Source organism: Nuphar pumila, chromosome 2, assembly GCF_984573655.1.
Source record: "Nuphar pumila chromosome 2, dmNupPumi1.hap1.1, whole genome shotgun sequence".
Lineage (NCBI taxonomy): Eukaryota > Viridiplantae > Streptophyta > Magnoliopsida > Nymphaeales > Nymphaeaceae > Nuphar > Nuphar pumila.
Genome location: NC_143250.1, coordinates 70408706 through 70661137, shown reverse-complemented (window position 1 = coordinate 70661137; position 252432 = coordinate 70408706). Strand labels below are relative to the sequence as shown.

General features: G+C 39.3%; 3 protein-coding genes across 7 annotated transcripts; 1 reads left to right on the top strand and 2 right to left on the bottom strand.

Moving 5' to 3' along the window:
* Positions 1-3275: 3275 nt before the first annotated feature.
* LOC149845726 (shaggy-related protein kinase alpha) lies at positions 3276-18907 on the bottom strand. 2 transcript variants are annotated; one of them, XM_089995947.1, is made up of 13 exons: positions 18696-18907; positions 16391-16584; positions 16194-16286; positions 15977-16036; positions 15567-15839; positions 5420-5494; positions 4817-4873; positions 4586-4726; positions 4411-4461; positions 4171-4266; positions 4006-4089; positions 3815-3917; positions 3276-3717 (listed from the first exon to the last, which is right to left on the bottom strand). In XM_089995947.1, the coding sequence occupies exons 2-13, from the start codon at positions 16502-16504 to the stop codon at positions 3635-3637; spliced, it is 1230 nt and encodes a 409-aa protein (XP_089852073.1). In that variant the 5' UTR covers positions 16505-16584; positions 18696-18907; the 3' UTR covers positions 3276-3634. The 2 variants fall into 2 exon arrangements, with proteins under 2 accessions (XP_089852073.1, XP_089852074.1); XM_089995948.1 differs by having other exon boundaries at positions 18647-18696.
* An 80710-nt stretch (positions 18908-99617) lies between these two features.
* On the bottom strand, positions 99618-110171 carry LOC149845725 (phosphatidylinositol N-acetylglucosaminyltransferase subunit C-like). Its single transcript, XM_089995945.1, has 2 exons — positions 110086-110171; positions 99618-100664 (listed from the first exon to the last, which is right to left on the bottom strand). Exon 2 carries the CDS (start codon positions 100582-100584, stop codon positions 99679-99681), a length of 906 nt encoding a protein of 301 aa, XP_089852071.1. The 5' UTR covers positions 100585-100664; positions 110086-110171; the 3' UTR covers positions 99618-99678.
* Positions 110172-110315: 144 nt separating this feature from the next.
* On the top strand, positions 110316-244848 carry LOC149845724 (methyltransferase). 4 transcript variants are annotated; one of them, XR_016430216.1, is made up of 9 exons: positions 110316-110478; positions 110562-110627; positions 153701-154108; positions 155312-155567; positions 157020-157077; positions 192813-192899; positions 193042-193176; positions 244019-244244; positions 244341-244458. XR_016430216.1 is itself a non-coding variant. In XM_089995942.1 (9 exons), exons 1-9 carry the CDS (start codon positions 110399-110401, stop codon positions 244555-244557), a joined length of 1446 nt encoding a protein of 481 aa, XP_089852068.1. In that variant the 5' UTR covers positions 110370-110398; the 3' UTR covers positions 244558-244848. The 4 variants fall into 4 exon arrangements, 3 of the variants coding, with proteins under 3 accessions (XP_089852068.1, XP_089852070.1, XP_089852069.1); XM_089995942.1 differs by having other exon boundaries at positions 110370-110478; positions 244019-244157; positions 244341-244848; XM_089995943.1 differs by lacking the exons at positions 110316-110478; positions 110562-110627 and adding an exon at positions 153370-153488 and having other exon boundaries at positions 244019-244157; positions 244341-244848.
* The last annotated feature ends 7584 nt before the right edge of the window (positions 244849-252432 follow it).

The window sequence follows — 252432 nt, the reverse complement described above, 5'->3', positions numbered from 1 at the left end:
ATCCACTGGCTGGGTCCATTTGGCTCCAATGTGGGCCCAAACCCAATTTACCCAAAACTTTTATTGTATATCCTTTTGGATCTGGGTAACGGATCCTGAACCCAAAACCTTAAAATTCATAGATATTACATTCAATCATGCTCATATGTGTTCTAAGGCCGTCAAAAAACTTTATATGTGATTCAATCATGCATATCATGTTCTAAGGCAATCAAAAAAAATTATAGTGATTCAATCATGCATATATGTGTTATAAGGCATTAAAAAACTTTCATATACGCTAATATCAGGTTCATATGTGTTCTAAGGTTGTCATAGTGATGAAAGCATGCTTGTATGTGTTCTAAGGTTGTCAAAAAACTTTCATAGTGATTCAATCATGCGTATATGTGTTATAAGGCACTAAGAAAATTTTATAGTGTAAAAAAACTTTCATAGTGATTCAATCATGTGTATATGTATTATAAGGGTGTCATAAAAATTTTATAGTGAATCAATCATGCATATATGTGTTCTAAAGGATTCATAGTGAGGCAATCATGCATATATGTATTCAATCATGCATATATTAACTTGAAATCTAACGACATGAAACAAATGACATGAATCTTTAAACCTGACGGGCACCGGTATGCAGACAAAGTTTTTCTATCCCGAAAAAAGTTGCACAACTTGTTATGAACAATGTTGGGAATGACTTCATTTAAAAAGTACTGCATTTTGTCCTCAAGACGCTGACAGACACCATAGTAGTTCAAATTAGGTTTACTTCAAGCATGAAGTGGGTCAGTCGCCAATTAGATCAGACTCAAAGTAGACTTAAGAGGGTTAAACTTGACTCGAAAACTTCACAAACCTAGGAAGGTTTTTGATCAGGTAAATTCCTAGAAGTTATCATTATGTGTCAAGCCAGGTTCAAATTGATTTGAGTACAAAAGTTATTCCCTTTTTTGTCTGATCAGATAACAATTACTTCAGGTCTTTTTCAATTGGGTGCAAATTGAAGCTGTACCAAAAAGGTGCCAAATACAGGCCAACTAAGTGATATGTGGTCATGTTGATACGGGTATAGGAGAGGCCATATGAGCCCAAGTCATGCATGTTTTTCAGTTGGCAGTTTCAGCAAAAGAAACATACATAAAAATTGGGGTAGGGTCAGTACCATAAATCACGTAGCACCCAGTAAGTTGACCAAAATCCAACCCAATATTGGATGGTAATATTAGATACCACACTTAGGCAATTGCATTAGGGTTTGTCAGGCACCCAACCACATCTTTGGCCCATGACCACACCCTGCTAAACAATCAACCGACCCCTAACATCTCTCTCTCTCTCTCTCTCTCTCTCTCTCTCTGCGAACCCTGGGTGTTCTGGCCATAGAATGACTGGGAAGCAGAAGAGGTTGGTTGCTTGCTGCCAACATTTGGGGTTGTGCAATGAGATGAGTTACCTGGGCTTAGTCGTAAGCTCGAGCTCAAACATAGGTCTGCGCTTGTTAAAGCTGTGTGTGTGTGTGTGTGTGAGAGAGAGAGAGAGATTATTTTGAAACACATCTTTAACGCTCTCTACATGGTTTAGTCTTTTTGTGAAACAAAAAGGTTCAACCCCCAATCCTTCAATTGTTTTGCACTGGACACAAAATTCTTTTAAATGTAGGATTTGGGATCCGACCCTTGATCCACCAGGATGGGCTGTGACCACCATCAATTGTGATTTTCAATATCACCTGATCCCATCTCACCCACCCCTCATCTTTCTTTATTTTGAGAATTAGAATTTATATATATATTAAATTAACTGGAAATTGAATCTAGGCAAGTGCCAAACTGAGAGCCCAGACTGGCTCGGCTCGTCCGACTCGGTTAGGCTATCTTGCATCCCTACGGATGAAGGAAACAGACCGGTTGATCTGGCGACTACCTTACCATTACTCTTATCTTCAAAGGGGCCTCCTTTAATAAGTGTTTCAGAAAGCCATGATAAGCATGAACATCTCTTGCTTTCAATAATGCCCTTTTGGACCACAAATGTTTATGTGGTAGAGGAATCATACGGGCCTAGAGGTCTGGCATACAAGCACCCCAAGCAACAATAATTGATCAAGCATAAAGTAATTAGTCTCGTGGAATGAATGAGCAAACCATTAAAGGTTGGATAATATCTAATTTCCAATCCAAAATGTTCGAGTTAATTCAAGAATTGCATGGCATCAAATTGAAGCTTGCATTTTACTTATGCAAATAAGTCTCCGGGTGTTCGACATTCTACATTAGAACATTAAGAAGTACAGGAGATGGTTTTCACAACAGGCGGACGTAGAGAGATCTGAATAAGATTATGAGTTATTCATCTGCAAAAGGGATACCCAGAACGACCGATGATGTAGAGCCATAGTTAGCAATAAAACAGCAAAAATGGTTAAATACCGAATTCGTTATTTGAAAGGTCTCACATTCAAAAGGATGGCAGAGGAGAACGGCATAAAAGAACGAGTCGCAAAAAAATGGAAAAACAATACGGATGGGTTTAATTCTGTTTTAATTTTACAAAACAGGGTCAAAAAACAGACATGAGATTTTTCTCAGAGAAACAAGTTAGGATACAGGAACTATGAGATTGAGATTGAATCATTATGATCCGAACCCAAGATCCAAACAATTGGATCCGTAATTGAGTTTTTTTGAAAAGTATTTTTAAGCTAGAACTCATTATGGTTTCAACTCCAAAGCTCCTCAACGAAGTTAACATATTCCAATTATAAAGAGCTACCCGATTACAAAATTTGACAGGAATGCCTTGCAAGATGTGAATAAGATTCAGCTTCAGTAGTACCACAGACAAATTAGACGTCTAATCCATGTGTAATCTACCAAAGTAATCAACATGTATGATTTCCAATGCAGTTGTAGGGGCTGGCCATCACAAGGCAATGTACAGACAACCAACAAAACATAAGGGACCATAAAGTTAGAGCACCACTAAACCAACGCACTAAATCACTTCATTATCTCAAAAGCAAAAAGACCGGACTTGTGGCTTGTTGAGTTATGTAAACGGTGCAACTTAAATGCATAGTAATGTTCATAAAAGTGACTCCCACCATTTCCAAATCAGAGATCAACTTTATCAACCCCAATCATGAAATCCAATTGAATTATTTTCAATCTTACTACCATTGAGTATTTTCGATTATAGATACCTGGTCATAATTTAGAGCCGTTCAATTAATCAGAACTCTCTCTCTCTCTCTCTCTGCAAACACAGGAAAAAGATTAGTACTCAGGAAAAAGAAGGTAATCACATTACCTTACAGCTTAACCTCTACAAGATGAAAGCCGTTTCCATAAAATAAATTACCTAGAAGGCCAATTTCGTGTTTCATGTACTGTTACAGGCTGTTGTCTGTTAAACAAGGGTGAAAAGACCCACATTCTACTTTCCTTAACAAGGGTTAGCCGGCCAATTTCGCTCAGCCTTGACAAGAAAGCAACAAGAAAGAGAAAACCAAGAGAAAGGTGTTAACATATAATGGCAGTTCACTGGCTGGCCACCACATCCTGCACAAAGACTGCCCGAGCATCTCACTAGCTGACTTCCTTGGAGCATCCACCAGTAGTCACACAACCCAAAATCACAATCCAAGGAATAGGCACTGCTTTCTAGCATGTTCAGGGATCAGCTTTACTAACATCTCCAATGTCACCCCTTTCAGTTCTGCCACATCATCACATCATCATCAGAGTAATTAACACGTCAAATAAGAACAGAAACAATATCATGAACATCATTATCATGTCCACGACAAGAATACCTTGAGGCTTGAAGTTGAAAAGTGGAGGCAGTGGTCGCCCATTTGGAAGACGAGTATTTGGATCCCGTAGATCATCGAAAAATGGATGAATAAGTGCCTCCAACTGCATTTAGTCATAAATCAGCTTGAAAATACTAACTCTAAAAGAAATGATAAAAGTAGTTCTCAGATTGGTGCTATAAATAACTTACAGCAGTGCAACGAAGATTCGGAGAGTACTGAAGGAGTCTGGAGACAAGATCCACAGCCTCAGGTGGCATGCGCTTGTAGAATATCTAACAATAGAAAATGCAAGCACTCAAATGACTGAACAAGGACATTAGAATGAATAGAAATATTAAGTAGCAGCATACTACCTTATGCCACGGATGGGCCTTAATTTGTGGGAATTTGAATTCTGTATAGTTGGGATTCATGCATTTAATCTCCTCCCTAGTAGGTGTACCTAGTACCTGCACGTCATGACTAGCCATGTAAGATACTCTAAAAAGAATATATAGGAGAAAATTTAACACCTAGACAGGTTATTTTTAAAATTGCATCCTTTGAAAACTTTCATGGAATGCCTTAAATACTAGAGCAGACAAGTTAATCACCTTAATTATTTCCACAAGCTGATCGACTGCACTCTCACCCGGAAAGAGAGGCTGAAGTAAAAGCAAACCAGTTCAACAATCAGTTAATGACAAGTTTTGTAAAACGCAATAACAGGTATTCTTCACAAGTGAATTTCAAAAATTCAATTCTTCTAGCTTGGCAAAACATAGTTACCTGCCCAAGAAGCAGTTCAGCAAGCACACAGCCAGTGGACCAAATGTCAATAGCTGTAGTATACTCGGTTGCTCCAAATATGAGTTCAGGAGCCCGGTAATATCTAGAACAGATGTATGATATATTTGGCTCACCTTTCACCTGTAGATAGCATAAACAAAGAAAATTATCAATCAACATTTCCAAGATCCACTATTGCAGGAAACCTGAGCCAAAAAGTAAATGACTCACCAATACTTTTGCACTTCCAAAATCACATAATTTAAGTTGGTGAGTGTGCGGATTTACCTGTTAAATGACACCATAAGGAAAAGATTAGTATCTGGAAGAGTGGAACAACTTGAGATTGAAAGTATGAACATTTTAAAGGCAAAATGTCCCAAGAATAAAAAATAAATAAATTAACTGTAATCATAAAACTTTTGAATGAAAATCATTCTTCAAACTGCAGACTTCTATCCCTGGCTATATCAGAGACCAATGAAGAGTCCAAATTTCAAAGAGTGCAAAAATCTTGGATGATAACATAAATCTTATTCTTCAAGAATATAAATTACAAGTGAGATGATCTGATCCTTCTTGAGTGTTGATTTTTCATGTAACTCAAGTCGGAATACTTTTCATATTTTTATGTCAAGCTAGCAAAGCAGTGAGGTCAAACCATAGACCCCAGGGCTAATATACAGCATCTTTTTTTAGCTAATCCAACCATCGCACTTAACCACTCATCCCTTCATTTTGAACAAATAAAGAGGAGACAAAAAACACGGAGGTGCTTAAATCATCAAGAGTAAGTCTCAGCACTCAGCTAACTACAGTTGCAGAAACACGTACCAAAAGATTTTGTGGCTTAATGTCTCTATGGCACACTCCAAGGCTGCCATGAATATAGGCCAGTGCCCGACAGATCTGCTCCATGATCAACACAAAACCATCATCAGTTTCATATTTAGCTTCTCTGCTAAAAATTAAAAAAACTGAAAAGAATGCCTGAATAAGTTGCAATCCAAGTGTTTGTCTCGGTAAGTTTTTTGCTTGTCACATATCATATAAGAAGCACAAAATATTGTGTATATTCAACAGCTTTTCAAGGTGTCATATCATTAAAAATAAGAAAACAAGAAAGTCACGAAAGATATACATATTTTTGCTATCTTACCAGAATATCATATAACATTTTTAAGAAAAAGTCATCCTTTACTTTTCCAATTTGTTCTTATTTATAATGTGTTCAGAACTTGAGATTTTAATCGTAATCAAGTATAATCAAATGAGAAACACAATGGAGAAAGAGGATATAAAAAGAGGAAAAGAAAAAGAGAATTATATTCATTTTGCATTACAGTTACCTACTCTTTATTTCACAAAGATTTTATCTTTTAGGAAGAGCAAGAGAGAGAGAGAGAGAGCATAACATTGACCACCAAGCATGAAATACCTCGCAAACCAAAAGTGATGCAGAGAGAGAGCAAACATAACATTGACCACCAAACATGAAAAGGCATCCGTCCCACAACTGAGCGACCAATACGGGGGGTCAAGGAAGTGTCCCCCATCCAGGGGTGAAGGTGGGTAGGCTAACTCATAAACCAAAACCCATCCAGAAAATTCACATATCCAACAAGCGTTAGAAAGTGGAAACAGCTAATATAAGATGAGAAATAGGAAAACTAATGAGGTGGGAAAAAATTAAGGGTAATGACAAACACGATAAACATAAGAAATAACACTGAACAACAACTACGCCTTCATACAACAACAAACAACAACAACAACTACGCCTTCATCCCAAAACAATTGGGGTCGGCGATATGAACCAACAAAGAAAATCATTCTGGGTCTTCCACATGAATCCTTCTCCTCCATTCATTTCTATCCAATGCCATGTCCTCGGTGAGGTTCAAAGCATTCATATCCTTTCCTATCACCTCCATCCATGTCTTCCTAGGCCTACCCCGACCTCTTTTAACTAATATATTTTCCCATTTCTCCATTCTTCTAACTGGAGCATCATTAGGCCTTCGTCGAATATGTCCAAACCACCGTAAACGATTCTCTCTCATCTTATTTTCAATGGGTGCAACGCCTACCTTCTTACGTATCTCTTCGTTCTGAATCTTATCTTTTATTGTATTTCCACACATCCATCTCAGCATACGCATCTCAGCTACACTCATTTTTTGAATATGATGTCTCTTGGCAGCCCAACATTCCGTACCATATAGTAAAGTGGGCCTAATAGTCGTCCTATAAAACATTCCCTTCAACCGCAATGGCATTCTACGATCGCACAACACTCCAGTTGCACTCTTCCATTTCATCCACCCAAACTTTATCCTATGATTTACATCTCCATCAATTTCTCCATACTTTTGAATGATAGATCCCAAATATTTGAAAGAATCATCCACCGGTATTTCTTGCTCACCAAGCTTCACTACACTCTCATCTCTATTTTGTTGCTTACTAAATCAACATTCCATGTATTCTGTCTTACTCTTACTCAACTTAAAACCTCTTGCTTCCAATGTCTGTCTCCATAATTCTAACTTAGCATTAACCCCAGCTCTAGACTCATCAATCAAAACAATATCATCAGCAAACAACATACACCACAGCACATTTTCATGAATTGATCTCGTAAGCTCATCCATCACTATAGCAAATAGGAAAGGGCTTAAAGCAGATCCTTGATGTAACCCGACCGTTATAGGAAAATTGGTTGTCACCCCTCCACAAGTGCGGACATTGGTTACTACTCCTTCATACATATCTTTAATTATACTAATGTACTTGAGAGAAACACTTTTCTTCATCATTGTCCACCAGAGAACGTCCCTAGGTACTCTATCGTAAGCCTTCTCCAAATCAATAAAAACCATATGCAAATCTTTGTTCCTCTCTCTATTTCTCTCAATAAGTTGTCTAAGAAGATGTATAGCTTCCATAGTAGATCTTCCAGGCATAAAACCAAATTGATTCTCCGATATCATGACAATCTTCCTCAACCTAGACTCAATCACCATCTCCCAAAGTTTCATAGTATGACTCATGAGTTTTATACCACGATAGTTTGTGCAATCTTGTATATCACCCTTATTCTTATATAGAGGCACCAAAGTACTCCTCCTCCACTCATTAGTCATCTTATTTGTCCGCCAAATCTTGTTAAAAAGATTTGGTAATCATTCTAAACCTTTCTCTCCCAAGCATTTACAAGCCTCGATAGGTATACCATCTGGGCCAACTGCCCTTCTTGATTTCATTTTCTTCAAAGCCTCTACAATTTCTTTCTTTTGAATCTTGTGCATGAAGTCACGATTCATCTCATGAAAAGGAATGAAAAAGTCTCCAAGATCCTGAACATGACTTTCATTAAATAGCTTATCAAAATAATCTTTCTATCTCTCCTTAATCTCCTCATCTTTGACTAAAACCCTTTGCGTTTCATCTTTGATACATCTAACCATACCCAGATCCCTCGATTTCCTATCTCTCATTTTTGCAATCCTATAAATATTCTTCTCACCCTCTTTGGTATCCAACTTGTCATAAACCTCCTTATATACCTTATCCCTCGCGTTCCGAACTACTTTTTTAGCTTCCTTCTTTGCTATCATATACTTCTCCAAATTCTCATTATCACGACTTTTACTTAGATTTCTATAACACTCTCTTTTAACCTTAATAGCTAATTTGACATCCTTGTTCCACCACGATGTATCCTTACCTAGCGGTGCACCGCCTTTAGACTCACCCAATACCTCCTTAGCCACCTTTCTCATGCCACCCGCTATCTTATTCCACATAGATTCTGAATCCTCCTCGAGACACCAATCAACTTCCTTAACTACCCGCTCTACAAACATTCCTTGTTTAGCTCCTTTCAGTGCCCACCACTTAATTCTAGGATCTATCCTATGTCTATCCCTTTTGCGGCATTGTCTAATTCTAAGATCTAAAATTAAGACTCTATGTTGTGTAACTACACTTTCTCCCGGTATAACCTTACAATCGATGCAACAACCCCTATCTCTCTTTCTAAGTAGGAAAAAATCTATCTGACTCGTATTAACCCCACTTTTAAATGTTACTAGGTGAGACTCCCTCTTCCTAAACCAAGTGTTTGCTAAGATCATATCATAGGACAAACCAAAATCTAAAATCCTTTCTCCACTATGTTAATATATATATATATATATATATACTTATATATATATACATCCGTATATATATATAAGTATATGTATATACATATATGTATATATATATTATTTCTCATTTAGATAAATACCCGATAGGGGTATTCTTGTAAAACCACTTATGTATTTTTCTCTTTTTTATTTTTTCTCTTTTTCCCTTTTTCCTTTTCTTTTTTCCTTTATTTTTCCTTTTTTGAAATGACCACAAGGGGGCCCCACACTTGTAGTCGTTGGGGCCCCAACGGTCAGATTTCTGACCGTTGGGGCTCCCAACGACTACAAGGGAGCCCCCCCCCTTGTGGTTCCTTTAGTGCTTCCCTCCTCTATAAATAGAGGAGGTCTTCCCCTCTTAAATGTATGGGTTTATACCCCTCTCTCTTCTCTTCTTCAATAATATCCAACTTATGACTTTAAGTCATTTCCATATTTGAGAGTTTTTGTGTGTGCACATTTGGTGTTTGTGTTCTTGGCTTTAGTGGTCACTCTTTAAGAGTGACATTTGCTCTATTGGTGCTTCCGCCTCTTTTCATTACATGGTATCAGAGCTCGGTTGGTGATTGGGCTTCTCTTTTATCATCTTGGAACGCGTGCCTCTCAAAGTTTTTTGAAGAAGAGAAGAATAGTTGGTGCCGATGGAACGTGACTCTAAAGTGGAGCTTTCTTTTAAGCTAAATGGGTCCAACTACCTCATGTGGGCCTCCGCGATGGAAAATCACCTAAGAGGTAAGAAACTTTGGGGTTTTGTTATGGGAACTACTCCCGAACCCTCTCTTGTTCTCACCAAAATGGAAAACGAGATTGAGAAGGCTTTAGATGGCGATGAGCGCATCAAAGCCATTAATGAACATCAATCCAAAATTGAGGATTGGGAAAGTAACCATGCCAAAATTTTGGCATGGTTCATGAACAATGTAGATCTTAAAAATTGTGCTAATATTGCCAAATTTAGAAGGGCCAATGAGGCTTGGTTTTTCCTTAAGGGTATGTATACCCAAAAGGATCTTGCTCGGCAATTTTTTTGTCAAGAGAAAATCCGTTCTACCAAACAAATGGACATGAGTGTCCGGGATTATTTTAGCTCTCTAACCCCCCTTTGGGATGAGCTTGCTCTTCTTGAGCCTAAGTGGGTTGCTCCTCAAGATATTGAGCTAAGAAGGGAACAAATTGAAAAGGAGCACTTTTTTCAATTCCTTCATGGTCTTCGCCCGGAATTTGAACAAGGGCATCTCTTCTCCATAGAAGCAAAGCCCTACCTATTGAAGACGCCCTTGCCGAGATATGTCAAGAAGAAACTCGGCTTGGTTTGAGCATTAAGAGTGATGATGTTTTGGTCGTTACTAGGCCCGGATCTAATGTTAAAGCATATAGACCTCCCCACTTTAGCAAAAATAACTATGGACCTAGAAAGGGGATTATATGCCATTATTGTAATGAACCGGGGCACATAAGACCGGTTTGCCCAAAGCTTAAAGGAAAAGTTGCTGCCGTTGGAGAAGATTCTCCAAAGAAGGAAGATTGCACAAAAGAAGGAGATATCAAAGAAACTCTAAATCACATCTCCGAAGCTCTCCAACATCTACTCAAGGCTTCTCCTTCAACATCCGGGGCCGCCATTGCCTACTCTTCATCTCCTCCAGGTATGTGGATTCTAGATTCCGGTGCTTCTTTTCATATGACATCTCATAAAAATTTTCTTTCAAACGTTTTTTCTGAACCTATATCTTCTTGTGTTTCAACCGCCGATGGTACATCATTAAAAATTGAAAGTATTGGATCTCTTAATTTTAAAAACTTTTTTGTTCCTAAAGTAAGAATCGTTCCTAAAATAAATTTAAACCTTTTTTCCGTATCTCAAATTACCAATCATGGATGCCAAGTCTCTTTCTCACCCAAGGATTGCACCATGCAGGATCTCCAGTCAGGGAAGCTGATTGGGCAAGGCCATAGAAGGGGTGACCTCTATTTTATGGATTTTTTGACTCTTCCATCTAAGCCATCATGTAATCTTGTCAAGGACAAAAGTATTGGAATATGGCATGAGAGACTTGGCCATCCAAATTTTGTAAAAATGTCTCTTTTTCCGTTTTTGAACAATACTTGTAAAGGCAATCACATGACTTGTAAAGATTGCATTTTTGGGAAATCTAAAGCTATTCCATTTCCTCAAAGAAGTTACTTTACCACTCGGCCATTTGAACTTATTCATTCCGATGTGTGGGGACCTTCCCCTATTTTGTCTAAAGGTGGTTTTTCGTATTACGTGATATTTATTGATGATTTTACTCGATTCACATGGATTTACTTCCTAAGTCGTAAATCCGAAGTTTTTTCCTTCTTTAAAGAATTTCATGCAATGGTCAAAAACCAATTTTTGGGAAATCTATCTATTCTTAGATCCGATTCGGGAGGCGAATATATGTCCAATGATTTTCAAACCTATTTGAAAGAAAATGGAATTCTTCACCAACGTTCTTGCCCCAACACTCCACAACAAAATGGCCTTGCGGAAAGAAAGCATAGGCACATAATAGAGACTACAAGAACGTTATTGATCTCAAGAAACATTCCAAAATCTTTCTGGGCCGAGGCGGTTCTAACCTCTGCGTATCTTATCAATAGAACTCCTTCGTCCTCCTTGAAAAATCTTTCTCCTTTTGAAAAACTTTACAACATGTCTCCCGATTATAAAAGACTAAGAATTTTTGGATGCAAATGCTTTGTTTTAACCCACAAGAATGATAAACTCTCCCCTAGGGCTATTGAATGCATTTTTTTGGGATATGGCGAAAAACAAAAAGGATATCGATGTTTTGACATACTTAAAAACAAGCTTTATATTTCTAAAGATGTCACATTCCTTGAAGAGGAAAGTGGTTTTTCGCCCCAACCAAATGAAAATATCGATTATTCATTCTTATTTGACTTATTGCCTAAAGATGATCATATTGATCCTAATGAATTCCTTGGTGAAGATCTTGTTGAACATCCAAGCGATGATCAAAACTTAGAAGAAAATGGTTCAAGACAAATACAAGTCTACTCTAGAAGGAATGAAAGGAATCCTCCTTGTGCCCTTGAAAGATTTTCCCAAAATGAGTCCATCGAAGAGACTTCTCAAAGAAGGTCAAATCGAATTTCTAAAATACCAAATAGGTTTGTTTCTTATGATTCTTTTTCGCCTAATTTTCGAGCATGTCTTCTTGCTCTTCACTCTTTTCATGAACCATCTCATTACAATGATGCTAAGCAATATGCTCATTGGAATGATGCTATGCAACTTGAACTTAATGCCCTCAAAAAGGCACAAACTTGGGAAATCATTGATCCTCCCAATGGCAAGAAACCCATTGGATGTAGATGGGTTTTTAAAGTGAAAACTAAGAGTGATGGTTCATTGTAAAGATATAAGGCTAGGTTGGTAGCCAAAGGATATGCCCAAGAGTATGGGGTAGATTATGATGAAACCTTTGCCCCCGTTGCTCGAATGACTAGTGTTCGAGCTCTTATTGCTATAGCCGCAGTTAAAAAATAGCCAATTTTTCAACTTGATGTTAAAAATGCCTTTTTGAATGGTAATTTAAATGAAGAAGTGTATATGGAACCACCTCCAGGTATGGATTTAAATGGAAAAATTTTGAAATTAAAAAAGGCTTTATATGGTCTTAAGCAAGCACCTAAAGCTTGGTATGATAGGTTTAGTAACGTATTAATAAATTTAGGTGTTTCTTCTTGTTATACTGACACTGCTCTTTTTGTGAAGATAACAGGTGACTCCATTATTATGCTTCTGTTGTATGTTGATGATATGATCATCACTGGGAATGACAAAAAGGGAGTAAATGATGTTAAGTCTATGCTAAAAGATACCTTTGATATGTCTGACCTTGGTTATTTACGATATTTCTTAGGTATTGAAGTGGCTTATTCCGAACGTGGATACATCTTATCTCAGATGAAGTTAGCTGCTGAAATTTATACCAAATCAGGAATATCTGACGAAAAGAAAGTTGAGACTCCAGAAGTTATCAATGCAAAACTTAGACTTGAAGATGGTGTTCTTCTTGAAGATCCAACTCCCTACCGTCAATTAATTGGATCCCTCACTTATCTATCCATCACCCGTCCTGACATAGCTCATGCGGTTCATGCAGCAAGCCAGTTTAAGCACGCACCTACCACAGTTCATATGGCGGCCGTAATGAGAATTGTGCGATATATAAAAAATACCATCTCAAAGGGACTCTTCTTATCCTCTTCTTCATCTCTTGAATTGACTGCTTTTACTGATGCTGACTGGGGAGGCAATCCTAATGATCGTATCTCAATTACGGGTCTTTGTATTTTTTTAGGAGAATCTCTCATCTCGTAGAGATGTAAGAAGCAGCAGAAAGTCTCCTTATCATCTACTGAAGCTGAGTATCGGGCTATGGCGATGACAACTATGGAAATCGTATGGCTCAGAAGTCTCCTTGCCGACATGGGCGTTCTCATTTCCACTCCTACCAAGCTCTGCTGTGACAACAAAAGTGCGATATACATTGCCAGCAATCACACCTTTCATGAACGGACAAAGCATATCGAGATGGATTGCCATTATGTTCGAGACGAATATCTCAGAGGGACTATTTCGTTACCATATGTTACTTCAGAATATCAGCTGGCTGACTTCTTCACCAAAGCGCTTCCAACTCCACGATTTATGTTCCTCCTTAGCAAACTTTCGGTCTTCTCCCCGTAAAGTTTGAGGGGGCGTGTTAAAATATATATATATATATATATATATATATATATATATATATATATATATATATACTTGTATATATATATATATACATCCGTATATATATAAGTATATGTATATACATATATGTATATATATATTATTTCTCATTTAGATAAATACCCGATAGGGGTATTCTTGTAAAACCACTTATGTATTTTTCTCTTTTTTATTTTTTCTCTTTTTCCCTTTTTCCTTTTCTTTTTTCCTTTCTTTTTCCTTTTTTGAAATGACCACAAGGGGGCCCCACACTTGTAGTCGTTGGGGCCCCAACGGTCAGATTTCTGACCGTTGGGGCTCCCAACGACTACAAGGGAGCCCCCCCCTTGTGGTTCCTTTAGTGCTTCCCTCCTCTATAAATAGAGGAGGTCTTCCCCTCTTAAATGTATGGGTTTATATCCCTCTCTCTTCTCTTCTTCAATAATATCCAACTTATGACTTTAAGTCATTTCCATATTTGAGAGTTTTTGTGTGTGCACATTTGGTGTTTGTGTTCTTGGCTTTAGTGGTCACTCTTTAAGAGTGACATTTGCTCTATTGGTGCTTCCGCCTCTTTTCATTACACACTATCGTTTCTTTCTCCTATACCATAGCCACCATGGATACTCTCAAATCCATCCCTACTAATGCCTACATGCCCATTAAGGTCACCGTCGATGAAAAGCCTTTCTTCATAAGATATCCCTTGTACCACTCCATCTAAATCTTCCCAAAATTGACGCTTAGTGGAATCATCTAAACCTACTTGAGGTGCATAAACACTAATAATATTAATAATATTCGTACCTAATACTAATTTAATAAGTAAAATCATATCACCCTTCCTACGGACATCAACTACATTATCTATAAACTCCCGACTCATAACAATCCCTACTCCATTCCTATTCTTATTTATTCCTGTATACCAAATCTTATATCCCCAAGGTTCTATCACTTTTGCTTTCTCACCTACCCATTTGGTCTCTTGTAGACATAAAATATCAATCTTTCTCCTACACATAACATCTACTAACTCTACCAACTTACCAGTTAAAGACCCTATGTTCCAAGTGGCTAACCTAATTTTATGGTCTTGGACTAACTTCTTTACCCCCACCCGTCCAACAAAGTGAGGGAACCATTGCCTATTTGACACCACACCCGGGCGCCGGTGTGACGCGTCGCTTCCGGGAGACGACCTAGCAACCCTTGCCCATTTATTACTGCCTCCGAGCCTATAGAGTACAGCGCGTCGCTCAGTAGGGAACGCCCCAACGAAATTCTCATATTGGTTCATATTCATAGGGTATGACAAAGTTTTTATGCTAGCTGTCACAGACCTACCGCAACCCTCCTCCTTTATCCAGGCTTGGGACCGGCAGTGTATAACTAAACAACTACGCCTTTATCCCAAAAAAAAATGGGCTCGGCGATATGAACCAAAAAAGAAAATCATTTCGGGTCTTCCACATGAATCCTTCTCCTCCAATCATTTCTATCCAATGCCATGTCCTCGGTGAGGTTCAAAGCATTCATATCCTTTCTTATCATCTTCATCCAAGTCTTCTTAGGCCTACCCCGACCTCTTTTAATTAATATATTATCACATTTCTCCATCCTTCTAACTGGAGCATCATTAGGCCTTCGCCGAATATGTCCAAACCACCGTAAACGATTCTCTCTCATCTTATTTTCAATGGATGCAACGCCTACCTTCTTACGTATCTCCCCGTTTCGAATCTTATCTTTTATTGTATTTCCACACATCCATCTAAGCATATGCATCTCAGCTATACAAGAAATAACACTGAAGATGTTTCTAAATGCATTTATAACATATTTATAAGGAATTGATTCTATTTTGCTATTAGAGATACAAGACAAAAACTTTCATCCTATCCACCATTAAAGATGAAAGTGAAACAACTGTTGCATAGGTTAGGTGGAGTGTAGAGATTATGGAATCATTCAGGTATGTTCACTTTAAAACAAAATATATAGATGAATTAACTTATACCTGGTATGTGTAAAGTTTCACATATATCAGAGGCATTCGTTGGTTCATCCTGTTGTAATGTTTCACTACTCGATGAACAGTCTCAGGTACATATTCAAGAACCAAGTTTAGGTAAAGTTCATCCTTCTCCGTTGTTGACAAGAAACAATGCTTCAGGGAAACGACATTTGGATGATCCAATAGGCGCATGGTCTGTAGCTCACGATTCTTGTACCTCTTGTCCTGAAGAACTTTTTTTATTGCTACAGTTTCACCTGTCTCTAGGCACTTAGCCTGTAACATAACAAAAAATAATAGCTTCAGAACATTATCCTTGCCCCGCTTTCTTAATGGATACCAAACAGCCCAAATAAATTACATTCTGCAAAGTAAAATAAAGATAAAAATGATAAATATGGCCTTTAACTTACTTGGAATACAATTCCAAATGATCCATTTCCTACAACACGCTCAGCCATATAGCTTATTGTCTGTAAGAAGAAAACACAGGATAAGCCATGAAATTACTTATAAAGCGCACAAATAAAATGTTAAAACACTTAGTACTCTTTCCTGTAGAACAGTGAATAACTAACTCAACCAACAGACAGCTGGTGCTTCAATTACATTAAATATTCACCCAATTACCTGCTTTGGCTGGCCATTTCTACCACCAATGGTGGTAACGATTATATGACCTGTCTCAGTGCCATTACCATCCACCATAGTTGCTTCCATTTCCTAAAAGATGAAACCAATGATCAAAAAATCAGAAGCTAAGACACTAATGCAAGAAACAGCATCAGCACACGCAATCTTAAATTCTCAGGAAAAACATCACCTACCTTGTCATCCCTTATCTTCATATCATTCATTTCCTCTGGCAATTTATCAACACCAATTGCATTGCCATTGGAATCTCTCAATCCTGAGGTAGGAACCACACCAACTGAAGCCATATGCAGCAAACTGAGCCTCGTGCAAGTCAAGCTCCCAAATTTTTTGGTGTCCTTTCAACTCAGCAACATCCAGCCTTTACCTGAGAAAAAACAAAAAGGGAACACATCAACACAAACTTCATGGTGCAAAAGAAATTTACTTGATGATGAACAAATTCAAGCAATCTCCATGCACTGAAAAAGTTGTCCACAAAAATAAATCAAATCCAATGTCTTCAATAAAAAAAATTAAAAACTGTCTTCAAAAGAAATCCCCCATACTGCGTTCTAGTCCCTAATGGCTAACAAGATCTAAATTTGGAAGTGAGAACAACCTGCTAAGACAATAGCAAGGGAGACTAAAGAACTAAATGGAACAGAATCAAATAGAGATTATATGATATATGATACAAGCATAGGCACAAATCCAAATTACCAAAGTGCTCCTATGCAAATTGATATCATGTCACTCTCTAACAGATGCTTATTAATTTCCATGTATAAATTTAGCATTAGTTTATGATGGCAATGGATTGCAAAAATATATTAGCGTGGTAGAAGGCTTGAAAATAAATTAATGATGGAAGTTCCAAACTGACACGGGAAAGGGTTCAAAAGCATTTGAGAAAGACAATTTAGAATAAGAAAAGATCATTGTTAGAGAGCGTAATTACAAAAAAAAAGTTTTCTTTTTCTTTCATTCCAAAACTTTCAAGGGGGAAATCCTAACTAAAATTAATGACAAGGAGATGAAGAGTATTAATGGAAGGATGTGAAAGTTTTACCTATCTCCACCACTAGATGGGAAATTTTTCTAAAGATGGGGAAATTCGTACCAAGGGCATGTTTGCAAACCTAGAAAACATCACTCATATCATGGATCAGAGCTACATGACAGAATTTGCAGAAAAATAAAACGCGCATAGAATTGTAAAATTCAACCTAACTTCCCAAATAAATAAACACAACACATCCCACGATGACGATTAAATTGCAGAAATACACAACAGATATAGCATGGTATACTCAACCCCAATTCACAAATTCATAAGAGGAGCACATCCCTAGCTGATGGTTCTCGAAGATTCCCCATCTACACCCATAGGAAAATTGCAATCGAAAAAGAGAAGACGAGAACCCCGAAATGAGAAAAAGCAAATGTCAGATACTAAACGTTTATGCACAGAACAATAGCCACTACTAGATCCTTGTAAAAGGAACCTTCAGAGCCTTCATGACCATATTTCAACAGAACCTTAAGGAAGAAAATGGAAAGAACAGGAACGGTGTTGAGCTTGAAGGGTATTTTGACATAGTTTAATCGATCGTTTCTTCTCCCTTCCTCCTTTCCTGCTTTTCTTCTTTCTCAATCACTTATATACAGAAGATTAAAACAACCGGCAAATATAATGAAAGCCAGAAAAAAAATCAGTATTTGCTACGCTAGTTTTAGTCGTTAAAACTGTACACCCACATCCAAATCGCACGACCAAAGATGAGAGAGAACAACCAACAAGAAGAACAAACAATACCAAAAATGACCATCATATCCCTCACAATCTTAACACTGAAATATCATGATTCATACGCCTAATCAGGTACCAACCAACCCTAAACGACCGCTCCTTCCTACTCTCTTTTGTTTTTCTTCCAACCAAAAATACAACATTAAGGCCAAAAAAAATCTCAAGATTTACGCAATAAATAGAAAAATGCAGAATCCCACAAACACCAGCGACCCAAAACTTCCCAAAAATAGGGTTTTAGGAACATACAATACACCCAACCAAGATTTTATCAAGAAAAAAAAACAATTTATACTAATAAAGGGAACGGAAACAATTGCAGATTTCATTATGAAAGAAAAAAAAAAAGAAAAAAAAAAGAACTCCCAAATGTCTTACATAGATAAAAATCGCACTAATAACTAACAAATCAACATAAGAAATAGTAATCTCAAGACAACAACATAACAGCACTAATCACACAAACAAAGAACAAACCGAAAATCTTTCTTTGCCAAAGCAGAAGAAGGGATAGATTGAACTCATAGGTTCACATAAAAAAAAACACTCAAAAAGAAACATAATGGAGAAAGAGATTCAAAACCAGAAATCTCTTATGCAAAAAAAACAGTAACTAATATCCAGAAAATGAGAATACCCCCTTCGAAAACAAATCCCGGACACCAGAAAAGGAGAGGAATTCTCACCATGGAAGAACAGACCCCGTATTAAGAGGATTCAGTGAAACGGGGAAAATCGAAGAAACCAAACGCTTCAGTCTTCGTCTCCTCTTTGTCTCCTTTCAGAGAGAGAGAGAGAGAGAGAGAGAGTGATGATGATGATGACGGTCGTTGGGGTTTCGGGTTGACAGTCAAATACCCAAATTAGCCCTCATCAGCACTGTTCAGTGTGTTCACCCCTTATTCTCTCTCACTCCCTCTTCTTTTTTTGACCGTTCAGCCACTCTCTTTTTTTCTCCTTTTTATTTTTTGCATTTTTTGTTTTTAAATTGACAGATTTTTTTATGGATTTAAAGTAAAAAAAAAGAGGAATTGTTACGTGGCAAGCGAATATTCGCTGCCTCTCTTTTAGAGCGGCTTTTCCGGACCTCAAAGCCGCTATTCTTCCCGGTTTAATTCGCCCGGCAGAGTCCGGTGGAGAACATCACGATAAACCTTTGCCCTATTTTTTCCGATTTATTTTTCTTTGACCAGTCAACGGATCGGAAATCCGAGACGATACGGATGATTGTCATCTGCTCTACATGGGAGGGAGAGTTCGAATCCCACTGTCACTGGATACATGAGGCTGAGGAGATCCATGGACACGTGTCGATGCTTTTAGTGATTCCCTCTCTATTTAAACAGTTTGGATTTGGGTCGGATGTAACCAACACTAAATCCGTTCCTTGGGATATTGGTTGCTTGGTCTCCGATTTGGACTAGGATTCAGATGGAGAAATGCTAATACCGAATTATAAGAAATACATATGACCGGATTCAGATATCTATCTCAATTGGATATTTATAGGATTCTGTCCTGAAATTCTAAACCTAATCTGAATCCAATTACTAATTAGATTCAGTTTTCTTAACCAAATCCGACTAAACGGATTCAGAATCGGGTCAATCATTAGATATATCCGATCCATTGACATCCCTAACAAGGATCTCTGACTTGAGAATATGAAATCCCCATTTACAACTAAACCCTTTCCTTAAATCGAGGATCTCAGGTTGAGATCCCTTGGATCTTAGATCCGAGTCTTAATAACATCCCTTCGAGCCTTGACTAAGTTAGTCAAAGGCTCAAAGCCCACAATGGCTCGTAGGATCTTGGGGCCCCGACGATGTTGTCAGTATTGGTTATCGGCCCTGAATCGTTGGGCCACCGAATCAGCTGTATCGGTCGGCATACCGATACTCAAGTGAATTGTTCTGTATCGGCCAGAAAAAAATATTATGTGTCAATCATAACGTGGCACGTGTTAAACCCATTAAAATAATTTTAAAATAATAATTTACTTTTTAGTATTTTTTGCATTTATTTAAAAATAGCCGATTCAGGGGTGAAGCGTATCGATAGTCTTCCGATACGATTCGTATCGTCCGATACTGATAACATTGCCTGAGCCCGACTCCAGGTCCAACCCGAGGACCGAGACCTAAAGAAAGTCGTAACGTGAAAGCAAGTTTGATGGTACTTTCGTCATTTCACAAAAGAATCAAACAATATTAAAAACAGAAGAAAATCGACAACAGTAAATTTTCCTTGGACCTTTTTGCAAATGACGAAACTGCCACATCAGTTAAATTCGTCGCAACTATACAGTTTGGGGCTTCGGTGTCATTTCTGGCAAAGGAATTCTCCTTTTGAGACCTGTCGCTTTTGCTCTTGAAGTTCTTGAAAATCACGTCAAAGTGCACGTTACGATGCGTACAAGTCAATGGACAAACATCTCACGGTAGCCGTGCATCTGAAAGATCAACGACTAAGAGTCTCTCTCTAGAAAGTATAGCGCGGTTCAAGAGTTGCGTCGTCACCGGATTTGTAAATGCCGGGATTTCGTGTGGAAAAAAAAATGAGAAATGTAACTCCTGGAATTTGTCTCAAACGCCATCCTTGGTGATTTTAGGCTTTTGAAAATTGAAATATCCCCCTTCTGGAAATTCCTAAAAGTTCCAGGCTGTGTTTGCAATTGAGGTCTCTGTGACAAATATCGTGAGATTTATAAAAATCCGGCGATAATATCAAAAGGCAAATTTTTGTGAGATTTTCAAATCGTGACAAATATTGCGATATTTACATTTTTAGCAGATATTTATCATGAAAATCCTCAAGATTTTTTTTTTCAAGTGTGTTTTATTTATATTTTCTTATAAAAAATATTTTTTTATATTTTTTAATTTATTTTTTACTGCCGAAATTTTGCCAAAAATGCAAGAATTATGAAAAAATTCAAAAAATGTCCCGAGTTTTTTACTGTCGTGACTGCTGATATTTCGCCGTTTTTAACTTTTGTCAATATGATTGAGGTAATTGAATTCTCTCGTATAGGCTAATGCTGTTTGGTGGAGTGCTTTTATTTTATATACAATTATACTTTTAATTCTCAAGGTTATGGTGATTTTGGATAATAGCAAAATTGAATGATAAAAAAATCTCATCTATTGATCATAAAGATCTAGATAGTTACATCCATTGGTGCGTTCTGGACAATGCCGCTCAGCTTGTCTAGTCCATCTCTGTTCAGCCAATCAAACACACCCTTAGAAAGTCAAAATCTGTCAACCGGCATTCCACAAAGACACGTGAACACAAGGACTCGTTAAGCAAATTCTTTGCTCTAGTTCAAGCTAACCATAACGAGGAATCTAACAGGTGGGGGGTTTAATGGCCGAGAGTTTTTTATTGAAATAATACTTAAAATCATTAAAAATAAAAATATTGGCTATACGTGTCAGTGCCCATGTCCACGTGTCCGATCGTGTCATTGGAGATGCCACCAAAATGGCGTGCCTTTGTGGCATAGATCTCTTTGACATAAATCTCAACTACATTAACCAAACGCAATCTAAGTCGAGTTTCAAAAGGAATTGTTTTGTTTGTTTTAGGTTTGAGTTATTCAGCACGCTAAAGATCATGTGGTGTTGGAGGAGATCTAGGGAAGGACCACTTGTATTATCATGGTGGTGCTGGTCTCACCCTTATTTTATGGTTGGCCCATGTTGTTCTCATGTGAGGTGTGATGTGAGTTGTCCACAAGCAAGATTTAAATATTTTAGTGGCAGGCATTAGTCAGAAATATTAATACCATCAGTGTTTCTTTCCTTCATAAAGACTAAAATATTTATCCCCTCTCTCTGATTTTGGTATCACGTTTTTTTTTAGTATAATATCAGCCTTTCAATATGTCATGAAAACAATCAAGATATTTTCAAAATATCAGCGATATTTATGACTATGATCCTATCATGTCCAACAAAGAAATCTGCGTGGCTGGTAAGAGCTGTCAGTGCACGTCTTGTCTTCTTGTGGTAGGACGTTGCAGGTTCAAACCCCAATGGTACGCTGAATAATAACTAGTGTGGGTCTGCCTAACCCCAGCTTGCCTTTTAAAAAAGCCAATGTCTCATGCTTAGGGGTGGCAATCGGGTTGGGTTGGCGGGTCAACCGGGCGGGTTGGTGGGTCAGCATACCTCAACTCGAATTCGACCCGTTTAATAAACGGGTCGGTTGTGGCAAACACGAACCCGACCCATTTATTAAACGGGTAACCCGACATGAACCGCCAACCCGTAAACGGGTTGGGTCGGGTAAACAGGTTGGCAGGTTAGCGGGCGGGTCGGGGTCAGGTAAACGGGTTGACGGGTGGCGGGTTGGTGGGTCGGGTTTGGGTAAACGGGTTGACCCGTCCGCCTAACCTGTTTATTAAACGCGTCAGCCGGGTTGGTGGGTTGTTATACCCCTAACACAAACCCGACCCATTTAATAAACGGGTTAGACGGGTCAACCCGTTTATTAAACGGGTTAGTTTAAGCCAAACTCAAACCCGCCTAAGAGGCGGGTTGGCGGGTCCGGTTGGCAGGTCGTGTCAGATTTTTCCATCCCTACCCATACTAGACAATTTGCTCTCCTGAAAAAAAAATCAGAACTCTACTTAACCAAAACATGCCCACCAGATCTCCGCCTACCTAGCTATGTGGATCGACTTAAAGTCTTTAAAGTTGAAAGAAGGGAAGGCGAGAGTTCGATAGCCGGGGGTATGAGTCCTTTGCCGCAAGGCAAAAGCCAATAGAAAACTATCTCTGGTTGGCAAGGAAGGAGTGCTGGTGAAGTTTTACATTGTAGACAATCACTTAACTCTACGGTTAATTGGATACATTTCTGCTCATAACAGGACATCCAAACAATAGCAGTGGTTTCTTCACGTAAAATTAAAATAAAAAATGTGGAATGCTGAAAATTTTGAAAAAACAATACATGATTAAAAGGTTTTCGCATTTAAAAATGCCAAAAAAAAATTAAAACAAAAAAGAACATAATATGAATGACAATATATATGAGTTTTTTACTTGAAAATTAAGTTAGGGTATGAAAAAACTATGAACCAAACTTGAGATCCGATAAAACTAAAGTTAGCCTCACTTGTTTTTTATTCTTCAAAGTTCAATTAAAAAAGATGTTTTTCAAAGAAAGTTTCTCTGACCGTGCTAAAAAGGATAAGTGGCTTGTTTCATATTTAAATGGTCATTGCTGCATTTCTTTTTACGGGTCTCTAAAGTTAACGTATGACCTACTAACGTGGAGCAAATCAGTATATATTTCACATCATGGGCTGCTTACATCATGTGGAGATGGCCCCACAAAGAAGGAACTGTATTGATTGTGTATGCACAAAACAGTTCTACCACGTTTGCCATATTGACTTTGCCTTGCAGTTGGTTTGAAATGCAGAAAAGAGCTGTCAATGGATCGGGTTATCAACCAGACCCAGATCTGGCTCTACTATGGATGGACTTGGCTTTGAAATGTGGATTGAGAGGTTCTGAGGCGGCCCGGCCCACCAGAGTGCCTGCTTCATTGGCCTTGTAGCCAGAGGTGTCAATGGGATGGGTTTGGTTAAGACCAATATGGAATCAGACCCAGACCTGAGTTGAGATATTGGTAATGGATGCGGATATGAGTCCAATTGGACCTACCATAAGAGAAACCATGCCGGAATCCTATACCTATAAAGATTAGGTGAACTAGACCTGGACCATACCCAGTAAAATATTATTTTTTTATCATTTTTACATTGAAAAGTTGCAGATCATAGTCGGAACTCAGGTCGGCCCAGTTCTGGTATGAAATTTCACAAACCATACCTGAATCCTATAAAGATTACATGAACTAGATCTGGACCATACCCAATAAAATAATATTTTTTTATTTTTTTTATATTAAAAAATTGCCAATCTTGGTCAGAACTCAGGTCGGGCCCAGGTCTGGTATGAAATTTCACAAACCATACCTGGCACCATGTATTAATCGCACCCTTAGGGTCCGACCCAGATTGTAATCCAACCTTCTTATTTATCACCAAACCCTAAACCCTGACCCTATAGGGTATGGTACGGGTCAGGTCAACTCTGGGTCAAACCCGACCCAGTGATACCCCTACTTTTAGCAAGGGACACACTCAAAAAATCGAACTTTCAACTTGAACGACTTAAACTCGCCCACCTAGCCAGGTGTGCAGAGCCCTTGTGAGCATTTTTCTTTTGGTAATTAAAATCGTTGTATTCAAGCTAATGTATTTAACTAAGCATTTCAATAAGATCAAAGTTTGGTATATCTCAATCAAGAAGAGCCATATCATATTTGACCCAGCCAGGTCGGGACCTAGGCCAAAGTACATGGAAAGGAGGCCAAATTCTGGTTTAGTCCCATGGTTCGCTTCATTTAGACCCTCCATTACATTCTTTGTTTACCAAAAACGGATCTAATCCAGATTAGATCCATATTAGGATCCGCTTCTCATAAGACCAAATGTTAGACTAAGCAGTTGGCCCACGGAAATGCAATTAGATAGTTGGTGATGTGCAAAAGACCAACTTCAAGTCTAACAATGACTTGTCTTCACATATGCATATTTTAATACGGTTTGAAATTAAGTTATCTAAAGTTTAATGCGTACACTATGAGATAAAATGAAAGCTAGTAAAATGTGCTTATTAGAAAATTATCACAGGATTCCCTTCCTTAAGGGCACGTTTAGAAGAAAGAAAAACTCTCATAAAAAAAGAAAGTTTTGCTTATGCAAGTTTTTTATATGAGAAGTTTGACAAAAGAAAGTTTTTTGCTTGTTTGTGTCGCATGAAAAAAAAACATAGTGAAAAAATGAGAGAGATAAGGAGGAGGGTGGTGGTGATTGTGGTGGGGGGCGGTGATGGTGAGATGTGGTAAGATGAGCGGTGGAGAGTGTAAAAATAATTTTTCTCTTAGCAGGAAACATTCCTCCACCACACCCTGTGGAGGAATATTTCTTATCCAAAAGTATACTTTTAGAAAAACTCTCGACAAAAAAGTCACTCTCATTTGGAAAGGTAAAAAAAATCGTACAGATTTTCTATTTTGTATTACTTTTCCTACATCTTTCTAGGTTCCAAATGTACCCTAATCAACAGTGGGCCATCCTTGTCTCTTCTAAATCTCAGCTACAGTGCTCATGGTTGAAAATCAAGGGTTAACATGCTCAAAGTCCAAAATTTTCAAAAACTTTGACTTTCTATTAAAAAGCTTTTATTCAAGATTTTTTTTTCAATTATGAGGAAACTGTTGGCGAGAGAAGCATGCATACACATAATATTATGAAAGAATAAGAAAGTAATCAAGCATACAAGTCATTAAATTTATGTAGTTTTGTAAAATGGCCTACATCCATAGGGAGACTAGAGAAATTTTATTATGCTGAAAAATATAAGACACTACATGGCTTTTGAGAACAAAAAGAAATACACTAGTATATTGTCAATACCATTTACTTTCATCTCAACCTAGAAAAATGAAACCCTTCATATGATACATGTGACTGCACCTCCTTTCTTCTCTCTTTTTGTAAACCCCAACACTATTTTTTTTTCACACAAGAACCCCAAAGCTTCTCTCTTTCTCTTTCTCTTTCTCTTTCTCTTTCTCTTCGTTATTTCATTTTTCGTTTGGTTTTCTTCTCATAGAAGATCTCACGTTAGAATCACCCTCTCATATGGGTTTTTTATTAGCACTACTTTTTTAGGTTCCCAATACATCCATGTATGAGTAGTTTCCAAAACAAAGAGGGAAACCCCCAAATACGTTGGGGTTTTCTTAGAGCCATAGGAAAGAAACTCCAAGTGGGTCTCATGTCCAATGTGGTAAGTCAAAACCACATAACCCAACATTATCCACCTTGGGTTTGGCTTGCCATCACCCGTGTCAAAAATTATTTCTCTCACCTATAAGCTGTTTAGTCATCATATCAGTTGTATTATCCTCGTGTGAACATTTACCAAGTCTAACTCTCTATCTTTTATTATATTTTGAATCTTAGAATGTGGCACATCAATATGTTTTAACTTGGGGCGGCATACCAGATTCTCTGCTAAGTGAATTGCACTCTAACTATTACAATATAATTGCACCTTTATTTGCTTAATGCCAAGATCATTAACATGACCCTTAAGTCATATGCCTTCTTTTGCTGCTTTTGAAACTGCCACATATTTTGCCTCAGTCATAAATATAGCAATCACTAATTGAAGTATAAACTTCCAACTCACTAGCAAACCTGCTAGAGTAAATATATAACCATCAATGAATCTTCTTTTATCTAAGTTATTTGTAAAGTCAACATCAATATAACCCATAACATTACATAAAGGCTTACATGTATGCAAACTTGATACCAACATCCGTAGTGCCCCATAAATATCAAAAATTTGTTTAACTACACTCTAATGTTCTTTTCTTAGATTTCTTATATACATACTAACTACACCCATCATATGCACAATATTAAGCTTACTACATACCATGGCATACATAAGACAACCCACTGCATTCATATATAGCACCTTATACATGTATGCTTCTTCTTTCTTTGTGCTAGGATACAAGTGCTTAGATAACTTGAAATATATAGCAAAAATACTTATAAGTTTTATTTTTTCTATGTTGAATTTTTCAAGTACCTTTTCAACAAACTTTTTTTATAAAACCCATAACTTGCCGACCTTTCTGTCTTTATGAATCTCCTTGCTAAGAATCTTTTTCGCAATACAAAGATCCTTCATATCAAACTCACTTATGATGGACTTTAACTTGTTAACTTCAATCATGTTTTTGGCAGAAATTAGCATGACATCCACATATAACATTCGAATAATATATAAATCATTATCAAGAACTAAAAAAAAAAACACAACTATCATGTTCACTTCGGATATACCCAACCTTAATCATATAAAACTCAAAACACTTATACCACTATCAAGGATATTGCTTCAACCCATAAAGTGACTTCTTTAACTTGTAAACAAGATTCTCCTTGCCTACTTTCTTGAAACCCTCAAGTTATTGCATGTAGATTGCCTCTTCTAAGCCAACATGAAGGAATGTGGTCTTCACATCAAGTTTCTCTAACTCAAGATCATGCAAGGCAACCATTGCCAACAACACTTGCATCTACATGTATTTCAAAACCAATGATAAGACTTCACTATAAGCAATTTGTTCTTTATGTGAGAATTCTTTCGCCACCAATCGAGCCTTGAATATTTCACTATATTTTTCTAATGTAGCCTTTTTCTTGTTGAACACCCACTTGCACCCTATAGCTTTCTTGCCCTTGGGTAAGTCCACCAAGTCCCAAGTTTTTATTCTTATTAAGTGACTATATCTTTTTTTTTCATGGCTAACATCAACTTATTGCTATCATTTGAGTTGATAGTACTTTTATAATATGATAAATTACCAACACGAATAGTTAGAGCAAAAGAAATTATATTTTTAAAACCATACCTTATCGGATCTTTATGGGTCTTTCTTTCTACATCTTTTGCCAAGATATAGGATTGTTTTTACTCTTGAACCATGTTAAGAACTTCTTGAGAACAAATCATGCCTTCTCTTGTTAGTGGATCAATCCCAACAAATTCTACCTCAATGACTAGTTTATTCTCACCATCTTTTTGTTACATGTTATCATTTTTATTTACTTTCATCATAATCCTCATCAAACACAAGGTCCCTACTTATAATGACCTTTGAGAATTAAGATCTCATTACTTGTATTCCTTCACTCCCTTCTCATATTCGAGAAATATGCATAGTTTAAACTTAACATCTAACTTGGAATATTGTCTACTATGCACATGAATTTATTAAGCAAGACATCCAAAGACTTTCAAAATAGAATAATCAGTTGGCTTACCTAGCAATATCTCCTCTAGAGTCTTGCAATCAATTTTTTTAGATAGTGACTTGTTGACAATAAAGCAAGTCATGTTGAGTGCATATGCCTAAAAGCTATTCTCTAATCATGCATTCAATCTCATACTGTGAGTCATTTTCATAATAATCTTGTTCATCCTCTGCCAAACCATTCTGTTGAGGATGAGGGTCAATAGTGGTGACTTTTTTCCTTTTTGGACTGGCACTACAAGGATGAGGGTCAATAGTGGCGACTTTTCTCACCGTTATCGCCCTATTTATTACCATTATAGGTCTATAACAATGACAAAAAATGTTCGCTAATTTTTTGCTATAGTTGAGTAATAATGACAACATTTATAGGTTGTTATTAATATGTGACCCAACACCGGTGAAGATTCTCATCGAAACTGGGAATACCAATAGCGAAAATCCACCCTATAACAATAACATTTATATGTCTTTGTTACAGCCTGTAACAGAGAGAATTAAATCACCATTATAGTCGATAATGATGAGAAGTAAGTCATTGTTATAGATTATGACAACGATAATTAAGTTACTGTTATAGGTTATAACGATGACATAGGGTTAAGGTCAATAACAACAACACATGAATGTCACTATTATAGGCCTTAAACCTGCAAAAATAATAAAAAAAATTACATTACATTAAACAAAATGACAAATATATTTCAAATATATACTTCAAATATTCTCAAACATGCATTTATTCGAATATAAACATACACTAGCATTTATACATCCCGAAACATAATATAAACATACACTTCTCCAACCTCCTCAAACATTCAACCTCCTTAAACATTCAACTTCAAACATACATTTAAATATAAACATACACTTCAAAAAACCAATAAACTTCAAAAAACAAACATACATCTTCTCCAACTCCTTCCCTTACATCCTCTCTAAACATGCAACAAACACACTTCAAGAATGAGTACAATTTGATAATTCAAAAAAAAAAATTATAAAAAAATTTAACTATGCCAATGTTAATGATGATAATAGCAGTATGAGATTTCAGTTTAATAGCTTATAAATATTTTAATCACATTACGATTGAAGACTCGATAATGCTTTTGTCTTTTCTTGCACTTTTATGTGAATCTGAAAAAGCATAAAGATAACATTAACAAAACATATTTTTACATTGCAGAATCAACCTCAATTCAATATATATATATATATATATATATATATATATATATATATATATATATATATCAGTTTTACACTAACTATATCTCATTATAATGCAGAAATGGAAGATAGGGCAATAACACATGCACTTACAATACACTTATAAATTGTTTATATTAGTTTAAAAAAAATGTGTTTACATTATGTTCAACAAAAAAAAAATATAATTCAAATACACATTTCAAACATCCTCAAACATACACTTCAAATATAAACTTCAAACATACATGATCAAATATGCATTCAAATATAAATATACACTTCAAACATTCTCGAATATCCATTCAAATATATATAAACATATACTTCAAACATTCAACTTCAAACCTACATTCAAATAAAAATATACTCTTCAAACATCTATTCAAATATAAACATACACTTCAAACATACATCTTGAAACATACATTCAAATATACACAGACACTTCAAAAATCAAACACACTTCAAAAAACAAACATACATCCTTTCCAAACCCAACAAACATATTGCAAGTACAAACTCCCTACATCCTCTCCAAGCCTGCAACAAATACACTTCAAATATGAACCCCTTACACCCCCTCATACATGTCTTCCAAATGGGTCATATGCCGTTGATTTTGCCAAATCATATCATGAACGAAATCATGGACCCGATTCAAGATAGCAGTATGAGAATTCAAGAGGATATCAACTTCAAGCACACGTAAATTTGCCAAATCATAATGGGGCAAATGAAAATTTTGACGAATCACAAGGAGAAAGAAATTGTACCATGTATAAGATGATACTCTTGTTTGCTCAAAAGAACTATGTGTTCCTGGCTAGGGGCAATTGCAGTTTGTCATATGACATGGGACAACCACAATTCAAAATCCACCCAAAGTATCCCTTACAGTAAAGTTGAAGCTGAGTGCACTCTCCCGTGGATGGCAGAGAAGCTCAAGGGTGGTGGCAGAGAAGCTCAAGGGTGGAAGCTTGCCAATATGTGGTCAGTAATGATGGCTTGGAATAGACACACACACACAAAAAGAAAAAGAAGCAGCAGCAGGCTATGCTGAACTCATCTGGAAGAAGTTAATGTAGGCCTGCTGACTGGGTTGGGCTCTGCTCCAGCATCCAAATCTGTATTCTGAAGCTTCATGTAGGCCTTTTGTGAATGGGTTGCATGGTAAACCTCACCTGCTCACCGCATCAAATGGTAGGTGTGGGTCCAGATGTAACAAGCACCCAACTGAACATGCAAAAAAAAAAGAGCTAACTTGCCTTAATCTGAAGGGATAAACTGCAGAAATACCAAGAACTATAAGACAGTTTTTGGTTGACCTTATGTTTAGCTCTTTAAGCTGATTCTAAGGCATTAATGAACATCTTACCAGTCATTAAAATTCATTTTGTTATTGCTATTGGCCATGTTTTACTTACCTAAAGAAGCCATTAAGGACACATGGGGCTTTCTATATGACTATAAAATGACAATCAAATGCTTTTCATAATTGATACTACAATCTATAGTGTGAATCTAAAGCTTTTGATGAATTAACTAATATAAAGTTGATAAGAAACCTTAATAGTAAAGCAAAAACACTAAAGATTCATTTTAAATAAAAACTAGTTTCATAATTGCTATTGGCCTTAGATACTAGCTTCTCGGCAACCACTTCTTACTGTGGTAGTTATAGTCTCAGACTCTCAATATTCTTATCTTTTTTTTTAATTGTCCTTCCAGAGCTGAAAGCTACTATCATAATTTCTTAAAGCACCTAAGCATGGTGTACTTTAGTCGTCATCAAGATGCCCAATGGCTTAGGACTAACTGTGTTCACTGCACTTAAGAACACAGTGACCCGACCACCCCATAAAGTGAGAAACGGAATCGATAATCTGTGGAGAAACATGCTCTTGCAGTAACAAAAATTAAAATACACGACAAAGGTAAAGATATCTTCCAGAAGTTGTACCAAATGTAACATACCGCCATGGAAAAAGATGAATAAGAGTGTCCAACAGTAGTGCAGAGCCCAACCCAGCCGGCAGGGGGCTGAGTTCAACGGCAACGAGGGGAGGAGGAGGAAGAAGGAGAAGAAGAAAGAAAAAAAAAATAAAGAGAAAAGGAGGAAGAGAGAGAGAGAGGTTCCTTGCAGGGAGGAAGGAGCAAGTACTCTGGCGGCGGTCCTGCGAGAGTGCAGAGAGATAGAGAAGAAGAAAAAAGAAAAAGGGTTCGTCTGGCTCTTTTAAAATACTAGGCTATAACGGCCATAGAAATGTCGCCGTTACATAGAATGGCTATAACAGCGATCGAAATGTCACCGTTAAAGAGAATGGCTATAACGGCAACATCATATGGCAGTTAAGCAATATTTAATGAGCATATAATATCATCATTATAGAGAAAGGCTATAACCACGAGATTTATATCTAGAGGTAATATCAATAGTGGCGATATTATATGTCCATTAAATATTTAAGGCAATAATTAATGGCCATATAATGTCACTGTTCTAAACATACCTATAACGGCAATAATTAATGGCCATATAATGTGTCATTTTTTTAATTTTCAGTCTTAAAAATGGTTTTATTAAAATATTAATTACAATTTAATAAAAAAATCATTAAAAACGATAAAAGATCCATACAATTTCATGTTTTAATCAGCACCCTCTCACCCGGGACACAGGGCCAAAATGGCGTGCCTGTGTGACATTTTTGTCACTTAAGGTGTGCCTGCACATGACGAGACGTTTTTCCTTATATAACGATAATTCTGAGAGAGGAAGTGAGACTGTCTCCCCCTTCATATTTGCACATGGAACAACCATGTCAGAGTACAATGATAGATAAATATGGTTATGTTTGAAAACCATTGCCGGAGTGCAAAATCTGAGGGGTTCCTCCTTAAAGCCACATTCCAAATGGCTGAGTTAGGGGAGCCAAGGTCCATAACTTTGCTATACTAGACTTGACCATCATGGTATAGCTCAGGGAAAACATCACGAATCGATCTGTCAGCCCAGCACTTGTCTTGCCAAAATAAGGTACTAGAGTCATCACCAACCCGGATCTTGATCGTCATCCACTCCTTCCAAATACTCGAACCACCCTGCCATTTGTAATCTTAGGACCAATCCCAATGTCATTTCACCAAGTCATATTTTTCCAAGAAGACAATGGAAAGAGTACCCTCTCTTTTGCAAATCAGCCACACCCATTTGAAAAGCAAGGCAAAATTAAATAAATGAATGCCCAACCCACAGAACTCCAATGACTTAGATATATCCTTTCAACCCACCAATGCTCTCGAGTTACTTTTCAGCTTCCCTTTCTAAACGAAAATTTGAAAGATCTTAATCAATCTTTTTCAACCATCTTGGGCATTTTAAAAATTTGAATAAAATGAAGAACAAATTTTAAGTGTTAACTAGAGTTAGGTGGATATATAAACGGATAAAGACATAGATGTGATAAGGATGAAACCCATTAAAAATGGACCCAGGTCGGGTCTGGACCTGACCCGGATCCAGACCCGGGTCCCAGCCCATTGGCGGGGGCTTACGGGGGGTTTCAAGGAGCGACACACAGGAGGCACTCGTCCCCTGTGTTTCCTTTATAAAGGGCAAAGGGGGGGAAAGGGAGAGGCGTTCAAAACCCCTCCCCCCGACTCCCGCTTTCTCCCCTCTTGCTCGACTCCCACCTCCCCGATGCCTCCCTCCTCTCCGGCGAGCTCCCCTTTCCGGCAACTCTCACCCATCGGCTCTCTCTCTCCCCCTCTGCCATCTCTCATCTCCCCTCTCCCTCTGTGTTTCTCGCTTAGCTCCCCCTCTGCGGCAAGCTTCCATCTTGGCAACCACTGCCCGGCGACCTCCCTTCTGTCTGACAGCCTCAGGTGAGTTCCCTCCCTCTCGCTGCCTCCTTTCCCGTCAGCTGCAGGCGGGGGCTAAAGGGCCCCTGCTTGTTTTTCCAAAGCATCAACAAGGGGCCACTAGCCCCTGCCCCGATAATTGTCAAGGTCGACTAGGGCCATTGGCCCGTGCCCCCTCCTCTTTTAAGTCTAGCAGGGGCTGATGGCCCCTGCCCTTTTTCTCAATGACCGACAGGGGCCATTGACCTCTGTCTCCTCTCTTGAAAGTTGCAGGGGGGCTCCTCTCTTGAAAGTCGCAAGGGGCCCCTACCTTCACACAGTCGATGGAACTTGGCACCCTGTACAGGCTCGACCTGTAACAGTCAGGGTCGGTCCAGGCTTCCACTTATTCGAGCACTCGGGATGATTCAACCATTAGGTTGAGGACCGAGTCAGACTGGGACAAGCTGGTTAGATTATCCGTCTCAGGCTGGTTTGGCCATTAGGTGAGGGACGACTCAGCACATCTTCAAAAAACTCCATAAGGCAAACTATTTCGACTGACCATCTCAAACAGAATCAGCCATATGGTATGGGATGGTTTGACTTATCTAACTTGGAAAGTTGCATGAGTTGGTTCTGTTACCATCATAGGGTCAGTTTATTTTGGATTGACTGGTTCAGTCTTTAGCCAACCAACTCAGATCCAGTTCGACTTTTAGTCGATCGGTTCAGGGTTGCCTCGACATTAAGCCGAGTTCGGACCAGCTATTTATGTTTGGATCAGAGCATAACTGACCCGGTTCGGTCCCCATTTGGGTGGGGGACTGAACTGAGTCGTATACAAGTCATGCTTATTCGGACCTGACCTTGTGACTTTCACCCATATACAATGGGTTAGATCTGACCCGATTCAGGTCAAATCAACCTCCGAACCCATGCACTATGCCTTATAAAAAAATTGAGGATTTTATAGTGCTATTTGGCATGCATTATGAGTCACTTTGATGGGTTGATATTCGGTCATTTTTTTGCCCCATGTATGTTATTATGCTTTCCTTATTGTTCATGTGCATCTACTGACATATTTGAACATTGGTATTATTTTTTATTCTGGGTCAAATACTTTAAATTGAATCAATATGTTGCTGAAGTAGTCTCTATTGTGTAGGTTAGTTCATTTTGAAATATTATGATGTTTATATGTTTGCGGTCCATGTGAATAATGATCGACCCAAAAAAAGATTAATATTTGGCTGAGCCCAAATGTATACTTTCAGTAATAAATATGTGACAATCATTCATTTTTTCATGTGAATAATGAGTCAGTCCAAAGAAAGGCTCGTTATTTGACAGGACTGATTGTCCATATTTTGATTACTGTATTGAGAGTACCACTTACAAGTTGACACTTCTGTTCAAAGACTAAGTGTCAATGTTGTGATGGGTATCTTGTAATAGGATTCACCATTGTTTAAATATGTTATTTCATGTTGTTGCATGTGAATATGAATGTTAATTATGAGTTTATTTGTTCTTTATTCAATTAATACCTCTGCTTCTATGATATATGTCAACATTAATTCCATTCATATTTTAAGCAATTTTAATTTTAAGAACTAAAAAGAAAATAATATGATTGTGCTTGGTTGTATGGATCTGGATCTCACACTATGAAAATATAACCACCTGCTCTTATGGATAGAAGTTCTATTGAGGATAAAAAGGACTCTGAGCGGTGAGATCGATCTAATCGCATGAGTCTCATGATCATGAAATATGCAATTCCTGAATCCTTCAAGCGCACCATGTCCGAAGAGGCAAATGCCAAATGTTTCCTTGAAGAAATTGAAAAATATTTCACGAAAAATGAAAAGGATGAGATAAGTACTTTGTTTTTTAGTCTTGTCTCAATGAGGTATAAGGGCAAAGGAAACATTCCGGAGTACATCATGAAGATGTCTCATCTTGCTTCAAAACTCAAGGCACTAAGGTTTGAGTTGTCTGAGAACTTACTCATGCACTTGATTTTGATATCCCTTCTTGCACAGTACAATCAGTTTAAGGTCAGTTATAACTGCCAGAAGGAAAAATGGACTCTCAATAAACTCATTTCACACTGTGTGCAAGAAGATGATAGGATGAAGCAAAAGAAGACTGAGAGTGCTCATTTGGCAGTAATCTCTAAGGACATATTTAAGAAAAAGAAAAGGACTAAAAAAGCTGCAGTTGACCTAAAATCGCAGAAGAAACAAAAAAGACATCAAGACCCAAAGTCTAGTTGTTTCTTTTGCAAAGGGGAGGGTCACATGAAGAAGAAATGTACCAAGTATCATGTCTGATGTGAGAAGAAGTATGCTCCTTACTTTGGTTTGTTCTGAAGTTAATCTGACTTCTGTTCCCCAATACACTTGGTGGCTGGATTACGGTGCTACCACTCATATAAGTGTGTCTATACTGGGTTGCTTAAGTTGTCGACTGTCAATTGATGCTAAAAGATTCATCTATGTGGGCGATGGAAAAATAATTGAAGTTGAGGCAATAAGGACATTTAGGTTATTATTAAAAACCGAAAATTATTTAAATTTGAAAGAAATATTTATTGTGCCATCTTTTAGGTAGAATTTGGTTTCTATTTCTATTTTGCACAAATATGGTTATTCTTGTTTATTTAGAAATAATGACTTTAAATTGTTTTTTAATTCAAATCTTATTGGGATTGATTCTTTATCTATGGTTTATAACCTTTATTTACTTGATATTATTGCTTCATTTAATGAAATCTTGCAATCAAATTCTCATGGTACAAAACAAAAATTAACAAATGAGAATTCTATTTTATTATAGGATAAGCGTTTAGGTCATATTTCTAAATAAAGAATTAAAAGGCTTGTGTCAAATGAGATTCTTGATTCTCTTGATTTCACTAACTTTCAGGTTTATGTTGAGTGTATAAAAGAGACACGAACAAACATAAGGAATTTAGGTGCCAAAAGGAGAATACACGTCTTAGAATTAATCCACACTGATATTTGTGGACCCTTTCCTATGGCTTCTTAAAATAGTCAATAATATTTTATTATGTTCATAGATGACTATTCTCTTTATGGGTACCTATATTTAATTCATGAAAAGTCTCAGTCCCTGGATATGTTCAAATCGTATAAGGCCGAAGTTGAAAACCAACTTGACAAAAGGATTAAGGCCGTCAGATCTGACCATGGTGGTGAGTACTATAACATATATGATGGATCAGGTGAACAACGTCCAGGGCATTTTGCTAAATTTCTAGAGAAATGTAGGATCGGCCCTCAGTATACTATGTCAGGCACCCCTAGCATGAATGGTGTTGCTAAAATATGAAACAAGACATTTAAGAATATGGTAAGGAGTATGATTTCTCATTCTACCTTACGAGAGTCTCTGTGGGGAGAAGCATTAAAGACTGCAACTTATGTTTTGAACATGGTACCCTCTAAAGCAGTAACCAAGACCCCATATAAATTGTGGAGAGACTGAAAGCCTAATATGAAATATTTTCATATTTGGAGATGTCTAGTTGAGGCTAGGCCCTATAGACCATATGAAAAGAAACTTAATTCCAGAACGGTTAACTGCTATTTTGTTGAGTATTTTGAAAGGTCCAGGAGCTATAAGTTTTATAACCCTGTGAATAAGTCCCTTTTCGAAATGAAAAATACTTGTTTCTTTGAGGGTGCTAAGTTTGGGGAGAGTGATAAAATAAAAGACATTACTTTTGAAGAAGAGTCTCTTTTTCTTCCTACAGTTGTAGATGACAATGATTAGATTTTCATTCCTAACATTGTTCTCACAAATTTGGATCAAGGTAATGCTTTAGATCTCCCTATCTAAAATTAAGCTTTTACTCTTGGAGTTCAAACTCAACAACCTCAAGAACCAGTGTCACTAAGGAAATCCACTAGAGAGAGAGAAGTAGGGCAATTTCATATGTTTATATTGTCTTTCTACAAGAATATGAGGGTGACACTAGCCTAATGAAAGATGATTCAATCAACCTCCATCAAGCCACATAAAGTTCTAGCTCTCAAAAGTAGATTAAAGTAATGCATGAGGAGATTAAATCCATGAGAGACAATGACGTGTGAAATCTTATCCTATTACCTAAAGGTGTAAAACCCATTAATTACAAATGAATATTTAAAACCAAAAGAGATTCAAAGGGTATTGTTGAAAGATATAAGGCTCGTCGTGTTGCAAAAGGGTTTACTTAAATGGAAGACATTAACTACACATAGACTTTATCTTCGATTTCTACGAAAGACTCTTTTAGGATTATAATGGCACTTAAGGCTCATTATGACTTAAAGCTATATTAGATGGATGTTAATACTGCATTCCTTAATGAAGACATCGATGAGACAATATAAATGATTTAATTAAAATATTTTGTCTCAGGTGATGCCAAGAAAATAGTTTGCAAATTAAAGAAATCCATCTATATATGAAATTAAGGCTATGGAACAGATTCTTTATGTGTCTGTTGTGGAGAGTCTTATGTATGCTCAAGTATGTACTCATCCGAATTTAGCATACATTGTTGGGATGTTAGGTAGATATCTCAATAACCCAAGTATGGATCATTGGGTATTTTGATTTTGACTTTACGGGATGCCAAGACAGTCGTACATCCACGTCAGGTTATGTTTTTATGTTGGTCAGGGGAGCTATTTCTTGATGGAGTGTCAAGCAGATACTCATTACTTCTTCCACCATGGCAGCAGAATTCGTGACTTGTTATGAGGCATCCAACCATATGATATAACTACGTAATTTTGTCACAGGGCTGCAAATTTTGGATAATGTTGAAAGACCGCTAAAGTTATGTTGTGACAATAATTCAACAGTGCTATATTCCAATAACAATAGTAGTTCTTTGAAGTCAAAGCATATTGACATTAAGTTCCTTGTTGTTAAAGAAAAAGTGCAAAATGGTTAGATATCGATAAAACATATTAGCACAAACTTCATGTTTGCGGATCTGCTTACTAAAGGTTTTCCACCCAAGGTCTTTCACGAGCAGACTGCTCGCATGGGTGTTTTATCATTTTATGATATGTTGGTTTAGTAGGAGTTTGTATTTGGACGTTCTATGATATAATAAAGTTCTCTTTTGCCACTTTGGTATAAAGTTAAAGTTTCAGTTTCATTATGTAATCATTATGTTATGATCTCATTAAAGTTTTCAGGAAGGACCAGTTGGAAATATGCATATTTGATCACATTTCATGTAATTTCTATGCTTCACATCCATACTTGATCTACGTCATTTGGTTGTGTTGATATATGTGATCATTGATGGGTCCAATTACATTATTTGTAATAAAGACCGCTTTGGTTCTGCGTTGACATGATCAATAGATCAAATTGGTAGAGATATCAATTGATAAGACAGTATTTTTGAGCTCATAAGGTTATAATGTGTGATTATAAGGTTACGTATGTGGCCCAAGTGAGAGATTGTTAGAAAATCGTATGGGCCTACATACGTTGAACCACACGTTGTAAGATTGTCCTAAGTCCAGGCCCGATTCATGTGGTCTAATCCAGATGGGCTATGTGGTATCTCATATGGTATGATATACTATGTGGAGCGACTTGCCTTATCTATAATTCTATAATGGGCTGAATTGGAGATAGACTCTTAAACAATTAGGTTATGGTCCCCAAACCTTATATAAAGGCCCTCTCTACAGGCTCCCCATGAGTCAGAAAGAGATTCAGTCTCTCTCATTAGGTTTAGAGAAAGAAAACAAGTTAGATATACAGGTTTTGGAAGATCATACCCGTCAACGATCAACCAGAGCGCTAATGGATTCAGGTATGCTTCCGCTTCAAGTTTACTTTTCATTTTGTTTCAATGATTTAGCAAGAACATGTATTCGACCTTGCTTTCGTTTCAATGGATTAATAAATCCAACATTTTTAACGTGTGTTGTGTGCATCAATGGGTGTGTGCTCTGAGTATTTATGATGGATATCGTGCAACTGACAGCCTGACTCATTGACTGTGAAAGCTACAAGAGATGACGAAGGGTGTTGTTCATTTTCTAGACGTCCTATATGAGGAAGAAGTCATGTGTCAGACTGGTGTAGGTGTGATTGGTGTTATTTTATCACATAAAATATGCATTCTTTCTTCTTATGTGCTTAAGTTTTGTTTTTTTAGAGGAAAAATAAAACAAAATTTGGCATATAAGAAGAACAAACGTTAATTAGCGAAGAATATTTGTGATAGAAATAATCCATCGTAAATTTGTGATGGATTAGCTAGAGAAAACTGGTCGTCCCTAAAATTAGAATTAGTTGCGGAATTAGCGACATAAAAAATCTGTCTAAAAAATTGTCGCTAATTAGCGGCAAAAATATTCCATCTCAAACTCCGTCGCAACTTTGCAACGGATGCACGACATAAATTTTTTGTCTCTACCCCGCCACTAATTTGTGACGACGTTTAAGACAAAATGTTTCCATCGTTAATCTGTCACTACTTTTCGATAAACCCCTGTAATACCCTAATGCGAGCCCCTTTCTGTTTCATCCCTCGCCCGCAGCCGCCGCCCGAGTTCTCTCCTTCACCTCCTCCTTCTTCCCTCACTCCATCTCTCGCCGCTGAGAGCCCTGTCTGCGGCGCCACCTTGTGAACACCCCAATTTTTTCAAAATTTTTATAAATATTCTCTTTTTTGCCACTGGCTTCCATTTTCTGAGTAAATTGAGTCATTTTCAATCTAAATTTCAGTTTATTCCTCGAATTTTACTAGAATCAAATCCATTTTATATATCTGACTTGATTTTTTATCCAGATCTAATGTCAAAACCTGAATCTGAGCCTCGTTGTCCAATTTTTAAATTAAAATTATGAAAATTCTAAAAATAATTTCTAAAAGGCTCAGACAGTCCATTCGATGTCTATTTGGATTTGATGCCTTGTATTTCTCAATTCGAGGTTTAAAAGTCAAATATTTCCTCAAAGCTTGGACCCAAAAACCTATTTTCTGGAGAACATTCCAAATGATAAACCTGAATTCTCAGAAAAACACTTCTTTTATAAATATTTTTAAATTTTTACAAAAATAGTTTAGCAATCCTACAGTTTTAGAATTTTATTTCAAAAAATACAAAAAAATGTAAAAAATGCCAAGAAAAGAACAAAAAATCAAAACGAAAAAAGAAAAATACAAAAAATAATGGCCTTTTGAAAGCCCCTTTTGAAAAATGTTTTATGAAAAACCACTTTTTAGAAAACTCTTGAAAGGAGCCTCTTTTCAAAAAAAATTCAAAACATTTTAAACCCAACGCAAAATTTTTCTAACGGCCTTCCCCTTGTAGAGGAGAGACCGCAGAGGATGCTTCATCCGCCATCTTACCCATTCTCTTCTTGATCCTTCCCGAAAGGCTCTACCCTTCGATTAGTGCCCCCCTTCTCTCATCCGTCGATCTCCAACCGTCGCCCCTTCTAGATCCTTCCTCTTCTCGATCCCTCTGCCTCTCCTTATATAATCAAGATATCAAGAAGCAGAGGATCATCCATTAAGCATCAATTACATCCATTGTTCTGGGGATCCTTCTTCCATCAGCTCTCACCCTCACACCCGCCATCGCATCACACTCTTCTTCTTCCTTTCTCTCTGATCCATCTCTTTCTCTCTCTCTTTGGTCCTCCTCTCCACCTATTGAAGGAAGCTGATCGACTACCCCTGCAATTACAGGGTAATGGTAACATCTACCCTATGACAGGAAGTTCTACACGTTTGAGGCATGGTATGAATCGGATGGTGCAGATCCTATGTGACAATATAAACAGTTGATTGTCTCACAGTATGAACCGAGGGAATTGGTTGAATTCGATTAGATGGCAAGTAGAAAACCTCCACTATGGACAATCCACTCGTGTGACTTGGGTATTGCCCATGAGCCATTCGCTGGTGTAAAATCATCTGAAACTAAAAGATCTGTGTAAAAATTTCTTCATCGGACAAACTATTTCTTTCCAGGTTATCAGAGATTTTGGACCTCACGCTAGCATCATTTGTAGGCCTAAATGAAACAAAGTGTTTATGTGAACAGTGATTACCTCAGCAGATAACTCCTAGTCAGATTCTCCAGACTGCCAAGGCTTGCACATATGTTATTAGGCAAATGCTAAACCTGTCTTAAAGTTTTTTTTCTTTTCTGAACTTTAGTTGTTGACAGATTTATTGTTTCTTTAGATAGACAACAACCAGTTCACTGGGGAATGATGTTGGCTTCTTATGATAATATGTTGAAATTGCTAAAATTGAGCCCCAGGAATGATCTTTTGGAGGGACCTGTGCCGGATCTGAGCACCATACCAGACCTTGCTCATTTAAATCTCATTTTGAATCTTAAAAAAAAATGAGGTCATCTCACATGATTTTGCAAATCATGAAATGTTATTTCCGCTAAAATTATCTTTATTAATCTGTTACGTTTTCTTTGTCGGTATATGGATCTAGATATGCATTCACATATTGCAAATACATATGTAGATATTCGCATGTTTTACAGTTTTATCATGTATATATACCTTTACATTTTGTAAATATACATGCTTTTATTGTTTTATCAGATAGGAGATTAAAGAAGAACATTTCCGAGCACTTATGCATCACTCACGGTACAAACATATGTTATTGTATATTTTCCCTTTGCAACATTATACATCCTCTGACAACACCTCACGCACATCACCACAACACTCTCACTGCAGCACATCTGCAACTGTGCTTACAGCTAATTACCTCCACCAAACACTTCCCATCAATCACTTACTACACGTGTTATCCATCTATCATTGTCGACATCTTCATTTTGCTGAATTCCCACCTTTTTACAACAACACCACATCATCATTTGCTGTAATTTACACATCATCATCCTCTTAGTCTCATTATTCCCTACAAATACCATTATCTTTTGGTGTAAGTTATATCTTTACTATCCATCTTCAACACCTTCAGCATACACTACCCCACCTGATGTATCCTACTGTAGCACCATTTCCACAACATTCTCTCTAACACTCCAGCATGCATTTTACTCTCCTTGGCATTTAGTCTCCACTTCACAACCACAACCAGCCTTTACCTCACCAGTCTGCACACTTAACACACCTGCAAAATGCATCCCTCTTCACAACCCCTCTTACTATCATAACACCTGCTAATTGCTATCTATCACATCTTCACTATCCATTTCATTCAACCACTTGCACCCTGTTACACCCATCTCGCTGCCTTATTCGTATCTATTCAGTACCTTCACCATGCACCACTTCTTGCAAAGTGCCTTCAACACAACCCCCTGTATGCTGCCTTGCATATGCACTCCCATCTCATTTGCATTACGCCTTCTTCAAATGCACATACCACATCATTTTTTGCTTTCATAGCTCCCTCACCACACTCATTTCCTGCACCTTTCTAGCACCCACTATACACACTATACTGCATTCGTTACTTCACTCACGCATTCGTTATATGCCTTTCCCTGTATGCTTCATCATGTTCATAAGCATCCCTTCATTCTCACGTATATTTAGCCATTCATATTCTCATATGCATAAACCATTTAGCTACGTGCATCTCATAGGCATCTTAAAATTCCATTTCACCATTTGCCTTCCTGATCTCATGAGATATTGTCATCTTTTTTTTCGTATTAATCCACTTGGTTTTGCAGGAAATGTATGAAAAATGTTATTTCTTGGTTTAGAAATTGTAATATCAATTCAATTCAATGATGTAATAGTTAGATTATAATGAGAATTTACATTTCAAGCACTAGATTAGAATGTATGAGCATACATATCTTCTAGAATTGCTTGTTTCATATCATTTTTATCTCTTGTTTCAAAAATTCATGAATGGGAACATGAATGGCACATGCACCATTCTAATAAAAGGTGATTAAATCCTAAGTTGGCGATTTGCATCAATGACCATAGTTAAAGTGTGAACAAAACTCAGGATTTTTATCTTTTATGGAATAACATTGGATCCACACTGGATCTTTTTAAAAAAATCATCATATTTTTCTAAATATTTTTCCTTTATCAGAGTTTAACTTAAAATTAACTCAAAATATATATCAATGGCCATAATCAGGATATATTGAGAGTTAATTTCATTTTAAACTCTATAAAGGCACCAAAATGTGTTTCATTCTTCACTTGAATTTAAATATTATTATTATATAATACATTTTATGACCATTGTCAAAGATGTATTATATCTTCAATCTTATTTCAATTCATTTAAAGAATGAAATATGTTTTTCAAAATCCAATTTCAAATTCTTTTAAAATTCATTCATCATTTAGGATAAAATTACATCATGTTTTAAAAAAAATTATTTCAAAATCCAAGTGATTTTGAGATATGTTTTTCAAATATCCTCTTCACTTCTCAAATAAATCTTCAATTCTTATAAATTCAAATTCTTCTTTCTATTCTCAAATTCTATCTTATTTCAAAATTTTAAAGTTCAATTTCAAAGTTCAATTTTACTTTGAAATTTCAAATTCATTTGTATATTCAAAATTCAATTTCCAATACAAATCAAATTTCAAAGTTCAATTCAACTTTGAAATTCCAAATTCATTTTTAGGATTCAATTTCAAATTCAATCTAACATTTCAGATCAAAATTTCAAAATTCAATTTAACTTTGAAATTCCCAGATTCATCATCTGAATTCAAAAATTCCAATTTTAAAATCAAGTTTTATTCTTTATTCTTTACTTCAGATCATCTTCTAAATTCAGAATTCAAGTCTGAATTCAAGATTAATTCTTTATTTCTCAAAATTCCAAAATTCTAAGTCTTAAATCAGACTTTAAAAGATCAAAGCTTGGCATTCATTTTGAAAATCGATTTGTTTTCTAAATTCCATCTCCCTTTCAAAATCAATTTAGGATTTCTCTGATCTAATTCCATATTGGATTTCGGATTTCAAATCCCATTCCATCTTGGATTTCAGACTTCGGATCCAATTCCATTTAGGATTCCAGATTTTGGATTCAATTCCATCTTGGATTCCAGACTTCGGATACAGTTTCATTTAGGATTCCAGAGTTCAGATTCAATTCCGTCTTAGATTCCAGACTTTGGATCCAATTCCATTTAAGATTCCAGATTTTGGATCCAATTCCATCTAGGATTTCATATTTCAAATCCAGTTCCATTTCCAATTCCTATTTCTAAAACTATTTTCAAATCTATTTCTTAAATCCAAATTCAATTCCTCTTTCAGGTTCTGAAATTAAGAATTTCTTTTCAAGATTGATCCATTCAAAGTTCATTTTGACTTTGAAACTCTATTTTTTTCAAGATTCTATCTCAAGTTCCAAAATCTCATTTTCTTCTTATTTCTTCAAATCAAAATCCATTTTTTTAGACTCTGATTATTCCAAGGCTTAGAATTTCAAGTCTCTTTTTCTAGATTTATTTCAAGTTCTAAGTTAGATTCAAAATCTAACTTTTTCAAATCAATTTCAACTCTTTGAATCATTTCTTTGCTACATTATCAAATTTATTTCATAATCACTTGGAAAATGCCAAAATTTCTAAATTATTTTCTCAAAAGACATACATCCTTGCACTCATACAAGCATGATTCTTTGTGCATTTTAGTCTTAGAATAAATTCTTAGGTAATATTTAAGCAAAACAAAAGGCATAAGTTTGATCCTTGGTTCGATTACCCTTGGTAAAGGCGCCAGGAATGGTCAAACCTCGTACCGACGAGCGAATCCCATCTCTCTATTTTCTCGCAAATTTTCAAAATGGAGGCGAGTAATTTTTAAATATTTTTAAAATTTAGGTCAAGTGAGACCTTTGCAAGAGAGTTCCTCTCTCTTCTTTTTTTTCTTCTCTCTCTTCTTTTCTATCTTTTATTCCCTCTTCAAAAAGGGAAATAGAGGCTAGAAAAGGCAAAGAGAAGGAAAAGAGAGAAACAAAAGGGAAAATTTTGCAATGATCACATAATTTGGCAACTGTGATGGGACCCGTCTCCGTCCAATCGAATCTGTGCCTTTTGCTTTACTTTGATATTATCTAAGTCGTTATTCTACAAATGTCAGCTTCATTTCCATGCAAACCTTAGAAGCCTAGACTCTATCCTAGCTGACATAATGCATATAGGATTTAAGTATGTTTTGGTAGGACCATATTGAGGAGAATTTCTTCATGCTCACTTAGATTTAGCTTTGAAATATAACTCTTCTCAATTCTAGGGATTGAATGCAAACAATATATGCAAGTGTATGCTTCTCTTCATTTAAATTCTATCTTTTTAAGACTTGCATTAGAAACATTTGGTTTTATTGCATGTTGAACATATTTTCAAAAGCATCCCCACCTATATTGTCCTGGTCTTCACGTTGCTGGACTGTCTCACTGAACCATAGTTTGGGAGAGAGCCTCACAACTGGGCCACTTATTTGGGTTAACACCCCCTACCACGTACTTAAGGGCCATAGTCTGAAGTATATTGGTAGGTGATCAAGGATATTGGGAAGCCATTACCTTAGAACCGGAGAAATATTTTCTATGCCACGTACTTCGAGCTTCGACTTGGGTATATTGACGTATTTTGATTGAAATCAAGTGATCTAAATCTTAGAGTTAGGATTACGGTCCTACCAGTCATTTCAAATATTGCATTTAGAGTCAGCTTTAGGAAGTGTTGTTTGTGCATCCTTGTTTGTACAGTTGTGATTGTGTGATATTTTATATTTTCTTATATTTTTCAAAGACCCTGGGTATATTATTCAAAATTTTCTCTTTGTTTTCAAAACTCAGGTGTATTTTTCTTTTCTCCTTCTGATTTCTTCAAATCTTTTGATCCTGCCTGCAATCCTTCAAATTTTAAATCTTTGTCATCTATTTTTAAACTCTTCTTTCTTCATATCTTCCAGTGTATCCTCTGATTATATTTTAAAAATCCTTGTTTACCTTTTCATAAATAAAATCTCTTTTCGTCAAGAGATATCCTTTTCAAAATAGCATTTCCCTTCATATTCTAATTGTTTATTCCCTCTCACGGAAAAACAAGGCAATTGTCACAATTTCTGTAACGATTCAATCCCTAGTAATGGGATATCATTTTCAAAACTATCAACCTGATTCCTTCTCTTGTCAAAAATTTCTCCCAAATTTTTTTCAGTCTAAACCCTCCATTTTTTATGCAGAAAACATTGGTATTCAATATGGTTCAGACGAGGACAGGAAAAGAAACATTTCAGCAGTACAGTGACAACGAAATAGAAGGAATGAACTCTCCTAGGTCATCCAGAGGACAAAGCCAGGACAAAGGAGATGATGTTGATCCAGTTATCTACGGTTTGTTCCAAAAGATGATGGCCAAGATGGTGTCAGAGCAAGTCGAGGCCAGTCTGAAGAAAACAACTCCTAAGAACAAGCTGAGGAAGAAGCCTGGGAGAAAGATCAGGATCATTAGAAAGAAGGTTCAACCAAACAATACTTCTGAGGGCACTAAGTCAATAGAGGAAGAAGAATCAGATGAAGAATAGTTTATGTTCAGTTAGAATCCTCCACGGCAGTTCGTGAAGTTGGATGAAGAGCTCAAATCAGTAAATAGGCCCAAGTATGGGATTCCAGTAGAGGATTCGATGCACGAGCAATTGAGAAAAGTAATCCGCGCAGTCAAAGACATACAAGCCAAGAGTAAGGGCAAGCAAACCTATACTGGTGAAGATTTCTACGATGGCCTAGATGGAGATGATAATCTCAAGAACCTTCCCCATAAATTCCTCAAGTTTGACGGAACCGGTAATCCAAAGGCTCATCTAGCCACATTTTATGCAGAGTGCAGCCGTTTCAGGAAAGATAACAGGGCCTTGTTCATCTGCTTTCCTCGCAGCTTAGAAGGTACAATGGCCAGGTGGTATGCGGATCACGTCAATTCTATCAAACTACGAGAGTTTGATAAAGTGGTAAATCTATTAATTGAGCGCTTCTTATTCAACACTGAGGTTTCGCCTACGCTCAATCACCTTTACAACCTGAAGTAGAATGAAAATGAAAAAGCTGGAGAATTCATTCACAGGTGGAGAAGCACCTGTAATAAAATGAAAAACCCCATTCGAGAGGAACACGTGTTGCAGATGATCCTCAATAACTTTTCCCAACCTCTGAGGAGTCTCATCATCACATCTCCGGCGAAATCCTTCATCAAATTGATTGAGCGAGCCGAATGACTCGAGACAGGAATGGAGAATGGCCTTTACGAGGGCATTACTTTGGTTAAAGATATCCAAGATCAGAAGAAGAAGCCACAGTTCACTCACTCAGTTGATTCCTTAGGCAATAATCATAGCAGCAGCAGCAGAGGGAACAAAAATAACAGTGGCAGTGGCCCAAAAATAGATCAGAACAAAGGGTAGAAGGAAAAGTTCTTCAAGAACAATGACAAGCCACTTTTGACTGGCCTCCGGCGAAAAGGGGATCTTCAAGGGAAACCCAAGTACATCAAGTGGGAGAAAGATCGAATCTTCACTTCTTTAGATCAACCTTTGGAAACAGTTCTGGAATACATGTTGACCCAATGAATCATCAAACTCCCTAAAGTTGCGGATCCTCCTGTAATCTTGGAAAAATTTAAAGACCAATTCTGCAAGTTTCATAGGACAACGGGGCACGATACAGAGCACTGCTTCATTCTCAAGTATATGATACAAGACTGCATTGATAGAAATCTTCTGGTGGAAGATGAGGAAGAAGAGCAGCCCACTGTCCTAACCGAGCCGTTTCCCGACCACTCAAAGAATTGATGATACCAAAGTTTTTTGCTTTCATCTCTTTTTGTCGATCACCTTGTAGGGGCAAGTCAGCCCAATCTTTTGTGACCTTTTGGTTAAAGTACTTATAAATATTCAGTTTTGCTATTAGCTTTGCTTATCAATGAAATGTCAATTTTCTTCATATCTTTGATGTTCAATACTTCTCTCTTTTGCCATACTGGGGCATTTATTTTTGAAAATTATATTTTCGTTTCAAAAATATTCTTTGCCATCGATCTCCATTAGACCACATTAAATTCCTATTCTTTTCAAAGATGAGAGGCAATCCCAATATCATTCATAAGAGAAATGAAATTACCTATGAGGGTTTTTCAAAATCATGAAATTTTGAAAATTTCTGCAAAAATCTTTGTTATGATCACCAAGAGTTCAATATTTTGGTCCAATCTTTTTCAAAAACCAACCATCACGGTGATCTTCTTCCCCTAAATTGGTTTTGAACCATTGACTTAAAAAATCAACCTTTGTGTTGATCTTATTTTTCAAAAAATTGGTTTCGAACCATTATCTTCAAAATCAAACCTTGTGTTGATCTTCTTTTCCAAAATTGGTTTCAAACCATTCGCCTTCAAAAGCAACTCACATGTTGATCTCTCTTCAAAATCAACCCTCGTGTTGATTCTTCTTCAAAAGATCAATTCTCGTGTTGATCATTCTTCAAAATCAATCTCGCGGTTGATCCTCTTCCCAAAAATGATTTTTCACTTGTCTCTCAAATGAACCTTATCCTCTCACTTTAAAGATCCCATGTGCAGACAAGATCAAATAAACTCTTTCTTTTCTCAATTTTTTTTATCAATTTTCATTTATCTTTTGTCGATCTTTATCAATTTTACCAATTTTTATTCTTTATTAAATTTTATCAATTTTTCATCAATTCTCTCAAATTTTGGTCAAAATCTATTCTTTTACCCTTTCAGGTTAAGTGATAAACCTGATGTTTCTTTCCAATGAGGTATTCCTTTCCAATTCTTTTCCCATTCAGGATAAGGGATAATCCTGAGACCCCTCGTAGGAGCAATAATGCTACCTATGAGAATTCTTTTTCAAGACAAATTTTCATCAATTTTCTCAATTTTTCTTCATTTTTATCAATCTTCCTTCAAATTCTCTCTTTCTATCTTCTCAATATTTATTCTATTCCCCGTTCAGAATAAGGGGTTAATCCTGAAAAATTGAACCGCATACTGCTAACTATGTTGGTCCATCTAAATCATAAATCATAAATCTTTCATTTCCCTTCTAAATTCAAGTCCTATGTTATCTCTTCACAAATTCCTCCATTCCCCCTTCAGGTTAAGGGTTAAACCTAAACCTCGTCCTTCGAGGTATTCTTTTACCCTTTCAGGTTAAGGGATAAACCTGATGCCTCTTTCTCATGAGGTATTTCTTTTCTCTTTTTTCCTTTCAGGTTAAGAGATAAACCTGAACCTCAGCCTTCGAGGTATTCTTTTTTTCTCTCAGGTTAAGGGATAAACCTGAACCTCGTTCGTCGAGGTATTTCTTTTCCCTTTCAGGTTAAGAGATAAAACCTGAACCTCGGCCTTCGAGGTATCTCATTCTTCCCTCTCAGGTTAAGGGATAAACCTGAACCTCGTTCGTCGAGGTATTTCTTTCCCCCTTCAGGTTAAGAGATAAATCTGAACCTCGCTCTCTGAATTATTGCCCTTTCAGGTCAAGGGATAAAACCTGAATCATTTTCCATAATTCTCATCAATTTTTATTTCTTTCCCCTTCAGGATAAAGGATAATACTGAAACCCTGACAATCATTCATGCTTCAATCTCTAAATATCTTAAGAATGCCAGTCTCCTTCCCAACTCTCAGTTGGAAAATTAAGTGCTTGTACTAGTACATTTTCAAAAATCCAATGCTCGTGCTGGTGCATTTACAAAACCCAGTACTCGAACTAGTCATTTTCAAAATTTTCCATCTTAGATCGAACCATTTTCATAACCCAGTCCTCGAACTGGTCATTTTCAAAAATTTTGATCTTAGATCAAACCATTTTTAGAACCCAGTCCTTGAACTAGTCATTTTTTAAAATTCTAAAAAAAAGACCAAGTCCATTTGAGGAACCCAATCCTCGTGCTGGTTATCTCTCAAAATTTTCAATTAAAGACCAAGTCCATTTGAGGAACCCAGTCCTCGCACTGGTTATCTCTCAAAATTTTCAACTAAAGACCAAGTTCATTTGGAAAACCCAATGCTCACACTGGTTATTTTTCAAAATTTTCAAATTAAAGACCAAGTTCATTTGGAAAACCCAATGCTCGAAATGGTCATTTTTAAAAATTTTAAAATCTAAAGACCAAGTTCATTTGAAAAACCCAGTCCTTGCATGGGTTTTCTCTCAAAATCTTCAATCTAAAGATCAAGTTCATTCGCAAAACTCAATCCTCATACTGGTTGTTTCTCAGAAAGTCTGAATCTTAGATCAAATTGTTAAATCAAAGGTCCCAGCTCTCTCGCTGGTGTGATCATCGCAAAAATTTTTCTCTTGTGTTTCCTTCTCTTCCTTTCTCTTTTTCCTTTCTAGCCTCTATTTTCCCTTTTTGAAGGGGAAAATAAAAGACAGAAATAAAGAGAGTAGAGAAAAGAAAGGAAAGAAGAGATGAACTCTTTTGCGAAGGTCTCACTTGACCTTAATTTTGAAAAGATTTAAAAGATTACTCGCCTCCATTTTGAAATATTTGCGGGAAAAAGGGAGACAAGGCTCGCTCGTCGGTACGAGGATTGATCGTTCCTGGCGCCTTTACCAGGGGTAATCGAACCAAGGATCGAATTTATGCCATTTTGTTTTGCCTTAATATTGTCTAAGAATTTATTCTAAGTCTAGAAAATGCACAAAGAATCATGTTTGTGCGATGCAAATGCAAGGATGTATGCTTTTGAGAAAATAATTCAGAAATTTTGGAGATGTTCCAAGTGGTTTTTGAAAATGAATTTGAGAATATTTGTGAGGAAATGGTTTTTGAAGGTTGAAGATGGACTTGGAGAAGTTAGATTTTTCTAACTTAAGATTTAGAATAGATCTTGAGTTTTGAAATAATTCGAGATGAACCTGAATTTGAAAAAGGGAGATTTGAAAAATGAGTATAGAGTTCGAAAAATGGATCGAAAGTCAAGATGGAATTTTGAGAAATGGAGTGGAATTCTAGAATTGAAGTTTGAAAATTAGAATGGATATTGGGTCTAGGTGGAATTTGAAAACAGGATTGGATTTTTAGATCTGGATTTCAAGATGGTTTTGAATCCGAAATCTGAAATCCTAAATGGTATTGGATCAGAAGTCTGGAATCCAAGATGAGATTGGATTTGAAACTAGAATCCTAAATGAAATTGGATTCGAAGTCTGAAATCCAAGATGGAGTTGAATCCGAAATCTAGAATCCTAAATGAAGTTGGATCTGGAGTCTGGATTTTGAATATGTGTTTGGGTTTTCAGATTTAAATTGAGTTTGAATTTGGATATTTAAAATATCCAAGTTGAATTTAAAAGTGGAAAATCAGATTTTGAGAAATCCGTAATTGAATTTGAGAATCCATATTGAATCTGAAGTGGATTTGAGAAATCCCCATGGAATTTGAAGACAGAATTGGATTTCAGAAATCCAGATGAAACATGGAATTGGATCCTCGATCAATTTTTGGAAATTGGAAAGAAGGATAAAGAATGAAACTTGATTTTCAAACTTGAATTTTGAAATAAGGAGATGAATCTGGGAATTTCAAAGTTAAATCGAATTTTGATCTGAAATGTTAGATTGATTTTAAAATTGAATTCTAAAGATGAATTTGGAATTTCAAAGTTGAATTGAACTTTGAAATTCGATTTGAATCAGAAATTGAATTTTTGAATGTAAAAATGAATTCTGAAATTTCAAAGTCAAATTGGATTTTGAAATTGAAATTTGAATTTTAAAATGAGATAGAATTGAGAAAAAAATGAATTTAAAATAAGAATTGAAGGTTTGATTTAAGAACTAAAGAAAATACTTGGAAAATATATCTTAAAATCACTTGGATTTTGAAAAAGAATGTTTGAAAATATGATGTAGTTCTATCCTAAATGATGAAATGAATTAAATAATTTTTTAAAATTGGATTTTGAAAAGCATATTTCGTTCTTTAAATGAATTGAAATAAGATTGAGGATACAATACATTCCTGACTATGGTCATTGAATGTATTATATAATAATTTGTATTTAAATTCACATGAAAAATAAAATATATTATGGTGCCTTTATCAAGTTTAAAGTGAAATTAACTCTCCATATATCCTGACTATGGCCATTGATATATATTTTGAGTTAATTTCAAGTTAAACTCTGATAAAGGAAGAAAATATTTAAAAATATGATGATTTTTTAAAAGAGATCCAGTGTGGATCTATTGTTATTCCATAAAAGATAAAAATCTTAAGCATTGTCTACATTTTGACTATGGCCATCAATGTGGGTCATTTGCTTAGGATTAATTACCTCTTATTAGAATGGTGCACGTGCCATTCGTATTTCACCATAGTGGATTTTGAAATAAAAGAGGGAAAATGAGATGAAACACATGATTTTGAGATCTATATGCTCATACATTCTAATCTAGAACTGGAAATGTGAAGTTCTCATTAATGTCTAGCTATTACAGTTACTAAACTGAAATTGAAATGATAAGATCCTAATCTAAGAGAGAAAATCGACATTTTACGCATCCCTGCAAAATAAGGTTATTATATGGCAAAACATCAAGTATGAAGAGAAATTCAGAGACTATAATAAAACTAGAATGTACCTGATGATATCTGAGTGTCAATGAGAAAACATCAAAAGAAATGTAGATACAATGCATTATGATGATGAGAAAATACATATATATACATATATACATTGGAGCACATGTGTAATGTACCAGACTACTAAGAAAATGGCTGCTATCATGTGTACATAATATCCTAAACTAATAATGAGATGGGACATCAAAATGTATGGATGACATGAGGGTATATTGTATCTTGTAGGTAGATAAAGGTGGAGGTTGCAGTGAATGGTGTAAGCAATGATAAAGCAAGTGTAACAGTGAAAATTGCAGTAAGTGATGGTTTAAGATACTGTATAACACTCAATGACAGATGTGAAGGTGATGACTTACCGCTACAGGTGTTGTAGAGGGGGTGGATGCTTGTGGTAGATAGTGAAGTTTAGTGATAACAGGGTGATAAGGAACAACTGTGAGGAAGGATATGCTGCAGGTGTTTGTTGTAGATGTTGTACATGGTGTGCGGATGGTGAGTGGTACAGGGGTATGCTGGACAACATGTGGAGTAAAATCTATGGTTGTAACAGGGTAGGTGTTTGAAGAGTTGGAAGTTGAGGACAATATAGGTTGTGTGAAGATGATGTGAGCAAGGGGAAAGGAGGTGTGTGACAGCTGATTATGAAATGAAGGTGACAGTGCTGTGAAGGTCATAGCAGCTGGAGGTGGATTAGGTAGCTATGATGTGAGGCTGTGACAGTGTACAGGTGAGTATGGCTGTTGTGATGCTGTTAAAAATAAACAGGGAATGGAATATGATGGAAAAGGATGCAAGGGATGTAGCAGTAATGAATGTGATGCAGTGGGTGATGGTGAATAGAGCACTTTGCAGGGAACATGAGTTTGTAAAGATAGTGAGTGATGAGATGAAAATTGCAGGTAAGTGGAGATGTTGTGCAAGCAATGAGAAATGAAGGGGATGATGGGCAGGTTGCGGTGCTGGTGCTCGTGGTGACAGTGTAATATATACAGGTGTTGTGATGGTGGCATAGTGCTGGAGTGGATGTACAAATGACTCAAATGATAAGGAGGAGGGTCATATTATGAAATGTTAAATAGAAATGGAGAAGGAAAATAGTGTTGCTGGTAAGCTGGAAGTAGGGCTTGGAAGGTATTCAGCATATGGGACAGAATGAGGTGGATGTTGTGAGGTGATGATAGGTGAGTGACAGCAGGGTGATCCGTTGTGGGCAATGTTGTCAATGGTAGCAAGTGTGTGAAGTATAGGTGATGTGCAGATGGAGGCAGCAGGTAAAATTGAGGTGTGTTTATGAAGCTGAAGATGTGGCAGTGCATAAGCCATGCACGTGATTGGTGCTGTAGCAGGGGAGCTACGTGATGGATCAATACATTAACTCAGTGTTATCATCGCAAAATTTTTACTTTTGCGAATCAAACTGACCTTTGAAAAAGATTTTTGAAAATAACTTGCCTCCGTTTTAAAATGCGAGAAAATTCCGTAGAATGGGACTCGCCTGTCGGTACGAGGTTCAACCGTTCCTGCCACCTTTAACAGGGGTAATTGAACCAAGGATCAATCTTATGCTCTACTCTATTCAACTTGTCTAAATCATATTCTAATTTCTAAATGCACATAGAATCAGGCATGTGCTATGAATTTTCAGAAAAATGCACATTTGAAAACATGATGTTTGCTTTGAATGATTGAAATATAAAATCTAAATCTTGGAAAATCGTGAATTGGGATTTCAAATATACTTCTGAGAGAAATAAAAATCGATTTTGAGGAATCCTTGACATTTGGTGAAAATCGATTCTGAGAGACTTGGTTTCTCTTAATTCAAACTTGGAAATTGAAATTCTAACTTAGAAAATTTGAATTTGGAACTTGGGAAATATTTGAAATATTCTTTGAAATTCAATGTCTTTGGGAAAATCGATTTTGCTATAAGACTTAGGAGATTTTTAGAAAATGAACTTCTTTGAATTGAAATTTGAATTGGAATTGGCAAATGCATGAAATGAATGAATATGGATTTGAGGAATTGAGAAATACTTTTTGTATTTTTGAAAAATGCAGTGCATTTTTGAAGTTAGCCTAAGAGTGTAGGCTGAATGTGGCTAATGTGAAGATCACAAATCTAGATATCCTTCATATTCTGACTATGGCCATAAATATGAATTCCACCAAGTTTATAAACTTCATAAAAGCTAGTGCATGTGCTATTCGTGTAGACCATGGTGAATTTGTAAAAATATGCATGAATCATCATCCATCACACATTAAAATTATAAAAATAAACTATATGCAATGCAACCTAAGCTAAGCAGGAAATGTAAATTCTTATTCCAAAGTTTAATTACAAATTACATCACTATTGAAATTTAAATACATGAAAAATAAAGTCTTCAATGTACCTGCAAAACTAGAAAACTTGGTTAATGAATATATGTTGGCTTTTCTAGATTTATCCAACAATATCAGGAAATTGTTGGATTTTACTAGATATAAGCCTCTTCCTTGATTCCCTTAAATAAAAATGATAAAGTATGAAATAAAATGGAATAAATATGAAAGAGAAGATATGGAATTTCGAAATTAGGGTCAAAATGACCAAAATACCCCTAATAACAAGACTATGGCCTTGAAATTAGGGTTTTTAGAAAGATATTTTGATAAAATGCAAATTTTGAAATTTGAATGGAATAAACTCAAACCAAATATGGTATGACATGATTAAAAATAGGAAATTAGGGTTAGGAATTTCGAAATTTAGGTCAAATGACCAAATTGCCCCCGATAGCAAGACTATGGCCTTGAAATCAAGGTCTTTAGAAATAGATTTTTGGCAAAAACTTAGGTTTTATGCACTAAATGAAATCAAATGAGCACAAAATTAAACCTGAAGCATCCTAATATAATTATGAACATGATTAAACCCTAAAAATATATGCCTATGCACGAAAATCCAACAATATCACAAAAACTGTGATTTTAGCAGTGTTTTTGGATCTTTCAGGAACCCGGTTTTGCAATTTGCTTAATTCAGCCATCAAATGGATTCCAAAATCCATAAAATTGGTACCTGCACTTGTTATAACCCTAATGTCGAATTGGAATTATAAAAATAATTTTTTGACATTAAATTAATCCGAAAATTGCATTAAACCCTAAAAATATGCTATTTTTGACCTAATTCACCAACCAGTTTCAGTCCAAGACCTGAACCAGGGGTCAAATCTCCATGGAAATTTATGAAATTTTACAGAGACTAACTAGAAATAAAAACAGAGATTTCTCAATTTACAGATCGGAAAAATCATCTCCGGTTAGGGAGAAACCCTTCCGGCAATCTGCGCTAAAATATATCACTCTTAACAGGGATTAAAACAGATATTCTAGATTGAAAATACAGGAATAAATAGCAATCTTAAACAAAAATTTTTGAAATTTTAGTGGTGAACAATAGACAGCAAAATAACAATACTCATATTTTACAGATCTAAATCGGATCTGTGGTTTGGGATTTATGACTAACACAAGTCTGATTAGGGTTTTGGTAAACCCTAACGAGCTTTAAATTTAAAAACAGATTCTCTAAAAGGGGAAAAATACTAAACAGTGATCAAAACATCCGAAAATTTCATAGAAGACAGATCTACTCAATGTGAATCCATAGCACTTTACAGATCTAAAATCGGATATAAGATGAGAGAAATATCATAACAGCAAGTTACCTTCTTGATTTTAACCACGATTTTAAAGCTTTAAAAACCCGATTTGATGTCTGATTTTTTGACAGGGTTCCCGAGATCCAAAACCTCTGATTTTTTTTACAGTAACTCAATAACTCATGCATGCACCATATATAAAAAAATCAGAAATAAACAATGAGTGCTTCTATCCGAAATAACATTATCTTTACTGTTCTAAACCTAGAACACACAGAAATTTAAGAAACTTGAAAAACCATGCATTAACTAATGTAAATAAATAAAATAAACCATAAAACAATAAATAAAACTTATTTCTATGCTATAGAACGTAAAACAAACATGAATAAACCAAGAAAATAAAATAAAAACAGGGAATCAATGGCTGGAATTTGATATCACCTTTAAAACATAGATTTAAGCCATTAAAAAGGGCAAATCATATATTTTATTGGTTATTAATGCAAAGAATCATATTAAAATCAATTCTAATGGATTAAAATCTCTGTAAATCACCCAAAACAGGGTTGGATCACCTTCTTGGATTGTTATTGCTGATTCTTGATGGTTCTTGAGGTTGAATCCATGGTTTAATCCATGAAGATGATGGTACCAATGGCTAAATCATGTTTAAAACAATGGAAAACATTAAATAAAAACTAAAAATTAGAGAAAATAGTTACCTTGAGGTTGCTGCAATGGAGGAAGGCCTGGAGAGGAGAGAGAAGCTCCAAGAATCCAAAGGAAAGCCAATTGGAAAAATCGACCCCCTATGGCCTCTATTTATAGAAAATTTTTTAGGTTTAAAAAATTGACAATTTTGAAAATTTTGGACTCTAAAGGGGGGGGGGCGATTTTGGGGTGGAGTTACCTAACTACCCCTAGTCTAAATTATCCTAAATAATGCCTAATTAACCCCTAGCTAATCCTAAAAATCCCCCAAATGTGGTGCCACTTGGCATTTTCTCACATTGGGTTTTTAAAACACCTTTAAAAACCTTTAAAAATACTAGTTTTAAAAACTAACTTTCAAAATGAGTTTTTTTCAAAATGGTTTTGACTCTTCTAAACCTCTAACACTAACCAAGACATCCACTAACCCTAGTCTAGCCCTGACTGACTCGAATATGGCACCACCCCGAGTGGGCCCTACTTGAGTTTTTCAAAAAAAACAAACGATTTTAAAACTTGAAATTGAAGGAGTTTTCAAAAGCTTTTCAAAAGCAAACTTTGAAATTGAAATTTTTGAAATGATATAGGATCCTAACTGAATTAGAATTCCTTTGGATATGGTGCCAACTGAGTGGGCCCACATCGAGTTTTAGAAATTTTGAAATAAACACTGAAAATGGCTTTGAAAAAGGGTTAAAATTGACATTTGAAATTCAAGATTTTTGAAAATAGGGTCTCATGCGAACTGGAACTCCGGGTTAGAGTCCAGAAGTCTTAGGACTCTGAAATTTTAAATTTTAACAGCCAAATGAAAGAATTTTCAAAAGATTTTATCAAAAAATGATGAAATAAGTCAGAAAACACAGTCAGGGTTAGATTCCTAACTAGACCGAACTCTAAAATAGAATCCTGAACTAACTGGACTCTGTAAAATGACCTAAATTTCGAAAACAAACGAAAAAGATTAAAAATAGAAGTAAAACAGACTCCTGACCGGATCCGGTCTCTGAGACAGAGTCCTGATCGGACTGAAACTTTCAAAATTTTGAGAAATTTGATGAATAGAGGAATTCAGAAGCGACACCACCTTAATGGGTCTCATCTGTGAATTGAAATCGATTAAAATTTGAATTTGAAATGAATCTAGATTGTTTCCTTGAGAAAATATTTCGAAATATAAAGTCCTGGGGTTGGAAAATGACAGAGTATTGAATAAAGACCCAGGTTTTGAAATTGATTTTGAAATAAAAGCTTTAAAATTCAAATCTGGATTGAATGTTTTGAAATAGGAGTGCTGGATCTCGAAAATGAGATGCAATGACCTGCAATGCTATGCAATGACATGCAATGCTATGCAGAATACATGCAATGACATGCAATGATCTGTAATGACTTATGAAATGGACAAACACTGAATGAGGTGAAAATTTGGGGTGTTTACAGATGCCCCTCTTTGCTGCTAAGCCGGTTGAAAGCCGAGCTTAGTGGCAAAGAAAACACACCAAATTTGGATCATAAAAATGCCCCAGTTAGATGAATCTGACTGGGTATGAAAGAATTAGTTCAAGTGATGATGATAGATATGAAATGGGGAATAAGGAGAAAATTTTATTTCAAAAAGAAGTGAGATTCAGGTTTTGCCCTTAACTTGGATGGGACGGGAAATACCTCGTATGGAACGAAGCTCAGGTTTGACCCTTAACCTGACCGGGAAATGAAAATGGAATTCCTCATCAAAGGAGGCTCAGGTTTGTACCCTTAACCTGATTGGGTTGAAAATGAAAAGACCTCATCAAAGGAGGCTCAGGTTTATACCCTTAACCTGATTGGGTTGAAAATGAAATACCTCATCAAAGGAGGCTCAGGTTTGTACCCTTAACCTGATCGGGTTGAAAATAAAATACCTCATCAAATGAGGCTCAGGTTTATACCCTTAACCTGATCGGGTTGAAAATGAAATACCTCATCAAATGAGGCTCAGGTTTATACCCTTAACCTGATTGGGTGGAAAATGAACGGAATCCTCGAAAGAAGAGACTGTGATGGAACCTTCGGATTTCCGCACAATGAATCCGATAGGGGTTTTGCAAAAGGAAGGAAATTGGGGTCCCTAAAGTTTGAAAAGGGATTGATTTTGGGTGCCTCATTGCTTAGACTAATTAACTTTTGAAATTGCCTTTTGCTGGAATTGGTGGCTTAACCTCAAGCCGAAATTGGACTGTCTATGGTGGGATAGTGGGGACACAGGGAAGTGTGCGAATATGAGAGCCCGTGCGCTCAGATTATACCAAAGAAGGGAAGGAATCTTGAAAACTCCCGTTATCAAGTCCTAAAAGGGATAACAACTGATGTCAGGATGCGCCAAAGATGAACCTCAAGCTCTCGCTTCACGCCAGGATAGCTAGAAAATATTGTCAAAATGTTGAAAATTATTGTTGATTCAAAATAATTGAAAGTGATGCGCATTGTTTTGAAAGTATTCCCTCTTTTCTACCTGAAGTATTACCTCCGACTGGGCTTAACTCCGTAGAATCAAGATTCAAATTCAAATTGCTTGCGATTGACTTTCTTTCAAGGAAGCTATCAATTTCCTTGATATGGACGGGAAAGAAAGCATTCTTGATATTGTGAGAGCTATTGGTGAAAGAATATTGATACAAGAATTTCACAAAATTAAAGAAGATTCTTGATAGATTTGGCAGTCTGATATCCTGGGATTCTTTTCTCATGATGATCTTTCTGCACTCTTTTTTTTTTTAGCAGATTGGAGCTCTCTTGAATTTTTCGGGAATTACATCATCCTTCATTTTGGAGATGTCCTGACTTGTCTCTCTCTTTTTTTTTGGGAAGGGTACGTCACAAACTCCTTCATCTCAGAGATGTTCCGATCCTTCTTTTCTCTCAGGGATTATCTTGATAGTTATTGGCTCTTTGGTAGGAAATCTCTTAATGATAGCAGAAATTAAATATCTTTTAGGGTTTGTCGGTAGGCTCATCACACTCGCCTTCATCTCGACGGTGATCTGAACTTTCCCTGGAAGGATCCGTCACAAACTCCGTCATCTTGGAGATGATCCAAATCTTCTTTGGCCCCGGGGGTCGACTCGCTTAATTCGCCTTCATCTTGACGACAATTGAGAGATCCCTTTTGCAGATACTTAATTGCAGCTTAGGTGATTGAGGAGATATGAAAATTGAGTGGATTTCTCTGTATCACCCAGGATATTTCGACTACTTTATTTTTCAAGAATGGTCTTTAAAAATGTGCCATTGACTGCGATCAATATCAATCACTCATGGCTTTGCAACAACATTGAATTCTCTTTGCTGGCCATATCGAGGATTTATTCTTCATCCTTTTGGTTGGCCAATAGAAAGATTTTGAACTTTGAATTCTTTTTCACGAAAGCATTACCCTTTCGGAAGTAATAATGAAGGTATTCTGAAGTAATAATTTTGTGCAATAAAGATTTTTGAAATCAACAAATATTTAAGGACAAATTGGCAAAACTTTCTTGAAATCCTTTTGTGAAATCGAGCATTTGAAGCACAACGCAACACATTTCTGACAAAAATTCTCTTCTCCTTTCCCCAAAGGAGAAGATTCAGAAATTGGAATTGGGAATTACTCCTCTCTTCCCTGAAGAGGAGGTGTTTGCAAAATGAACTTTCGAAGAGAAATTAAGCTTTCGTCAAAACTTCCTAACATTAGGCTTCTCTTATGGAAAGGGGGCCGGAATTGGTGAGGTTGGTAAATTGGTCATGAAGGAACGAGTTCATCACACTCTCCCTGAAAAGAGGGTCCTTCATGATGAAATGGCCTAGTCTGAAATTATGGGGCCACAAGGAAAGCAAGTCTCCGTCGAGTCTCTCCCTATAAAAAGGGTTCCTTGTGTGAAATTTGGAATTTTGTTTTGCAAACGGTTCACAAAGACACGAGTCCCTTCAAACTCTCCCTGAAAAGGGGCTAAGTGAACGAATTGGATAGCATGCGAAAAGAGAGAGCTCCCTCGAACTCTCCCTATACAAAGGGTCTCTCGCAAGAGAAAATGATTGAAATTGGTATTGGGTGACTCAAAAGGGTCAAATTTTGGAAATTGGAATTTTGAAATTTGATATTTGAAATTGGAAAATTGAAAATTGGAAATTAGAAATTTGGAAATTTGGAAATTGATAATTGGAAATTGGAATTTGGAAATTGGAAATTTGGAAATTGGGAATTTGATGAGTGATCAGCACGAGGACTGAACTCAAGAGGTCGACTGACATGACACGAGTGCTCGATTTTGAAAAGATACCTGTATGCATACTGGTTTAAAAATGTACCAGTTTGGATACTGGATTTTGGAAGATTACCAGTACGAGCGCTGGATTTTGAAAGATTTCCAGTACGAGCGCTAGATTTTAAAAGGTTACCAGTACGAGCGCTGGATTTTAAATGGTTACCAGTACGAGCGCTGGGTTTTGGAAATTTACCAACACGAACACTGGATTTTGAAAGTTTACCAGCACGAACACTGGATTTTTGAAAGTTTACCAGCACGAACACTGGATTTTGAAAGTTTACCAGCACGAACACTGAATTTTTGAAAGTTTACCAGCCCGAACACTGGATTTTTGAAAAATTACCAGCACGAACACTGGATCCTGAAGAATTACTAATTGATTTTGATGGAAAATTTTCAGTCTTCACCCTCACGACGACTCGGACAACTGTCGGGGTCTCAGGATTTATCGCTTATCCTGAATGGGTAATCGATGCTAATGCAAATTGATGCAGACGAATGCGAATGAATGCATGCAAATGCAAATGAATGTAAATGGGTGCACAGGCGTGCACAAGTGCGTGAAATGAGAGATTTGTTTATCCTGCCTGCATACGGAATATTTGTAGATAAAAACAAATTTTTAAAATGCCCCAGTGTAACTAGGAAAAGAATTTTGATCATTATTGAAGAAAATTTGGAAGGATTACAAAGAATAGAGAATTGTTCAAGTATAGAATTTTTTCAAATGTCGAGCATTGATGGGATCTGGTAATTCTATTCCATCAGCATTGATGAGTCGATATGAATTGCGAGGTAGTGCCTCTTTGACAACATAAGGACCTTCCCAATTTGGCGACCATTTGCCACCCGGGCGATGCCTGAGATAAGTTGTTGATCTGAGCACTAGATCATTGACCCGAAATTTTCTCTCAATGACAGATTTTGTATATTGTCGGGCTATCCTCTGGCGATAAGATTGAGCATGCTCTGCTGTGCTATCGACTAGGAGATCAATGTTTGGGAGCGGGTAGTCATCCTTCGGAGTGGCTTTATTGAGATCACGGAAGTCGATACAGATTCGCACTTTCCCATTCTTCTTAGGAACTGCTACGATATTCGCCAACCAATCCGGATAATCAATTGCTCGAATGAATCCTGCTTTAAGCAGATCCTCAAGTCCTTCCTTGACCTGTTGCTCGATTCTAGGATCCATTTTTCTCAACTTTTGCTTGACTGGTTTCGCCTCAGGCTTCAAAACGAGGCGATGTTCCACCAATTTCGGATCTAAACCTGGCATATCCTCATAAGTCCATGCGAATACTTCTTCATGCTGCTTGAGGAAATTAGTGAGCCTTTCTTTCTCTCCTGGGCTCAAACCACTGCCAATTTTGAGAATTCTAGGATCGTCTTCTGATCCGATATTGATATCCTCAATCGGATCTTGAACCAAGGATGATGGCTCATCTTGCCTCTGAATCGATGCAAATTCTGGCAGTTCCTAAAGAGCTGAATCGAACTCTGCGGGTTCTTCTGACTGCTTTGCAGTTTGACTACATTCTGCTCTTATTCTGACCTGATGAATTACTGCTGATTTCAAACAAGCTTTTGGATTAAAGACGAGCTTCTTGATAGATCGGGAAGACATTCTGAAAATTGGAGGATAAATTGATTCAGAGAAATTGCTCATCATGAAATAAATTGCTTTTATTGAAAATAATTGGAAAGATAAAAGAGCAAAATGATTTCAATTTTGTGAAGATTTAATACTGAGGAATAAAGAGACAAATGGCACCAAGGTAGACAAAGGAAACTGGCAACTTTATTGAAAGATAGAATTAATCAAAATGACAATGATGAAAATGAAATGGGATATCATCCCGATAACAGAATAGAAAAAGAAAGACAAAGGAATTCTTCTAATGTGCTCCCTTAATGAAAACAGTCCCTTTCTGAGACCTTCGACCATTAAAGCCCAATCCGGCTCTTTTAGGGCAGTGCTGAGGAATCACTGGTTCAAGACGACCATCTTCATTTTTGCCTAGGCCTCGAAAATGCTGGTAGCCATGCTTTACTAGTAAATCAAATCCTTTTTTAGCCTTCATAAATTGGGAGAATAGGGGATGACCCTTAAGAGTGCTGTAATCAATTCGTCCTCCAATCTTGAAGAACTGTGGACCTCCCCATCGGGTCGCAGCCACTGTATGCTCGGGCTGCTCTGCCGTCTGCATTATTCCTGAATCCTCTTCGAAGCTGACCTCTTCAATACCCCTAATGCTAGGGATATCAGTAGTGAAAGAGGGCCTGGGAACCATGGGCTGTGCTAGCCTCTGCTCCGGATCTTCGCCTAAGACTGTCGTGATCATACCACCTTTTGACCACTTGATGCATTGATGCAGAGTAGACGGTACTGCGTTTGTGTTGTGGATCCATGGTCTCCCGAGAAGTAGATTATAAGTGGGCGGCACATTGACCACGTGAAAGAGAATTGAATGGACCGAGTAGTCAATGAAGATCTCTAGGAATATTTTTCCTTTCGCTGTTTGGCCATGATTGTCAAACCCATAAATGGTGATTGGATTTGGAATGTATTCTTCTTCTTTTATGCCCAAAGCTTTGGCGGTCATTTTCGGACATATATTGAGGCTGCTGCCTCCATCGATCAGCACATGAGGAACTGTCATTCCTCTGGTTCGAACCACAACATACAAGGCATTGTTGTGAAATACATGAGGTTTAGGGAGATCCTCATCAGAGAAAGTAACTGGAGCATTAGTCATGGCCTGATTGACTATATGGGCCATGTCTTCACGAGTTGTGCTTGGTTTCACCTTGATTTTTTGTAGCAGATCATTCAACACCTGCTGATGCTTGGCGGAGGCTTGAGTTAAGTCCAAAATTGAGACATTTGATAATGCTGTAATAGGCTTTAGAGTTGATGTCTCGCTTTTCTTTGTGGTGGACTTAATGAGATGCTTAGGGAGCCATGGCATACTTTTGGCTACCTCGGGAGATATCCCAGCGGACTTGTCAGACACTTTCAATTTGCCGAAAGCTGAAATAAGGTCCATCTTCTGGGCCTTGGACCGAGCCTGCTGCAATACCAGGACTTGATGCTGAGCTTGCATGTCATTTTCAGAGCATGGCCTGATATGCTCCTGTGGTTGAAACGACTGTTCGGTGATGACTACTGTAGAATGACGAGGAAATGGCTCTTTTAGAATATCTATATTTTCATCTTCCGCGCCTTCTACCAGAAGATTTTTATCAATAAGGTCCTGAATAATATTCTTCAGAACAAAGCAGTTCTCAGTATTGTGCCCCACTGTTCTGTGGAACTTGCAGAATTGGTCTTTGAATTTTCCCATAGGAACGGGAGGATCGGCCAGCCTTGGCAACTTGACCATCTCCTTGGTCAACATGTACTCGAGCACAGTCTCGAGTGATTGATCTAATGGAGTGAATTTCCTGTCATAGCTCCATCCTTCATGCTTCACTTTTTCTCGGGGTTTTGGTCCCTGCTCCAGCTGAAGCGGCTTATTGAATTGCGGGATCGACTTCCCTTTCTGATCATTCCTGTTTGAACCTCCTGCCCCATAACAGAAGTCTCTGTTCTGCCCCTTGCGATGATTCCATTTATTATTATTGACAGAATTAGTAAAGTGAGTCTTCTTCTTTGACTCGTTCTAGCCGCTGTTCTTGGTGAAAGTGAAACCTTCATAGAAGCCATTCTCCAAACTTAATTCGAGCCATTCGGCTCGCTCTGTTAATTCAATAAAGGTTCTGGATGGTGCGGTGGAGATGAGGCCTTTCAAAGGCTGCGAGAAATTGCTTAGAATTAAGGATAAAGCATGCCCCTCTGATATGGGATCTCTCATTTTATTACAAGCTGACCTCCAGCGGTGGATAAAATCTCGGGCCTTTTCATTTTCTCTCTGTTTCAGACAACAGAGGTGGCTGAGGGTCGGGAGTGCCTCAGCGTTGAATAAAAAGCGCTCAATAAACAAATTGACCACTTTATCAAACTCTTTCAGCTCTATGGGATTAATATGCTCTGAATACCATTTTGCTGCAATACCCTCCAAACTGCAAGGGAAACAAAGAAATAAGGCCCTGTTATTCCTCCTGAACTTGGAACACTCTGCGAAGAAAAGGGTGAGGTGCGCCTTTGGATCACCCGAACCATCAAACTTAATGAATTTCTTGGGGAGGTTATCGAGATCATCATCCCCATCCAATCCATCATAGAAGTCTTCGCTGGTGAAGATTTTCTTGCCCTTGTCGCGGGCCTGCAGATCCTTAACCATTTTCATCACATCTTTCAGTTGTGACTCCGTAGGGTCGTCAACAGACTGATTCTTGGATTTGTAAGCTGACCCCTGACCCTGAGTCGACCTTCTGAATTCATATTTATTTTCACATTCCTTGTCAGCATCGTCAGCTGATTCTGACTCATCAGATATTTCCTCGTGACGACTCTGCTTTTTGCTGATCTTCACATTCTTGACGGCCTGACCCTTATCTTTCTGTTTAGTTTGAATTTGCTCAGTACTGGCCTCAGCTTGCTCTGCCAGCATCTTGGTCATCATCTTTTTGAACATGATATACATTTGGGGATCGATGCCATCATCCGCCTGCTGACCCTGACTCTGGATTGATCGAGGTGAGTCCATCTCTTCTTCTGAAGCTACTGAATATGCGACACCTTCAACTGATGTGGTTTTCTTTCTGGATCTTGTATTGACCATCGGGTATTGCAAATGTTCTCTTGGATGTTGTTGATGCTCTCTTAAGGTGTCCTAGACAACGAACTGACTTCCACAAATGTCCCATGCTGTCTGTAGATTTCGAGCAGATCCACATATTCATTTCCATCTTCTTCAATCAATGGCCAAGACTTGCGTCCTGTCATGCGAGCTAATGCATCCTTAGGGTCCAGACCCTTAACATTAATCAGAAACTGCTTCTCCAATGGATCTCCAGGCTGACCGGCTGGCTCGGGCGATCCCATAATCTCTGAAAATTCATCCATCAGTACTGTCATCTCGCCCCACGGGAACCAGAAGGTAGAAGTGCTCGGATTCCACCGCTCTGCTAGTGCATGAATCAAGTTGCCGTTGACTGTTTGCTTTCCCACTACGGACGCCAGTTCCAATCCACACTCGTCCAGATGGGCCAGAAACATACGAGAGAAGTTCTTGAACCATGAATAATACCACCGGGGAAAGAAGAATCCGGTGCTGAGGACTCGATGTTCGGGAAGACTTTGTCGCACCTCGTAGGAGATGTGACCCTCAGAGAAGACTGAATCAAGCTGACTGGATGCCATCGGACTGGAAGACATGGAAATTGGAATAAGATTTGAGAAAAATACAGGAATTTTGAAAGAGAATTGCAGGCAGGATAAAAGTAGGAAATTGGAGATCCAGAAGACAGGAAAGATGGGAAATCACCTGGAGTTTTGAAGGAAATTAAGGGAAATTTGAAAAATCGTCCAGGGTTTGATGAAATATGAAGAAATAAATGAAAAATGAAGTATTTGGAAAATCATTCAAGGTTTAAAACATGGACAGTACATGGACATAGATTGAGGAATTTTGAGAAAATCGTCCAGTATTTTAGAAAATTGGGGAAAATATGGAAAATAAAAAGGAAATAACACATTCAATCAAATTCTGCATAAACAAGTATGCACAAACATCATTCCCTAAAAGCTGACTCTAGATGCACAAATTTTGAAATGGCTGTGGGATCTTAATCCTAACTCTAAGGCTCAGATCATCTGTATCCAATCCAGTTATGCCTATATACTCAAGCCAAGGCTCAATGTACGTGGCATAAAATCAATTTCTCCGGTTCTAGGTTCAAGTTTTCCAACATCCTTGAGCATCTACCGATATACGTTGGACTATAGCCCTTGGTACGTGGCAGGGGGGGTTTCACCCAAATAGGTGGCCCAGTTGTGAGGCTCTGTCCCGAACTATGGTTCTGGAAGAGAGGCCAGCAACGTGAAGACCGGGACAATATAGGTGGGGTGGTTTTTGAAAACATGAGCACATGCAATCAAATCAGAAGGCTCTAAAACCTAAAGAGATAGAGATTTTGAAAATTTTAAAGGAGCAAACATTGTTTTCAATCAAGCCTAGATTGAGGAGGGTTGTATTAGACCTAAGTCTATGTGAGCATGAAAATTTCCTCCTCAATATGGTCCTACCAAACCATACCTAGTCTATATGCATTCCATGTCAGCTGGGTTCAAGTCTAGGCTCCTAGGTTCACATGATATCATAAAGGAAAGCTGACATTCCATGGAAATCGATTTTGACAATTTGAACTAAGTAGAGCATTAGATTGATCAGGCGAAGACAGGTCCCATCTCGGTCGCCAAACCTGTTATCATCGCAAAATTTTTACTTTTGCAAATCAAACTGACCATTGAAAAAGATTTTTGAAAATAACTCGCCTCCGTTTTAAAATGCGGGAAAATTCCGTAGAATGGGACTCGCCTGTCGGTATGTGTTTGGGTTTTCAGATTTAAATTGAGTTTGAATTTGGATATTTAAAATATCCAAGTTGAATTTAAAAGTGGAAAATCAGATTTTGAGAAATCCGTAATTGAATTTGAGAATCCATATTGAATCTGAAGTGGATTTGAGAAATCCCCATGGAATTTGAAGACAGAATTGGATTTCAGAAATCCAGATGAAACATGGAATTGGATCCTCGATCAATTTTTGGAAATTGGAAAGAAGGATAAAGAATGAAACTTGATTTTCAAACTTGAATTTTGAAATAAGGAGATGAATCTGGGAATTTCAAAGTTAAATCGAATTTTGATCTGAAATGTTAGATTGATTTTAAAATTGAATTCTAAAGATGAATTTGGAATTTCAAAGTTGAATTGAACTTTGAAATTCGATTTGAATCAGAAATTGAATTTTTGAATGTAAAAATGAATTCTGAAATTTCAAAGTCAAATTGGATTTTGAAATTGAAATTTGAATTTTAAAATGAGATAGAATTGAGAAAAAAATGAATTTAAAATAAGAATTGAAGGTTTGATTTAAGAACTAAAGAAAATACTTGGAAAATATATCTTAAAATCACTTGGATTTTGAAAAAGAATGTTTGAAAATATGATGTAGTTCTATCCTAAATGATGAAATGAATTAAATAATTTTTTAAAATTGGATTTTGAAAAGCATATTTCGTTCTTTAAATGAATTGAAATAAGATTGAGGATATAATACATTCCTGACTATGGTCATTGAATGTATTATATAATAATCTGTATTTAAATTCACATGAAAAATAAAATATATTATGGTGCCTTTATCAAGTTTAAAGTGAAATTAACTCTCCATATATCCTGACTATGGCCATTGATATATATTTTGAGTTAATTTCAAGTTAAACTCTGATAAAGGAAGAAAATATTTAAAAATATGATGATTTTTTAAAAGAGATCCAGTGTGGATCTATTGTTATTCCATAAAAGATAAAAATCTTAAGCATTGTCTACATTTTGACTATGGCCATCAATGTGGGTCATTTGCTTAGGATTAATTACCTCTTATTAGAATGGTGCACGTGCCATTCGTATTTCACCATAGTGGATTTTGAAATAAAAGAGGGAAAATGAGATGAAACACATGATTTTGAGATCTATATGCTCATACATTCTAATCTAGAACTGGAAATGTGAAGTTCTCATTAATGTCTAGCTATTACAGTTACTAAACTGAAATTGAAATGATAAGATCCTAATCTAAGAGAGAAAATCGACATTTTACGCATCCCTGCAAAATAAGGTTATTATATGGCAAAACATCAAGTATGAAGAGAAATTCAGAGACTATAATAAAACTAGAATGTACCTGATGATATCTGAGTGTCAATGAGAAAACATCAAAAGAAATGTAGATACAATGCATTATGATGATGAGAAAATACATATATATACATATATACATTGGAGCACATGTGTAATGTACCAGACTACTAAGAAAATGGCTGCTATCATGTGTACATAATATCCTAAACTAATAATGAGATGGGACATCAAAATGTATGGATGACATGAGGGTATATTGTATCTTGTAGGTAGATAAAGGTGGAGGTTGCAGTGAATGGTGTAAGCAATGATAAAGCAAGTGTAACAGTGAAAATTGCAGTAAGTGATGGTTTAAGATACTGTATAACACTCAATGACAGATGTGAAGGTGATGACTTACCGCTACAGGTGTTGTAGAGGGGGTGGATGCTTGTGGTAGATAGTGAAGTTTAGTGATAACAGGGTGATAAGGAACAACTGTGAGGAAGGATATGCTGCAGGTGTTTGTTGTAGATGTTGTACATGGTGTGCGGATGGTGAGTGGTACAGGGGTATGCTGGACAACATGTGGAGTAAAATCTATGGTTGTAACAGGGTAGGTGTTTGAAGAGTTGGAAGTTGAGGACAATATAGGTTGTGTGAAGATGATGTGAGCAAGGGGAAAGGAGGTGTGTGACAGCTGATTATGAAATGAAGGTGACAGTGCTGTGAAGGTCATAGCAGCTGGAGGTGGATTAGGTAGCTATGATGTGAGGCTGTGACAGTGTACAGGTGAGTATGGCTGTTGTGATGCTGTTAAAAATAAACAGGGAATGGAATATGATGGAAAAGGATGCAAGGGATGTAGCAGTAATGAATGTGATGCAGTGGGTGATGGTGAATAGAGCACTTTGCAGGGAACATGAGTTTGTAAAGATAGTGAGTGATGAGATGAAAATTGCAGGTAAGTGGAGATGTTGTGCAAGCAATGAGAAATGAAGGGGATGATGGGCAGGTTGCGGTGCTGGTGCTCGTGGTGACAGTGTAATATATACAGGTGTTGTGATGGTGGCATAGTGCTGGAGTGGATGTACAAATGACTCAAATGATAAGGAGGAGGGTCATATTATGAAATGTTAAATAGAAATGGAGAAGGAAAATAGTGTTGCTGGTAAGCTGGAAGTAGGGCTTGGAAGGTATTCAGCATATGGGACAGAATGAGGTGGATGTTGTGAGGTGATGATAGGTGAGTGACAGCAGGGTGATCCGTTGTGGGCAATGTTGTCAATGGTAGCAAGTGTGTGAAGTATAGGTGATGTGCAGATGGAGGCAGCAGGTAAAATTGAGGTGTGTTTATGAAGCTGAAGATGTGGCAGTGCATAAGCCATGCACGTGATTGGTGCTGTAGCAGGGGAGCTACGTGATGGATCAATACATTAACTCAGTGTTATCATCGCAAAATTTTTACTTTTGCGAATCAAACTGACCTTTGAAAAAGATTTTTGAAAATAACTTGCCTCCGTTTTAAAATGCGAGAAAATTCCGTAGAATGGGACTCGCCTGTCGGTACGAGGTTCAACCGTTCCTGCCACCTTTAACAGGGGTAATTGAACCAAGGATCAATCTTATGCTCTACTCTATTCAACTTGTCTAAATCATATTCTAATTTCTAAATGCACATAGAATCAGGCATGTGCTATGAATTTTCAGAAAAATGCACATTTGAAAACATGATGTTTGCTTTGAATGATTGAAATATAAAATCTAAATCTTGGAAAATCGTGAATTGGGATTTCAAATATACTTCTGAGAGAAATAAAAATCGATTTTGAGGAATCCTTGACATTTGGTGAAAATCGATTCTGAGAGACTTGGTTTCTCTTAATTCAAACTTGGAAATTGAAATTCTAACTTAGAAAATTTGAATTTGGAACTTGGGAAATATTTGAAATATTCTTTGAAATTCAATGTCTTTGGGAAAATCGATTTTGCTATAAGACTTAGGAGATTTTGAGAAAATGAACTTCTTTGAATTGAAATTTGAATTGGAATTGGCAAATGCATGAAATGAATGAATATGGATTTGAGGAATTGAGAAATACTTTTTGTATTTTTGAAAAATGCAGTGCATTTTTGAAGTTAGCCTAAGAGTGTAGGCTGAATGTGGCTAATGTGAAGATCACAAATCTAGATATCCTTCATATTCTGACTATGGCCATAAATATGAATTCCACCAAGTTTATAAACTTCATAAAAGCTAGTGCATGTGCTATTCGTGTAGACCATGGTGAATTTGTAAAAATATGCATGAATCATCATCCATCACACATTAAAATTATAAAAATAAACTATATGCAATGCAACCTAAGCTAAGCAGGAAATGTAAATTCTTATTCCAAAGTTTAATTACAAATTACATCACTATTGAAATTTAAATACATGAAAAATAAAGTCTTCAATGTACCTGCAAAACTAGAAAACTTGGTTAATGAATATATGTTGGCTTTTCTAGATTTATCCAACAATATCAGGAAATTGTTGGATTTTACTAGATATAAGCCTCTTCCTTGATTCCCTTAAATAAAAATGATAAAGTATGAAATAAAATGGAATAAATATGAAAGAGAAGATATGGAATTTCGAAATTGGGGTCAAAATGACCAAAATACCCCTAATAACAAGACTATGGCCTTGAAATTAGGGTTTTTAGAAAGATATTTTGATAAAATGCAAATTTTGAAATTTGAATGGAATAAACTCAAACCAAATATGGTATGACATGATTAAAAATAGGAAATTAGGGTTAGGAATTTCGAAATTTAGGTCAAATGACCAAATTGCCCCCGATAGCAAGACTATGGCCTTGAAATCAAGGTCTTTAGAAATAGATTTTTGGCAAAAACTTAGGTTTTATGCACTAAATGAAATCAAATGAGCACAAAATTAAACCTGAAGCATCCTAATATAATTATGAACATGATTAAACCCTAAAAATATATGCCTATGCACGAAAATCCAACAATATCACAAAAACTGTGATTTTAGCAGTGTTTTTGGATCTTTCAGGAACCCGGTTTTGCAATTTGCTTAATTCAGCCATCAAATGGATTCCAAAATCCATAAAATTGGTACCTGCACTTGTTATAACCCTAATGTCGAATTGGAATTATAAAAATAATTTTTTGACATTAAATTAATCCGAAAATTGCATTAAACCCTAAAAATATGCTATTTTTGACCTAATTCACCAACCAGTTTCAGTCCAAGACCTGAACCAGGGGTCAAATCTCCATGGAAATTTATGAAATTTTACAGAGACTAACTAGAAATAAAAACAGAGATTTCTCAATTTACAGATCGGAAAAATCATCTCCGGTTAGGGAGAAACCCTTCCGGCAATCTGAGCTAAAATATATCACTCTTAACAGGGATTAAAACATATATTCTAGATTGAAAATACAGGAATAAATAGCAATCTTAAACAAAAATTTTTGAAATTTTAGTGGTGAACAATAGACAGCAAAATAACAATACTCATATTTTACAGATCTAAATCGGATCTGTGGTTTGGGATTTATGACTAACACAAGTCTGATTAGGGTTTTGGTAAACCCTAACGAGCTTTAAATTTAAAAACAGATTCTCTAAAAGGGGAAAAATACTAAACAGTGATCAAAACATCCGAAAATTTCATAGAAGACAGATCTACTCAATGTGAATCCATAGCACTTTACAGATCTAAAATCGGATATAAGATGAGAGAAATATCATAACAGCAAGTTACCTTCTTGATTTTAACCACGATTTTAAAGCTTTAAAAACCCGATTTGATGTCTGATTTTTTGACAGTGTTCCCGAGATCCAAAACCTCTGATTTTTTTTACAGTAACTCAATAACTCATGCATGCACCATATATAAAAAAATCAGAAATAAACAATGAGTGCTTCTATCCGAAATAACATTATCTTTACTGTTCTAAACCTAGAACACACAGAAATTTAAGAAACTTGAAAAACCATGCATTAACTAATGTAAATAAATAAAATAAACCATAAAACAATAAATAAAACTTATTTCTATGCTATAGAACGTAAAACAAACATGAATAAACCATGAAAATAAAATAAAAATGGGGAATCAATGGCTGGAATTTGATATCATCTTTAAAACATAGATTTAACCCATTAAAACGGGCAAATCATATATTTTATTGGTTATTAATGCAAAGAATCATATTAAAATCAATTCTAATGGATTAAAATCTCTGTAAATCACCCAAAACAGGGTTGGATCACCTTCTTGGATTGTTCTTGCTGATTCTTGATGGTTCTTGAGGTTGAATCCATGGTTTAATCCATGAAGATGATGGTACCAATGGCTAAATCATGTTTAAAACAATGGAAAACATTAAATAAAAACTAAAAATTAGAGAAAATAGTTACCTTGAAGTTGCTGCAATGGAGGAAGGGCTGGAGAGGAGAGAGAAGCTCCAAGAATCCAAAGGAAAGCCAATTGGAAAAATCGACCCCCTATGGCCTCTATTTATAGAAAATTTTTTAGGTTTAAAAAATTGACAATTTAGAAAATTTTGGACTCTAAAGGGGGGGGGGGGGGCGATTTTGGGGTGGAGTTACCTAACTACCCCTAGTCTAAATTATCCTAAATAATGCCTAATTAACCTCTAGCTAATCCTAAAAATCCCCCAAATGTGGTGCCACTTGGCATTTTCTCACATTGGGTTTTTAAAACACCTTTAAAAACCTTTAAAAATACTAGTTTTAAAAACTAACTTTCAAAATGAGTTTTTTTCAAAATGGTTTTGACTCTTCTAAACCTCTAACACTAACCAAGACATCCACTAACCCTAGTCTAGCCCTGACTGACTGGAATATGGCACCACCCCGAGTGGGCCCTACTTGAGTTTTTCAAAAAAAAAAAAACGATTTTAAAACTTGAAATTGAAGGAGTTTTCAAAAGCAAACTTTGAAATTGAAATTTTTGAAATGATATAGGATCCTAACTGAATTAGAATTCCTCTGGATATGGTGCCAACTGAGTGGGCCCACATCGAGTTTTAGAAATTTTGAAATAAACACTGAAAATGGCTTTGAAAAAGGGTTAAAATTGACATTTGAAATTCAAGATTTTTAAAAATAGGGTCTCATGCGAACTGGAACTCCGGGTTAGAGTCCTGAACTCTTAGGACTCTGAAATTTTAAATTTTAACAGCCAAATGAAAGAATTTTCAAAAGATTTTATCAAAAAATGATGAAATAAGTCAGAAAACACAGTCAGGGTTAGATTCCTAACTAGACCGAACTCTAAAATAGAATCTTGAACTAACTGGACTCTGTAAAATGACCTAAATTTCGAAAACAAACGAAAAAGATTTAAAATGAAAGTAAAACAGACTCCTGACCGGATCAGGTCTCTGAGACAGAGTCCTGATCGGACTGAAACTTTCAAATTTTTGAGAAATTTGATGAATAGAGGAATTCAGAAGCGACACCACCTCAATGGGTCTCATTTGTGAATTGAAATCGATTAAAATTTGAATTTGAAATGAATCCAGATTGTTTCCTTGAGAAAATATTTCGAAATATAAAGTCCTGGGGTTGGAAAATGACAGAGTATTGAATAAAGACCCAGGTTTTGAAATTGATTTTGAAATAAAAGCTTTAAAATTCAAATCTGGATTGAATGTTTTGAAATAGGAGTGCTGGATCTCGAAAATGAGATGTAATGACCTGCAATGCTATGCAATGACATGCAATGCTATGCAGAATACATGCAATGACATGCAATGATCTGTAATGACTTATGAAATGGACAAACACTGAATGAGGTGAAAATTTGGGGTGTTTACACTCAGTTAATAGAGAAAAAAAATGCTTAAGCAACATGGTGTAAGGAATGATGTGAAGGCAAGATGGAAATGCTACGAGAATATGCTGAGTGTTTTCCTTGTATATTTTTAGTGTCCACTGCTAAGGCATTGATGCAAGTTTCATCCCTGAATTTTGGAACTTAGGTCGGATCAGTGAGCTTAGGCTCATAATCTTCAATTGTCGTGCCATCCTCGGTTCTTGACAGGTGACCCAACCCAGCTTCAACCAATATGTATTTTGAATGTGCCAAGGATGATATGCACTTGGTAATGCTAGCTTTAAAAGGGAAAATGAGAATCATTAACCATAACTGAGTTGAACTTCAACTCCAGAGCTCCTGGTAATTCTTTCTTATGACCTCCATGGTCAAAGGGTGTTATGATAGGAACATGCACTTGTTTTTGCAGCACACATACATCACATGACCAATAACAGACCTTCCTGCTGCAGGGTGCTTGGATGATTTCCACCAAAGAAAATAAAATGGCAATGGAATGATATGCACATATATGATGAGCATGCTGGTAAGTTATGTACATACATATAAAGAAATTGCATGCATGACAATACCTTTCACCGTAGTGGCATCAAAAGAAGGTAGATATATATTCCTTGCTTAACTACAAACTGTGTACATTCTGACTGCTATTATGTTATAAATACACCCACTTTGATAACTCAAAGAAAGAAGTGTGCAAGACAACATTTGAAATATGAATACACTCTAACCCGTGTACTGATCATCTTATGGCAAGACCCAGAACTCCTTTGACATACCCCAGTTCACTCTCTTTCTCATTATAAATTGTAATTAACTCAACAACCATCCAATGATGCTGCAAGAGAAGTTACCTCAGCTCTTCTATTTCTCGTGGTTCTGGACACTTCCCATAAATCGAATCAACTGTCAGACACCCACGGGGATGATGGCGAAACAATCCTTGGCTGCCCATTTCACAAGGCCACACTCATTTATGGTATTTCCATTGTGTGATTTTAACAATGGATTAATCCTCTCCAGGACCATGAGGTTATACCAGAAAGGGCATTTGAGTTTTGGAGAACTGATCATCATTGAGGTCCGAGGCCTTTAATTTCCCACCATAATGTTAACTTGCCATGGCTCACATAGTGGGCCGGACTGCCTCAAGATGCAGAACTAACATGATACAACGTCCTGTGGCTTACGAAGGTAAAAAAGACCCCCACCCTTTCCCAAAACAAAATGGGAAGACCAACAACTTTAAAAATTGTAAATGGGCCAAGCTTGATACAGGGAAACAAATAAAACAAAAGAATAGTGGCAAATCGAGATGCAGAGCTACCAAAATAGACAAGGTTGCATAAATATGAGAGATCTGATACACATAAGTTACAGGGGAAATGAGCAGGGAGTGTGATGGACAAAGATGCTAATGCTGGATACGAAACTACCGTAGCATGCAGGAAAATATACAAATGAACATGGTAAAGGAGATGAATGCGATGAATTTGGAAGAAATTGAAGGCAAAAGTAAAATGGAGAGCTATATGAATCGTGAATATGAAGATATATACACTATGATCCTAGCTACAGACACGTGCATAAGCACGAACTGATGCATGTAAGCAACATAAACTCCAAATAAAATGAAAACAGTAAGCCACAAAATGTATTTAGAAGGACATTGAAGGCAAGCTCGAGCAGGAATTCAAGTATAAATTAGAGAGAAAATAAAAAAAATAAAAAAATGAATATCTATAAACCACGATCATTCAATACGCTGAAATAGAGATATAACTTAAAGAGAGTAAAGAGACTAAATCAATGCGAATGATATAATGCATGGACAATACAGACATAGACTATGAACAATCGTAGAATTATGATGCAACGCTGGAATATCGAAGGTTGAATCATGTGGATACATGGTTGTAACTGAAGGCACCCAGGTGGAAATAACATGGTGTATAATACTGAACCAATACCAGCCAAACGGAGATGAACATCACATAGCGGCAAATGAAAACTTCACGAAATAATAAAAAGGAAAAATGAGATATCGCATTTGATTTCTCATTGCAGAGAAACACAGGAAATGGTAATGCTAGGAATGAAGTATAAACAAAACCAATAAAAGAAAAAAAATGCGTTACAAAGGGAAATAAATATAACTAGGAATGAAAGGGAAAATGGTAAACGAAGATACATTTGAACGATATGCTGGAATTCAAATGGAAAATCAATCAGAAAATAACAAAAATGTATGACAGTGAAATCAAATATACCCACTATTGTAGCCTCAAAATGCAGCAAGCACTTAAATGAAGGCGACATTGCTATTGCAATATGCATCATCGAGGCTGCAATAAGCAAATCGACGATGCAAAGTTGCTCTTAGTAAACGATATAAAGAAGAAAGGGGAGAAATGGCGGAAATACAGTAAAGATAAAAGAAGGAAAGGTCAAAGAACAAAGGGGATCTTACCGTGATTCGGTGGAGAATCAGGTGTTGTAGAGATTCTTCAGCTGATGCCCATGAGAACCAGAGAAAGAGAGGGATGAAGAAGAGATCGGGAAGAAGAGGAAGAAGAAGCGCAAATGGAGGGGCAGAAGACAAATGATGTAAAGAGCAGAGGGGTGCGGGGGTGAAGAGGTGATGAGGAGAAGTTGAGCCCTCCAGTTGTTTAAATAAGGGGGAGAAAAGGATCGAGAGAGTGGTGTTTGTTGGAGATGAACGGGAGAGAGAGAGAGAGAATGATCGAGAGCTCCCGGGAGAGAGAGCTCGTGATCGGGAGAGAACGCAACGGAAAGCCGTTGCAGGATTTTCAATTTTTTCAAAAACAGGGCTCTCTTCAAAAAAATTCTCAAAAAGGGTTTTTTAAAGCCATTTTTTGTATTTTTCTTTTCTTTTACTTTGTACTTTCTATTTTTTGGTGTTTTTGAAATAAAAGCTTTAAAAACTAGAGATTTTTAAACTAATTGTGTGAAACATTTACAAAGGCAGTGTCTCCTAAGGATTCATGCTTTTATTTTTGGAACTTTTCTCAGAAAATGGGTTTGGATCCTATTCGGATAAAAAACTAGGTCAGAGATAAAACTTTGAGCCCGGATTCTAGTGAATCCAAGGAATGAATGAAATTTTGGTTAAAATTTGACCCGATTACTCAGAAGACGGAAGTCAGGGGCAAAAAGGGAATTTTTGGATTTTTTAGAAAATTTGGGGTGTTCACAGATGTCCCTCTTTGCTGCTAAGCCGGTTGTAAGCCGAGCTTAGCAGCAAAGAAGACACGCCAAATTTTATTAAAAATGCCCCAGTCAGAAGGTCTGAACTGGGTGTGGAAGAATTTGTTTTGCAAAGCTTTATTTTTCAGGTTTTGTACCTTATCCTGAAAGGTTTTTAGAAGAGAATGAAATCCTCGTGAAGAAAATAATTTGGACAGAAGAAAATGAGGAAATCGTGATGGGATTTTGGGATGAGGATCCCAACATGGTGAAAAAGAAAGGTTTTAAAGAAATTTATGGTTGAGACAAAGTAAGCTTTATTTGAAAAAGACTCAGGTTTAGCCCTTAACCTGGATGGGGCATTTTTGAAAAAAATACCTCGTGAGACGAGGTTCAAGCATAACCTTTATTTGAATGGATATACAAAGCATGAATTCCTTGATGGAGAAAACAATGATGGGACTGAGAGAAATACTTCATCAGAATGAGGCAACTCTCTTTAAAAAATATAAACAACACTAGGTTGCATCAAAATAGACATTGAGCATTTATTTCATTTTTGGATAACCAGAAAATTTTGCCAATAAGCTGAAACTGTAATTGATTCAAATGCTTGAAAGTGTGCACGTATATGCGAAAGATATTCCCTCTTTTACCTAGAGTATTTCCTCCAACGAAGTTAACTCCCTGGATTCCAGAGTCAGATTCAAATTTTAAAGTTGTTGAGTTTCTTCAAGGAAGCTATCCATTTTCTTGATATGAACAGAGAAGAAATACTCTTAATTTCATAAAAGTAAGTAGTGAAAAGACATTGATGAAAGGATTTCACATAAGAAAAGATGATTTCTGGCAATTTGATATCCTGAGACTTTTTCCATAATGATCTTTTTGGCACTCTTTTTGAGACATTGATCTTTCTTAGGTTTCGGGTAGAAGTTTATTACATCATCCTTCATTTTGGAGATGTCCTGGATTTTCTTTTTTTCTTCGAGGAAGGGTACGTCACAAGCTTCTTCATCTTGGAGATGCTCCGATCCTTCTTTTTCTCAGGAATTATACTGGTGATATTGTCTCATTGGTCAAAAGTTTTTTGATGATAGCAGCAATCAAATATCTTTTAGAGTTTGTCGGGAGGCTCAACGCAGTCGTCTTCATCTTGGCGGTGATCTAAACGTTCCCTGGAAGGATCCATCACAAACTCCTTCATTTCGGAGATGATCTAAATCTTCTTTGGCCCCGTGGGTCTAGCTCGCATACACGCCTTCAACTTGACGACAATTGAGATATCTCCTTTGCGGATATTTGATTGTAGCTTAAATGAATAAGGAGATATGGATTGAGTGGATTCTTTTTATCGCTCAGGATATTTCCACTGCCTGATTGCCAGAAAGCCGTCTTTAAACATGCGTCGTAGCTATGATCAATATCGATTCGCTTCCGACTTTTCAACATCATTAAATATTTCTTTCGCTAATCATACCAAGGATATTTCTTACATCCTCTTGGTTGATCAACAGAGAGAAGATTTGAATTTTACTCTTTTCGCAAAAAGCTTCACCCTTTTGAAAATAATACTAGAGTTAATCTGAGGTGATTCTTTTATGTAATAAAATATTAGAATCAACACATATTTTAACACATTTGGCAAAGTTTTTGAGAATCTTTTGTGAAATAATCACTCAATATAGATTTTGATAGGACCTTTAGCTGGATTTTGGAAGAAATAACATGAAAACATTGGTTTTATCAGACAATATTGGCTCAATAAGGACTCGACCTAAGAGCCGCAAAAAATACTGGATCCATAGGGATTCATCCTACACACTGAATTTTTGAAAAATGAAGTTAATTTAATAGGAATTCAACCTAAGAATTGCAAAAGAATTTTTGACGGGTAAGAATTTATCCTACAAACTGAATTTTTGAAAAATGAATTTGGTTCAATAGGAATTCAACCTATGAACCATGAAAAATATAGATCAGTAGGAATTCAACCTACAGTTTGATTTTTTGAAGAATGAATTTGGTTCAATAGGAATTCAACTTGAGAACCGCAAAAGAATATGGATCAGTAGGAATTCAACCTACAAATTGATTTTTTGAAGAATGAATTTAGTTCAATAGGAATTCAACCTGAGAACCTCAAAAGAATATAGATCAGTAAGAACTCAACCCTACGAATTGGATTTTTGAAGAATGAATTTGGTTCAATAGGAATTCAACCTGAGAACTGCAAAAGAATATGGATCAGTACGAATTCAACCTACGGATTGGAAATGAATTTGGTTCAATCTAAGAACCTCAAAAAGAATATAGATTAGTAGGAATTCAACCTACGGATTGGATTTTTGAAAAAATGAATTTGGTTCAATAGGAATTCAACCTAAGAACCTCAAAAGAATATGGATCAGTAGGAATTCAACCTACAAATAGATTTTTGAAAATGAGATGGGTTCAGAAGGAGTTCATCCTAAGGGTCAGAGACCAGTGGGACTTCAACTTGAAGATCGATTTTTGAAGAACATGGGTTCAAGAGGAGTTCAACATAAGGGTCTTGATCAGTAGGAATTCAACCTAAAGGTCTACTTTTGAAGAACATAGGTCCAAGAAGAATTCAACCTAAAGGCCGTGATCAGTAGGAATTCAACCTAAAGATTGATTTTTTGTGGAACATAGGTCTAAGAGGAGTTCAACATAAGGGCCTTGATCAGTAGGAATTCAACCTAAAGATCAGTTTTATTGAAGGAAAATTGGTCTGAAGGAGTTTAACCTAAGGGCTTTGATCAGTAGGAATTCAACCCAAAGACCGACTTGGGATGGTCCTAAAAGGGTTAAAAATGAGTATTGCGAATTAATAGGAGTTCAACCTAAAGATCGATGATCAGTGAGTTCAACCTAAAGATCGACTGAAGGAATGGTCCTAAAGGGGTTCAACCTAAGGATTGTGGATCAGTAGGTGTTCAACCTAAAGATCGCGGATCAGTAGGGGTTCAACCTAAAGATCAACTGAAGGAATGCTCCTAAAGGGGTTCAACCTAAGAATTATGGATCAATAGAAGTTCAACCTAAAGATTGCGGATCAGTAGGGGTTCAACCTAAAGATCGACAGAAGGGATGGTCTTAAAGGGGTTCAACCTAAGGACTGCGAATCCGTAGGAGTTCAACCTAACGATCACGGATCAATAGGAGTTCAACCTAAAGATCGATTGAAGAAATGGTCCTAAAGGGGTTCAACCTAAAGACTGCGGATCTGTAGGAGTTCAACCTAAAGATCGCGGATCAGTAGGGGTTTAACCTAAAGATCGATGGAAGGAAAGTGTCCTAAAGGGGTTTAACCTAAGGACTGTGGATCCGTAGGAGTTCAACCTAAAGATCGCGGATCAGTATGGGTTCAACCTAAAGATCGACTGAAGGAAAGGGTCCTAAGGGGGTTCAACCTAAGGACTGCGGATCCGTAGGAGTTCAACCTAAAGATCGCGGATCAGTAGGAGTTCAACCTAAATATCGATTGAAGGAATGGTCCAAAAGGGGTTCAACCTAAAGACTGCGGATCAGTAGGAGTTCAACCTAAAGATCGCGGATCAGTAGGGGTTCAATAAAAAAGAGTTGATTTCATTTCAGAAACAAATATAGTGGGAATTTGAGGCAGTGAAGACTAGAGAACCGATGTGGCCACCTCCTCAGCAACAACTCAAAATTCTTGCTTGACATATTCATCTACAGAGGCATCTTTAGGGTCTGAAAAGTGTTCTTAGCACAAATCATTGTTTGCCCTTGCCTATATTTAATGGTTGACTCAAACTTAATTTTTAGCTCCCAACGTTGTGCTTAAACTGTCACCTATCTCTAAAAAAATACTGTATTTATATGCATCTGTTGGAGGGGCAACTTTGAAGCTGCAGGGTCTCGTAGATTGACAAGGAAAGGTAGGTGCTGGAGTGTTTGGGTGCACAGGTGGTTGAATGTGAGGGTGAATAGTGTATTTCACAGGAAACTTGCACAGTGTAAGGTGGAATAAGTGTTAATGAAAATGGTAATATGAGTGCAGATGAATGACAGTATATGCAGCAAGGTGCATATGTAATGGGTGGAATGATCAGAATATACGCAAGGTACAGGAAAATCTATAGAGGAAATATAACTGTTGAGTTATGAATGATGCTAACGTGTGCTACAGCAGGGGTGCAAGTGGGTGCCAAGTGTGTTGCACCTGTAGCAGTAGTGACCAGGGGAAGAAAATGATGTGTATGGGGTATGCAAGGTGGTATTGTAAGTGGCTGGAAATGCAATGGAATAAGGTGGAGCTGAAGATTCTACCGGTTGTACATTAGTGGGGGAAACACGCTATAGATATGGAGTGGTGACTACGAAGAATGTTGTACAAATGATGGGTTTGAAAGATCAATTTTTGACAAGCCTAGTACTTTAATAAATTGCTCTGCTTCTTTGATATCTCCCTTTCTTCTACTATGATGAAGAGAGACCACAACAGAAGGATCTTCAAAAGATCTGGCTCCTGAAGAGCATAGGGCTGGAACGCAGTTACGAGAAAAGGGGCAGGGTCAATTTCATCTAAAGTGTTCTGTAATTGATTTTTCAAATGTCTAGTATCTTGGTTCTCTACATTGCTGTTGGCATCCATCAACTACTTTCCAATAAGATGAAACAAACTTTGCTATGAAGTTTCAGATGCATCCAAGTCAAGATTCACCCTCTCTCACAGTAAAAGATCATTATAAGTAACAAGTTGGGGTGTAGCAACACTCGTAGGTTCTAAGAAATCCGTGAATACTTGTACAAACAGACCCTATTCGAGAGGTGTTTGAGGGAGAACATGTTGAACCAAGTATGCAAAATGCACAATGCTTCTGTAACAGAAAAATGCAAAATGCTTGAGATGATGCAAAACACACAAGGAGATACATACTCGTTTTGCATTATCTTCAACCAATGCTCCAAGGAATCACAAGGAAAAAGAAGATCTATACAAATATGGGAATCTCAAGTAATCCTGTGGTAATGCAGAAAATTCGTATGCTAATGAAGCAATAACACAACAATTCCAGAGATGTTAATAGTACAAAATATCCAGAAGAATATAATGAATCTGAAGATACAAAATAGAGAAGACGAAATTCAAAACATAAAAAAGAAAGAAAGAAAGAAAGCAACAATTATATACAGAATGGACTTGATGCATGAGGCCTGGATTACTGAAAACACATGATGAACTCAATCTAGATTTAATATGTAGGTGAAACTAGTCTCATCCAGCTCTTGACAGAGCTGAACAACTGAAATTGACTAGCTTATGCAAAAATGTGCTCATCGACTCAAGGACTTTGATATCTTATGAGATTCTTCTCGGGGCGATCTGCTTGTGATATACAGGAGTAGAAGAGTAGATGCCAACCGAATGAACCAAAAGGGATGGAAAGCTAAAACAGAAAATGAACATGTTGCAGAGAAAAAGAAAGTACAAAAGCAATGCTGCATCCAAAGTGCATAAATTGTAAATAGCAATTATGATCATCTAAAATGGCATTTTAAATGGACTAAAGCCTAAGATTACGGATTAGATGTATGTAATGCAGAAAATATTAATCAGAAAATGTACAAACGATTCAAAACAATGTGAGATGCAGGTGATATCCATGGGGATTTACCGATTCAGGTAATTGTTGATGGTGAGTAAAAGGAATTTTCCACTGGTTAACACGCTTATTCAAATGAAAGATCAAGTATGATGATGTTAAAAGCTAGGGAACTCTAGAACAAATAATAAGTAGAGAAATTAGCATAATTTGAGCAGCACATGGAGCTTTGCATTGCCGATCCAATTCCTAAATTATATTGATAAAACAATAATTACTAATAGTGAAACCAATAATTCCTAAATGGTATTGACAAAATGAGAGGCTAATCACGTGTACGCTATTGAAAATATGCTAATCGTGAAACAAACTTCAGAAACAACAGTATGAGATGCTAAAGATAAAGTGACTCCCAAGAAGATACAGAAAATGTGAATGGCGATAGGGAAATGATAATGAAAGCACAGAGTGTGTTTTTGCATTGAAAGGACTCAAATCATAAAATAAGCCAGCAAGGTGATCATAATCTCAGGAAAGAAAGAAAATCAACATGATCGATTGAAGACCTCTGCAAAATGAATCTGATCTGATACTGGATCAGATCGGATGTCATTGTGGGAGTCGTTCCAAATGTAAAAATGCAGATGGATTTCTCAATAAATTAGGCACAAATGAAAACCAAGGTTATACTGATGGCTAAGGGAGGCCGATCATATCGGTAAAAACAAAATCAAAATGCAATCAGTAAAAGGGATATAGAAAGAAAGAACGAAAAGGAAAACAAGATTGAGATGATGACGTGCAATGGAAATAAGAAATCAAAAGTTAAAGAAAAAATTATAACCAAGGAACGAAAGCGTTGGAATCTGAGGATTCCTATCGATGTTGCACAGGGATGGGTTGAGATTGCTATAGGCAATCCAACGTCATCAATGGTGCGTTAGTGGGGTCCCAACGAAAAGAAAAGGAAAGAAATTACAAGAAAATTCAGAGAAAATAAAAGAGGGAGAGGGGTAACTACTCACATGTGGCTGCAAGGGGGGGGGGGGGGGGGGGCGAGATCGACCTCCTTCTGATCGCTTTGCAGGGTCAGAAAGGAGCTTCCCTTCTGTCTTCCTCTTACACTCTTCGTCCGATGGAGAAGACGAGGAGAAGAGACTTGATCGAGAGAGGGAGAGGGAGAGGGAGAGGGAGAGCGAGGTTAGATACTTGTAGTATGTAATTGAAACCTGTGCGTGAGGAATAACAATTGTAGGGACATGAGGTGGCCATTTGCATGTTCAAATCGTTGCTCCTTTAGAGATTTCTATGGAAATCACTTTAAAGCGTCGTACCTATAATTAAATAGTTGTCACGTGAATCGCTATAATCAACAATTATAAATCGCTATTGCATCAAACATATAATTTGTTTCTAATTTAAACGTACAAATCACTGCTTCAAACTTACAAATCGATGTATAAATCGCACCCTCCATAAGTACATATCGTTGTAACGTTTGGGCTTCAACAGTAAACCTCATTGTACAATTTAGCAAACTTGAGTACAAATCTTGGTAACTTTATATATCATAAATCACTACTGCGTTAAATGTATAAATCGTTGCTGCTTTAAACGTATAAATCATAACTCATAAATCATAAATCATAAATCATAAATCATAAATCATAAATCATAAATCATGTCGATTTGGCTTTGTTACCAAAATATGTGTCATTCAATATCTGATGGATCAGGCTTCACGATTTGTATTTATGATTTATGAAGTTACCATGATTGCTTTTGTCTAGGGTTTGTGAGGCATAACAGTACTTTCGTTTATCGTATCGATTTGTAATATGAATAAGCAATTATGCTGAATTGTCATATCGATTTGTAGTATATTATGCGATATGTACATCGATTGTGTGTTCAAATCGTTGCTCAGTTAGCGATTTCTATTAAACTTGTTGCATATTATTTGAAGTGTGAATCGTTATATATATATTATGTGTTTGCTAGTGTCAATTATTACGATATTTGTCGTATTAATCGCGTCAAAACATGTTAATACTATAAATCGTTACTTTTATTGGCATGGTAAATAATAACTCAAAGGTCATTATAAATAACTAAATTACCTTTCCTTTGGTAAGGTCAACCCATTCTTTGTAAAGATCTTCAATTATTTCTCTTTGATGAGTATATACAACCACCAATTGAAACAATATTGAATATAACAAACATCTGAGAAACTGTATCGATTTGAATGACGCAATTGGCTGCCATTACGAATTAGCTCGTTTGCTTGCAAAGGATATATGGGATCTGACCCCTGATACAGAGTTGTTGTCAGAACTTCTACAGAAGAACATGGAGCTACCAGCTGCAGAGTATACTTTTGAATCTGCTCTTGTTGCTTTAATATCTGATAGATCCTCAGTTGCACGACAAAAGGTGGTTTGGCAACAGACGAGGGTAAAAGGTGCCCCAGCAACAGACGACGACAAAGGGTGCTCCTCCAGAGGTGTAAGGGTGATCTGAAACGGAGAGGGCAACATATTTCAAGGTTGAGACTCTTCAAGCAGAGGTGTTAGGGCGAAAACAAAAGGTTATCCTCCATTTTCTGGCTGGAGGAGATTTTGGTACATTACTCGAAACGTTGTTTCATGACGCTAATGGCGGGAAAGGATACTTTAGTCTTTGCAAAAGCACTGAACTTCGATGCTAAGTGATGCAGACACACACGGGGAAACGAGCCCCACGTGCTTACATACGTGGCGCTCATTGTAAACACATGCATAACACACACAAATACTCAGAAGTGCACATAAAGGTGTTTTTCATGCCTGAAACTTCTCATGGATAATAACAAATTCACCACAGCCTTTTGTTCTTAGGAAAATTAAGTTCCATATTGATTGTTGCCATAAGAGCAAATTAATGATTTTACAAAGATCACACATTGGGTGTTGTTAATGTCTGGCAGCTTCATGTGAACATTAACAAGTTCACTGCAATTTTATGCCCCTAGCGAATTTAAAATTCCATGTTGGATTCATGTGTTATTATTTCCACCAAGGGCATATTAGTAATTTTACAAGAGAACAAGTAGTTAAATACACTTGATGATGGTCAATAGTGAAGCATAGCCACATTTTTTCTTTTTGGGAATAAATTTTTTTAAGCAAAAGAGTGATGAGAAGTTACAATATAAGGAAACATTGATGAAGTAAACACTTTAGATACATGAGATCTACGAAAACCAATCCATGATAAGTTTTTTCTTGGCCATTTTCCATTGGCACACATACAAATGTCTTGTTGTAACTTAAGATGTATTAATTCTGCTCTACTCCGTTTATCTCCAAAGGTTCTTGAGTTCCTTTCGAGCCATACGAACTGCCGTGCATGGAATGACCAACAACACCATACCCCATACCACTTCTTTTCCCCTTTAAAATGGGAAGCCCTATCTGAGTTAGTGAGGCATATTACTTGAAGATTGCAACTTCAAAATGGGTAGTTAAGATTTTCCTTGGCATGACCACACAGAACTAAAAGTGCTAGCGAGCGAGATTCCCTTGTGTTTCAGATTTGAATGGGTAAAATTTTTGTCTAAAGGTACTAGATTGCTTTGGAAAGGGGGTGTTACCTGGCAATAATAATGCTTTATAGCAAGGTATGTGCAATTCTAGACCAAGGAGCCTTTTGAATAACTGGGAACCTAGTTTCTATATGATCCACCAGCTCCAGCCATTCCTTAAGCTCATTTTCTCTGGGCTTCCTGCAAAGGGCTGCAAACCATTATCATTTCCAGTATTCGAACTATACGTGTTTCTGTACCTCACAGTTCAATACAGACTGAGAAAGACCGACCTCAAAGGTGAGTGTCATTCCAAAAGGATATGAACTCATCATCAAACTTTTAAATGTTGGGCAAAATAATGTGGTGAACATGTTTTAATAACTTATCCATGCAAGCTTATTCCCTGAAAACCTTATGACATTGAACACATGCATTTCTCAATTATAACTTATAAGCTATCCTAAAAAGGCCTTTGTTTTTTGGGAAAGCTTGTCTATGAAAATGACATATTCCTTTTTGGTGCCTTTTCCTGTTGTTGATCAGCTACTATATTATATGTATCACCTTCTAGTTGTTTATTAATGAGATAATCGGTTTTCACATTAAAAAGATCAGCATTAAAATTTTAAAATTTTGAATCACCATGAAAATTTTAAATTTCTGAAAGGGAAAAAGGAAGTGGAAAACTTGACAGACACATACATGCATACACATAGGATTTTGCATAAAACTTAGGAAAGAAAAAAAATGTATGTAGTTTTTTCATTTATCTTAGCTTTTGTATAATTTAAGTATCCTTTTTTATTATTCCTATATTTTCGTGTTTCAAACAAATTTTCTACACTTTTGCAGCAAAGTATATTATGAATATCTTTTCTATGTTTTCGTCTATGTCACGTAGGTGCGGGTGCATATGCGGCACTTTAAAAAAACTTGGGTGCGGGGGTATATATATATATATATATATATATATATATATATATATATATATATATATATATATATATATATATATATATATATATATATATATATATATATATATATATAATTTTTAACAGTTTTAAGTTAACACCAGAGTTACCGGAAGTGCCTAGGCAAAAGGGGAAGCGCGCTTCCGAAACGTGAGGGGGAAGCGTCCCACTTTTTTGGGAAGCACGCTTCTCTTTTATGGGAAGCGCGCTTCCCCCACGTTTCCCCCATGCTTCCCCCACACTTCCCCCTCGCTTCCCCCTCGCTTCCCCATTTTTTCATTTTTCCCGCTTCCCCCTCGCTTCCGGTTCGCTTCCTAGGTCGCTTCCGAGACAGTTCAGAATTTTCTTCTAAGTGGTCCCACGCTTCCCCGCTTCTTAAAATTTTGAAAGTGCCTCGCTTCCCGCTCCCGCTTCCTGTATCGCTTCCCGCTCCCGCTTCCTCGACTGGTAACTCTGGCTCATTCAGACCCGAGAACACGCACCTTCGTATAAAGATGGGTAGTTAATTGCCAATTTTCATGCACTTGTTGTAGTACTTGTTTGATGCTTCTTTGGTGCTTGAACATGTGCCGTAGTTCCGTTTAATGGAGCTTGATACTGTTTTGTGATGTACGGAGGTGATTAATGGCATTGTTTTGAATGGAAAAACCAATCTTGTTTAGTCAGACAGGCTTGTGTTAAGTATTAGACAGAGAGCAGGAATGTGTTTTCAACAAACTTGAATTCAATAAGATATATTTTGGTTCATCTGTTTGACACAGTGTCAACCTTTGTATTCATCACTTTGACTGCGTTTCATCTGCGACCTTTGTCTTAGGACCACTTATTGGGTTCCATGTTCTGTGGTTTTCCTCTGTTTTATCCAGCCATTTTTCTCTCCCTTTGCATCAGCTTGGATCCCTGGATTCAGAGAATTACAGTGCCACAAGCCTGACCACGATGCCAGGGGATGTGTTTGGCTCCTTGTCTTGATTGTCTTTGTTATGATCCATGATCATGCTTAAAAGTATTAGTTTCATAGAATAGTGAAGAATCTATGCTTTTGCCCTCTCTTGTCTACTACATCATCACATGCTAAAATTATGGCCTTATTTAGGGCTTATAGTCCACTTGACTTGTACAAGTATCGAAGATCATTAATGAGCCTCTGTTGGTCATGGGATACTTGTTATTCTTATTTGCCTTTTTAGCATAATCAAGGCCATTGTTCTCAAAATTGTTTTTTTATTTGAATATATGTTTTTCTAACAATGAGTCATGCTCAACAGATCTCTGTTTCTTTCTTATTATTATTGGTTATAGTTTTTTGTGGGAGATCACCCATTGATGTCATTGTCCGAGCCTGATATCTCTTTACTCCACTTCTGATATTATTTGCATGGTGGCTAGACTCCTTGACGAAAGTGCGAAGTGACTAGTGTTTTTTTAACAATTCTCAGGGACCCAAAATATATTGTTCTTATATGTTGATGGAAGAGATTCAACATGCATTGTCTATAACAAGCCCAAACACTTTTACCTATCATCTATAGAGAAGCATTAGCTTGAACAGTGACGCTATATGGTGGTATCTTTTTGCATATATGCATGTGAGTGATTCAACATGCATCATCTATAGGCAAGGCATGCCGTTGCATAGTAAAGACTTATTACCCTAGAATCAGCGATACTTTCTTATGATTATAGCAGGTGCTCAACTTAGTGGGCAGGATTTGAATTTTTTTGAAGAAACTGACATTTGTGTCTTATTTTAAAGTACGAGTTTCCCTTTGTCGCTTCTGCTGCTTTTGATTAAAAAAAGTGAAACATTTTTAGGACATGATCTGTACAATAGGTATGAAACTGCTGTTTAAGGCGACATGCATTTTGAAGTCCATAGTTCACTTAGTATCATGCTTGTTTTCCAGTTAACACACACACACACACACACTTTCGTACACAGACTACGTATGCACGTTATGTTCTTGCATTATAGGTGTATGTCTGAAGGGGTTCAAGTCATTTGTGTCTCAATTTTCTGCCGATACGATACGTATCAGGTGGTTCAGGTCAATACTGACAATATTGGTTCCGTCTATTGGCTTCAAATGCATGTCAGAGATAGTTTGATTGACTTAACTGCTAGGTCTTGGCTCTGAATCCCATTGAGATCCATCATCCAGCTGTCTATCAGGAAAAAAAAGTCTCCTATAGTTTGTGAGAACTTATCTTTCTTCCATTTATGATTTCTGTCTATCAGGAAAAAAAAGTCTCCTATAGTTTGTGAGAACTTATCTTTCTTCCATTTATGATTTCTGCAAGCTTTAAATCATCTTTGAGTATCTTGATACTATGCTTTACTTGTATAATATTGTGCTAATATTTTAATGTGAAAACAATTCCCTATATCACCTTAATAGGGAAAAATAAAATTTCAAGTTCATGGTCCATATTAATAAAATTGGCCAACTTAAGCTAATGATGATGAATGTTTGTAAGTGACAGTTATTTATCTCCTCTTCTTTGAGTTTCTATCTAACTGAATGGTCATGTTCTGCTAGTTTGTCTCTCTTACAATGTTGAGAATGTAGACTCTGTAGCAAAGGACTCAATTTTACATAATTGCTACTGCATATTTTACTGATGTTATGTAACTTTTTCACAGACAGCACATGTTGCAGCACAGTATGGACAGACAGCTTTCCTATATCATATTGTTACCAAGTGGAATGCTGATAGTGATACCCCTGATAAAGATGGAAGGAGTCCACTACATTGGTACTGTTGGCTTTTTTGGTGGATTTTCTTTAGGCGTTCACCTGTATTGATAAATTGACCAAAAGCATTTTGTATATGTTGTTCTATTGTGTCTGTATATAGTGTATTTATAGATTGTATTTGTTGTCATTTTCATGCTTGCCAATAAGCAATTCCATCTTTTGATTGCATCTAAATTTAATTATAACCAAGATTGGTGTGCTTTCTGCACTCACAAAAGTACTACTCAGGAATAATATGCAGCGTCATGGTTGCCTGAAGTTGAGGCTAAATACATGTATCTTCCATAAGAATCGACTTGCCGAAACAGCCTTTGTAGAAGTAAATGTGACAGCTATGCATTTAACTTTAAGGAAAAAGGAGAGAAACATTTATATTTCTCATAGTACTTTAAAGTTTGTGCTAAACAGTAAAATAGCATTGACTGAATGATTGAGTAATGTCTATAATATTTCATTATGATTATATTAGTTGAATTTGACTATTTTTTAGCATGTGAATTTTACTATACTTTAATATAGTAACTGTGCACAACTATCAACTCAAAACCTCAACTAATATTTTTAGGGACTCTACATGTATTGTTTGTTGGCCTCTGAATTTTGTTAATGTCCTTCACTTTATTGCTAGTCTATGTGTCATTCAGCCATGTTACTTTGATTGTCTTAGATTAGGTGTATTGCATATAATTTATTTCATTATATTTTGTTTATCAATACTAACATTTCGGTTCTCTTGTAGGATGCTGATGATGATTAGCGTAAAGAAGCTGATGGAGGCATGGATGGAGGGGCAAATCAAGATAATGAAGAGGATGATGCTTCGAATCTTGGCGAGGAGTAGCTTCATATGTTGAATTTGTTTCATGTACTTGTTGTTTCAAACGAAACTCTTTATATATGTTCACTTATAACTAATTAAAACTTGACGAGGATTATACTGAGTTGTTAAATTGGTTTCACTTATAACTTGTGTTAAATTTGTTTCACCTACTTTGTATATGTATTTTGTATGTGTACTTTGTCTTTTATACACAACTTATAACAAGAAAATTTTCGCGATATTTATATTTCAAACAAAATTATTTTATTTATTTTTATTTTACGACGAATTAGGGACAAATATTTATCTATCTCAAAAACTGAATCAGTTGATGTTTTGCGATAGAATGTAATCCATCATTAATACGTCGCTAAATTGGCGATGAAATTTAGAGACGAATTAGTGACAGATATGTATCTGTCACAAAACCTATTTATTACATATATATAAATATGTATATATATATATACATATATTTGTATGATTTATTTATGTATGTAGTTTTGTGTGCACTAGCTTTATTTAAATTATGTGCTAATTTATTTATGATGGTATTTATGTGCACGTTATTTTATTTACATTACGTATGCATCTATTTACTTATGCAGTTTTATATAAGCTTGCTTTATTTAGATTACACATGCAAACATTTATGCAGACATTGTTTTATTAAAATTATGCATGCATCTACTTACATATGCAGTTTTGTATATGCTAGCTTTATTAAATTATGCAAGATTTACTTATATATGCATACTTTAATCTATGAACACGTGCTTTAATTCACTTTTCAAAAATCACATGTGCGAGAATTTACGTTCGCATGCATCGAACATTTTCAAATGTCTGACTTTACGAAACATTAACCCTATGTAGTTCAAACTTTAAAAGTTGTTCAAAAAGAATAAGTTTGATATGTTTCAAAAATACACAACTGAATCTATTTTTGAATGGGCAAATGCAGTACTTTGATTACGTAGACTTCGGTCGCATGTATATCAACTTTTTCGATATGCATTTGGAAACGACCTGGATTGACCTCGACTTAAGGTTTGAAAAATCATTTTTGACAACAATAATTTTCTAGAATACCCATGTTGGTTTATGGCAACAAGGTGCAACATTGCATCGTACAATAGGAAAATCACATGCACGTCAAAATCTGGGATGACAACAAGATGCTTGAACATTTTCAAATATCAGGGCATAGTGAATGAGTTACGATAGTAACAAACATGAGAATCTACGTAAAACGGGTAGATGATGTCTATCTGTGTGAGGCATATAAAAATATGATAAATCTCTTTAATAATAGAAGACTCAATAACCCATTCACACATAATGTTTATCCAGAGAGAATAGGAGGTACAAACTTTGATAGACAAGTTGTTAACAACTATGCTCTATGAGTAGCAATGATTCAGAATCCTCAATCATCAGAGTTATCGCAAAACCAAATCGGTGCTTATTTAGCGACGGGCTTGCGATGGATCATGGCATTCACTAATTCGTCGTAAATTAGCGATGAAAGTAGCAACAACTCAGTTTTGTCGCTAGTTAGCGACCAAAGAATTACGACGAACGCTATCCATCACTAATCCGTCGCCAAACAATTCAGCGACGGATTAGCGTCGGATAGCATCCGTTGCTAATCCGCAGAATTCTTGTAGTGGAAAGAATGCATATTTTACTCTTATGTGCTAAGTTTTGACCAAAGAGAGAACACTCTTTTCCCTCCCAAGATTACTAAATTGGTACTGGCTGAAATATCTTTTAGCTGGTTTGGTGGTTGTGTTTGGAAGAGTATAAAATATGTGTGTTTGGAATCATATGAAATATGATCGCTTTCTTCTTATGTGCTTAAGTTTTGGTTTTTTAGAGGAAAAACAAAACTTGGGACATAAGAAGAAAGAATGCATATTTTACTCTTATGTGCTAAGTTTTGACCAAAGAGAGAACACTCTCTTCCCTCCCAAGATTACTAAATTGGTACTGGCTGGAATATCTTTTAGCTGGTTTGGTGGTTGTGTATGGAATAGTATAAAATGTGTTTGGAATCATATGAAATATGATCAAGTTCATGAATTCTAAGTTGACCAGCAGTTGTGATCGAGTTCATGGACTCCAATGCATGTGTTTCTTTTCCTTTTGGTTTGTACACCTTAAAGAAATGAGCTGCATGATATACATTTGTGCGACATGATCTCCCTTGATCTTGCATGTATGTCCATAGCCACGACATTTTTGTTGGCATTGGCACTTAGGCTCTGTTTGGGAGCTGTGAGTTGGAGGGAGTTTATGCATTTGAAAAAGGTACTAGAATCTATGAATTCTTGAAATTGACAACTACCACCTCGGTAGCTTGCTGATCTGGTTTTAGACTCTTATAACATAAAAGTGAGAGCGCCTTTATAAGAAGGTGTTGGCTCATGATGGCTTGGAGAAAAACATGGTTGGAGAGGAACAAACCTCTGAGGATCGGCACACACAGAGTGCTACTCTTCTGGTTATGATTCAATGGAAACTTCGCCAAAGATGTAAGCTAAAATGGCCTGGGGCTGATCTCAATTGGATCAGTTCCCCGCGGTTTGGATGAAGCACCAATTGTAGCCAGTGCGTTCTACTTGCTTTCTTTATATTGGCTTTACGGATACGTCTACTCCCCTATTTGAAACTGTAAGGTCAAGTCTTTTGCCAATTCAATGAAATGTGTTCTTTTAAAAAAAAATTGAGAGTGCCTCACCTCTTTCCTCATTTTCATAAAGTACTTTCTCAATGTCATTTTCCCAAACAATCACCATTGTTAGTATTTGACCGAATATAAATCAAATCCTCACCAGCTCATAAACCGACTTTTTTTATGACAAGGAACCCTTGCCAATAAGTGGGTCACCAACACCAAAGTCCCTACATAGCCCACCAATTAAAGGCAGCTGCACATCTTGTGGGAGTTGAACCTGGGATAAAGAGGCAAACTTACATCTTCTTACAATGCTCAAGTAGGGGTGGCAAATTCTGACACGACCCGCCAACCCGCCTCTTAGGCGGGTTCGGGTTGGGCTTAAGCCAACCCGTTTAATAAACGGGTCGACCCGCGTAACCCGTTTATTAAACAGGTCGGGTTCGGGTTGGGGGTATGCCAACCCGGCTGACCCGTTTAATAAACAGGTTAGGCGGGTGGGTCAACCCGCCAACCGGACCCGCCAACCCGTCTGCCAACCCGCCAACCCGACTCGCCAACCCGACCCATCCACCCGACCCGCCAACCTGACCCGCGAACCTGAAAACCCGTTTACCCGACCCAACCCATTTATTAAATGGGTTGGCGGGTCGTGCCGGGTTACCCGTTTATTAAACGGGTCGGGTTCGTGTTTGCCACAGCCGACCCGTTTAATAAACGGGTCGGGTTCGGGTTGAGGTATGCTGACCCGCCAACCCGCCAACCCGCCAACCGACCCGATTGCCACCCCTATGCTCAAGTGCCTGGGGCTGGGAGGGGCATGAGAAACATGGCCAAGTGCAGTAACTTCAAAGTTTTTAAACTGCTTAGATTTCCATGAACTTAACCGTGCCTATGTGCCACCAAACATGTGATTGTCAAAAGTAGGGGCTCTTTGAAGTTTCTAGTAAAAGCAAGGGCATATTATTGTTGCTTGAAGCAAACCAACCTGGTAGAGAAGAATTGCACAAGTGCCCACTTTTAAGACCCACAAAATTTCAGAAATTTTAAAAAGAAATTTTGTGTTCAATGCAAAATTTTTTATTTTCCTTGTTTAATTGAACTTTGTGAATGATTTATGTTAAATTCTTAACTTAGGTACAGTTGGCAATTAATGGTTAATTGATAATTAAATTAAGAAATTTAATTAATTAGCAATTTAGTATAATTTATTGGTTGAATAAATTAAGTTGGTAGCTAATTATCCTGTTAAATTATAATTAACTATGCAAGTTAATTAAACTATGGTTAATAAGAAATTAATACTAAGTACTAAATAAATAAAGTTAATTTGACTTATTGGGTTTGGATTAGACCCAATTGGGTTTGGATCAGACCCAATTGGATTTGGATCCAATTGAGGGTCCAATGGAAAGTTGTATGGGAGTTTCAAAAATGATAATAATACATAAAAACATGAATAAAGATTCAATAAATAAATAAAAGAAATAAAATATTAAATTATTTAGTTAGCTTTTAGTTGGGATTGGACCAACTAACTCACAAGGGGTTGGGGCGATTTTTCATGAGGATGTCATTTGGGAAACATATGAGAGGGGTGGAACCCAAGGGTCCTTCTCTCATTAGGATCCCAAGATAGTTCTAAAAGGACCTTTCTCTCCTTCTCCAAGGCTAAACACAAAATGAAATTCATTTTCTAAGGCTTTTTTCAATGTTTTTATTTTGATGAAAATTGAAAAGTGATTTTTAGTTTTTGAGAAAGGACATCATTGAAAAAAAACAAATTTTGAGAGGAGGGCTTGACTTTATCTCAGGTCATCATCTCCCTCAATCTCTCAACCACTCATCTCACCCAAGCCCTAACTTACTCTATAAAGAGTCTCCAAAAAGTTGAAGGAGCTCATAATTCCCTCAAGAATTTTCGAAAATCCCTCTTCTCTCTCTTTTCTCGACCTTCATTGGTGTATGATTGGGTACAGATTGGGACTTAAGTAATTTAATCCCTTGTTTCCCCCCAATGTATAATTATCAGATTATGATAAACCGGTAAAATTAGCTTACTTTGCCCCCTTATAATGCAATACAACTCCCTCTTCTTGGTGCCCTTTCTCTTCCCTCTTCACTGTTCTTAATCAACTTCTACACTGCACAAGAGGATAAACTGACATCTAATTAGAGCTCTTCAACGTGTAAAACTTATCAAAACTTTGCTCTATGATATCTGATCACTCCATTTTCCCCTCCGTACCCTTGTTGACATGTGTATCCCCGTGTCGACACACGTAGACAGTTTACCCTGAAATGCCATTTTACCCTCAGTACAAAGAAGTTTGTATTTAATTTATAATTTATAATTATATTTTTAGTTTATAACTTTATATTTTCAGTATATAATATATACTTTAGATATAACATATATACTTAGATTATATTCAGTTTATTTTGGATTTATTTTGTATTTGTGTGATATATATATATATATATATATATATATATATATATATATATATATATATATATATATATATATATATATATATATAGCCGTGTCCCTGTACCCATAATTTTTGAAATTACTGTGCCGTACCCGTACCCAGGTGACATAGGTTCTGTTTGTAGGAGCTGCAGGTTCCACCTGACTTTATCTGGTGATAAATTTGCTTACTCTCCTCACTAGTTGGGTCAAGTAAATGTTTTAACTAAAGATTTAATGAAAACCTCCTGGGCCCTTTTGCTTACTTCTCTAAGAAGCTATGCATTTATGTATCCTAATTCTACAATGGCCCTTGTTTTAGGGAAACAAGGATTAAGTGGATGGCATGTTCTCTTGGACCCCTAACAATAACATCTCACAATAGATATTTAAAAAAAAGATAGAATGTTGGTTCTAGACCTCTAAATGGGGAGAAAAGAATTTGGACAAGGAGTAAGCCCAGCTGAACTGGTTTTCAATTTTTTTTATGAAAACACAGTGTAACAGAAGCCTAGACTAAAAGGAAGAATTTACCTGCAAAGAATTCAGTGTAGCCAACGAGGTAGACCACCGAGTAACTATCCTGCTGAGTGGTGTCAGTTATAGGACGAATTGATACATCAGACTGTGAGAATAAGTTCAAGTAAAAGAATAAGGTAATAACTCCTCTGCAAAATAGATTCAAACATTAAGATATTTAAGTATATGCCTAATGGGCCTCATTTAATGGAGGACATAAAGCTACTTTTAGTACATAAAGCTTCATGCTCAGAGAGGTTGGCACCTGCTAAACAATCCAAATTTTGCAGTCTACCATTCAGGAAGATGGTGAGAGGCATACCCCCCCCCCCCCCCCCCCCCACACACACACACCACCACCATTTTTTTTTGTGGGGGCGGGGAACAGGAGGCAGACTTTATTGTTAAATCGATAAAAGAGATTTTCTGTGATGACATTTTTAACACATACATTGTGGGCTGACACACAAAGGCGTTTTAAGTTGAGATGCAGCTGAATCTTTCATTGAAAAAGCATTGCAACACCACGAAGCAACATCTTCATTGACCTCACTCTTTTCAGTATCAATGTTCTCAAGTTCATCTCACCTAGCCTCTCTCATGCTGGCGTCCTTGATTTTGGAGGCAAAAATGATATGGTCATCATGAACGATGTTTTATCCAATTATAATCCCTTCTCTCATCCGGCCACTACGTGGATGATATCCACGTTACCGCGACACAGCACTTAGGCTGCCGTACCGTGTCAACACGTGTTGACATGGGTACTGGTACTTGGACACGGCATTTGCCATGTCCTATATTATATTATATATTTTTTATATATAATATATATTTTAGATATATAATATATATTTAACCGTATCCCATACCCACATTTTTTGGAATTACAGTGTCATACCCTCCGTACCTGTACCCAAGTAACAGGTCCACAGGTAAAGGGACATGATATACACCATTTTTGTGCAAATTTCTAATAAAAATAGTATACAAAGAGACACGACACAAGGGCAAGTTGAAGAATCCCTGTGACATATCACCTCAACAACTTCTCTATATGTTTGGAAAATATGCTCCTAAATTGCTTGCTGTCAGCTGCAAATTTACAAAAGCTTCTCTTTTTTTTCCAAGATTTTCCTTCATCTTCTCGTTAGGTCCAAGAATGCTCCTGATTTGATACAAGCAGAATGACATCATGAAACTTGACCTTTTTCTAATCTATCTTGGTATCCTGGGTCAACACATTCTACTCTTTCAGTTAAATTCTTATCGCAAATTTCAGCTCAATGCCCTAGGCAACCAAATCCAGAAAATAGCAAAGATGGACGACAAGATCAGAAAAAGATTAGTAGTAACACACAGCAGATGCAAAACTAGATAACGCATTAGGAATAAAAGGGAACGCTTAAACTCGAGAAGTACAAAAGAACTATTCAATAGATTACTTAGCTAACAAACAATAGTAAGATGAAGTTGACGGATATATCAGGTATGTTGATAACTCGTGCATGTCAACGCTAGGTTTCTTTGACCTATGATCTCTTCAACTCATCCAACCTCTATTAGAAATTTAGCAGTTGATTTTGCATCTCATGCAAACCATACGCTTGCTCACCTTTGGTATCTACTTTCGAGAAAAGCTCAACTTTGGAGAAATAAAAATTCAATTACTACTGTCTTTTTTCATTTTGCATGTCATTTATACTTTGCATCTCATGCAAACCATACGCTTGCTCACCTTTGGTATCTACTTTCGAGAAAAGCTCAACTTTGGAGAAATAAAAATTCAATTACTACTGTCTTTTTTCATTTTGCATGTCATTTATACTAGCCGCTAGTATAATATGAGGCAGTTGTAGGGGAGATAAGAACTGCTCCTTGTAGGAGCACATCGCCTCTTTGACAAAAACTTCAGTGGAAAATGAAGAATCATATACAAAAACACGGTCTTGCACAAATATGGTGTTCAAATAAGCTCATAAGTTTTCTAGTGAGACAAGAAGAAAATGAATAAAAGGGACATTAGCGGGCAAACAATTAGATTTCATTGATTGACATATAAGAAAAAATTACATGATAGAGCTTATTCAGTTATATCAAAACAAAGCTTGGCCTCATCCCAAGGGCCATTTATTTCAAATTTGTACTCCTGTATCCTAATAAGCCAAAAAGGACATACAACTGTAATGAACAACAATAAACCCAGAAACAGAGCAAACAGGGAATGGTGCAAGGGAAAAAGAATACCCAGTGTTACACAAGTCAAGATGAAAGAAAAACATAAGTGAACTTTGATAGAGTACTTCTTAATGCAATACATGACCAGTGGGGCAAAAAGAAAAATTTGTAAAGAGAAGAGCATTATGGAAAATACATGATGTCTTGAAGGAAGGCGAGAAGCAATAAGAACAGATGCAACTATAGATGCATTTAGGGAGATATTGCTGGTTAATGTTGGATTTTTCAAAGCCCCAGGTGGTCTAATTGTCGAGCCGGAGTAATCATGCAAAAAGAGATGAATAACAAGCAGGAAAACAGTAAGTGCCCAGATGGAGTCTGAACTGATGGATCTCGTAAGTGTGCAATAAAGAGGGGCTAACACATACAAACCACTGATGAAGTAAGTAATGTTCAGGAGGTAATGGAGAAGAAGACTAATAGAAAGTTTGGTTTCCGTTAAAACAAGAACCAGGAAGCCCATTCCAAGAAGAATGGCATTCAGCAGGTGGAGTGTCCTTCCATCTATTCTGGCTGCTAATGTATATGTCCAGACACAGACCACAAGAACTACAATGCAGAGATACTGAGAGATGGAAATTGAGTCCAGCATCACTTTCACCATATCTCTCTTTACAACATTGGCATTCATGACCATATCTTCAAGGAAAGACTCATCTGTGTAATTGTCATCATACCCAGCTTGCATGCCTCCATAAGCCGCTTTTTTCCATCTGGGTCGAGATGGTGTGTCTAACGTTTTGCTCTGCATAAGTTACACAACCCAGGAAAAACTTACTTTCTGATGAATACACTCCTCCCAAGTCACTAGCTAGAAGTTGCCCCTAAAGCCTGCCATTATTAATGTCATTGAAGGTCAAATTTTAAGAAAAAGAATCATAATACAAAATATAAATAAATGAGACGAAGATCATGAAAGCAAACCAACCTATGCCACATGGTTTCCAGTGCAGGTGGCGATGGATTTGGCATGGCAATTTCAAAAAGCATGGGTGTAGGGATGCGGCTAAATATACATAGATGACATAATGAAATAAAAGCTATATATATATATATATATATATATATATATATATATATATATATATATATATATATATATATATATATATATATATACAAACTGAAGTATATGCCTTGATGTGCCACTTATGGGCAAGAGAACATTTAGAGGATATGACCTCTTATGGGTCAATACACGAAAACACGAGAAAGAGCCACTAAGGGCTGAGAACACTCATAAAAATAATGGATATTATTGGCGAATAATCCCTTAGAGAATGCTTACAAGAGAGATGGGTCTCACCCCTTTATATATAAGAAGAGAGGCTCTACGGAGCCGTTGGGACCTACCCAACGGATAAAATTCTAGCCGTTGTGTAGGGTCCAACGACTCTCTACCCATTTCTCAAAAAGCCCCTCAAGGCTAGGAAGAAATACAAAAAATTAAATAATAAAAATAAAAAGAATAAAAATGAAAATACAATTATTTTGAATATACATGTGAAAAGACTAAAATGTCCTTGAACAATATCTAACTCTATCCAACAGTCAAACAAAGCAACGGAATAAGACAAGCATAGATAACAATGCTCGTAATACATATAGATATCATTAAATGGTTTAGTCCATCGGCAAGTAACTACATTAATCGTAAGGTGCAAGTCATTGCATCACAAGCAATTTATAAGCTACACATGATAAACAATCATACGACAACAGTTATAACACAATATGTAAGCAACTTATAAGACAAGCGGCTACATCAGTCCTAGTTGCAACCAGTTCGTAGATTACGAGTTGTATACAATCACATCAATCATAAGAGACGCAAACCAACAAGTGCTACATTATAATAAACACCAAGCAGTTCGACCAAGGGGTAAAGCAAGTCTAATGCTAATATGTAGCAACTAGCATAATGCTATTATTATAAGCATTTAACTAGTATGAGAAGGTAGTTATTACTTAGCAAAGAACTGCGTAAGCAGTTTAACCAATTAGAGTAATGCATCGACAAACGTGCATAGCTCAACGAGTAGCATACTGAACTACCGAGCCAGCAAGCAATCAATTCACGTCACAACACGCATATCTCATAATCATATGCGTAGGTTACATTTTGTTCTCATTATTAGCTGACCATTGTGGGGTACGCACAAGGCAAAAAACATAGAAACAACTGAGATCGATTCGGGGGTCCATTATGCTATGTATTTTATGCTACCCCGAATAACTGACTGAGTCCACTCCTAAGGAGACGGCCAATGACAAAGAGAGTAAGTCTCCAAAGGCATTCAAAGGCTTATTGATGCATCTGAACTTTTGCATAAGTGGCTATCTTTGTAGCATTTCTCCTAACCTCCGATGAAATCGGGTCGTTTACCCGTGACTGTCATTAATGGCATGTCCATAAGAGTTTTGTACCATCCATTCTCTCTCTTGATAAATCATGTCAAACGGGCACGACGGGGGTTTTTTAACCGCCGTCCTATTCTACATGCTCTGGTCTTTTGACCCACTCGAGCATCTTGCCTGTGAAGGCGCATAATTATCATTATGTGAATTACACGCGACATTGCGCGTTCGAGGCAACCACACACCTCTCATCCTACTCACCGCAGTACACAAACACACCTGTTCAAAAGTACAACCATGATGAGAGGAGTAAGGATTTCTCACAGGAAATCCCTCAACACGTCTGCTTTACAGAAGCCTATAGGGAAATCATTCGGGTTTCCACTTATCATGCTCAGGTCCTTTAGACAGTCACGAGCCTCTCACCTATTGGGCGAATATCAGCATTACATGATTACCTTAAAGCGTCAATACACGTTTCGAGGTGAATACAGACCTCTCATCCTGCTCTTTGTAGTCCAAACATATCGTATATGACTAAGAGTACGACTACAAGGGGAGGAGCATGGATTTCTCAAAAGAAATCCATTAACTACAATCTCGCAAAAGAAAGAAGTGCGCCAACTTTCTTAGTTTGACCAAAAAGCCTAAAAACTAGGTCTCGCATCAGAGGTGGTGTAGCGCCGATCTAGCGATGGCGCAAGCTCCTCAATAGAACTCTCGCCCCCCTCATGCACATGCTTCTAAACAGGGTTAGCCGAGTCGTATCAGATACACGAACTGAAGTTGTAACACATTTCTCCCAAATACATCGATTTGAGAGATTCAACCGCTATCTCGCAAAAAGGCTTTCGAAATCTGCTTTACAAAGCTATACATTTTTGAAAATAGGTTTGCACCTAAAAACCATCATTTTTGGAGAACCGAAGTGCATAAGTGTGCGTCGTGACTTTTAAAACAAATAAGTGAAACAGTATACACTATACACTCGAAGCTGCACTCAGGAAGTGCAAGCTGACAAGAGGCAAACCCGTGCACATTATAGTGTAATGGCAAATCGATGAGCAAAACTCGATGTGTGAAGCTGCACCTCGAGCGTAAAACACACAAGCTACACACGAAGTATGAAATCATACATCGACTATCGAAACACACAAGCAAACAAATACAAAAGCAACTCTCGAGGTACGAAATCGTACCCTAACTAAGCAAGTACAAAAGGTGGCTCGCGAGGCACGAAGTCGTATCTCGATTAAACGATTAGCGTAAGCAAGTAAAAGAGCATACGATAGAGATAAGATCACAAGCAAGAGTAAAGCATATGTGCAAAGTGCGGCAACAACGTAAGGACAAAACAACATTAGCAAAAAGTGAGTGCGTAAGCAAGCTTGGGCACGTAAAGCATAATAACAACAAGAAAGTAACGTAAGAAAAGCACAAGTAAGAAGTAAAGCCATGGCACATAAAGCGCAAAGCAATCATAATATAAAAAGCCAGAAAAGAAAGAACAACATAACAAAGGACCAGGATTGCGTTTCTTCGAGTTAAAAAGGCATACACATATAAGTAAATGCCATGGCGTAAAGCGTGGAGCAACAAAAAACAAAAAGACAGAAAGAAAAGTAAGAGAACGTAAAAAAGGACCAGGATTGTGAAACCGCATCCTGGAAGTAAAGCAGGAACAAAAAAAGACTGCAAGTAAAAAGCCTGGGCATATATAATGCGGCGGCAAAGAAGAAAGTAAAATGCAGAAGGTAAAGAGGACAAGGATCGCGAAACCGCGCCCTTGAATTAAAAGACAATGTAAAGACAGAAATTAAAAGCCTGGGCACATATAGCGCGGCGGCAACAAAAAAAAGTGCAAGGAAAGTAAAGAGGACAAGGATCGCGAAACCGCGTCCTTGAGTTAAAAGACATACATATATATTTTATACGTATATATATATATATATCATCGTCCTCTTTCATTTTTAATTATCTTTCCTTATTTTAGCATTTATCCGTTCATTGTCCTTTACGCAAGAATCTCCTACCTTGAGGGGTTGCGGGTCCAGCATATGCCTGCAGCGTAGGTAAGCATGGGCTCAGACCACAGAGGGCGAGCAGGATCCACCGTTCAACCTGAGATGCTTAGAACGTTAGTAATATGCCATAATTCAAACAAGAAGCGGGTCTGGTAAGACATGCTGTGGTACCAGACCCCAAATACGATGGTCATCATCTCTATTAGTGACCGCATTTACTTCTCAAATTCCTCACCTGTTTTCGTAAGTCCTTATTCTCTCTCTCAAACATCTCGAACCTTGTGGTGGAGACTACCTTCTCTTTTGTGAGTTGTGTTCGCTCCTCATCGTGTACTATTACTGAGGTAATCATTGTTGTAGCCGAAGGAAGACAATGGACGTGTTTTCTATGCTGGGATGCGACATGAGGGACGCATTGGTTTCCAATATTCTCAATCTCCAGATTTCGATGCATGGGTTCCCAATATTTTTGGAAATAGTTGAGATCATATTGTCGTTCTTTATAATCATACGCTATGACACAAACAACTCCTTTGTTTCAGCTATCTAATTGTTTCCTATAGCATTCATGCCAATTCACGTTCCTGGCCCCACCACTATTCATCTTCCTTCTCACTTCCACATGTTTCTTTAGGATAGACTGTCCCAAGCCAGATTATAGGAGAACTTGACTACCATGCTGCAACTCAGCTTCATAATTGCTAAACAACCAAATATCGCGGTCAGACAATCTCGCACCTTCAGCAACAAGCTCTTGGTCCTCGTCCTCCCCATCTCCATACAATCTCCACACAACTTATACATTGGAGATTATGGTTTAGGTATAGACAATTATTTATGCTAATGAATGCTAAATATTAAAATTATTTATAATAACAAGTGCTAAATATATTACAACGACTGTTACTAAGAATACAAACTGTAAAACCCAGTTAAAAAAAAAAGAAAAAGAGAGATCGAACCCGGGTCGGGTCCAGACCCGACCCGGATCCACCCCGTGCCCAATCCCATTCGTTAAAAAATCACCAATATTACAAATCGTCGCAATATTTGGCTTCATAAGTAAACATCGTTGTAAAATTTAGCAAACTTAAGTACAAATCGAGATAACTTCATAAATACACATCGCTAGTGCTTTAAATGTATAAATCGTTGATGCTTCAAACTTATAAATCACAACCTTCATAAGTACATATCGTTGTCACATTTGACTTCATCGTAAACATTATTGCGTGATTTATTAAACTTAAGTACAAATCATGGTAGTTTCATTAAATCGTTACTGTTTCAAACATATAAGTCGTTGGTGCATCGAACGTACAAATCGCTAAATGTATAAATCGTTCATGCTTCAAACGTACAAATCGTTATAGAAATTTAGCCTTCATAAGTACATATCGTTGAAATGTTTGGCCTTCATAAGAACAAATCGTGCTAACTATTTTTCGATGCCTAGAAGGTGGATAGGTATAAATCGATTTGTTTCAGTATGAAAATAAGTGTTATTTAGCATGAAGACGACCACCCAGTTGTAAAATTTAGCATTCAGATTTACAAATCGATTTGTTTGCATAACGAAACCTTGGTAATCCGACAATGGAGAAAAAACACCCAGAAGGTAGATGCAACCGATGGGGGCAACAATGCTGTCACTGTGTAGATGACGACAAAGGATGCTCCGGCGGCAGTAGACGACGACAAAGGGTGCTTTGGCGGCAGGAAATGATGACAAAGGGTGCTCTGACGACAACAGACGACGACAAAGGGTGCTCCGGCGCAGATGACAGCAGCAGACGACGACAAAGGAGGGTTCGGTGGCAGCAGACGACGACAAAGGGTGTGTCGTCAAAGAGAGCTCCTGTTACAGCAGATGGTGTAAAAGTTTACTGCTTAGGGCGAAAATGGAATGTTTGGACTTTGAAGAGTTAACATCATTCTTGAACCGGCGTTTCACTTTTCTAGATGGAGGATCTCGAACCGTCGTTTCCCTTTTTTGAATGAAGGACATTTTTGTCCTTTTCTTGAACCAGCGTTTCATGGCAAGAATGGCTCGAACCGGCGTTTCACTTTTCTAGATGGACGATCTCGCACCGTCGTTTCAATTTTCTAGATGGAGGACATTTTTGTCCTTTTCTTGAATTGTCATTTCATGGCAAGAATGGCGGAAAAAGGTACTTAAGTCTTTGCAACCGCACCAGATTCCGATGCTAAGTGATGCCGACATACACAGGGATACGAGCTTTTATATGTGGCGCTCATTGGGACCCCGAACACGCACTGTAGCTAACGGTCGTCTTCCGGGGGGGACATATAACCTGCTTCGCTCAGAGTGAGCCTCTAGGGGTATGAGTCATCGTTTTGCGACTCAAGGAAAAAAGGCCCTCACCTTGAGGCAAGGAGTGCTTTTTAAGCCTTGATGCGCGCTTTCAATAACACTGGCTATAGCTCTACACATCCAACTTATTTTCATCCGATCATGATCATAGATCAAGTACACCAAGCTAAATCACTGAAATTAAACTGGGTCATGCAAAACAAGCTAAATCTTGTTTATTTGCTCACATTGAAAACGAACAAAGCAAGTTAAACTGGACCTACTTAGTCAACTCTTCTTGATTCTTTAGAATGACCTTCTGAATGAATCAAGAAAATCGGACAAAACTTTGATGACAATTCAAGCATGTTCAGGCTCAAATCGAACCTGCAAATGCAGACTTGTAACTGAAGAAAAGCGGCTTCTTTTTTTCTCTTTCATAAAAAAAGAGAAATAAATTAAGACAAAATTTTAATTTAGTTAATAAATTTAGTCTAAAGCCCACAAGGGCTCCACACAATTGGTAAGGGCAACTCGTGAACGTTACAAGTTGATGGGATGTCACGAATTCGAAGCCCATCGGTGTGTGTTCCTTGCTGGGAGGCTCAAGCTGGGTGTACTCTTGGTAGGCAAAGACTTAAAGTTTTACACCGATGAATTGTCTGAGTAAGACAGTTTTTTTATTATCTAATTAATTATAATAATAGTTTTATTCTAAAAAGTACTCTAGGATTAGACCTTAGGAACGTAAAAAGATTGGTGTTCAATTTTGAAGTGATTAATTGATTATTGCGTAATGAGAGTATTGCCAAAGTATGCTATGTGAAGGTTGATCCATCTCATCTGAGTTTCAGCACATCTCATAAGCCATCATAAACTATACAAGGTCGAATCGGGTACTGTAATAAATGGCTGGAGGCTTAGAGATCATCATAAGCTCATAAGCCCTCCACCGATTTATTTCGACCCCAAATCGGTTAAAAACTGTAAAAAAAAGAACAATTGAAAAACGAAAGAGAGAAAACGAAACCCTACTCTAATCAGCCCTCAGGCCTCTTGAATTTCCTTTCAATCCTTCATCGTCTCCCACTCTCCCTGCCTGGCTTCTTCTCCTGCTGCGCCAACCCACTACTCCTGCCTTCTGCCATGCCGATGAACAACGCCTGTAATGCCCCAAAATTTTAACCCAATTTTTTGAGGACTTTTTTTTATAATAGCGAAAACAAGAAATACTATAGGGTTAAGCATTTCAGAACATTACATTGGAAAGAAAACCCAACACATTTATTTCATTCCCTTTATCAATGAAAATCATCAGAGTTTTAAATGATATGAACAATTAAAAATTACAATAAACTCAAGCGATCCCTGGAACAGTAAATCCAAAATCTCAATCTGATGCCTCATCCTGCAGTCGCTCGTACTTTCGATTGTTCGCCTAAAACAGTAAATTTATAGGAAATTAGACTACAACTTTCTAAGTAGGAATTACTGTAATTTTTAATGCAGGTATATCATGAATCCAGTATGAGATGTAGGTGTCATGGGTGATTTTCAGCATATACATAAGCAAGTAAGCAGCAACAGAAATCAACGGTCATATACATGAGCAGGTAAACAGTTATGCAATAACAATAACTGAGCAGGTAAAGCATAGTATGCAACATTAATAAGCAAATGAGGTAGGTTATGCAACAACAATAACAATACCATGCATAACTTTCATGTAATAGTTCAATCATCCCGTATCTACCCATTTCAGGATTTCAGTTCATTACAATTTCAAAATATAAAGCATGCTGAAAGATTATGAAATTGTCTCTCTAGTAACTCCACTCACTGTGACACCTTACAATTCTAAGTGTTTATATTATCTTATCCCGCGGGTACACACGGGCCGAGGCAACCATCACAAAAGAGAACATTTAGGAGTATATTATTCAAGGTTGTTTTATTAACCCGAACATTCTAACTGATACTGAAATCCCAAGGGAGCGGTCAGTGACTGAGAGAACCACCCAAAGGCCAAAACCAAAACATGATGCATCCCTAACTTCTGCAGAAGAACAAAAAACTACCACCTAGGACACACTAGTAGTCTGGGTCCACCAACTCCGAATAATGGGGACCAACGAGTTACTTTAGCTCGAAAAAGTTAAACACATGTCTCTAGAGTTTTGTACCACCTACCCTCTCCAAGGTAAGCCGAAGAACTAAGTGGGTTAATCTTTTCATTTAATTAACTTTTCAAGGTATAGGGGCATTTTCCCAAACCTTCTACTGCCATATTAGTAGATTCCCAACCTTAGTCATGTTACTAAGGTATGACATATTCCGTCCCACTTTTTTTTTTCACAAACCCACTCAGAGTGCTCCAGTGCCTTTAAACCAGTCAAGCACAAAAGCCCCAGTGCCTTTAAACCAGTCGGCCACACAACATTTACGATTAAGTTTTTCTCTTTTTTTTTATTGCTATGGCACACACGCTAATATCCCAAGTACTCGCATCGGGTAATCCATTCATATTGCCGATTAGGCAAAGTATATATCCATATGTCACTAAGTGCACCATCAAATATTTGAAACCAACATACAACCTCCCACAACACAGATAAGATGCTACTTACAGGCAATTCAAATCATATATTACAGTCTAATCAATGATAACAGTAGCAGTTGCTAGAGCAGTATAAGATCCATTGCAGCCTAATCAAGGATCTCATATTCAAGTGTATATATAGATATATATAATTTTTTTTTTTTAAAGACCCATTCGTTTAACAGAAACTCATGGTATGTTTTAATAACTTAAACATACTCCATTTATGCTAACAGGAGCTACGTAAACATGCTGTGTGTATTGTGTAAATAAGACAGACACAAAAGAAGCCTGTTAAGTTTTACTAATTTAAAACAGACTCCAATTATGATAACAAGAGTTACTTACAGAATGCAATGCTATGTAATGTTAAATAAAACAGACTCCAGTAATCAGCCAACAGGTATTTAACAGATTCAATTCAAAATACAGAAATAAAAGAAATGCTATGAACTATAAAATGAAACAGACTCAAAGATCGGCTAACAGGCATTTTACATACATACGTCATGTGCATAAAGAAAAAAAAACAGACAGTATCGGCTAGTGCATTTTGCCTAGCCAACCCCGAATTCTAAAATTTTCGATCCCAATAACTGAAACCTCCCAATCAAGGACCGTTCCTTCATCAAGACTCAAAAAAAACAAAAACAGAACCTAGTTTATGCAACACAGTCGAGAATCGCCAGGTTGCCCGATACTACAGCTGGAGACCACCAGATTTCGGGGTTCAGAGTCGAAAATCCCCAAATCGGGGGTTAGCCAATCACCCCGAATCGGAAACCCCCAAATTCGTGGAGGCACCCGATACTCAGAATCGGAAGTAAACCCCCAGATCTGGGGTTACCCGATACATCCCACAGAAACCCCCAAATCATATAGGTTTGGGTTTTCTACATGGGGTTAATCAGTAAACTCCCACAACACGAATCGCCACAACCGGAAACCTCCACTCACCTGTCTGAGTTTTTCAGCGGTCAAGCCTCCCCTCTTGGTCTTCACCTCCCTCTCTGTCGCCTTTCGCATGCCGGCAGGGTTACCGTCGTCCTGCCTCTCTCTCTCTCGTAAGATCTAGCGTTTACAGTTTTTTAATTCTGTTTTTCTTATTTTTTCTGTTTTTTAATAAAAACAAATTTTAAATGTATCGATTCATAAACGATTCGATTCGAATCTTTGGTTCTTCTAAGAGACCGGTTCATTAGGTGAACCGGTTTTAATAACATTGAGTTTCCTCGTAGGCTCGCAGCAGCTGCGTCCAGAGAGAGAGAGAATGATGGAGGAGCGGCGGTGCAGCTTCTACCTCTCCAAGAAGAAACGTTTCTGTGCCAACGCGCCCCTCAAGGATTCCCAGTAAACCTACATCTCTCTTTATCATTGTGGTAAGAAATCGCTTCCTTTTATTATTTACTCAATGATTTGTTTTTTTTTTTCAGATTTTGCGGGAATCACAACCCTAAGACCAAAGATCTCAGGGTTCCTTGCCCAATCGATCCTTCTCAGTACGTTCTTCCCTTTCTTTGTTGCTTGCCGTTTTTCTCATTCTCCTTTTGCTACTTTTGCGATAGTGATGCTCTCTTTTCTTCTCCTGTTTTTTTTTTCCCTTCGTTTGGAGGCAGTTTTGCTGCTGCTATTGTAATTTGGGTAATTAGTGTTGGCGAAAATCACATTGGAGAATGGAACTTACCTGAAGCTTTCATGGTCGATCCGGTGGACGCTTCGAAATGCGTGGGTGGTTGCGTTCTCCTCAGCCAATCGACGCCCTCGATGAGCCCACACCATTAGGTCGAAAGGTGAGCAGGACCCTTGGACCCAGAGAGAGATCGCCTTGGTTTCCCTCATCAAGCTACCATGAATCTCCTTGTATAGTGGGAGATGAGTGGGGTCATGTTAGAATTCATTCACCACAGTTTAGTAGTTTAGTTGATGCAGAAGGATAAGAACGTAGACAAAAAGGGTGGCTGCAACAAGAGGGACGTCTTTCACACCTGGGAAGTTGTGCCCTACTTCATTATATATAATAAGTTTGGGTCAGGTCTTTTACATTAGATCCAGACCCGAAATAATAAACATAAAAAAACATACATACAGAGAGATCCTTATCTGAATACAATAAGACCAATACTAAACTACCGAAGTAAATACAATCTCAATACCTTCCTTCAAGTTGTGCATTATCCAGAACCATGGACAACTTGCCCTTTAAACTGGAGTAATCTCTTTGTCCTCCACCTTCTGTCGAATAAAATGTCGATCGATCTCTATATGTTTCGTTCAGTTATGATAAACAGGATTGAATGCAGTTTGTATTGCACTTTGATTATCACAGAAAAGTATAGTAGACATAATTCGTTCTCTTGTTTCAGTCAAAAGATGTCTCAGCCATGTAACTTCAACAGTAGCCGCTGCCATGGATCAATATTCAACCTTAGTACTGGAACGTGCAACTGCACGTTGCTTTTTACTGCTCTATGCTATTAAGTTTTCATCAATGAATACACAATATCCATCCAGAAACTGACCTTCTATCATTTGGATCTCTAGCCCAATCAACATCTGTATATACTTCCAGTTGATGATACTCCCCCAGTGTCTTGGATTGATGATAAATTAGGCCATCCCCAAGGGTTCTTTTCAAATACTGAAGGATTCTTTTGACAACATTCATATGTTCTGTATGCGGATCATGAATAAATTGGGAAACTTGATTGACTGCGTACACAATGTTGGACCTTGTAAATGTAAAATACTGAAGCATACCAACTAAACGACGATATTGCTTGGGATCTTCATATACCTCCTCATTGCTTGGGATCTTCATATACATCTCCATGAAATTAGCGAATCTTCTAAAAACACACAGAAGCCAGTGGTGGAGTGATGATTATTTGGGTCACCTCCCCAATCAGAGTCAGTATAAGCAATTAATTTCAAATCAGAAGAAGATGACAAAAAAACTCCTTTATTTAGAGTACCATTTATGTATCCTACGACTCGCAAGATGACACTCATGTGGACTGATGTTGGTGCATGCTGAAACTGGCTTGCCGTATGGACTGCATGAGAGATATCTGGTCTGGTAATACTTAGATACATCAATGATCCTACAAGCTGTCCGTAGGGAGTATGATCCGAAAGAGGAACACCATCATCAATCTTCATTTTAGCTCCTACTATAGCAAGAGTTTCACAAACCTTTTCATCTGTAATACCTGACCTGTCAGTGATCTCATAAGCAAGCTTAGTTTGAGATAAGAAATACCCTCTATGAGAGTATGCTACTTCAATACTCAAAAAATAAGTTAGAAAACCCAAATCAGACATTTTAAATTTATCTTTCAAAATTGATTTTATATTCTTAACCCTGTTAGAATCACTACTAGTGATGAACATATCATCCACATACAACAGTAAGATCATACTCCCTACATTGGATTTTCTAATAAACAAAGCAGTGTCAGTAAAACAGGAAGAAAAATCATTTTCTATCATTACAAAATTAAACCTATCATACCAAGCCTTGGGGGCTTGTTTTAAACCATAAAGTGCTTTTCGAAGACGAAGCACTTTCCCTTTGGGAGTCTCCATTCTTGGTGGAGTATTCATATAAACTTCTTGATTGAGAAAGACATTTTTAACATTCATTTGATAGATGTTCCACTTGTTGATTGAGACAATAGTTATAAGACATCGGACAATGACCATTCGAGCTACAGGGGCAAAGGTTTTCTCATAGTCAATCTCATATTCTTGACTATATTCCTTTGCAACCAATCGAGCTTTATATCTCTCAAGAGATCCATCACTCTTAATCTTAACATTAAATACCCATCTACACCCTATTGTTTTCTTACCTTTAGAAAGTTCTTGAAATTCTCACGTTTTGGCTCTTCTCAGAGCTCCAAGTTCATTTTTCATTGCAACTATCCATTCAGGACACTTGCGTGCTTCTTCAAAGTTTCTAGGTTCTATGTAAGAACGAATGACACTAAGACAAGCTCTATATTTAGGTGAAAAAGAGTCATATGACATGAACCTAGAGGGAGCTTTTATACTTCTTTCGGTTCTACGAAGGTTCTCCTCTCTTTGAGGAACAATCCTACTAGCATCATCATATCTTTCAAGAGCACTTCTAAAGGTGTTTCTATCTCTATGAATATAGGTGATGGGATCTCTAGGTGGTCCTTTATCAATATGTTGATGAGATGGGGATATTAGAGGAATGATTTCCTCAGTTTCAATATCACTTGAGTCGTTCTGATTTGACTCATCATCACTAGAATCATTGTCTTTACCTAGTAGATCAAATAAAAAAGAATAATCTACATTCTCATCATGAGATTCAAGACTTTCGAAGCCACTGAGATTTTCCAAAAAACTCACATTTCTAGAAACATACAATTTGTCATTCTTAACATCATAACAACGAAAACCCTTTTGGGTTTCAGAATACCCAAGAAAGGCACAAGGAATGACCTTTGGAGAAAGTTTGTCATTTTTATCAGTAAGGACAAAACATTTACATCCAAAAACCCTTAACCTGCTATAATCAGGTTCTTTTTCATATAATTTTTTAAATGGAGAAATCTTGTTTAAATTTTTTGATGGAAGTCTATTTATGAGATAGACTAAAGTAAGAGTTGCCTCAGTCCCAGAGTTTCTTTGGAATATTTTGCGAAATGAGCAGGGTTGTAGTTGTTTCAATGATATGCCTATGCTTTCGTTCAGCTAACCCATTTTATTGAGGAGTTTTTGTGTAAGATTTTTTATGGAGAATACCAAAACTTTCAAGATAACCCTTGAATTCGTTTGAAAGGTATTCACCTCCAAAGTCAGACCTAAGAATTTTTAAACTTTCATTGAATTGATTTAAAACCATCATATGAAAAGTTTTAAATGTTGGAAAAACTTCATGTTTATGTTTAAGAAAGTATATCCAACAAAACCTAGTGTAATCGTCCACAAAAATCACATAATATGAGAATCCTCTTTTAGATATCACAGGAGCTGGACCCCATACATCGGAATGAACAATTTCAAAGGGTTTTGTCGTAAACATGGATCTTTGAGAAAAATGTAGACTTTTCATCTTCCCAAGAATACATTCATTACACAAAAAATCTCCATTACAAAGATGTTTAATAAAAGGCAAGTAAGAGATTTTAACAATGTTGGGATGTCCCAATCTCTTATGCCATACATGAATATCTTTGTTTTGAACAACATTACAAAATTGATTCTTGGGAACTTGAAGAAAATCAACGTAGTAGAGGTCTCCTCTCCTAAAACCTTCTCCAATCAACTTCCTGGACCGATGATCCTGTATCCAACATTTATTAGACGAGAATTTTATATCGCAACCATGGTCCAAGAGTTGAGAGACTGAAAGTAAATTTAAATTTAATTTTGGTATAAGACAAATTTTGGAACAACGAAATCTTGTTTTTCAAAATTGCCTATTCCTTTAATTTCAAGAGGCGTTTCATCAGCCGTTGAGACAGAAGATGGAAGAGTATTTTTAGAAAAATCGGAAAGAGAACAAGCACTTGGGGTCATGTGAAAAGAAGCACCGGAATCTAGAAGCCAAGATGTCTTACCGGGAGGAGAATAAGTTGACATAGCGGCTCCGAAAATGCCTCCCTTGAGAAGAGGTTGTAAAGCTTCCACTATTTGCTAAAGATAAAGAGATCCATTTGATGATCATGGTCGTTCCTTCGGTTGGGATGTCATAGCCATCGCAATAAGTTTTTTTCATTTTGGGCAAATGGGTTCAATATGCCTCGATTCTTTACAAAAATGGTAATTTAATTTGCTATAGTCTCTTTTGCCATAACGATCGTTTCCTCCTTGACCTTGATTCTTGAAGTGAGGAGGTTTATAAGCCTTCACATTATTCCCCGGTCTTGACACGACATTTACCCCTTCACAATCTTCTTGAGTAGAAGAGGTAGCAAGAATGCTAGGATTACTCTTACTAATCCCCACACGGGTTTCCTCACCACTTAACTTAGTGATAATATCCTCAATTGAGGGAGATGTGAAGGCGGAGAGAAGGGAGTACCGAATTTGTTCAAATTCAGGTCTAAGACAATGTAGAAAATTGAAGAATCGATCTTTCTCTAGTTGTTTGTGCCTTAATTCGATCGCTTCTCTACTCCATTTTGGTTCAAGCATAGTTAGCTTGTCCCAAATAGATGATAATTTGGCCAAGTATTCCTGAATAGTCATCTCATTTTGTTGGAGTGGCAAAGCCCTTTTTTGAAGATAATACTTGTGTGACAAATCTCTTGAAGTATACATTTTCTCAAGATATAACCAAGCTTCGGAAACTTCTTTAAACTTGATGATGTTGGCATTTATCTTGGTTTCAACGGATGAAAAGATCCAAGAAAAGATCTTGAAGTTTTTCATCTCCCATTCGTCATGCTTTCTTGAATACTCTTCAAGAGCCTTTTGTCTTTCTTTCCCTTTAAGGATCTTAATATCCCTCTTTTCAACGATTGTAATTTTTGGTTCAGGTTCCGGTATTAAACCTTGAATATACCCCCAAAGCCCCTTTCCTTTAATATGGGCTTCCATATTATCAGCCCAAACATGATAATTTGAACTATTAAGTTTAAACCCAAGGGAAAAGGAGTCCTTTTCGCCCATTAGAGAAGATAAAAGTGAAAAATAACACGTACCTCAAAGGATTTTCAAGTCTTTCTTGACAAAAAAGACTTCTAAAATATTGCCCGAAGAAGATGATCCACTTTAAATTCAATAGCTTTAAGGCACATTTTTCGAGATACTCAAAAAATGAAGAAATGCACGATCCTCCTTCTTCAACGAGGCTCTGATACCATGTGAAAGTATCTTTAACAAGATAATAAGATCAAGACTTTAATATTCTTGATGACAAATACGTGTGCACTGTTAAAATGTAAAACTGTACACATATGTATATATAATAATATTATATATATATATATAAATACATTTTTGTCTTCAAGAGACCAAATGGGTAGGTGAGAAAGCTAAAGTGATAGAACCTTGGGGATATAAGATTTGGTATACAGGAATAAATAGGAATAGGAATGGAGTAGGGATTGTTATGAGTCGTCAGTTTATAGATAATGTAGTTGAGGTCCGTAGGAAGGGTGATAGAATTTTACTTATTAAATTAGTATTAGGTACGGATATTATTAATATTATTAGTGTTTATGCACCTCAAGTAGGTTTAGATGATTCCATTAAGCATCAATTTTGGGAAGATTTAGATGGAGTAGTACAAGAGACATCTTATGGAGAAAAGCTTTTCATCGGCGGTGACCTTAATGGACATGTAGGCATTAGTAGGGATGGATTTGAGAATATCCATGGAGGCTATGGTATAGGAGAAAGAAATGAAAGTGGAGAAAGGATTTTAGATTTTTGTTTGTCCTATGATATGATCTTAGCAAACACTTGGTTTAGGAAGAGGGAGTCTCACCTAGTAACATTTAAAAGTGGGGTTAATACGAGTCAGATAGATTTTTTCCTACTTAGAAAGAGAGATAGGGGTTGTTGCATCGATTGTAAGGTTATACCAGGAGAAAGTGTAGCTACACAACATAGAGTCTTAATTTTAGATCTTAGAATTAGACAATGCCGCAAAAGGGATAGACATAGGATAGATCCTAGAATTAAGTGGTGGGCACTGAAAGGAGCTAAACAAGGAATGTTTGTAGAGCAGGTAGTTAAGGAAGTTGATTGGTGTCTCGAGGAGGATTCAGAATCAATGTGGAATAAGATAGCGGGTGGTATGAGAAAAGTAGCTAAGGAGGTATTGGGTGAGTCTAAAGGCGGTGCACCACTAGGTAAGGATACATCATGGTGGAACGAGGATGTCAAATTAGCTATTAAGGTTAAAAGAGAGTGTTATAGAAATCTAAGTAAGAGTCGTGATAATGAGAATTTGGAGAAGTATATGATAGCAAAGAAGGAAGCTAAAAAAGTTGTTCGAAACGCGAGGGCTAAGGTATATAAGGAGGTTTATGACAAGTTGGATACCAAAGAAGGCGAGAAGGATATTTATAGGCTTGCAAAGATGAGAGATAGGAAATCGAAAGATTTGGGTATGGTTAGATGTATCAAAGATGAAACGCAAAGGGTTTTAGTCAAAGATGAGGAGATTAAGGAGAGATGGAAAGATTATTTTGATAAGCTATTTAATGATAGTCATGCTCAAGATCTTGGAGACTTCTCCATTCCTTTTCATGAGATAAATCGTGACTTCATGCGCAAGATTCAAAAGAAAGAAATTGCAGAGGCTTTGAAGAAAATGAAATCAAGAAGGGCAGTTGGCCATGGTATACCTATCGAGGCTTGGAAATGCTTGGGAGAGAAAGGTTTAGAATGGTTGACAAATCTTTTTAACTTGATTTGGCGAACAAATAAGATGCCTAATGAGTGGAGGAAGAGTACTTTGGTGCCTTTATATAAGAATAAGGGTGATATACAAGATTGCACAAACTATCGTGGTATAAAACTCATGAGTCATACTATGAAACTTTGGGAGAGGGTGATTGAGTCTAGGTTGAGGAAGGTTGTCATGATATCGGAGAATCAATTTGGTTTTATGCCTGGAAGATCAACTATGGAAGCTATACATCTTCTTAGACAACTTATTGAAAGATATAGAGAGAGGAACAAAGATTTGCATATGGTTTTTATTGATTTAGAGAAGGCATACGATAGAGTACCTAGGGACGTTCTCTGGTGGACAATGATGAAGAAAGGTGTTTCTCTCAAGTACATTAGTATAATTAAAGATATGTATGAAGGAGTAGTAACCAATGTCCGCACTTGTGGAGGGGTGACAACCAATTTCCCGATAACGGTTGGGTTACATCAAGGATCTGCTTTAAGCCCTTTCCTATTTGCAATAGTGATGGATGAGCTTACGAGATCAATTCAAGAAAATGTACCGTGGTGTATGTTGTTTGCTGATGATATTGTTTTGATTGATGAGTCTAGAGCTGGGGTTAATGCTAAGTTAGAATTATGGAGACAGACATTGGAAGCTAGAGGTTTTAAGTTGAGTAAGAGTAAGACTGAATATATGGAATGTCGGTTTAGTAAGCAACGAAGTAGTGATGGGAGTGTAGTGAAGCTTGGTGAGCAAGATATACCAGTGAATGATTATTTCAAATATTTGGGATCCATCATTCAAAAGTATGGAGAAATTGATGGAGATGTAAATCATAGGATAAAGGTTGGGTGGATGAAATGGAAAAGTGCTACTGGAGTGCTGTGCGATCGTAGAATGCCATTGCGGTTGAAGGGAAAGTTTTATAGGACGACTATTAGACCCGCTTTACTATATGGTACGGAATGTTGGGCTGCCAAGAGACATCATATTCAAAAAATGAGTGTAGCTGAGATGCGGATGCTTAGATGGATGTGTGGAAATACAATAAAAGATAAGATTCGGAACGAAGAGATACGTAAGAAGGTAGGTGTTGCACCCATTGAAAATAAGATGCGAGAGAATCGTTTACGGTGGTTTGGACATATTCGGCGAAGGCCTAATGATGCTCCAGTTAGAAGGTTGGAGAAATGGGAAAATATATTAGTTAAAAGAGGTCGGGGTAGGCCTAGGAAGACTTGGATGGAGATGATAGGAAAGGATATGAATGCTTTGAACCTCACCGAGGACATGGCGTTGGATAGAAATGATTGGAGGAAAAGGATTCATGTGGAAGACCCAAAATGAATTTCTTTTTTGGTTCATATCGCTGACCCCAATTGTTTTGGGATGAAGGCGTAGTTGTTGTTGTTTGTTGTATATAAATACATTTTTCATTTCTTTCTTTTCTGTAATTTTTTTCCTTTATTTTTATTTTTTGTCTTTATGTCATCTAGTTCAGTTTGAACTAGAATGACTGTTGCTAGTCAAGTCCTGTCCAGACTTGACTAGCAATAGAGCTATTGGACTGACACAGTCCAACAGCTCTTAATAGAGTTGTTGGACTGTGTCCAACAGCTCTATTGAGTCCTCTTTCAGCTGTGTATTTTATTTTCCAATGCTTCTTAAGCAATTGGTTTTTCATATCAATAAAGAATACATTTTTATTTTTATTTTGTTTCCAGTTATACCCTTTTTAAGGGTTATGCTTTAGTGTCATTCTTGACACTTGCCCTTGTTAATCTAAGCTCGTGTTTCGAAGATCCCCATTTCATTTCATGGTATCAGAGCCGTGGAAGTACTAAATCTTGAGGAAAAGCTGTCTCGGTTTCCGTGCCCGTTTGCAAAAGTGTTCACCACTTGAAGAGAAGTGTTTTATCACTTCATTAGAGAAGATTTCACATCTTGTTGTATTGTTTTTTTTCTTCTTTCTTTTTCATTTTCCTTCTTATTTCTCTTCTATCCCTATTCTTTCTCTCCTTGTAATCGATGGATGACAATGATAAAGTCACCATCATGTGTATGAAACTAAGCGATACGAACTATGTAACATGGGCTTCAATCATGAAGCACCATATATGGGGAAAAGGCTTATGGGGGATTGTGGATGGTCCCGATTCGGAACCTAAGCTATCTCTTACTAAAAAGGAGGAAGATAAAGATGTCCCTCTATCGGAAGAAGAGAAAATCAAGGCTATTGCCTCATACGAGAAGAAATGGAAAGAATGGAGAATATCTCATGCGAAGATAATGTCATGGCTTATCAATAGCGTTGACATTAAAAAATGTTCAAGTCTTGCCAAATTTGATCATGCCGATAAAGCATGGGAATACCTTAAGAATATGTATTCCCTTAAAGATATTGCACACGTGTGCAACCTCCAAGAAAAAGTTCGAATGATGACACAAGGAGACAAAACTATTCGTGAATATTACAATGGGTTGTCCGAACTTTGGGAAGAACTTTCCCTTTTAGAACCAAAGTGGCATTGTGCTGAAGACATCGAGCTTCGTCAGAAACAACTCGATGCTGAACATTTTTACCAGTTTATCACTGGATTAAGGCCAGAATTTGAAACCACTAAATCGGCCCTACTTCACCGGGGAAAAATTCCTTTTATTGTTGAAACTATTGAAGAGTTAACAATGGAAGAAAATCGTCTCCGGAAAGGTTCTTTAAAAATTGAAGATGATTCCGTTTTAGCCGTGTCTAGACCAGGGAATCATGTTCGATCATATAGGCCTCCTCACTTTAACCGACCAAATGGTGACTATGATAAGAAGAAAGTTATTTGTCATCACTGTCATGAACCGGGACACTACAGGCCACAATGTCCCAAACTTAAGAGCTGAGAGAAAAAAGAGCTGCAATTGTTGGATCGGAGCCTAAAGATCAGGATGCACCAGTTTCCCTGGCCCAACTAATGGAGATTCTTCAGCCTCTCATCAAAGGTGCCTCTTTCTCGTCTGAAGCTTCAACCGGCGCATCAGCCTCATCTTTTTCTGATCTAGGTAAAATTTCTTGGCTTCTTGACTCTGGTGCATCTTTTCATATGACCCCAAATAATCAAAGTCTATCCAAATGTGTTAAAAATAAAACAAGTGTGTCAAAGGTCTTTACTGCTGATGGGACTTCTCTTGAAATAGAAGGAATAGGAAATTTTGAAAAAATTTATAAAACAAATTTTTTTTTTATTCCAGAAATTAGACATGTTCCCAAATTAAATTTAAATCTTTTATCTATATCTCAAATTTCTGATTATGGGTGTAATATTTCTTTTTCTTCTCATGGTTGTTGGGTACAGGATCGCCAGTCAGGCAAGCTGATTGGGGAAGGCCATAGAGAAGGAGGACTCTATTACATAGATTTTTTGGAAATGCCGAAGAAAGCTTTTTGTTATAATATTAAAAAAATAGAGTTGGAGCTGTGGCATAAGAGACTTGGTCACCCACATATAGCCAAAATCCAACATTTTTCAAATCTAGGGAAATTTTGTAACTCTGAATCATTTGATTGTAAAGATTGTATTGTCGGCAAAATGAAAAGATTACCATTTCAGAACAGAACCTTTTTCTCTTCAAGACCACTTGAATTAATACACTCGGATGTTTGGGGTCCTGCACTAGTAATTTCTAAAGGAGGATTTGTTTACTATGTTATTTTTGTCGATGATTTCTCCCGACATACGTGGATGTACTTTCTCAAACATAAGTCTGAAGTATTTTCATACTTTCAAACTTTTCATAATATGGTTAAAAACAAGTTTTAAAATGATATTACTATTTTTCGCACAGATTTACGGAGAGAGTTTTTATCCACAGATTTTCAAAATTATCTTAAATTGCATGGCATCACACATCAAAGATCTTGTCCTTATACACCTCAACAAAATGGACTAGCAGAACGAAAACATCGCCATATTATAGAAACCACTAGGACTTTATTAATAGCAAATCAAGTCCCAAAAGACTTTTGGGCAGAAGTTGCCTTAACTGCCACCTATCTCATTAATAGGACACCATCTTCTTCGTTACAAAATATCACTCCCATTGAAACACTTATAAACATTTCTCCAGACTACTCTAGACTAAGAATATTTGGGTGCAAATGTTTCATATTTACTGACAAAAATGATAAACTTTCCCCTCGTGCGATTCCCTGTGCCTTTTTAGGATATGCTGAAAACCAGAAAGGTTATAGCTGTTTTGACTTCAAAAATAATAAACTATATGTGTCTAGAAATGTTTCCTTTCTTGAAAAAGAGAGCTTCTTTGATTTTAGAAAATTAAAAGACGTCACTGAGTACTCCTTTTTGCTAGATCTAATATCAACATCTGATGAATATGACCTTGATTGTAACTTTGATGATGATCAAAGAATTATTAATCTTAATGTTGAAAATGAAGAAGTTCATAGAGATACTAGTATTCAATATTCCAGGCGACAAGAGTCTAATCCTCCATGTGCACTTGAAAAATATTCTAACATTCCAACTAGACAATCATCCCGAATCTCGAGGCCTACAGGAAAGTTTGTATCATACGAGTCTTTCTCACCCACATATAGGGCAGTTATTGCATTAATTCACTCATATGAAGAACCATTCACATATTTTCAAGCAAAAAATGATATCAAATGGATAGAAGCCATGAAAGCTGAATTAGATGCACTTGAAAATGCTTCTATATGGAATATTCAAGATCTTCCTTCAGAGAAGAAAACTATAGGATGTCGATGGGTTTATAAAATTAAAACCAAGAGTGATGGTACTCTTGAAAGATATAAAGCCCGTTTAGTAGCCAAAGGTTATGCCCAAGAATATGGGATTGATTATGAAGAAACCTTTGCTCCGGTGGCTCGTATGACTACTGTCCGAACCTTAATTGCCTTAGCTTCTATCAAAAAATGGTCTATTTTTCAAATGGATGTCAAAAATGTTTTTTTAAATGGAAAGCTAGTTGAAGAAGTATACATGGAACCCCCTCCTGGTCTAAGTATTCCTAAGGGTAAAGTCCTTCGCTTAGAAAAAGCTCTTTATGGACTTAAACAAGCACCAAAAGCTTGGTATGATAGGTTTAGTCGTGTTATGATTGATATTGGTTTTCAATTCTGTTTAACTGACACTGCTTTGTTTATTAAGAATTCTGATGCAGGGATCATTGTGCTTCTTTTCTATGTGGATGATATGATCATCACCGGAAGCGATAAACAGGGAGTTGAAACAATCAAAACACTTCTTAAATCTCATTTTGAAATGACTGATTTGGGCTTGTTGAGATATTTTTTAGGCATTGAAGTTGCTTATTCTCCTAGAGGATATTTATTATCTCAGACTAAATTTGCTTTTGATATTGTTTTCAGGTCTGGTATTACTGATGATAAGAAAGTTGACACTCCAGAAGTTGTTAATGTTAAAATGAAGATTGATGATGGAGAACTTCTTGCAGACCCTACTCCTTACAGACAGCTTGTCGGGGCACTTTCCTATCTATCCATTACCAGACCAGATATAGCACATGTTGTTCATACAGCAAGTCAATTTCAACATACTCCTACTTCTGTTCATATGGGAGCAGTCATGCGTATTTTCAGATACATCAAGTCCTTTCTTTCACGAGGACTTTTCTTATCTTCCTCCTCTTCTCTTGATTTAATTGCATATACTGCTGCTGATTGGGGAGGTGATCCCAATAACTGACACTCAACCACTGGCTTTTGTGTCTTTTTAGGGGAATCATTGATCTCGTGGAGGTGTAAAAAGCAGTAGAAGGTATCTCTCTCATCCACCGAAGCTGAATACAGAGCCATGGCAACCACGACCATGGAAGTAGTTTGGCTCCGACCACTGCTTGCTGACATGGGAGCTGAAGCAACAAAGGCTTCACAAATGTGTTGTGACAACAAAAGTGCGATCTACATTGTCAGTAACAGAACATTCCACGAACGCACCAAACACATCGAAATGGATTGTCACTACGTCAGAGAGGAATATCTACACGGGATAATTGATCTGCCATATGTCACTTCAGAATATCAGTTAGCAAACTTCTTTACAAAGCCTCTCGCTGCTCCCCGATTTCACTTTCTCTTAGACAAACTTTCGCTCATTGTACCGTAAGTTTGAGGGGGAGTGTTAAAATGTAAAACTGTACACATATGTATATATAATAATATTATATTATTATATATATATATATAAATACATTTTTCATTTCTTTCTTTTCTGTAATTTTTTTCCTTTATTTTTATTTTTTGTCTTTATGTCATCTAGTTCAGTTTGAATTAGAATGACTGTTGCTAGTCAAGTCTTGTCCAGACTTGACTAGCAATAGAGCTGTTGGACTGACACAGTCCAACAGCTCTATTGAGTCCTCTTTCAGCTGTGTATATAAAGGGGTGCAGCCCCTCTTGTATTTTATTTTCCAATGCTTCTTAAGCAATTGGTTTTTCATATCAATAAAGAATACATTTTTATTTTTATTTTGTTTCCAGTTATACCCTTTTTAAGGGTTATGCTTTAGTGTCATTCTTGACACTTGCCCTTGTTAATCTAAGCTCGTGTTTCGAAGATCCCCATTTCATTTCATGCACATGCACAATAAGAACACTTAGAACACTTGTGCACAAAAACACAAACCAATCTCACAAATGCACTAAAAGAATAAAAAGCTTTATTGAGTGCTTGGGCTTTGACCCAAAGCCATGAAATTTACAAAGAGGGGAGAGCCCCTATTTATATACATCAAGAGGCCTTGGAGGGGTCAACATATAGACGTTGGAGCTCCTCCAACGGTCACAATTGTGACCGTTGGAAGGGCCCAACTTCTATATGGTTGGGCCCCCAAGGTTGGTCAAAAAGTCAAAAAGAAAAAGAAAGAAAAAGAAAAAATAAAAAGAATAAAAGAGTAAAAATTACATGCATATTCGTAATGTGAATATGCGCAAAAATATAAGAAATACCTAAACTACCCCTATGGCTAATAATGAGGAAATACATATTTTATATATATACAAGTATATACATGTACATATGTCTAATATATGTATATGCAGTACCTTTTATATATATAAAATATGTATCGGATTACAAGATTGAGATACATATTTTAAAAGCATATGTATGTGCATACATAGAATTGATGTATTTTGGCACGTACATCATGGCGTGCGTGTTCACATATTTTAATTTGAACTGGTTCATGAATTAAAGTATGTATTTGACTTGAGTATGCATACGAATTGAACAAGGACATGCTTATGAATATTTTTGTGGCATACACATGATACATGTTTGCATTTCTGAATGTGCATATAACTTTTCAGAATGTGTGGTGTGCATGTATTTTGGTTCTCGAGACATGTCAAGATTTGGAATTATTTATATGCTTTGACTTGATGTGACATTTCTTAAGCATCATACTATATGAAGTTTGTTGTTTCAAATGCATGTGCATACATGCATTGATGTGTGTTTCGTATGTACATAAATACATGAGTTGTTCACTTGTCCCAATTGAGATGATTCATTAGTGAATGCATGTATGTGGAATGATTTTATAAAGGCACATGCACATGAATGGTGAACACATGCATATGAATGTGACATATCATGCACATGGTTAAATTGACATATATAAATATGCATTTGGAAGCATGATTGCAAGTTGCTATGGTTTTTGCATATGATGCATCGATGGTCTAAATGAATTATCACAGGCCTGGAGAGCCTTGAGCTTTGATTGCTCTTTCTTTAATTGTTTAAATACATCACAAAAATTACATTTATATTATGGTTTTAATTGCGTTGTTTTATTGTTGCCATGAGTGGTAGACCGTGAAGAGCTGCGCATACTGATTTGCGAGCTTATGGTTGCATGTTGATTTGCAAACTTATGTTATTAATTTTGCATGTTGATTTGCAAATGTAAAATAGATGAATTAATAACAAGATAAAAAGAAAGTAAAGAACAGTGTAATTTATGTTTCCTTGATGTCCCTTTTTTAATGTGGGAATCTTGGATATTGCGGTTTTGGGGAAACTGTGAGGATACAAAAACTATGTATGCGTTGTTGTTGCCCTAAACCCAATATTGAAGTTCTTCTTCTAGCCACGGTTTTAGGGAGAGTCCGCCACTTTGCCTGTGGGTGGTGTGTTTGACACAACTGTTGTTGTTTTGGTGTACCAAGAAAAGTGACACTTGTGGATGCTGATGTTCCAGGTGTCCTCGACATTAGATGTTGTTTTCTAATATTTCGATGGATGATGCTGTTTCCTGATATCGGTCGAGGGCTAAGTTTGAAATCCAGTAATAAAATACAAATTGTATATTAAGCTACTTTGGGAACCTAACTTGACCTCAGGGATTTTACCCGTTTGGTATATCCGCGGGCAACAGTATTTAAAAAGAGGAACTTAAATTGTATGCATTTAATAGGGCATGCATATGGAAAGAAAAACTTTAATGAAAGATAATGAAATATTCATGCATTTTCCATAAATCATGCATATTCCTGCTAAGCATTAAAACATGCAGATTTTACCTGTTCTCTTAATCGTTACATGATGGTGAATGCATGGGGTTTAATTTCTAATGCATGCTAATGTCCTGCTTATTTAAATTGTGATCCATGCTATTGCTTAATGATTTTTCATGCTTGGAAATTATTTTCTGTTGCATGAATGCTTAATTGAAATTATGAAGTTGTCATAATTGCTTTTCTCTAAATGATTACATGAAATCTTATTTGTATTCGTTATGTTCACTTGTTTCATTAGAAGTACCTGTGTAATGCCCCAAAATTTTTAAACTTAATTATAGTTCAAATATTGAAATTTCGAGACCATTTTTTTTTATAAGTATAAGTAAATCGGATTTTATAATGCGGAAACGATTTTTAAAAACGGTTAAGACTTTGGGCGCGGTTACACTAAAGATCACAATCAAATCAAAATGCACGGGATATACACATTTCAAACTAGGTATAATATAAGACTGAAATACGAAGAGTTTTAATTTCATTTCAAATCAGAGTATGAAAACAATACTTCAGTCTCTACATGATCAAATACTTAAAACGAAAAGATCATGAATACCAAGATCACAAGGTAAGAGTGAACCCTCGAGGATGCAGCTCGACCAGCTCTTCGCTCCAACTACTCATCATACTTTACCTGCATTACCTGTCCCCCATAAAACAGGGTCAGACTCACTAAAGTCTGATAAAGCAACCCAAACTCAAACTTAAAGAAAACATATCAAGCATTTAAAGGTAAGGATATATTATTCATCCATCGTCAAGTGATAGACAAGGGAACAACATCCTATGAGTCATTCATTTCAAGCATTCAAACATAACGCATTTAAAAACATTTCATCACTTAATATTCTTTTCAACCTTAACTCGTGTAATAAAGCAGAATCTATATGCACTCAAGTCATACAAGTCATTGCATATATATATATATTATACATATATATATATATATATATATATATATATATATATATATAACACATTCACATCATTGCATCATTTTCATATATATTCATAATTCTTATAAACAATAAGTCAAATCACATTTGACCATTCTAACGTGAAACACGCGCACATATCTTATAAATAATTTAGTTAGATATTCATGATATACATCAATCATAATACATAGGTGTGATATATTTACTCAGACAATCATAATGCAATCATTTGAAATGAAACTATGTAGGCGTAATGTAACGACCCCAATCCAGACACTTTTAAAAATGCGGAATATTTTTTTTTTTAAGAGTTGCGAAAACCTTCTCAGAGATCTGGGGTCCTCACAGTTCCACTTTCCATTGGATAGCCTATCCACCACAAACGAAGTTGCAATTATCATCCATATCAACCAACTAAAACTCTTTTATTAATGAGTAAGAAAATTTCAAAGACAAGGTTTTCTTCAGCTGAAGTAAAGTAACAATTGCAGAATTTAAAAGAACTGAATGACAAAAGAAAGAGCCAATATATCCTCTACTGAAGCTGACAAGCCCAAGTATAACTCATCCATCCCCAGATGCATGTCCAACTTCACTGTTCACCATTACCTGTGAAAAAACCCAACAAAGTAGGGTGTCAGAACCGAAATTCTGAGCACAGCTACTTCTAAAGAAACAGGTGAGAGAAAGAACATGAATAAGATTTCATGCAGTGATTTGATTCAGTACAAATATAAATTTTGCAACATTCAAATATCTATAACCACCAACAGTTGCATATACTTACCAGTCAAAAACAGTAAAGCAATGTCACATATCAATAACTAAATAACCAAACCTTTCAGCATGATTTCACAAAGTAAAGCATATGCTACCACCAAATGATGTCATGATATCAAGAATGATCCAAACATGCATGATCTAATGCATAACAGAAAAATGCATGATTATGTGCAGTGTATGATTTCTTCTGTTATCTTTCATTTAAGTTCCATCTTTCTATATGCATGCCCTATTAGATGCACACATCTTTAAGTTCCTCTTTTTAATTACCGTGGCCCGCAGATACACCAAACAGGTACAAACTCCGAGGTCAAGTAGGTTCCCAAGGTAGCTTAACAAACAATTTGTATTTTATTATTGGGTTCCAACTTAGCCCTCGACCGATATCAGGAAACAACACCATCCATCGGAACATTAGACCTCCACATCTAATGTCGGGGACATAAGGGACACTCCACGCCCACAAGTGCCACTTCCTTGGTACCATAAACTCACAGCTGTGACTAACACACCACTCCCGGGTAAAGTGGCGGGCTCTCCCTAAAACCGTGGCCAGGAGAAGAACCTCAATATCGGGTTCAGGGGCAACAACGCACACAAAGTTTTTGTATCCTCACAGTCTCCCCAAGACCGGATAACTAAGATTTTCATACTCCAGATGAGATATCCCAGACGATATATTACACTGTTCTTATTCATTATATTTTTAATTAAGTCCATTTCTTTAAGTTTGCCACACATATGCAAAAGTAAAGTGAAAAACCCGCATCCTCCCTTGCGTGAACCCATTCGGGACTCCAGCCCGTATCAACCACTAGAACAGTGTAGTAATGTGCCAAGTGATGCATTTAGAAACATATGTGAAAGAAAACCAAACTCACGGCTCTCCAGGCCGATGATGGTCTAATTAGGCCATCAGTGCATCTCATTGCAAAACCCAAAATAGTGTTTCATTTATAACACTAAGCCAAAATACCAAAAGCATATATATTCATGCAAATATAAATCCAAACATATGCATGTCATAATTCATTCATATGCATTTTCAATATGTGTGTTACCTACATCGCATATGGGTATTAACCAATCCATGGTTTCTTTAAGTGTATGAGTGTACATGTGCAATTTCACATATAAATCAAGTGTACATGTTCAGGAAGAATTAGTAATAATTGAATCATGCTCACACTCATGAATACCATAATCATAACAGTCAAGTGAAAACATAAATCTCCACGACAAGTGTTTCCAAATGCACATCCATATATGCCAATATAACCATGGACATAAAACAACAACATTCACAAGCATGGTTTCCAAGATTCATGCACAAGGATTCACATATTTATACCAAATGTACGTTGTCATTCCTTGATTAATTTTATTATATCATTTGAACACCCATGCATGTAAATTCCAGCAATAAAGCACTAGTTTCATGATTGCTCATGCCCATGAAAACAACTAGACAACGATATCCAATCAAGCATATCAAATCAAGTTTAAGCCTACGAGCATTTTCATTCACCTGTATGCAAAAAGCCAGGTCTAACATGATTAGCTAGTATTCTGGAAACTTAAAGTGCTAAGCTAAGCTTCCATATGAGCTACCCTATACATGAACAAGGATTCCATCGACCTGTCATTTGTCCACAAGCATGGACAGTTAAGGATATGGCATTAACCATATTTTCCTTTGTAAAAATATAGTCCAGCACCATTCGGCTGGGCTTGGCAGGGTTCCACACAACCCATGATCTTATGCTATCCTTCCACTCACTACTTATAACAGTTACATATAGTTAATCAAGTTTGAAAAGAACACATACATGCCCCAAGTTTGGTTGCTAAAAGAAAAATTGCAAATCATCTGACACTATTTACCTAATATTGTCACCTGATGATGTAGCCATACTAACATTTTCAACCCCCCCCCCACACACACACATACCTATATATATATCTTAAAGAATGATACATGACAGGCCATATGTCCTGATAAAACCGAACCATCCTCTTTCTGCTATTTATAATACAATAGCTAATAAAGGAAACGCAGAAGACACTCACTAGCATACAAGTAAATTTTTACTTAAACAATCATAGCTCAGTCACAGAATGAGTTCGGTCTTGTACTCAACCGAAAGAAACTCCTTGTATTCTTGAGCACTCCACAGAAACTGAATACATTCAATGTTTTTAACACTAAAATTTTTCAGTTTATAATTAAGCTTAATCTATATTCACTACTGCTAATAACTATGTTGCAGTACTGTAGGTTTTAACATGTATGTCAACAGCCAAAACAAGTCTCAAGTATATTCATATTGATTTCCACCAGCTTATCTAGGCATATCAAAAGTGATTATACAACGCAACTCAGGGTTGCGTTAAAGGACTAATGCATTCAGCCAGACTGTGACTTGATAATAGATGATTGGCGGGCTATGTTCTGGATCTAGACATATACCACCGATCTGTCTTTAACACACCAACAAAAACATTTCATAAATAACTTCAAAATAAGCATGTGAGTTCCACTCATGCATATAGTCTCTGGATCAGACTCGAAACCATAAAGTTGCAGTTCATTATATATATACCATCACGATTTCAGATAAGGTCTTACTGCTATTCTGGGTTTGGGATTTCACCCAGAACGATAACCCCAAACAGGATTTAACATGTATCATGCCTAAATTCCAAATCAAGAAAACCCAAATCGGTTGAATTAGGGTTTTCGTCAAACATCCCCAAATCCCTCCTTCGTGACAACCGAAACCCCAAATCAAAGATTTTGGGGTTTCCATTGTGGGATTTACCAAACTTTGCCCCAAAAATTTGAAAACTGAGAACCCCACATTAGGAAGATCCGAAACCCCCAAACCACATAGTTGGGGTTTTAGGTTTAGGGTTGATATAAACCCCAAATCCTACCCTCAAACCCCACAGTAGGAAGATCCGAAACCCCCAAACCACATAGTTGGGGTTTTAGGTTTAGGGTTGATATAAACCCCAAATCCTACCCTCAAACCCCACATGGAATCGAACCCATGTTCGATTCCTCACCCCGATTCCAAGGAGCACCGTACCTTATTGAAGATTTCCGGCGATCGGAGGCTGTCGTGATTGCAAGAGAGGGGTCGGCTGGGGTTGCTCCTTGTTGCTGCCATGACAGGTGTCTCGCCGGAGGTCGGTGATGGCTGCTAGTTGCCGCAGCCCGCCAACGACCTCTTCTTCCTCCGGTGCGCGCACGCAGACAGAGACGGGAGAGACGAGGGAGAGAGAGAGGCGAGTGAAGAGAGTCCCCTCTCCACTCCCTCTTATCGGGCAAGACCCCTCCCCCCTTCACGCCGAGATGGGGGGAGGTCGGTTACGCCCTGCGTAACCCCCCCCCCCCCCCCCCCCCCCCTTTTTGCCCCTTTCTGCTTCTGTTTAAAACATATCGGGCAACCCTTATCGGGTTGCCCTTTTTGTTTTAAAAGGGCTGTTATATGGGGTGGGGCTCGGGTCCGAACCCGGGACCCGTAACCTGGCCCCTAAACAATATGGATCCAAATGGATCCACTGTGGATCCACGGATAAATTTTAAAAACTTAAAAATTTTATTTATTTTGAAACTCATATTAAACATAAAATTTTAACCCCCAAAATATGGATCCGCAAGTTGGATCCAAGTAGATCCAACTGTGGATCCTCGAATTTGCTTCATATATATACATATATATATATATATTTCTAATTTATTACTAATATTAATATTATTTTAGTATAACGCAAACATTTAAGCGTAAATACCCCTTTATGGGTCCTAGATCCGAAATATGGATCTTGGCCCAATTTGAAAAATTTGAAATATTTTATAATAAAAATTTCGGGTTTTACACGTAATAAGTCAAAACTAGTCATTTATAGGCGTGATATGTCATTCATGTAATGCCCCGAAATTTTAACCCAGATTTATGTGGATATATATATATATATATATATATATATATATATATATATATATATATCAGCAGAAAGAATAACCAATATAAGGTTAAGCATTTCGAAACATTACATTTGAGAGAAAACTCAACACACATATTTCTTTTCATTATAATATGAACATTTAAATTACCATAAACCCAAGGAATCACTGGAACAGTAAATCAACAGTCTCGATCCAAGTCTACTCGTTTACCTGAAAATGGTAAAAATAGAATAGTAATTAGACTACCACGTCTAAGCAGGAATTCTGTACTGATAGTGCAAGTATATCGTGAATCGAGTGTGTGGTATGAGTGTCATGGTTGATCTTTAGTGTATAACAAGGCAGGTAAGCACTATGTAACAAAGATCTAAATTCATGTACATGAGCAGATGAGCAGGTATTTAACAATAACAAATATGCAACATTGATAAGCAGGTGAGGTATGCCACAGTCAATGAAATAACATGTACACTTTCAGATAACAATTTAATTACCTCGTATCCACCAAGTTAAGAATTTTACTAATTTACAAGTTGATAATATAAAGCATCTGAAATACAACTTACATATATCTCTCTAGTGTCTTCACTAGTTGTGACACTTAACTCTTCTAAATGATGCTTAATTATCTTATCCCGTGGGTACACACAGGCACAAGTGACCATCTTAGAGGAGAACGTTCGGGGGTATATTATTCCAGCTAATTTTATTAACCCGAACATTCTAATGGAGACTGAATCCCCAAGGGAGCGACCAATAGCCGAGAGAATCTCCCAAGGGCTCAACTCAAATCAGGATGCATCCCTAACTTCTGCAGAAGACGTGAGACTACCACCTAGGACACATAGGTAGTCCTGGTCCCTAACTCCGAGGACGGGGACCCACGAGCCGCTTCACGCTCGACACCAAACACAAGTCCTCGAAGTCTTGTACCACCCACCCTCTCCAAGGTAGGTCTCAACTGAGTAATTGGGTTTCATTAATTTAGTTATTTTCCCGAAGTTTAGAACATTTCCACAACTTCTAATCATTGCCATAACATTAACCCATTCTTAGTAATACACACACTCAAACATTGAGACCCAATTTCCTTGTCATGTGATATGTTCATTGTTCACCATATACTAAACATGAGTACCTATCATATGTATGTATCTGATAAATGTGACCCAATTGCTTTCTTAACAGAAGTATCATGTACCTTGAGAGTTTGTTCTAACGATATCTTTTCAAAAATAACAATTAAGCTACTCTGAAATTTGTGGTAAACTACTTTGTGCTGACACTTGTTCAATATAGAATGCAGTTGAACACTGAATTAGTTCAAAAATATAACATTTCATACATAGGGGTGCAGTGGCGTATCAAACAAATTTTCAAAGAAAACAGATAGCACAATTTGCAAGGGTTACTTCTTCAGCCAGATTTAATAATCAGTCATAAACCATTTAAGATGAGAAGTAATAATGGGTCCAAATGTACCAATATGCAGGTCACTCATGGACTGACATGATTCACTACCTACGGCTAAGATAAACTGCCAGAATTAGCCACTAATGGATAGGAAAAGAAACTCATTCTGGAACTACTCTTGCATGTCAACAGGGAATCAACATCTTCAGCAAATAAAAAATAAAGGATTCAATACAATCATGCATAGAACAAAAATGCCGGAACAGTAGCAACCAGTCTGTGTTAGCATGATGCCCATACAACACGTCAATCAAGAAGGGTGTTGGCGCAGTTTATAATGTACATATATATATATATATATACCTTTCACACAGCCCTGCCAATATTTGAAACTATCATTACTTTTGGATTCTCAAGAACAACAGATGAAACGAAAGGAAAAATACATATATAGTGGCTTATCAATACCACTAGTTACTCGTCTGAAGTTAACTGAACAATGAAACTTAACAATTATAGATTAGGATCGGATACAAGAAAATGCTATTTACCACAAATCAACCATGAGCAAGAAAATCAGTCTGACAGGTAAAAGAAAAACAAATCCTAATAAGAAAGTGAATAAGATCCAACCGAATGCCCAAAATGTTATAAATTAAAGATTTAAGGCTTAGTCAGTCAGCCCCTTTTTAATTCTTTTCTTTGATCGCACCAAGAAAGGTAAACAAGAATTGACACCCCCAATCGAATTTAATTTGGGGATTAGGTATTGCCGTGTTAGGGTAAATCAAGAAGACCCTCAAATCGATTTGATTTGGGGATTTCTTGTTTAGGGTTAGACAAGAAAACATATCCCTCTCTGACTACTATCTTTACCCTTACCGATAAACCCCAAGTCACAGCGTTGGATTTTCCAACAACCAAGAACAGCTTGGAAAGCTCGTACGTGCGCAAATAATCGGGGTTTCCCTGGACCGACTCAACCCCAACTCGATTTAGTCCACACCCAACAAAATCAGTGACAGAAGACCTACCTCTTTCCGGATAAAAAATCGTTGGAGGTGTCGGCAACAACAGTTGTAGGTGGTCGGCTTCCTCCGACGCCGGTGCTTCTGCAGGCAAGCGCAAGATCGTCGATGGCGAGGAGAAGGGCTCCAGCAAGGTGGGAGGAAAGAGCCGAGAGGAGGAAGAGAGATAAGATACAGAGGGAACCCAAGAGGAAGGTGAGAGACTCGTTTCCCCTCCCTTTATCGATCATACCCCCTCCACGCATCTCCGAGTACGACTGGCGTAGCTCCTCCCCTTCTTGACTCTGTTTGCCAGAATCGTTCCCTAGGCACGATTCATGTTTTATAAGCCTTTACACTCCTTGCTCGGTCCGGGTCCTGCGACCCACTACGTTGGATCCACTATCAAAGTGGATCCGGGTCCCAAGCGAGAGGTGGATCCAGGTCAGCCCAAACTGTGGGATCCAAGTGGATCTGGGTTGATTCTCTGATGTTGGATCCACAAGGAACGTGGATCCGGGTCTGAAGTGGAGGGTGGATCCACATTCAGCATAGATCCGGGTTGGCTCTAATGTGGTTTCAAACCCAATTAACCCAATACTTTTTAATTATAACACTTTTTAAATTATTCTTTTATTAAACATTATTATTACGTATATACGTTTAATACCCACATATATATATTTCCTTTTGGATCCGGGTAACGGATCTCGGATCCAATATGAATAAAATCACTCAAATTTTACGGGTATTACACTTCACCTATACGCTAACATAAGCGTTACAATCATAACCTCATATCAATATCTAAAATCAATAATGATCTGACTATCATATCTGAGTTCAATATATAATCATGCTATAATAGAAAAGCCAAATCTATAAATTCATAACTGGCTATCTCGATCAACTCAGAAGATCATCACAATTCATCATAATATTTCATTTATTCATAATAAAGATTTACAAAATCTATGCCGGATCACCTGGTCTGTGAAATGTATAACCTCACAAAGAGTTACCGTCCTAGATGGATGGTCTGTCTGGTCTTGGACAATGAACTTCCTCACAGGAATATACCATCTTCGCGGGCTATCCGCTCTTGGACAATGCACTTCCTCACAAAGACTTACCGCTCTAGCCGGATTACCTGATCTGGTCATGCACACCCTCACAGAGAATCCTTTAGGAACAATTCCTCAACGGGTACCATATCCAGTGAAAACTATTGTGATACATGCATCAATACAATTGACCACTCTTAGGGTCGATAGCCATCAACATGAGCATAAGCATGTATACAATCAAAGCATCACATCATACATCGCTTCATATGGCATTAAAATTATAAAATCATGCATTTAACCAATAAGGCTTCATGAACCAAAGTTCATTATTGAACTTAAACATTTATCACATGCATTTATAATTTCATTTCACGTGGCATTTAAATCATATCATATATAAGCATATTATTCTACACATCATATCATCGCCATAAAGAATATTGCACTTCGTAAATTGAACCTCGAAAACATGAGTTCTATGCATGCATACGTGAACATGCACATTTCATAATACGAAACAACTAAACCTCAACATACATAACTCCTACGTAGTTCGAGATTTGCACACACGATAAAAATCATATGCATTTTTTACCACATGAATCGATATATCACTTTAGATATAATTGTGTAAGGGTTGGTCAAAATCTCATTGACCATCCTACCGTACATCATACACATATATTTCTTAAGCAAACAAGATATACAAGTTTAAAACAATTTATAACATTCACATGCATTCTTCTATACAAGAATAAATGAGTCAATCATATGACAAGACAATATATATAACATTCACAGTATGCATGAAACACGACTTATACATATTCATAGTAGTTATATGTGCACCATATATCAAATTCATACAAACGCACAAAGCAACATAGTATGCGCAAACCAAAGTATGATGGCACACATTGCGTATATATTATACATTTATAAGTGCACGAGCATTCAAACTCACACATAGGTGTACCTGCAGCAAACACACTATATTCTGCTAACTACAATCATGACAAGCATGATCTCCGAATTACAATCACAAGAGTCCTAGATATCCATAACTAAGTGAAGTCTCTGAGCATAACTTATATTTGCAATTCATTTAAATATTCAGTGCAACGACACCATGCTTACATAATTAGTGCCTAAACATGCTATCTACAAATTCAGTTAAGGTATCTTACCTTAATAATGTGATGAACAATGAATCGAAACTCAAAAGACCGAGGAGTTTTGAAGTCCGCAAAGATCGCTACCCAAGTAATACAACGAACCCTTCGTTTGCGATCACAAATGTCAAAAACTCAAAAAATGCCAATTATAACAAGATTAGCCAAAAATAGCAAATTACCCTATAAATCATTACCAAGAGCCAAATAACACACAAATACACTCCAATAATTTATAAACTCCATAAAAAATATATTTAAATATAATATATACACATATATATATATATAAATAGTGATTTATAGTCCAAAATAGTTCTATAAATGCAAATTATACTTTGATTGACTTGAATGAATAAATGAATATATAATAAATAAATAAAATTCAAAAGCTAAAAATACATTTCTAATTTGGAGATAAAAAAATGAGTTCTTTATTTATTAATAATCCTTAAAAATTACAGGTTTTACAACCTGTGCTCAGGATTTCGGTTCTGACACCCTACTTCTATGGTTTTTTGCAGCCGCAGGTGATTAGTGAAGCGACTGGTTTCTGGGAGAGTTACGAGTGTCACATTCTTGGTGGACGGTTCACAGAGGGACATTGTGACTCAGTTTTTTGTTATTTACTTTTATGTCATTTAAATAACTCTGATATGTCTCTCGCAATTATTAATCAAACATTCTTTCTTTCAAATAAATGAATAATGGTTTGGTTTGGTATGGATAATAAGTGTAAGCTCTATTGTGGTGTGTGTGGTTATCCAATTGAGAGTGGAACTGTAAAGGCCCCGGATCTCTGAGAATATTTCTGCATTTGTTTTAAAAAAAAAATTCTGCATTTTCAAGGGGTATGAGTTTGGGTTGTTACACACCACCTCCAGGCAAAGTGATAGACTTTCTCTAAAACCGTGGCTAGGAGAAGAACCTCAATATCGGGTTTAGGGGCAACAACAACGCACACAGAGTTTTAGTATCTTCACGGTTTCCCAAAACCGCGATATCCAATATTCTCATACTATAGAAAGGGACATCAAGAAAACGTAGATTACATTGTTCTTTAATTTCTTTTATCTTGTTATTAATTCATTTTTTTTAATTTGCAATTCAACATGCAGAATTAATAACACACGCTCGCAAATCAACATGTGAAGCTCTTCACGGGACCACAATCTGTGACAATATAGAACAGTGTAATTAGAACAAGAATATCACATTTGATTTTTGCAATGCCTAACATCTCAAACAAAGAGCAACACATGCTCGAGGCTCACACGACATACGATGATCCATTTTGATCATCAATGAATTCATATGCAAAATTCATGAATCACATGCCAACTATGCATTCATTCCGCATGTCTTTCAAAGCACAATCATGCATGCCAATATAGAGATGTGCATTAAACAACAATATTCATATGCATGCACATAAGTTCACATATTCATGTTAAATGCCTGCTTTCATTTAATTTGCATGTTCATATCAAATGCATGCATTCATGCATGAATCATTTTACTTGAAACATGTGAGCACCCATGCAAGTAGTTTCATGCAACAACACATTTATCTCATGTATTCACATGCACATAGAAACATCTATGCCATAATACTTCGAGTATGCATGATATACTAAGTGCAAACATATCATTCTTTTGCATACATAAGCCAAGTCTAATCCACATAACAAATCTGGAAATTTACATGCAAAAACTGCGTTCTCATTCATGCTCAAATAGGTATAAGAAAGATGCATAGGCTCAAAGTATTCATCATGTATCAACCTGCATACACCTCTTCAAACTAGACATGTAGTGAAAGCTAAGAATAGCTTGCACATTAGGAATCTTTAATCAAACATATTTTCAGGCCATTGACTCAGTCGACCCAGTCGTCTGAGTCTGGGTCTGGTATGTGGACCACCCTACCCAGTCGCCTGGGTCAAGCCCACTGCCCAGCCGATCCAGTCGATTGGGGCTGACCTGGCCAACATAGCCCAGTCGACAGGGGGTTGGCTGGACCCTCGACTTCTGAACAAAAAGGAACAGAAAACAAGTTTCTGTTACAAAATATATTTTTTTTTTCAGATTTTTTTTTACTGATATAGCCCCAACACATGCCCAGCCAACTGACAGTCAGCTCAGGCTAAAACCAGGCCTGTACCCAGCTGACAGTCAGTCGGCTGGAGCAAAAAAAATATCTTTTTTTTTAAACCTTGAAACTTTTTTTGTGTGTAAGCTTTCGGCTTAAAATCGAGAATCTACTGATTTTCTTCTATACTTAGCCAAATTTTTGAAAAATCTCAAATTTAACTAAGTGTAAAAATACACGATATTACACAACTTGTCGGGGCACTGTCTTATCTTTCTATTACAAGACCTGACATTGCGCATGCAGTTCACACATCAAGCAACATGCTCCTACCACTGTTCATATGTGAGCTGTTTTATGCATTATTAGATATATTAAAACTTTCATTTTTAGAGGATTTTTTTTGTCTGCTTTTTCTTTCTTATAATTAATTGTTTATACTGATGCGGACTGGGCAGGTGATCTCAATGATCGACACCCAACTACTGGTTTTTGTGTGTTCTTAGGTGACTTATTAATCTCATAGAGGTGCAAGAAGCAATAGAAGGTTTCTCTCTCGTTAACTGAAGCTGAATACAGGGCAATGACTGCAACCATTATAGAAGTAGTCTGGCTACGGCGTTTGCTTCATGACATGGGTATTGAAAGCACATGAGCATCATGACTATGCTGCGACAACAAAAGTTCCATTTATATTGCCAGTAACCGGACATTCTACGAACGCACTAAGCATATTGAAATAGACTGTCACTACGTGCGAGATGAATTTCTACATGGCACTATTGATCTTCCCTATGTTTCCTCAGAATATCAATTGACAGATTTTTTTACCAAACCTCTCGCCGCTTCACGATTTCACTTTCACTTTCTCTTAAACAAACTTTCGGTTATCCAACCGTAAGTTTGAGGGGGAGTGTTAAAATATGTAATCTCATATATGTAATCTTATATGTAAGCTCCTTTTTGTTTAGTTATGTATTTTAGTTAGGTTAGGTTAGAATCCAATTAGGATTAGTCTTATTTTTCTTTTTTTGGACCTTTTTAACCATCTCAACTTTTAGCTACTTTTTGACCAAGTCAAAAAGTACATTTCAAAAGGAGTCAGAGCCGTTGGGAGTCCAACGACTCCCTTTGTTGCTCTCTTTTGTGTTGTATATATATATGGGGTCATTTTCCCCTTGTAAAGTATTCTTTTGGTGTTGGTTTCTCCCACTTGAATGAAGTATATTTCCTCTTCTCTTTTTGTTTGCATACTCTTTTTTAGTATTTTGTATGAAACCTAGTGGTTCTTGTGAGCGTATGCCATTTTGTGAGTATCATTTGAAGATCCGATTGTGGATTTCATCTTCTTTCAACATCACACCGCCCAAAATTGTCAGCAATCTCACAACCACCACACCAGATCATTACATCCTGCCATTGCTAAATCTAACTATCACAAATACAAATAATTAAAACTTAAAACAAAATATCACTGTATATCAAAGTCGAAAGCCTTATAACTTTACATAACACAATAATAAAACCAAGAAAAACCATACAATGTTGCAAACTAAAGATTCAAATATATATATATATATATATATATATATATATATATATATATATATATATATATATATATATATATATATATATATATATAGAGAGAGAGAGAGAGAGAGAGAGAGAGAGAGAGAGAGAGAGAGTAACATGTAGATTGTTTGGACGAAGCATAGTCGTTGATCGTGCATGATCCAACGACGATGCTGTCGTCTTTTTTTTTTCGTGCTACAAACTTTTAGCAGTGGTCTTGACCGCCGCTAAAAGTCTAGGCGAAAAAATGCACATTTAACGACGGTTTAAAAACTGCCGCTAAATCTTTTTATTCTTTTTGAAAAAAGATGCATGACATGACAACTCACGGCCGAACAAGTTTGAAAGAAAGCCCATCCGAAGATACAGGTTTTCCTATATATATATATGATTCACTTGAATATGAGAACTATTGGGTGAACAACAATTTTCATGGATTTTTTGTTCTTTCTCTTCAATCTAACCATATAGATATGATCTACATGCTTGGTTTTATAAGGACCAGCTCTTGACTCATCCGATTATGATGCATAAACGACATTTTTTAAGGCTTTAAAATCAACAACTCATAATCTTCATAAATATTCAAGCATTCAAAATTTGCATTTTTCCATCTAAAATGCACGATCCAACGGTTGATTCCTAGCAAATTTACCATGCTGAACACATTTATATGGTTGGATTTGCAAAAAAAGCATTGGAAATTCCCATATTTCTAGTTCTTATATTCTAGTGACTCGTGTGTGTATATATATATATATATATGTTAACTCAATGATTTCCTTTGTTTGTTGCAGCGTCCACTAGCTTGAAATGTTGATGGTTCATCTTCATCTTTTGAATCAAGAATAACTTTTGGCAATTTTTCTCTAATGAATGTTGCATGTACTCTTGCTTTATTTTTATCATCTTCCATGAAACTCATAAAAGCTCAACACGAATATCATAGGGAATACTTTGAGTGCATAATCGTACAATGGAGTTATTATGCCCTACGATGTGACATTTAAATTTCTAAGTTACACTTTACGATCCCTTTCAAATGTGTCCCCTAAATTCACCTGTTTGAATATTTTCATGCTACATTATTTGAGTCACAACCTCTAGTGTCCATCGACCTTTAGGGCATGATTTTGATATTTAAAAATACAAAATAGGTGGTTTAAGATGAAAAGGTGAAAAAAAGCTGAAATTAACAACACATTTAAGACTAAAAAAGGGCTAAATGCAAAAAAGAAGAAATAAATTAAAACAACATCAAAAGAAATGAGCTTACCCTTGGTTTTGATGTTTGAAGCTCTTCTCCAACTTCAATCTCATACAAACCAAACCCCTAGGGTTCGATTTTAAAGGTTAGAGGTAAAAAAAAGTTGGGTAAGACAAAAATGGGTGATATTTAAGGCAAATCACACCTCTAAGGTTGGGATCTACCAAAAACCTCAATTTTTAGGGTGGATTTGATCTTCAAAATATATGGGTAGCCTTAGAAATGAGGTTTGGGGAGGGAGAATACAAAAAATAAGGTTAAAATGACCTTTTTAGCCCCCACAAATGGTCGGTCGCCACTTTTTCAGTGCCAAAAAAAAAATGGTTGACTCATACAATACAGGGTTTATCGTACGATACACTCATGTATCGTATGATACGTACCGTATCGGTACGACTATCATCGCAAATGCGATATGGGCCTTATGCCAAAAAAAAATGGTTGACCCACCAATAATGTGATACAACATATCGTATCATACAATATCGTTCAAGGTATTATCTTGGCGAGGATATTTCTCGGAGAGATTTTCTGTAAAGCTCGTTAAAAAAAAAATCCGTGTCGGACACGTGCCTTGCACGCGTCGGACACGTGTCAAGGTTGGTCCGTTATGTAGGACCCGGATCCGAGCTGGACCTGACCCCGAACCCGGACCCGACTTCTCGAACGATCGAGAAGCCTGTGACTTTAAAAAGTCACAGGCGTCTCGGGCAAGGGGCAGAAACCCTCGCCCCTTCTCTCTCCTCTACTCTGTCTCTCTCACGCTGGCGTCGACGATTGGAGACATCGGCGACCAACTCCGTCCGACGACCTCCTCTCTCAGTCCGGCAGACCCCCTGACGACACGAGCACCCCCCCTCTCTGCCTCCCGTCTCCGGCAGCCTATTGGCAGACGCCAGCGATCGGAGCCACGGTGACTTCCGTGCATCGACAACCTCCCCGTCGCCGGCGATCGCAGCCGTCGGCCATCTCCCCCTCTAAGCACCGGCAACCTCCGAGCACCCCTCGCTGTCTCCTCTCTTCTCTTATGTCGGTTGCCTCAGCAGACAACCCGACGACCCTTGCCGCCTGAGTTCGTCATAGCTGCCGACCTTCGACTGTCGGCAACCGTCACCACCACCTTCTCCCCCTCCGAGCTGGCATCGGTGACTCGCCGCCGGCCATCGCCTTCGTCTCGGGTGCTGCAGTCGCCGACCTTAGAGCTCCGACGACCAGAGATCCCCCCCTCTTCGTCCCCTGTGTCGCAGGACGCCGACGATCGACGCCGCCGACAACCTCTGATCTCCGACGACCCACTGTCTCCTCTCGTTTCCCCTACGACATCATCGGCGACCTTCGATTTCCGGTGACGCCCTGTTCTCGGCTCCCCTTCGTTGGAGGTTGACACTGGTGACCTCGAGGGCATCCTCTCCTTCTCATCGTTCTTCCCCGTTGTCGCGATCTTCTGAGGTAAAACCCTTCCCTCTCCTTCTCCTTTGTGTAGGGTTGATCGACAGGGGGTCTGAGCCCCCTGTCGTCGCCTCTTGTCGGCAGGGGGTTAACCCCCCTGCCTTCCTTTTGGAGTCGGTCGACAGGGGGGCTGAGCCCCCTGTCATCGCCTCTTGTCGACAGGGGGTTAACCCCCTGCCTTCCTTTTGCTGTCGGTCGACAGGGGGGGCTGAGCCCCTTGTCGTCGCCTCTCTTCGGCAGGGGGTTCCACCCCCTGTCACTTTTTGTTGTTTTTCGGTAGGGGGGTTCTGCTCCCTGCCTACTGTGGTCCTTCGGCAGGGGGCTCTACCCCCTGTCCCCATCCTGTTTTCGGCAGGGGGCTATGCCCCCCTGCCTTGTGTTTCCCGGCAGGGGGCGAGCCCCCCCTGCTCCCTTGTTGTTTCCTGGTAGGGGGAGAAGCTCCCCTTGCCTTCTGTTTTTTCCTCAGCAGGGGCTGAAGTCCCCTGCTCCCCTGTTGCTTCTCGGTAGGGGGTTCTGCCCCCCTGCTTCTTGTGTTTTGCCAGCAGGGGGAGAAGCTCCCTTGCTTTCCTGTTTTCGAGCAGAGGGCAAGGCCCCCCCTGCACCTTGGTTGTTCTCCAGCAAGGGGCTTTGCCCCCTTGCCTTGTTCTTGCTGTCGGCCCCTGCCGGCAGTGGCAGAGCACCTGCCTGTTTTGTGTTCTGACAGGGGGTGTTCCCCCCTGTCTTGTTATGGCAGGTGTGGCAGAGAGCCTCTGCTCCCTCTCCTGCCTTTCTCTATTCTGGCAGACAGGGAGCTCCTGCTCCGTGTCTCTGCTGTTGTTGCCAAGCAGGGCTGGGCCCCCTGCCTCTGGCACCTTTGTCTGCAGGATGCAGAGTTTCTGCATCTACCTCCTGCAGGCAGGAGGTCTTGCTGCCTCTATCCCTCTTCTGCAGGGAGCTGAGCTCCCTGCCTACTCTCGTGTTCGGGGTCCGGTACCACTGCAGGTCTTACCGGACCCACTTTTCGTTTATATTATGACATATACTAACGTTCCAAGCTTTCCAGGTTAAACGGTGGATCCAGCTCGCTCTCGTGGCTCGAGCTCGTGCTTACTTACGCCGCTGGCGTACGAGGACCCACAACCCCTCAAGGTAGGGGATTCTTGCATAATAGGACAATTAACAAATAAATGCTAAAATAAGAATAGATAACTAAAAGAGGAAGATATATATGTATAATATATATACGTATGCCTTTACCTTCAAGGATGCGGTTTCGCGATCCTTGTCCTCTTTACTTTTCTTGCACTTTCCTTTCTTTTGTCGCCGCGCTATATGTGCCTAGGCTTTTAATTCTTGTTTTTACATTCATATCTTTACACTCAAGGACGCGGTTTCGTGATCCTTGTCCTTACTTTTTGTACTTTACTTTCTTGCTGCCCCGCGCTTTATGCGCCTTGGCATTTACTTTCTGTCTCGTCTTTTCTGTTGCCCCGCGCTTTGCGCCATGACATTTACTTCTATGTCTTTTTACTCCAGGATGCAATCCTGATCCTCCTTTACGTTATTGCACTTTACTTCCTGCATTTACCTTTATTGCCCTGCGCTTTATGCGCTATGGCCTTACTTGTAAAGCCCGAAAAAAAAAAAAATCGTGTCCGACTCGCGTCAGACACGTGTCCAACACGTGTTAGACGCGAGTCAGGGTCTGACCCCTGCGTCGGGCCCGGATCCGGGCTGGGCTCGAGCCGACCCGCGCCGCGGGTTCTCGAACTCTCGAGAACCTGCGTCTTTTAAAAAAACGCAGGTGTCTCGGGCGAGGGGTAAAACCCTCGCCCCTTCTCTCTCTCCTCTGCTCCGATCTCCCGCCCCTCACGCCGCAGCCGCCGGTGACTGGAGACGCCGGTGCGCATCTCCGTCCGGCAGCCTCCCTGACGACCGGCGATCCTCCCTGCGGCCTCCCGACGGTGCGAGCACTCCCCTCTTCGCCTCTCACCCTTCGAGCGAGGGTTCGTCGCCATCGGTCACCCCTCTGCTATTTCCTCCCTGCAGTCGCCGAGTGCCGGCGACTCGCCGCCGGTCGCCGCTCGTCCCCTCCTTGTCTGGCCATCGGTGGTGCCAGGGACCCCGTGTGCCGGCGACAGCCTTCCGACTTCGGCAACACCACCACCCTCCATCCGGGTGGCCTCAGTCGACAGTGGCCTCGTCCTTCTGGCCCTGACAACGCGAGTTCTTTTCCACCCAGCATCGGAGTACCCCCGTGCGAGCAACCCCTCCGACGGACCCGTGGCTTCGGTCCTCAGAGGTAAAACCCCTTCTCCCGTTCTCTTCTTTCTTTCCTAGCGCCGGTAGGGAGCTTCGCTCCCTGTGTTGGCTTAGCTTTTTGGTAGGGGGGCTCCGCTCCCCTGCTTCTAGCAGGTTTTTCGGCAGGGCTCGATCGAGCTCTGTGACCCTCCTCTTCTTCCTTTTGAGGAGCTGTTCGACAGGGGGCTGAGCCCCTGTCGGCAGGGGGTTAACCCCCCTGCCTTCCTCTTTGTTTGGGTCGACAGGGGGACTTTGCACCTGTCACCGTGCTTGCCGGCAGGGGGCTCAGCCCCCCTGCCATTTCGCCTTGCCGGCAGGGGGCTCTGTCCCCTGCCATCTGCCTTTGTTTTTCGGTAGGGGGCAAGCCCCCTACCTTCTTTCTTTTCTCGGCAGGGGGCGAGCCCCCCCTGTCGTTGCTCTTGGTTTCGGCAGGGGGCTTCGCACCCTGCCTTATGTTGTTGTTTCCGGCAGGGGGCTGAATCCCCTGCTCGCCTGTTGTTTTTCGGTAGGGGGCGGGGTCCCCCTACCTTTGTGTTACTTCTCGGCAGGGGGCTTCGTCCCCCTGCCTTCTTTTGTTTGCCGGCAGGGGGCTAGGCCCTCGTGCCTTCTGTTGTTTCTCCTGCAGGGGGTGGAGCCCCCTGCACACTCTGTTGTTCCCGGCGGGGGGCGAGGCTCCCCTACCTCCTGCGTTGTGCCAGCGGGGGGGGGGGGCAGTATCTCAGTGTTTGTTTTCCGGCAAGGGGCCTTGCCCCCTTGCCTTGTTCTTGCTGCCGGCAGGGGGCTGCGCCCCTGTCTCGTGTTCTAACAGGGGGTGCTTCCCCCCTGCCTTGTTGTGGCAGGTGTGGCAGGGAGCTTCTGCTCCCTCCCCTGCTTTTCCTTGTGCTAGCAGACAGGGAGCTCCTGCTCCCTGCCTCTGCTATTGTTGCCAAGCAGGGCTGAGGCCCCTGCCTCTGGCACCCTTGTCTGCAGGATGCAGAGCTCCTGCCTCTACCTCCTGCAGGCAAGAGGCCTGGTTGCCTTGTTGTTTCTTGTTTACCTTCGGCATATGCTAATGTTCTGAGATCTCCAGGTTGAACGGTGGATCCAGCTCGCCCTCTGTGGCTCGAGCTCTTGCTTGCCTACGCTGCATGCGTACGAGGACCCGCAACCCCTTAAGGTAGGAGATTCTTGCGTGAAAGGACAATGAACTGATAAATGCTAAAATAAGAAAAATAATTAAAAGAGGACGATATATGTATACGTATAATATATATACGTATGTCTTTACCTTCAAGGACGCGGTTTCGCGATCCTTGTCCTTCTTTACTTTCTTGCACTTTCCTTTCTGTCGCCGCCGCGCTATATGTGCCTAGGCTTTTCATTCCTGTCTTTACATTCCATGTCTTTTAACTCAAGGACGCGGTTTCGCGATCCTTATCCTCTCTACTTTCTCGCACTTTACTTTCCTGCTGCCCCGCGCTTTGCGCCTTGGCATTTACTTGCTTATGCTTGCCTTGTTCTCCAGGATGCCTGGTCCTTCTTTACGTTCTTGCACTTTACTTCTTGTTTTTACTTGTTGCCCTGCGCTTTATGCGCCATGGCTTTGCTTCTGCTTTACTCTTTGTATTTTACTTTCCTGTGCTATCGTGCTTGCTCTTGCACTTACCTTTTGTATGTATTCGTCTTTACCTTGTTGCTGCGCTTCGTGCATATGCCTTGTTCGTGCATGTATCCTATCTTTGTCGCATGCTCCTTTTCTTACTTGCGCTTATTGATCTATCGAGGTACAACCCCGTGCCTCATGAGTCGTCCTTTACACTGGCGTAGTTCGTATAGGATCTTATACCTCACGAGTTGCTTGTGTAGTCGCCTGCTTTGTGCGTTACGATGATCGAGGTATGATCTCATACCTCGTGTGGAGCTTTAGCGTTCTACCCTCGCGGTACGGTTTCGCCCACTGAGTCTTGTCCCTCGTTTTGCCTTTGTATTGGTATGTGCATGCGTTTGCCTCTTGTCAGCTTGCACTCCCTGCGTGCAACTTCGAATGTATAGTGTATATCGTTTCACTTGGCTTACAAGCCACGGCGCGCACTTATGCACTTCAGTTCTCAAAAGACATCGTCTTAGGTGCGATCCTATTTTCAGGAATGTATAGCTTGTAAAGTGATAGCGGCCAGATCTCCCAAATCGGTGCATTCGGGATAGGTGTGTTACACCCTTAGTTCACCTATTCGATATGACTCAGATAGCCTGGTTTAGAAGCCTGTGCACGAGTAGGGGCGGGAATCCTGGCGAGGTACTTGCGCCATCGCTAGATCGGCGTTACCTCACCTTTGATGCGAGACTTAGTTTCTAAGCTTTCTGGTTCAACCATGATTGTGGTGCCTTCCTTCGTGAAGGTATTGTTGGATCTTTTACGAAGGATCCATGTCCCTCCTCTTGTAGTTGTACCCTTAGTCACATACGATATGTTTGGGCTACGAGAGCAGAACGAGAGGTCTACAGTAACCTCTAAGCGTGTATTGACACATTAAGCTAATCCTGTTATGTTGCTTTCGCCTAATAGGCAGATTGCTCGCGATTGTCTAAAGGACCCGAGCACGATCAGTTGGAACTGGAATGAGTTCACTGCAGGCTTCTATAAAGTAGAAGCATTGGGATTTCCTGCGAGAGATCCATACCCCTTTTATCGTGGTTGTACTTTTGAACAGGTACGTTGCGTACTACGATGAGTAGCATGAGAGGCCTATGTCTGCCTCGAACATGCAATGGCATGTGTTTGAGATCACAAGAGTGATGTTTCTACCCTCACTGAGGATTGACCCCCTTTTTATTGTGATGGTATATGTGAATAGTTACGATGCGTACTGCTGTGAGTAAGATGTGAATTGTGTGCTTGTCTCGAACGCGCAATAGGCGCGTATAACTCACCTAAATAATAATCATGCGCCTTCACAGGCAAGATGCTCGATTGGGTTGAAAGACCAGAGCATGAGAATGGGACGGCGGTTAAGAAACCCTCCGTCGCGCTCATTCGGAACAGTTCATTAAGAGAGAGGATGGATGGTACAAAACTCCGATGGACAGTCATATATGGCAATCTCGGGCAAAGATCCGACCTTCCCCAGTCATCGGAGGTTAGGGGAAACCCTTCAGGCCAATTCTGCAGAAGTACGGATGCGCATCCTTTGGGCCTTTGTTTGCCTTTGGGGATTTACTCTCTTGGTCACAGACCGTCCCCTTAGGAAGCGGACTCAGTCAGTCATTCGGGGTATAATAAAATACATAGCATAATGGACCCCCGAATCGATCTCGGTTGTTTCTACGTTTTGCCTTGTGCGTACCCACAATGGCCTGCTCAGTAATGAGACAAGATATAACTTATACACATGATCTTGAGATATGCATATTGTGACGTGCATTGCTTGCTTGCTTGTTAGCTCGGTAGTTAGGTATGCTACTCGTTGAGCTAGGTACGCCGGTCGAGGCGTTACCCTTATTGGTTAAACTGCTTACGCAGTTCTGTGCTTGGTGATAACTAGTTTCTCATACTAGTTGATTGCTTATCTTGTGTAGCTTATAATTGCTTGTGATGCAATAGCTTGTGCCTCACGATTAATGTAGCTGCTGGCCGATAGGCTGAACCATATAATGGTACTTGTATTTATTTCGAATGTTGTTATGAATACCTGTCTTTTGCAATTGCTTTTGCTTGGCTGGTGGATAGAGTTAGTTACTCTTCACCTATTATATTTGTGAGGTTGCTATAGTGGTCTGTTCAAGTACTCTGATCCTTCTTGCTCTTTTACGTAGCTATCTGCTTTACTAGAGCTTTGCTTACTCCACAACACATTTGGTTAGATCTGCTAGTCTTGCTTGTTCCTGCTTGAGCTAGCGTTTATCTTACTTATTGCAGCTTCTGCTCTTTCTTGTCCTTTGCACCCTACTAGTTTGTTGTGTGACTGACCCATTTCCATGGGCAGGTGGTGAACAGGTTGAGACAGCTTGCGATGGCATGATGACGCGATGCACTCAAGGCAATGCCCTTTCCTGACGTTGCGCTCCTGGGGATACTTTTGATAGATGCGATATAAGGTTTCTTTGAAAGCATCTCTTTTGATTATAACTCTGCATTTCTAAAACTGTATTACCAAAATGTGGTTCTTCTTTTCATTTCAATAAAATATATATTTAAACTGCAAATCGGTTTGTAAAAGGGGAATCTGCTTTTTGGTTGTAATGTGCCCAAGGTCTAGGGACTTGTTGTTTTGAACCTGATCTTCCGCTGAACTTCTGTTTTAAACTCTGATAAATGATTGATTTCAAAGCTTTCCACCTTTTTCATAAAAGGTTTCAAGTCCACGATTTTGGGGCGTTACATTACTACTTGCTTTTGCTTTTCGTACCTTACTTTCTTGTTGTTGCCGTACTCCCTTGCACTTACTTCTTGTATGTATTGTTCGTCCTTACTTTGTTGCTGCACTTCGTTCATATGCTTTGCTCATGCATGTATTCTTATCTTTGTCGTATTGCTCCTTTACTTGCTTACGCTTATCGTTTAATCAAGGTGCAATCCCATGCTTCGTGAGTCGTCCTTTACACTTGCTTAGTCAGTATAGGATCTCATATCTCGTGAGTTGCTTACGTAGTTGCCTGCTTGTGTGTTTCGATGATCGAGGTATGATTTCATACCTCGTGTGTAGCTCTCGCGTTTTACCTTCACGGTGCAGCTTCACCCATCGAGTCTTGCCCCTCGATTTACCATTGTATTAGTATGTGCACGGGTTTGCCCCTTGTCAGCTTGCACTCCTTGAGTGCAGTTCGAGTGTATAGTGTATATCGTTTCACTTGCCTTAAGAGCCACGACACACACTTGTGCACTTCGGTTATTCAAAGATGATGGTCTTAGGTGCAAACCTATTTTCAGAGATGTATAGCTTTGTAAAGCAGAGATAGCGGCTGGATCTCCCAAATCGATGTATTTGGGGGAAGTGTGTTGCAACTTCGGTTTGCGTATCCGATACGACTCAAATCACCTTGTTTAGGAGCCTGTGCACGAGTAGGGCGAGAGTCCTATCGAGGTGCTTGCGCCATCGCTAGATCGGCGTTACATCACTTCTGATGCGAGACCTAGTTTCTACGCTTTCTGGTCCAACCCAGATAGCTGGCGCCTTCCTTTCTTGGTGAAGGTATTGTTGTTGGATTTCTTATGAGGAATTCATGCTCCTCCTCTTGTAGTTGTACTCTTAGTCACGTACGGTATGTTTGGACTACGAAGAGCAGGACGAGAGGTCTGTAGTAACCTCTAAACGTGTATTGACACATTGAACTAATCTTGTTATGTTGACATTCGCCTAATAGGCAGAATGCTTGCGATTGTCTAAAGGACCCGAGCATGATAAGTTGGAACTTGAATGAGTTCACTGTGGACTTCTGTAAAGCAGATGTGTTGGGATTTCCTGTGAGAGATCCTTACCCTTCTCATCGTGGTTGTACTTTTGAACATGTACGTTGCGTACTACGATGAGTAGGATGAGAGCTCTATGTCTACCTCGAATGTGTAATGGCACGTGTTTGAGATCACAAGAGATGTTTCTACCCTCACGATGAGTTGACCCCTCTCCTCATGGTTGTACCTTTAAACAGGTACGTTGCATACTGCGGTGAGTAGGATGAGAGGTGTGTGGTTGCCTTGAACGCGCAATGGCGCGTATAATTCACATAAATGATAATCATGCGCCTTCACAGGCAAGATGCTCAATTGGGTTGAAAGACCAGAGCATGTAGAATGGGATAACGGTTAAGAAACCCCTCCCGTCATGCTCATTTGGGACGGTTCATCAAGAGAGTGGATGGATGGTACAAAACTCCGATGGACAATCATTAATGGCAATCTCGGGCAAAGATCCGACTTCCCCAGTCATCAGAGATTAGGGAAAATCCTTCAGGTCACTTCTGCAGAAGTTCGGATGCGCATCCATTGGGCCTTTGTTTGCCTTTGGGGATTTACTCTCTTGGTCACTGGTCGTCCCCTTAGGAAGCAAACTCAGTCAGTCATTCGAGGTATAATAAAATACATAGCATAATGAACCCCCGAATCGATTCCGACTGTTTCTACGTTTTGTCTTGTGCGTATCCACAATGGCGGACTCATAATGAGACAATATATAACTTATACACATGATTATGAGATATGCGTGTTGTGACGTGAATTGATTGCTTGCTTGTTAGTTCGGTAGTTTGGTACGCTACTCGTTGAGCTATGTACGCCTGTCGATGCATTACTCTAGTTGGTTAAACTGCTTGTGCAGTTTTCTGTTAGGTAATAACTAGCTTCTCATACTAGTCAATTGCTTATAATACTAGCATTATGCTAGTTGTTACATATTGTGTTATAACTGCTACCATATGATTTCTTATCATGATTAGCTTATGAATTGCTTATGATGCAATGACTTATACTTTACTATTAGTATAATCATTTGCCGATGTAGTGTACGCATTGTTATGAATGCTTGTCTTATGCTATTGCTTTGCTTGACTGCTAGATAGAGTTAGTTACTCTTCACCTTTAGAATCTGTGAGATCGCTATAGTTGCTTATGTAGCACTATGATCCTTCTTGCTCTTGTATGTAGCTGTTTGCTTTACTAGAGCTTTGCTTACTCCACGGCTCGTTTGGTCAGTCTGCCAGTCTTGCTTTTTCCTGCTTGAGCTAGCGATTATCTTGCTTATTGCAGCCTTTGTTCTTTCTTGTCTTTTGCACCCCTACTAGTCTCTTGTGAGACTGACCCATTTCATGGGCAGGTGGTGAACAGGTTGAGACAGCTTGCGATGGCACGATGACGTGATGTGTTCAAGGCAAGGCCCCTTTCCTGACGTTGCGCTCCTGGGGACACGTTTGATGAATGTGGTATAAAGTTTTTTTGAAAGCATCTCTTCTGATTAAAACTTTGGATTACTAAAACTGTGTTACCAAAACTTCGTTCTTCTTTTCATTTCAATAAAATATATACTTGAATTGTAAATCGGTTTGTAAAGGGGAAGTTTGCGTTTGCATTTGCGTTGTAATGCGCCCAAAGTCCAGGGATTTGCTGTTTTGAACCTGATCTTCCGCTGAACTTCTGTTTCAAACTCTGATAAATGATTGATTTCAAAGCTTTCAACCTTTTTCATAAAAGGTTTCAAGTCCACGATTTTGGGGCGTTACATTTTCAAATGTTGAAAATCTCGAGAAAATCTTGGGAGTTTAAAAATTTGAAAAAAATATAAATAACAACATAAAAGCTAAGAAAATAATAAGTTTTGCATTATTTTTCTTCTAAAAATATAAAGAAACATGTTTTAAAGCTTTTAAAATATAAAAGAAACAAAAAAATAGGAAATGCAAACTTAAAATTAAAAAAAAGAGTTTTCCCCAAAAATATCGTGATATTATCGTGATAATATCACAATATTTTGTCTTCTGGCAGTATTTTGAAAATATCGCGAGATATTACCTATAATATGGGCTACCTTACAATATTGGTATTTCTCGCGATATTTTCAAAATATCGCCGATATTGGTGCAGTGATATAAACCTCTTGATGTGCTAGAACAACGGGATGTGATAGCATTTAAGCTGTCATCTCTCTCTCTCTCTATATGTATATATATGTATGTGTGTGTGTTTGTGTGTAAGCTTTACGATCTGTCTCCAACTTTTTTTTCTATTGTACCAAATATCATTTCAGTCTAAAATTGTTGTTATGATAGTTGTTGATCTTAGCATCTAGGAGAAACAATTGAATCTTGTTTTGCCTTTGTACATTTAACCTATTGAGTTTTCACTTTTCAGATTTTGCCATTCTAGAACATGTTGGAATCTTGGAGAAACTCTCTATAATTCATATAATTCATTATGTACCTTAATCTTCCAGTGAATCTATTATAACAGGTTGATGGTAAAAGTCTAAAAGATATATTTCACTTATCATCCAAGGAATGAATTTAATGTCTTCTAGGCTGGTAGCATAAGAGGCTTATTCTAATGATAAGTGCTTTTTCCTTGCTGTAGACTTTTTTTTACTGTTGTTTTACTTATCTGTTTTTCAGTTCCTGCTGGGTGAGAGAAAAGTAAGAGACAAATTTATGCCTGATTTCGATCGCATTGACATTTTCTAGAACTCACTTGGTGACCTTAAGGTGTGTTCGGGTACCCTAAGCTAGAATTTTCAATAACGAAATTCTTAAAGGCCACATTTCATGTGTCTGAGTTAAATATGGGAAAATGTGATGTGAAGGGGAGTTCTATCAATTCTCAGTATGGACAATTTTAGGCCTTTCAACAGAGTTGCCACCTATAGGGGGCAGTAAGAGACTTCTTGGAAATTGTGTAAGGATATGAAAGCATGACATTGTAAGTTATTTCTTAAAGAGCATGTACGATTGAGTAATTGCAACACAAAAACTGCAAAGTCCCTCATCTATTGTGATTCAACTGTTTCATACTTTTTATTAATTTATTTTTGTCATCGTCATCAGTTTTGTTATATTTCTCAAGTATTAATCCTCAGTATTCTATTATTTGGCTCTTTCCAATGGTTCAAGCTAATTATCATGGTTTTGCAGCTTTATCCTGCTGGAAAATCTAGAAACTCATATCAGAAAATGTCCATTACACAAACAAGTGCAAGCTTTGAAAACTCAGTCATTCTACGTGAAGGGTATTAATTCTGGAGAAGAGGATGAAGATGGAGGGATTGTTCATTGTGATACTGTTGCATCAGAAGCTTCTGAATATAGTGCTGTACTGGAAGGCAGTGAAAGCCACAGCGAGCTGTCATCCAAATCTTCTTCCAGAGATTCAGTTATTACTTCTGACATGAAGCGAAATGCAATATATAGAAAGTCTTTACCAGATTTTTTTGCACTCCTAGGCAAAATTAAGTCTATACACCATGATATCTTTTCAAATATTACGAATTCGTATGTGACACCTAAAGCTTGTGACAGATGGTTGAAGAAAGAGTTAGATAGGTATGTATTTTTATGATACAAAGTAATGCAATGTGAAAGTAATTCTTTTCAGAATCAAAGAATGTGTAACATTAGTGTGAGCCCATTTATTTTTTATTCTGGAAAGCAACTATACTGCTCAGCAGCTGACCTCTTATTAATCACCCCATGTAACTCTCGTAGCTTACTGTCATTTTTTCTCTCTGTTCGATGTGTACCATGTATATTGAGCTCTTTTCATTATGAAAATAGGACTGCTGGTTCAAATTCCATTAGGACAAGATAAATAGGCTCAAACCACATGCTTCTCTGGATCATCGTATCATACTGCACATATCCACTCGGAGGGAAGGTCCCTAGGCTCGTTAGTTAGTCAATCCTACTCGTTATAGTTCACAAAAGCATGAATGACCATGGAGTGGAGTAGATCGTATAGCAACTATCAAGTCCTTTAACTTCAGTAGCCTGAAGTGAGCATGTGTCAAAGCAGTGGTTTAGTTGTTTGCAGTCCATGCATGACCTCATCCAGGACTCCCATGTTGAAGCAGACCGTACTGTAGCACCAAGAAGGGGATGGGCCAGAGAGGGCACTCCAGCTCTTTGCTTGAAAAAGGAGGTTGCACTTTTTTCATGCGTTGAAGAAAAAGCTGCTCTCTTTCAGGAGGGTAAGCTGTCCTTTTGGCTTTGGTTGAAGACAAATTCTAAACATTTTAACAAGAAAAAAAATCATTTAAAGCAATTAATGTGTCAAAGGAAGTTACCATATTCACCCGATGTGCCAAATCTCACTGATTGCATTTTTATATCTATAGCAATGGGAATCAACCTGACTCTAGGCAATCAAGAAGCCACATAGAAATATCTTCTAATAGATTTGACAGATCCTACAATTGACAGATCACCATGTTTGTCTTACAGTTGCATCTGTGCGACAGAAATATCTTCTAGTAGAATTATTGCCGCTGATCCTGTGATAAATTGTATGCATAACCAGTTTATAAAGCACGGCAACCTGTGAATCTGGCATATTCCCTTTGTTTCATAGCCAATGCATTAAACTGGGTCATTTTTATCTGAATTTAACAAGATACAATTAATGTACATGTCCATTTTTGGCTTTTTAAGGTATCTGAGAATTAAACAAACTTTTATTCTGATTAGGGATTGAAAGATAAAGATCTTTGTGCCTGATTTTGGAAACCCTTGATTGCTATATTGTTGCAGAGAATTGCCCTTTCAAGAAAAACATGTTTTGCAGCAGGCATCGATTCTTGGGAACATGGAAATCTGTGAATTGTTGCGACGGCCCTTGGAATCAGATGAAATAGATTTAGACAATGATGATTCATCTGAAAGCAAGGCAGCCACTCCTGTAGTTGTTGAGTTTGGAGCGGGGAGGGGATATTTGAGTCACATGCTTACAAACTGCTACAATATCAAGAAAGTTTTCTTAGTTGAGCGGAGATCATATAAATTGAAGGTTGGTGATTCTAACCTTTTCAAATTGTGTTTTTTGTTTTTGTTTGGGGAAAAGAGTTCATGATTATGTAGCCTATTTAATGCTCTATAATATATTAAATTTATTGTTGTGGGAAACAGAAAATAACTTTGTCAGTATTTTAAATGACTTCCTTTGCATAGAGATCAGAATGTGGGATGGACCAATTCTATGGCTTGCTTGATCCTACTGAAAACATTACCCTCAAAGATATCTAGAAGCGCCTTTCTTGGTCCCATGTTATGAAATAGCAAAGAGATGGTGAAGGGAGTGCATAATAGGACTACATGACTATTTTTGTGGGTATTCCAAGTGTTGATTAGAGTTTAGGGTATAAATTAAATGGCTATGTCTGACTTGGATGCTCTATGTTGCATTTTCACTGTGCACTACAAGGATGAGGGTAATAGCGGCGACGTTTCTCGCCACTATTGGCCTATTTGTCGCTGCTATAGGTCTATAACGGCAACAAATAATGGCCGCCAATTTTTGGCCTTAGTTGAGTAATAACGGTGACATTTATTGGTCACCGTTAATGTGTGACCTAACACCAGCCACGAATCTCACCAGAACACCACTAGCGGCGACTCACCCTATAACGGCGAGATGATCTTAAATATTGCCGTTAAAATATTTTTAACGGCAATATTTAATGGCCAAATAATGTTGCCGTTAAAGATGTAGCTTTAACGGAATATATAAAGTCACTCTTATAGGTATGTTTATAACGGTGACATGTGTGCCGTAGTTGATCAATCATGGCGACTTTTATTATCGCCGTTAAATTGTTGCTGCTATTGACCCTCATCCTCATAGTGGCCATATAATATCACCGTTATAAACATACCTCTAACGGAGATAGCTAAGGTCGCCAGTATAGGTATGTTTATAATGGCGACATAGTTAACGGCCATATAATGTTGCTGTTATAAACATACCTATAACGGCGATATCTTAAGATGCCATTATAGACATGTCCATAATGGGACATTTGTTCGGGGCCAAGTATTCACGGGGATATCTAAAGTCACCGTTATTGCTCACTCAATAGCGGTGACTTTTTATGTCGTCGCTAAAGAGTCACCGCTATTGACACTCATCCTTGTAGTGGTGAATATGATGGGGGCATCTTGCAACCAGAAACAGAGAAATGATTTTTGGTCAGAAAAGCTGTTGCTGCCAGCCTTTTTTATCTGGCGAATTCTCATGATCTTCCAGAAAATGTTTATGACAATTCAAGAGCTTTTTTCTACATTAGATTTTATACATTCTTACTGTGATTTTTTGACATCTGAACTCTTCCTGTACACATGCATATGAGGTATATGCCAATTATATTGTGTCTATGCCAGTTTGTCCAGGTCTTCTGACATTTTAAACCAATTCTGCCTAGCTGAATTTTGACTAAGAATCATACTGATCTGCAACCTTCAGGCTGATCGAAGTCTGCGACAAGAACAAGATGTGATTTTAGAACGTTTAAGGATTGACAGTAAGACCACATTATCCTACTATAACGAATAAAATTTTCAGTGCAACTATTTCTGGTTATTTGTTGTTTTGTTTCAACTGAAAATCTTTGGTTTCTTAGCTATATAATAGATGCAGACATCATTTTTGAATGATTTAGAATTGTATATGTGGCTTCATAAGTTTTCAGTTAAATCACTGGTTGCCATTCTTTTTTCCTTTTTATGAGTTGCATTGTTCAACTAGTGGGAATGGTTATTACTTATGGTCCAACCAGCAGGTCTTGTGAATCTGATAATGAAAATATCTCACGAATCTATTCTACTTTTGCATTGAGGGATTTACCGAGGCAAGATTAGTGCATCATTTAGCAAACCCTATATAAGTAGCACCACATGTTTGGTTTTAATAATAATCGGTAGACTTTCTTTCATAGCCATATTGAGTTCATTCATTCCAATTACTATGACTTTGTTCTAATGAATTGTGTAGATAATTCATGTTTAACATTTGGACTCTTGGTTCCTTAGTGCACTCTAAGAGTTACCTTTGTTAGAGCTCACTCACGTTCTTCCTGGAGTTAGCACGTCTATTTAGGCTGCTATGTATCTGTTTTTTTTTCTTTTGGATAGGCCAAGGGAAAAAACACTTCATCACCAACCGCACATTGGCTTAAAACCCATGAGGTCCTCTCTGGCTGCCGGGGAGTATGCACAGCTTCAACCCTACGGCAAGAGACACCACCCATGGGTTTCGAACTTGTGATGTAAAACCCTCGGGAATTTTTTTTTTTGGATCCGGACCCGTCAGGGTGCTTAGTCGGCTGCATGCTTATAAAAGCACACAACGACAAAGGGGGGGAGGTCTCTCGAAACCTCCTTCCCCTCTGCTCTCTCTCTCTCTCTCTGCACTCTCTCTCCCCCAACCCCCTCTCGTTTCTGCTCACCGGAGACCCCCCGACAACCCTCGCCATTGCCTCTTTCCCCTCTCTGTTTCTCTCTCACTCTCGCCCAACGCTCTCTCTCGCCCGTCTGCCAATGCCGGCGACCTTCCGTCCGACAGCCCTCAGGTAACCACCCCTCACCTCTTCTGTCTTCTCCTGTTGACGGGATCGACACAGGCGACCCCGACCCGAGCTCCCTTCCGGAAACCCAAGGTCGGCAGTCTAGGTGCGCACCCCTCTGCTGCCTCCTCTTCCCCTTTTTTTTTCTTCTTCCTTCCGTCGATCGACAGGGGCAAAAGCCTCTGCTTGTCAGTCTTTTACTGCAGGGAATGGCCGTCCGGCAGGGGCTTTAGCCCCTGCCACTTTGCCGACAGGTCGGCAAGGGTAAAACCCCTGCCGCCTATGAGAAGGGTTTTGGCAGGGGGTTTGGGGTGTAATAATCGGAGAAAAAAAAAGTTAAGCTTGGATTCGGGTCAGATCCGGACCCGACCCGAACCCAATAGAGGCACCGCCTCCCGTGTTTTCTGAAGACAGCGAGGCAGGGGTTTCAAAGAGAACCCCCGCCCCCTTCTTCCTCTCTCGTTCTCTCTCCCCGATACTCACCCTCTTTCCCCACGCATCGACCCGCTGTCGTCAGCAAGCACACTCACCGGCGACAGCACCGCCGGAGCCCACCCTTACCGGCGACAGCCTTCCCTTTGCGACTCGCCGGCGACGCCTCTCTACCCGACGACCCCCCAGACTCACTGTCGGCCACCTCCTTCTCTCGGCTGCGAAGGCGCCGATGACCCACCGCCATCGCCTTCCGCTCCGACGACCTCCATGTATGCTCCCCTCGTCCCTCTTCTCCTTCTTCGTCCGTCTCTTCTCCCCCCTTTTCTTCTTTTCGTCGATCGACAGGGGCAAAAGCCCCTGCCTGTCGGTCCATTATGACAAGGGAGGGGCTGAGCACCCTCCCTGCTTTCGTTACGGCAGGGGAGGGGCTGAGCCTCCTCCCTACTCCCTATTACAGTAGGGGAGGGGGTCGAGCCCCCTCCTTGCTCGTTGTTACGGCAGGGGAGGGGCACGACCCCTCCCTGCTTCTGTTACGGCAGGGGAGGGGTCGAGCCCCTACTCCCTGCTCCCTGTTACGGCAGAGGAGGGGCACAACCCCTCCTTTCTTTCTGTTACGGCAGGGGAGGGGTCAAGCCCTACTCCCTGCTTTCTGTTACGGCAGGGGAGGGGCCAAGCCCCTCCCTGCACCCCCGTTGTTCAGGGGGAGGGTCTCGAGCCGCCCCCTTGCCTCCCCCTTTGTGGCCAACGGGTAGGGGACTAGACCCTGCCTCTTTGCACGTTCGTCAGGCAGGGGTGAAGTCCCTTGCCTCCCCTTCGTTGATGACAAGCAGGGGCTTTTCCCTTGCCTCTCTTTTATTTTGTCAGGCAGGGGCGCAACCCTGCCTACCCCTTTGCTTTCTGAGGGTAGGGGTGCAACCCCCTGCCTCCTCGTTGGTTGCTGATAGCAGGTTAGCAGGGGCTCGCGGCCCTGCTCCTGCTTCTTGCGCTTATAGCTGGTGCGCAAGGGCACGATGCCCCTGCCTCTGCTTCCCTTACGTCAGGACGACGACAATGCCTTCTATTTTTGGTATTAGCTTGCTAAGATTGTTACTTTTGCAGCTCGTGCGACGGATCCTGCTCGCGCTTTGCGACCCGAGTTGTCCATCGCTTACACTCGCAGACGCCCGCAAGCTTGCAACTCTCAAAGGTAGGGAAAGATTGCACGGAAGACTTGGACAATTGAATTAAGTTCAATTAAGTAAAAAGGGACCATTAAAGAAATAAATATATATAAATATATATATATATTTATACGAGTATCTATTTAACTCAAGGACGCGGTTTCACGATCCTGGTCCTTTACTTTGTCTTTGTGCATCACACAAAGGTTCTGCGTTGCACTTCTGCTTAGTCTTTACTTTGCCGTTGCGCATCGCGCAAAGGTTTTGCATTGCACTCCTGCTTACAGTCTTTACTTGCCATCGCGCATCGCACAAACGTTATGTGTTGCACTCCTGCTTAGTCTTTACTTTGCCGTCACACATCGCACAAAGGTTCTGCGTTGCACTCCTGCTTAGTCTTTACTTTGCCGTTGCGCATCGCGCAAAGGTTTTGCGTTGCACTCCTGCTTACAGTCTTTACTTTGCCGTCCCAGGCTCTTGCTTTTGCATATGTGTTGTTACTGTCTTGTTATTGCAGATGATGCTCAGGTTTTCACTCATTGCATACGCGTTTAAGGCATCCTCGTGGAGGATGCAAGAGACATCTATCACTCCCTCTTGCGACAAGAGTTCAGTCGGGAGCTGGCGATACACCTTCATCTAAGGAGAGGGATACATTGCAAGGATCCTGGCTCTTCGTGTGCGCAGTCCTGCAGAGTCGACTTGAGATTTTAGGAACCTGTGCAAAAGCATCAAAGACTGCCCCAAATCGAAGCATTTGGAAGGATGTGATTGGCTGGTTTTGTTCGCCTTTTCGGCATATCTCGGGTGATCCCGAATTGGGGGTTCGAGCGAACTTCTTAGCGGGTGTTCTGTTGAGAAACTCGTATCCCGTCTATCGAAGCCGGTATCGAGTCATGCGAGACATTTAGATACCCCGATAGCGGATGAGATTCGAGATAATCACATGCATAATGTTGGCACAAGGTACTCTTGTTTCAAAAGATAAAGTAAAGTTGATAAACTTTACATCTTTGTGAAACACTCCTGTTGAGGCTTCTATTGAGGAGCTATACCCCCTTCATCCTAGAGTACTTGTAGTCGTGCACGACACGTCTAATACTGCGATGATCGGATGAGACGATCTTGCGACCTCGAACAGTGCTAAATGCAAAATGCTGTAATCACATAAATGGCCTCACATTCGCCTTCACAGGCAAGATGCTTGAGTGGTTTAAAGACCACAGCATAGGATGGGTCGTTAGTTAAGCAACCCCTAACGCACCCATTCGCTTCTGGTTGTTCTGTCAAGGGAGAGGACATAGCAATACAAAACTCTAATGGACAGGTTGTTAACAACCACCCCACGAGTAATGATCCGGCCTCCTCAGTCATTGGAGTTAAGGGGAAAGGGGCTACACAAGTTAGCTCAATACTTCTGCAGAAGTTGGATGCATCCGTGACACTGCTTTTTAGCCTTTGGGGAATCCTCTCTCGGCTAAAGCCATCCCCTTTGGAGCGGATTCAACTAGCTATTCGCGTTATTGAAAATATATAGAATAACAGACGCCCGAACTAGTCTCAGTTGTTTCTACGTTTTGCCTGCGCGTACTCGCAGACCAGTAATATCGAAACATAAAGTCTGTTCACACTGGTCGATTGCTTGCTTGCCCAATAGTTCAGTATGTTACTCGTTGAGTTGTACCCGCCTATCGAGGCGTTACTCTAGTTTGTTAAACTGCTTACGCAGTTCTTTGCGGAGTAATAAGGAACTTCTCATACTAGTTAAATGCTTATAATAATAACATTATGCCAGTTGCTACATATTAGCATGTGACTTGCTTTACCCCTTGGTCGAACTGTTTGGTGCTTATTGTAGCATAGCACTTGTTGGCTTGCATCTCTTATGATTGATGTGATTGCATACAACTCATAATCTACGAACTGGTGGCAACTAGGATTTATGACATGAACAGATGTGTGAAAAACTTCTGTTCAGAAACTAACAGGCACATTGCTATCATGTAACATGCTCATCGCACTCTCGACAATATGCCTGTGTTTCCTCTCTGCAACCCCATATTGTTGAGGGGTATGATGGCAAGAAACCTGTCGACTTATTCCTTTATCCCGAAGAAAGGCAATAAACTCGTTCGATGAATATTCTCCTCCACTATCACATTGTAAATGCACAATATCACAGGAAAACTTGGTTTTGACCATCAAATGAAATTCCCGAAATATTTGGAAAACTTCATGCTTATGTTTCAAGAAATATATCCAAGTATAACGGGAATAAGAATCAACAAAGATAACATAGTAACGACTGCCAGAAAGAGAAGGAATAGGTGCAGGTCCCCAAACATCGGAACAAATAATCTCCAATGGCCTTGAAGCTCTTTTATTAATGATATGAAACGAAAGAACATGACTTTTGCAGAGTTCACATGAGGAACATTTATTACTTTCTAAAAATGAACATAAACTAGACTCTGGAAGAAGACCATCAGATACAAGATTTTCAATAAAGCCTCGACTACAATGTCCCAAGCGACTGTGCCAAATGTCTGGCTTATTACATTGATATGATGAATTAAAAACTTTCAATGAAGGGAAAAACAAAGGCTCTAAAGGCGAAGACACTGAAGAATGCTTAGACGACTTCAACTAGAGAACTGAGACTGAAGACGAAGACACTGAGGGAATCTCCTTGTAGACGTACATGTTTCCTTGACGCTCCCCCTTAGGGAACGTCTCCTTCATTCGTAGATCCTTAACATAAACAGAAGAGGGAGTAAATTCGACGGAAGAATTCATATCATCAAGTTTTGCCACAGAAACAATGTTCCTTTTAATATTAGGGGCAAGGAGGACATTAGACAAATGAAGTGAGGACTTTGACATAGGGATATGTGCACTGCCAGTATGACTAATGGAGTGATAAGTTCCATCTCCCGTAACTATACTACCTTTTTCAAAATAAGGCAATAAGTGAGATAACTTACCTGCATTACCCGTGATATGAGTAGCAGCACCAGAATCAACGTACCACTCACCTTGCTCATTTTGCTTGATCGTCATCTGTGACAATGCTGATAACAAAAGTTGTTGCACATCTGTAGATGGCGTTTTCATGTTCACAGTAGAAGTTTTATTTTCAATTTTGCTTATTTTTCCTCTATTCTACAAGTTAAACCAACAATCGACTTTCACATGTCCTCTTTTGTTACATAAGAAACAAGTGGGCACTCTCCTCTGATTCCCTGCATTAGAGACACCCGAAATATTAGGTGTAGGTAAGATACCACGTCCTCCGAGGGCATCAAAACTGCCTCGGCCTCTGCCCCCTTGATGCCCTGCCCTGCATTCCCTCGTCTAAAACCTACAGAAGTCTCCATAGCCAAAACTGAATGAGAATGAGCTGATTCATTTCCTTCTGCCCTTTGTTTCATAATCATCTCATGCTGGAGAAGTTTCGCTTGAAGATCGTCAAAATTGGGCAAGTGAGGAAGACATGTCAAAGCTGTGGTAAACATGTCAAAATCAGAGCCCAACCCATTAAGGAGTTGTTGTACTTTGTCTTTATCTGAAATAGCACTCCCAATAGCAGCCATTTGGTCGGTAATACTCTTCAAGCGGCCTATGTATTCCATAACTGTCATGGAGCCTTTCTTTAAACTTTGAAACTCATTCTTTAAATACATAACTCGTGCTTCTGATATCTGAGAGAGCTTACTCCATAAATCTGCCGCAGTGCAATCATCTGAAAGAGTAGCCAACACTTCTTGAGAGAGTGTTGACGTAATATACGCAACCAAAGATTGACCCATTTTCTCCAAGTGGTATACTCCAGACTCTTAATAGATTTGGTAAATGCATCACACCTTTCATCCTTTGTTTCCTGCAAAATAAGCCGTGGTGGTACAGGAATGGAACCATCCAGATGTTCATCGAGATCCTGACTCCGTATAAACGGAAGTATTTGTCTCTTCCATGTTAAGAAATTAGAATGAGTAAGTTTTTCTGTAACAAGCTGATTTAAGAAACTTGCAGAGGGACTGGATGACGAGTATGAATCCATATCTGTAATAATCGAAAAAAAAATAATCATCTCAGACCCGGGTCGGATCCGGATCCGACCCGGATCCAAGCCCCGTGAGGGGACGACTATCGGTAGGTCGTAAGGGCCTACCCAGCGGCGCCCGCTCCCCCCTTTTTCCTGCTTATAAATGAAGCAAGCAGGAGGGGGGGAAAGCATCAAAGGCTTTCCCCTCCCCGTCGCCTCTCCTCTCCCCGACGCCCCTTTTCCCCCCCCTCTCGGCTCCCCCGATTTTCCCTCTTCCTCTCTCTCCCTCCTTCTCACCGTCGCTGCCACCCGCCGTCGCCGTCGCTGACGCCCGCCGACACCTGCTACCCACCTTCGTCCGACACCGTCTGCCTCTGCCGGCGACCTTCAGGTGAGTCCCCCTCTCCCACGTCTTTTTGTTTCCCGCGTGAGAAGGGGGAGCGAGCCCCTCTGCATGTGGCCTTGGCAGGAAGGGGTGGTGGTTTCCGGTAGGGGGCAAGCCCCCTGCCCTCTTGTGTTTTCTGGCAGGGGGCGAGCCCCCTACCTTCTTGGGTTTTCTGGCAGGGGGTTTCACCCCTTGCCTTGTGTCTTCCGGCAGGGGGCGAGCCCCCTCCCCCCCGTGCCTTATGTTTTCAGGCAGGGGGTGAGCCCCTGCCTTATGTTTTCAGGCAGTGGGGCGAGCCCTTGCCTTCTTGTGCTCCTCGGTAGGGGGCTTTGCCCCCCTGCCTTGTTCTTTCGAGCAGGGGGCGAAGCTCCCCCTGCTCTCCTTTTTGCTTCCCGTCAAGGGGGGAGGGGGGGTTCTGCCCCCTGCCCTGTTTCCTTTGAAGTGGTCTTGGCAGGAAGCCTTTGCTCCCTCCCCTGCCTTGCTGCCTCTGTCCTTCTTGTGCGGGGAACTGAGCTCCCTGCCTTTCCTAGTTTTTGGGGTCCGGTACCACTGCAAGTCTTACCGGACCCGTTCCTCGTGGTATTATGGTGTATTGACCCTTTTGACTTGCAGGTTGCACCACAGAGCCTTCTAGTGCTACGCGGCCTGAGACAGTGATCACTTATGCTCGCAAGCGTATAGAGCCTCGCACCCCTTCTAGGTAGGGGTTTGCGTAAAAAAGAACACGAACAATGAACTGCTAAAAACAAAGGACTTAACTAATAAATTAAAACATTTACATATAGTATATGCGTACGTCCTTTGTTTTGATGTTTGCTGATGATATTGTTTTGATTGATGAGTCTAGAGCTGGGGTTAATGCTAAGTTAGAATTATGGAGACAGACATTGGAAGCTAGAGGTTTTAAGTTGAGTAAGAGTAAGACTGAGTATATGGAATGTCGGTTTAGTAAGCAACGAAGTAGTGATGGGAGTGTAGTGAAGCTTGGTGAGCAAGATATACCGGTGAATGATTATTTCAAATATTTGGGATCCATCATTCAAAAGTATGGAGAAATTGATGGAGATGTAAATCATAGGATAAAGGTTGGGTGGATGAAATGGAAAAGTGCTACTGGAGTGCTGTGCGATCGTAGAATGCCATTGCGGTTGAAGGGAAAGTTTTATAGGACGACTATTAGACCCGCTTTACTATATGGTACGGAATGTTGGGCTGCCAAGAGACATCATATTCAAAAAATGAGTGTAGCTGAGATGCGGATGCTTAGATGGATGTGTGGAAATACAATAAAAGATAAGATTCGGAACGAAGAGATACGTAAGAAGGTAGGTGTTGCACCCATTGAAAATAAGATGCGAGAGAATCGTTTACGGTGGTTTGGACATATTCGGCGAAGGCCTAATGATGCTCCAGTTAGAAGGTTGGAGAAATGGGAAAATATATTAGTTAAAAGAGGTCGGGGTAGGCCTAGGAAGACTTGGATGGAGATGATAGGAAAGGATATGAATGCTTTGAACCTCACCGAGGACATGGCGTTGGATAGAAATGATTGGAGGAAAAGGATTCATGTGGAAGACCCAAAATGAATTTCTTTTTTGGTTCATATCGCTGACCCCAATTGTTTTGGGATGAAGGCGTAGTTGTTGTTGTTGTTGTTGTTATATGCGTACGTCCTTTCCTGCACTTTACTTTTTATTGCACTTTACTTTTCGTTGCCATCGTGCTATATGTGCCAAGGCTTTCCTTTTTGTGTACCTTTCTTTATTGTTTTTTACTTTCAGGACGCGATTTCGCGGTCCTGGTCCCGTTTCCTTTCTGCACAGTACTTTTCGTTGTCATCGCGCTATATGTGCCAAGGCTTTTCTTTTTGCACTTTCCTTTCTTGTCTTTTACTTCAAGGACGCGGTTTCGCGATCCTGGTCCCTGTTGATTTCATTTGTTGTTGTTTCTGCTATTTCATACATATATATGTGACTCTTCCTTTTTATTGTCGTGGTCTCAACCCTGACATGGATTAGTCGGGATTCGACAACAGAGCTTAGCCTTGCGTGAGAACACAAGTATCAACGTTCGAACTCTGCAGTGAGTTACGAAATGAGATACTAGATTTCCTAACTCGAGACAAGACCCTCGTTGCACGAAGGGCTGCTGTTTCTTGAGTTTAGGCAAACGTTTGGTTTTTGGGAACTATTGCAGTGCTAACATAGTTGGCACAGTGCAAGGAGTACCGCGAGGCAGATTAGGCCTCGATTGTGCAATGATACTGATTAAGAATACACCTAAAAGGGTCTCAGGCGCCTTCGCAGGCAAGATGCTCATTTGGGTCCAATGGACCAGGGCATGAAGAATGAGACGACGGTTAAGAAACCCCAGTCGCGCTCGATTCGACTTAGCTTCGTCCAGAGAGAGGACGAAGGGTACCAACTCCGATGGACAGGCCATTAATGGCTATTTACGGGCAAAAGACTCGGCTTCCCCAGTCATCGGAGGTTAGGGGAAAGAGGCTGTACTAGATAGCCTAACACTTCTGCAGAAGTTGGATGCATCCCTACTGGGCCTTTGGGGAGGCTTGCTCTCTCGACCACCGGCCATCCCTTTAGGATAGGATTCAGTCAGTCAACTGAGGTATTTTAAGATACATGACATAATGAACCTTCAGATTGGTCTCGATTGTTTCGGCTCGTGTGCCATATACATACCCACATGGCCTGTTAACAAGTGATAACCAAATTAAGCATGCTCACCCTTTAGCTGTTGTTTTTGCATACTTGTGGTGTTACGTGCTAGCATATGAGTGAGTTTTCCTGTGCAATATATCTTTTCTCATTATTGTTGTTATGATATGCTTAAGTGCTTTACCTGCTAGTTGTTCTTGTTCTTTTTACACTCCTACTAGTTTTTCGCGAGACTGACCCATTTTTATGGGCAGGTGATGAGTAGCGGCGAGAGGCAGACAACGGTGCATGCGACGTGGCTCGAGGCTATACTTTTCCTTCCAAATTTCTGGCTGTCGTTGTAGGGTTTTGAGTTTTGAGTTTTTGTTTTAAATTTGTGGGGGGGGGGGGCTGGGCCTCCTGTTGATTTTCCTTGTACAATGACTTTTTATTAAGGATTTAGTACTCTTTTCAGTTGTCTGCTATTCATCGTCGTGGTCATGTTTGGATTGTCGAGCTAACGTGCATGGGATTTGCAAAAAACTTGATTTTCAAAATAGAAAGATACTTTTTGAAGGGGTTTCAGAACAACAAAGTTCAAACTTTTAGGGACTTTCCTCAAAAAACTTTAATTGTCAAGTTAAGAAATTTCAGGGCGTTACAATATCGATGGCAACAATAAATAGGCGAACAAAAAAAAAAGGATTGAAGAAAGCAAACTGAGTTGAGATCACTTAATCAATCAGCAGGGCTGCAATAAGAATATGTACTTGTGCAACCAATACCTTGAAAGAGAATTCCTTTTTTTTTTTTGAGAGAGAGAACGAGAATGTAATATGTTATAGTCGGCCTATAGACGTTGCACAAAAAACTCTGATTTCAATTAAGTAGAACACAATAAGTGCAGTTGTGGATAAAGGAAGTGATATCGAAGAAGGAGATACAGTTAGATGATGATGTTGAAGATTTCAGAAGAAGTCGATGCCGATGTTGAAGAAGAAGAAGGACAGTTGAAGTCGATGCCGATGTTGAAGAAGAAGAAGGACAGAGGAAGTCGATGCCGATGTTGAAGAAGAAGAAGGAGATGCAGCCGATGTTGAAGAAGATATTGACAGACGATGTTGAAGAAAGAAGGAAGAGACGCAGCCGAAGAATAGGATGAAGGAGTCTTCACGGCTGCCTTTTCAGATCTCGTTGAATGTGTGGCTGGTCGGGTTCCAAAGTCGTTGGCTCTGATACCATATAAGAAAACAAGTGAGAGATAGGTTTGCTTCATGCCTCACCTGCACAGGAAACAGAGAGAAAGAGAGAAGCACAAAGCTGGGGCGGCAGAACACGTACGACCTCCAAGCCCTAATTCTTATAAACATAAGCAAAGATACAATGGGATGATATTACAATGATATTACAGAATTGCCATTAATGAAACATCATTCTGCGTGTTCTATTTAACGTGCATATGGATCTGGATCCAGATCCATACGCATACTATATTTTAACAGGGGGCAGGGGGGGCAGAGCTCCCTGCCGGAAAACCACAGGAGGCAGGGGGCAAAACCCCCTGCCGAAAAAACAACAAAAGGCAAAGCCTCTGCCGGAAAAACAAGAAAGAGGCAGGGGCTCCGCTTCTGCCGGGAAATTCACAAAAGGCAGGGGGCGGAGCCCCCTGCTGGAAAGGCAAGCCGACACAGGGAGCGGCTCCCTGCCAGCAAAGGAAAGAAAAAAGGGGGGAGAAGCAAAGAAAAGGGGAGGGAGAGGAGAAACGGCGTACCTGGGGGGTCGCTGGAGGAGCTCCGGGGCGATCGGACGTGAGGTCGCAGGTGGCGGCGTGTTGACAGGGGTCTCCGGGCTGGCTCGCCGGCGGCTGAAGGACAGGGGACGGAGACGGGAGGCGGTGCAGAGAGAGAGAGAGAGAGAGAGAGAGAGAGAGAGAGAGAGAGAGAGAGAGAGAGAGAGAGAGAGAGAGAGAGAGAGAGAGAGAGAGAGAGAGAGAGAGCAGGAGAGGTGAATTGGTTTCGTAACCCTTCTCCTGCCTCGCTGTCTCTTAAAGGCAGCAAGAAGCGGTAGCCTCAGGTCGGGTCCGGATCCGGCCCGAATCATTTTTTTTTTTGGTTTTTACAAGAAGCCACGTCGTTCTCTAGGTTTTGAGTTGTGGTTGTGGAATAGCTTTTCCTTGTGGATTGAAGGCACATCCTTGTGAAGAGGATGTTGCTCTTCTTCTTACACTTTCTTTCTCTGTGACAAGCCCATTTGGCAGAGTGCCAGTTCAAGTGAGCTTTTATAGGATTGGTAGTTATAGAATATCTGACTGAACATTTTTCCCTTGTGAATCTAAATTTTTGGGAGATAACCTTCTATTTTAAACCTGAGATTTTGCATAAAATGATTTTGGCAATTTCCAAGGCATGCATCTAATTTAAAGCAGTCTTGTATTTATCTTTTAGGATGGATTAGCTTGATTGCAGTTTATGATGAAGCAAAGTAACTGGGTTGACTACTTTGGGCAGCAAACTGTAACCCATCTGAAATCCAAAGCATATCAGAGAAATTTTAGTTCGATTAATCCTAACCACCATACTAGATTACTTAGGTTTTGTGACCTGCTACCCAGATCCAGCACACTCAATTACTACGTGATAAAGGATCTAAAATTTACTCTCGACGTGGCACTTATTATTGCAAGTTTACGTTTCTGCTTTTTTTTTATCACTACATAAGGGAGTATGGCCCTTGGTTACATGAAACTGGCAGCACAGGCATTATACCCTATTTGCTATTTTCTTTTACTCTAATTGCAAATAATTTTCCTTTCGTTTGAAGTCTGTACATGAACAAGACTGAAGGCTCTCCTTTGAAGTGAGTGAGCATTTAAGTTTTATGGGCTAGCCAACATTGTCAACCAACCTCCTCAAATAAGGGTCAAAGAAAAACCCTCTTCATTTCTTGGGTCTAAATCCTTTTAATGGGAACGGAAAAACAACCTCTACTATGGAAAAAGAAAAGCACAAAGATGGAAACCCAACAGGTTGTAGCCAGTTTTATCGATGATGAGTTGTGTAAGGTACTAAGGTGAAAAGAAGGCAATGAGAATTCTAACACAATGGAACAAAGATTTCTGGAAGAAATTTGGGCAAATTTCTATGATCAGATGCTAGTGTCCTATAATAATTCACTACAGTGAGATCACCTTCCTACTTCCCACTTTGTCCTTCCCTCTTTTGACACATCAAGATTTTGAAAGGAAGCTCAAACAATGGATTTGAAGTCCTCACTCATTTTACTGTTTTTTTCTCAAACTCTCTTTCTGCACGGGATGGAAGTCTCCTGCTTCATCTCACCAACACCGGCCTGTTGTGAGAGGCATGAAATCTTGCTCTTCTTTCCCTGGTTTACTGCTCTAGTATCTTCTTGTATGAAATGGATGAAAGAAGGTAACCATATGCCTAAATTTAGGGAACTCCAACTGTGAATAGAATGGGCAGACATGTTACAAGACTAATGTTCCTTGCAATATTACATAAATAATGATGAATGTTTTTCTCAAGAATTAGTGGATGATGTTAAAAGATTTTGTTACTGTCAGGAAAATCTCACAAAAATGTAAGCTATGGACTAAATTTTTAAAAATTACTTGTTTCATGTTTCTGGTAACTATTGAAATATCTCAACAAAATCTCACAATATTATTTTTGATGACATGGAAAATTTCAAATGAGCATGTTTGTGTGCATGCACTGCAATCTTACACAAAAGATTGAAAATAGTTTCATAACCAACTCATACATAGTGCCTTTCATGGTTTATTTTCTCCATTCATTGCAGTTGACTGTACTTTGATGTCAAGGAGAAATGAGATTGATGATGTGAAGAGGGAAAATCTTGCAAGCATTAGAATCCATTAATTAAAACATGTGGAAGTGAATAGAGGCAGAAATTGACCAATGAACATGAGGAAGAAGTAAGAAGAAAAATGCATTGATGTTTCAAAAGGATTGATAATCACAAAACCTATCATGATTGCCTAGTTTTGTAGCGTGTGAGACTGTGGAGGATCACACTACTCAAATGTGGAACTCTGCGTGTGTAACGCCCCAAATTTCAAACTTGCGAACCTTTTCACAAAAAAAAACAGGCAAGAGACTAAAAATATCTCTTTCCTTCAGAGTTGGTTTATGAAATCAGCGGAAGATTTTTCTTTGATAAATCATAAGGCAAGCTGACAACTCTGGGCACGTTAGCTAAAAGAACCAAAACGCACAAAAATTCAGATATCCTAAGGGAAATCCGATACAAACCCAAGCGTCCAGGACGCGAGCTAAGAGCAGGAAGAAGAAGTCTTGAAGCCATCTTGCAATCGCGCCATCGCCCGTAGAGTACCTAAACATCACCTGTACCCATAGAATGGGTTAGTTTCGCGAAAAACTAGTAGGTGCACAAGAGAGACTAACAGGAAACTGAATTAAGTACATTTAATTCAGTAGGCTACGCAGTTTAAAGCAGATATGCAGTTAAACAGGTAAGCAATGCAAGCAGGTGAATAGTGCAAACACGTAAGCAGTACAAGCGAATAAGGCGTGCGAGCGAGTAAGTAGTGCAAGCGAGTAAGCAGTGCAAATGCGTAAGTAGTGCAAACAGTAAGCAGTTCAACGCAAGTAAGCAGTGCAACTGACCAACGCAGCATACGATCCATTTGATCGTAAGCTGTGAACTACTACGCAACAAGCTTGTCCTCGTTCCTAGAACGAGGTCTCTGCATCTAATCACCACCATGACATAGTTTGTCACTAGCTACTTCTAACCAACGTTTTGTCCTGAACGACCTTAATCTATCCTCATCTCTCAAAGTCTTACGCGGCTAACCGTCACCGGTTATGACGCACTAAGGCGTCATACCTTCTCAGAAAAGCTCACCCTTCCGTAGAAGGTCCAAAACATGATCACTAACTCAAATCGCTAACGATTTGATTCACACACCTGAGTCAAGCATGTAATCATGCTAAAACAGAAAGCCGAAACTGTAAATAGGAGTGCAACACAAAACCTGTGCGCGATGCGCAACGGCAAAGTAAATGACAAGGATCGCGAAACCGCGTCCTTGAGTTAAATGCGTACTCGTATAAATATATATGATATATATATATGCATATATATTTATTTAATTGTCCTTTTTAGTTAATTGAACTCAATTCAATTGTCCAACTCTTCTGTGCAATCTTCCCCTACCTTAAGAGGTGACGGTCCTCGTATGTCAGTTGCGTAGGTAAGCACGAGCTCAAGCCATGAAGAGCGAGCAGGATCCACCGTTCAACCTGTAATGCGAGCAGGAGGTGTATGGCGTAAGGATCGTCTCTGGGTGCCAAAAGACCCTATTTTGAGAGATGAGATTCTCGCTGAAGCCCACAAGTCCAGGTACACGATTCACCCGGGCGGCACAAAGATGTTCAAAGATTTGCAGCGCAGATATTGGTGGAGTGGAATGAAGCGGGACGTAGCCGAATACGTTTCGAAGTGTTTGACTTGCCAACAGGTTAAGATCGAGCACCAGCGACCAGGCGGAGTGATGCAGCAGATGGAGATTCCACAATGGAAGTGGGAGGACATCACGATGGACTTCATCGTCGGTTTGCCAAGGACGCGGAGGAAACACGATGCGATTTGGGTGATCGTGGATCGACTCACTAAATCGGCGCATTTCCTCCCTATTCGGCTCAGTCAGTCCCTGGACAGCTTGGCAGATCTCTATGTCAGGGAGATTGTGAGATTGCACGGTGTTCCTGTGTCAATCATCTCCGATCGTGACCCGAGGTTCACCTCCAGGTTTTGGGGACAACTGCAGTTGGCCTTGGGCACGAAACTGAAATTCAGCACCGCTTTCCACCCTCAGACCGACGGACAATCTGAACGCACGATTCAGACTTTGGAGGACATGCTGCGAGCGTGCATGTTAGACTGGAAGGGAGAATGGGACTCTCATACCGGGTTGGCAGAATTCGCGTACAATAATAGTTATCATGCGAGTATCGGTATGGCCCCGTACGAAGCTTTGTACGGGAAGCCTTGTCGATCACCTGTTTACTGGGATGAGGTTGGTGAGCGGATGTTAGATTCACCTATAGTGCTACAGCACTATACTCAGCAAGTGCAGATGATCAGGGAACGTTTGCGTACCGCGCAGAGTCGGCAGAAGTGTTACGTTGATCGTCGACGTAGAGAGCTGGAGTTCTCAACAGGAGATATGGTTTTTGTTAAGGTATCTCCTACAAAGAGCGTTTTCCGTTTTGGGAAGAAAGGAAAGCTGAGTCCCCGGTTCGTCGGACCTTTTGAGATCCTGGATCGGATCGGTGAGGCGGCTTATCGTGTTGCGCTGCCTCCTCAGTACGCTCAGATCCACGACGTCTTCCACGTATCTATGCTGAGAAGATACGTTCACGACCCATCACACATCATTCATTATGATGATGTGGATATCCAAAAGGACTTGACGTTCGAGGAAAGACCAGTGGCAATCGTTGACCGTCGAGACCAAGTGCTCAGATCGAAGACGATTTCTCTTGTAAAAGTACGTTGGCAACACCATGGAATAAATGAATGTACATGGGAGCCCGAGTCGGATATCAGGGAAAAATACCCTGACTTGTATTTTGACCAGTGTAAGGAATAAAAATTTCGCGGACGAAATTATTTTTAAGGAGGGTAGGATGTAACAACCCGTTAAAAAAAAAAAAAAATGGTTAGGATTCGGGTCGGATCTGGACCCGGACCCGACCCGGACCCAATGGAGGCACCGCCTCCCTCGTGCCTTTAAAAAGATAAGGCAGGGGGGGGGTTTCAAATACGAAACCCTCCCCCTCGCTGTCTCTTCTCCCTCACCGCCTCCCGACTCTCCCTCGCTCGTCTGCTGCCGCCATTTGCGACCTCTCTCCGCCGCCGCCGCCGACCACCAGGTACGTTCTCCCTCCTCTTCTTCTCCCTTTTTTTTTCCGTCTCTCTCTCTCTCTCTCTCTCTCTCTCTCCCATTCCTCCCCCCCCTCGGTTCTTCGTTGCACAGGGAGGGGAGGGCTGAGCCTCCTCCCTGCTTTCGTACGGCAGGCGAGGGGCGGAGCCCCCTCCCTACTTCCGTACGGCAGGGGAGGGGCTGGGCCCCTCTTCCCTGCTCTCTGCTACGGCAGGGGAGGGGTCGAGCCCCTCCTCCCTGCCCCTTTTTGTTGCGCCAGCAGGGGCCATCGGCCCCTGCCTTTCATTTGCCAGCAGGGGCCCATGGCCCCTGCCTTTCTTTTGCACCAGCAGGGGGCCATCGGCCCCTGCCTTTCATTTGCCAGCAGGGGCCTATGGCCCCTGCCTTTCTTTCGTCAGCAGGGGCATAGGCCCCTGCCTTTTGTTTGCCAGCAGGGGCCTATGGCCCCTGCCTTTCTTTGGTCAGCAGGGGCATAGGCCCCTGCCTTTCATTTGCCAGCAGGGGCCTATGGCCCCTGCCTTTCTTTGGTCAGCAGGGGCATAGGCCCCTGCCTTTTGTTTGCCAGCAGGGGCCTATGGCCCCTGCCTTTCTTTGGTCAGCAGGGGCATAGGCCCCTGCCTTTCGTTTGCCAGCAGGGGCCATCGGCCTTTGCCTTTCTGTGTGCCAGCAGGGGCCATTGGCCCCTGCCTTTCTGTTTGCTAACAGGGGCCATCGGCCCCTGCCTTTTTGTTTGCCAGTAGGGGCCGATCCCCTGCCCCTTTTGTGCGCAAGCCTATACCCTTGGTCGACAGACCCGGGGAATCTTTGGAAGCTACATCGTAATGGGGACAGATTATTACAATTGTTGATCTCCAGCGAGGAATTCCTAGTGAACGTGAGTCATCTGCTCACATTGACTACATCCCTCTTTGGGCGGCAAGGCTCATTTGGCCCTGCCCCATCCTTTTTGGTTTTGAGTCATTTGGGACCGTTGGCCCCAACTCTATGTATTGGAGAAGTTGAGTCTTTGCCTTGCTTTTGCTTTGTCGGGGCTTGCATGTTAATATCGCATATTCGCAGCTACGACGGATCTCATTCGCGCTCCGCGACCCGAGCCGTCAATTGTGTACGTCCGCAGACGTCGGCAAGCTCGTAACCCTCCAAGGTAGGGGAAGATTGTACGAAAGACTTTGATAATTGAATTAAGTTCAATTAAACTAAAAACGATCAATAAAATGAATATATATATATATACAAATATATATATATATATATATATATATATATATATATATATATTTATACGAGTATGCACTTAACTCAAGGACGCGGTTTCACGATCCTTGCCCTTTACCTTATGTCAGTCTATACTTACCATCGTGTATCACGTCGAGATCTCGTGTTGCATTCTTGCTTATGGTTTGTATGTGCCGTCACGCATCGTGGCGAGGTTCAGTGTCGCACTTCTGCTTACCGCCTTTACCTTGTCGCCGCGCTTTGCGCCTAGGCTCTTGTTTTTGTATGTATTATTACTGCTTTGCTATTGCAGATGCCGCATAGGTTTTTGCTCTTTGCATATGCCTTAAAGGCATCCTCAGGCATTCACCTCTCTCTCTTGCGACGAGAGTTGAGATGGGAGCTAGCGTTACATCCTCGTCTAAGGAGGGGGATACCTTGCAAGGATCCTGACTCCTTAAGTATGCAGTCCTGCAGACGAGTTGGAGGTTCTGTTGAGAAACATGTATCCCGTCTATCGAGGCCGGTGTCGAGTCATGCGAGGCATGTAGATACCCCGATAGCGGATGAGGTTCTAGAAAATCGCAGGCATAATGTTGGCACAAGGTACTGCTGTTTCAAAGGATATAGTAAAGTTGATAAACTTTACATCCTTGTGAAACACTCCTGTTGAGGCTTCTTTTGAGGAGCTATACCCCCTTCATCCTAGAGTACTTGTAGTCGTGCACGACACGTCTAGTACTGCGATGATCGGATGAGACGGTCGTGCGACCACGAACAGTGCGAAATGCACAATGCTGAAATCACATAAATGGCCTCACATTCGCCTTCACAGGCAAGATGCTTGAGTGGTTTAAAGACTACAGCATAGAGTGGGTCGTTAGTTAAGCAACCCCTAACGTACCTGTTCGTTTCAAGTGGTCTGTCAAGGGAGAGGACAGGACGGTACAAACTCCAATGGACAGGTTGTTAACAACCACCCTACGGGCAATGATCCGGCCTCCCCAGTCATTGGAGTTAGGGGAAAGGGGCTACAATAGTTAGCTCAAAACTTCTGCAGAAGTTGGATGCATCCGTGGCACTGCCTCCTTCGGGGAATCCTCTCTCGGCTAAAGCCGTCCCTCTGGAGCGGACTCAACTAGCTTTTCGGGTTATTCAAATACATAGAATAACAGACGCCCGAACTAGTCTCAGTTGTTTCTACGTTTTGCCTGCGCGTACCCGCGGGCCAGTAATATCGAAACATAAAGTCTGTTCACACTGGTGGTTGAGTAGTGAGACTCACTTGCACTCGCTTGCACTACTGACTCACTTGGACTCACTTGCACTCGCTTGCACTACTGACTCACTTGGACTCACTTGCACTCGCTTGCACTACTGACTCACTTGGACTCGCTTGCACTCGCTTGCACTATTGACTCGCTTGCACTACTGATTCGCTTGCACTACATACGCGTTTGCACTATTTATCTGCTTGCATTGCTTACCTGTTTAACTGCTTATCTACTTTAAACTGCGTAACCTACTGAATGAAATGTACATAATTCAGTTTCCTTGTAGTCTATCTTGTGCACCTACTAGTTTCTTTAGCGAAACTAACCCAGTCTATGGGTACAGGTGATGAATAGGCACTTCACGGGCGATGGCGCGATGGCAAGATGGTTTCAAGACTCTCTTCTTCCTGCTCTTAGCTCGCGTCCTGATGTTTTTGGGTCTTGTAATGGATTTTCCTTGGGACATCCGAATTTTGTACTTTTGGAACCTTCTTTTAATGAAAGTGCCTTTTTCAAGTAGCATGGGTTGTATGTTTTGGTTCTTCAGCTAACGTGCCCAAAGTGGTCAACTTGCCTTTCTAAAATTAACAAAAGGATGGGCTTCCGCTTATTTCTTAAACCAACTCTGAAATAAAGAGATTCTTTTAGTCTCTTGCCTGTTTTATGAAAGGTTTGAAAGTTGAAATTTTGGGGCGTTACAGGTAAGACCTGCAGTAGTACCGGACCCCGATACGAGGTTAGGCAGGGAGCTCAACTCCCTGCAGAATGCAGAAGAGCACCAAAGGCAGCAAGATCAAGGCAAAGGGGCGAAACCCCCTACCGGAAAACAAACAAGGTGCAGGGGGCAACGGTCCCCGCCAACTTTGAAGAAATGCGAGGCAGGGCCCAACGACCCTTACTGCCGAAGAACAGATGCAGGCGACAGGGGATGTCGCCCCTGTCGACAAAAGACAGGCAGGGCTCCAGCCCCTGCCGACCTCCCAGAAACGACAGGCAGGGGCTTTAGCCCCTGCCGATCCAAAAGTGTCAGGCGACAGGGTCAATGCCCCTGTCGTCCTGTCAAAAGACGTTAGGTAGGGGCCACAGCCCCTACCGGCCAACGATAACATAGAGAGAGTGAGGGGCAGGGGCTGCAAACCCCTGCCAGTCAATCAATAACAGGCGGCAGGGGGGGGAGGGGGCATCACCCCCTGCCAGCCAGTCGGACACAGGCGACAGGAGGCGTCGCCCCTGCCAGCCTGCCGACTGAAAAGAAGGAGAGAAGAGGACGATGGTGCAGGGAGGGGGCTCGACCCCTCCCCTGACCAAAAGAGGCAGCAGGGAGGGCTCAACCCTCCCCTGCCGTCAAAGGTAGCAGGGAGGGTTCGACCCTCCCCTGCCGTCATGAGGCGTAGGGAGCAGGGAGGAGGGGCTCGACCACTCCCCTGCCATAACAGAAGTAGGGAGGGGTCGTGCCCCTCCCCTGCCGAACAGAGGGAACAGAGAGGAGGGGGCGAGCCCCTCCTCTGCCGGAAGAACCACGAAGAGGCAGGGGTTTCGCCCCTGCCGAAAAATCCACAAAAAGGCAGGGGGCAAAAGCCCCTGCCAAAAAGATGGGCCGACACAGGGAGCTCTGCCCCCTGCCGGCGAAACAAGAGGGACAAGGGGAGCGGAGCCCCCTGCTGAACCAACAAATGACAGGGGTAGAGCCCCCTGCCAAAACAGTAAGTGACAGGGGGCGGAGCCCCCTGCCGGCGAATGGCGACGACAGGGGGCTCTGCCCCCCTGTCAATCGACCCAAAGAGAGAGAGGCTGGGGAGAGTCCCCTTGCCGACGACAGGGGCGCAACCCCCTGTCAGTCGATCTCTCCAGGAGAAGAAGAAGAGGAGGCGGGAGAAAATAGGGGAGACAAAGAAGAAAAACGAAAGAGGAGTGTACCTGGAAATCATCGACGGCGGCGTCGGTGGGAGGTCGCAGGTGGCGGCAGCGTCGGTGTGGTCACAGAGGGGAGGCTGTCGCCGGCGAGGGTGGGCTCCGGTGGTGCTGTCGCCGGCGGCGGCCTAACAGTCCTCTTCGGCAAATCACCGAAGACGAGGGAGAATCGGGGAAAGAGAACGAGAGAGGAAGAAGGGGGCGGGGGTTCTCTTTGAAACCCCTGCCTCCCTGTCTTAAAAACACGGGAGGCGATGCCTCCATTCGAGTCCGGGTCGGGTCCGGGTCCGGATCCGACCCGAATCCAAACTTTTTTTTTTTGGGGTTATTACAAAAGTCATCCCTTTGGAGGGAACTCAACTAGCTATTCGGGTTATTGAAAATACATAGAATAACAAACGCCTGAACTAGTTTCAGTTGGTTCTACGTTTTGCCTGCGCGTACCCGCGGGTTCGTAATTATCGAAACATAAGGTCTGTTCACACTGGTCGTTGAGTCGTGAGATTCGCTTGCACTACTGCTTCGCTTGCACTACTGCTTCGCTTGCACTACTGCTTCTCTTGCACTACTGCTTCGCTTGCACTACTACTTCTCTTGCACTACTGATTCGCTTGCACTACTAATTCGCTTGCTTGCTCGATAGTTCAGTATGCTACTCGTTGAGTTGTGCACGCCTGTCAAGGCGTTACTCTAGTTGGTTAAACTGCTTACGTAGTTCTTTGCGGAGTAATAAGGAGCTTCTCATACTGATTAAATACTTATAATAGTAGCATTATGCCAGTTGCTACATATGAGCATGTGACTTGCTTTATCCCTTGGTCGAACTATTTGATGCTTATTGTAGCGTAGCACTTGTTGGCTTGCATCTCTTATGATTGATGTGATTGCATACAGCTCGTAATCTACGAACTGGTGGCAACTAGGATTGATGCGGCCGCTTGTCTTATAAGCTGCTTACATATTGTGATATAACTGCTACCGTATGATTGCTTATGAATGGCTTGTGATGCAATGGTTTAGAGCAGTCGATTATTGATGCATGCATCACTGAGTGGGGTGTCTGTCGAGCACCTGATCTCCAAAGGATTATCTGCGAGGGCGTGTATGATCAAGACCAGGTACCTGACTAGAGTGGTAGATTCTCTGTGAGGATGTACACTGTCCACGAACAGGTAGCCGCAAAGACGGTGAACTCCTGTGAGGAAGTGTATGGTCCAAGACCAGGTATACCATCTAGGGCGGAATTCCTTGTGAGGTTATACATGTCCCAGACCAGGTGATCCGGGCGTTGGTCTTGTTGTTTGTATTAGTGGCTATCGACCCTGAGAGCGGTCATTTGTGTGGATGCGTGTATTGCAATGATTTTCATTGGATATGGCATTTGTTAGGGACTGATCTCCCAAAGGTTTCGCTGTGAGGTTATACATTTCCCAGATCAGGTGACCCGGCTAGAGTGGGAGATCTCTGTGAAGATGTACACTGTCCACGAACGGGTAGCCGCAAAGACGGTGAACTCCTGTGAGGAAGTGTAGGGTCCAAGATCAGGTATACCCTCTAGGGCGTTAATTCCTTGTCCGGTCGTATATCTCTCGGACCGAACGATCCGACGTGGATCTTGTGTTTTTGCTTACCATAAAAAGTAATGGTGAGCTGTGACGATCTTCTGAGATTGTTTGTGATAGCCAACTATGAATTCATAGTTTCGACTTTCTGTTTTAGCATGATTACATGCTTAACTCAGGTGTGAGAATCAAATCGTTAGCGATTTGAGTTAGTGATCATGTTTTGGACCTTCTACGGAAGGGTGAGCTTTTCTGAGAAGGTATGACGCCTTAGTGCGTCATAACCGGTGACGGTTAGCCGCGTAAGACTTTGAGAGATGAGGATAGATTAAGGTCGTTCAGGACAAAACGTTGGTTAGAAGTAGCTAGTGACAAACTATGTCATGGTGGTGATTAGATGCAGAGACCTCGTTCTAGGAACGAGGACAAGCTTGTTGCGTAGTAGTTCACAGCTTACGATCAAATGGATCGTATGCTGCGTTGGTCAGTTGCACTGCTTACTTGCGTTGAACTGCTTACTGTTTGCACTACTTACGCATTTGCACTGCTTACTCGCTTGCACTACTTACTCGCTCGCACGCCTTATTCGCTTGTACTGCTTACGTGTTTGCACTATTCACCTGCTTGCATTGCTTACCTGTTTAACTGCATATCTGCTTTAAACTGCGTAGCCTACTGAATTAAATGTACTTAATTCAGTTTCCTGTTAGTCTCTCTTGTGCACCTACTAGTTTTTCGCGAAACTAACCCATTCTATGGGTACAGGTGATGTTTAGGTACTCTACGGGCGATGGCGCGATTGCAAGATGGCTTCAAGACTTCTTCTTCCTGCTCTTAGCTCGCGTCCTGGACGCTTGGGTTTGTATCGGATTTCCCTTAGGATATCTGAATTTTTGTGCGTTTTGGTTCTTTTAGCTAACGTGCCCAGAGTTGTCAGCTTGCCTTATGATTTATCAAAGAAAAATCTTCCGCTGATTTCATAAACCAACTCTGAAGGAAAGAGATATTTTTAGTCTCTTGCCTGTTTTTTTTTGTGAAAAGGTTCGCAAGTTTGAAATTTGGGGCGTTACAGCTTTAGCCGAGAGAGGATTCCCCAAAGGAGGCTGTGCCACGGACACATCCAACTTCTGCAGAAGTGTTGAGCTAACTAATGTAGCCCCTTTCCCCTAACTCCAATGACTGGGGAGGCCGAATCGTTGCCCGTAGGGTGGTTGTTAACAACCTGTCCATTGGTGTTTGTACCGCTCTGTCCTCTCCCTTGACAGACACATAGAAGCGAATAGGTACGTTAGGGGTTGTTTAACTAACGACCCATTCTATGCTGTGGTCTTTAAACCACTCGAGCATCTTGCCTGTGAAGGCGAATGTGAGGCCATTTATGTGATTACAACATTTTGCATTTAACGTTGTTCGAGGTCGTACGACCGTCTCATCCGATCATCGCAGTACTAGACGTGTCGTGCACGACTACAAGTACTCTAGGATAAAGGGGGTATAGCTCCTCAATAGAAGCCTCAACAGGAGTGTTTCACAAAGATGTAAAGTTTATCAACTTTACTTTATCTTTTGAAACAAGAGTACCTTGTGCCAACATTATGCATGTGATTATCTCGAATCTCATCCGCTATCGGGGTATCTACATGTCTCGCATGACTCGATACCGGCTTCGATAGACGGGATACGAGTTTCTCAACAGAACACTCGCTAAGAAGTTCACTTGAACCCCCAATTCGGGATCACCCGAGATATGCCGAAAAGGCGAACAGAACCAGCCAATCACATCCTTCCAAATGCTTCGATTTGGGGCAGTCTTTGATGCTTTTGCGCAGGTCCCTAAAATCTCAAGTCGACTTTGCAGGACTGCGCACACGAAGAGCCAGAATCCTTGCAATGTATCCCTCTTCTTAGATGAAGGTGTATCGCCAGCTCCCGACTGAACTCTTGTCGCATGAGGGAGAGTGGTAAATGCCCCTTGTATCCTCCACGAGGATGCCTCTAAGGCATACGCAAAGTGCAAGAACCTGCACGTCATCTGCAATAGCAAGGCAATACCAACACATATGCAAAAACAAGAACCTTGGCGCAAAGCTCAACGGCAAAGTAAAGGCGGTAAGAAGAAGTGCAACGCAAACCCTCGGCACAACACGCAACGGCAAGTAAAAACTGTAAGTAGGAGTGCAACACAGAACCTTTGCGCGATGCGCAACGGCAAAGTAAAAGAACTATAAGTAGGAGTGCAACGCAAAACCTTTGTGCGATGCGCAACGGCAAGGTAAAGGACAAGGATCGTGAAACCGCGTCCTTGAGTTAAATGCGTACTCGTATAAATATATATATTTCTATATATATATTTATTTAATGGTCCCTTTTTAGTTAATTGAACTTAATTCAATTGTCCAAGTCTTCTGTGCAATTTTCCCCTACCTTTGAGAGTTGCAAGCTTGCTGTCGTCCGCGGATGTACGCGATTGGCGGCTCGGGTCGCAGAGCGCGAGCGGGATCCGTCGTACGAGCTGCAAAAGTAACGATCTTAGCAAGCTAATACCAAAATAGGAAGTCAGGGGCACTGCCATCGTCCTGACGTAAAGGAAGCAGAGGCAGGGGCATCGTGCCCTTGCACACCTGCTATAAGCGCAAGAAGCAGGGACAGGGGCTGCGAGCCCCTGCTGACTTGCCGTCGGCGGACTCCGAGGAGGCAGGGGGTTGCACCCCTGCCCGAAGAAGACAACGAGGGAGGCTTCGCCCTGCCTGCCATGAGAGCAAGGAGGCGAGACCCTTCCCTGCAAGCCACTAAGGGGGAGGCAGGAGGCCGCACCCTGCCTGGCGAATATGCAAAGAGGGCTAGGGGACTCGGTCCTCTGCCATCTCTGCAAAAAGGGCAGCGGCGACGACCTTGTTCCGTCCTGCAAAAAGAAACAAGGATAGGGGATGAGCCCCTGCTTGCCAAGCAGAAACAGAACACAGGGAGGGCTCAGCCCTCCCTCGAACAATAGAGGGAGGAAGGGGGTCTCGGCCCCCCCTTCCCAGCGAAACACGAAAACAGAGAGGGGATTGACCTCTTCCCTACGCAATGAACAAGCAGGGAGGGGCTCGACCCCTCCCTCTGTATAAAAGACAAGCAGGGAGGGTCTCGACCCCTCCCCTAACATCAAGGGACCGAGGAGGGGGCTCGACCCCTCCTCCTGCATATTGCGAAAGCAGAGGGGGGTTGAACCCTCCCCTGCATAGCACGTAGGTAGGGAGGGCTCGAACCCTTCCCTACAACAAACAGAGGCAGGGAGGGTTGAACCCTCCCCTGCATGACCAACAAGGAGACAGGGAGGGCTCGACCCTCCCTGTGAAAAAAGAAGGGACAGGGAGGACTCGACCCTCCCTATGGCCAAGAAGAGACAGGGAGGGGTCCCGACCCTCCATGTGAAAACAAAAGGGCAGGCAGGGGCCCCAAAACCCCCTGCCAGAACCCTTCTCACAAGCGGCAGGGGTTTTACCCCTGTCAACCTGTCGGCTAAGTGGCAGGGGCTCGACCCCTGCCGACTTACCTGCATAAGAGGCAGGTAGGGGAGGCGGGGCTTGCCACCCTGCCGTCCAAGGCACGAGCAGCCCCTCCTCTGAAGCCCAACGCCCAAGAAAAGAAGCGATGCAGGCGGCAGCCCTGCCGCCTGCCGAAAAGAAGAGGGGGGAAAATGAGGGGAGGTGCTCAACACCTCCCTCCCTGGCAGACCCAGAGCCGGCCCTTGAAGAGGAGGGTCGAGGGAGACGAAGAGGAGAGAAGGAGAAAAAGAAGCGTACCTAGGGGCTGTCGGCATCAGCGACGGCGTCGACGGAGGGAACGAAGGTAGTTGACGGCGGCAACAACGGAGGGGGGTATCCGGCGAGAAGAGGGAGCTCCTACGTCGAGGGCTCCTTTGGGGAGGCTGCCGGAAGGTGCTTGTCGGAAGGGGGGCGTCGGAGGCGATGCTCAGCAACGGAGAGAGGGAGTCGGTCGGGGGAGACAGACCGAGAGAGGAAGAAGGGGGGCGGGGGGTTCTCTTTGAAACCCCTGCCTCCCTGTCTTCAAAAGACACGGGAGGCGGTGCCTCCCTTTCGGGTCCGGGTCCGGATCCGACCCGAATCCAAACTTAATTTTATTTTTTTCGGTTTTTACAGCGTGCTTTTAAAGCTGAACTGCAAAAATGGGTCACAAATAATGGTGATATGCCAATATATCTTTGCACAGTTAAGAAGTCTTAGGTTTCTAAATCATTGAGGATCTCAAATGTCCAATGTAAAATGTGAGATTTGATGTTGGTTTGATGGGGATAGGATATAAATAAAACATCTGTTAAGGACCAGCCAAGGACCTCAAAGTGAAAGATGTGGGATCTGTTATGATGTATTGATATTCTCTCTCTCTCTCTATATATATATATATACCACTTGTCACGGGCCTATTTCCTTCAATGGGCCAGCGCGGCGCGACGGTCTTTCCTCACCGCCGCAAGCCTACTCGTCAGCTCGCTTGTCAGTCGCGGAAGCTTGTAATCAGAGTGCAAGAGAGCAAGAGAGAATAGAGGGAGAGAAATTGCAATCACAAGAAGCAATCACAAAGAGGGTGAACAAAAGAAAGCTCAACGCATTTACTTCATTCACAATTTTGCCCGCAGGCTATTACAGTTCAAGTATACGGGCTGCCCCTTCGGGGTATTGATTCACCTGAATCGGGCAGCTTACATCAGACTCAACAAAAGCAAAACAGACTCTAAGCGCAACTGTACACTGTAAGTCGCAAGGGAACATGCTCCCCCTTCAAATCATGCACCGTCCTCGGCGCCATCTGTTTCATGGTAAGCCCTGACTTCAGCCGGGTAGCGGCTGTTCATTCGAAATGCAGGCTCCCACGTTGGTTCCGTTGTTTCCTCCCACTGCACCAAGTATTTTTTCGCTTGTCCCAAGTAGTTGACCTTGTGGCGAAGGATCTGACTGAGATGCTTCTCGGCCCGTTGTGCTGCCGAGGCCCTCTGCATGATGGGAGCGCGTTGTGGCATATTGCGTTCCGGGTCTCCATCATCTGGATGGAACTGCTTGAGGTTGCACACGTGGAACACCGGGTGCACCTTGAAGTCTGGGGGCAACTCCAGCTTGTATGCCAGCTTGCCCACCTTCTTTGTGATGGTGAAGGGTCTCTCATACTTTCTGAGTAGTCCGCGGTGCCTCCCACGGAAGATGCCTGTGCGACCAGGATATAACTTCACCAACACTTGGTCCCTAACTTGGAACCCTACGGGCCGAAGGTGTTTGTCCGCCCACTTCTTCATTCTCTTTGCCGCTTTGTGTAAGAATGCCTTCGCCAACTCATTTTGCTCGTGCCAATCGCGAACAAACTGATAGGCGAATGATGGCCTTCCCTTTTCTTGTGTTGCAAGAGTGTGCGAGGTCAGTGGTTGCTGCCCCGTGGCTATCTCGAACGGACTGTGGCCTGAAGACTCGCTCTTCTGCATATTATAACAAAACTGTGCCACATCAAGGAGTTTCACCCAATTTTTCTGATTGGCACTAACAAAGTGCCTAAGGTACTGCTCCAGTATCCCGTTGATACGCTCTGTCTGCCCATCTGTCTGTGGATGAAAGCTTGTTGAAAACAGCAACTCAGAGCCAAGTAACCGAAATACTTCACGCCAGAACTTGCCCGTGAAGCGAGCATCGCGATCACTCACAATGCTCTTTGGTATGCCCCAGTGCTTCACCACATGCTTTACAAACAACTCTGCAGTCTTCTCTGCAGGGCACTCCTTGGAAGCTGGGATGAAGGTGGCATACTTTGAGAAACGATCCACCACAACCAAATAGAACTGAGGCCCTCTACCTTCGGCAGACTAACAATAAAGTCCATGGAGATGCTATCCCAAGTACGTTCAGGAATTGGTAGAGGCTCAAGGAGACCGGCAGCCTTCTGGTTTGTCCCCTTATCTTACTGGCAGATGAGGCATGTCTGCACATACCCCTCAACATCGTCTCTCATCTGCGGCCAATAGTAGCCGCGCTCAAGGAGTGCTAAGGTCCGCTCCTGACCAGGATGGCCGGCCCATAGTGTATCATGGCACTCCTTGAGTAGCTCTCGGCGAAGGCTTCCCCACCGTGGTACAAAGATGCGTCTCCCTTTTGTTACGAGGAGGCCATCCTGTAGCCAAAATCGCCGAGTCTTCCCTGCCTGCGCCAGAGAAACAAGGTGTTGTATATATATATATATATATATATATATATATATATATATATATATATATATATATATATATATATATATAGGTTGCCCTCTAGGGGCAGTTTTGGTCATTCTGTAAATATTTTATAGGTACTGCCCATTAGAGGCAGATTTGCCTTTTTTTTCTTTTCTTTTTATTTTTCCTATTTTTGTCATATAACTTAGGATTGAGGGCCTTTTAGTCAAAAGCCCTTATAGCTGTTGGAAGCTTCCCAATAGCTATATTTATAGCGGTTGGGAGCTCCCAACAGCCATATTACGCTCCCTGAAGCCCTCTCACTTTGTTTATAAAAAGGGACTACTTGTCCCTATTTGATTAATGCTTTTCTAAGCATTTTCTCTCAGTAAAGATCTATTATTTTTTATGTGTTTGTGTTCTTTTGTGTATGCTCATTGGTGGCTTTTGTTATATTTTGTATTTGCCATTAATTGGCTTGTGTATTGTCCCTTTGTAGACTTGTGCTTGTGCACTCTCTTATGATCATTGTATGCCCTTGGTGGCTCTTTTGTTATTCCTCTTGCTTTCATTACATGGTATAAGAGTCATAGGCTATTGGGATCATATGATGCTTCTCCAAAGTTCGTGGTTGCGGCAAAAAATGGATCTTCCTCAAGTATTTGTTCTCTCCTCTAAAGATGGGCAAATAAGAACCCATGGTGGTGATTACATTCAAGCTAAATTACTCGAACTATCTAATGTTGTCCGTGAAAAAGGTGCAAAGGATCTAACCCGATCCATGTAACTCTTTTTATATTTATCGGGTCTGGATACACCAGACCCAGACCCAGACCCATACTATAATGTAAACTTAAATACACAAGTTAGGTCATGATTTCATTTTACTGAAATCGTGACAGCCGTAATCGATCTCTCTCTCCCTCTCTCTCTCTCTTCTCTTTCTCAACGCAGGTGTAGAGGAAAACTTTCATGGTATCAGAGCGTAGATCCATCTAGGGGTTGAAGAGGATTCCAAAGGTGCGACAAATCAAAGGTTTGAGGATTCGTTCATCTCCCATCTTCTTTTCTTCTTCAGATTTCTTTCTTTCTACCTCCATTCCCAATCTTCATCTCTCATTTTCTCCCTTTTCTGTTTTTTTTTTCAGTCTTTTCTTTTCTTGTTACTGGATTCACGCCTCACGTGAATCCCTAAGCTGTTCACGAAGAGTTCACGTGAATCCTGGTTCACGATAACCCTATACATCAAAGAAAGGGAAAAGCTCGTTTCACGTGAATGTCATGTTTCACGTGAAACACTAAGGTTAAGTTATAACCCACTCAATTTTTTTTTGCGTATCCCTTCTCTTTTCTGCGTATCCCTTCTTCTACTGGGCTGGATATCAAGTCTGATCGTGCATTTCGGGCAGACCTGCGACATCAAATATGGGATTCTAAACCCTTTTGATGTCCAGCCTGCTGTGTGACAACCTCTTTTGATTCGACTCTCAGAACCCCTTTCTCGTATTATATTTCTTTTGACTGTTACGAGTGGGATCCACATTGAAAATACAGTCTGAATTTTTTTTTCTATTCCTTTTCTCATTGCTTCTACATTGAAAATACAGTCTGAATTTCTTTTTCATTGCTTAAATATCCGACCTTTCAAAAAGTAAAAAAAGAAAAAGGAAGACGATCAACAAACCTCTCTGGCTGCAGACTGAGCACTCTGTGGATACTCTGGTAACACAAAAAGGGGTTCCTTTTTCTTGTTAAAACTCTTCTTCATGGATCTTCATTCCTCTTCATCCAATCTTTCTTCAAGTTTTCTCACTCAACTCGTTTCTGAAACGTTAACTACCTCAAACTTCTTGATTTGGGAGAGACAAATCATTCCGTTTATAAGGAGTCAAGGTCTCTTAGGTCACCTTGATGGAACCACTCCCGCTCCACTCGAATTTGTTACGAGAGAGGAAAAAGACGACAAAGGAGTAAGTTCAATTGTGTATGTCAAGAATGTAGAGTACCTCAACTGGGAAAGGAAAGATCAGTCGATGGTTGCATATATCACTTCCACCTTGTCCCAAGAGGTCCTTGTTGCAATTCCCGACAATTGTACTGCTCTGCAACTTTGGGAAAAATTGGTTTAAACATATTCACAAGTTTCGCAGGCACGAATGGTTTTTCTCAAGAGGGAATTTCAAATGCTGAGAAAAGATTTCATGACCATCATGGAATGTCTGAACAAGATGAAGACTATCACAGACCAACTTGCAGTTATAGGATGCGCGGTGAGTGACAATGATATGGTACAACAGACTCTGAGTGGATTGGGATCCGACTACAATATGATCGTCACTTCACTATTGTGTTTCCCTGCCCTTCCTACCTTTGATGAGTTGCGAGCAAAATTGATTCAGTATGAGATGACTCTGAAAGGGTTTTCTGAGGAATCTCACATTCACCCAAATTCTCAGGAAGTTTTTGCCACAGGAGTGACTTATGGTAGAGGACGAGGACGAGGACGAGGAGGACAAGGGCGAAGTGGGCACAGAGGGCGTGGTGTGCTTCCCACTCCAAATACGTTAGCTCATGCGCAGGGATCAAGATCCATTCCTACTTGCTTCCTTTGTAACAAAAAGGGGCATATCAAGGCAAATTGTTGGCATAATCCAGAGAATAAAGGAAAGGGTTCACTGACAGAAAACAAAAGGAAGTTCTCAAATAGTGGAGAGATTAAAGATCTGCTGATATCTGCCTTGTCAGAGTTGAAATTGAAGCAGAGTGATGAAGGCACTTGGTTTGTCGACTCAGGGGCAGCGACTCATGTGACAGGTGATGCAGGTAAGATTTATAATCCCATTCCTTATTTTGGAAAAAGTAAGATTGTCACTGGAGATGGATCCCACCATCCTGTTTCTCATGTTGGAAAAACTGTCATTCCCATGTCATATTCCACTCTTACTCTTTCAGATGTTCTTCATGCTCCTGACATTAAGAAAAATATTGTCTCTGTTTCTAAACTTATTGATGATAATAATGCTTCAGTTGAATTCACTCCCTTCTCTGTGCAGGTCAAGGACCTACGCATGAGGGAAACATTCGCTGAAGGAAAGAGACGAGGCAATATGTATGTCTTTGAAGAAGCTCCTTGTCATGTTGTTTGCCCTGTCCACCTGAACTCAAAGCCCTCATTAGAGTCGTGTTCATCCTCTTCTGCTAATGTTTTTAGTATTTCTGAATGTAATAAGCCATTCTTATGGCATAGTCGGTTAGCACATTGTGGGAGTCATTTTATTGAGAAACTTGTATCTAATAATCTCATTCCAAAAGAAAGTCTCAATAGGGATGAGAACAGCCACAAATGTTCCAGTTGTCTTTCCTGCAAGAGTCATGTATTGCCTTTTTATTCCATTAATAAGAGAGCTTCAAAACCTTTTGAGATAATCTGTTCTGATGTATGGGGACCCGCCCCAATTGCCTCTGGATCTGGAAGCAAATACTATCTAATATTTGTTGATAACTATTCTCGATACACTTGGATATATTTCATAAAAAATAAGTCAGAAGTCTTCTCTTTGTTTCAAAATTTTCTTTCCCTTGTCAAAAATCAATTTTCTGAGTCCATTCAATTTTTCCAATGTGATGGAGGCGGGGAATTCTCATCCCGTGATTTTATTTCTTTTATTCAAAATAACGGAATAGGAAGAAGGGTGTCTTGTCCTCACACCCCTCAACAAAATGGAATTGCTGAACGAAAACACAGGTATATCGTTGAAAGTGCCATGATTATGCTTCATGACAGCAATCTTCCCATCAACCTATGGACAGAAGCTTTCCATTCTGCTGTGCATGTGATAAATAGACTGCCTATGGTTGTTCTGGAAAATAAGTCTTCTTATCACTGTCTTTTTGGAACTCATCCTAGTTATTATGATCTGCGTGTTTTTAGATGTGTCTGCTATGTGCATATCGATCAGTCCTTGAGAAACAAGTTTCAAGACAAGGCCCAAAAGTGCAGATTTGTGGGATATGCAGATGACTACAAAAGATATAGGTGTTATGATCCCACCAACAAACGCATTAGAACCTCAAGAAACGTTGTCTTTGATGAACAAAATTTTGATCACGGAGCTGATACAACGAATATGCCAACTGAAATTTACTATCCTTGGTTGAGCTCAAAACTTTTTGCTGGCTCCAATGAAGCATGTTCCTCAGATTGTGTGCAACAAGAAGAAGAGGTGTTTGAGAACACTGGGACGTCGGGGTCACAGAATGCAGAGGAAGTACCGGGCAGATACAAAGGCATTGTCTATTCTAGACAGAGACCGACAACATCAAGCCATTCAGATCATGTCTAAGTCGCCAATCCTGCGCCTTCTCATACTCTTGCAGCCAGAAAATCAAACCGCATACGACATCCTATTGACAGGTGGGTTAGTTCTAACAACTTTTCCTTGGATCTTCAATTGTTTTTAACTGCCATCAATAAGGACGAAGCGCCCATCATGTATTATCAGGCAGCCGCTTCCATGAAATGGGTAGAAGCCATGAATGATGAAATGAGCCGTGCATGAATGTGGAACATGGGAGGTTGTTCCCAGACCACCTGACAAAAATGTTGTCGGGTGCAAATGGGTCTACAAAATCAAGTACAAGCCAGATGGAACCATTGAACGATATAAGGCAAGGCTTGTAGCAAAAGGATTCACTCAAGAAGCAGGGCAAGACTATGATGAGACTTTTAGATTGGTTGTAAGAATGGGAACGATTCGAATCATCATTTCCCTGGTTGTTGAACATGGATGGAAGTTGAGTCAGCTTGATGTAAAAAATGCATTCTTACATGGGAATTTGAAGGAGGAAGTGAGGAAGTATACATGGAACAACCCCCTGGATATCAAGAACAAAACTGTAAAACCCATGTATGCAAGCTAAAAAGAGCCATCTATGGCCTGAAGCAAGCATCTCGCTCTTGGTTTGATAGTTTCTCGCTAGAGATTCAGAAACATGGATTTTCACGTTCCATGCTGGACCACTCATTATTTATTTTTAAAAGCCCGCCTGTGACCACTCTATTGTTAATTTATGTCGATGATATTATCATCACAGGAAACTCTGCGGACCACATCCAAGAAATAAAAGACTTATTAGGTCAACGGTTCAAAATGAAAGATCTTGGAGTTCTACGCTATTTCCTTGGTGTAGAAGTTGATAACCAAGCTCATGGCTTGACACTCACTCAACACAAGTACACCGTAGATGTTCTCAGCAAGGCAGACATGAAAGACTGCAAACCTCTGGGAACTCCGAGTGTACTTCATCAAAAACTTAGCACTCATGATGGAGATCTGTGTGATGACCCCACCAGGTATCGTAGCATAATAGGAATGTTACAATACCTCACATTCACTAGACCTGATATTGTTTATTCAGTCAATCAAGTGTCTCAATTTATGCATGCGCCACATACTGGACATATGGAAGCAGTCAAGAGGATCCTTAGATATCTGAAAGGGACTATTGTGGATGAATTGATATATTTACCACAGTCATATGGCCAAGACGAGCACGAAATTACTGTATATTGTGATGCAGACTGGGCAGGAGATCCTAACGAACAAAGATCTACATCAGGATATTATGCCTTCATTGAAAGAAATTTAGTCTCTTGGAGCAGTAGAAAACAAAACGCTATCGCTAGATCAAGCACTGAGGCTGAATATAGATCCATGGCTGCTGCCACTGCCGAAGTCACATGGATCAGGCATCTTCTAACTGAAGTAGGAGAAAAGATCTCCCACACTACCTTGCTCTGTGACAATCAAAGTGCCATCAACATGTCATTCAATCTAGTACATCACAGTCGTGCCAAGCACATTGAGATCGACCAACACTTTGTGAGACAGAAGGTTGAAGAAAAAGAGATTGAGCCTGAGTTTGTCAGCACTGAAAGACAGGTTGCAGACATATTTACCAAAGGGTTAACCAAGGACCGCTTTTGGATGCTTAAAAGCAAGTTGTTCATAGTTCAAAACCATAATCAACTTGAGGGGGGGTGAAAAAGGTGCAAAGGATCTGACCCGATCCATGTAACTCTTTTTACATTTATCGGGTCTGGATACACCAGACCCGGACCCATACTGTAATGTAAACTTCAATACACAAGTTAGGTCACGATTTCATTTTACTGAAATCGTGACAGCCGTAATCTCTCTCTCTCTCTCTCTTCTCTTTCTCAACGCAGGTGCAGAGGAAACAGTCCGCCACTATGGAGAACCATTTTAAGGGCAAAAAGCTTTGGGGTTATGTGAGTGGTACCACATGTGAGTCACTAATCATACACAAAAAAGGATGGAGATGAAATCAAATCCCTTGATGATGAAGAAAGAAAAAGCTCTTAAAGAATATCATATTGTGGAGGATTGAGAGCATGATTTTCAAATACTCGTAATACATTCCGTCTTTCTAGTATCTTTTTGGCCCTTGGAAGCTTTCTCTGTTATTTGACTTCCTTGTCTCTGATCTTTTCTGCTTGTATACTCACATAATCTTACTCAGCCATGCCTGAGGTGTACTTTCTGTTCCAGAAATTTGAGCTTTGTCTGTGGTTTGTCACTGTTTAGCAAGAAGCTCCAGAGATCTGGTAGATGGAACTGATTAGGTTGGTCTTTGTTGCTGTAAGTGTGTGATGACCAAACGGAATTCAAAAGACAAAACTTGGTGTGAACAACCTGTGGCTTGTGAGGTCACCTTTGCTCTTAGGTCATGTCCTGGGTGCTTGTTTGAAATCTGTGACAGATCTTAGTTCACTATTTACTTGAATATAGTTTGTTATTTACAAGAGGTATTCAGTCTTGTTCAGCAAAATTTTTAGTTGCATCCTTGATTTAGACTGATGCAATAATTTGAATTATTTGCAGTTGAGGATCTGAACTTGGATGCTATTGAGTCCTTGAGGCGTGTTCCATATTTGGCAGTAGGGAAACATCTGTGTGGACCTGCTACAGGTTGCTACTTTGAACCTTTTCTTTTCCTTAACGCTTGCAGTATTGATGCATGTACTATTTAAAGGCTGGCACTTGATTGATTTAATTGAACTTCAAACTGGATGGTGCTTTGAATTGCTTGTTTCATGTTCTGTGCCTCCAGATTTGACCCTTAGGTGTTGCCTTCCTGAACAATGTCATGAGAAGAAGTCTGTCCAGTCTCGGTCAAAATGCAATGTGAGAGGCCTTGCCCTTGCAACTTGTTGCCATCACCTCTGCCAGTGGAAGTCTTACATAAGTATACTCTTCAATCTCAATGCTTTGGAAACTTATGCAGGCTGAATCGGTGTTTTATGGTTCATTAAAATCTTTTAGTAGTACTAACGGGGGCTCCACGTGGTTGGTAGGAGCTGTTGGTGCACGTCTCCTTGTGGTGGGGCATTGAAGGTTCAAAACCCAATGTTATGTTGAATAATAACTGGTGGGGGTCTGCCTAACCCTAGCTTGCCTTTCAAAAAAATAAATCTTTTAGTAATACAGTTGGACTTGGATTTTAGCTCCATCGTGTATCAACTTCCAGTTATGCTAGGATACACTAATAACACCAGCCATGAAGGTCTATTTAATCATAGTGTCACCCCTGAACTAAGTGGACTCGGACTGGGTGTGCCCAGAGTCCAGCAACTGGGCACACCCTATGAGATATCGTGAGGGGTCTGTTCAGCCTGCACAGGAAACAAAGAAAAGTGAGAGAGGGAGATGCACAATGGCTGGGGCGGCTGACGTAAAACTCAACCTCCAAGCCCTAATCTCTTTACATTAAAAGGTTTTTACAATGGGGACTAAAATATCACACCATAACATTCATATTACATAAATGCCATTAATGAGAAAGACGTCAGCTGCATAGTTAAAAGGATTGACATGCGTATGGATCTGGATCTAGATCCAGATCTATGTGCATGCTCTATTTTAACACCCTCCCTCAAGTTCTACATGATTTTGGAGCATGTACAACTTGCTCTTCAATAGCCAAAATTGACGTGCTGTTAATCCTTTGGTAAACAAGTCTGCCACTTGATCTTCTGTTCGAACATGATGTAGTTCTATCTCTTTTATCTCGACTTTCTGCCGTATAAAATGTTGATCAATCTCAATATGCTTCATTCTGCTATGCTGAATAGGATTACATTTGATTGTCGCATAGAAGAAATTATCGAATAATTGTCTCTGCAAGATCACTCAATAAATGTATAATCCATGTAACTTCTGCCGTGCCTGCAACCATCGACCTGTATTTAGCCTATGGACTCGATCGTGCCACTGCCTTTTGTTTTCTACTGCTCTAAGACACTAAATTGTGTCCAATATATACACAATATCCAGAGACAGATCGTCTTTCATCTAGATCCCCTGCCCAATTTGCGTCTGTATAAGTGATGAGTTCATGTCCTTTATGTAGGTTATCGTTCTTACGATAAACAAGTTTGTCTCCTATAGTTCCTTTTAAATAGCGTAAAATGCGCTTCATAGCTTCCATATGACCTTTTGTTGGAGCATGCATAAACTGGGATACTTGATTGACAACATAAACTATATTAGGTCTGGTAAAGGTCAAATACGACAGCATCCTTATAAGGCTTCTATACGTTGTAGGGTTGACACAAAGGTGGCCATCTTCAGAACTCAGCCTTTGATGTAATACACTCAGAGTGTTGACTGGTTTGCAATTTGTCATCCCGGCTCTTTCCAGAAGGTCAAGAGTGTATTTTTGTTGCATGAGTGTTAATGTTCTTTTTGTCTGTCAACCTCCACGCCAAGGAAGTACCTCAACTCTCCTAAATCTTTCATCTTGAAAGTTTTCATCAAAAACTGCTTCATGTCTTGCACATGATTATCTGAACTCCCAGGGATCACAATGTCATCAACATATATAAGAAGAAGTGTAACGATGTCTGTCTTCTAGTAAATAAAGAGCGGGTGGTCCAGAGAACATCTTCTAAAACCATAGCCTTGAATTTGCATGGAGAAACTTTTAAACCAAGAACGAGACGCTTGTTTCAACTCATACAGAGATTTCCTGAGCTTGCACACCCAGGCAATAGGATCCTTCTTGGCATATCCAGGGGGTTGCTCCATATATACTTCCTCCTTTAAATTTCCATGCAAGAATGCATTTTTAACATCCATCTGGTTAAGTTTCCATCTTCGGTTGACTACTAAGGATATGATGACACGAATTGTGCCCATTTTGACTACCGGACTAAAAGTTTTCATCGTAATCTTCACCATATTGTTGTGTGAATCCCCGAGCAATAGGCCGCGTCTTATATCTGTCAATACTTCCTTCAGGCTTATATTTTGTTTTATAAACCCATTTTGAGGCAACTACATTCTTTCCTTCTGGCTGAGGTACTATTTCCCAAGTCTAGCACTTATGAAGAGCTTTCATTTCTTCATTCATAGCCTCAATCCAATGACGGGATTGAAGAGCTTGATTAAAACAAGTGGGTTCATTCTGCTTTGTGAGCTGAGACAGAAACAACTGAAAATCAAGAGAGAAGGTCTCATAATTCACCCATCGCTGAATAGGATGCCTGATGCGTGACGGCCTTTGAGCCGGAGCATTAGAGATGATTTCCACATCCTTCGGTCCTGTATTTTTGTCCCTTCTAGTGTATATCTATCCAGAGAAGCGTGCAACTGAAGTTGGCTCAACATACATCTGTGAGTCATCCAACTTCCTACTCAAGTCGAAGGAAGGACAAGTCGCCTGACATGTCTCTCCTGTATTGGCAAAAAGATTTGCGCTCATCCATGGTTCATATACCTCTACTTCTCGAGATGACAACTTTTCAGAGTCATTGATCTGAAAATTTTGCTCATCAAAAGCAACGTTCTTGGAGATCCTAATACGTTTTGTTGTAGGGTCATAGGATCGATAGCCTTTGTATTCATCCGCATACCCAACAAATCTGCACTTAGCAGTCTTGTCCTGAAACTTATTTCGCAAAGATGAATCAATATGCACATAACATGCACAACCAAAAACACGCAGCTCATCATAAGAGGGATGTTGCCCAAATAAAATATAATAAGGGGATTTTCGATCCAGAAGTACCATAGGAAGACGATTTATGACATAAACAGATGTGTGAAAAACTTGTTCAGAGACTAATGGGCACATTGTTGTCATGTAACATTCTCATCGCTTTTTCGACAATATGCCTGTGTTTCCTCTCTGCAACCCTATTTTGTTGAGGGGTATGGGGGAAAGAAATCTGTCGACTTATTCCTTTATCCCGAAGAAAGGCAATAAACTCGTTCGATGAATACTCACCTCTACCATCACATTGTAAATGCATAATATCACATGAAAATTTTGTTTTGACCATTGAATGAAATTCCCGAAATATTTGGAAAAGTTCATGCTTGTGTTTCAAGAAATATATCCAAGTATAGCGGGAATAAGAATCAATAAAGATGACATAGTAACGACTGCCAGAGACAGAAGGAATAGGTGCGGGTCCCCAAACATCGGAACAAACAATTTTAAATGGCTTTGAAGCTCTTTTATTAATAATATGAAAAGGAAGAACATGACTTTTGCAGAGTTCACATTGATGAACATTTTTTATTCTCTAAAAAGGAACATAAACTAGACTCTGGAAGAAGACCATCAGATACAAGACTTTCAACGAAACCCCGACTACAATGTCCCAAGCAATTATGCCATATATCTGGCTTATTACAATGAGATGAATTAAAAACTTCCAATGGAGTGAAAGACAAGGACTCTGAAGATGAAGACACTGAAGAATGCTTGGACGACTTCAACCGGAGAACTGGAACTGAGGGAATCTCCTTGAAGACGTACATATTTCCTCGTTGCTCCCCCTTAGCGAATGTCTCCTTCGTTCGTAGATCCTTAACATAAACAGAAGAGGGAGAAAATTCAACTAAAGATTTCATATCGTCAACAAGCTTAGCTATAAAGACAATGTTCTTTTTAATATTAGGAGCAAGAAGGACATTGGACAAGTGAACTGAGGACTTTGACATAGGAATATGTGCACTGCCGGTATGGCTAATAGAGTGATAAGTTTCATCTCCAGTAACTATACTACCTTTTTCAAGATAAGGCGATAAGTGAGATAACTTACCCGCATTACCCGTGACATGTGTGGCAGCACCAGAATCAACATACCATTCTCCTTGTTCATTTTGCTTGATCGTCATCTGTGACAATGTTGATAACAAAAGTTGTCGCACATCTGTAGATGGCGCTTTCGTGTCCACAGTAGTAGTTGACTTATTCTCAATTTTGTTTATTTTTTCCTTATTCTGCAGATTAAACCAACAATCAACTTTCACATGTCCTCTTTTGTTACATAAGAAATAAGTGGGCACTCTCCTCTGATTCCCTGCAGTAAAAACACCCGAAATATTAGGTGTAGGCAAGATACCATGTCCTCCCTGCCCAAAACGTCCTCAGCCTCTGCCTCCTTGATGCCCTCCATTCCCTCGTCCAAAACCTACAGAAGTGTTCATGGCCAAAACTAAATGAGAACGAGCTGATTCATTTCCTTCTGCCGTTTGTTTCATAATCATCTCATGCTGGAGAAGTTTCGCTTGAAGGTCGTCAAAGTTGGGCAAGTGAGGAAGACATGACAAAGCTGTGGTAAACATGTCAAAATCAGGGCCCAATGCATTAAGGAGTTGTACTTTATCTTTATCTGAAATAACACTTCCAATAACAACCAATTAGTCAGTAATATTTAAGCGGCCTATGTATTCCATAACTGTCATGGAGCCTTTCTTCAAACTTTGAAACTCATTTTTTAAGTACATAACTCGGGCTTTTGATTTCTGAGAGTATGTCTGAGACAACTTACTCCATAGATTTGTCGCAGTGCAATCATCTGAAAGAGTAGCCAATACTTCTTGAGAGAGTGTTGACGTAATATAAGCAACCAAAGACTGATCCCGCTTCCTCCAAGCTGTATACTGTTGATTCTTGACAGATTTAGTAATTGTGTCACCCTTCTCATCCTTGGTTTCCTGCAAAATAAGCTGTGGTGGTACAAGAACAAAACCATCCATATGTTCATCGAGATACTGACTCCGTATAAACGAAAGTATTTGTCTCTTCCATGTCAAGAAGTTAAAATGAGTATGTTTTTCTGTAACGAGCTGATTCAAGAAATTTGCAGAGGGACCGGATGACAAGGAGTAATCCATATCAATGGAACAACGAATAAGCAATCAAGATGAATGAGAAAAAAAAACTGATTTGAGATCACTTAATCAATCAGCAGAGCTTCAATGAAACATGTACTTGTGCAACCAATACCTTGAAAGGAAATCCCTTTTTTTTTTGAGTTTCAGAATTTTGAATAGTGCAACTTTGTTGGGAATTCCCGAAAGGGGAATGCCCAACAAAGAGCCCTTACGCACCCCTTTTGAGGGAATTACCGAAAGGAATGCCCTAAAAAGAAACCTAACTTTCACCTTTTTGGGGAATTCCCAAAAGGAATTACCCAAAAGAAACCTTATTTAGTGCTTTCTGCATTGTTGCTTGCTGTTTTACTCCTCATGAAATGAACAACTAAAGCCACCATAGTCCATAGACAGAGTATGGAGCCGACGTCGGTCGCGCTTAGTTTAGATTACGCATGGCCATAGGGGATACACCCACCGTACACGGCCGACTATACTTCTCTAGGGCTAGGCATCCCTAAGATTTTCTTGAGTCAGGCACTGCCTTCTCGTTCCGCAGTTATCAATGGTTCTGCCTGGACATAGATGCACCCTTTTTCAGCTCAAATTATTTGCTAGGGGTGAAACCTAGTTGCAGTCCGCACATCCTAATTCCAGGATTTACCATTTTAAGCATGCGGATTTCAGTGCTTATCCATGATAAAAACCATTGCCTAAAAAAGCTACCTCCGAGTTAGGGAGCAAAGCGACCGATTTAATCTCTTTAGTTTTTCCCTTGATAAAAAACTCAATCAGTTCGGGAGCGAAGCGACCAATCTTTTCTTGGGTTTTAACCCTTGACTAAAAAACTCAAGTTGTTAGGGAGCGAAGCGACCAATCTTTTCTTTTGTTTTTACCCTTGACTAAAAATAAAAGTTGTTAGGGAGCGAAGCGACCGATGTCTTTGGTTTTCGTCCCTGGGATAAAAAAGAAAAGAAGTTAGGGAGCGAAGCGACCGAGCAACAATGCAAGCTGACGAAGGTGCCATCCCTGAGTCAGCGATTAAGAAGGCTTATCTTCCGCTTCGGGATTAAGAAATCAATCCCTCCGCTGCTAGCTCGCTGCTTCGGGGTTAATAAATCAACCCCTCCGCTGCTTGTTGTTTTTGTTAGCAAGAAAACAACTAACAAAGTAAGGGAGCGAAGCGACCGTTGTTGTTTATAAGAGTTGTTGTTTTATTCTTTTTGTAACTACAAGAGTAAGGGAGCGAAGCGACCGATAAAGAAGGTAACAATTGAGGGAGCAAAGCGACCGATAGAGTGAGTGAGCAAAGCGAACGAGCGGTAAAGCTTTAATCTATGTAGCTTCTGTGCTAAGAGAGGGAGGCTGGGTCCAGACTCCCGAACGCTTAGTAGTAGAAATCGCTTCCTTAAGGGAAGCTAACCCTTGCCTAAGTGAGAGAGTATGGGACGTCACCCATACTATCTCACCAAAAGCAATACAATACATGTGTAAGGGAGTCACTTAGGTTATGAATGAGAATGTAAGCTAAACAAAGATGGTACTAAGTGACTCCCGCTCCAACAACAATAGTAGCTCACTTGAAGTTCTAGATGTTATATAACCGGGAGGTTAAGTAACACTAACTCAATCAACAACTATGCAAGTACCCGTTAGGACGAGGGCGCTGCTCCCTCCATCTCACCTCCTCTGTATGGAGGAGACTTTGGTTGTTCATTTCATGTTCTTTTTTCCCATAAGAGAAGGTGAAGCGACTGGAGCTCAAATAGGCGCATAAGGGCCTTTTGAGCGCAAGGCGCGTAGCCTTCGATTAGGTTCTAAAGGAGGGAGCAGCTACAGGAGTTAAACGAGCAGATCGTTAGATCTGCGGGCAACAGCATGCTTATCCGCAGATAAGCGATACAGACAGCAAGCTTGCTTTTCTTTTCTTTTAGGTTTAAAATTAAAAGCAAAGCAAGCTGACGAAGGGGTTCGAGCCCCCGAGTCAGCGATTGCTCGTTGCTTCCGCTTCGGAATTAATAAATTAATCCCTCCGCTCCACAGCTTCCCCGGAGCCCAAGATCCTGTATCCCTAGAGACAGGATCGAAAGGGCGACTGCGGAGCCGAAACACCTGCTGTACCCCTGGGGAAGCAGGAGCTGAGGCGCAGCCAAGTAGGTGGGGGGGTCCGGGGGGGATTGAGCGGGTCCTAAGCTAAGAGATTTCGAGGATGTCATGCCTGAGCAATTGTCGAAGACCCAACCACCGAGATGGCCGGTGGACCATAAGATAGAGCTGGAGCTTTGTTAGCCTTTGCTAAGGAAAATGGCTCCCCCTGAACTATCGGAGCTAAGGAAGCTACTCAAGGAGCTGATCGATGCCGGGCTGGCTTTTTGGGAAGCCCGTTCCCACCGCGCTCACGGCCCGGCTGGCCTGCCAGCGGTAGTGAGAATTCTCCCGTTCCCTGGTCAAAGGGTTGGTTGGATGCGGGATCTACTCCACGAGGAGCGGTACGGACGTAGATGATATCATCATGACCTCTCTTTTCGTACCGCTAGGGATGCTTAACGCCACTTCGCCAACTGGCGTTACCTGCGCTTTCGTGTCTCTCCGTGTGGTCAGCACTGGGTGTTTGAGCTGAAAAAGGAGGAGGGTTGCGGTAGGCCTGTGACAGCCAGCATAAAAACTTTGTCATATCCTATGAAAATGAACCAATATGAGAATTTCGTTGGGGCGTTCCCTACTGAGCGACGCGCTGTACTCTCTAGGCCCGGAGGCAGTGATAAATGTGCAAGGGTTGCTAGGTCGTCGCCCAGAAGCGACGCGTCCCACCGGCGCCCGGGTGTGGTGTCAAATAGGCAAGGGTTCCCTCACTTTGTTGGACGGGTGGGGGTAAAGAAGTTAGTCCAAGACCATAAAATTAGGTTAGCCACTTGGAACATAGGGTCTTTAACTGGTAAGTTGGTAGAGTTAGTAGATGTTATGTGTAAGAGAAAGATTGATATTTTATGTCTTCAAGAGACCAAATGGGTAGGTGAGAAAGCTAAAGTGATAGAACCTTGGGGATATAAGATTTGGTATACAGGAATAAATAGGAATAGGAATGGAGTAGGGATTGTTATGAGTCGGGAGTTTATAGATAATGTAGTTGAGGTCCGTAGGAAGGGTGATAGAATTTTACTTATTAAATTAGTATTAGGTACGGATATTATTAATATTATTAGTGTTTATGCACCTCAAGTAGGTTTAGATGATTCCATTAAGCATCAATTTTGGGAAGATTTAGATGGAGTAGTACAAGAGACATCTTATGGAGAAAAGCTTTTCATCGGCGGTGACCTTAATGGACATGTAGGCATTAGTAGGGATGGATTTGAGAATATCCATGGAGGCTATGGTATAGGAGAAAGAAATGATAGTGGAGAAAGGATTTTAGATTTTTGTTTGTCCTATGATATGATCTTAGCAAATACTTGGTTTAGGAAGAGGGAGTCTCACCTAGTAACATTTAAAAGTGGGGTTAATACGAGTCAGATAGATTTTTTCCTACTTAGAAAGAGAGATAGGGGTTGTTGCATCGATTGTAAGGTTATACCAGGAGAAAGTGTAGCTACACAACATAGAGTCTTAATTTTAGATCTTAGAATTAGACAATGCCGCAAAAGGGATAGACATAGGATAGATCCTAGAATTAAGTGGTGGGCACTGAAAGGAGCTAAACAAGGAATGTTTGTAGAGCAGGTAGTTAAGGAAGTTGATTGGTGTCTCGAGGAGGATTCAGAATCAATGTGGAATAAGATAGCGGGTGGTATGAGAAAAGTAGCTAAGGAGGTATTGGGTGAGTCTAAAGGCGGTGCACCACTAGGTAAGGATACATCGTGGTGGAACGAGGATGTCAAATTAGCTTTTAAGGTTAAAAGAGAGTGTTATAGAAATCTAAGTAAGAGTCGTGATAATGAGAATTTGAAGAAGTATATGATAGCAAAGAAGGAAGCTAAAAAAGTTGTTCGAAACGCGAGGGCTAAGGTATATAAGGAGGTTTATGACAAGTTGGATACCAAAGAAGGCGAGAAGGATATTTATAGGCTTGCAAAGATGAGAGATAGGAAATCGAAGGATTTGGGTATGGTTAGATGTATCAAAGATGAAACGCAAAGGGTTTTAGTCAAAGATGAGGAGATTAAGGAGAGATGGAAAGATTATTTTGATAAGCTATTTAATGATAGTCATGCTCAAGATCTTGGAGACTTCTCCATTCCTTTTCATGAGATAAATCGTGACTTCATGCGCAAGATTCAAAAGAAAGAGATTGCAGAGGCTTTGAAGAAAATGAAATCAAGAAGGGCAGTTGGCCCAGATGGTATACCTATCGAGGCTTGGAAATGCTTGGGAGAGAAAGGTTTAGAATGGTTGACAAATCTTTTTAACTTGATTTGGCGAACAAATAAGATGCCTAATGAGTGGAGGAAGAGTACTTTGGTGCCTTTATATAAGAATAAGGGTGATATACAAGATTGCACAAACTATCGTGGTATAAAACTCATGAGTCATACTATGAAACTTTGGGAGAGGGTGATTGAGTCTAGGTTGAGGAAGGTTGTCATGATATCGGAGAATCAATTTGGTTTTATGCCTGGAAGATCAACTATGGAAGCTATACATCTTCTTAGACAACTTATTGAAAGATATAGAGAGGAACAAAGATTTGCATATGGTTTTTATTGATTTAGAGAAGGCATACGATAGAGTACCTAGGGACGTTCTCTGGTGGACAATGATGAAGAAAGGTGTTTCTCTCAAGTACATTAGTATAATTAAAGATATGTATGAAGGAGTAGTAACCAATGTCCGTACTTGTGGAGGGGTGACAACCAATTTTCCGATAACGGTTGGGTTACATCAAGGATCTGCTTTAAGCCCTTTCCTATTTGCGATAGTGATGGATGAGCTTACGAGATCAATTCAAGAAAATGTACCGTGGTGTATGTTGTTTGCTGATGATATTGTTTTGATTGATGAGTCTAGAGCTGGGGTTAATGCTAAGTTAGAATTATGGAGACAGACATTGGAAGCTAGAGGTTTTAAGTTGAGTAAGAGTAAGACTGAATATATGGAATGTCGGTTTAGTAAGCAACGAAGTAGTGATGGGAGTGTAGTGAAGCTTGGTGAGCAAGATATACCGGTGAATGATTATTTCAAATATTTGGGATCCATCATTCAAAAGTATGGAGAAATTGATGGAGATGTAAATCATAGGATAAAGGTTGGGTGGATGAAATGGAAAAGTGCTACTGGAGTGCTGTGCGATCGTAGAATGCCATTGCGGTTGAAGGGAAAGTTTTATAGGACGACTATTAGACCCGCTTTACTATATGGTACGGAATGTTGGGCTGCCAAGAGACATCATATTCAAAAAATGAGTGTAGCTGAGATGCGGATGCTTAGATGGATGTGTGGAAATACAATAAAAGATAAGATTCGGAACGAAGAGATACGTAAGAAGGTAGGTGTTGCACCCATTGAAAATAAGATGCGAGAGAATCGTTTACGGTGGTTTGGACATATTCGGCGAAGGCCTAATGATGCTCCAGTTAGAAGGTTGGAGAAATGGGAAAATATATTAGTTAAAAGAGGTCGGGGTAGGCCTAGGAAGACTTGGATGGAGATGATAGGAAAGGATATGAATGCTTTGAACCTCACCGAGGACATGGCGTTGGATAGAAATGATTGGAGGAAAAGGATTCATGTGGAAGACCCAAAATGAATTTCTTTTTTGGTTCATATCGCTGACCCCAATTGTTTTGGGATGAAGGCGTAGTTGTTGTTGTTGTTCAGAATTGAGATTGGAAACTGTTGCAATCTGCCTATAGACGTTGCACATAAAACACTAATTTTACTACTGATTGAAAAAAAGGAAGGACAACAAGACAAGTTTGTGAAAATCTGATATAATGGTGAATGCTAACAAATGGGAAGCAATACGACAAAAAAAAAACTGATATAAATGTCCAACAATAAAAAAAAAAAACTTCAGCAATATGGGAAGCAAAAGATTCACAACTTAGATTGAGATGGAGATTTCGGCCAAAATTTATTTGACTTAGAAAAAAGAATCGGATAGCACGAAGCTAACAAATTCAGAATTAAAATTTATTGCAGAAAGAGAAACCCACAGAAAGAAAAAGAATCAAAGAGGAAGAAGCTGCAATCACAGAGGCTGCAGTCGTTGATGGATGACATTGATGGTGAAGAAGAAGATGCAGTCGTTGATGGTGAAGAAGATGCTGTAGTCGTTAATGGTGAAGGAGAGGCAAATGATGTTGATAATGAAATGAACAAGTATTCATGGTAGAAGTTTAAGAAAGTGAAATCAAAGAGAAAATAGAAAAGAGGGAAGAAGAAGAATAAACAAAGATGAATTAAAACCTGTTTCTTAAGATCTCGTTGAATATGCTTCTGGTAGGGTTCCGCAATCAACGCTCTAATACCATATGAGATATCGTGAGGGGTTTGTTCAGCCTGCACAGGAAACAGAGAAAAGGGAGAGAGGGAGATGCACAATGGCTGGGGCGGCAGACGTAAAACTCAGCCTCCAAGCCCTAATCTCTTTACATTAAAAGACTTTTATAATGGGGACTAAAATATCACACCATAACATTCATATTACATAAATGCCATTAATAAGAAAGACGTCAACTGCATAGTTAAAAGGATTGACGTGCGTATAGATCTGGATCTCCAGATCCAGATCCATGCACATTCTCTATTTTAACCCGGGCTTACTGGCATGCAACAGGAGGTTGCGGGCCAGTCGATGACAACAATGCATGGGAGGCGCACACACAACGGCATGTGTCACATTGTGGCACCCGCTTGTCTGCACCGTGTGTGCCATACACGGGACACACCTATCACAGATGCGCACCGCAACGGGTGCATGTTCCACCAGTTGCTAACTTTACACTGATGCGCACATCGCGAGCATCACGCGCCCGCGTGGCTGCGGGCTGCAATGGGCACGCATACAGCAGATATGTGGGGAACTGCTGGACAATTCACACAACTTGGGGAGGGAAATCGTGGGGGTCTTTTCTGTAACATGGGAGGTCTTTCTAGAGATATAAGGCTCTAGAAAGACTCTTGATGTATTATTCACGGTGAGAGAATAATAAAAGAGAAAAGGGATTGACCTTAAATCTAGTGTGTGTGTGTGTGTGTGTGTGAGAGAGAGAGAGAGAGAGAGAGGTTGACTAGTGTGGGGAACTCTAGACCACATAGGGTGAACCCGAAGCGTAGAAGAAAAATCACCCTATGACAGTTGATATCACAACCAGGTTCATGGCAGGTGAACTCTGACAAAACAAGTGACGCGTCTGGAGAGTGGATTGAGGCTTTTGAAGCACAAATCTTGGCTTTTGAAGGGTGCCTGGGCGAAATGGAGGGTCGTCTCACAGTGACCAAGGCAACGACGGAAGGGCCTTTTAGTGTCCCCGAGGTGAAGATGACGGAGATCCTTGCCGATGTAGCCTCGCTCTCCAAGTGTTTCCAAGATGTGACGATAGTATCAGCTTTTGATGTGGGCGCTTTTCAAGACGCCCTCACCCTCATAACCAAGATGCATGAAGGTACCTGAACCCAAATAATTCACTGGCGCACGCAACACCATGGAGTTGGAAAACTTTTTATGGGATGTGAACCACTATTTCAAGGTAGTTTATACCCTGAGGCAAAGGTCATCCTCACCAATATGTACCTAATAGGTGATTCCAAATTGTGGTGGCGTACCTGGACGGAGGACAAGAGTCAGCCCAATATCAAGACTTGGGAGGCCCTCATGCGGGAGATGGAGGAGCAGTTTCTCCCGAGCAACCCGGCGTGGGTGGCAGGGGATGCCCTGCGAAGACTAAAGCACACAGGCACTGTGAGGGAGTACATAAAAAAATTCTCCTTTCTCATGCTGAATATCAAGAACATGTTTGAGGAGGACAAACTTTATAACTTCACATCGGGCTTGCAAAACTGGGCTCAGGCGGCAGAAGGTCCAGGACCTGTCGGCGGCTATGGCGGTGGTCGATGCTCTCGTAGACTTCAAGTCCACGGCCCCAGAGAAAGAGGGCAAAAGCAAAAGTAAGGAGAAGCCCAAGAAGACTGGGCAAGTTGACGACCAAAAGAAGAAGAAGACAAAAGGTTCCTCTTCCTCCAAGTCGAGCAAGAATCCCACCGATGAGTTGGGTTGCTTTATCTGTAATGGGCCTCATTAGGCCCCAAACTGCCCAAAGGAGAGTCTCAACAGTTTGGTTGTTGATGATGATGATTCATCCCCGGAACGAGATGCATCCCAAGTGAACCCGCTTCGACTTCTCAGCACGCTTCAAATTAAGGAGCTTCAGCATGGTAACCTCATGTACGTGGATGTGTGTGTTAATGAGCATGGAGTGCGAACATTGGTGGATTTGGGTTCCACTCACAATTTCATGTTTGAGGAGGCAGCCAAGCTTGGGTTGACCTTATCCAAGTGACTTAGCCGCATCAAGGCAGTGAACTCCGAAGCAAGGCCTATCTCAGGGACGGCGAAAAGAGTTAGGCTTCAAGTTGACACTTGGAAAGGTGTGTGTGACTTCGTGGTCATGCCTCTAGATGATTTTCAAGTCATTTTGGGCTTGGATTTCTTCGAAGTCTCGAGGGCAGCAATCATCCCTCACCTCCAGGGGTTGTTTCTCATGGGCGTGGAGTGCCCAAAATTCATCCTTACGGGCGAAGACAAGGAGTCTATTCTCGGCCCTCCATCTCAAGGATAGGGTACATAAAGGTCAGGACACTTGGCCACTTTGATCAGAAAAGACCAAGGTTGCCAAACTAGGAAGCAGAAGCAAAAAACGATACGGGAAGTGAAAGCGAGAAGCGAGGCATTTTAAAATTTATAGGAAGCGGGAAGCGAATGATCAATTTGAAAGTGAAATATGAATAAAAAATGAAGCAATATGGTAACTGAATAGGAATCGAACAAGAAACAAATAAAAACTAAAATAAAATTGATCATTCTTATATTTCATGATTTTTCACTAAAAGAGTTAAATTTTTATTAAAATCTAATGATGGTTACCAATTTAAGTGAGAAAATACATGAAAAACATGAAAAAAAACGTAAGAGAAGCATATAGGAAGCATAGACCATGCGTGTGGGAAGCATAGAAGAAGCGTGGGGGAATCGAGATTCCCATGAAGTTTCAGAAGCGAGTTTCCGGGAAGCGAGCTTCCCACCTACCTAAGAAGCTTCCGGTAACTCTGGAAAAGACATACCACCAACCCAGGAGGGGTTGTCGCCCGAAATGACAGATCTTCTCGAGGAGTTTCGCGAAGTCATGCCCTGTAATATCGTGTGTTTTTATACTATGCTAGACTTAATTTTTTTTGAAAATTTGGCTAAGTGTTGTAAGAACATCACTAAAACACTCGATGTTAGGTTATGATATGGATCTCCACCTAGACTTGAGGCTCCCCTTGGCATGATCCTTTATTTGAAGAAAGCATTATCTGGTTTAAAACCGACTCCAAAGTCTTGGTACGACAAGTTTAGTAATGTTATGATTAATCATGGAAATAGGTCTTGTTATACAGACGTTGCTTTGTTTATAAAAAATTATAAATGCAAGTAATATTATTTGCCTTTTGTACGTTAATGACATGATCATCACTAGTGGAGAGAAACAATGAGTGAATTATGTTAAATAAGTTTTTAAGAAAGATTTTGAAATAATTGATCCGGTTATCTTAGATATTTTCTCTGAATTGTGGTTGCCTATTCACCATGTGGGTATTTGTTAACTCAAACTAAATTTACAACAGAGATTATTGACAGGTCTGGGATTTTAAATGAAAAGAGTCGATACTGCAAAAGTTATTAATAACAAAATGAAAATCGATGGTAGAACACCTCTAGAGAATCTTACGTTATATTGTCATCTGTCACATAGAAACAGCAAAATAGGCCATGTACCCGTGTCGACATGACCCAACACGCGTACGAACACTGAGGATGACATGGGTACGTTGGCATATGAGTTGGGTCGGATCCAACTAAGACCCAACCCAGAACCCACAATCTCTCTTTTTTTCTGTCGAAACCCTCTCCCTTTCCACCCTCGACAGCAAGAGGGGAGGAGAAGAGAGAAAGAGAGAGAGAGGTACCACTTTCACTTCTTTTGAGAGAGAGAGAGAGAGAGAGAGAGAGAGAGAGAGAGAGTGGGTGGGGGTTACGAAGGGAGGGAGAGAGAGAGAGAGATGTGAAAACGAGATCATCCACCAGAATCGTGAGGAGGAAGAAGGCAGAGAGAGGAGAGGAGAGGGTTGTAGAGAATACCCAAAAACGTCAATCAGATCTGACTTGTGGGTCTTTCTTCATTATAAGATATGTTTATATAATTGTTTACAATGTTGTTACAATAATACCACTAGACTCTAATATACATTAGATAGAGATAAGGTGTAGAAATGACAAAAAATAAATAAATATAGCCAGACATGTTTATAGTCTATAATTTAACCAAACAAAAGCATTATGCCCAGAAATTGATGTTCGTTCATCTGGATCGCCCGCCCAGTCCGCATCAGAATAAGTCATTATTATTACAACATTCTTGTTTTCATCTCTTTTTCTATAACAAAGACCATCCCCGAGTGTGCCTTTCAGATACCTGAGGATTCTCTTGACTGCCTCTACATGACTTGTTCTTGGGCAATACATATATTGGGATACCTGACTTACCGCAACATTTGGCCGAGTAAGTGTGAGGTATTGAAGCATACCTACAATGCTCTTAGATTTGGTGGGATCTTTATATACTTCTTCATCACAACTGAGCCTTTGATTTAAAGCACTAGCAGTTAAAAGAGGTTTGCAATCTTTCATACAAGCTTTGCTCAACAAATCAATAGTGTATTTGTGTTGTGTCAGCAACAATGTATCTTTCCCTCTATCAACCTCCACTCCTAAAAAAATATTTGAGCCTTCCCAGGTCTTTCATCTTGAATCTTCGACTTAGAACTTCTTTGATCTCAATGGTATGTTTTTCTGAATTTCCTAAAACTATCATATCATCCACATAAATAAGTAAGACAATTAGCTAATGTTTACCATTATACACAAAAGGTGAATGATTAAGTTGCAATCTAATGAATTCATGCTTTTGAATTTCAAGAAAAAAACTCTTGAACCATGATCTGGATGCTTGCTTAAGCCCATATATAGCCTTGTTCAGTTTGCACACATATTTGTTTGGATCTCTTTCATTATATCCCTGTGGTTGTTTCATGTAAACTTCTTCCTTCAAGTCCCCATGTAAAAACGCATTTTTAACATCCAATTGGTTTAATATCCAACCACGATCAACTGCAAGGAATAAAATAACATGAATTGTTCCCATTTTAACCATTGGGCTGAAAGAATCATCATAATACAATCTGTGTTCTTGTATGAATCCCTTTGCTACAAGTCAAGCCTTATATCTTTCTATGCTCCCATCTGACTATTTGGTCTTATAAACCCATTTTGATCCCATAACATTTTTGTTAAGAGGTCTTTGTACAATTTTCTATATTTGACACTCATATAACGGCTTCATTTCTTCATTCATAGCTTCAATCCATCTATTTGATTTTGATGCATGATGATATGTTTTGGGTTCTTCTTGTTTTGAGACAGCAGTTAAAAATATTTGATGATCTACATTAAAATTTTCATCTTACCCATCTTTCCATTGGATGCTTGATACGCCCAGATCTCCTTACAGTTGGAGCCATATGATCAGCATAGCTGATGGTTGCATTATGTTGCACTTGATCAGCATGTATTGAGACGTGAGCTTCTGGGTTTAGATCCAGATTGATTAACGTGTTTTGAGTATCATGTTTATGCTTATAACTGTATTTTAATGTTTCTTTTGTTGCCCTTACTATGTATCTTTTTTATGTATTATAACTAGGGGCATTATGGGAATGTAACTTAATGGTTAATATAAAGAAACCCACAACCCATGAGGAAGGATGTGGAGAATCAGTTGTTGCAGCCTTTTCTTTCTTTCTTTCTCTCTTCTTCCCTACAAACTGTGTTTCTGTTGCAGATCTGCAGATCTTATATGGTATCAAAGCTCCATCACGGTGAGTTCCATCTTTTCTCAAATCTGATACCCTAAATCACGATTTTGGTTTTGGGTTCTCCTCCTTTTCTCAAGTATTTTCCTGATCTGAATTTGGACCAAGATTCAGATCAGATCCCTTTTCTTAAGGACGTGAATCTGTCCTTCACGTTAATTTCAAAACCCTCTGTTCTATTCTGTTATGTTTCAAATATGATTTCAAACCCTAATCTCCCAACCTGAGATCAGTTTTTAAACCTTAATCTCCCAATCTGAGAATTTGGCGTGTTTTATTTCAGATTTGAATATGAATCCAGATCTGAACTTGTTTCTCCCTTCAAAAGTGAATCCAGATTCAAGTTTTCAGATTTGAACATGTTTTCTCTTTAGATCTGGTACTCGTGAACCCATACTTATTCTTTTCTCAAAAAAAGAGAAATGTATATTATTCTTACTTAGGAATTAATATATTTTTTTCTATTGCAGATCATATATTTATTTTTCATGACTGAGCCTGTGCTGCAAAAAAAATGCAGACAGACTTTGTTATTAAAGCGCTTCCTTTTTTTATCCCTTTCATCCTCCTTTTACCTACCATGGATTCTTCTACTTCCTCTTCAGTTCTTTCAGCAAGCTTCCTCAATCAGTTAGCTTCCGAAAAATTAAATACCTCAAATTTTCTTACTTGAAAGACAGATCTTTCCTTTTATTCAAAGTCAAGATCTTTTTGGTCATTTGGATGGATTGATTCAGACTCCACGAGAATTCATACTAAGGAAATAAAATGATGAAAAAGGGGGTGTTATTAAATCCTTAAAGTTTCGGAACCCAGAATACATTTCCTGGATGAAACGTGATCGGGTGTTGGTGGCGTATATCACCTCTACACTATGCCAGGAGGTTTTGGTAAGCATTATGGATGATTGCACACCTATGGAATTGTGGACCCAACTTATGCAAACATTTTCACAGGTTTTTGAGGCTAGAGTTAGGTTTCTCAAAAAGGAGTTCCTGAATCTTAAAAAAGAATCCATGTCTATCATGGAGTACCTTAATAAGATGAAAGAAATCACAGATCAGATTGATGTGATTGGTCACATCATTTCAGATAAAGATAAGGTACAACATGTTCTTAATGGATTAGGACCCGAATACAACGTTATTTATTGAAGCTTTACGTCCTAAGTTGCTGCAATTTGAGATTTGAGATTTGAGATTTGAGATGAATTTAAGAGGAGGATCTGTTAAGAATCCTACAGGGTCAGCAGACAGTTATCAGGTACTTATTTCAAGCATGGTTTGGGAAAGGAAGAAGAGGGAGGAGAGGACAAGGCAGAGAGCGAGGAGGTAACCAGAGAGGATGTGGGCGGCTCCCACTTCCTAATACACCTATTTCTTATCAGGGCAAAAAAATACTCATGTGCTAGATTTGCAAGAAACCTGGTATTGTTAAAGCAAATTGTTGGTATAAAGATGATCCTCTGTATGTTGGAGGGCAGAGCTCACAAAGTAAAAGTGCAGTCATATAGTACTATAGACGCTAGGCATGCAACTTTTAGTGCTCTTTAGTTTTCTTATGTCATTGTTGCACCTGTGCTCTTCAACACAGCATTTGCACTTCCACACAGCACCTGTGCCCCTTTACAACTCACATTCAGCATCTTCATTGCCTATCAACACAACACCTGTGCACTTACTGTAGTCATCCCACTGCTTCCCTACGCAACACCTTCTTTCATTGTTGCACACTCACTTTCACTTGCACTATGGCACTCGTCCCCCTTGTGCACAATACTTCACCTCACTATTGCACCTGCACATCTCCACTACACTTTTCACAGCACCATCACCTATTACACCCTCATCTCCTACACACTCACATTGCCACCTAATGCACCTTGTCACTTAGCACTTATAGCATAGAGATCAGACATTGGCCCAGTATTATGCATCCGTTAAAGCTGCCTTTGAAAGGCTTAATGCTCACAGGCCTCTGTGTTGTTCAAAGCAAAAGGATCATCAAGAACAGACTATGGTTGCTCGGTTCCTCATAAGGCTATCTTCCGAATTCTCGGTTGCTAAAGTCCAAATGTTAACTGGATCTGATGTACCTACTCTAGCTAATGCATACAATCGGTTGAGCAGACTTGTTTTTTCTCTCCCACAATCTCATCCTATATCCCAGACATCTGCCTTAGTTGTTCCTTCTGGTTATGGTCGTGGAAATACTCTTAACATTAAAGGACGTGGTCGTGGAAGAGGTGTGGGAGGTAGAGGTAAACTTCAATGCACATTTTGTGAAAAATTCGGGCACTTAGAAGACCGTTGCTGGGATAAACATGGACGGCCTGCCTTTCCTGCATCGAGGCCTAATGTTACAAAACTAGAGGTAGCAAATGCAAATGAAGCCTCGTCTCCCAGTGACTGCATTTCCCTGAGTCGTGCTGAATATGAAGAACTGGTAGCTCATCGTCCTTCAAGCTCCTCCTCTCCTGTAGCCGGTGTGGCCTATGCAATAGGAAACCATCTTCATCTCAATGATAGTAAGTGGATTATTGACTCAGGTGCATCCAGACATCTATGTGAAAATTCTCATTATTTTTCAGATCTAAAAAATATTACTACTCATCGAGGAGTCTCATTAGCATATGGGAGCTCTTCTCTGGTAGTTGGTCGAGGAAATGTTTTTATATCTTCTTCCTTGCATTTGAAAAATGTTCTTCATGCTCCTTCATTTCCTCAAAGTTTACTTTCAGTGAGTTCTCTTACAAAAGAGCTAAACTGTAGAGTGATATTTGATCCTGTTGGTTGTCATTTTCAGGATTTGCTGACGGGAAAGAAGATTGGTGGAGGCTCTGAAGAAAATGGAGTCTACTACTTACATCATCCAGTAGGGAACAGTTTTGCTGCAATCGACTATTCCTCGAGTCCTATTCAGTGGCATCGTCGTCTTGGTCATCCGTCATTGTCAAAGCTTCGTCATGTCATTCCTCAAATTCCGTCTACTACTTCATTTCAGTGTGAAGCATGTTAGTTGAGCAAGCATCATCAGAGTTCGTTCCCTTCTAGTCAGAGTCAGTCTAGTCATAAGGTCTTTGAACTTTTTCATGCGGATGTATGGGGTCCTAGTAAGATTCCTACTAGGACTCAGTGTTGATATTATCTTGTTATTGTTGATAATTTTTCTAAGTGGTCTTGGGTATTCCTAATAAAAGAAAGATCTGAAGTTCCTAGTATTATTAAGTCATTGATTCTTGAAATAAAAACTCAGTTTGAATATGTTGTTAAGATTATCCGCACTGATAATGCGCTTGAGTTCAAAACAAAAGCCTTGTTGCAATTTTATCAAGACCATGGCATTCAACCTCAAACCTCCTGTGCCTATACTTCCCAACAAAATGGGGTGGCTGAACGAAAACACAGGCATCTTCTTGATGTAGCACGTACCCTTATGATTCAATTCAATGTTCCTGCTTCCTATTGGGGTGATGTTGTTATCACAGTCTGTTATATGATCAACCGTATGCATTCATTATCCGTGGAAGACAAAATTCCTTTGCACAGCCTAAATCCCAATGCTCCTCTTTTCTCTTTCTCGCCCAAAGTTTTTGGGTGTATTTGCTTTGTGCATAAACTTGGACCTGACCGTGATAAATTAGTTGCTCAAGCAATTAAATGTATTTTTATAGGTTATCCAAAAAACCAAAAGGGCTATCGATGTTATGACCCTATTTCTCATCGGGAGTATGTCAGTGCGGATGTATCTTTCCTGGAGTCCGTTCCATATTATTCTCATACTGGATCTCAGATGCAAGTTGATCTAAATGACTCCTTTCCCCTTCCTGTTCCTCCTTTCCTTTTGGAATTTGTACCTCCATTACCGGGTTTCACTCTACCTTCCTCACGGTTTCACAATCCCCCATTGGTATATGTGCGTAGAGCTCCACCTCCTCCTGAGCCCTCTCCTTCTTCTTCTCCTGAGGTAAGTACTCCTGATGACAGTGATCCTCATGTTGATGTTAACAGGCCAATAGCTCTACGTAAGGGGATGCGACAATGTACCTTATATCCTATATCTCATTTTGTGTCCGATGCCAGAATTGGAAGTCAAATGAAAGCTTTTATTTCTGCCTTATCTGCTGAAACTATTCCTTTAAACTATCAACAAGCAGAGCTTGATAGTAGATGGAAGCAGGCAATGTAAGAGGAAATGGATGCCTTATTGTCTCAACAGACGTGAGGCTTGGCCCAAGTCTCATTGACAAGACCTAAACGAGCCAATTGATATGTGATAAAAACTTTTATTTTTGACCTTTAAATTCAAGCGAAATTTGGGTTAAATTCAGGCAAAAATCGAATTCTATATCATTAGATGCGCCTCAAAATTTTGAGTTTAGCGGTATTTGATTTTTCTGAATTCGGGTTACGGTTGGCCCAAAAATCACATTTTTTCAAAAAAAGGCCCGCTTCAATGGGATCGGGTATGGATTGGATCGGACCGGATCTGATCCATATGATCCAAGTTAATATGGATCTAGACTCAGTCCAAGACCCATATTAATTAGGATCTGATCTAGCTTAGGATCCATATGGATTTTGATGTTGGATTCAGATCTTGATCCAACGAAATTGAAGTTTTAAAATCAGAATAAAGGGTTAATTTGAAGATATTTAATGTTAAAAAGACTCCCAAAGGGATAAGGCACCATCTAAAAAATTTTGGGTAATTATTAAATAATAAATAATAATTAATTATTTATTTTAATAATAAAATTAATAAATTCCAAAATTTATTGGATAAGAGCAGCTAGGGTTTCTAGAGGGGGCGCCACCCTCTAGAAGAGTCCATAGTTGCCATGAAAAAAAAAAGAAAATAAAGAAAAAGGAAAGAGTTTTAAAAAGTCAAACAAAAATCTAATGTGATATGGAAAGGAGTTGGAGATAGAGTTCCATATGGGAAGCTCTATCCCCAGCCCACATTTGAGGAAACCCTAGAGGGGGGGGGGTCACCCTCTAGAGGCCCTCATTATAAAAACTTCAAAAAAAAGAGAGAGGAGAAACCGTGGGAGAGGAAGAGAAAAGAAGAAGGAAAAAAAGAAGAGGAAGAAGGAGATCCACCTTTTTCTCCAGGCATCCGACGATTTTTTCGGTCCTTCTTGATTTCCAAACAGGGTACGGGTTTTTCTTTTTATTCAGATGGGGAAAAAGCGCCTAAATCGGATTTAGGTGATGTTTTTGAAGGAATCCATAAAATCTGATTTTAGTTTCCTATGCTTGGGTTATGAAAAAGTTGACACCTCAAGGTGTTGACGCCTTGGGTATTGTGCAGCAGTCTCCTCTCTCTTTGTCTTCTTCTCCCTGCTCGAGATTCTGGTTTCACACATGTGAGACTCATATTGGGTAAGCTCAGGGAGACCGAGTTCTACTTGAAGCCCAAAAAATGCGCCTTCGCAAGACAAGAAATTGACTTCCTTGAACACATTGTCGGGAAGGGGACTATGCGTATGGATCCACACAAGGTTCAAGCCATTTTGGAGTGGCAAGAGCCAAGGACACCGACCCAACTTTGTTCTTTCCTTGGCCTAACAAATTACTATAGAAGGTTCGTTAAGAACTATTCCAGTAAGGTGGTGGCTCTGACCGATCTGCAGAAGAAGGGAAATATGTGAACCTGTTCTGAGGCCCGCCAACAGGCCTTTAATCGACTCAAGCAGGTTGTGTCCTTAGAGCCCATTATGAGGCTCCCCGATTTTGGGCGGCCATTCGAGGTCTAGACAGATGCTTCAAACCTGGGCATCAGAGGTGTGCTCATGCAAGACGGACTCCCAGTGGCATTTGAAAGCAGGAAGCTCAGTGACACGGCGAGACATTACTCCGTGCATGAGAAGGAGATGACAACGGTGGTTCACTACCTTAGAGTATGGAGACACTATCTTCTTGACCAATCGTTCGTAGTCCTTACGGATAACATGCGACAAGTTGTTTCATCACTACGCAGAAGAAGTTGACGCCTAAGTAGGCGAGGTGCCAGGACTTCTTGGCGGAGTATAACTATACCCTCCGCTATAAGTTGGGCAAGTTCAACGTAGTGGCTGATGCCCTTAGCCGCAAAATCGAGCCTGGAATATGGTAAGGGCTCGAGAGTAGCATGGTGTTGGCTGCGCTCGCAACTCAGGTTGGGGTGACCTACTGCAACAGATACGAGAGAAAACCTCGCAATCCGACTACCATGAGATTGGCCAAATAGGTGGTCGATGACACGGTTCAACGATTCTGGCTTGAGGACGGGGTCCTGTACGCTAAGGGCAGGCGACCCTACGTGCCAAGCATAGGTTGGTTATAGTGGTTGATGCTGAAAGAGACCCACGATGTGCTGTGGGCAGGGCACCCGGGCCAAGAGCGAACCTTTGCCCTATTGTCTGCCAACTTCTACTCGCCCCATATGGGGTTAGATTTGGAGGCCTATATGCAGATGTGTCTTGTATGTCAACAAGATAAGACGAAGATGAGGAAGGCGGTAGGAGAGTTAGAACCACTGCTTATTCCTTCCAGACCATGGGAAAGTGTTTCCATGGATTTCGTTACGGGCTTACCGAAGGTTGATGGTTTCACCTCGATTTTGGTCATGGTCGACAGATTTTTGAAATGTCATCTTCGTTCTCATCCCCAAAGATTGCACGACAGAGACCACAACTCGACTCTTCCTTCACCACATGGCCAAGCAGTGGGGAAAACCACTGGACATTGTGAGCGATCTAGATGCACTATTCATAAGAAGGTTCAGGATGACATTGTTCGGGATGTTGGGAACTCAACTCAACTCAACTTCTCGACCAGCAACCACCCCTAGACGGACAGATAGATCGAGCGCATCAATGCTCTACTGGAGAAGTACCTGCAACACTATGTGTTGGCCAACCAACGTAATTGGGTGGAATTACTGGATATGGCTTAGTTCTGCTACAACCTTCAACAGAGCTCCTCGACAGGTTAGAGTATGTTTAAGGTGGTGATGGGACGAGAGCCGCTGACACCGTCGAAAACAGAAGAATTTGAGCCATTGTCCTACGACCTACCGCTTTGCTGAGACACACCATGTAACGACCCCAACTTATCCTCGTGAAAATCATTTTTTTTTAAACAATTGCAGAAACCAAAACCCAAGGATTTGGGGCCTCAGAGACTTAACAACTACCAAACCACAAGTGATCTTTACATTAAACCAACCAATGAATAGCCAACTTTATTAAGCAATAAATAAATGTCATAGAACAAAATTAAAATAAAAAATATAATCTAGATCCACACTATCAAGAAATATCAAAACTAGTCACGTGATCTCACAGGCTCCATGTGGCAGTCACCCCATCACTGAGCTCTAGGTCCTGAGAAAAACATTTGAAACACTAGGTAAGAACTAGAGATTCTTTGTACGAATTTCTCTAAAAAATCCAAACAGAAAAGAAAAAAGCATAAATCAAATTCATAGAAAATATTCAGAAGAATATAACAACAATAATCTCATAAGCCATTTACCATTCAAGCATCTAAAAGCAAATATCATGCAATAACGATTTCTCACATGAGACAGAACAAGTAAGAATGCATGAACTAATGTAGAATAGTAAAGATGCATGATTCAATGCACATTCATGAATAAATTATTAAGTTATTATTAGAGTTCTCTTTTGCATGCATGTTTCTATTAAATACACATAAATTTAGTTTCACTTTTCATTAAACTCGTGGATACTCAAAACGGGTACAACAATTCCCGAAGTCCAAGATAGGTTCTCAATTGTAGTTTAACATACAAATTTTATTTTATTACTGGGTTCCACACTTGTTCCTTAACTGATATCAGGAATCATCATCATCTATTGGAACATGAGAAATTAACATTTAATGTTGAGACATCAGGAAAATCAACATTCACTGATACCACTTTCTTGTTATACCAATAAGAGCAGTTGTGTCACAACACTACCCCCAGGCAAAGTGGCTGAAAACTCCTTAAAACCGTGGGTGAGAGGCAAACCACCGTATCAGGTTCAGGGGTATAAACGCACACGGAGTTTTAGTATCCTCACAGTTTCCCCAAAACCGTCATTCAGGATTCTCACATTGTTGAAGAGATATGCAGGAAAAAATTAATTACATTGTTTATCTCTTTTATCTTTTTAACAAAAGTCAAGTTCTTTACACAAGAATCGTTTTGCAAATCAACATGCAAAACCCAACATGGGACCTGGCCCACTACAATTTAACTGTGTAATTAAATTAGAAAGCCAATAATTTCAGAATGAATTTTGCAATGCATAAATACAAATCTTTGAGCAACACATGCTCCTGGCCTACAATGGTTCACATCTGACCACCAATGCATTTTATGCAAAATCCGTAATGAACAATGTACATATAAACAATTTGCATATACATATGTACAACTGCTTGCAAGATGCATTTTTCATGATCCATCTTATGCATAATATCCAAACATGCACATTTATGCCAATATGATATTCAATTGTATGAACACATATAATCAATCAAAATATGTAGTAGGATGCATAATCCTGCAGCCAACACGAACGTGAGCCTGAACACTACGAAGCTCTTCAGGTTGCACAACACATGAGAACAATTTTTTTTTGGGTCCACGTGTAAACCTGATCACATCACTTTTTATAGAATCTGGTATACGCATATGACCCTGAGCATAGCAAAACATGAAATCTGGTTCATGCGCAAAAACTGTGTACTTTGAGATTTGGTTCATGTGCAAAAATTGTGTACATTAAAATCTGGTTCATGTCTTTATTCAATCACATGATAAAAGAAAACACCCATCGGCCATCGCAAACTTGGAAGATCTGGACCAGATCTGTCACGTTTAAGAAACTGACAGATCTGTCCAGACTCCAGATCTACCAACTCATGGGAATCGGCAGACCTGACCCGAACATGTGATTGTTGTTCGGTAGATCTAGTCCGAAACAACACAATGCTCACTGTCGGCAGATCTGAAAACAACAAAAGAGAATACACATTTATTTACCAGCAGCCTCCATCTGACATATACATGGCTGCGTACTTGAACCATAACATTCATTGACAAAAACAGGCTAAGAGTGTGAAACTAAATAAATTTATTTTTGTCAACTAGAACAGCAGTACATGTATATACCGATTACCTAATCATGAGAAAAATATTAACCCATATGAGTGAGGTGCATGTTTTCAAATGCATCAGCCAATAAGATCAGCCCATACACAGGTTGATAAAACAGATTGTATATCGTGGATTCAAACCGATGACTGTCGGTTAGAAATCAGATTTGATATAATCTGATTTCAGCCAATAATATGACCAAAACAAATAAATATGTTCAATAACAGTCCACGGTAAGCTTATCAGCTCAGATTATCAGTTAAAAAAAATGAGTTTAATGATAGTTTATAGTTTATCAAATCTGATTCGTTTTGTCACAGCCCATAAATTCAACCTATAAACAGTCTTTATAATCATCATAAGCAAGACATATTTACATATGTCACACGATTCAAATCTGGTCAGCATAATAGCAAGACACAGATTCATTGACAGTCATGGAAAATACCTTGTAAAGTCTAATGACAGTCATCAAGGCATATATATATATATATATATATATATATATATATATATATATATATATATATATATATATATATATAAAACAGCAACCGTGTATATGCTAAAAACAAAAATTGCAGAGCTTGCTTTTGATGCATAAACACTAACTCAGAAACTACATAATTTACATGCATATTCTCATGAGCATGAACAAAAATATCGAAATCTATCTACATGCTTTTCTTTTCTTTTCTTTTTCTCATGTGAAAATAGAATCATAGGTACCGACAAAACTGAAAATATGTTTACATGTATTTCTAGATTTGTACGTCTTGGGAAATCGATTATCACCAAGAAATCGACCCTATATATATTGTATTCAATTTCAAATTTTCCTTTTTTTTCCTCTAATATGTATACATCAATCAGATTTACACTATTTCTTCCCTTAGGACTTAGAGAGAAATCCGTACCTTCGATCGGAGATGGAAAAATATCAGAATTTTTTTTTTCGGATGCTTGGAACGAAAGGTGATCTCTCTCTCTCTCTCTCTCTCTCTCTTCTTTTTTTTATTATATAACTAATGGGCTCCTCTAGAGGGTGAGGCCCCTCTAGAGTCCCTTTTTGTTAGGGGATAGAGTTCTACTAGTGTAGAACTTTATCTCTAACTACTACTTTTGTTTTTATCCATGTAATATTTATTATTTTTTTATCTTAACCTCATTTGGGATTTTCTAGAGGGTGATGCCCCTCTAGAATCTCCTAATTAGGTGGAGTTCTACAAATATGGAACTTCTCCCTTATCCAGAAAATTAAAAATTCGAAATTTATTAATTAATATATTTTATTAATCATTTATTATTTAATTATTGAATAACAAATTTTTAAAAATGTTTCAGAGGGTATACCTTCCCTTTGGGAGCCTTCTTAACATGGAATTTACTCAATTTAACCTTTTAAATTGAATTTAAAACTTTAAATTGGTTGGACTTAGATTTCGGATCTAGATCCAAATTCATATCCAAAATCCATATGGATCTCAACCTTGACTAGATCCTAATTAATATGGATGTTGGACTGGATCCAGATTCATATCAACTTGGATCAAACAAATCGGATCTGATCCAATCCAATCTAAAATTGGTCACATCGAGGCGGGTCATTTTTGAAAAAATGCAATTTTTGGGCCAACCGTAACCTGAATTCAAGAAAACAAAATATCAATGTTTTCAGAATTACGAGATGCATCTAATGATATACTACTTGTTTTTGGCCTTCGAATTTCGCTTGAATTTAACCTGAATTTTGTTCGATTTTCGCTTGATTTTAAAGGTAAAAAACAAAAGGTTTTACAAATCTTATTTGCCTCGTTTAGATTTTGTCAGTGGATCCTGGGCCACGCCCAAATTTAGCTGACGCCACCTAAAATCGAAGATTTTGATCGACTTACAAAATACTTAGCCAAATTTTCAGAAATCTCAAAATCTACGATGAAGGGAAAACACACGATATTACACACCATGACTGACAGAAGGAGACACATGATTGCTTGGCCAAGGCAGTGCAGGACATGAAGAAGTGGGCTGACGAGCATTGGCAGCTGCTGAAATTTCAGGTGGGTGAACAAGTCTTGCTTAGACTCACCCCTCAACCTTGGAAGAAGGTTAATCAAAAGACTACACACAAGGGGCTCATTCTGAGGTATGATGGACACTTCACCATCACTAAAAGGGCCATCATACCTCAGAATGAGCCCCTTGGCCTACCAGCTAGACTTGCCAAATCGACTCAAACTACACCCTGTATTCCACGTGAGTTTCCTGAAGAGATACCACAAGGATACACCCCGTATTCCATGTGAGTTTCTTGAAGAGATACCACGAGGATATTGGGGACCCCTCATAAGTTGTTCAAAAGAGGGTGCCACCTACAATACAAACCCATTTTGATAAGGTGGTTGAGGCCATCCTCGATCGAGGAGGGGCATTACACGAGGAATTGATAGGTCTACTTCTTGGTAAAGTGGAAGGGAGCGAGTCTGAAGGAGGCTACTTGGGAAAAGGACTTGACATTATGGCAGTTCGTGGATCTCATCCAGAGATACCTCGAGAATCTGACGAGGACGTCGGGCTCTCCTGGTGGGAGAGAATTGTCCCCCCAGAGCTAATTGGACTCGAATCGGGTGTGCCCTGGGTCCAGCAACTAGGCTCACCTAACACGCAACAGGAGGTTGCGGTCCAGACGACAACAACATGGCACAGGAGGCGTGCACACTACGACATGTGGCGCGTCGTGGTGCCCCACTCGTCCGCACCATGCACAAAGCATAGGAGCACCCCGCGCGCCCACGTGGCATGCCATACACGGGATGCACACCTCAATGCATGCAAGCACGCATGTGTGGCGAGCATCACACACCGCGGCAGGTGCGTGCACGCGTGGCACGCCACAGGCAGACGTGCACCGCAACGAGTGCACGTGTTGCGGGCCTTACGTGTGTGTGTGGCGCAATTTTGTGAGGAACTACTGGACAATTCACACGACTTGGGGAGGGCAAGTCATGAGAGTCTTTTCTGTAACAGGAGAGGTCTTTCCAGAGATATATTAGGCTCTGGAAAGACTCTTGATGTATTATTCACAGTGAGAATATAAAAAGAGAAAAAGGCTTGACCCCAAATCCAGTGTGTGTGAGTGTGCTTGAGAGAGAGGTTAACTAGTGTGGGAAACTCTAGACTGCATAGGGTGAACCCGAAGCGTAGAAGAAAAATCACCCTGTGACGGTAAGCATAGTGGCGAGCATGCATGTGCCCACCTTGTGCACTTTATATGTATGGGTGTGCATGTGTTTGTGTATATAAAGGCTAAAAAAAGCCTCTTCTTATTGGTTATTTTGTCCAAAGACAATTCTGCTTTCAACTATGACCCATATATCATTCTCTTGTTCATTAGGTCGACTGTCCCAGCATATTGGGCACATGGACCTGTAAGCTATGTCACATGGATGAGAATGCATAAACGGGACAATATGTGAATATGCTTGGTACTGAACAGCAGTTTTCGGAAATTAGGGCACGGGGACACAGCCGTATACTACATACATACAGCAAAGTGTGTTTGTATATACAGGGAGAGAGAGAGAGAGAGAGAGAGAGAGATGATTAGCTCCTAGCTTAAATGCTTCTGAAAAAACATAGTTGCACGTGTTTTAAGCTTAAACCTAACCTATAGATGCAATCATCATTGCTTATTGACTAAAAACCATGCTTTTGCATGAGACTATGAGCCGCCGATCTTCAATTGCTCTAATACGCATATAAACACAAAAAATGTCTAATCTAATGCATGCATTCTACTAAGCTATAGAGAATACATCAATGAGTTTGGATTATGCACACCCAAAACTTTATCTTATGAAGCCATTAAGGATGGTTTAGGAGTTACTCTCTCTCCCTCTCTATCTTTATATATATATATATATATATATATATATATATATATAACAATGATTCTAAATAATTAAAATTAAAATCATGAAATAATAAAGCTGTCTAAATTGAAATGCAATGTAGTTGATGACAAATTTTAAAAGAAAAAAGGACTCAAGTGAATGCAAAATAAGTTAAGACAGTGTCGACTATGACAGACACTGGTTTGTATTAAAATGTAACATGTAAATACATATAATATATATATTATTTTAATAATATATATTATATATTTTTTATTTATTTTTTATTTTATTTCTTTTCTTTTTTCTTTATTTTGTTTTCTAGTTCACTTTGAACTAGATGGTCAAGATCTCGTTAGATCTTGACCACACTTATAGTCGTTGGACCTAGTCCAACGGCTATAAATAGAGCCGTTGGACTTGGTTCAACGACTCTTAGGAAGAGTTTTTCCCTCCACACTCTCCCTTTTGCATATATAGGGGTGAACCCCTCCTTTGTAATGCAATGCTTCTTAAGCATTTTGTGTATGAATAAAATATTATTTATTTCAAGTGTTCTTCCATTTATATCCTTTCAAGGGTCATGCTTGTAGTGTCTCCAATAGACACATCTTTGTGAGTTGTTCGTGCATTTGTGGAGACCACCATTTCATTACATGGTATCAAAGTCGTGGAGACCTTAGATCTTGAAGTGCTTTTGCCTCAATTTTTGTGCCTCATTTGCAAAAGGTGTTTTATCACCTTGTTCTTGGCTCAAGAAGATTCGTTTAAAGAAAGAAGAACTTGCGCTACAAAAATTGGTATTTTATCCTCTCTCTTATTCTCTTATTTATTCTTTTCTCTCTCTCTCTCTCTCTCTTCTCCCATTTATTCCTTTCTTACCTTTGTAAAAGATGGATGACAATGATAAGATCACCATCATACCCATGAAGTTAAATGATACTAATTATGTAATGTGTGCTTTGATTATGAAGCACCACATTTGGGAAAAAGGATTATGGGGTATAGTGGATGGTTTCGATTCAGAACCTAAACTATCTCTTACCAAAAAAGAGGGTGATAAAGAGGTTCCTCTAACGGAAGAGGAGAATAGCAAGGTGTTAGCAACTTATGAAAAGAAATGGAAAGAGTGAAGGATAGGGCATGTAAAAATTATGTCATGGCTAATTAATAGCATAGACATTAAGAAATGCTCTAGTCTTGCTAAGTTTGAGCATGGTGATAAGGCTGGGAAATACCTTAAAAACATGTATTCCCTTAAAGATAATACACATGTATGCAATTTACATGACAAAGTTCGGATAATGACTAAAAAAGACAAAACTATTCGAGAATATTACAATGAGTTGTCCGAACTTTGGGAAGAGTTGGCTCTTCTTGAGCCCAAATGGCATTGTTCTAAAGATATCGAGCTTCGCCAAAAGCAACTCGATATGGAACATTTTTATCAATTTGTGAATGGTTTAAGGCCGGAGTTTGAATCCACCAAATCGGCCCTTTTACATCGTAGAAAAATTCCTTCTATTGTTGATACTATCGAAGAGCTCATTATGGAGGATAATAGACTTAGAAAAAGTACTCTAAAAGTTTATGATGGCTCACTTCTAGCTGTGTCTAGATTGGGAAATCATACTCACACTTACAAGCTGCCTCATTTTGGAAGACAAATTGGTGACTTTGACAAAAGAAAAGTAATTTGTCATCATTTTCATGAACCGGGGCACTATAGGCCTCAATGTCCAAAGTTAAAAAGAAGAGAAGAAAAAAAAGTTGCATCTGTTGAATCTGAGTCAAAAGATCAAGATACAATTGTATTTATGGCTCAATTGATGGAAATTCAACTTTTTCTCAAAGAGGTATCATTCTCAACTGAAGCCTCAACTAGAATGGTTGTTGCATCTTTTTTCGGTCCAGGTAACTTTCCTTGGCTTTTAGATTTTGGTGCTTCTTTTCATATGACCTCGAATGTCAATAGCCTATCCGAATGTATCAAAAATAACTCAAGTGTGTCAAAGGTTTTTACAGTCGATGGCACATCTCTTGAAATAAAAGGAGTAGGATGTTTTGAAAATTTTCAAAAATCTAAAAAAAAAAAATTATTTCTGAAGTTAGATATATCCCTAAACTAAATTTCAATCTCTTATTTGTTTCGCAAATATCTGACTATTGATGTAATATTTCCTTCTCTTTTCATGGTTGTTGGGTATAGGATCGTCAGTTAGGGAAGTTGATTGGGGAAGGCCATAGAGAAGGAGGACTCTATTACATGGACTTTTTGGAATTGCCCAAAAATGCATTTTGTTATAATATTCAGAAATTAGAATTGGATTTATGGCACAAAAGACTTGGCCATCCTCACATGTCTAAAATTCAATATTTTTCAAGTTTGAGAAAATTTTGTAATTCTGAAAGTTTTTCTTGTAAAAACTACATTATTGGCAAAATGAAAAGATTACTATTTCTTAGTAGAACTTTTGTTTCTTCAAGACTACTTGAGTTAATACATTCGGATGTTTAGGGACTCGCACCAGTTATTTCCAAAGGTGGTTATGCATATTATGTTATTTTTGTTGATGACTTTTCTAGACATACTTAAATTTATTTTCTTAAACATAAATTTGAAGTTTTTGCTAATTTTCAAATATTTCATAAAATGGTTAAAAATAAATTTCAAAATGATATTTATATTTTTCACGTTGATTCAGGGGGAGAGTTTATGTCCAAAGAATTCAATGACTATCTCAATTTACATGGCATTACACACCAAAGATCATGTCTACACACTCCACAACAGAATGGCCTAGCCGAACGTAAACATCGACACATTATGGAAACTATTAGGACCTTGCTAATTGCAAATCAAATTCCAAAAAGTTTTTGTGTTGAGGTTGTCCTAACTGCCACCTACCTCATCAGTAGGATGCCATCTTCTTCATTAAAGAATATAACTCCAATAGAAAAACTTGTCAATTTAGCTCCAGATTATTCTAGATTAAGAGTCTTTGGACACAAATATTTTGTTTTCACTAACAAAAATGACAAACTCTTTCCTTATGCAATCTCATGTGCCTTTTTAGGATATGCTAATAATAAAAAAGGCTACAGGTGTTTCGACTTTTAAAATGAAAAATTATGTGTCAAGAAATGTATCCTTTTTGGAAAAAAAAAGCTTATTTGAATTCGAAAAATCCAAGGATGTCACTGAATATTCTTTTTTAATTTATCCAACTTCAAAATCCAATGAATGTGATTTTGAATGTGACTTTGACAATGATCAAAGTCCTATTGCTGTTGAAAATAATGATGATAATGGAGAGCAAATCCATAGGAATGTCTACAATATTCAAGACATAGAGAGCAAAATCTTCCATGTGCATTAGAAAAATACTCTGAAGTTTCACCCAGAAGGACGTCTAGAATTTCTAGACCTTCTGAAAAATTTGTGTCTTACGAATCTTTTTCACTCGCGTATAGGGCAGCCATTGCATTAATGCAATCATATGTTGAACCATCATTCTATTTTCAAGTCAAAAATCATATAGAATGGATAGAAACCATGAAAACAAAATTGGATGCATTAGAAAAGGCCAACACTTAGACTATTCAAGATATTCTGTAACGACCCCAACTCATCCCCTTTGAAAATGCAGATTTTTTTTTTTTTTCTAAAACAGTGCGGAAAACTTCCCAGAGACCCGGGGTCCTCACAGTTCCAATTCCAACTGGATAGCCACAAACCACAAAAGAACTTGCAATTAACATCCATAACTAACCATTACCTTTATTCATGAATTAAAAACTAATCTAAAAAATAAAGTGTCTGACTCAAGTAACTACTGATGACAATAAGCAAATAACAAGAACACTAGACTGAAAAACCAAAATAAAGAGCCACTCTGTCCACAAAGAAGACTGTCAAAACTCGTTGTGACTCTCGCGCCCTCGCAGTAGCTGTCGACTTCACTGATCACCTGTTCCTACGAAAAACCAACGAAGTAGGGTGTCAGAATCGAAATCCTGAGCACAGCTACTTCTTAATGAAACAAGTGAGATAAAGAGTCAAGATGAGATATCATGCAACAATTAAGGGAAATACATACAGGACAGTTTATAGCATTTGAGAATTTATTCATGCAACAATCATAAATGCTAAGCATGGAAGGACAGTAAAGCAGTAGCATCTACTAAAATTTCAGCATGCAACAAGAATTAAACATTCAACACTTACCCTCATGTATTGAGTAAGGAAACCATTAAAGTATGCATGATCTAATGCATAACAGGAAGAATGCATGTCTTTTATGCAATGCATGAATCATTTTATTATCTTCATTTAAGTCTTTTTGTTTTCTTATGCATGCCCTATTAAATGCATAACTTTAAGTTTCTCTTTTTAATTACCGTTGCCCGTGGATACACCAAACGGGTACAAACCCCGAGGTTAAGTTAGGTTCCCAGGGTAGCTTAACACACAATTTAAATATTATTGCTGGGTTTCCAACTTAGCCCTCGACCGAATCACCGTCGGAACATTAGACCTCCACATCTAATGTCGGGGACACAAGGGACACCCCACGCCTACAAGTGTCACTTCCTTGGTACCAAAAACAACAGCTGTGTCAAACACACCACTCCCGGGTAAAGTGGCGGACTCTCCCTAAAACCGTGGCCAGGAGAAGGAACCTCAATATCGGGTTCAGAGGACCAAAATTAAGCACACGGAGTTTTGTATCCTCACAGTCTCCCAAAGACCGGATTTCTAAGATCCCCATTCTCCAGATGGGTGATCCCAGAAGGTATATTACACTGTGCTTTGTTATTACTTTTTAATTAATTTCTTAAGTTTTGCAACATCATATGCAAAAAGAAAGATAAAAGCTCACATCTACCTCGCGAGAGCTATCACAGGACTCCGGCCTGTGGAAACATATAGAACAGTGCAATAAAGCTGAAATATTAATAAAGCATGATCTTTGCAATGCATTGAAATGAATGAGGGAAAACAATTCCACAACTCGGGTTTACCAAACCCTCGATGATTCATCATGATCACCGAAGCACTGATGCAAGAATCATAATCATATGTATGCAGTGGTATTAACATGCCTGCAAGGGATAGTCATATACGTACCAAATTAACCCATTGACAATAAACATGAAATATGACATTCCCATATGCAAATTACACAACCAATGTTATACCCCATTTTTCTGTGCATATGCATGGTATGCGCATGCATGCATCTTTATGCAATTATCACCACATATGGTTCTAATCATGAATTGTAATGAGATGAACAAAAGAGCATTCATGTGTTTATGTATATGCAACCACACCTGTTAAGTACATAAACAAGTAAGCACTCAAACAACTTTGTCATGGAGTAATGTGTAAACATGCTCCAACACACATATGCACCACATCAACGCCTAACATATGTGGAAATTAAAATTTCAGGTACATGACTTATTCCCAAGGTTTAACATGCAGTAAGAGATTTAAAAATCCTAATTTTACTAATCGCAACCAGCCCTGTTTTCATAATTTGACACACTTATGTCACTAGCATGGTACAATACCCACATGAGAAAAATTATGTATCTAACGGCGCAGCCCAGCCGACCCGGTCGGCTGGCTCTGACAGGGTATTCACAGGCCCATTTTGGGCTTGTGTATGCTGTCAGGAAGCCCCTCCTATACAGAAAAATTTTCTGTATAAAGTATAACAAAAGAAATTTCTCAAGGCCAAGACCCAGGCCAGCACCTACTGACGTGGTCGACTGGGCCTGCCCCAGCCAACCACACACCCAGCCAAGCACTTGGCTGGGCCTGTCGGTTCGGCCAGCAGCTGACAGTCAGTCGAGAGCCACTCGGCTGGCTGCCAGCCAGCCAATCCAACAGCCGATACTTCACTAAAAACAGATTTCAAAGTTTTAGTTGTTTTATTTATTTATTATATATATATTTTTTTGAAAGGACAATGCCCAGCCCAGCCGACCCTGTCGGCTGGGTCCACCAGCATGTACACAGGCCCAGTTTGGGCCTGTGTATGCTGTCAAAAAGAACAATCAGCATACCTGTTAAAAAAATGATTTTTGATAAAGCCTATATATATATATATATATATATATATTTTTATACAGCCATGCCCAGTCCAGCCGACCCTGCTGGCTGGGCTTAACAACATATACACAGGTCCAGTGTGGACCTGTGTATGCTGTCGACAACAACTGCATAAAAATTTATTTACGCAAAAACTGCCTGCTAAATACTATCATATGGTTTTTTTTTTTTTTTGAAAAAGGGGAAAACACCCAGCCCAGCCGACCCTGTCGGCTGGGTCCAAAAGCATACACACAGGTCCAGTTTGGACCTGTGTAGGCTGTCAAAGACGACAGCAAAACCCACCCCACAAAACTGGGTTTTTTTTTTATTACTGCATAAAACTTTGTTTATTTTTTTTTTTTTTTAGAACACACACCTGCCCCAGCCGACCCTGTCGGCTGGGTCCAACAGCATGTACACAGGTCCAGTTTGGACCTGTGTATGCTGTCAACAACAGCAGCACCACTTATTTTGCAAAAACTGAAATTTTCTTTTTTTTTTTAAAAAAATACCCAGCCCAGCCGACCCTGTCGGCTGGGTCCAAAACATGTACACAGGTCCAGATTGGACCTGTGCATGCTGTCAAAAACAGCAGCAAAACACCTATTTTGAGAAATCTGTCCCCTAGTATATCATATATATGTATCTATATATATATTTTTCTGAAACAGCAAAAATACAGCCTATACGAAACGGGATAACGGTGGAAATCGAGGTCCACTGTTCCTCTATGGATTTCCATCAAAAGAAGCATGGAAAATCCATTCTTTACCCTATTTCTCATTCGTTTCAAGAAGTACCCGTACCTTTTTGGAAAAACAAAGGAGAATAGAGGCTGTGGAGGGCGTGTGGTTGAGCTGGAGGGCGTGTGGTTGAGCTCTGCTGTTTCCAACCTCCTCTTCTACCTCCTTCACTCTTCCTTGCTTTCTCCTCTCTCTCTCTCTCTCTCTCTCTCTCTTCTTCTTCTTCTTTTTCCTGTTTTTTTTTTCTCCTGCCAAAAGAAAGAGAAAGGGCTGCCGCCCCCCCCCTTCCTTCTCCTATATAAAGCTGGAAACTCTTTAGTGAGTTTCCAGATTTGGGTCTCCCACATTAGGGAGTTTCCAAATTCTTAGACTCCTTCACTAACTAACATTTGGTTGACTATTTGACCTCCTAATCCTAAAAGGTATGGAATCCTCTATACCCTTTTTAATTAGGAAAGAGGGCTAACCCTAAACCCTCTTAACTCTATTCCCGAAATTAATAAAAATCATTAATTTAATAAATATATTTTATTGAATTTACTTATTAATAGGTATTCAAAAGTTCTCAAAATTGGTCATGTTGACCCTGGAGACTTTTTATATAATAATAACCCCAATTTAAAGCTCCCAGCTGAATTTAAAGTCATAAAAATGTTAAGCTTGGATTTTAGATCGGATCCGGATCCAAGATCCAAGATCCAAACCCATACTCATACAAGATTTGGATTAAGACTTATATCCATTCCAGATTTTTGTAGGACCTAACTAGGACCCAAATCCATAAAAATTTGGATCCTATACCTTAGATTCAATCCGATCCAATTTCGGATCCGTTCCAACAAACTGCTAAAATTTTAGAAAAACGTGAATTCTGGGTCAACCAGAACTCGGATTTGAAAAAGTAAAATACCATTGCACTCAGAATTTCGAGACGCATCCAATGATATATTACATGAATATCAAATTCCGAATTTCGCCCGAAAATAACCCGAATGTCGCTTGAATTTCGCTTGAATTTAAAGGTTGAAATTAAAACTCTTTGCCACACATCGATTGGCTTGTCTAGACCCTGTTGATGAGACTTAGGTCAAACCCAAACTCTAATACCTCGGTCTAAATTCGAGCCTTAAACGATTTTCTTACCAGACTTGGCCAAATTTCAAAGTTTTCATGAAGCGACTAAGGTCTGAACACACGAGATCTTACATCCCTACCCCCTTAAAAGAGTTTCGTCCTCGAAATTAGAACGTACCAAATAAAAGAGGATAGTGTTGACGCATATCCGCCTCAGGCTCCCAAGTGCATTCATCTAGCCCATGATGCTGCCAACGCACCTTTACAAATGGAATCGTCCTACTGCGTAGTACCCTTTCCTGGCGTTCCACAATCTTTATCGGCTTCTAGTCCGTTGTTAAGTCAGGTTGTACCTCGATCGCCTCATAGTGAATTACGTGTGAGGGGTCAGGCACGTACTTTCTCAACATCGAGACATGAAAAACATCGTGAATCTGCGAAAACTGAGGAAGGGCTACTCGATACGCAGTCTCTCCGACACGTCCAAGGACTTCGAAGGGTCCCACATACCTAGGACTCAACTTGCCTTTCTTCCCAAACCGGAAGATACTTTTCGTAGGCGAGATTCGAACAAACACGTGATCGCCTACCTCAAAACTGAGCTCCCTACGCCGCTGATCGGCATAACTCTTTTGCCTACTTTGAGCTGCAATCAACCTTTGTCGAATTAAACGTACCTGATCCGCATAGTGCTGGACGATTTCTGGAGACTCTACTGCTCTTATTCCAACCTCATCCCAACAAACCGGAGATCTACACGGTCGGCCATACAGTGCCTCATACGGGGCCATACCAATACTAGCATGAAAGCTATTGTTATAAGAAAACTCTGCAAGCTTCACATGTTTGTCCCAATCACCTGTACAATCCAAAGCGCACGCTCTTAGCATATCCTCGAGCGTTTGAATCGTCCGTTCCGACTGCCCGTCTGTCTGTGGATGGAAAGCAGTACTAAACTTCAAGGTAGTGCCAAGGGCCTTCTGAAGCTGGCGCCAAAATCGAGATGTGAACCTCGGATCCCGATCTGACACTATCGAACGAGGCACTCCGTGAAGCCTAACAATCTCCTCTACGTAGAGATCGGCCAAGCTCTCCAAGCTTTGACTAATCCTGATCGGAAGAAAATGAGCACTCTTTGTCAAACGATCCACAATCACCCATATGGCATCTCGTTGTCGTCGGGTCTTAGGCAGCCCTACAATGAAATCCATCGAGATATCATCCCACTTCCACTCTGGAATCTCAAGAGGCTGCAAAAGTCCACCCGGTCTCTGGTGTTCAATCTTCACTTGCTGGCAAGTAAGACACCGAGATACGAACTCCACGATGTCCCGTTTTATCCCATTCCACCAATAAGTCCTCTGAAGATCTTTGAACATCTTGGTGGAACCAGGGTGAACGGAATACTTCGACCTGTGAGCTTCACTCATCAACTCTTCCCGTAACGCTTTTGGAACCCACCATCGGTCCCCGAACATAATGGTTCTGCCCTCCTCCCGGCGAAACTGCGCTTCTGGTTTCTGAGCACTATCGCACAACTTTTCAAAGTCCGGATCTTCTAATTGGAGTTCCTCAATTCGATCTATGATCTCTGGTCGTGCCTGCATCCCGGCACAAAGGATGCGTTCAGAGTCATCAGAAAAAGGTTGCCATCGCACGAACTCCTCGACCAGATTCCAACTGCGTCCAATCAAGCTAGTCGTTGTGACTGACGCCTTTCTACTAAGCGCATCCGCCACCACATTCGCCTTACCCGGATGGTAAGCGATGGAGAAGTCGTAATCCTTTAGGAATTCCAACCACCTACGTTGCCTCAAATTCAAGTCCCTCTGGGTGAAGATATATTTGAGGCTCTTGTGGTCAGACATGACCTCAAACGTTTCCCCATAAAGGTAGTGGCGCCAAATCTTCAGCGCGTACACTACTGCCGCTAACTCCAAGTCATGCGTGGGATAATTCTTCTCATGCACCTTTAGCTGTCGGGAAGCGTATGCTATGACCTTTCCATGCTGCATAAGAACGCAACCCAGTCCAGTCCCCGACGCATCACTGTATACCACAAAACCACCTGTCCCGGAAGGCAATGTCAAAACCGGCGCTGTGGTCAACCTCTTCTTTAACTCTTGGAAACTGTCTTCGCAGCGAGAGGACCACTCGAACTTCACTCCTTTCTGCAACAACCAAGTCATCGGAGCAGCTATACGCGAGAAATCTTGAATGAATCGACGATAATAACCCGCCAATCCCAAGAAACTCCTAATGTCTGTCACCGTCTTCGGTTGTTCCCATGACAAAACGGCTTCCACCTTGGCTGGATCAACCTCTACACCTCTCTCGGATATCACGTGACCAAGAAACATCACCCTATCGATCCAAAACTCACACTTTGAGAATTTAGCATAAAACTGATATTCTCTCAGTGTCTACAGCACGAGTCGCAAATGCTCTCGGTGATCTTCCACACTCTCCGAATATATCAGAATGTCATCTATGAACACGATGACAAAAGAATCCAGCCACAACCTGAAAACCCAGTTCATCAGATCCATAAATGTCGCAGGGGCATTTGTAAGTCCAAATGACATCACTAGAAATTCATAATGCCCATATCTGGACCTGAACGCTGTCTTAGGAATATCTTCGGTTTTAATCCTCAGCTGATGATATCCTGAACGAAGATCGATTTTCGAGAACACCTTGGCCCTTCTCAACTGATCAAACAAATCATCGATCCTAGGCAAAGGGTATTTGTTCTTCACCGTTACTTGATTCAACATGCGGTAGTCAATACAAAGTCGCATTGAACCATCCTTCTTCTTAACAAAGAGGACCGGGGCACCCCAAGGGGATACACTCGGTCTAATAAAGCCTTTGTCAAGAAGCTCCTGCAACTGCTTTTTCAGTTCCCCTAACTCAGCAGGTGTCATGCGATACGGAGCGCGAGAAACTGGTGCTGTACCAGGCACTAGCTCGATCGAGAACTCAATTTCTCGATGCGGAGGCAAACCCGGCAAATCCTCGGGAAAAACATCCGGGAATTCGCGGACAACGTCTAACTGCTCCAAGGACGGCGCCTGACTGTCTTGAGTAGAAACACTGGCCAAGAATACCATGCAACCCTTCTTGTGGTACTTGGAGACCTTCAAAGCTGACACGATTTTTACCCCATCGGTTGGTCTCGTCGAATGGCACAACAATGCAGACAATTTGGGGTGCTCCAAGATTACCTTCCTGCCCCGACACTGGAGGGTCGCATTATGCTTGGACAACCAGTCCATGCCCAAGATGACATCATAGAATGTCATATCCAAAATGACCAAATCGGCCGACAACTCATGGCCTTCTATCACCACGCATACGGACGGAAAATACTTCCCACAGGAAGAGGATGCACCCATAGGTGACATCACATCAAGATCCCTTTCGAGGCTAGATGGAACCAAATCAAGCAACTTTGCAAACGAAGAGGAAATAAAGCTGTGTGTTGCACCCGAATCAAACATAACACGTGCAAAGTGTTCGGCAACTAAGAATATACCTTCGATCAGATCAGCCTGATCATCCTGGGAGGTTGCTGTCGCTGCGTAGACCCGTCCATTGGTCTTGCGCTGACCCTGCTGTTGTTGAGGCCTCTGCTGCTGTGGTTGTTGCGGCTGTCCACCCGGAACCACAGGCTTGTTCGGACAGAAGGGGGCAATGTGCCCTGGCTGCTGGCACTGGTAGCATACCCCCTTAAACGATGGGCAAAAACCTAATGGATGATTCTTGCCGCATCTGCGACATGCCGGTTGGGCCTTCCCCTGTTGTCTCTGCGGCTGATGTCGGCCCTGTTGCGCGCCCTGCTGTCGCCCGTCCAAGGTCCGCTGCTTCTTCCCGTTCTGCACTCCCCCTCCTGTTGGAGGATTCTTCCTGGTCCCGCCTGAAGAACCTCCTCCGCTGCCACCCTTCTTCTGAAAACCACCTTTGGATCGTTCCCAGTCCTCGGTCAGTACGGTGGCCGACTCGATCGCCTCGGCCAGGGTAGAAGGACGACCCCCGAGCACACGAGTCCGTAACCCGTCCTTCAGTCCACGTACGAATCTAGCCGCCCTTGCCTTCTCATTCTTGAAGAGGTTTGGGCTATACTTCTCAAGACTCCGGAACCTAGTAGTGTATTCCACGAGACTCATGGTCCCCTAAGTCAGATCGAGGAACTTTTGTTGCATCTGCTCCTCGGCGTAAGGGGGAAAGTAGGCGTCCAGACACTCCTCCCTGAACGTCTCCCAAGGAATCTCATCCCAATCAGCAAATTTCACCCTTCGCAGGGTGTCCCACCAGTTCTTGGCATCGCCCTTTAAGCGGTACGTGCCAAAGGGTGTCTTTCTCTCCTCCGCGACAAGTAAGACGTCAAACACCCTCTCAATCTCCTCGACCCAGCTCGCAGCAGCCTCTGGGTCTGCCTTTCCTGAAAAGGAAGGCGGGTCCAACTTCAGAAACCGCTCGAAAGAAACGCCACCTGCGTTGGGAATAATATTGACCGGAGGTTCACGAGTCGCTGCCTGTGCGACTGCCTGTGCAGCCTGTGCCGTTTGGGCAGCTTGTGCCGCCTGAAGGTTCTGAGTCGCTTGCAGCGCCTGCGCTGTCTGCGTCGCTTGAGCCGTCATAGTCTCTGTCAGGGTATGGATGGCCTCTATCATGAAATCTCTTTCCTCCTGCCAGTTCGTGGGGGCAGCAGTGGAAGACGAAGCGCCTCTGCGGGTATAGTGCGACATCTACAATGCACCACTTTTTTCAAATTAGACTATTATTGATACTACCCCCTTAGGGTTGATCACGAACAGTATTCGTTCCCGAATCACATCAGACTTTTAAAATTCACACCAAAGAACATGGAATTATAATTACCATAATCACACAGATCTTATATAAATTAAGTAAAAGTATTAAGCAACCATACCAGTGAAGAAGACTGCTCTGGAGGACGAGTCACAACTTGTTGACGCTTCAGGACAGGGCTCACATACCAATTATGAAAATTAAACACTCAAAGACGATAAAATTGCAAGTATTTGTGGTGGCTCTGATACCAAACCTATAACGACCCCAACTCATCCCCTTTGAAAATGCAGATTTTTTTTTTTCTAAAACAGTGCGGAAAACTTCCCAGAGACCCGGGGTCCTCACAGTTCCAATTCCAACTGGATAGCCACAAACCACAAAAGAACTTGCAATTAACATCCATAACTAACCATTACCTTTATTCATGAATTAAAAACTAATCTAAAAAATAAAGTGTCTGACTCAAGTAACTACTGATGACAATAAGCAAATAACAAGAACACTAGACTGAAAAACCAAAATAAAGAGCCACTCTGTCCACAAAGAAGACTGTCAAAACTCGTTGTGACTCTCGCGCCCTCGCAGTAGCTGTCGACTTCACTGATCACCTGTTCCTACGAAAAACCAACGAAGTAGGGTGTCAGAATCGAAATCCTGAGCACAGCTACTTCTTAATGAAACAAGTGAGATAAAGAGTCAAGATGAGATATCATGCAACAATTAAGGGAAATACATACAGGACAGTTTATAGCATTTGAGAATTTATTCATGCAACAATCATAAATGCTAAGCATGGAAGGACAGTAAAGCAGTAGCATCTACTAAAATTTCAGCATGCAACAAGAATTAAACATTCAACACTTACCCTCATGTATTGAGTAAGGAAACCATTAAAGTATGCATGATCTAATGCATAACAGGAAGAATGCATGTCTTTTATGCAATGCATGAATCATTTTATTATCTTCATTTAAGTCTTTTTGTTTTCTTATGCATGCCCTATTAAATGCATAACTTTAAGTTTCTCTTTTTAATTACCGTTGCCCGTGGATACACCAAACGGGTACAAACCCCGAGGTTAAGTTAGGTTCCCAGGGTAGCTTAACACACAATTTAAATATTATTGCTGGGTTTCCAACTTAGCCCTCGACCGAATCACCGTCGGAACATTAGACCTCCACATCTAATGTCGGGGACACAAGGGACACCCCACGCCTACAAGTGTCACTTCCTTGGTACCAAAAACAACAGCTGTGTCAAACACACCACTCCCGGGTAAAGTGGCGGACTCTCCCTAAAACCGTGGCCAGGAGAAGGAACCTCAATATCGGGTTCAGAGGACCAAAATTAAGCACACGGAGTTTTGTATCCTCACAGTCTCCCAAAGACCGGATTTCTAAGATCCCCATTCTCCAGATGGGTGATCCCAGAAGGTATATTACACTGTGCTTTGTTATTACTTTTTAATTAATTTCTTAAGTTTTGCAACATCATATGCAAAAAGAAAGATAAAAGCTCGCATCTACCTCGCGAGAGCTATCACAGGACTCCGGCCTGTGGAAACATATAGAACAGTGCAATAAAGCTGAAATATTAATAAAGCATGATCTTTGCAATGCATTGAAATGAATGAGGGAAAACAATTCCACAACTCGGGTTTACCAAACCCTCGATGATTTATCATGATCACCGAAGCACTGATGCAAGAATCATAATCATATGTATACAGTGGTATTAACATGCCTGCAAGGGATAGTCATATACGTACCAAATTAACCCATTGACAATAAACATGAAATATGACATTCCCATATGCAAATTACACAACCCATGTTATACCCCATTTTTCTGTGCATATGCATGGTATGCGCATGCATGCATCTTTATGCAATTATCACCACATATGGTTCTAATCATGAATTGTAATGAGATGAACAAAAGAGCATTCATGTGTTTATGTATATGCAACCACACCTGTTAAGTCCATAAATAAGTAAGCACTCAAACAACTTTGTCATGGAGTAATGTGTAAACATGCTCCAACACACATATGCACCACATCAACGCCTAACATATGTGGAAATTAAAATTTCAAGTACATGACTTATTCCCAAGGTTTAACATGCAGTAAGAGATTTAAAAATCCTAACTTTACTAATCGCAACCAGCCCTGTTTTCATAATTTGACACACTTATGTCACTAGCATGCTACAATACCCACATGAGAAAAATTATGTATCTAACAGCGCAGCCCAGCCGACCCGGTCGGCTGGGTCTGACAGGGTATTCACAGACCCATTTTGGGCCTGTGTATGCTGTCAGGAAGCCCCTCCTATACAGAAAAAATTTCTGTATAAAGTATAACAAAAGAAATTTCTCAAGGCTAAGACCCAGGCCAGCACCTACTGACGTGGTCGACTGGGCCTGCCCCAGCCCTGCCACAGCCAACCACACACCCAGCCAAGCACTTGGCTGGGCCTGTCGGTTCGACCAGCAGCTGACAGTCAGCCGAGAGCCACTCGGTTGGCTGCCAGCCAGCCAATCCAACAGCCGATACTTCACTAAAAACAGATTTCAAAGTTTTAGTTGTTTTATTTATTTATTATATATATTTTTTTGAAAGGACAATGCCCAGCCCAGCCGACCCTGTCGGCTGGGTCCACCAGCATGTACACAGGCCCAGTTTGGGCCTGTGTATGCTGTCAAAAAGAACAATCAGCATACCTGTTAAAAAAAATGATTTTTGATAAAGCCTATATATATATTTTTATACAGCCATGCCCAGTCCAGCTGACCCTGCTGGCTGGGCTTAACAACATATACACAGGTCCAGTGTGGACCTGTGTATGATGTCAACAACAACAACATAAAAATTTATTTACGCAAAAACTGCCTGCTAAATACTATCATATGGTTTTTTTTTTTTTTTGAAAAAGGGGAAAACACCCAGCCCAGCCGACCCTGTCGGCTGGGTCCAAAAGCATACACACAGGTCCAGTTTGGACCTGTGTAGGCTGTCAAAGACGACAGCAAAACCCACCCCACAAAACTGGTTTTTTTTTTTTTTATTACTGCATAAAACTTTGTTTTTTTTTTTTTTTGAGAACACACACCTCTGTCGGCTGGGTCCAACAGCATGTACACAGGTCCAATTTGGACCTGTGTATGCTGTCAACAGCCGCCGCACCACTTATTTTGCAAAAACTGAAATTTTCTTTTTTTTTTTAAAAAAAATACCCAGCCCAGCCAACCCTGTCGGCTGGGTCCAAAACATGTACACAGGTCCAGATTGGACCTGTGCGTGCTGTCAAAAACAGCAGCAAAACACCTATTTTGAGAAATCTGCCCCCTAGTATATCATATATATGTATCTATATATATATTTTTCTGAAACAGCAAAAATACAGCCTATACGAAACGGGATAACGGTGGAAATCGAGGTCCACTGTTCCTCTATGGATTTCCATCAAAAGAAGCATGGAAAATCCAATCTTTACCCTATTTCTCATTCGTTTCAAGAAGAGTACCCGTACCTTTTTGGAAAAACAAAGGAGAATAGAGGCTGTGGAGGGCGTGTGGCTGAGCTCCGCTGTTTCCAACCTCCTCTTCTACCTCCTTCACTCTTCCTTGCTTTCTCCTCTCTCTCTCTCTCTCTCTCTTCTTCTTCTTCTTCTTTTTTTTCCTGTTTTTTTTTCTCCAGCCAAAAGAAAGAGAAAGGGCTGCCGCCCCCCCCCCCTTCCTTCTCCTATATAAAGCTGGAAACTCTTTAGTGAGTTTCCAGATTTGGGTCTCCCACATTAGGGAGTTTCCAAATTCTTAGACTCCTTCACTAACTAACATTTGGTTGACTATTTGACCTCCTAATCCTAAAAGGTATGGAATCCTCTATACCCTTTTTAATTAGGAAAGAGGGCTAACCCTAAACCCTCTTAACTCTATTCCCGAAATTAATAAAAATCATTAATTTAATAAATATATTTTATTGAATTTACTTATTAATTGGTATTCAAAAGTTCCCAAAATTGGTCATGTTGACCCTGGAGACTTTTTATATAATAATAACCCCAATTTAAAGCTCCCAACTGAATTTAAAGTCATAAAAATGTTAAGCTTGGATTTTGGATCGGATCCGGATCCAAGATCCAAGATCCAAACCCATACTCATACAAGATTTGGATTAAGACTTATATCCATTCCAGATTTTTGTAGGACCTAACTAGGACCCAAATCCATAAAAATTTGGATCCTATACCTTGGATTCAATCCGATCCAATTTCGGATCCGTTCCAACAAACTGCTAAAATTTTAGAAAAACGTGAATTCTGGGCCAACCGAAACTCGGATTTGAAAAAGTAAAATACCATTGCACTCAGAATTTCGAGACGCATACAATGATATATTACATGAATATCAAATTCCGAATTTCGCCTGAAAATAACCCGAATGTCGCTTGAATTTCGCTTGAATTTAAAGGTTGAAATTAAAACTCTTTTCCACACATCGATTGGCTTGTCTAGACCCTGTTGATGAGACTTGGGTCAAACCCAAACTCTAAGACCTCGGTCTAAATTCGAGCCTCTAACGATTTTCTTACCAGACTTAGCCAAATTTCAAAGTTTTCATGAAGCGACTAAGGTCTGAACACACTAGATCTTACATATTCCTCCAAGTAAGAAACCTATAGGCTGTAGGTGGGTATACAAAGTCAAAACCAAATGTGATGGAACCCTGGAAAGGTATATGGCCTGTCTAGTGGCAAAAGGATATGCCCAAGAGTATGGCATCAATTATGAAGAAACATTCGCTCATGTGGCCCGTATGACCACTGTCAGAACTTTAATAGCCTTAGCCTCCATTAGAAAATGGTCAATCTTTCAATTGGATGTCAAAAATGTTTTTTTGAATGAGAATCTCATTGAAGAAGTATACATGGAAGCCCCGCCTGGTATTAGTATCCCTATGGGTAAAACTCTTCGTCTAGGAAAAGCTCTTTATGGTCTTAAACAGGCTCCAAAAGCCTAGTATGACAGATTTAGTCATGTTATGCTTGATATTGGTTTTCAACCTTGTTTAACCGACACTGCTTTGTTTATTAAGAAATCTGATATAGGCATCATATTTCTCCTTCTCTATGTGAATGATATGATCATCATCGAAGACGACAAACAAGGAGTTGCAAATATCAAAACTCTTCTTAAAACTCACTTTAAAATGACCGACTTAGGTATATTAAGATATTTTTTGGCATTGAGGTTGCTTATTCTCCTCGTGGGTATTTGATATCTCAATCTAAATTTGTTTTTGATATTGTTTTCAAGTCTGAAATTACAGATGATAAGAAAGTGGATACTCCAGAAGTTGTCAACGTTAAAATAAAAATTGATGATGGAGAATTTCTTGATGTTCCTACTCCTTACATACAGCTTATTGAATCTCTTTCTTATCTTTTCATTAGTAGGTCAGATATAGCACATGTTCACATTGCTAGTCAGTTTCAGCATGCTCCCACCTTTGTGCATATGGGAGCAATTTTGCATATTATTAGATACTTAAAGTCCTCTTTCACGAGGACTCTTCTTGTTTGCTTCATCGTCTTTAAATTTAATTGCATATATTGATGCTGACTGGAGAGGTAATCCCAATAATAGACACTCAACCACTGGTTTCTATGTGTTCTTAGGTGAATCTTTGATTTCGTTGAGGTGCAAGAAGCAGCAGAAGGTTTCTTTTTCCTCCATTGAAGCTGAATACAGAGACATGACAACCACCACTATGAAAGTTGTTTGGCGCAGACGATTGCTAACAGATATCAAAGCTGAAGCGACGCCAGCTTCAAAAATGTGTTATGACAATAAAAGTGTCATCTACATTGCAAGCAACCGGATGTTTCATCAGCGCACCAAACACATTGAGATGGATTGTCACTATGTCAGAGAAGAATACTTACATGGAACCATTGATCTGTCATATGTTACATCAGAGTATCAATTAACAGACTTCTTCATCAAGCCTTTCGTTGCTCCCAGATTTCACTTTCTTTTAGACAAACTTTTGCTTATTGTACCGTAAGTTTGAGGGGGGTGTTAAAATGTAACATGTAAATACATATATAATATATATTATTTTAATAATATATATATATATATATATATTATTTTTTTATTATTTTCTTTCTTTTCCTTTTTCTTTCTTTTATTTTCTAGTTCACTTAGATCTTGACCACACTTATAGTCATTGAACCTAGTCCAACGGCTATAAATAGAGCCGTTGGACTAGGTTCAACGACTCTTAGGAAGAGTTCTTCCCTCCACACTCTCCCTTTTGTATATATAGGGGTGAACCCCTCCTTTGTAATGCAATGCTTCTTAAGCATTTTGTGTATAAATAAAATATTGTTTATTTCAAGTGTTCTTCTATTTATACCCTTTCAAGGGTCATGCTTGTAGTGTCTCCAATAGACACATCTTTGTGAGTTGTTCGTGCATTTGTGGAAGACCACCATTCCATTACAGTTTGATTGTCCATGAAGTGTCCTAGCGTGTTTGAGTGTCATGTCATGTTGATGCAGGACATGCATGCTAAATGCTTTGTACGCAATGCGTGAAATCTCATGCATCTGGTACTTGAGTGGATGGGAAATGTCAGGATTAGGGGTGATGTCTCTTGAGCTCATGGACATGAACTACTACTAGGTACTAGGTACGCTACTTTGCATAAATGAGAAAATGTAGTCTTTGGTCAATGGTAATGTTTTTGTGATCAAAGAGGTGATTTGAAGGGATTTGGCACTACTTAGTCTCTCCCTCTTGTGTCGCTAATATTGAAGCTCCAGACCCTCCTATCATGTTTGTCTCTTGTAGTCTGGTCATTCGATTTTCTCCCTTATCCCTAGGACAGAGACCTTAGGTAAGATTTCCATTCTCTCCTTTTATATTGGGAGTCAGTCATTCACTTCTACCACAAAAAAATATATATATAAAAATCAAGTGAACACGTCAAATACAACTAGCTGTATGGAAAACAAGGGCTTTGAATCCAAGTGGTTATTCATCAAAAGTGGAAGCCAGTTCAAGAGTTGGGGTGCTTGCATCTTTGTCCGAAAGGCGTGTAAGCAATCATGTTGATGATTTATTCATTCTGATAAAATGAATTGATAATCACACTGCATTTGCCATCTCTAAGTGTGTACATCAACATAAACTTCACTTAGTAATAGTTTTGTTTTATTTAAATTTAATAAGTCTTGGGCCCACTGTTTGACGATCGCCAATAAGGAAAAATAACCTTGTAGCATAAGTATTGGCACTTAAAAATTATGCTTTCATCATGATAAGTAAAAATAGCAATAAATTCTGCTTGTGACTTGTCTAAAATGTGATAGATTGCATTTATTATTGATGTTTGTAACTGAAGGATGTTTCACGAGCTTGATAGCGCGTAGATAAAGACACTTGATTATTCATATATTAATTGTATGTGTTATTTTTGTTAAAATTCCTTCTACCATATTGGAGTTGCCATCGTCTGTCAAAATGTTTTACTAGAAGAACGAGAACTTTATGATGCATGCATGAAAATGCCACTTTTAATTGTAATTTCAGATCAAGGAGATTTATTTATGGACGAGTTGGGAGTGCATGTGATAAGAAACTTATCTCCAATCAAATTTTCAATCCTTTTCATAAATAGCATTCTTTCATCCCACTTGCTAGTGCGCTTGTGCTTCAGTTTACTCATTTTTTTCTCATAACAGTTGTGCTCATTTTGTATCTAACATTGCGATTTTTCGTTGTATGGAAGCTATATCATGACATTATCTTCAAGCATCCCTGTTGGGATAGATGACCTCTCTTCAAGCGTCCCTGTTTTGATAGATGACCTCTCTTCAAGCGTCCCTGTTATGATAGATGACCTCTCTTCAAGCATCCCTGTTAGCTTTTACAATTGAATTCTGTACACGGGGAATCAGTTTGCTAATTTTTTTCCTATAACTTGATGCAGACAAAAGATATCTGTTAAACCTAGGAGTCACAAAAGAAGACTTCCATGCCATTACATGGTTTTCCAGCTGGGCTGTGGATGCAGATCATGGTTCTAGTCTCTCAGATGTGGTTGCTCGTGGTTTACACCTGCACAATATGTAATCAGTTGATCCACATTTTTGCTTCCAAAGCTGAGCTATTATTTGGATGCTAATGCCCTTTAAATTTTTGAATTTAAGCAAATGGTTGTAAGCATACTGATGAATCCACCAAACTACGTTTCTTGTCTCATTGCCTCATGCTGTCAGTACTTATGACAAGCTTCCTTTTGAATATGGCAGTGACGATGCTGATCTTGGGGGAAATGATGTTGAAGCATTTGTGAAGAACATGAATGATCTAGACAGGGCAGTTCTAGGTTTGATATGTAAAGAGATAATTGACATCGGGAGATGCATGTGGTTGCTGGATCGCGGACTAGAAGCGAAGCTTGTGAAATATGTTCCTTCCACCATATCACCTGAAAATCATTTGCTAATAGCAAAGAACAAAGATTAATTATACGAGTATTTCGAGACACTTGTTTAACCTTTTGACTTTCAAGCTGAATTGACATTCAGCTGCAAGTCAATGAAAGTATTGCACAGTTTTTGCGTGAAAGTGCAACTGTAAGAGATGTATTAGGCATTCTTTATAAATTTTGGCCAAACTGAAGCTTGGCAAGCTATTTCTTAATTTGCAATCTGATGGAGGACAAAAGAGCACCATCGTCTTGATGATATTTTGCTTAAAACACTTGCAGGCTGCTTGCCTTTCATTTATCCTACAGTTTTCTTGAAACGATTGGTATGTATGCATCTGCATATACACGTGTTTATAACCTGTTAGAAAGCTTTCCTAATGAATGCACATACACTTTCCTTCTTGTGAAGCTCATGGCTGGTGATTTGTTAACAAGTCATCTATTCTCTATAGGTGTTTTGTTTGGCTGAAAATTATGTGCATTTTGAACCTTGCATTGTGGCCAAATACTTTATATTTTTGCCTAAGTTTTAGGAAATGATTTTTGGAGGGAAAGTTTCCTAAAACTTAGGCAAAAATACCACAATTCAGGCCGGGAGCCACACATCTAATGGCACCGTGGTAGGTGATGAAGGCGGAGGCAGAGGAGGGAGGAGAGAAGTGGGGACTTGATAAGATGGCTTTGGGTGGCATTTTTAGGATAGGATGCGAAGGGGTGGTGACTTTCCAGCATTTTTTCTGGTGGGAAGGAGGAAGAAAGGAGCAGAAGTGGTTTTGAAGGGTTTTCCGGTGGGTACATTGGAGAAGAACGGCCAGTCACCATTCCAATCACATTATTTTTTTAAAAAATTTATGTTTAACAACCAAACACTTCAAAAAACAAAAGATAGCTTTCAAAATTTTATTTTCAATAAGTTTACTTGCAAAAACAAGTTTATTAAAAGCATCTTTTCTAACACCATATTTGATCACGTTTGATAAATCCTAGGTGTTTATATAGTGTAGGGCGCAAGACTTTGTGAGGCATGTCAATTAAACTTTTGAACTTTGGATTTGGTTTTGGACTTGGACTTGGATTCAGTTTGTGTTGTCTCAGTTTGGTTTCAGTCCTAGTTTAGTTTGACTGTCGACGTTGATTATCTTTTTATTTTCGAACTCACTAAATAAAGTATTTAAAACCAAAACTTTTTGGAGTTTGACCTGTCAGTCAAGGGGCTGTATAGCTCCAACGTTAGTGGACCGATGCTGTAGTTTGGGCATTATGAGTGCATTCAAACTGTTTGGCCAATGGATCGGTATGACTCTGTTGACCAACTATTCAGACTGGAGCTTCATATACCTTGGTTCTCTCGTATTTCCATGCGCTCTCTGCAACTCGGTCTTCTTTTTTGCCTAAGAAGCTGCTTAGGCTCATCTCAATGCAAAAGACGGCCAGCATAGCATGAGTAGGTGCAAGCTTGGGTGTATTCTAAACACAGAGTTGCTAACCACCCTCTTGCACTCAGGTTCTTTATTGGAGAGGCAACTATTGTTTTCTGTCATTGCTACACACCTTGAAGTTTTTCGGCTCCCATCTTTAAGGCCATCCTACCGATTGTGAAGTTTTAAAAATAGGGACACACCTAGATATAACATGACATTTGTGGACACACCATGTGACACATTATGTCATGAGTGTAATTTTTAATCATATTTACGTTAAAATACTGAAAACTTTTATCAATTAGATAAAATGAAAAATGATCATACTATACAACAAATTTGACTTGTTTTCCCAAATGCCCTATAAATTTCAAAATCTGTCTGATGTCCAATTTCACAGGTTCACAACTTTTTTAGGACTTTTTTACCCTTCACATGAGCGGATCTCTTAGTTTTTCCGCGTTATATTGCAACACACTCTTGATCTTGCTAAATCTCACTAAAAATGAAATTTGCACGATATTTTTATCGAAATCCTGAATTTCACACAAATACTATGAATATCGTGATACTGCTTGCGAAAATCCCTTGCAAATTTCGGCAAGACTTTCACATTTATGGTTGTGAAAGTCTGTCTTTCTATGAGAAATTCATAAAAAGTTTACGAAATTCATAGACTTTTGCATGTTGTTGGCTTATAGCGCCGCAAAATTCTATTTTAGAATGCATATATATATATATATATTTGTCAAGAGTTTCGTGTTGGTGCCTGTGAATGTTTATTTTCGATGTAGAAAGTTTGTGAAATTCATGGACTTTCGCATGTTATCAACTTTAAGCGATGCGAGATTTTGTTTTATCATATGAATTTACTTATATATATATATATATAGGTGTTTGTGTTCATTTTTTATTTTTCCGTTAGTATGTGGAAAGAATAGTAACCCTTTTCTCTATACCTTCCAGTGATTCCTATAAAAGTTTTTTTGCTCCATTTTGATGATCATTAAGCTCTCCAGTTAGTTCTTTTGCTCCATTATGGTGATTACATTTGTTTCTATTTATTTTTTTTCTTTTTCTATAGATATAAGCAGTTAATAGCCTTATAGTATTTTTGTTTGGTTGTTGTTGTGGATGTATTATGTATGTTTCCCTATTATAGATGTTTTATTTATATAACCCTATATTTTATTTAATATTTGACACCAGATTTACCATTTAGGGTTTACTATGTTTAGGTTTTCTGCACAAATATATATATATATATATATATATATATATATATATATATATATATATATATTATATATATATATATTATATATATATATATATATTATATATATATATATGTTGTTCTTTTTTTTAGTCAAACTAGAGCTAGGTAGAGTCTTACATGTTCATTGATTCAATACTTTTTGTAATTTGTATACAAAAAATCACCCTTATGTTAATGGGTGTCAGTCTTTGGGGTGATTTTTCCAAATCTTGGTCATTCTCTCTCTGATAGATGTGGTTGGGGTTGACTATGCACATGCATTGAATAGGGATTATGGGGGACTATTATGGGTTGTTAATTTTTTAAGTGGTTGTTGTTAATGATACGTTGTGTAGTTGGTGAAGGCTATTATGATGGCTTCTGAAAGGGTAGGGGTATTTTACTGTAGCACTGATCAACCTATTTGGAGGTCTATATTGGTTTATAAAAACAACTATAAGAAATTTATAGCTTTGATGTCTTGTAAAACTGGATATGTGGAAAAGTCAATGATCTTCCGATATAAGTGTTTTTCAAAATTAGATGGCTAATGTATATGGATACATGTCTTGAACAATGATGTTGTAGAATCAATGCTATAGTAAAGTTATAGATGCTACTAAAGGTAATCGAGAAGCCATTGTTGGCGAAGTTTAAAAAAAAAGTTGTTGATTGTAAAGTTACACAAGAAGCAGTTGAAAGTAATGTATAAGAAGCAATCATAAGCGATGTATAAGAATCAGTTGATGAATAGAATGATAGAAATCTTATAGATAATGTGTCTCTATATCAAGCACATTTATGTATTGAGCTCAATCCTTTGGAGAACATCTCATTGTCCAAAATAATTAACGATCATATAATCACTGCAGAGGATATGGAATCACGTGGGCAAACTAATGCTGGTAATCTTCATCGCAGTAAGTTGGATGACACCCAGCCTTTCAATGCAAGTGACAAATCTAAATAAAGGTTGTTAGACTTTCTAATTTATGTTTGAGCTAGAGATGTTATTTTTATTGTTAATCTTGAAAGTTGAAAATGTAAAATGTTGCAGACATGTAAGCAAAGTGAGTGATATGTATGACAAATTTTGATTTAGTCTGTGCAACTGATCAGTCCATTTGGAGTAATAGAAATGATGACCATAACGGAGAATCAAATGATATCGAAGATGATGACTTAATGTATATGCAATAATTGGGCTTAGGCAAAGAATTAAATTTTACGCAGGGACGTTGCATGTTATGTTTTATTTTTTTATATAAGTTATTGTTAGTTATTTACTAATAACCTTTTTCAGAATGATTTATCTATTTATAGGAATCATATAATGAAATTATATAAATGTGAGGAAGAAGGTATGTTTGCAGAGGGCTAAAGAGATGACTGAGGGAGAGGAAGAGAGGGTTGAGCAGGGGGGAAGAGGGGGCATCGAACGATGAGGTGTCAGATTGTGAGTTGAAGTTAGTTAAGCTTTGTAAGTAGAGTATACATTGATAGTTATGTATATTCTATTTTAATAATAAAAAATGTGAATTATTTTTTACAGAATAAACAAAAACTTGAATGTCATTTGGATGTAAAGTTTATTCAAGGTTGTATTTAAAAACTTAGTTGTAATTTTGCATGTTAAGCTGACAAAATTTGTAGTTGTTCTATTATGTTTGTGAATGAATTTTAGTTGTAAATTTCAAATATTTTATTTGTATGTATTGTTAAATGGTTAAATAGACAAATTTGTTTTATAACAATGAAATTTAATGCAAAAATATCACATTTTTTTAAAGAAATTCGCATATATACATGCAAATTTGCATAAAAAAATCACATGTATATGTATAGATTTGTATATGAATTTCGCATATATACTTGCATATTTGAATAGAAAATCACATATTTAGTTAGAAATTCACAATTTTATAGAAAATTCGCATGTTTGTATACGTGTGATCTATTCTATATATGTGTGAATTTCTCATCCTTTTGCAAAATTTTGCATATAAAGAGGAAATTTGCTTATGTGAAAAATTGCATAGGAAATTCTTATATTTAGTTAAAAAATGATATATTTAGGGGACATTCGTATGATTTGTATAGTGTGATCTATTTTGTATATGTGCAAGTTTTTTATCCTTTTAAGAAATTTCACACATAAGGAGAAAATTTGTTTATTTTGAAGGAAACTCACATGTATACGTGGGAATTTGCATAGAAAATTCACATATTTTGAGAAAATTTGCACAATTCAATTTTCAATTCAAATACGTTTCAAATTTCTTTTTAAACTGGGATTTTTCATGTTATTACACTATCCAATCATCAATTCAAACATACTTCAAACTTCATTTCAAACTGAGATTTTTTCTATCATATATTTTATGCAGACTTCCTCATCTTCACAAATATTAGTTATTTTTTGCAAAATAAAGTCACTCATACATTGTATTCATTTCATTCTTTCAAAAAATGAAGTCACCCATACATTTCATTCATTCTATTCTTGTACAAAATGAAGTTGCTTATATATTGCAATCATTCAATTCTTTTACAAAATAAAGTTGCTCGTACATTGCATTCATTTCATTCTTTCATAAAATGAAGTTGCTCATGCATTGCAATCATTCAATTCTTTCACAAAATAAGGTTGCTTATACATCACATTCATTACATTCCTTCACAAAATAGAGTTACTCATACATTGCATTTATTTCATTCTTTTACAAAATGAAGTTACTCATATGTTGCATTCATTTCATTCTTTCACAAAATAAAGTCATTCATACATTGCATTCATGTTATTCTTTTACAAAATGAATGAATGGTAATATATTGCATTCATTTCATTCTTTCACAAAATGAAGTCGATCATACACTATATTCATTTCATTCTTTTACAAGAATGTTGCTTCTCACTACATCTTTGATGGGGAGAAAACAAAGTATATACAGAGGTACCTCAATCTTTTGGGCCTCAAGAATGTTGCATATCACCGCCTCTTTGATGGATAGAAAATATAGTATATCATCGTTTATTCTATACTTTGTGTTGTTTTCTTGATTTTTATTATCCCGCTCATACCATGTGTACGAACGTTGATTCTGAGATATGTTGATTCTGTGTTGATGGAGAAAAAATATAGTGTACCATCGATTCTACATCATCATCATCCAATACATCTATTTGACTATCACAGTTCATTAAAGACATATGCCCCCATCGATTTTATATCATCATTGTTCATGTTCTCTATAATGAGAATGAGTTTTTAAATGATCAACTACAATACTCACAAACAACTTAGAAACTTATGTTTCTTATCCAATCCATACCATAAGATGCACTTACCAAAAAAACTCACCATCCAGCCCATACCGATGAAGTGCCACCGATCTTCTCACCACCGATGCTTAGCCATGGAAAAATGGCCATAATTTTTCAATGGTTGAAGACTACAAATCCCTAGTTTCTTTGAAACCCTAGCTTTGCTTTTATACAATTCTCGTATGAAAATCCTTAAGTATAAAGGAAATTTGTACTATATTCATTACTATTATTTATGATATATAGAAAAATCAGCAAATTCCTCGAGAGAGCTGCATATAAAAAGCATATTCATTGTGACATTATATATTTTATACGAACTTTGGTACTTACAAAATGACAGTTCACATATATTTTAAGAAAAATGACCATATTGTATGGCTAATTTGACATGATTTCCTAAAAAATCTATAATTTTTTATATTCTCTTGATGTCCAAAATCGCAAATATCTAACATCATTAAGACCCTTTTACCCTTCACAACTGTGAATTGAGGCATTATTGCAATAAAATTATACCGCTCATCGGCTAGGCCCAACTCCCACTTAAATCTAGAATCGCAAGTTTTTTTATGCAGACCTCACGATCTCAGACAAATCTATTTGCAAATTTTTGGCAAAACTAAAACTACCAAAATCATAAATATCCTATACTTTTGCATATATGTCAATATTTTGTATAAATATATTTGTGAAACACATCTTGCAAATATCCTACTTTTTCGTATATACTTTATGTTTTATGTGTGAAATTCCAGTTAAAGGAAAACAAAAAAATTACAAATCTCTTACTTAAATATTTGTAAAAGTTTTATTATATACCATGTTTTTTAATATTTATGATTTTGTTGAATCATATATATACTCATTTTTTATTTGAAGGTTTTTTCTTCTTATTTTTGTCTAGAAAGAACTTCTCTGTAGAACCCTTGCGACAATTCTTATATTTTGAGGAGGTTGCGGTATCTTCCTTGTGATCGACTTCCCCATCTACATATTCGAAAAGTAGTTCCATACAATATATACATATGTATCCCCATGTGTATTTATGTTTAATATGACAACCTACAATCAAGGGTGTGAATGGATCCAGCTCGCGATTATTGAATATCCACATGCATATCGTGTTTGGTTGTTGCTATGGATGCTTTTTGTATGTTTCTTTGTGTTGTCATCGACTTCCTCAGCCACCAGATTTACCATTTAGGGTTTACTAGGTTTACAAATTTTTTAGAGAAATGTATATTGTTGTAAATGATTTATGATTAAACATTTGTCCTTTAGTTAATATTTATTGTTCTTTTGTTGGTATAATGGGGCTAGGGTTCATTGTGCATAAGCATTGAAAGGGATAAAGTACATTATCATGATTGTTGTAAGCAGATAATGATGGTGTCTGAAAGGGCTAAAGTACAACATTGTAGGTTTGATTACACTAATTAAAAATTTATAGTGGTCTCCAAAAATATTACCTTTAAGGATTTTGTGGTTTTGATTTCTCGTGAAACCAGATATGTGGCAGACTTATTGAGCCTTTAGTATAGTTATTCTCTAAACTTAACTAAATAAGAAATATGGATAGATATTGAGGAGGAGGATATAGAATGAATGTTATTTAGTGGCGATGTTTACTTGAAAGTATATAAACTTAATGAAGGAGCAGGTAAACAATGAGTAGTTGAACAATAGAATGATGTGAATCTTGTGGAGAATGTGCATGTACCTCAGGCACCATCTATCGAGACGAGTCCTTTGCCGATTATCCAACTGTCCCAAATAGTGGACGATATTGTTGTTGCACATAATCAATGGATCACTGCAAAGGATATGAAACCATGTGAGCGAAGAAGTTGCAGTGATCTTCATCATAATGATTTGAATAACATGTAGCCTTCTCGGGTATACG

Excerpts from the sequence above, each read along its gene's own strand:
- LOC149845726 (XM_089995947.1), bottom strand. The coding sequence starts at position 16,504 with ATGGCTTCAGTTGGTGTGGTTCCTACCTCAGGATTGAGAGATTCCAAT. Across the intron at positions 15,840-15,976 it reads CATTTGGAATTGTATTCCAA|GCTAAGTGCCTAGAGACAGG; the intron begins GTAAGTTAAAGG and ends GTTATGTTACAG. Across the intron at positions 3,718-3,814 it reads TTTCAACTTCAAGCCTCAAG|AACTGAAAGGGGTGACATTG; the intron begins GTATTCTTGTCG and ends ATGATGTGGCAG.
- LOC149845725 (XM_089995945.1), bottom strand. The coding sequence starts at position 100,584 with ATGCAGAGCAAAACGTTAGACACACCATCTCGACCCAGATGGAAAAAA.
- LOC149845724 (XM_089995942.1), top strand. The coding sequence starts at position 110,399 with ATGATGGAGGAGCGGCGGTGCAGCTTCTACCTCTCCAAGAAGAAACGT. Across the intron at positions 110,479-110,561 it reads GCGCCCCTCAAGGATTCCCA|ATTTTGCGGGAATCACAACC; the intron begins GTAAACCTACAT and ends TTTTTTTTTCAG. Across the intron at positions 154,109-155,311 it reads TTGAAGAAAGAGTTAGATAG|AGAATTGCCCTTTCAAGAAA; the intron begins GTATGTATTTTT and ends ATATTGTTGCAG.